The 288,358-nt window shown below is 38.8% G+C and overlaps 7 protein-coding genes and 3 long non-coding RNA genes across 14 annotated transcripts; 6 read left to right on the top strand and 4 right to left on the bottom strand.

Moving 5' to 3' along the window:
• Nucleotides 1–24,507: 24,507 nt before the first annotated feature.
• Nucleotides 24,508–28,943, bottom strand: LOC121910947. The gene is made up of 4 exons (XR_006099765.1): nucleotides 28,860–28,943; nucleotides 25,260–25,388; nucleotides 24,774–24,871; nucleotides 24,508–24,645 (listed from the first exon to the last, which is right to left on the bottom strand). It is a non-coding gene; the product is annotated as an uncharacterized LOC121910947 (long non-coding RNA).
• Nucleotides 28,944–65,806: 36,863 nt separating this feature from the next.
• Nucleotides 65,807–72,871, bottom strand: drd1b (dopamine receptor D1b). 2 transcript variants are annotated; one of them, XM_042430228.1, is made up of 3 exons: nucleotides 68,282–72,871; nucleotides 66,509–66,596; nucleotides 65,807–66,401 (listed from the first exon to the last, which is right to left on the bottom strand). In XM_042430228.1, the coding sequence occupies exon 1, from the start codon at nucleotides 71,346–71,348 to the stop codon at nucleotides 69,957–69,959; it is 1,392 nt and encodes a 463-aa protein (XP_042286162.1). In that variant the 5' UTR covers nucleotides 71,349–72,871; the 3' UTR covers nucleotides 65,807–66,401; nucleotides 66,509–66,596; nucleotides 68,282–69,956. The 2 variants fall into 2 exon arrangements, with proteins under 2 accessions (XP_042286162.1, XP_042286161.1); XM_042430227.1 differs by having other exon boundaries at nucleotides 65,807–66,596.
• Nucleotides 72,872–91,105: 18,234 nt separating this feature from the next.
• On the top strand, nucleotides 91,106–122,734 carry rad50 (RAD50 homolog, double strand break repair protein). Its single transcript, XM_042431121.1, has 28 exons — nucleotides 91,106–91,211; nucleotides 95,138–95,275; nucleotides 95,540–95,623; nucleotides 95,943–96,094; nucleotides 96,208–96,396; nucleotides 96,483–96,687; nucleotides 96,849–96,977; nucleotides 98,027–98,192; nucleotides 98,380–98,438; nucleotides 98,767–98,901; nucleotides 99,547–99,753; nucleotides 100,139–100,321; nucleotides 100,620–100,777; nucleotides 100,874–101,049; nucleotides 101,673–101,910; nucleotides 103,953–104,142; nucleotides 104,556–104,682; nucleotides 106,444–106,637; nucleotides 106,961–107,071; nucleotides 107,588–107,680; nucleotides 107,910–108,023; nucleotides 108,840–108,967; nucleotides 109,230–109,331; nucleotides 109,558–109,680; nucleotides 119,326–119,411; nucleotides 119,515–119,657; nucleotides 119,926–120,059; nucleotides 121,541–122,734. Exons 2-28 carry the CDS (start codon nucleotides 95,147–95,149, stop codon nucleotides 121,725–121,727), a joined length of 3,942 nt encoding a protein of 1,313 aa, XP_042287055.1. The 5' UTR covers nucleotides 91,106–91,211; nucleotides 95,138–95,146; the 3' UTR covers nucleotides 121,728–122,734.
• A 6,279-nt stretch (nucleotides 122,735–129,013) lies between these two features.
• On the top strand, nucleotides 129,014–137,904 carry LOC121910823. Its single transcript, XR_006099739.1, has 4 exons — nucleotides 129,014–129,944; nucleotides 131,283–131,323; nucleotides 136,432–136,582; nucleotides 136,938–137,904. It is a non-coding gene; the product is annotated as an uncharacterized LOC121910823 (long non-coding RNA).
• A 784-nt stretch (nucleotides 137,905–138,688) lies between these two features.
• On the top strand, nucleotides 138,689–160,720 carry LOC121910921. Of its 3 annotated transcripts, XR_006099760.1 has the most exons (6): nucleotides 138,689–139,056; nucleotides 144,378–144,520; nucleotides 146,679–146,846; nucleotides 157,573–157,635; nucleotides 158,684–158,785; nucleotides 160,634–160,720. It is a non-coding gene; the product is annotated as an uncharacterized LOC121910921 (long non-coding RNA). The 3 variants fall into 3 exon arrangements; XR_006099759.1 differs by lacking the exon at nucleotides 138,689–139,056 and having other exon boundaries at nucleotides 143,394–144,520; XR_006099761.1 differs by lacking the exon at nucleotides 138,689–139,056 and having other exon boundaries at nucleotides 143,394–145,721.
• pou4f3 (POU class 4 homeobox 3) lies at nucleotides 140,515–143,651 on the bottom strand. Its single transcript, XM_042432309.1, has 2 exons — nucleotides 143,520–143,651; nucleotides 140,515–143,141 (listed from the first exon to the last, which is right to left on the bottom strand). The coding sequence occupies exons 1-2, from the start codon at nucleotides 143,637–143,639 to the stop codon at nucleotides 142,203–142,205; spliced, it is 1,059 nt and encodes a 352-aa protein (XP_042288243.1). The 5' UTR covers nucleotides 143,640–143,651; the 3' UTR covers nucleotides 140,515–142,202.
• rbm27 (RNA binding motif protein 27) lies at nucleotides 148,255–172,931 on the bottom strand. 2 transcript variants are annotated; one of them, XM_042432307.1, is made up of 21 exons: nucleotides 172,755–172,931; nucleotides 171,224–171,342; nucleotides 169,871–169,998; nucleotides 169,454–169,533; nucleotides 168,014–168,225; nucleotides 167,209–167,562; nucleotides 166,201–166,428; nucleotides 163,625–163,801; nucleotides 162,554–162,700; nucleotides 162,137–162,290; nucleotides 161,354–161,507; nucleotides 160,599–160,832; nucleotides 160,062–160,193; nucleotides 159,138–159,263; nucleotides 158,861–158,935; nucleotides 158,547–158,723; nucleotides 158,022–158,126; nucleotides 154,176–154,403; nucleotides 153,839–153,922; nucleotides 153,548–153,667; nucleotides 148,255–151,123 (listed from the first exon to the last, which is right to left on the bottom strand). In XM_042432307.1, the coding sequence occupies exons 1-21, from the start codon at nucleotides 172,811–172,813 to the stop codon at nucleotides 151,022–151,024; spliced, it is 3,195 nt and encodes a 1,064-aa protein (XP_042288241.1). In that variant the 5' UTR covers nucleotides 172,814–172,931; the 3' UTR covers nucleotides 148,255–151,021. The 2 variants fall into 2 exon arrangements, with proteins under 2 accessions (XP_042288241.1, XP_042288242.1); XM_042432308.1 differs by lacking the exon at nucleotides 163,625–163,801.
• A 282-nt stretch (nucleotides 172,932–173,213) lies between these two features.
• On the top strand, nucleotides 173,214–197,418 carry lars1b (leucyl-tRNA synthetase 1b). The gene is made up of 32 exons (XM_042432306.1): nucleotides 173,214–173,323; nucleotides 173,708–173,829; nucleotides 174,276–174,363; nucleotides 174,511–174,591; nucleotides 175,318–175,455; nucleotides 175,950–176,111; nucleotides 176,317–176,429; nucleotides 176,657–176,720; nucleotides 177,986–178,074; nucleotides 178,231–178,456; nucleotides 178,813–178,900; nucleotides 179,915–179,991; nucleotides 180,188–180,241; nucleotides 180,381–180,521; nucleotides 181,072–181,149; nucleotides 181,337–181,422; nucleotides 181,686–181,751; nucleotides 182,014–182,096; nucleotides 183,048–183,186; nucleotides 183,732–183,944; nucleotides 184,767–184,824; nucleotides 185,216–185,279; nucleotides 186,718–186,901; nucleotides 187,965–188,055; nucleotides 188,339–188,479; nucleotides 189,312–189,452; nucleotides 191,653–191,763; nucleotides 192,006–192,116; nucleotides 193,432–193,536; nucleotides 194,541–194,636; nucleotides 195,259–195,391; nucleotides 196,230–197,418. Exons 1-32 carry the CDS (start codon nucleotides 173,318–173,320, stop codon nucleotides 196,433–196,435), a joined length of 3,555 nt encoding a protein of 1,184 aa, XP_042288240.1. The 5' UTR covers nucleotides 173,214–173,317; the 3' UTR covers nucleotides 196,436–197,418.
• A 1,769-nt stretch (nucleotides 197,419–199,187) lies between these two features.
• Nucleotides 199,188–202,591, top strand: plac8l1 (PLAC8 like 1). Its single transcript, XM_042431907.1, has 4 exons — nucleotides 199,188–199,251; nucleotides 199,865–200,091; nucleotides 200,334–200,470; nucleotides 200,819–202,591. The coding sequence occupies exons 1-4, from the start codon at nucleotides 199,226–199,228 to the stop codon at nucleotides 200,948–200,950; spliced, it is 522 nt and encodes a 173-aa protein (XP_042287841.1). The 5' UTR covers nucleotides 199,188–199,225; the 3' UTR covers nucleotides 200,951–202,591.
• Nucleotides 202,592–238,494: 35,903 nt separating this feature from the next.
• Nucleotides 238,495–246,506, top strand: LOC121910727 (glutaredoxin domain-containing cysteine-rich protein 2). Its single transcript, XM_042432025.1, has 5 exons — nucleotides 238,495–238,551; nucleotides 239,040–239,223; nucleotides 240,163–240,272; nucleotides 243,330–243,557; nucleotides 245,384–246,506. The coding sequence occupies exons 1-5, from the start codon at nucleotides 238,495–238,497 to the stop codon at nucleotides 245,555–245,557; spliced, it is 753 nt and encodes a 250-aa protein (XP_042287959.1). The 3' UTR covers nucleotides 245,558–246,506.
• The last annotated feature ends 41,852 nt before the right edge of the window (nucleotides 246,507–288,358 follow it).

Raw genomic sequence — 288,358 nt, 5'->3', positions numbered from 1 at the left:
TGTTTTGGCAGCTGTCATGTCACCTCGTTTCACAAAAGAAGTGACTCTTCATAATTACCAGGTGGAGTAAGTCATAAATCTTAAATGTGTTGACATCACTGTTGATGAGGAATGACGTTTCTTTGTAGCATTAGTCTGCAAATTGGTTAACCAGCCATCCAAAGAAGCAGTTGATTTGTCAATCAATAAACCTGAAGGTTGTACAGGTTTAGAGACAAATGATGGAAAATGGCATTAATTCTGTATTCCTATCAGACTACAGGAATGAGATTCTGGTCGTCATTCAGTAAATTAGCCAGTAAGCCAGTAATTCCACTCTCAAATCACACAGGGGATATGTGACACAACACAGTATGCCAACCATTTGCATATGAGCCAAGCAGCCAGCCATTAAGCCCAAAAGTGGCACAGCAATTTTTCTTAATTAATCAGTCAATATAACCTGCTATCGTAGTGCCTCTTTTCCTCCATGCTGTTAGGTCGACACAATAAAAGCAATATATGTTCAGTTTAGTAGTATGTAGCTTTGTGCATAAAAAATGATAATATAAATATATATATAATCATTAATATATAATATAAATAATAATATTTTGAAAATCCCCTGCTCTATCATATAAATCTATAACTGTATTCATTACGAGGTAGTAATGTCTTAATTTTCAGATCTGTGTCAGCAAAGGATTATGCATAAAGCATCTCTAAATGTTAAGTCCTGCGGTAACATCCTGTTTCCACCAGAAATGTGTTGCATTATGAAAGCAAGACACCATTAAAATGCTTTTTCCATAACAAGCCAGCCGGTCCACCGGTCACACAGGAAATTTGTTACTCAGATAGTCAGCCATCCAGCATTAGCCAGTCAGCCAGCAGGCCGGGCAAATATCATGCCGTCATGCAGTCATCATCCCAGTTGCCTGCCCATTAAATTGGGTCAGTATTAACAAGACCCATGTTGCTGCTGTGGGAGCTTCAGCCCCTGAAGCTGACTCCCTCTGACAGAACCTACGTTACATAAGGAAGAAGAGGAGACTCTGGAGCCAGCGAGGCATCTATGATGGATTTGTTTGTTTTATATCTGTGGTTTAAAATGCAGTTTAGACTGTTGACCAGCATCTATAAGAGGGCACACGCAGAGACAGCACGCATGGAGACAAACTCTATACTGGACAAACTCTCACTCTTTCCCTGTGTCAGTGTGAACACTATACATGCCTTTTTGAGAGTAGTGTGGTGCTTTTTTTTTTTGCTTTTTTTTTTACCAACATGAAAAATACATTTTAAAAGTGAAGAATGCAATGTGCTTTCTGTCTGTCTCTCACTCATTCTCATTCTTACTGTCTTGTCAGTCTTTCATTCCTTCACGCTTCCTTTCTCCCTTTCTGTCTTTTACTTTCATTTCTTATCCCTCCCCTTTTTTATCATTGAGAGCAATGCCTAGATTGCATTTTTACTTTTTGGATAATGCACCTTTAATTATGGATACAATCTCAGCAGATATTGGTGTACATAATCTCTAGTCTGTATTGCACTTGTTGTGGAAATTTTCTCTCGAGAAAGAAGGCACATGGAGACATAAAGAAAGCATTAAACATTGTTACTTGTTGAAGCAGTTGTAAACACTGTACAATCCATCACATCATCAGTAACAATTATACAAATGTCCAAATACAAACAAAAATACAATCATCTTGTATTTTTGGAGAGAAAGCATGTTGTTCAGCTGGCCCTTTCCCTAAAGCCAGCCCTTTCTCTAAAGATTGTGAACTCAAACTAGACAGCTTTATACCTCTCCAGAAGCAAAGCTAAAAACAGTCTGGTCCCTAAATGGACACTTCCACAAACCATTACACCTTCTTACAAACAAGTATGGTCTCTAAAACAGTAGGCTTAAGACAAAGATATCTCTAGCTAACCCCAGAGGTCAGCAAGCAACCCTCAGATAGAAACAGGTTCAAGAGTTCAACTAGCCTAGGAGTAGGATTTCTTCACCGACATGTGTCCCCAAAATGACGATGACATTACATCACATTCAGTTGATGACAAACATTGACTCCTTAGTTTGAAAACATTTGTAACATATACAAAAGATTTATAAAATGATAACCTACTATTCAATTTTCTTTCACATTCCCTCCTTTTATCATTTGATAATCCTTTGTGCACATCAGAACTCAAGAGATCCCAAACTCAATACATTTTCCTTGAAACCTAAACACCTAAACACTTAATCATCATTACATTGCAACAAAAACACTACATCTGATGTAAAATTAAACCTCTTTCAACACATTCCAAAAAGGTAAACATGAGATCCCCTTTTGACAACCCACAAATCCTTGACTCTTCTTACATTAAGACATTCTCAAACATGAAACTGCATGTATTATACAACACTCAGTGTACAATAACTAGATGAAAAGTGTCCCATGATGATGAACAATGTCCCTTGCTCTGATGTTTCTCCTTGTCCCAGAGTCATATACCTGGGTTCGATAGTGACGATCTTACCAAACCTCTCAACACTGTCCCAGAAACTTGATTTTGCTCGTCCCAGCCTTGTGAGAACAACTCTTGCAGTCAGAGTTCAAGCAGGCTCTTCTCAGAACCAGTCTTGCTCAGACCCTTGCAGCCACTAGCTTATAGCAGGTGTTGAATCGAGTCCTTTTGTCCTTGTATTACACCAGGCTTATCCACACGACCCTCCTGGTCCTTCCTGTGGCTTTCTCACAGCCCTGGTGCCCCGAAGCAGCTTCAGTTTTGCTGTCCAAACTCAGTTCAGTGTCGTTCATGACCACATGCCTTCATGTGAAGGAGTTGGGGGAACTGCTGCACAGGGTTATTTTAGACCCTGCCTGTGTGTAGGCCTCTCTGCTTACTCTGTCCCACAAAACCTTTCAAAGTGACTTGACACTCGATGACATCTTCAACAGTCCCATTTCATCCAACCAAACTGTCCAAAAACTCAAACACAGTCAATTAATAACAACATCACAGTTGAAACACGACTTAAAGACAGTTGAAACAGGTGTGGGCCGAAGCTACAGCATGTCATGTGTACCCTTTTAACACACATCATGTTTAACCATGCAATGCAACAACAAAACAGTCATACACAAATTCTATATCAGAGTTGTAGGTCTCTTCAGTTCCTCACTGATTCCCTCCTGTGTTCCATAATCTAAGCACATCTCCATCATCAGAAAGAGCCTAATCATGTGATGCATCAATAAAACAAACCCTTGTACAACCACTTAAACACAAACAATATTCAATAACTTTGGTTTCTTACTTAAGACCTATTTTTTTATCTCAGATTCCTAAGAGAAGCATGTTGTAGACTCCCATATTGAGGAAATCCTGAATTCTTATGCCACTTTGGCAACAGAGCCATCATAACTCACTTTTCTTTTCTTTTTTTCTTTTTTTTTTAAATGTTTTTTCCACTTTTCCTTTACTCTCCCGAGTTTAACAGCTTATTGCTAACATTTGCTTTGGAAAGTTAAATCTTTTCTGAACTCTCCTCTCATTAACTTCTTTGCAGGTAGGAGCTGCAGATGTGGTAGTTAAGAATTTGAAAATAATTAGATTTTTCAGAAACATGATTTTATTTCTTTTCAGAGTTATGCAATTATATGTCTTATATATTCTATTTCCTTAATACATAATTTTATTGTTATTTGGTTATTTTGCTAAGGTTATTACTGTGGAGAATATCCAGCCAGAATGTAAACCGTACAAATAGGTAATGTGTATTCTTTTTCTGGGTTGATTGTGCGTCGATCTATTGGTAATGCCTCATGACTCCAGTAGGGGGAATCGCGCTCTCTGCCTCCACTCAATACAAACGAGTGAAAACGAGAGAAGTGTGCAGGTTTCTTCATCCCTCTTCCCTCACTATTTTCCCTGTTTTAAGGTAATTACCGTACTTAAAGCACTATAAACTTAGCGATACACATTGTTGATACTTATTTCGTCATTGTTGTTCATTGCGAGCGAAAGAGGTGAATTTTGTACTTTTATATTGTTAAAGAGTTTCGGGCTAACTCATTTACCGTGTAAGCTAGCTACTGCTATTGTCCCAATGTAGCATCCGACTGTTGTTCCGCCATTTTCTGCATTTAAGTTTGTCTGTAAGGTTTAAAAACATTTTATTATGGTAAAAGGTCAGTTCATGTGTTAGGTACAATATGAAAGTTAAGAAGGTAAATGTATTTCAATTAAGAAAACTGTGGTCCTGAGACTGAGTGTATTCCAACTGAGAAAATATGTGAATTTGGTTGTACTGTACATAATTAAGACTCAATACAAACGAGTGAAAACGAGAGAAGTGTGCGGGTTTCTTCATCCCTCTTCCCTCACTATTTTCCCTGTTTTAAGGGCACAACATTTGGAGGCACCGCTGGGATGTTTGGCTGGAGGACCATCCCTAACCTGTAAGAGAAATCCTCTTGTCGATCATCCCCCCAAACTACCCAGGCATCAGAAAGGAGCTCAGCAAAGCAGCAGAGGTGGTTTTCAGTCCAATATTGGTGGTTTGTGTCCTGAAGTGAGCAACGTGACCACTAGGGAGCAGCGAAAACCAATTAAGCTTGATAAACCCTCATTTGACTGTTTATGCCAACTCCTCTGATAAAATGGAATCTGAATTAGAGAAACTGCAGCTGGAGATTAAAGGAGCACTGTATAAACTGACTGTAAAGCAGCTGATTAAAGTATGTGATGCACTTCAAATCTCAGGACCAGGGAAAGAGCATGTGACTGGGAAGACACGCAGTCAGTTAGTCTCACATGTCATAAGGTACCTTGAACAGGAAGAGTTGGCCAACCTAGAGGATGAAGGTATGTCTGAACTCCTGAACGCTCAGGACATCATAGACAAAATAAAAATGGACAAAGAACATAGTGCAAGTGAACTTCTAAATCAAACTGAGGAACAGGAGAGCCTCCAGAAGGAGGTAGAGGTATTAAGGCTGTCATTACGTGAAAAAGAGAGTGCAATGCATGATCTGATGAAAAATAGCATGAACCTACCTTTGAGTTCTAGCATCCCAGTGAAGAACATGGCTTCAGCACTGCCAAATGGCTCTATGTGGCACAAAGAATTTAAGATATCAGGCCAAATAGGGGAGCCCGGACAAAAAGATAGGCTCACCTTTTCCAGTCTGGCTAGGCAAATTGAAAATGGGCTCAGCAAAGGCTACCCAGACTCAGAGATCACTGATGCCGTAATCCGTGCCATCACACCAGGCCTGCAGTTAAGGAGTTACCTTGAAGGAAAAGAAAACCTCACGTTGCCTGCTCTTAGGAGAATCCTCAGGTCCCATTACCAGGAAAGAAGTGCCACAGAGTTATATAAACAACTCACCTCTGAGGTCCAGAGTAGTAAAGAAACACCCCAAAATTTCCTGATAAGGGCAATGGACCTGAGACAGAAAATTCTGTTTGCTTCTCAGGAAGTTGAATCAAGTCTCAAATATGACCCGGCACTAGTCCAGAGTCTTTTCATGCATACTGTCCTGACTGGTCTGCAGAATGATAATATTAAAAGTGACCTGCAGCCTTACCTCCTGCAAACAAATACATCAGATGAGCTACTGCTGGAGAAGGTGAACATTGCATGTGCCAATGAAAAGGAGAGACAGGACAAAAAGAAACATTCAGCCCCATCACGAGTGACTCATGTAAACACTGTCCAGCCCAGTGAATCCCCAGTGGAAAAGAAAAGTACTACCCAGCAAAGTACAGCCACTCTACCCCCGGACCTCCTCTCAGAAATGAAAGAAATGCGTTCTGACATGGCGCTGCTGAAAGATCTGAGAGCTGAAGTAGCCCAGATAAGAGAAACCATCCAAAAGTCAGCACCTGCAACCCCACAGCCCTCCTCCTTTAAGGCTGAACAAAACTGTATGCAGTTTTACCACCAGCAGCCACCAGCAACGGTGCAGGAGTACCGACCAGCGCTTGGACCTGGACATGTGAGGGAAACAGCACAGTTCCAGCAAAGATTTGCACCACAGCGATATTACCCAGCACCACGCCCCCGCCCTAGGTGTTTTGCTTGTATCCAGGCAGGTGAGGACTACTGTCAACACTGCTTTAGGTGCGGAAGTAGTGAGCATTTTCGTGCAGGATGTAAAGCACAGAGACTGACAAAACCAGCTAGAGAGATCCCTTTAAACTAAGAGGGGTTGCTCCCACGGGACATGGGGCAACCTGCAGTACAGATAAGTCCCCCTGTTGTGCTAGCTGTGAAGAAGAGAAAGAAAGGAAGGAACTAAAATGTTGTTCTGTTTGTAAAACAACACTGTACTGTTCAAAAGAATGCCAAGAGACCCACTGGCAGGCTCACAAAAGACACTGTAAGCCATACATATGTTCAGGCATTAAGAAACAGGAAGCACAGTCATGTGAGAAGTCCAAGTGTAGAAAAATTAACGAACCGGTGAAAACACCCACTGTAAGGGAGTTGGTAGGAAAGAAATGTGTCATCAGGTGTTTTCTGCACAAACAGAGAATTCAGGCACTTTGGGACACAGGTTCACAAATTTGTGCTATAGATGAGGTCTGGAAAGAGAGCCACTTACCTGATGCAAAACTAAGGGATGTAGCAGAGCTAATTGATCCACTTGACCCTTTGCACATTGAAGCAGCCAATGGAACAGAAATGCCATACATTGGGTGGCTTGAGGTAAGCTTTAAACTTACTGCTAATGATGAAGAGTTACTGATACCCATGCTAGTGCTAAAAGGTAATCAACAACCATGTCCCATTATTGGCTTTAATGTCATTGAGTACCTGGTGGTGAATAGTGTGCTGGACCGGACAAAGCACAGAGACAGAGAAAAGCTTTTGAAAACAGTAAGGATAGCTTTCCCTCACCTCAGAAAGAATAGAGCCAAAGCCTTTATTAATGCAGTGAGTGCAGGGCAGCCATGTGAGCACAATGTGAGAACAGCAAATGAGAGAGTCAGTGTGCCTAAACGCAGCTCCATCCAGATTGAATGCCGGGTACAGGCCCCACCCTTCAAGGAGGATAAGACTCTGATTTTTGAGCCTCATGAGAACCCGCAGTGGCCTGAAGGACTCGAGTTTTGTGACACTCTGGTGTCAGTGAAAGCAGGCATGACCCCAAAAATTGTTGTCAGTGTGCAAAATCCTACCAGCCATGACCTCACATTGTCAGGAAGGACTGCTATTGGAACAGTGCAGTCTGTTAGATCAGTATATCCTGCCAACATATTCAAATCAGACTGCCTACCTACTGCCTCAGTCCACAAAGTCCAGGCTAAGAGTTCTAGTGAGGACACACCCACTGATGAGCAATGGGACCCCCCTGTTGACCTGACACACCTGAATGAACAGCAAAGACAAGTTATAAGTCAGATGTTAAGAGAAGAATCACAGTCATTCTCTAGGTCTGATGATGACATAGGCTGTGTGGAAAATCTGCAAATGAACATTTCACTAAAAGATAATGAACCAGTGTTGAGGACGTATCTGTCTGTCCCAAAGCCCTTGTACCAGGAGATGAAAGACTACTTACAGGATCTGATAGCGCAGGGGTGGGTGGAAAAATCCACTTCGTCCTATTCCTCCCCAGTAGTCTGTGTGAGAAAAAAAGACGGTACTCTGCGCTTGTGCATCGACTACAGGGAGCTCAACAGGAAAACTCACCCAGATCGCCACCCCATCCCCAGAGTGCAGGACATTATGGACAATCTGGGTGGAAACACCCTCTTTTCACTGCTGGACCAGGGTAAGGCATACCACCAGGGGTTCATGGGTAAGGACAGTAAACATCTAACAGCCTTCGTGACCCCCTGGGGCCTATATGAATGGGTACGAATCCCATTTGGACTCATGAACGCGCCTGCAGCATTTCAGCGCTGCATGGAAGAGTGCTTGGAGGGATTAAGGGACAAAATATGTGTGCCTTATCTTGACGATGTCCTAGTGTTTAGCAGAACATTTGAGGATCATGTTAATGACGTCAGGACGGTCCTGCGACGGCTGAGGGAGCATGGAATAAAACTAAAACCCAGGAAGTGTGACCTCTTTAAAGCGGAAGTACGGTACCTCGGCAGGATTGTGTCTGCAGAGGGAAACAGGATAGATCCAGCCGATACTGCTGCAGTGATGGCTCTGAAAAACAAACAGCCAGGTACTGTTGGTGAGTTAAGAGCAGTGTTGGGACTGTTGAGTTATTACAGACAGTACATCAAGGATTTCTCACGGATCGCCAGCCCTCTGTATGACCTGCTTAAAGGACCTGCAGAAACTGAAACCCTGCAAAACAAAAGGAGAAAGTGGCAAACAAAACGAAACGGCAGAGGAGTTCCATCGAGTACACCTATTCAGTGGACCGACATGCATCAGTCAGTATTAGAGGAGTTGATAGACTGTCTAGCTCAGCCTCCTGTTCTAGGCTTCCCAGAATTCTCGCAGCCGTTTATTCTGCATACTGATGCATCAAACCAGGGACTAGGTGCAGTATTGTATCAAAAGCAGAATGGAAAGCTCCGTGTAATCGCTTATGGCTCTCGTACTTTAACTGCAGCCGAGAAGAATTACCATCTGCATTCAGGCAAGTTAGAGTTTCTAGCCCTCAAGTGGGCGATCACAGAAAAATTTCGTGATTACCTCTACTATGCGCCATTCTTCACAGTCTACAGCGACAATAATCCACTCACCTATGTACTGTCTACTGCCAAATTGAATGCAACAGGGTGCCGATGGGTAGCGGAATTGGCAGATTTCCATTTCACGATCAAATATCGCCCTGGTAAGGAAAACATTGATGCAGATAGTCTGTCTAGGATGCCTATAGATATGGAGAAGTTCATGAAAGAGTGCTCAGAGGAAATGTCATATGATGTGCTTGGAGCAACTTCACAGGCAGTGGAAAATCAGGATGAATCTAGTGTGTCATGGTCCATGGGTGTCTCGGCCAAGTGTGCAACCATAACTACAGACACATCCGTCATCCCGCTGACAACAGGACAGATCAAACAGGACCAGAGGAGTGATCCGACTATTGGACCTGTGATTCAGTGTAAACTATCAGAGCAAAAGCCATCAGGTCCAGAACTGAAACAACTCAGCTCACAGATCACTTGTCTTCTGAGAGAATGGGACAAATTAGAGATGAGTGAGAATGGAGTCTTATACAGAAAAACAGCTCGCAGAAAACAGCTGGTCCTACCAGGAAAGCACAAAAGTACAGTGTTGAGGGAACTCCACGATGAAATGGGCCATCAAGGTGTAGATAGGACAACGTCACTGATACGGGACCGGTTCTACTGGCCCTATATGCAACGAGAGATAGAGGATTATGTCATGAGAAGATGTGTGTGTCTTAAACACAAGAAGCCGTGCCGTGACACAAGAGCACCACTGACTAACATTGTCACAACTCACCCGTTTGAGCTTGTCTCTGTTGATTTTCTCCACCTTGACAAGTGCAAGGGTGGTTATGAATATATTCTTGTCATCATCGACCATTTTACACGCTTCGCCCAGGCGTACGCCACGACTTCCAAATCAGGCAAGACAGCTGCAGACAAAATCTTTAATGACTATGCTCTAAGGTTTGGCTTCCCGACAAGAATACACCATGATCAGGGTGGCGAATTTGAAAATCAGCTGTTTGCACAACTGAAAAACTATTGTGGAGTTGCAGGGTCGAGAACTACTCCCTATCACCCCCAAGGGAATGGACAGGTGGAGCGGTTTAATCGAACACTACTCCAAATGTTAAAGACACTCACAGAAAGACAAAAGACCAACTGGAAAGACTCACTGAACAAACTTATCTATGCGTACAATTGTACTCAAAGTGAGGTGACTGGTTTCTCTCCTTTTTACTTGTTATATGGACGCTCTCCACGCTTGCCAGTTGACATGTTGTTTAACTTGACCCCAGAACAAGGAGACAGTAATCATCATCAGTACATGGAAAAGTGGAAACAGGGCATGGAAGAGGCATACCAGATCACAAGAGAGAATGCTCATAAAGCGGCCACAAGGAGCAAAAGACTTTATGACAGTAAAGTGAAAAGCTCAGTATTACAGCCTGGTGATCGCGTTTTAATCAGGAACATGACACCTCGTGGTGGTCCAGGCAAGTTGAGAAACCACTGGGAGGATGTGGTCCATACAGTTGTCCGTCGAGTCAGTGAAGACATCCCCGTCTATGAACTCAGACCTGAGAAGGGAAAAGGGAGATCAAGGATATTACACCGCAATCTTCTCCTACCGTGTGACCATCTGCCACTCGAAATGTCTGTCCAGCCGCGAGCAAAGAAAAGGACTGTAGAGACAACTGAGGAAGTGGAGCAGTCAGAGGAAGAGGAGGACGATGATGAATATTATCCAGTGCAACCTCAGAAGCCATTTCAGCCATGTCAACCTCAGACGTCAAATCCTGAGAGGACGGATAAACCTGCTGAACAAATACAGTTGGAGGAAAATGCGTCATCTGAATCAGAGAGAGAACATGAAGTGATAAACCAACTGGAGCACTTACCGGACCAAGAGGACAGTTATGTTGAGGACCTACCTGTGGAAGAGGCTATTCCTTCACCTGTCCCAAGTGAGCACAACAGGACCAGTGAGTCGGGGCCTCAGCGGCCTAGACAGCACAGGCGACCTAAGGTCTTCACCTATGATCGACTTGGCTCACCAGCTTGCTACAATCTGAGAACACTATCACATCATACAAACCTTGAGGTGCCATGGACACACACTGTGCAGCCGTACTACTACCAGCAACCCTATGGACATGGGTGGTAGAAACATCGTGATCACACACAGCACAGGTCACTGAACTGAGTAAATGCACATACATTATACTCTAGACAAAGCAAATGGACTTTTCAACACAGAATTGACATTCAAAGGGACTGTTGAACAATTGGTACACATTTAGACTGTGATTACAGCTCACCTTACACATCTAAAGAACATCACATGATTGCAGTTAATCATTTCACTCTCATGGACCTTTACCAAAGGAGAGTATAGTTGCTTTGGACATGCTGCAATAGCAGAACTATGTTACAAGCCAGCAATGGACTGTGTTAACTTGGACACTTTAGGCCCCACAGACCAACAGAGAACACTGATGGACTCTGGGTATTAACCCATATGAAGGAATGTATGAAAAAAGTTCCAGCCTGTAAAAGAACACTTGTAGAGCATAAGGCAAGGTATAGCAAAAGTGATAGTATGTAATGTCGCATTGAATGTTTATTGATGGTATGTAGTTTAACCTCTTAATTGCACTAAAGGTCAAATGTCTGGATGTTGAGGACAACATCTATTTTGAGGGGGAGTATGTGGTAGTTAAGAATTTGAAAATAATTAGATTTTTCAGAAACATGATTTTATTTCTTTTCAGAGTTATGCAATTATATGTCTTATATATTCTATTTCCTTAATACATAATTTTATTGTTATTTGGTTATTTTGCTAAGGTTATTACTGTGGAGAATATCCAGCCAGAATGTAAACCGTACAAATAGGTAATGTGTATTCTTTTTCTGGGTTGATTGTGCGTCGATCTATTGGTAATGCCTCATGACTCCAGTAGGGGGAATCGCGCTCTCTGCCTCCACTCAATACAAACGAGTGAAAACGAGAGAAGTGTGCAGGTTTCTTCATCCCTCTTCCCTCACTATTTTCCCTGTTTTAAGGTAATTACCGTACTTAAAGCACTATAAACTTAGCGATACACATTGTTGATACTTATTTCGTCATTGTTGTTCATTGCGAGCGAAAGAGGTGAATTTTGTACTTTTATATTGTTAAAGAGTTTCGGGCTAACTCATTTACCGTGTAAGCTAGCTACTGCTATTGTCCCAATGTAGCATCCGACTGTTGTTCCGCCATTTTCTGCATTTAAGTTTGTCTGTAAGGTTTAAAAACATTTTATTATGGTAAAAGGTCAGTTCATGTGTTAGGTACAATATGAAAGTTAAGAAGGTAAATGTATTTCAATTAAGAAAACTGTGGTCCTGAGACTGAGTGTATTCCAACTGAGAAAATATGTGAATTTGGTTGTACTGTACATAATTAAGACTCAATACAAACGAGTGAAAACGAGAGAAGTGTGCGGGTTTCTTCATCCCTCTTCCCTCACTATTTTCCCTGTTTTAAGGGCACAACACAGACACATACCCGCACAGCAAAATGCAGTAACTCAAACAAAGAAAAACAGTACTGTACAGCACGGACTCGAACCGTACTAAGCGCTTCTTAACAATTTACGCAGGCTCACATATTGATAGAACTCTGATCTCACCTCGTATTTTAGGCCTTTTTGGGGACTCTAACCCCTTTTATTTATATGGCTTTTAGTTACGCAGGCTCACATATTGATGGAACTCTGATCTCACCTCGTATTGTACACAGGCTCACGTTTGTTGTTCCCGATCTTACCTCGCACTTTTAGCCCAGGGGACTCTAACCCCTATTAGCTTTTATCAAGGACTTTAACCTTGAAAGGGACCCTGGCAGCGGACTCTAACCCTGCCTCTTTTCTGTGCACTTTTTAGGCAAGAGAACACTTTTCTCTCACTTTAGGCAAATTCCCTAGGAATTCCCTCTCTAAGCTTAGAGTATCTATGACGCCATTAAAACTTCAACAACCACCAATGCATGCCTTCGAACTAAACTCCCTTCCTTTCCCTAAGAATTTTGGAGGCAAATAACAAATGCAATTTCCACAGAATTAATCACAATTACCAACAAACCAAAGATTGCTCACCACTGTCCCCATTTCCTGGAAGGTGACCCCAGCCTTCTCGCAAAAAGACCCTAACTTACATAGGTCCCCGAGGTTTCTGCAATCTCCTAGGATCGGTCCTGGCCACTGGACAGGTCAACTCTTCCAGGAAAAAGGCCAGTGGGTTAGCATCCCGGACGAGCCCCCAAATGTTGTGGAAATTTTCTCTCGAGAAAGAAGGCACATGGAGACATAAAGAAAGCATTAAACATTGTTACTTGTTGAAGCAGTTGTAAACACTGTACAATCCATCACATCATCAGTAACAATTATACAAATGTCCAAATACAAACAAAAATACAATCATCTTGTATTTTTGGAGAGAAAGCATGTTGTTCAGCTGGCCCTTTCCCTAAAGCCAGCCCTTTCTCTAAAGATTGTGAACTCAAACTAGACAGCTTTATACCTCTCCAGAAGCAAAGCTAAAAACAGTCTGGTCCCTAAATGGACACTTCCACAAACCATTACACCTTCTTACAAACAAGTATGGTCTCTAAAACAGTAGGCTTAAGACAAAGATATCTCTAGCTAACCCCAGAGGTCAGCAAGCAACCCTCAGATAGAAACAGGTTCAAGAGTTCAACTAGCCTAGGAGTAGGATTTCTTCACCGACATGTGTCCCCAAAATGACGATGACATTACATCACATTCAGTTGATGACAAACATTGACTCCTTAGTTTGAAAACATTTGTAACATATACAAAAGATTTATAAAATGATAACCTACTATTCAATTTTCTTTCACACACTGCAGTATATTGAAAGGTATTTCCAGCACTGTCTACTCCTATTTACATACTGAATATGTATATGCAACAAAATATTAGAAAAAACCATCCAGTATAATAGAATACAATATATCACTGATTGCACTGGATTATACAGGTGTAATGATGTGGTTACTCAGAGTGTGTTGATATTGACAATTGAAAATTAGAATACTTATTCAAAAGTTATTCAAATAAATAAAATGTAATTGTGGTGTTCTTTTCTGAGCAATTATGTATTATAGAGAATCCATTAGTTGTTTATCTTCTTTTTTTATGGAGACAAATAATATATACAACATATAACATATATGGTACATACATACATGCACACTCATATATCTGGAGGTCACGTAATATGGCCAAACCTCCCCCTGGCGTCCAGTCTAGACACACCATGGGATTTACATGTCATGACCAAAAGAACCAATCTAATTCCCCTAAACAAATGTGATAACACACATATACTGTACAATATATGCACACATCCACACACATCCATGCAGATAACGTAATTCATAACAATAGACACACTCATACTTACATACACACATACATACACAGATGTAGTCGCGATAAATCAGAATACATACAGAGGTAGGTGAATGGGCCAAAACAAGTAAACAAAGGAAAAAAATAAATAGATAAATAATAATATTAATAGTTATAATGATTGTAATAATAATAAAAATTCATAATTAGATAAATAAGATGTCATCAGTGTAATGAGGTTCTAACTGAGTCAAGATGGGTCTTTATCAGAAACTCACAGGGACTGCACTTCCACATCTGCACGCAGTTGTAGACTAAAGCTGCCATACATGGTTAATGATTAACACACATTCACATACTGTATGTTGCTCCTCTACTGACAGTGATCAGCTCATCTTGCAGTCAGTTCAAACCTCCTTCAAACATCTTTGACTGACTGGCTCATTAAATTCTTAAATAAAACACATCGGATTATAGCAAAATGCCAAATAACAAAGTAATAGCAAATGCACTAGACACTATTAAAGTGCACAGTGCGACTTGACACTTTGTTTTGTTCTACCGTAGCTGACGCATTTTGAACAAAAGTAACTATCATACCGGCAAAAAACAGTAAAACAGGGTTCACAGTGAAAATAACTGTAATTATCCTTTACGCTTACGCAGGAATGGCTTCACAAGATGATCCCAAAATAGACCCTTTTAGAGACCAAGTGACACCCGCACATCTACTGTATGTGTGCAGAGGCAAAGGCTGGCAAGAGGCCAAATTGCCATCTCAGTATTTACCACCACTAGACATTGAGGAATTGACATATGAAATTCATGACAGGCTGACATTTAATGTGAGTTTTTTTTAAATCTCTTGAGTGTAAGATACTCGGCATCTCTGTTAAAAATTAAATTCTATAAGAAGTCCTTCAGAGAATAACCGTATATAGGAGAAATCATTAATGATGCATGGTCTCAAAGTCTTTTTTTTTTTTTTTACTTTTCGCAGTATGCACTATTGAGCGGTTTTCAGTCTCTCCATATAGAAAGCATCTTTAAAAAGAAAGCATAGGTCTTTGAGGTATTTTGAATTGATCTACTCAGTCAGTCTAAAAATAAAGTTCTTTCACCTCAGTCATTACTGTCATCTAAAGTAATAGACAAGGTTCTGAATTTGCGACTAATTCCAGCACCTGAACAATATCTCCATCACTATTACCTGTCACCAACACCTGTAATAGCTTCTGTCAGCTATTACAAAAGCACACTGCAGAGGTAAGACCACCTAAGATCATCTCATCATAGCATCCCCCCAAAATAATGTCAGTATCCTGTATATCTTGACAAAATCAGAAAGGAGAATATAAAGAACTTGTATAGTTTAGTTAATTGAAGTTGTCACAGCAAGTGTTCTGTTGTTGCTGTTATTGTTTGGACAGCAAAGACAGATTTCAGTACAACGGGATGTGAGGAAAATATGGTGTGACAGTTTGGATGGAGAGTAAGAAAAGCAGAAAACATGGAAGACAAAACTATGAAAATGGGGAAAATGTTTTAACAAGAAGGTGTCTTCTTTTGGTCTAGGATTTAAAACGAGACTGTAACATGGCTGCAAAAAGGCTGAGACCTGTGAGGGAAAATCAAACTCATCCTAAATATAGCTCCTCTGAACTGTGATGATGATGCCTGTGCTGCTGTGGCAGAGCCTAAGGGCTCTCCGCCTCCATGAACTCTCTCACTGGTCCTGAGACCTCTGCTACATAAACTGCCCCTAAACACACACATCTGGACACACAGAGACATGATTTTGCTACAAAAAAACAAAAAAAAAACAAAACAAAAAAGGTTTTAAGTAACCAAACACTTCTGTATTCAAACAAATACACATGCTGAGGTGCACAATGACTTTCCGGTAACTTTGCTTCTGGTTATTTCACTGATTGTTGTTGAAGAAGCTGAGAGTGGAGCATGATAACAAATGCATAAGGCAGTACATTAAAGTACACACTCACACACACACACACACACACACACACAGTGGTATAATACAGTGCAGAGCAAATTCATAAAAATTAATAATATATAAAAATATTTTTTTTTAAATAAACATGATAAAAAACATGCAAGGACAGGAAAAGGTGAGGCCTGATCACATGTTCAATCTATCTATCTATCTATCTTCAGTATGTTTGACATATATAACATATTCTTTGCTGTACATTTTTGATCATCACAACTGTTATTTATTGTGTAAATGTATAATAATGTGTTCAGTACTTGTAACTAAAAAGATCCTGAGCCACATGAGAGCTAAGATGTAAACAGGGAATTGAAGTGACATGCGGGTGCATTCACGCTTTCCTTCATTTGTCCAACTGTACATCAATGTTTGGATGATATGAGCGGCAGGAAGTGGAGTAGAGGGCCATCTTTGGGTTCTGCATCAGAAGGAACGCCTCATGGTAATACATTCATATAGTTAAATCAATAAATTATGCAGCGCACTCCCCAACAAGACAAACATTCCCAGTATGGAGCAGGAATAGTAAACCAGACATTTCACCACATAATTTCACAGATTAAATGCTCTGTTCAGGCTAAAGTTGTAAATCGATATGACCACATGCTGTAGATTTTAGTCATATCAAAAACCTCTCATCCCTACATTGCACATGCCTATGGCTGCAACAATAATACAATTAGCGGTCTTGGTGGTGCAGCATCTACACCAATTATACTGACATACAGTACCTTCATTACTAATTCTCTGTCTTGTCTGTCTGTTTGTGTCTCTAAATAATGGCCAACTTACACTTATTTCTCTCTTCTATCTGTGTATTGTATTGATTGTGGCATCTTACATGCAGCAGTGAAGTTCGCGGGTAGGATTTACTATGCGTAGCATATTGATTTTCTCATAACAAACCATCTTGCATGTACGGACTCTGATATTGATGCACATTTCCACATACATACACACACACACACACACATCATCACAACACACAGACAGACACTTTGACACGTGGAAAATGTTTTTGTTGTTATCCACAACTAAGGCCTCTACTTTAAGGGGGTTAGGGTTAGGTTAGATTATAATCCTGTTCTGTTTTTCTTGTCTGCCGAAAAAGAGAAACACTGTAAAATCCTGTAGGATCATCCTGTAGTTGTATATATAGAAAAAATGAAATTCAAAATATTAATTTCAAATATATCGGTCTATTGCCAGAACACTTGTTCTGGTTAAAACACCTATAAACACTGGAATTCATGAAGTGTGTTACCAGCTCAAAAACTCAAAATTTTACTCTTGGCAACAGTGAAGAGTTGATTTGAAGAAGGCTCACTAGCAGCTATGTAAGCCTCTCTGCTCAGTGTAGAGCAGATGAGGAAGTTTGTTCTGCAGGGCATTAAACAATTTTGCCATATGACTCTCAATGTTGACTATAACCGTATGTATTAGAAGAGAACTTCCTGGGGACATCCACTGACTTGGAACACATGTGGAGGCTACAGTATGGGTTATTTTAATCTAATAATTGACACTTCTATATGAATTAAATCATTCTTCTTCAAAATGTATGATTTCTCTCTTCCTCCTGTCATAAAATCCAGCAGTGGTGGAATGTTGATATGCAGAAACTTGACAGTGACAGCTGTAGACATTTCACCTCAAATAGTTGTAAAAACACTATCAATTTTGACAAATTTTTATAACTCTGTACGACCATGTTTGTGAGGTTCTGTCACTAATAATATGAGTACCCTTCACACAGTAACACCAATTCAATATAAACAGGACTTCACTGACATAATTTTTGGTTACGAGGGACTGTGATACAATTCAAATTTAAATTCTGAGCTGTCATCTCTAATCCACCCAATAATAATTATTTCTTGCTGCTCTGATGCTGCTAACTGGTGTATTATTGTATTATCGGCATAATGTAGTACAACACTAATTATAAATCAAATGTGAGGTTGATAGCTGTTTCATAGAGAGATCTGACTTCACCAGTTGTCATAGAGAGAAGACATTTCTCAGCAGAGAAAGTGCAGCAAAATATTATTAAAGTTTGTGGCCATTCTAATGCCAAGTAAATCATCCATCATCCAGACTGTGACAAAGTGGGTGAGACCACATCATTTGTCATTAGTTTGCCCTCACACACTATCCCTGGTTTGTGTTTAGCATTATTGTTACATTTATTTTCATCTTTATTTCTGGTTTAATCAAAACAGACTAGTATTTTTTAAGTTCACTTATTGTTTATTGATTCAAGTCCTGAGTTTCTTGAGTTATAGATTAGCTTGTATTTCTTACCATACCTACCATGCTTTCCAAGAGACAAAGGGTTTATGATGAGGATTATGTTGTGGATGATGTGTTTTGTGTAAACAATGTTAACTGATGCAAGTGACATTGTCATATGCCAGTTGGCACAAAGGAAAGGAAACCCCTGCAAGAAATATGGCTCTGCTGAGATGGATTGGAGGGCCTATTTAAAGGGAGAGATGTTGGTTTAGGAAAGAGCAGAAATAAGAGGATGTTGATGTAGCTGTGTGCATGTGATCATGCCTAAGTTTGAGTTATCCTGAGTTAGCCAGATAAGTTTGATTTGCTTGTATTCATTTGTTTTTTGAGACACTTGTTTTTTTCTTTTACAAGTCAGAATAAATTACCTTTTTTAGTCATTCAACAAGTCTCTGAGTCTGCCTCTGATCACCTTCCTAGGCACTCTGGTCAGGCTTTCTCACACAGATCCTCCACATAAACATATTATTTTTTTTATTTTATTTTTAATCATATTTTGGCCAGTACATATAGGGTTAAACATCAATTACATAAGAATGCAAAGTGAGAAAGCAAATGTATTTGATGTTGCCTTGGCCTGCTAGAGTCTTTCCGCATTTTCAATTCTGGAAAAAGATATTAATTATATATAAATAATTAAGATATTATTAAAGATATTAAAAAAGGATAAAATTTGTCCGGCTGCTAATAGGCAAAGGTGTTACAATCGAACATCTTGAAGGGGACTTATTATGCACATTCCCAGGTCTGCATTCATATTCTGAGATTCTGTTGATATATATTTGCAAGAATTTCAAAATTATTCTTAAAATCTTATTTATCTTATAATGGCTGAAGTCCTGTTTACTCCCGATGAGCCCACTCTGTTCTCATAGGCAGATTTCCAGCTCTTCTGAAGGCTATGTAAATAGGATTTCACTTCTTTTTCTCATTCCTTACTCGAAATGTAAACTTCTCAAATGCATCTGTACATAATCGCACCTGAATCCAATCCAAAATATGCAAGTGGACAACGTGAACAACTCATGGCACACCCTTAGCAACAACCTTAGCAGCAAAGGCTACCAAATAGAAAAACCATTTGTGGGCATATGCGAACAATCTGACGTCAACATGAGAAGTAAGTAGATGTAAAATTGCAAACGAAGTGGAAAGCTTTTGACTTGCAGGAGATCATTTTATGTCTCATGTTTACGTCAAGTTTTGGACCTTTGACCATGTTTAACATAGACAACCAACATCATAACAGTGTAAAAATAACAGAAAATCGCAAAAAGCATGATATATACCTTTTAAATTTTTTGGATGCGTACTCACTATGAATTCCACAGCTAAATAAAAATGAACAATCTTTATGGAAGACTAAAAGAGTCTATTTTGTGTAGAGGAATATCTCAAAGAGGTGAAAAAGAAAAATCTCTCAGTTGGACTACCCTGTTATAAACCCGGTGGACTGATTCCCTTGAATGGTTTTGATGTGTTCCAGTGGATGACTGCCAGGGCAAAAGATAACCGCTGTCCAACCAAACAAGTTCCTGCTTGTGTGTGACAGGAGAGGCCGAGTGGAAACAAACAACGCATCAAGTGCAAACCTCTGACTCAAAAGTAACTCACTTAGACTTATTATTTCTATTCCTTCCACTTTAAAGGCAAAGCTAGCCAGTTAAGAAGGAAAATAAGTCACATCGATACAATACAATAAGGAGGGAAATTGGAGAAAAAGACACAGAAATACCATGGGATTGATTTTATCCTCAGGTGCTGCTACATCTGCAAACACATTTATGGTAGCAGGTAGCTGTCACATAAACTGATGTGTATTTCTCACCACAATCGCCACCACACCTCACTTGGCGCGTACGCCTGGAGTGTGTACTGTGTTCCCTGTGACTCCCTCCCTTCCACCAAATAAATGTCAACATACATCTCTGTCAGAGTAGAAAAATCTAGGTACAACGCATCTCTGCTCTGTGCTGTTATGGATAGTGAAGAGACTATGATGGCCCATCACTTCAGCAGGGCAAACAGCCAATCAGATTACAACCTGAGTGATCCTGTTATGGTGTGTGCATCTGCTTGTGTGCATGAGCAGCTGTGGTGTAACCCCGTGTGCACTGCACACTGACCTTGGAGTCTCCCTATGCCGGCACTCAGGATGTGCCTCCACAAATAACTAGTGCCAAACATTGATTACCGCTAGCACACCACGCCGCACAATGCAGAGTAGAAAAAGGACAGGGACAGAGATATTGGCTGCACAGTTAACTGTTATTTCCCTGTCTCTCTCTGACTGTCTTTCTCTCTTTGGCCACGCGCTTTGTTGCACTTTCCATTACTCCCAGGCATTGCAAATACAGTATCGGTTGATCAGTCAGTCGTGCATTACCCGGCTGTTTCAACAGCTCTGTCAAAAACCACGCTTGGACCTGTGAATTTGAACAAAAGAAGTTAGTGAAGTCTAATGAGCTTTTTTTTCTCATTTCAGTTAACTGCCCTTCTCCAATAGCAGTGCTTTAATTAGAAAAAATGGACAGCAACAGCATCAAGTGCATGCAGATACGGGTATGAGCCCTTTGCAGTTAGTGTCAGGGATCTGAACCCAATGACTCTTTGTGGCCATGTGAGGTCAGATAGATAAGTTGTAAGCAGCCAACTAAAGATTTATTGTCTCCTCTCAACTTGATTCATCATTTCCTCTTCCAACTACCACCCTGCAATCCTTAGATTTATATTTAAATTCCTGCTGGCAGTAATTCCAAGGTCCCCTACAATGTTTACAGAGGCGTCCCCTCTAATTTTAGGAAGACAGGGATAGCGGTAATGGAAAGTGACACTATCTAGCCAGCACTCTTCTTCGCTGGAGGGCATTTCAAAGCTGTGGCTGTAGCGGCAGCCACCCAGATGAAAGTCCCGTGACCAAAATGTCTGATTATTTCCACATGTAAGCAAGAAGCAACATGATCTCCAGCATACTTGAGTCTTCTTTCCATTTTCATGGAACAGAAGCACAACAACAGAAGAGGATATGGTGGCTGTAGGCACTGTTAGCACTCAAGGGAGGAAGCTTAATGCCATGTTAGCACTACCACAGCAGTGTCACTACAGGGTCAGGAAGGACTCTGAGGTCACAGCTCTCTTTTCACTGAGGTCTGTGGGGATTTCCACACATCAATTAGCAAGTGGAAAGACAAGGTAATGAGTTATATATAGTAGGATAGTATATAAACAGTGAAAATCTGGTGCCCTCTTACAATGCAACCACCCTCTTATGTGCTATAGTTTTGGCATTGTTGATTTAACTAAGACTTAATGTTCACGTATGTTTATGGGGGGAGTCATTCTCTGTTTGAAATTACTTTTACAGTATAACTATTCGCAATAAATGGTCAATTCTTTGACGTAAGGGTCTAACTAAATTGCTTAATGTGCAATCAGTCATGATAGAGACAGGGTGGGAGTGTCAAAAGAGTTAAATGTTACTTTGCTTTTCAATATGATCTGTGCACCCACAAAACAGTAATGTCGCTGACACCAGTTGTCACTAACACATATTTAGAAATACCAGGGTGACATATTGATGTCCATTGCATTACATAAGAAATGCTTGAAATTGTTAGCAAATATAACTATATGCTGTGAAATATTTGGATCTACACTTTGTTCTTATAGTTTTTATAGACTAGATTTAACTACATAATATCTATCTATATATATATATATATATATATATATATATATATATATATATATATATATATATATATATATAATATGTTATATATATATATATATATATAAATAAATAATATGTTATATGCCTCCTTAAATCTCCATTAATCAGCTGAATTGAAAACTTAAAATATTTTTGACAGGTTTAAGCAGTGTTCAGACCAACAACAGCGCTGCGTGAAAAACTGAAGCCTCATCATTCATTTCAATGAGACTACTGTGTTGGCACAGTAGGGATCATGATGCAGAGGCTCCAGCAAAGGAGAAGAAAAAAAGTTACCTGCCAGTCCAGCTCAGAGTCAAGACATAGACAAAGACATATACACCAATGGGAAACCAAGTATTTCCATTCACCTCAGCTGAATATTTCAAGTAGTTCTCCAAATTAAAAGACAAAATGTATTGTTTTTAGTTGCCCCTCGTCAAAAATTTGTTTAGGTTTATGGAAAGATCCTGGTTTGGGTTAAAAGAAGTATTATGTTAAGCTTAGGGAAATATTGCAGTTTGGTTTAAATTTCTTCTTTTGTTTGTCATCTATTTGTTGTCATAGTTACATTAATAGCCACATGGTTAAGGTTCGGAAATGATCATGATAATGTTTTTTTAGAAAGACTGTGTTGACTGAAAACAGCAGTCTCCCATGTTATGGTCTAACATTTTGTTGAAACATCCATCCACCCAGACCTGACTACATGTTTGGACCTTTGCTTCTGTTTTAATTATTAAACCTGCTAAGCATTATGTTGTCTTGGGGCACTTGCTGAAATGACTGATTCTGTTGTTTTTCTTGAGCAGATAGTCTCTGTAAACCAGTGGGCAAGAAGAACTGACGCTTCTACCTGAAGAATATATACAAAATTGATGATGTGATCATACAGCTGGAAAGGTTAATTCCCCTGAATCTTTGATGGGAGAGGGCCAATAGCCCAATTCACACAGTTTAATTACATCTATATACATTCTATTTAGTCTAAGTTAATTAAACACATACTTTCTCAAGAGCTATTTTCTCACAGGAAATATATCATCCCACAAGACTATAAACATAAACCAGCAACTGTTCACATGGAGAATCTAAGAAGCAATCAAGGAAAGGTCAGAGAGAAAACCAATTCGATAAGAGAAAGTGGTGGAAAAGGAACACAAGAGAATTCAAAAGATGTGTTGAGGAAATTGACAAGGAAAAGACACCAACTATGGCAGAGGCAGATAGATAGACTAAATCTTTGTTTTGTTACATTTTGTTTGATACATTTTCAGCATGAGATATGCTGGGATATTAGGATGTGATTCTCAGCAGAGGCAGAATGGAGAGACAGATTGTCTGCCCCTGCATGCTAGAAGGCCCTGGAGAAAGGACAGAAACATGCACAAAAAAAAAAGGTTTTAAGTTGTGTAACATTTTACCCCCCTAGCGATCTAGCCTTGTCCTTATGCTCAACTTAACTGCCACCCTGGGGTAAACTCCACCAAATGACCAACCCTTTTTAAAAGGATGTACTCCTAAAATTATATTGTTAACTAAAATTTTCCAGTTGATTGATCCAACATTCTGCTGACTGTTTCATATTTTTTCTGACTGTAGTAGCACAAAAAATGTCTCATTTACAGTACTGTTATGGTAATGGCCAGAAAATGAAAATTGTGCTGGAAGGGAGACTATGACCCACAAAAGGATACAGATGAAGGCATCGACAAACTATATTTCGGTAGCCTTGTTAGCTTGTCTTCTGCCACTGTGAAGTGGAGTGAAGTGAAGAAGCACATACAGTAACACAACCTGAAAAAATCTGTAAAACTCCCTATGAGACTGTCCCAAGAAAAACAACAGAATCAGTCAAAACCACATATTTTTACATTCAAGTGACAAGCCCTATAGTAACCATAGTAATTATGATCAGAGCAAAGGAGGTAATCAGGTGACAAATTATTATAAAGTGACAAAGTCTGCATGGGGAAGAGACTGTGGTGGATGGATTGTTTCAACAAAACTTACTTACTTTCATGCAGGAGAGTGCTATTCATTTCCATTTTCCAACAATGGGTCATCAGTGTCTTTTTTTTTTTTTTTAAACCACAACCATGAATGAATGATGTAGTAATTTTAACCCAAACCACCCAATGTTTCCCTAAACCTAAACAAATTGTTCTTGTGTCTAAACCTAACCAGACCTGGTTATGTTTGGTTAGGTTTAGGCACAAATTTACATTTGTATTGAGTGAGCACATTTTTGATTGGGTAAGCACTTCATTATTATGATATTATGAATGGGCGATTCTTGCCAATTATGTTGAGGTGAGTGTTAACCATGTTGCAGCTGCTCTGATACTGATAAGTTTTGACTTATAAAGTAATACTACTTTAGAGTTGTGCTAAGTGATGATGTGTTCAAATTTTTCCATGCTATTATTTCTTTATTTCTGTTTTCTACCACAATCATGTTATATGTCCTAGGTTTTTGTGGGTCATTCTTGAGCAGCAATACATGGAGGAGGCTTCACGTTTGAGAAAAACAAACACGTTTCAGGAGGGTCCCTGGTTCAACTTCACTGCTGACAGTCCTGAGGGGAGGAAACAGAGGCAATGAGGCAATGAGGCACAACTGGTGTCTAGAGGATTGCTAATATAACAAGGATTGCAATAACACCACTTCTGATGGTGTGCTCTAAAACAAATGAAAGAGACACACCTGTAACCCTCCGGTAGACTGTGATGCAGAGATAATTGAGATGTCACACCACAGCCACTCTATGCCCTTGGGTAAGGTATGTATAATGCCAGAAACTCCTGATACACAACAAATAGACAAAAGAAGCAACCAATTCCTTGTCCAATAGCAAAAACAAAGTTATAATTCACTGTATTGTTTCTTACAGTACATTGACCAGAGACACAACATTCCCTTTAACAATATCACTTCATGAATATGTAAATTTAATAGAATGTCACAGCAAAATAACCACATCATAGCAAATTTTTGTTTTAAATTAAAAGCATTCAAGTTAGTAAGTAATGATATAAACAACATAATTCATAATATGGAATACCTCCTTTATTTCTGCTGGCCTACTTTAAAACAAGTTCCACTTGGGGACAAGAGGAGTGACAAAAAGGAGAAATGCACCACAGAAACTACAATAGATGATGAAAAACCCAGTCTGACTAGGGAAATCACCTTGCAGGCTTGTATGATGTATGAAAGAGGACACTACAGGTCACTTGACACCAGCAAGCGCCATCCCTCTGATTTGCAAAGCATATTTATCCACTCCAAGATCCTGGAGGAGATGTAGAACAGGCGAACCTGTGGAGGAGGGGATGAGGAGAGTGAGTAGTGTGCGAGGGATAATTATAACTAGAAAAGGTCAAAATGAATTACAGTAAAATTAGAAAACAAGGATGAACAATGAAAGTAAATGAGAGGGAGGTAAGAGAGTAAGCTCCCCAATGCTTTCAAGGATGAAGGGGAGTGTGAAATCCACCATATGGAGCCAGGAATACTGAATATTGTCTCCTTTGAGGGTGCACCATATTGCATGGGTTTTTATTTCAAGACTGTAAAAAAAATATTGTTAACACCACAGGACAAAGATACTTGTTAAATTTTGATATGAACTTCTATCGACATAAACTCTGGCAATGAAAAAAGGTGTGTAGATATTATGAGGTTTGACAGGGCAGGTTGCCATTTTCATCAGGTGCACTACAAAGTAACTTAATTGTGTTCATTAACACAAGCGCATAGAGAGGTTTTCATGGCTGTAATTACCAGAAGCACATACAACCATCTGACCCCTCTCATTTGAGTTTCATGTATTCTGTGTATACATATATGCATGCATATACACGTTATATGATCATTATCATTCTGCACCAGCAACATGACTACTCCTTTCCAGCACCACATGTATCTCTCCAGGTCTCACACCTTATCATCACCCTCTTCTTCTTCCCTACAGTACAGTACATTTCACCTCTATGTCCCTTATTGGTCTTTGTATGTTCAGGTAGACAGGGCAGTTGAAGCCCACATGACTGTAAGCCACAGTTTCTCAACTTTTGAAGATTTCTGGAAGTAATATGTATAATATTTGTTTCATGCATTTTATTCAAACAGTTTAGGTTAACAGTCCTCAAAATGGCATGACAACTTGCATTAATGCCATCTGTCACTTCTTCACTCCACGCTCTTGAATTGCATTGTATACAAGTAGCAACTATCATGTCTTGAGGCTGATGCCAATGTGGAGGTGCCTTAAAGCGCAATGCCACCAATGGCCACTAGATGCTGGCCCCAAAAAATCCCTGGTTTCAATAGACTCCCATTCTAAAAGCGTCAACCTCTCCCCAGGAATACTAAATCAACGACTCATTATTATCTCAATCACTAAATTCAGGCCCTCAAGAAGTGTGCTGGTGGTCATTTTGGAAATTATTGGTCCGTTAATAAAATTTGACGACTTATAGTAGCTTTGATGTTTGCCGTGTGCCATGATGTCTCCCTGTCTCCAGGACTCGCACTGGGTCAGTTTAATGCTACTTGATTACGATACCTTACCTGTTAGCACAATTTAGCTAAAGTAGGTAACATTAGTACAAGTGTGCACCACTCTGTGGTTCCAGTAAACTAACATCCGCTTCGGCCCGAGGTAGTGGGGTGTGTTTCCAAAGCATGAAAGGCAACACCCCGTACTCCTTATTTGGAAAGTCCTGGCTCCAAACAGTAAAGATTGCGCCGACCATAAGCAGCAACTCTGGGCTTCAAACCAGCTCCAATGCAAACCAGTGGGTGACATCACACCTCGTTACATCCATCTTTATATACGGTCTATGATTACATACCATTATTGCACTTGTTCCCCAAACCAAAGAATTTCCTGCAGTACAGTTTCTGGCCCCACATGCAATAAAAAGCACCTATTAATAGGCATTAATAGGCAACAGGAAAAACACGTTGGCAAAAGCTGTGAAAGACAATGGTTACATTTTTTAATATTGTAAAAGAACAAATTTTGCATGTATTGGAAAGTAATGAAAGTTGAGCTGAGGGAAGAAAATTCAGAGATGCAGCAACAGGCATCATAACTAGTTTCAGATGAGGTTGCCATGGAAATAAGCATTCATAAGATGTGTTGCCATGGCGTCCTAATTCAAAAGAAGTTCCAGCAGAAACTATGTTTAATCATATAACTTCCCTCAAGAAGATTGTACACTATATCTATCCTTGAAAGCCAAGCAAATCTTTAGAGACTAATTCACATATTAACTCAGTTTGAATCCTGTCACTGCCTACAACAACGATTTTACCCACAAAGCCAACTTGCACACTCTGTTTGGTATCTTCAAAGTCACCTTCATTTTATGATTCACAGCGTTATTTGAAATAAACTGCATTCATGCTAACACTATCTTCTGAGAAGGATTCACTAATGCACTATGAGGTCTCTGCTACTTTCAGGTCTTGTGCTTGTCCAGGCAACCCTGCATCATTTGATCAGCCCTGGCTTTTAACCACAGACTGTGGCTGGTCTGTAGGATTGTAGAGATCGTCCTGGAAACTCTATGTAGTGCTTTTCACTTACTTCATACATTACACTAATTGGCCATGTGTTTATGTACCACCTGGGGTATCTGCTTAAACAAAAAAGAAAGCTAGCAGACTCATTATCTAGATAGAGTGTTAGTCAGTTGCACCCTAATGAACCTATGCAAATTTATTTGAGTTTTGTTTGTATTTTATAACTTCAGATGTTTTGTGCTTTGTTATCAGTGTAGTACCATCAATGCACAGACCAATTTAAAGCTACACTGTAATGAAAAATGACTTCCTCACAAGTTGTTTTTGCATGTGACATTATAATGTTCACCTATGTAACAAAAAACCCACAACATCTTATAAATTTGATTAGTAAGATGTTCAATCCCAGTATTGTCATCTCCTGAAAATCTGAGTATCTTCAATGATTTCCCCATGGTGTACCAGTAGACATACAAAACAGCATCGAACAATACTTTTCCTTTCTTAATCTAGCCCATGTTGGGAAAATCTAAACTTAGTCTGCATAGTGGTGGATTCTACTTTCCTGTCACCTGTTCTATGATGAGTTTAAAGGGTAGCCTATCTACACAATAAATCATGTCTTTTATGCAGTATACATAATCACATAGGTCTGTGTTGGTATATGACGTTAATGCAAGTGATTTTTCCAACAATACACATATTATGAGTAAAAATAGCTTTTCCCTGCTCAAAATTTGCTTATTTGTGTCCGCATGGATATGAAAATTCAATTCAGTCAAATTCTCTGGTCCTTCCGTAATCATGATGTATTAGGCAAGACTCCTAGATATATTCCATATATCAGCTGCCACACTAAGTATAAATATCAGAACACTGGTTAACTATAGCCTAAGGTTGTACCTTTCACATATAGCTGCTGGTAGCAAGCCTGATAAGAGACATGAGACAGAGAGGAGACATGCTACTCGTGGTTATGCAAAGATTTATGCCTTGTCTGTGGCAGTAAACACAACAAATGTGCTGTCCAATAACTGTTCTATATTCAGAGCTTTACAAGATATTCAGGGCTGATGATGATAACATTAGACATGATAAACAGCACAGCTATGGCTATGTGTTGACACTTCTCCACAGACACACAAACACCGGAGAGCCTCCCGTAGTAGAGCTGCTAGCTCAACTACAACACAAGCACCAGCACAGAAACTTTTACAAAGGCCATGAATGTGCTTCTAGTGACTGTCAAAACTCCACCTGATTCTCTGTCTTTCCATTGCGGACACGAACAGTCTGACAGCAGCTGTTCATGGCTGGTTAGGTCTGACTACCAGCTCTGCATCACTATTCATGCTACACTGAGCAATAGTCAGTCGGTGACCCCTGACCTCTCGCATCACACACTACGTAACCATGAGGCCACACCCCCTACAGTTCTTGCCCTGTGCAGTCCTCTGTTGATTTTTTTTTTAAATATACTGGAAGGGAGGGAGTTAGCAGAGTTTAAGTGTGTAGTTACCCTTTAAAGGGCTACTTCCATGTGACCATACACATTAATTTCTCTACACTTTCAAACTTTGCCTCTTTAAGTCTACAGAGCATGACAAAGGGCAAAGTCTGTGTGAAATAGGGTTATGTATTGTAACCCTACTTTTACAATTACAGGAAGCAACATCTCATCTATTAAGACCTATAGAATCATAAGTCACTCACTTGGTGGATGCTAAGTGAGTCCCTTGTCATTCCTGCAGGATGAAGCTCATCTGATTTGGTAAGCATCATGCATAGTTCAGGGATGCTGTGCAAAGGGGGAAGTTAAGCCCATAGAGTCTGTGAACACTGAACAATATTGTTTTACTTTGCATTACATTAATAGCATTAGCACAATAATTAAACAGTGTGAACTATAACACTGCCAAGAAATATCCATTTTTGTTCAGGCAGTTCAATATAGTATAATAAACGTAAATGGAGCAGTAATTTTGAATAGTGGCTATTGCAGCAACTGTGGAAAAATGTATTAAAATTTGCCCTTTATGGACCTAATACATTATGCTTTACCCTTATCCTCTTTATAATGTGCATTTTTTCCATAGAGACTTTAGGTCAAAATGGGCCACTGTCCACAGTTTTGAGCTGACAGCTGATCCCACAGTGGCTGCACGAAACATATGACAGTATGTCTCACTGCACGCACACAAACACATGCGCGCGCACACACACACACACACACATACACACACACACACACACACACACAGACACATGCGCACACACACTTAAGAGAAAAAAAACACATAATACATCAGACTGACAGCCTATAATTCTTTTTACACCGTGCCTGGTGGCCTGAAGTCAGCCCACAGACATAAAATCACATGATTATGTGAACCAGAGAGGCTACAGCAGATTCAGTATGAACACCCACATACAGTACAACATGCTTCACTGGATTTACATGCCTGCAAACACACACACACACACACACACACATTTGTTAGCATTCTTTCTAGAACATTTTAATTTGTATTAATTATTATGCTTACCTTAGCTTTAACTTGTGGTAAGAGTAGATATATGTTATGGATGGATATAACCATTCCCGCTGAAAGCATCTACAGTAAAACATAAATAGTTAAAGTAAGACATTTACAGTGGCTGAGAGAGCTCATTGCACTGCAGCTGAAGAAAACACAAGCAAATAGACAAAACACAAGCAAATGAAGAAAACATCTTCACCGCCTCGGCATACACATCTGTCACATTTAGGAAAAACATGGAAAATAAATAAAAAGACCAAATAATTATGTAACACTTTCATCAATATGACACATAAGCAACATCCGATTTGCACCTTTCCTACCCTCTGCATAAAAAAAATCTATCACACAAGAAGAGATTAGTATCAAAAACAAATGTCTTCATGTCTACCTGGCAAGTTTAATTGTATTTCTAGCTCCTGCATGTATTTCAGAGAGGCTCTCTTTATCTCCTTGACTGCTGTTGGCCTGAGTATGTATGTGTAAGCATCTATGTGTGTGTGTGTGTGTGTGTGTGTGTGTGTGTGTGTGTGTGTGTGTGTGTGTGTGTGTGTGTGTGCGTGTGCGCGTGTGTGTGCATTGTGAATACGTGTGTGCCTGTCTATGTGGGGCAGAGGAAATACAGATCGTTCATCATCCCTACCTATTCAGCTAATGAATCTAACTCTAGCTACACCTCAGGGACAAGAGATGAGGTCAGAGGTTGCACCTCCAAGATACACAGAACTCTCAGAAGCCACGCATGTAGCAGTCCGCAGTCTTAAGTCTCACAGCATATTACTTCTAACTGGCTTAACATATCCTACAGCAAACTCTCTAGCTGTGCTCCCTCACATTGCATTTTCACCACATTTTTTAGGGTTTTAGGTAAGTCTGTGAGAGAAAATGTTAATTAGATTGATGCAGGTTTCTCTATTTTTGATTAACTCAAAACACACTTAAAAATATCGAATACATTTTTATTCTGTTTCTAGGTTTAAGTAGAGCAGAGTAGTATGTAGACATCAACTGAATGCTTGCACAAATACTTCATCTGTAGCAGTAAAAGTAATTAAAGTATTTATCATAAAGGAGTCCATAGACAAATTTTAATTGTAATTTAATTTATCTTTTATGACTTTTAAGACCATATGTCCTAATTTGAACAGGAAGTTAATACTGTGGTCCAGAGATAAGACTGTGCCTTTACTTATGTTGAACTACTTGTCTTGGCCCATCCTCTCGCTTCTTCTCATCCAATTTGTCCCCCTTCTCCACTCTCTCTCATCCTCCCCTTACAGGCACAAAATCACTACACTGAGACCTACATACCAAAATCACTTAAAGTCATGCTTATCCACCCCCTACTGCTGGCCTCTATCAATTTTTCAGTGTAGCAAAGTCAGCTGGATAAACACTCATGCATTTCACATGGATAGAATTTTTGGGGACATCATGCTCAAAAATACCATGAATCAAGTCCATGGTCTATCTATTTCCCCTTTGAGAATCCTTCACCAACCTCAGCTATTGCCCCTCTTCAGCCACTTTATTTTGTGATGCAAATTATATACTATGGCAGATCCTTCATTTCCTACATCTCCTAAGACTTAGGTGTTGAGCATCTATAGGACCTTGGAAGCCTTCTACAATCTGACATTGTAGAGGGCTATTTTGGTGGATGACCTTGCTATAGAGCCATGTAGGTGACTTATAATAGGGCTCTTTGTTCTCAACACACAGGGGATTGATGTAACACTTCATAGTCCATCCATAACCATCCATATTAGCTTATCCTGTGCTGGGTTGCAGGAAGCTGGAGCCTGTACCAGCTGACATTGAATGAAAGGCAGAGTACACCTTGGGCATGTCACCACTCTATCACAAGGCTGACATAGATATCGCAGACGACCATTCACACCCTACAGACAATTTAGAGTCACCAATTCACCTAACTTGCATATTTTTGGACTGCAGTGGAAAACCATTTTTAATTTCCTAAAAACACACTGACCCGAAAAAGGCTTGAGAGAGAAATGTGCTTGTGTGTCAGAACAGAGCTCTCAGTCTCTCTCTCCTGTGTGTTTGTAAGTGGCCATGCTTTACACATGTTGCGAGACAAATAACCTGTCTCAGAACAGGTGCTGCAGCTGGCACAGCAGAGCGAACCAGGTCCCCTATCCCCCTCCAACAGGCGGGCCAAGCACCACCATTGCCCACACACAGTGTTGCTCAACATATAGAACTGTATCTTATTTTTCATCCAGCATTCTGACAGTGAAGTGTTCTGTGTTTCCCTCTTGGTTGCTTCCGAGGGTTCGAACACCTGGTTTAGCCCAGATGTCAATCATGTACTTGTTTTGGTGGCTACACCAGGTTTTGCTGGCATATAATGTTTTTTGTGACAACAAAGTACAGTAACATCATCCAAGGCCACAAAGCATAATTAGCCATAGGTAAAGCCTCAAAGTGGGAGATGTTGAATGCTAACAAAATTATTATTGTTTTATTTATTGTTTGATTAACTTAAGAGGTGATTAAATGTGACTGTCCACCACAGAATATTGACCTAAAACTGGCTTTTCAGAGGAAACAATTAAACAAATTTCACTCTGAAGAAATCAGGCCAAGGCTTGTGGAACAGCTTGAAAATGTTGCGGCAATTCAGTTCTATATAACTTTCTTTGCCTGTAGCCATCTCTCCCAATTGGATAGTAAGTAATAAGGCTAATATATAGAGAAATATGCTTCATATTGCAAATGTAGGTTGACTATAATGTAGGGTAGGTCAATAGAAATGTGCAAATCCACCCAACAATGTCGTCCCCATCCTTCCCTTGACCTACTTCTTGCTTCTGAGCACATCTCCCAACAAGGACCTCACCAGTATAATGAGAGAGGTTATACACCACGTGGTCGAAGGTGACACATGACAAATTGATTGCATGTACTTCTGCTTAAAATAGGGTTGAATGGAGTAGTAAAAAGCAGGTGGGATTCATTCCACTAGGACTCACTGGACCTCTCATGCTTTTCCCATCTGTTGTCTATGGTACATGCCAGTAACACGCTGCAGTACTTGCCAAATGGACATCCAGTTTTCTGCATATTAATTGAGGCTGGGTGACCATGCAACAGCATAAGATTGGTGTGGAAATATCCAGGATGATTACTGGAAATTGGTTCCCCAAACTTGTCCTTGGACAGCATAGGAGCAGATGAAGTGGAGAATGTCACCGATGTGGCTTTGATAAGAAATATGGAGAGTTGTACGGTATACAGCACATTATAAGCCAGTGGTTTTGTGAAAAAGTATGTCTTGCATGAGGGAATTTTATGGTGAGGTTTTTTTTGCTAATTAGCTGCAAAGATAATTTTTTTGCCAACAGAAACAGTATCATCATCAGTGTATAGCACAGATATACAGTAAAATAGCTTCACAGTGGAGAGGAGGATATTTACCACAGAGCGACAGTGTTTGGGCACCATTTCATTTCCCTCTTTCTTCTTCTTCTTCTTCTTTTTTTGTATCATTACGTTATTATGAACCCCCAGAGAGAACCCCACTTCCTCAGTCTCTGCAAGCTGTTACATAACAGAAGGTGTATTGACTGCATAAACTAAGGAACAAAGCTCATTTTCACATTGGACATCCAAGAAAATCAGTTTCATGAAAATGTTATTTGGCGTTTGCATTACCTTGAAGTAACGTTCATTCAACATTTTTTAGTTAGGTCAGTGGTGTGGACATATACTTTCGGGACCCAGCCAAAATAAATCTAATGATAATCATAACTGGTGCAAAGAAGCCTGTGACCTATAATCGATGTGGCATTGGATGTTCAGGGTAGGGCCCACAGTAGACAGTGGGGAGGGCACAAACAGCATAAATCTTTTAGAATGCGATCTGCCTTTTTGGCTAAATAAGGATCATTTAGCATAATTTCCTCAGTCAGGTGACATGCAGGAAACGCATGGAAAAACATTTTGATTTGCCATTTAAAAAGGGCATCCAAGAGAGAAAGAGTAGGAACAGCTGCCCACTATTCCACCCCCCTGTGCACACCACTGGCTCACATAAGGAATGAGCTGGGTTCCCATTCCTTGAGAAGTATGGTGCTATCAATTCTGACACATAGCCTTCACTCTGATGCATTCAATACCTAAGGGTTAAAATTCTAACTGATAGTAAGTTCATTAGACAGGGATATGGAGGGCAGAAAAGAGGGGAGCATAGAAGGGAGTACAGAAATAAAGAGTGATGAAGGGACTGAAGGGACTTAATGAACCTAAAAGACAGACAGTGTACACTTCAAATGAAGGCCAAAGAATGAGGAGAAGGTCATGTTTCCTAATGGGAAGACCTTTAACTCTATGCAAATGGTTGATGTCGGGGCAAAAAATTGGAGGAAAATCTTTCTGGCCTCTTACAGGCATTGTCTTCCCATTGAATGTTACTGTAGCTGCACTGCCTTCAGAAGGTATTCAATACCCTTATCGAATTATACCAGGGCTCAAATTTGCAATAAAGCACATTTGGCTCCTAAATGCAGTTTCCTTGGATATGCCTCACATCTTGGCACATTTTGAATTTGCCGTTCTCCTTTGTATATTACCTGAGGCTCAGTCAAACTGGATGAGTATTATCTGAGAATGGCTACTATTCTGAGGTCATTCTAACTATTTTCAATGAAAAAGAGTGAAAAGGGGAGTCTGTACTCCAGCTCAGACACTCAAGCACTTTAACACTGTTTTTCTTTCAACAAATTTCCTGGTTTTATTGAGCTCTATGCCTGGGGTCACTGTTCTGACATAGCATAAATGTTAGAATCATTCCCTCTATCCTAATACAATAAGCCAACATCTCCAGCTCTTATGATGCTGCATCACAGAGGTGATTGCATTAGATGGGTGATGAACTGTGTTCAGTTCCTGCATTGGTGTGCTGTTATCTGCAGACCTTATACAGGCATATGGGCCTTTTTCACTTAAGACATTTTGTCATGAGGGTTAAGGAATGAAAACAGTTCTGTAAAACGTCATCTCTTTCACAAGAGGACATGTACTGGTGTACCTCTGCTCAAGGAAAAGACGTAAAGCGAGAGAGAAAGTCAGCAAGATTGACCACTGTGAGAGAAAGACTACATGAAGACAGAGATAGAGTCAGTCTAAGAACATCCAAGTAGGGGTTTAATTTCCCGTGAGGGGGAGCTGCTGGGATCTTGTGGTCCCCAGTGCATCGGTCTGGGCTGAAGAGAATTCAGTTTGACCAAATGAAACCAAATGAAAACCCCATGGTGACAGACAGGCTAATTAATAACTGATACCCAAGGTCTCAGATGACCTCTGAGAGGTAAGATAGATACCCAAGATACAACTAAGATCAACTAGGATACATACAATCAGCAACCAGACTGTATTTTCCAGTATGTGACGGTGATTTGGATTGTAACGTAAGTCTGTCAGTATAAGACTAGCTGTTAGAAACTACATTTTAGCACACAGCTGCTGTGGGTTCAGATGTTGATGATCACGGAAATAACGTAAGCCAGAAGCACAGTGAGGGATGTCACAACAATAACCCCATGTGTAGAGCACAAGCGTAGCGTGAGCAGCAGCAATGAGCGCCCCTCAGCCATCCCACTGCCTGAAAGACGTTTGAAGGCAGCTGTCACAGCTGTCAATCATGACGTCACATCCTCTTTATATATTGTTGAATAACTATTTAAAAACAAACTTAGCAGAAAAATTAGCACTTGAACAAATATCAGCGTGATAAGAACTACCTAAAATGACAGAAATTTATTTGACATGCACTTTGATTTCTTAGTTTGGCTCATGTCCCATCAGCTCACTCACTCACTGTTGCTGCTGCTCTGCTAAACGTGCTGCTCACGCTATGCTTATGGTCTAGACACTGCACAAGTGTTGAAGTCTGTTCCTTTTCAAATAGTGTTCCCTCACATTACAATAGTGTGGTACCCTCACTGTTCAGATATCAACAGAATTGAATGCACCAGCGTCCTGTAATTACCGCTTGTGGCAGCAGAAGCCACTGTTGCTGCTGCTCAGCAGAAGTTACATAATCTTGCTTTAATTACCATAATGCTCTGAATAAAATCTAAGAGTCAGTCAACATGGTGAGACTCTCAAAGTTTCTTCAGCGCCTCAATAAACTGGATAGATTGCTTGAGAGACAGATTGCTTGAGAGTAACACAGAACATATGAATTATCCCAACATATGACTACTGCTTACTGTGATCTGTCTTAATGTTTTATGCCTGGTTGGTAGGATTAATCAAAAGTTTTAGCAGATGCTACATTTGTCTTCGTTTAAAAAGAAAAAACATCAGGATGAATTGATGAGTTACAAAACTCATCAAGTTTTATAAAAGCAGCAATCACCATAATATGCATGTCGGAGCACCATTTCTTTTCCTCAGAGGAGTGCAGTTTCATTTTTGTTTTTTTAGAAAGCGTCACAGTGAGGAGCAAAGTACATCTGTTCAATACGTGAGTGTCTGAAAACTTGGCAAACTTGTATAGCTTTCAACAGAATTAAAGGATTAGGTTCTCTTGGAGGTTGCAAAATTAAACTTCTTACAACACTCCTTAGCAGTGCTAATGCCATCTTGATTGCTTGTGTCTGAGTCTGAGTGTTTCACCTTGAAAAAAAGTTCAAGGCAAGAACTCAAGAGGATTCTTGTCATTTCAGTCTTGTCTCAACAAACATCTCAGTAATATGCCTGGACACTGGATTTAAACACCTTGTTTATTTCCCTGTTTCAATTTATGTATAACACCAAGCATAATGGATACATAGAGGATTACCTTTAACGTCTTTAAAAGCCTTTAAGGAGCCACTCAAATATTTCAATACACATATCACCTTGACAAACTATTTTCAGTCAAGCCGGTTTCAGAAATGTTTCTCAATATTACAATCCTGCATCAAACCCAACTGATTTTCTTCATGTTACTACAGACTAGTCAGCAACTATAATCAACAGGTCAAATTAGACAGTAATTCTACCTGTTGTGTTTACTTCTATTCAAGTCGCCTGAATCCTACAGTATACAACATGTTTTTTCAATATCAAGAGAGACATTAGACACCATTTACACCTACAGTAACATCCTCAATAGATACTGGCCCTTTGAATTACAGGATCCCTCTTTGCAGTCAAGAAGCTGCTCTGCAGTGATGCGATTGCAGATAAGGTGATGATGGTTATGCTTAGTCTCCAAGGCTGAATGACTGTATGACCTTGAAAGATCAGCATCCAGCAGATGATTGGTTTATTGAACTTGGGAATAACGCTGATTTATTCTGTCTTTATTTTAGATTAGCAGTTTGAATTGTTAAACAGTGCAGCATTATGAACAGCAACGGCAGAGAAATACACAAACACGATCTGCTATCAGTACATACAATCATAGTCTCATGTTGCTTGCAACATTAAGACATTATGAGGGAGACATCATTAGCAGACCCACAGGGAAACCCATGAGTCACAACTTGTTTATGATCAAGACATCCTCAACCACATTCCTGAGATTATATCATCATTACTAAACACATCAAATCATGTTTAATATCTGTATTTGGCCATATGACATATGGCTTAAGGATTCCTCAGAGACAATGCTCACTGAACAGCTAATGTGAAAACAGTGTTGTTTAATGTATCACCAAAACAACTGTTGATGATTGATATTAATAATTTGTATAACATGTTGCTGAAAGTAATCAGTTAATGTGTGAGCAGTCTTATTTATTAACCCAATCCATTATACCACCAGACTCTGTATAGGATTTCAAAATCTTCTCCATAACATTTTTTAATCACATTCCTACAGGACTAAGGCGTCTAGACCCCAACTCTCACGCTCGCACTACAGTTTTGTTCTTTTCTAAACTTAATCAAACTCCAGAAACAGAGAGACGACCCCATGAGTTTATAAGATTCACTGGGGCAGCTGAAAATGACCTGCTCTCTGATGAGTATTTTACTGTACCGAGTATGAGGCTTTATTTATAGCAAAAAAGAATTGCTGTAACCAACACATCTATGTAGACTCTATTTAAATTTGCCCACTATCTAAACCAGACATGGTTGACAGATACACATTTTATCTGCTTTTCCTGCTTAAAGCTTACAGTACATTTATGTATCTTTAGCAGTTTTCATTATAAATATATATTTAATATCAATCATCAACAAAGCCAAACTTACATTGTTCAGTTCAGTGAAATATATTTCAAATGTGGTACAAGGGCCACCGATTGCAACATGTATAAACCTGGAATACCATTTTTCTGTGAAAAAATAGGTCACAGGAGCCTGCTGACAGTTGTGCTTTCCTCTTGGGTCGAGCTCAGGAGGAAAATAACTGATATTTCAGCTGATACATGTGGACTGATGTTAAAAATGGTTAGTCTAGGACCGGTCACAAGAGAGAAAAACATGTTTAGTCTAATTTATTTTTAGGTGATTAAGTGTGTTTCTTCTGACAAGAAGCATTATTGTTGCTAGGCTCTAGGGTCTGCACTGCAAATGTGTTCAGCTCATATTTTTATATTCAACATTTTCAATATAGATACTGAGCAGGTTGTGACTGTACCACGCACGAATCAACAAGCTGCCTTACAGAAAAAACCTGACTAGTAAGATCTGGTTCATCTAATCCAATTTGTCCCCATATGGGATTACAAAATAGGTTGTTTTAGTAAATGGCTACTTATCATTCTCACAACACAAACACAATTGCATTTGTGTCATTGAGTGTTGACAATCTGTGATGAGTGCCTGATAATATTCATGAGCATTCACAACATATTAAGTTAACATTATGTCCAAGTAAGTTAAGCTTGCTATGCACTCAACACATATTGTCACATGAAAAATATATGCATTGAAATCCATTTGCATTAACCTTGTTGGGAAGCCAATAAAATGTAATTTATTATGCATGTAAGTTATTTCTATCAGTCTGTTATGTGTGTGTGTGTGTGTGTGTGTGTGTGTGTGTGTGCCTGTCTGTGTTATTTTCAAGTGCCTATCTGGGATAAGAAAGACTACTATCATTATACATTAATGTTTCGCAACAGCGGCCCATACCATTACACCTAGAGTAATAAAAAACACAGGGGGTGGTGAACGGTTGTAATAATTTCTGTGCATGTCTATGTGTGTGTGTGGGTGGGTAGAGAGCAAATAAGAGAGAAAATGAAGGACAGCATGAAAGATGGAGAGGGGGAAGTTAAAAGCCTGAGGAGTCATACAGAGTGCACAGATGCTAGTTGACATTAGAGATAAACCTCTGATCTGCCCCGTCTTCCTTGTAGAACAGGACTGATTTGCAAGCCTGTTCACAAGAGGGAATGACTAAAAACTTGTATATATCATAATGACCCAAATAAAGGAAACAATGTTGAAAAAACACAGGATTTCTAAATATTCCCAGCAGACTGGTTCTTTGATCATTGATCCAGTTCTTGTGGATAATTTAGAGTATACTGTAGCCTTAATTTTGGTAGGCTAGTTAGTTTTTACCTTTCTAGATTTAGTAAACTCCAAAAAAATACCCCGGATGAACATACAGGAGTTATCTGCTGGCTCATGTTTTGCTGCCAAAGTAAATAACTCAACTAAAGAATGTGATTAGATCGTTTGTAGGAGAAAACAGTTGCCGTTCTCTAAAATTCAGCTCAGTGCTCTGCCTCAAAAAACAGCAGTTTCCCAAAAACAAACTCAGCCTATTCATCATAAATAAATTGACCAAAAAGATTAACACGAGGCGATTTGTCTGCTGTTTTTGACCTCTGCAGTGCTTCCCTTTTTCCTGACTTTGTGATTACTTTATTATATTGTTTTTGTTATGGTACCTGAAGATTCCCTGGTGTTTCCCTGTTTTTCCCCTTCCCTGTGTTTCCAGTGCTCCCCTGTCTGTCTTTCTCTGGATGCATCCCAAGTCTCTTAAATTGCATCCACGTTTCCCTCACTTGTGTCTTTTCCTTGCGTCTTAGTCCCTCCCACCGTGGATGCAAGGAGAGACGCCGGAAACCAAGCGAGGAGAGAGGAAACAAGGAAAGTTGTTTTAAGAGACATGAGACGTCCTCTCCTCTGAAGCGTCATGTGAAGCGACGTCCGTTTCCGATGACGGCGACAGCTGATCACAGCTGGATCAGCTGTCAGTCGGCTTTAACAGAAACTTGTGTCTGTACACATGTGCACTGTGCTAATACTAATAAAGGTTCACAGTTATCACCGCTAGAGCAGCTGTTTCCTCTCTGCAGCCTGTTACCTGTTTAACAAACACCTAAATTAAAACCTGCATTCTGCATTTATACTGTGTCCTGCTCAGAGGCACAGGAACCATTTCTACTCGCGAATGCATTTATACTATTTATCGATTATTTGCATCTGTATTTTTTGATAACCCTGATAGTGAATTCATCATTCAATAACCCAGAATATGATCAGGGTGTCTTCTGAACACTGGAAAATATGTATTTGGCTAAATGTTTCAGGGCAAATGGAAATGATTTAACTCATATCAAACCTGACACTCAGGAATTTTCAGCCTCATTTGTGACTGAATGGAAATGACGATAAATGATGTAAAATATAGATGTGTTTAACTGTTATTATGGATAAAAATTAAAGTCAGGAAGAGTCTGTCTGTCAGCAAGAAACAGTTTAATGGAGGAAATAACATCATTTCACATTTCACATTTCCTACACACCCAGCCAATGCTAGGGTGCTCTAGTTCTTATATAGTGTTAGGGAAGTGGTCATGCTAGTCATTCTTCTACATCATGGAGCCACCATTTCAGGCCTGCCCAAAAAATCCTGAACACAGAAATGGTGAAAAGCAGTTTAACAGTCTAACTCCACAATTCAGTGCTACATAGTTCATAGTCTTCTCATATGTTTTCAGTAATTATTTTTTAACATGTATAATGTGTTTCAAAAGAAATCTATGATTTTCCTTTACACAGACTTTAATGTCAAACCAACATTTTAGTGTTTATGAGGGTTACCAATAACAAGCTTGATATGGTAATTATGTGAAGTTCTGTGCGAGACTGATCTGTAGATTGCAGTGACTAACAGAGAATAAGCTTCACAGTCTCGCTCAGTCTTCTTTGATGACAGCTTTTACAGCTCTTACTCTTGCAAGTCACACTGTAAATGTGACAGTTAACATAGACTGGGATAATGATGGATTTGGAAGTGATATTTTTTTTTAAAAGTGCTGTGCAAATGCCAAGATAATCAGTTAGTAGTACTGAGGAGAATCCTACGTTAAAGGTTAGCAGCAACATTTAGCAGTAACTCTCAGAGCTTTACAAACATAAAAATGTATTCTTTTATTTAATGGCTATAAAATCTGTTTAATGTATAGAGGTGTTGATTCTCCCAACTGCCCATCTTACTACATTTCTCTCTGGGCTCACTCGACCTAAAATTAAGTAAAAACCCAACTTTGTGATACCCAACCTCTCCCCTATTAGGTGTCACCACTGCCACTGCTGATAAAACTATTTGAGCTCTTTTAATAAGGCAGCAGCAGAAGAAAATGTAATTCAGATGAGTTTTTACTGGTGGATAATCTCCTCTCACAGCTCATGCGCTTCGGGAATTGAATCAAGCACAGCAAGAGCACTGCTAGCCAAGCTCAGCCTCCCTTCTGCCTCCCCCAGACTCCTCACAGTCTCATCAATCAAGCTTAATCACTTCCACTTAAACAAGGCTCTCCTTTATCCCTGTGCTTGGTAGCTATATAAGCCAGGGAGTAAAAGAAATTACATTGAACTGGAAATCCATGAACTGATTGTAGGTGGATTAGTGGTCTGGTAAGATATAAAACTGAGACAAAAGTACTCAGTCTGATTTTATATTTTAGTCACTCCTGTTTCAGTTAAGAGGACATATGTTAGTTTATTTGGAAACACAAAAAGGCTTCCTGATAAACAACATATAATCCATAAAATAATGACTCAATAAACTCAATAACCCAATAAAAATAACAGTTATAAGGACAATACTGACTAAGGCATGGCAACCCAACAGCACAACACGTCCAGGTTACATGTTTAGTGGCAATATTAGCCCAATGAACATGCATGGTAACTTTTTTTGACAGTTTAAGCATTAATCCAGGATTATGTGAAGGCATGCTCATGGATCAAAAAAGGTCATAATGTTCCCACAATGTTCCTTCTAATCACTGAGGATTTTAAGAAGTTCCCCTCAGCAAGTTTTTGCTTTACTTCTTTCATTACTGACCATTAACTCACCAGGCAAAAGCAATCTCAGTAAGTAAGGATAAGGGTAAAGAAAAGCAGGGCTCTTTGAGATGACCCCAGCTCAAAGCTGTATGCAAAAAAAAACACCTAGAACTGGGTTCAAAACCTGATACTTTATCCAGCATGGATTCAGCAGACCCAGCAGGTGGTGGACCTCTGAGTTGTATAACTCAAAGGGTGGAAGGAAATAAATGGTAGCAAACCTGGTACAAGTAGTTAAACAACAGACTTACAGTTAGCAGTGGATGAAGCTAGAGTCTGACAAACAATTAAGGTAAGGCAAGACGGCAAGAGTCAGAGAAGGCAGCCTGTCTGTCCACAGTAGCAGATAACAAGATGACTAAAGGTGGCTTTAGATTGTGCAACAACAACAATCGTGTAAGTTTATTGCATGTCACATCGAGACACCAATAATAAATTTTGGTCACAATCTGTGTTAGACTGCACAATATTGATTTGAGGGATGACAGTTGTACGCTGAATGTGGGGTGAATCATAGCACTACAACGTAAATAGAAAAAAGTATATGAAAGTGGAGAAATAGTGTATTTTCCCTCTGAACTTTATTAAAAAAATGTGTCATTTCATGTCAAATTCTGATTGGTTTGTTTGTAGGTGTGGGTCGTAGCAGAAGTCATGTTATGAGAATTTGAATTGTAATTGTCAGAATTTTGCCACAGGCTGTCTTTGCTCGCCAAAGCTCCAAATTGTGTGGTTGATGGACACTGTTTTGGATTGTCAACCAAACATTTTACCATGTTTCCCTCATGAATGTTTACTTTCATCTCAGACAGCCCGAAATTGCACAGTGTAAAGGGGCCTTTAGAGGAATGGGCAGACATGCAGAAACGGCTGGAACTGGGGCAGTGGTGCTGAATGACAGCCAAGAGATAGATGTGGCTCAATGAGAGAATGAGGGATAGATACACAGGGAGGAACAGGAACAGGTTATAGACAGAAGCAGGAAACTCAAGAGGGAGCGGTGGATAGATGAGGAATGGCAGGACCGGGAAAGTTCTACAGTGAATACATGGCCCATAGGGGACGGAAGAGAGTATGAAGCTGCAGAGGACGGCAACAAGACAAATCACCATGTCACTCTCCTTATTGAAACTTGGTAAATACTGATATTGGAAAAGCTACCAAACACCCAAAGACAAGTCATTATAATGTATATTTTATGTAAACTCGTGTATTTGCTTTACTTATGAACGGAGAGTCAAGACACTTTAAGACTTTTGTTTAAATCATCAAGAGCAATCAGTGACTAAACTAACTTGTATATGAGGGGAGAATTACAACGGATTGCTGAATGCACAGTGCAAACAAATTGTAAGGTAATAACTGACTAGATTATGACTGTATAGCAAATGTGTTTATTGTGAGAAACCCCTGAACTTTCCATTAGCGTAATATGATGGATAGATGGCAACAAACATTCCAGTCTTTTTGGTACAACAAAGGTGGAAGCAGTACTTTGTGATTAAGCCATACCGCACAGTATCATGTATGATTCATTTAAGCGACTAAATCTTATCAAGAAAGCCACAGCCCAGTCAAGATGAGTTAGAAATTGACATTTCGCCAGAGGAGATGGATATTATGGAGAAAGCACTGCAGGACTACCCTTGAGAAGTCCTGGCATGATGTCAATATAGCTCAGGTTGCAGTAACAGGTTGCTATTTTTGTCATTCACTTGGCCCATTCCATCCATTTCTTCAACCTGTCATTCCCCTGTAACTCATGTCACATATATCACCCTGATATGCTAACATTAATCTATCGGCACTCTCTTTCTCTTATCCATTATGTCTTTTACTCTTTGGCCGTCACTTTCTCAGATAATATTAATCTCTGTAATGAAAAAAAACACATTGTTTGCAAATACTGACGTCATTCTTGGAGATAATGTTCTACAGTTTGTATGTCTCACAGGCTTTGCTCTCTAGCCTACATGATGGACTTGTCTAGGCTGAAAAAAATTGTCCAAAAGGCCATCTGCTATGAGCATTATCCAGGACAAATGGACAAGACAAACAAAAGAAGGATGACCACTAAATTCCAAGCTCATGTACAAACTCTCTTGCCCCCAACATGACACCTTGGCAGGGCAGAAAGCCATCACTAATAGAGTTCCAGGAAATCATGTAACTGTAGCTGTAAGACTGAATAATGCCTCTATTGTCTGGCTATATATCTGGAACTGAACATGTATAATTAATTTATGATGATATTGTTGTGAAGCTTTTAAAGGAGTAAATCTGCCTCGTAACAGATTTTATGAGGCAGTTTTATAGTCTTGAGAGGATAGGAGTGAAATCACATTTGGAGTGAAGTAAAGTTGCTGTATGCTGAGAATAAAACAGGAACATTTATACAAGGAGGAGATTTATGTTGGCTCTGACCTGACTGGCCAAAGTAGTATGTGCATATTTCAGTGCAATGCTGTGCAGAGGTTAATGGGCAAGTCTTTAAAGCCCATTAAAGAGCTTTGCCCACCCCATAGTAGAGTCACAAAGTATAACTTTTGATTTCTTTCCAGGACTTGCCTGGCATTTCGCTGTGTGGAGACATAGTATTCCCAGCTAAGGGAGAAGCTGTATTTATTATCAAACCTATCTCTCCATTCCTCTATCCATCTCTTTGACCTTGCTGTCATCCTAACTGGCGCTGCATCTCTCCATCTTTCTTTTTTCTTTGTTTTTGTCTGTTTGGTCTTAGTTTCTCTCTTTTTTCCACTCACACACACACACACACACTTCTATGTTTATCTTGTGCTTTTCATAGATTAATGTAGAGATCGATTAAAATCAAAGGAAATCAAATTAATTTAATGAATTCAGCTTGATTGAGTAAAGATAAAACAAGGAGACTTGTTTGAACAGCATATAACACAACACAGTACCAGAGTCTCCATCAAAGTCTCTGTCCAAAATGTGATTATTGTTGACACAGTCACAGGTTGTCCTTTGCCATTTTTGAAGTCTCAAGAAGGCAGGTATTATCTAATATGAGCCTGTCAGGGAGCAGTAGAAGAAAAAGAAATTGTGGCATACTGCTGATAACTCTCTTTGTTGAGACCATGATGGACAGTTTATGACAACCCCCACCGCTGAAGTATGTTGGTTTAGGCTGAATCCAAATGTCTGATCTCCAGACTTGCAAACTGAGCTCTCGCGGACTTCAGTTGTACGTACCTTGACATGTTCACCATCATCATGTCAAGTCTGCAAGGGCGCTAGGCTGTGAGAGGTTAAACATGCACTCTGAGATGGGACTTAAGACTTCCAGTGTTTCCATGATGGAGATAAAATCCTCAACTGAGGACTTTCACATTGTAGATGGACAAAAAACAACCTTTGCCTGTCTAACATATTATAATAAACAAATCAAAGCTATTGAGCTCTTGAGAGGACATGCTCTGATTTGGACAGCCCTCAGCAATCACAGACTTCCAGGAAACATACCCGCAAAGTCTAAGTCTAAGTGCGGTGAAGTCCTGACATTTGGATTCAGCTTTAGTTTCTGTCTACTTGTTAACCTAAATGAACTGAAACCAATGTAGAGCTCAGTGCACAGTTGGTGGCATGAGAGGAGATTGTCGGGCCCAGCTCCAACCACTGGTTGAATGAGGGAGTTCAGGTAAGGCCTGCATTCTTTCTTGTTGTTAGCAACCAAAGGCATTCAGCATATGTTGTAGCCTGTTAGCTGGTGTAGCCGTAATGCTTACTAAACATCATTTTACCAATACTACCTGTGCCATGACTCTATACCCAATGCCATGCCACAATACATTTTTATGGAGAGTCCATTGAAATAACCAATTTGAGGACATCATCATATATCATACACCTTTGTATTGCTTGTGTGTGTGATTACTGAACCTCGAAATAGCTTGGCACATTGGACACCATCACTGTGGGGCCCAATGTAATGTTTGTTTGTCATTCAGTCAGTCTTTTCACTGCAAAACAAAAGAAATTATATGATGTGCCTTCACAGTCTCTGCACAGTTAGTTACAATCATCTCTGTACAACCAATAAATGCTTCTAAAACTTCTGAAGCAATGTGCCATGACCTCAAGAGACTTTTTGAATTTTTGACTCAAATACCACGGTGTGCTGCGTAAAGCAAAAAGTAGGAGGGCTCTCAACATGAATGAGCAATGGTGAGTGTCTGCATGCATGTGATAGAGGGGGAGGCAGTATGCCACAGTCAAAAAGTCAGAATCATGCAGGGTTTTAAACACCATGCAAAATAAATATATCAGAAAGCAAAAAGGAAATGAATTGCCTTTAATTCTTCTTTTGTTATCTCTTCTGTTAATAATTTATGATTCCTTTCATGCCATTGTACATCCTTTAATCCCCACTTCTCTTCTTTTAATCAGCACCTTTCTCAGACTATCTAAGTCTTTGGTTTCATTGTTCCTTCCAGCCCTTATATTCTTCTTCCTTTAATTGCTTCCCTATCTTCTTCCTCCAGCACAACCCCTCCTTTATTCCTTTTTGTCTCTCTGCAGTGATCAGTGGCTGAGTGATTCATGTCTCCCAATGACTGTGGCCACTCCTTGACCTTGTTTGCATGTTAAATCAGTATTTCAAGCTCCCATACATGCACACACACATAAATACACACACAAATCAAGACATAAAGGAGACGAAACAGAAAGGGGAGAGACAGATGACAGACAGACATGGTGTTAGTCATTCGCATATGTCCTTGTAGGCTTTCGTGCCCTTTTTAGTTGTGTCTTGTTCTGATTAACATTCCAAAATCGTTTTGTTTTGTTTTGTTTTGTTTTTGCCTTTGTGGAAACAGGCAATCTGCACTCTTCAAGTTTTTTTTTTTCTTTATTGAAAAAGAGAGAGAGTGTCCTTGCTGGATTCTTGGACAGCACATCTTTGTCATCTGTCACACTTTCTATGGCCAGTTTCCCATTTCTAATTAATGCTGCATTCACATGGATTCAGGCAGATGGTAGATGGCAAACCGGATATCATTTTAGTGGACGAGAGCAGGAAGGTAAAATTGAATGAGGCCGGCAGAGAATACCGGCAACCTTGCAGTAGACAGCAGTGCTGTCAAAAGTAAAATAATTTAATTTTTTGTCATCCTCTGCAACAGAATTTACAACCAGATGTTACATAGCTCCCTCACACAAGGAGAAAACATGGGCGATCTGTACAATGAGAAGCTAATAATTTTGGTGCAACAAAGCCTGGAATTATACGATCAGAGTTTGAAATCCTACTGAGATACTACAAGAAAAGCTGACATATGGCAGGCAGTCAGCACAGAGCTAAGTGGAATACCAGGTAGGTAATATCCCAGCAAACATTGAGACATTGAATGACCATTGTGTAAACATCCAATCAAGACGACCCATTATGGTTCAAAAATAGCTCCAAAATGAAAGTTCTGCTGACATCCAGGACATTACCTGGCCATCAGCTGGATGTCAAAATATGTTGTTACCATCAAGGAGCCTATTCCACTATTCTGCTGAGGTTTATGAACACAGCGTGCATTCTGCAGCTTTATACATCCTATATGTCCAGATTAACAACTTCATATGCTAGGCTACAGGTTCTGAAATGGTCCGACCAATATCCTATCTGTTATACATCTTAACAACATGTCACTGTCAAGATAATCCTAAGAAATGATAATATAACCAAACATAGAGCAAACACATTAAGTAACTTAGTTAATACAAGACATATGCATCATTTTACAGAAACATACTGAGTCAATATTGATGTGCAACATTATTTTATTTGGATAAACAATACAGAAAATTATGATCATCAAAAGTACAGCTTTTTGCAGATAAATAACTGTTTGATTTCTTAATGCTTCATTTCATTTGATGCACTTTTCTCCAGTTTCCACTGAGGCTCTGGAGGCTAATGCTAATGCTAATGCTAACTCCAGGATGTAAACAGCCGCTGACAGTCCTCGTCAGAATTCTGTGAGGAAAAATGATTGAACTCTGACATGAGTGTTATAGAACATATAAGCCAATATGAAAGCAAACTTACCCAACAGCGTTATTTCTGCAGTTTCTGTCCACAACCATTTTTAAACCAAAATTGGACCAGACCAAATATTCATCAGGAGAAATTGACACTTACACATATCTATATTCCAAATATGTACACATCTACTAAAAAACAATTTGACTTGAGTTTCATCATTTGCGTTTCATGTGCACGTTGCTGTTTTTGGCATTCGACCGGAACCATTTTTTGCCGCGGACACGACGTCACTGTCAAAACAATGTTTGCTGGGATGGTAATATGAATAAAATAATTTTGAAAATGAAATAATTTTATTTAATACATTTTTTTCTATTCTCTGTAAATAATATGACATCACCATAGCAACATATCGTCATGCATGTTTCATTTGCCTTTTGTACACTACTAATCCCTATTATCTATTGTAAAGACATTGCTTTGTCTCTCACCACAGATAATAACACTGCTAATCACATTTTGACATCTCCAACAGGTATTGTCCACAAAGTCAGCATCCTAGACAACACGGAGGAGTCCTCTGATGCCTTATAATGACTGCCATTATTTGGCTGTATTGCTTTCCATTGAGCCATCTTTCTAAACTGTCGATATCAGTACTACAGCTGGCACTTGAGCCAGAGAGGAAATCCCATGATAGGGCTGATCTATCGGCACACATGATTGACTAAAGCTACAAATCAACAAAGGCTTTGGCAGCCCTGGTCTATCTTGGGATTCAAAGGTTTACTGTACAGGTAAAGCCACTGTAAGTATACCATTAGCTAGGAGGAAAAAACACATGTGAGAAAAAAAAAACAAAAACAAAAGAACAGCTTTACCGTATAAGAACTTACCCCTCATGTGATCACAGACCTACAGTTAACATTTGCCTTTTCATCAACCCTAACCACAATCTTTCCTTCACCTTAACTAAGTGTTTTAGTGTCTGAATCTAAGCATACCTTAACCATACCATACTTGCATAGTGTTTCTATTTTTCTCAAGTTGTGATATAATGCTTTCTATTCACTGTTAGTTTATAATGATATTAAGGAAGAAAGAAATGATACACAGCTCATGCTACCTGATTTTCAGAGTTATTAGGTGCAGAGATCACATACATTTTGAGCAAAATAACTAATTAGGAGAAAGAGTAAAAGAGACACAGCTCTACTTGGACATCCTCATTCACCTGATGCACACTGGGTGCCACTCTTATGAACTTCACCATAGTCTGTCTGCAGCTATTGCTCTTTGCTACACCTGGCTTCACAAAACTAACCAGAAAATGGCAGTTGGAGTTAACTGGTCTCACAAAGATGAAGATATAAGCCTGCTCAATTCAGTCAAGCTAATATATTTTATGTATTTTATATAGCTTATATATATTATATTTTTTATTTTATATTGCTTATATTTAAATTTTAAATTTTATATAGCTTATATATATTCTTATACTGCTATATACTACATGGCTAATAAAATCGAGTCTGATTTTGATCTGTAAGTGGGTCTATCATTACTACCACATTAAATCACATGCTGATTTTTCTCAATTTTAATAACTTTAACTATAGCCACTCAAAAATGGTATGAGGTAATAATTACCTGCTATGCAAATGGAGGGCAAATGTCTCACACAATGGAAGCAGAGCTTTGGGAAGCCACATTAGCAATATAAGAGTCAGGAGGACTGCAAAGGTAGGCCATTCCCTCTGCAGAGAGTATATGTCTCTGAGATAATAAATCATCATCAAAAAAGGGGGCTCTGAGGGGCTCTTGTCTGTGTGCCAAACTACAAAACAAAGTCTGCTGTTAAGTTGTTTTTATGTGGCCACAGCCACAACTCCTTCCAAAAACTGATGGGCAGATTTATGTGTCAGTTTTACATAGGAAATTCTCTGCCCCTGGAGACCAGACGTAAAATAATGCAAATGACATTTATATGAGCTGTAGTGAAAAAAGAAACATGATTTAGGCCTATACACAACTAAAATTAGATTCTTAGATAGGAAAATGGAGCATAATATCTGATTACTATAACAGCAAACAAACAGGGGTTATAGTTCGTGCTCACTGAGCTTAGATTTTAATTTGATGTTCAGCAAACTGTGAAATGACTACAAGTTAGCATCTGCATTCTTATTTTAGCTGGACATGTACATGTGCATTTTGCTGCATTTACCTCAACACCATCTCCACCCTCCACATGCTTCACTCTGCTCTTTCTACCTAAATATGTCAAATGTGGTAAAATTAACTTATTTTTATGATAACAAGTCACATGAAAACTGCTAAGGTTGTTTGTCATACTTCAGAGCAGCAGCGTAAAGGTCAAGTGTGGGTTATAAAGAGCAAAGGCTCTTCAAGCATCTTCAATTATTTATATGAGAGTCATGTTCATCACCGTGTGAAACAGTGTGCAGTAAGTGCACACATACACACATCCATGCATGTATGCAAAGGGACCAAGGACCACTCTCCGTTATGCTTTTTTCTGTTGCACTGGAGATTTGCACAAGGTGAGCACGTCTGACTGCCAAATTTGTGATATAATAGCCAGTATGTCATTCCTCTTAGATTTTATGTTTTAGTGGCTGTGACATTACACAAGATCACAATGTTTCCATATGTTTTATTTCATCTATATTGACTGATCATGTAGTATTTAACAATAAATCGACAGTCATTTTTAGCATTTGACCAAAGATCCAAAATATTTACAAGAACAAAGAGGGTTGATGGGAATTGGGGTCTCCAGTTTGTATAAAATACAAAGGTATAAAACTTTAATCACAACTGTTTCCTCTTCAAAACAAAACTTTAATAAAATAGCTCTCATAATCTGCAGATATTGTACACTAGGAATAACCCTCTGGTGGCTACAACATTTCAAACCAATAGACAAACCAACCCAGGACTCTTCCATAAGACTTGTTTATTTCAAAATATTTACACAGAAAAATTAGATCAGGAAAAACTAAAAAGTATCATTTGATGTGATAGAAGCACACAGAAAGAACCTCTATTTCAAAGAGGAAAAACTTCAGCAGCAGTGGAATGATTGAACATGACTTGTTTTATTTTCTCTCTGCTGGGTACTGCACACTGTGCTTGTGGGTTTTGATAAAGGAAGCTGTCATAATAGATGCTCAGCAAGATTTACTCACAATAAGAAAGCTGTCCTGTCACAGCAATTAAGCCTGTTCTTTGCCGTGTCTCTGCCTAGAGTTTTAAATTATGTAAGCCTTTGTCACAACAACACCTCAGAAATAACGCTGTGAAGACGGTAAACCCAGCCAGGAACCGACAGTTCATGGAAGTAGCCAGTGAAACCTGAGAATGCTTTCTATCTGCTTTCAGCACAGTGATGTTATTAGACATTATACTAAGCTGTATCAACATGTTTTTTAAAGAAGCTTATGTAGATTAAAAGTGATGTTTTCCTTTAGTTACAGTTTCAAACAATTACTGTACAGCTAGTGTTGCAGTGTATCGTATTGGCTTTGACCAAATCACTGTCTGTTTCAGCCCACACAGTTGGTTTATGTAGCCATATGCATGGCGCCTCTGAAGATAACAAAAACTGATTTTTTTTCTCAAGATTGTATTATTTAATTCCTAATCTTAATTAAATATACATGTTTTTTTTTTAAAAAAAACAATGGGATTACCTTTCTTGTTGTGATTTATTTAATTTTATGGATTACATTCCTTAACTGATCAATTAGCCAGTAAATCAGTCATGACTGGTGGTATATTAGAATACAGTTACCCCATTAGCTGACCTTGTGGGCCAGCAGTTGGTCAACCTCAATAAGATAAGATTATGAAGAAGCCCCAGTTAACTGATCTTGATTAAGATTACTTATCCTGATTATATCGTGCAGTTGGCTTCTTTCAGGTGTGTGACACAAGGTTACAGTCATAAGTTCATCTTTTCCCACTCATCAAGGTTACTTTTTATACATTTCTGTCTTCTCTACTTGTAACTGTGTTGGCCTAACATTATGCTGCCTTTACTAGAGGTACTCGCTGTAAATGCCATAATTAATAATGAGAAAATATCTATGCACTCTGAAATGGATTTCATCCTATACAGGAAGCACGTGCTGCAAGCTAAGTAAGCAATACTGATAAGTTTAAGTAAGAAAGTGTGATCTGAATTCCTTATTTGGAGAAAAGGCAATTTCTTTGGATTTACTGATGAATATATGATAAGAAAATGTTGAAAAATTCAAGGAAGATGGATGACCAGAGGATGTGCTTGGTGACCTTGCCCAAAGGCATCAACAACAACAAGCTGAGTATATGAAAAAACTCCATCAGTCTTTCTTGTGTGTTGTTCATGTTAGTCAAGGAGTTAATCATGTTGTAATTTATAGTTTCCATTGTTTCCCATTTCCAGCTTCACATTGTCAGTCCTTGGCCAGCTGTCTACGGGAGAACAACACCACTAAACTATAAATTAGTATTAACTCCACATACAATGCCAGCTCTAGCCTAGAGAGATCTGACCACCTCAAGCAAGGGAACAAAAACATGTCTTGAAATGATATTATTATTATTCCTCATATCCTCTTTACCCCTTTAAAAGCAGACATATTAATACAGTTTAATGGCTTAATAGTCCAGGCCCTTTGTGGAAAAAACTTGCCAGGGAGGCAAAAATATACTGAATGTCACATATTATTATACAGCATCCCAAATTTATTACACAGTATACCACATATGGTTTCAAGAGAAGATGAAATTCAAATTACATGTACAATGCATCAACAAAAACTGGAGATGCAATGGACGTATTCCTGTATATGATGGCTACAGATATTTTTTCTGAAAAATAACTTGTAATGAATCTTTCATTTTGATTTTGATGTTCATCTCACATACATAAATGTAATAGGTCATCCTGACCTTCATGTAGCCCTTCAGCCCACAGATTCATATCCAGTCTGTTTACATACAGTATGTCTGTTAAGAGTGTGCTAAGTGGAGATGCAGATGAAGGAGTGGGCTGTGTTTTTTCACACAGGGCTGTTTTTCTTAATGCAGATTAATGGTCTGGATGGTTCATTGCGAACTGAGTGAAAAATCTCAGTGGGGTATTTTTGACTAATTGAATAATGTATTCTCTGAGAAAAACAATGTACGCTGTATGTAATATCATTGTCAAGGGGATTTGAATTAAAGAGGGTTTGAGTGTTAGGGGTTGAGTCCAAAGAAGGACACACTGGCTATGCCTCAAGAGGTTTGGGCATAAATCATAACTAAAGAATGAAAGAGGCAAAGAGGAGACGGGTGCTCAGTGTAGTGTGGAACAAACAGCACTGGTCAGGAGCAGATAAATGGCAGCAAACTGCACATAGTTACACAAAGATATGCACTGATAACAGTAGAGTGATACATCCAACATACAGACATGCATATGTGAACACACGGTTATCCCACCATAATGCATTCTCACAAACTTGACCCACAGAGATAAGGTGATGATGGAAAGTGGTGTAGGTGTGTTTGGCTGGACTGGGGATGTGACCTTACCAGATCGAGGTTGTTAACAGACACTTAAGACAAAACAATGGAAAGAGCACAACATACTCAATGAGTCCCACAAGTCCAAACCATCTCAAGTCTAGACAATAAATTAAATGCATGTTAAGAAGTCAGTCACTTTTCCCCATTGATAAAGCCTCATTCACACAGAAATGCATGCAGTCCTGTTTCTTGCATATTTCAGCCTTCTGCAGTGCATCATACACTTTATAGTCATGCTCCACCTCTAAAACAAGTACCTCTCTCACAGTCTAGCACTGATCCAAATCTGATAGAATTTTTACTTTCTTTGTCTTATATGTCGTTCCAAAGCCACATACTTTATATGAATATGATAGTGACTTTTTTCTCTTAAAGAAAACATTGAATCTCTAAATGCTTATGAACTGAAACATATACGCATGTTCATGACAACATATACCTCTGCCAGAAGAGTTTTGGAATCTAGATATGTAGAGCCACATCAGTTTTCATCAGAGTGCAACTGGCCTCACTCTTTATTCAGCTACAAGAGACTTTTCCACATATGAATGTGAAATCCTTGCAAAAGCCACTTTATGAAGAGCAAGAGACACAACACAAGGTCCATCACGTTTAGTGATTAGATGAATGAGATGAAGTGGGAGGTAGGAGGAGAGAGAGGAGAGACTTAAAATAAGAAGTTCATGTTCTATGTTTGCTAACCGGCAAAGTTTGACATATTATCACCTTTTTAAGCTGAAGGCAGGCTTATTAGCAAGTAGTTGCCTATTTAAACATCCAGCAGACACAGAGCAACGTTAGCTTTAATTTGGAGTTGTGTTTGTGTCAACCTGATAAATGTAAGTTCAATATTTACTCTCTTTTTAGCTCTCCAACAACTCCTGAGGGAAATATCTGGCTCATTAGTTGATATATGCTCCACTAAACTCTCAGTCCATGTCTAATAAATCTTTCATTCTCAATGATCTAATTACATCTCATAGCCTTGATTTCATACTCCTTACTGAGACCTGACTTAAACTTGGGGAGTGTTGCCCTTTAGTGGAGCTCTGCCCACACAGTTATCATGTTCTGAATGCACCTAGATTAACAGGCCGTGGTGGGGGCATTGCAGTTGTCTTTAAGCATCATCTCACTTGAACTTCATTCAGTTTTGGTACTTTTAACAGTTTTAAAATTGTATGTGATAACCCAGTTTGCTGTGTAATCATTTATTGACCCCCCAAATTCAAATACGGGTTTTCTCACTTAATTCTCTGAGCTACTGTCCTCTCTGGTCCTTACATTTGATCGGGCCATTATAGTTGGTGACTTTACTACTCATGTTGACAATCCTTTTAACTAATTTGCCACAAATTCTTCAAACATTTCTAAATCTTTTAAGCTTATGCAGCATGCCTCTGGCCCCATACATAACCGCAGGCACACTCACATTTAGTTTTTACTCTGATCATGTCTCTTAATTCCATGAGTTAGTTTGATCTTGTCTCTGACCACAGATGTCTTTGTCTTTGATGCAGCCTTACAATAACTCAGAAACGTGTAATCCACTCTTATGTCTTTAATTAGCAGTCCACAGCCATGTTCTCCAGCTGCTTTTCTAGTCTGGCAAATTGCCTCTCATTTCACCAATATTAATGACATAGTTAGCTGGTTCAGTGAATTGTGTATATCAGCCCTTGACTGATCCATACACTTCCAGGGCTGTCCCAATTATTAACACAACCACTTGGATCAATGACAACATCAGACAGCAAAGAAGACAATACAGGAAAGCTGAACGTAGTTGGAAAAAATCTAAAGTTGAAGTTCACCACCTCCATATGAAAGACTTATTGATTAAACTAAACCAAACCATTAAAGATGCATGAGCTGCCTACTTTTCTGGCCTGATCAATAGTAATAAACACAACCCAAGGTTTCTGTTTAGTACTATCAACCAGCTTATAAATCCCTTTCTTCCTGCCTTTCCCAACTCATCTTTTAATGACTGTGAAAACTTTTTTTTTGTTGACAAAATCGATGGTCTGAGGTCAAATTTTCCCCTGACTGTTTTACCCCCCACCCGCTTCTTCTGCCTTATTTTAACTGTCCTCCCTCCATGATTGCTAAGCTGCAACCATAGATTGGTTGTCTTTAAATTTCATCCACCCAAACCCTGACAAAACAGAAGTTCTTTCAGTTGGACCTGGTAACTTTGCTACTGCAGTTGATCAGTTTATTGGTCCATTTCATTCAAATATCAATTCTATAGTATATGACTTTTGACCATCATGTTACTAAGCTTGTCCAATCCTATTTTCTTCAGCTAAGAAATATTGCAAAAATCAGATGTATCTTGTCTTCTTTGGATCTCAAACTATTAATTCACACCTTCATTTTCTCCCATCTAGATTATTATAATCCCCTCTACTCGTGCTTCAGTCAAGCTGCTATAAATAGTTTACAGTTGGTTCAAAATGCAGCTGCCAGGATAATAACCAGAATTAGCTGTAGGTCCCATATTACCCCTGTTCTTGCATCCTCTCACTGGCTCCCCAATACAGAATAAACAAGATCCTGTTGATAACATATAAGACCCTGCATGACCTTGCCCCCATTACATCTCTGATCTCCTCATTCCTCATTCCTCATTCCACTTCTCAACTACTTCGTTCCTCAAATCTTGGCCTTTTATCCATCCCCTACTCCAACTGCAAGACAAAAGGTGACCACACCTTTGCAGTTTTAGCCCCAGCCCTCTGGAATCATCATCCCCAATATGTCAGTTTTGCTGAGTCTTTGGAGTCTTATAAGTGACTTCTAAAAACCCATCTTTATAGGCGATACTTTTTCAAGATCTTCATCCCTGTTGTGTGTTTTTGTTTGTTTTAGTTTGGACTGTTTTTCATTGTGCCGTGTTTCATATTGTAATTCATTTTGCTTTATTTATTTATTTGTTTATATTTTCTGTGTGTGTGTGCGTGTGTGTGTGTGAAGCACTTTGTAACTGTGTTTCAAATTTGCTATATCAATAAAGTTTTACTTACTTACTTACTATATTCACTTGCTTGTTTCTTGTTAGTGGCTCTGTCTGCTGTTTGGTGTTGGAGATGTAGTGTACAGTGTGTTTTTAGAGCTTTTTTTACTGAGAGAGTAAAGCAAAACAGTGAGGTTCTGGGAACAACAGAGTCAGCTTATAATTCTTTGTGTGGTCATCTCTATGTAATACATTATGTTAACATTTATTGTTCAATGCAATTTTTATATAACCATCACACAAGTGAAGAATATGGTCAAAGAAAGCCTGAATATGTCAACACTCTAACTTATAGTGACATATACTTCTGGATCTACTTTGCTCTTTATACAAAGTCTTCCATTCTTCCATTTCTGCTTATTTGCATTCATTGCTGAGGTCTCACATGTTAACCCACTGTCTCTCTCTGTTCTTAAAGTGCACAGAGGCAGCCACCAGTCCATGCTGACCATAGCAAAATTGATAGCAGAGAGAAATTCAGTTGAAATTGATATCAGTGGAATGACTGTGCAGAGTCAGAGCCAATGAATAAAACAGAAAATTCAGGCATATGAATTAGCAATTTTTTGCAAAGTATGCGCTCTAAGTAAGTTTAAACATCGTTTATGTTTGACAGAATATATAAATATCTGTGGCTTTATTAATTTCTAGCTCTTGTTTAAATTTGTTTCATTTATTTGTTTGTGAAATGACTTTCATGCCCATCTGCAATGACTTCATGGCCCACTAGCAGGCTGCAGCCTTGATTTGGTGAGTCACTGGATTTATCAATGCTGTAAAAACCTGTTTGCAAGTGAAATGTTACACCAAAAACTTTAAATGCAAGTTGTGTATGAGCAGCTTTTTATAATTAGGCAAAGTTATATAGTTATGCAGGTTCAATATGCATACCAGGCTCAGAGTGAGGATATGGCCTAGATAAAGAAAGGCGGTAGAGTGTGTTTATGAATAAAACAGTATTGTAACAAGAATGTAAAACTTTGCTCCTTAAAACCTGAGCTCACAGAGATAGAGTGCTTCCCTCTGCCCTCAGTTTGCCAGGACCTGGAAGGTTGAACATCTTTGTTTTGTCCTTTTCTTTTTTTCTTGTCAATGGTTTTAATCTGCATTTATTCTTCCTTGGGGAACTTGAGACTTATTTACATGCCCTCACCTCTTTATGTTCTTCAGTGTACCTTAATTACATAACTTAATGTTTTACAAGAGTGAGGTAGTCTTACTGAGGTAATAAAAATGCCTGGCTTCATCCATTTCTTGATGAGATAAAACACCTCACACCAGAGGGAATGTGAGTCACTCCACTGCTTGAGGAGAGGAGAGGGGGGGAGAAGGAAGAACAGAAGAAGAGGGGTTTGAGAAGAATGATGAAGACAATGGGGGAAAAAATCAGGGATATGTTTGAAATTAGCGTAGAGGACAGCAGAGGAGAGAAGGTTGGGTTAATGTTTTGGCTCTAAAACATCAGCAGGAAGCCATAAAATGTAATTTAGCCCATTAAAGTGATGGCACTAACACATTTTGTTTGTGCTTGAAAAAGTTGGAAGAAGAATAAAATAAAGACATTTTCTTCAACTTCAAAGAGTTGAGTGAGTGTAAGAGTATTAGAGTTAGTGAGCTATTTATATGCCTATGTACTTGTTTGGTTACCTAGGTAGTTTGGGCTGTGTAATTGTAAGTATATTGTTTATGCTGTCAACACTAATAAGGTTAATGAGCTAAATGCAATTTTCGTCATGCTAATATGCTCACATAGCAGGTACAGTGTTTACTGTGTTCACCATCTTGGTTTGCTGTGTTATAATTTGTGATAGTTTTTTACTTCTTTTTCCTTCTTCTTCTTACTTACTTCTAATTACTTCTTAAAACTTTGGATGACAACAGCAATAAGGAGATGAACATGGAGCAGTAAAAACATCATTAAGAAGAGTTTGAATACCTGCAAGTAACCCAGAAAAAAACTGTGATAAGACAGGTGTTTGTGTGTAAAATGTGTGCAATGTGTGTTTTATGTATAAAAAACTATAGAAACAGTATGTATGGAATAGATGGAGGTCTTCCTGCAAGACACCCTTGAACTAACGGCTTCAAAATGGCTCATCACAGCCAAACTAATGGAAACTACTACTACTGGAAGCTTGACACAAAGGAGATACTCCTTTGTTTCCAGCTTCGAAACAGAATCAGCCCTTTCACCTGAATCAATAATAATGAAAACAAGGGTTATGATGGTTCCTTTAAAATAAGGTCAGAGTAACTCTTAGATCCTCAAGACTTGACATGATATTTCAACATTATATTTTTTGCAACATTATAATGTTGTCATCTAACTATAGTGGGGCTATATTTTCTTTGTTTTTCTTCAAGGGAGCAGAGTCAAGCAGATACTATAAAAGATGCCCCTTATCCAAATTTGCCATACATAATACTGGACTTAATCATTACCTTTATGGCAATCGCCCTAGTCATCTTTTGGATAATAAATTAAAAATGAATGACCAATTTATAAATATAGCAAATGTTACATCAGAAACTGGGACCACATTGTTGATTAATCAAAGATTTTGTAATGTCTATAGACAGCTGTATACTTCACATAACAATTCCTCAGCATAGGATAGACAGGGACAATTATTTTGAGAAACTAATCTGACATCACTGTCAACAGCGGAAGCTTGTATATTAGGGGTCCCTTTATCTCTTGATAAACTTAAACAATCTTTAGGAAAAATGAATAAGGGTAAGCCACCTGGAAGTGATGGCATTCATCCGCAGGTCCATTTAAAAATTTTAACCCTTTTACGACCACCACCGTTGTAGATGTTTAATATTGCTATTCAGAAAGGATCTTTTGGAAGAGATGCAAATACAGCACTAATAACACTTCTTTTAAAAAAGGATGAAGATCCAACCAATTGTGTTTACTACTGCCCCTTATCTTTATTAAATGCAGATATTAAATTATTTTCAAAGACACTTTCAAGCCATCTGGAGAAGCACTTGCCTAAATTGATTAATCCAGACCAAAGTGGATTTGTCAAAAAGCGCTTATCAGCTGACAATTTACGTCATCCACTACATATTCTGGATGCTTCTGATAATCTGGCATCATCAGCTATATTGTCAGTTGATGCAGAAAAGGCCTTTGACCATCTTGAGTGGCCTTTTTTATGGTCTACATTGAACCATATGGGCTTGAGGTCAAATTTTATCAACATGGTAAAATAAAAACCTCTCAGTGTATTCACTGGTAACATATGCTCTCCTCCCTTTGAAATAAGCAGAAGCAGTCGTCAAGGAGATCCAATCTCATCAGTGTTATTTATTGGAGCCATTGGCACAGTCCATTAGGTTATCTCCTAAGTATCACACCAATAAAAAAAATCTACCCAGCACCATATATCCTCATTTGTTGATGACATCTTGTTTTTTTCTGAAATAAAGCAATCTCTTCAGTACATCCTCAATATCTTCGAACAGTTTAGCTATGTGTCTAGTTACAAAATAAACTGGACTAAGTCCTCTCTATTACCTTTGAATTCAGGGCTACATTTCTGTAGTTATATGTTGCCGCTAGCACCCCCTCTGAGATATTGGGACAAAGTAGTAGTAGTATTATTACTAGGTTTTTATGGGGGGGCAGACGCCGAAAAATAAAACTGGCAAGCCTACAAAGAAAGGAGTTAGGGGGGGCTATCAGTACCCAATTTTAAATTGTATTTCCGGAGTCTTACCTTTCGTCCCTTAAAAAATTGGTTTAATGGCAATACTTCAACTCAGTGACTCAATATTGAGAGGAATTTGGTGGCCCCAGTTCCATTGATTGGCATTTTGATTACAGGTCTTTCTGTTAGAAAATGTAGACTTAAGTATGGTCTAATAAGAGTTTATACAATTCAAAATTTGCAGAAAATAGAAAAGATATATAATTGGAAATCTAAATGGCATGCTAACACACCAATATTTTATAATAGCTTATTAAAGTCTACAGGACAATATTTAATCTCACTTCAATGACATAAAATATACATAGCTTAGGAGACATTACGAATGATACTGGTTTAAGAAGCTTTCATGATTTGAGGGGAACATACAAATTTTCATCCAGCTCCTTTTATCTATATTTACAATTATGTTCTGGTATATGGGCTGCAAGTATTTTGACTGACAGGCAACGTATCACTCATCCAATAATGGATTTAATAAAGAAACTATCAGGATTAGGATGTCTCTTCAATTTATAACACTTTGTTTGAACATACACAGACCCCATTAGTGATAATAACAATATGGAATAAAGACTGCTCTGAATCATCTATAGACTGGGCCAAAGTTTGGAGGAATGCCTCTCGTCTCAACAAAATCCAAATCATAAACTAACAAACCTAAACTTTACATATCAAATTTATTTGACACCAGCGTTTTATGATGAATATAACTGCCTCTCCAAACTGTACCCTATTTGAATCAAATGGGGACATTTTTACATATCATGTGGGAATGTCATCAGTTAGAAGAATGATGATTCAAGAGAGCAGAATTTTAACCATACTGAAAGACAGCTGTTGCTATCAGCATGAACTGTTGCTAAAAAGATGTTGGCGGTTAGATGGCAACCACCGCATACTCTTTCTATTCATCAGTGGAATCTCTTTAATAGAGATTTTATCTTAGAGCTCTCTGTTGCTAGGATGAACAGGGCAGACCAGGTTATGCTCAAGGCTAGGAAGGAGGTACTCAACACAGCTAGAACCATTACATAATTTTTTATTCTTATTTTGTTTCTTTATTTACTTTGCAATGCACTGTTAGGAAATAACCTGCATGTATAGTGGAATTTAGAGAAAGACTCATGAGAATGGGGTAGGAGCGATCAAAGGTGCAGACGTATGCTTTCTGTCTTAGTCATAATGTCATGGCTGTATTGCGACCAAAATGTTAAGTTATGAATTTATTAACAGAAGGAGGAACAAAGGTATATATTTAATTTGTTTTATGATTTCCTGTTTTATTTATTTACCTGTCTATCAATTCCTTGATATACCTATATCTTATGTTATTGACAGAAGTTGCTTGTTGATATACACCTGCAAACCTTGTGGAAAATAAAATAAATAAAAAATTTGTCACAGAAAAAAAATTTAAAAAATGCCACAGCCCCTCAGTGTTGAGCAGAGGCACTTGAGTAATGTTTGAAGTAGCTGTCAAAAAGGCCTCTGAGAATTTGCTGGCAGAGATAGAGGTAAAGACACAGCTCAAGGATATGTTCCTTTAAATGGATTGCATCAAATGAAAAGATGCAATAAGATGAATAAAATCAGACCCAAGTCCCATGGGCAATGGGTGATAGACAAGGCTATTACAAAGAACACAAATCTTAAGCATAATCAAGACCAGCAGTTCAGTGATCTGGGTCTTGGGTATCTCTGATGGATCACAGAGGAAATGTATACCAGCATCAGAAAACTCTGTGGAACAAATGTAAATACAAAGTTAAAGGACATGGAGTTTTTGAGATCAATTGTCTAGATTACCACTACTCCACTACCACAGCCACATGGCCTGAATAGTTTTTGTCATTATTCAAGCAAAATATATTTCTATATCTAAGTATCTAAATCTGAAAGCAAACTGTTTTAAAGCAAAGTGGCCCATATAGTGACCATGACCCGATACCCCCTCACTGTTTAATTTGCAATGCATGCAGCAGTACGTGTGCATCTAGCAGAGAGCTAGGAGGAATGAAGAAGTACTGAATTAACATTCAAAGTAGCATCAAAACTGCATGAGACAGAGAGTATTGGAGGGGAATTGACAAATGGAATGACTGAATTTAGCTACTAGCCTGTTGATAATGCTCTGGGTGCTTCTTTCTAACTAACCAAACTAACAACAATCTGTACCTTCGATTACCACTGAGTGTAAGAATTATTCATTTGAATTGTTAGATATTATTCACTTGTGCACACCAGTTATAATATTTCAGCCCTGATACACTGTACCCCCTGAGCTCTTAGAGACCAATGCCTATTAAGAAAATTGCAATCAATTCTAAAAAAAAATCTGTTAGACTGATTGCCTCAAAATAGACATTTCAGCCGTTTGGTCCATCTCTATCAAATTTGTCAGCACATGTGGAGGGCTCTGAGTTTCAGAAAGGGTGCTGCCTGCTGTTTCTGTTAAGTTGAGACTGAGCAAAGGAGCTGAATGAGTGTTAGTGTAGTTACATAAGCACATTACAGCAGTGCGCACACACACACACACACACACACACACATACAAGAACAACACTATGTTGTGTTTTTTCTGCCTGCAGTCTATCATTAACCTTGACTGTATTTCCACTGTGACCCCACTCCTGCCTCTCTCTCTCTCTCTCTCTCTCTCTCTCTCTCTCACTCACTCTCTGGATCAGGATAGGTTAAATATCAATAAACAGGGATGATACAGGATGTGCCAGTATTTCAAGAGTGCTGGGATTTCATGGGATTTAACTCAATGGTTATTTTTTGTTTTTCGACTCAGACCATATTAATATATAGTTTCACATAATTTGTGCATATAGCATAACCTAACTGATAGCTTTAGTTCTCACAAACATACAGTACCACTCTGCCACAGCTTCTCAGTGGACTTAATCACAGTCCAACAGGGAACCGATTAGGCCTTCAAACAAAAGGACACTCACTCAAATAGGACACTCACGGGATAGTCAGGCGTGTCTCAGTATGTTCTGTCAATTTAAATGATCGCAAAGCTACTTTCAGGTTTCAGGTTCTTCTGATTTCATGTCTCTTGTCTCTTCACCAGAAGTTGTATTAAATAAATCAAATTAATCCTGATGGAAAACATACCTTGCAATCCTCTTTACAGAATATAGAATTGTTAGAATTTAACTGCAGAACTCCTTGTTTACTCTCAGTGACAACTACCCCATGGGTTTGTGTTTGAGCCTATCAAGAGAAACTTCGGCAACATAAAGAACTTTTTAAATATCAAATGAAGGGGCAATTCACTATAAAATTACACTCCCATAGATAAGAGTTAGGTTGAGTCCCTGTACTGTTTGGGAAACTTTCTTTTTCCTTTTTTCAACCACTGTTTCAGCAACAAGTAATTTAAATGTTGCTTAACCGATTTGGCTCAGTGACTAAGAGTGTGCATAACAGATGTGCGTACCTAACAAGTTTAAATATTGGCAGTGTACTCAAAATAGACACAGAATTGAATTTCTTACATTCAAACAAGAAGTAAATAAGAAAATTGTCAGGGCACTCCAGTCTTAGAATCTGTGTGCACTGAGGTAATCAAATCACTATGCAGATCTTCTTATTGGCTGCCATTTTGTTTGCACAAACATACTAAATATCATCAGTCTGAAGTGTTCTGTTTCCGTTCTGTCGTTGCTCTTGTAACTACCGTGCAATTAAGAGCACATGATAAACTGATGTAGTGAGTGTAATCAATATGTCACTTAGGGAAGGGAAGGGAAACAATCTGATCAATGCATGTGTAAACATTTACATTACACACATACTGTATGTGCAGTATGCAGAAGGACACTTTTTTAATTATATGAGAATACAAGCAATAGAAGTTTAAATGTTTCTTCTCTTTAACAAACTAAGAGCCACTGCAATCCTGAGTTGTACAAGCTCTACTGTCTTGATCCAATTTGATTTTGAAATGACTCCAGAAGTAGGCTATGTGTGTGTGTGTGTGTGTGAGAGAGAGAAAGACTAAATCAAACAGATGTTAGTTGAAGCAGCACTGGCAGCTATGGAGCAATCAGCCAAGGGTCCGCTGCAGTTCTGTTTCTGTGTTTTTTCTTCTGATTTCATTGACTACACACAGTAGACTGCCAAAACTTTAAAAAAAAAAATGTTGGTCAGACCAATCTTTAGGTACATTTCCCGATTTCAATTGACCCTTCTTTAATGTATATCGAGCAAACGCATGGATGTGTGAAATGAGATTAAGCAATAGACTGATCTGCTCACCATCCATTCCTGCCTTACTTTGTTCACCAGGGACCTGTAAAGCAGTACTTTGAAGTATAACTCAACGGTCAGACAGTTTAACCCTGAGGTCATGGGTTTTGTCAAGTCTGTCTAAGGAGTCATACTGATTTTGATTTTATTTTTTGCCTTTAGGTCAAAAGCTGAATAAACAAGCTCCAACCAAGCGAGGTGAAAAGAGATTAATGATCATGACTCCAGTCTTTATGAGATAAAATAAAAAGGTGGATAAATCATAGCTGTGGGCTGAATCCAAATCAGACATTTATACATCGCACATTACAAGGACAAATCTAAGGTTGCAGTGCTTGTTTTGATTGGGAATCATTCTTTTCAGTGATGTGCAATTAACAACCAAGAGGTAACATAATAAAAATTAGCTTATTTTCCTTTAATTTAGTGGGTTTTTGTTGTTGAAAAAACTGTGTGTGGGTTGGTGCCCGCATTTAAGTTAACAAATGAGGCGATGGAGAGAGTAGAGGAAGAGGACATGTCAACTGTCAAGTGGCTGTCGGGTTATGTAAATGCGGGGCGAAGGCAGGAACACAGCGAGGACACCGCGCTCAGGGAGCTGGAAAAAAATATGCGTCACTGTTCATAATCAATCTCCATCGATCCACTGCAGCGACATGATCTTCCAATACCAACTCAGTGTCAAAGGTACAACACCACTCAGATCCAGACATCCCTCTCAAATGAACACAACTCATTGAGCACAGATGAAAAAAAAAATACATACATGTTTATTTTACAAGAAGGGCACATTTTTTTTGTACAAACTGTAAACTAAATACTGTAATAATTCTGAGGATTATAATCTTTGACATCACTTTCATGAATGAACACCAGAAACATGTAAAGAAATAAATATATAAATAGTCAGTGACTGTCGCATCTTACTGTAAAGTAAAATCCCACGATGGAGAAAACATACAGCATGTAAGTTTGCTAAACACATTAAGGATTTTTTTTTTAAGATAAAAAGCACTTGTGTTCATCACAACTACATTTTGAACATCATTGTACAATACTCTATCCCTGCACTCCCCAACCCTAAATACTGCCATTTATTTTATTTTTTTTTTTTTTACATGAAGCTTTGTCACTGAATTGATGTCGAGGTAGGGACTCCATCATTATCCTATAAAGTTTAAGTAAGCTGAAACAACATAGCTAAAAAAGCTTCCACATTCCCAGGGCCAGGGATTGTTCTTTGGCCCCTACGTCTGCTGTGTCTCTTGGCCCCACCGTTGTCGTCAGAGGAGGGATTCGTCATATTTGCTTGAGTTGTCATAAGTCATGTAACAACACTGATTGAGAGACCCAGTACTGTCACCAGCTCCCCAGAGCAACTTGCCGGGCAGTCTAGAAGAAAATGCTCTGGATCAAACAAAACATTTCGCTTGTGGGACTGTTTCCTGACATCGCTCTTCTCCAAAATCAAAGCAGTGGCAGCTGCAAAGATGACTCACCAAGTTGACAAGGTGAGGGCTCAGGGGGTGTTTACATGGAGCCAAAATACAGCAGAGATCATTCCAACTCTCAGCTGGAGGTATGTTTCTGTAAATGTATACATACAGCATATACGAAAGACATCTGGTAAACCTGTAAATGCCAATGACGTCACAACAAATGGCAGATTAATCTCTATATCATTAAGAATACCCCATTCCAACCCCCTCCTCCCTCCCTGAATTTCAGCTTATAAAACACTGGATAAATCACAGCATAAGTTACAGTATAGCCACATTCAGCCAAAAATAAGAATTTTGGCAACAATAATAATAAAAACAGTAACAGTAATAATAATAATACAGCCGGGTGGGGCTTTGATTCGGCTCTTTGACTCAAACTACAGAGCAGAAACTGTAGGCCCTGTCTGATTAATAATAAATTCAATCTGTGTTAACATCGGGAACACTCATCAAGTCGACAGAGGCAGCCAAGAGAGAAGAGAAAGAGATAGAGAGAAAAGGAGGGTAGAGGATGAGAGCGGAGGGGGACCAAATCTTCCCCAAGGCAGTTCTCTTCCATGTCCATTCCCGAAAGATTATATGCAGTTCACATTTCATCGTATGTTTGAGCCGGCTTGTGTTTGGAAATAATAGGGGAGTAAATTAAGATGAACTGGTGAAGAGTGAAAAGGGAGGGTCACCGAGCTGATATGGCTGAGAATTTCTAAAAGGCATAGGTCAGAGGGTGGAGAGAAAAGGGGGGACAGTAAATTGTGGCACTTCAAATAGGATTCTTTGAAAAATGTAATTAATATATAATAAAATATAGCTAATCCAAATTCCAGTTCATAAAACTCTGTTTTAAACTCATGGAACAGCAGGAGCCAAGGACGGGGAGGCAGAGAGGACAATGAGTTGCTGCTTTTGTGTAACAAGCCAAGCCACATATTGAGTTAAAAGCACCCACCCCCCCTTTTGTTGCCATCTAGATAGCATTGGATTTTCCAGAGCAGGAAAATCAAATGCTTCGTTCAAGACCAATTGCTTTCTATTGGATCAGCTCTCCCTTTCTCTGATGTACGACAGTTTCATGCCTTCATGGACACACACAGCACATGGTGGACGTTCAGCACACAATGTCAGAAAGCATGTTGTTGAGCATTTTTTCCCCAGCAACACAGAGGGCTAGCTGTGTAGACTTCGACTTGAGTGCTAATTATGTGTGGCCTTGATTATTATGTGTGCCACATGTAGGGTTTTTGTTCACTTAAATTCCTCAAACTCAAAGAAAATTAATTAAACCTGTAAAAAAGAACAGTGAACTATTTAACATTATGATTATTGATTTATACAATAATGGTATAATATGCCATTTTGGGCAATTTCCCTGCATTTTTTTTTTTTGTGTGTGTCCTTTGATTTCAACTTGTGCTAATAAATAAAACTTAAACTCAAACTTGAATGCAAAATTATCTTTTGTAAACTTACTATTGTAAAATGTGAATGTTATCATCAGTGCAAGGACTGGTGCTAAGCAAAAACCTGACAATCTGACAGTGCCTATTTGAACACTTAAAAAATAATGAAAATGTGTCAGGTAGCAGTATTTATACAGTAAAACTGTAAGAAGAAGAGTGACAACTTGTGAGGAGTATTGCATAGGGGCTAACTTACTCAAAAATGCTGATTTCATGCTGTGTTGTTTGTTTGTTTTTCCATCATTACAATGGCAGATTACCAGGAGAGAAGAGGCAATAAAAATATGTCCAATATCTTGAAGGTAATACTCACATGGTGGTTTATCTTGGACTCCACCCCCGCAAACAGAGCAACTGTCACACTGCATGCTCCACATTGCCGCTACAGCACAGCATGGCTCCCAGCATGAACAATTTACAAAATCAGATATCTGCAAGTTTGCAAAAGGTCAGTAAGTGTCACTTGCATTCCAGCTGAGTGATTTCTGCTGCTGCTGCTCTGCCCCCTCTGTCCAAGTGCAGGAGTTTTAGTTTACAGATTTACATTTTTGTTTTTTTTCAATTGTGGACTGACAGCGTTTGCCAAAAACAGAATAATTAGTGCCACTTTAAGTGGATAGAGTTAAGACTTAAAATGGAGGGCTGCCAAAGGAGATAGTGAGAGGGAAGCAGACAGAAAAAGAAAAAACACAATGAGAAGGCATGATGCAGGTGTAAAGGACCGTGCCTATTTAGAGAACGGTAGAAAGGAGAGAGGAGGGAAGAGGGAAGAGGTTGACAGCGCTGAAGAAATAAGGGCAGCACGAGAGAGGAAGGGACTTTGCTGGCTGAAGAAAGGAGAGCAGGAAAATGGCAACGAGAGGAGACTAAAGGTTTGTTGAAGAGAGGCAGAAACGGGAGACAAAGCTAATGAAAGTAGGGAGAGAGGAGAGGAAATAGAGGAAACTTCAGGTGATCCATTCTGATCTGTCCCAGGGGAGCAAGACTGAAGATGGATCAGAAAGGGATACTCAGGAAAGAGACCATAGGATATTGTTAAAGAGTGATTTTCTCTATCGCCCTCTCTTTCTCTGTCTGACACACACATCAGTTGGACCTCTGATCACGTCACGTTTTTTTAAGGATCTGGAGATACTACAAAAGAATATGGTCAGGGTGGCGTGAAACATTTATAGATATATGACAACTTGGCCTATGGTGTCAAAATTCAAACTCAAATTACTTTTCTATTCCTTATCATTTGGCTTATTTGTGGAAAAAGTTGAAGATTCATTTTATGTGCACCATTATATGCCCCCTGGCCTGTTTTAATTTGAATCAGAACAATGTTACTTTGGTGTTTGAAGTACTTTGAACTAAAACACATTACCACTGCAATACAGGTATTTTAATTTTGCAATAAAATTACCATTAGAAATTGACTGAAGAGAAATAACTGCATTAAACAACTAATTATACGGTACCAAAACCAATTTATCCACATTGTTCGCTCTTCCATGAAACACATACAAAGCACCTACCTACAAGACATTTTGCTAATAGTTACTATATCTCCCTCCACTGTATATACTGTGTTTAAGTCCTTCCAGGATAGTGTCGGTACTGTACAGTATACACATGCAGATGTATACATCTTTGTAAATCTAAAAAAATGTATACATGTGCACATAGCTAGTGTTCTGCTTTAATATTCACAATGTCAACATTTATCATCAAATGTGTCAATTTCATCAATAAATGCTGAAAGTATTTTGCAGATAGTTATATCCAGGATAAAGTGCCTTTACTTTAAAACATTCTGTAGGTTTTTCCATGTAGATTTTTGTTGACAGTCTTAAGGTCCTGTATATCCCACTCATTGTGTCGCTGTCAGGCATGTTCTTAGAGATGTCTGTCTCTTTTGTTTTGTTTGCTGTCCTCCTGTGTATGTTTTCCTTCCCTTTGTGCGTACATACATGCCTCAGAGTATTCTGATCCATCCACCTTTCTCAACATGACAGTGCTTTATGCTGTCCGTTCTGTGTTATGGGATTGATCTTTTCCAGCGTGACCTCAGTATCGCTGTCTAAATTCCCAGAGATGGCTGGGGAGAGTTTTTCCATGGCGTTGTTTACCATCCCCACCTCGATCTCCCCCACACATCCGTCCTTCTTCTGTAACTCCTCCTCCTGACACAGGATGCTGTGGGGAATCACACAGCTGGCTGAGTGGTTGCCCTCTTTTGGGATGTGACTCTTGGGCTGATACTGACAGTTGGGGTTCGAGGTAGGGGCGCCCATGTTGTTGTTAATACTGACGATCTCGATGGCGTTGCTCCCCGGGCAGAGCCGGTGGCAGCCCAACAGGATGGAGAAGGCCTTGCGGAAGTCAGCGTTGAAGGCATAGATGATGGGGTTGAGCGAGGAGTTTGCCCAGCCGAACCACACAAACACATCGAAGGTGGTGGAGCTGATACAGGGGAAGTCAGTGGTACCGTCCGGCAAGTTCGGCTCACAGAATGGCACCATGCAGTTAAGGATAAAGAAGGGCAGCCAGCAGCACACAAACACTCCCATGATGACTGAGAGCGTCTTTAAGACTTTGGTTTCTCGTTTGAACGACATTTTGAATGAGCTCTCACTGTCTATGTTCGAACTATTCCCCATGCTGCTGTGACGGTTTTTGGCACTCTCAGCTGCCCGCTCCAGAGCAGATATTCTCCGTATCTGTTTCTGGGCGATGCGGTAGATCCGGGTGTAGGTGACGATCATAATAGCCACAGGGATGTAGAAGCTGATAAGGGAGGAGGAGATAGCGTAGGTCCTGTTAAGGCTGGAGTCGCAGTTGTCAGGGGGCAGATCGCCAGGGTATGTTCCATTCAGCTCTGCGTAGCTGGTTGTCTGAGCTTTGTGCCAGTTGAGCTGAACAGGAATGAAGGAGATGAGAACAGACAGGGTCCACGCCACACTGATCATCAGACACGCCACTTTAGGGGTCATCTTGCGTTCATAGCGGAATGGGCTCGAGATGGCCCAGTATCGGTCCACACTAATCACACACAGGTTCAAGATAGAGGCAGTGGAGCACATGATGTCAAACGCCACCCAGACATTGCAGAAGGCGCCAAATGGCCAAAACCCCACAATCTCTGTCGCCGCCTTCCACGGCATTACCAAGATAGCTACCAGAAGGTCAGAGATGGCCAGGGAGATGACAAAGAAGTTAGTGACCTTCGACCGCAAGTGTCTGAACTTGGTGACAGCAACACACACAAGCGTGTTGCCTAGCAGCGTGGTGAAGATGAGGAGGGAGAGGAAGCATCCTGTCAGCACACGTTTGGACGAGTCTCTCTCTGGTAGCAGCTGCTTGCCATCTCGAACCGTTGAGAAATTCTGATCCATTGTTTATATTACACTGCTAATAAAGTGAGAGAGGGGGTGGGTGATGGGGGTGTCAACAGTCACCCCATCACATCCCCAGCCTGCTGCAGCTGTGCCTCTCTGGGGAAGGGTTTTAGACGGACGGCGTAGCTGGCGGAGAGGTCAACTGTCTCGGCACCAGCTCTCCCACAGACTGGGTCATCCATAGGCTCCTTGTCACAACCACCATCCTTGCACAAGAGCTGCTACAAATATTTCAAAAACATCTCTTCAGAAATTTGCCCCCCAAAAATTCTTGTTCATAAATTCCTGGAGCAGCAGTACAGGCAGCAGACATTCTAGTTTGAAGGAAAGGAAGAATATTCCAGCCGTGGTTTGCAATTATTTTTCCAATCAGCTCTGTAGTCATAAAATAGCAGCAGTAAAAATGATATTAAAAGAAAAGTCCTCGTTCCTTTTTTTCTCCTCTTACTGTATGCCTCAACTGTCAAGCCCTCAGCGAAAGTTTCACATCATATTGTTGCAGAGCTGTTGAGCAAACAGAGGCTTGCCCAATCATTAGCCTTATATACCACCTCATCAATAACTTCTATTGATGGATTTCGCCCTGCGTTTATCTGATTTGTTTAATGATCCTCGAGGCGTGTCCGTGTGGTTATATTGGTGCCTGTATTGACGCTGATCCACCCCGACTGCTAGATGTTGTATTTTATTTTTTATGTCTTTGAATGCAGCTCCCTCTTAGTAAATGCCACAGTCTCCAGCCAACATTTCCACCTGAGTGGCGAGCAAAAAAAATATAGATTGAAAACATCATTCAAAAGTCTCAACTGTCCATTTTGATATCATAGACATATATAATAAATGTCTAATTCGCAACATGTAGGAAAGCACATCGATGCCACAGCTCTTTTTACACGGACATGCCGCTGTAATCCAGATGCGAAGTCAGTTTTTTTTTCTTTTGGTTTAGTTTGCGTGCCGATACGAAGCCAAACGACAAATCAGTTTGGAAAACATTCAAGAGGTATTTTGGCAACCCACCTAAATTATCTCTGGCAGTGCAATCCCTGGATTGAGATCCACGTCTTTGAAACAGAGGCGCATTTTTTTTTTTTCTTCTAAATTTTATACAGCGTGCGCTCCGCTCTGTGGATGTGGACAGCTCAGGACCCGCGGCAACGTCTTGGGTTGGCTTGAAAATATCAAATGAGCTCCGCTAATTGAACAGACTAATAAAAATATTCAGTCCCCCAAAATCCACATCACTTCGGCATACATCCAACTTGTATCTTGGTACCAAGTGAAGGAGAAGGAGCTCACCCTCTCTGCGCTCTCCTCCATGGGAAGTCACTCACGCTCCCCCCCCTGTTGCGTCGGTCCTCAGGTGTTTTATTGGTCCTTATGCTTTTCTTTTTGGGGTCATCCTTTGTTGTGCAACATTCAGTTACCCTGTGATGTGTCTGCGGTCTGACTAGCCGGCGGAGAGTGATGGGAATGAAACTCTGGTCTCTCCAAGACCGTTTTCATGCGCGCTCCTCTCTCTCCGCTCAGCTGCTTCCTGCTGCTGTGCGCCACGGTCCCTGCCACAACTGCTCCATCCATCCAGGGATGCTGTGAAGGGTGAAGCCTCCCAAATTCACGCTATAACCCATACCTTTGGTTTGCTTAAGAGTTTAGCCACACAGTCTATGATGAAAAAACTTACGTTACAGCAGTGTCAAACTGGGAGAATCTACAGGAGGGAAAATCATGATATTTTTCGGTTTTTAAATTGATTTATATCTGAAATCTGACACCAACTAAATGTCAGATTTTTGTGACTTTCCTATTTACCAACATTATAGGCTGCAACATTAACTCACTTTTACAGATTACAGTACTAATATTGATGGTATTCCTGTCATCTGCTTTCACTTTTTTCTTTGACTTGACCTAAGCCGACAAAAAATTGAATATCACCGATGTAAAGACACAAAAAGAAAAGAGAGACTAAAAATGAAGGTGCCATGATGTCCTGAGATGAACTTGTAGCCAGCAGGCATGCACACAGAGGCACAATGAGGCCATCTACTGGATGCCAGATTGCAGGAGATTGTATGAGAGTTGGAGTTGAAGAGACTGAGTTGCAGCTTTGTAACGTCACATCATTAACATGACTAAACAACTCTGAATTAGACTAGAGTCCTATGAGCCACGCTGCAGCAGGAAGAACCATGAATTAAGAGAGACACTGAGTGTTGAGATGTGTGTGTGTGTGTGTGTGTGTGTGTGTGTGTGAGAGAGAGAGAGAGAGAGAGAGAGAGAGAGAGAGAGAGAGAGAGAGAGAGGTAGATTAATGCTGTCATGGTGTTAGCTGCCTGGTTGGCCTGGCCAGTTTGAATATTAACTATTTAGCGAAATCAAATCCTCAATGGAATCTGTCCCCCTGTGTGTGTGTGTGTGTGTGTGTGTGTGTGAGAGAGAGAGAGAGAGAGAGAGAGAGAGAGAGAGAGAGAGAGAGGTAGATTAATGCTGTCATGGTGTTAGCTGCCTGGTTGGCCTGGCCAGTTTGAATATTAACTATTTAGCGAAATCAAATCCTCAATGGAATCTGTCCCCCTGTGTGTGTGTGTGTGTGTGTGCGCGCGTGTGTGTGTGTCTTTTTGTGTGTCTGTATTTGTATGCTTACATCTATGACTATGCATGTCTGTGTGTGACCGTGTGGCATATGTGTGTTTACTGTGTGTTTTTTCTACACATGTAATATGTGTATGTGTGTGTGTGTGTGTGTGTGTGTGTGTGTGTGTGTGTGAGTAATGCATGTAGACAAGCCAAGTGTAAGAGGCCTGGCAGACACAACGCCCACATTTCCCTGTAGCACAGAGCCAGGGTGTGCGTGCAGCCGACAAAGTTCAAAACAAGACCACGTCACACACAAACACACACACACACACACACACAGACTCGCTCGCTCACTCACTCACTCACACACACACACACACACACACACACATGCACACACAACCAGCCATGCAGGGTAATTTATGTCTGCTCCAAAAAGCAAACAAAATAGAATAGAATAGGGCTCCAGAAATGTCTTTTTGGAATGACTTTGTGATTTTTCACCACATATGTAGATGGGTCACTTTATTTGTCCTTGAATTTTTCTGAACATGACTTCATATGTTTGTCACTACTCCATTTGTGTTTCTCTTTATATGTCCTTTTTTAGAAGCATTTGAAGTGAGCATCTTTTGACAAGTCTGTTGGTTTAATTGAAATTAATGCAGTAAGTTTCCTAATCAATGTCACAAAACTTTGGTTAACTTTTCATGATGCCCAGAGAGTGTGACACCTCACCTCCTGACAGGAAGTTAATCGAGTGACTATATTTGCCATTCTGCTGACCCTATTCCTGCAGGCAATGAATTGAAAGAGATAACCTACAAACTCTCTGCAAAGCTTTCTCACCGTGCCTGTATGGTACATGCTGATCTCTGTGGGGGGAAAGTGCCATCTTTTAATTTTCAAGGATTCAGCCTAAACCCAGTTCAATTTTGAAATATTACCACAAGCGGAGATTCAACCATTCAAATCAATATGGAAATGCCAAAGATTTATGGCTGTCGGGGGACCAGAATCTGCAGGGGCCAGCTCAAAGATTAAATTTTGGCACTCACCACAAGTTTCATAATAGACTTGCATATTGAATAACATTCAGCCAGCAATAATCTACACACACACACACACATTCGTATTAATGCTATCATAATGAATGCTGCCAGAAGGGATGTGTGAAGCCAAGTTGCATCATTCAGCGCAGCACAGATCAATGTACTGTATATAAAAAGTGGTATTTAAGCTCTAAAGCAAGTTCCTTAAATTATAGCAGATCTGGTATTGCATAAAGACATTAAAGGCACATTCCTAATATACCAAATGTTAGGCAGTTGCCTTCATTTGAAATTCAAATCTGGTATTGTACATTTACAGCACTTCACATTTACCAGAGGCAGACATTTGCCATTTCTCAGTAGCAAGTGCCTTGTTATTTTTTTCTACAATAAGTAGGGCAATTACTTCAAAACAACAGATAAAGAGCATCCTGTGATAGAGATCTGGTTTGAAATTCTGTATACAGTAATATCTGCATATGTATGTGAAAATGATGTGGCCCTCCATCTAATCTATTCAGTATTTCATGCAAAGTTAGTTACATAATCTAGTGTTTGAAAAATCAGGGGGAAACGGCATCAACAGGATGGCTGGCTGATATCTATAACCAAAGTCAAGTGAGCAAAACAACCACAAACACAGTCAGAAGCATTTTGGCAGAGACAATTTATCAACAAAGTGTATACGAAAATAAAAAAAAAGAACAGCAAGAATGTTAACATCTCATCTCAGACTTGACGTTTGTGTCAAAGCTGTATTTGTTCTTCGGTTTAGTACAAGAAATCTCATTTAAACGACGAAAATACTTCTATCAAGATGAATCGCTGCAAGATGACACCGTTTTTCAAGCCTGTCAACAGCATTATATTATTCACTGTGAAATGGCCAACTGAAAATAGCATTAAAAACACAAACAGTCAGACATTACTGAGTCATGCTTTTCAGATATCTTACTGACATGTTTGTGGGGCATTGAGCAGCTCCCATGTGTGTGTTGGTGTATGAGTTTATGTGTGAAAGGTGAGACAGAAAAAGAGTCAGGGATGAATAGGAGACTAATCTGCAACAGATGATGTCCCGCTCTGAAAAAAAAAAAAAAAAAAAAAACCCAGTTCAGGGCAAAAAATTAGCACCAGCCACCAGCAAAATGCTGTTAAAATATGTAAGTGGCTGTTAGATTTGCTTCGCTCGCCAGCCAAAGATTTAAACATTCAGTAGCCATTTGGCCGGTGGACAAAAAAGTTAATTTTGCACTCTGCCCCAGTTTACAGACTGACCCTCTGTCTTTCTCACTCTCTCATAACACAAACACAAACACACACACATGCTCTCTCTCTTCCAAATCCTCTGACATCCATCGGGTCTCAGGCACTCATGGTTTTATGTCCCTTTTCTTCTTCTCATTGTCTCTGTCTTTGTATCTGAGGATAAAAGACTCAGTGCAGTTGATGAAATCTGGACCATCTGTCACCAGTTTCATTTAATGAAGTAGGTTTATAAAGATATGGGGCACCAGTCACGCAAAAAGGTAATCTCTTAAGTTACTATGCACACGCACACGCACACACACACACACACCTCTCCATCTATCTATCTTTTTATCTGCTGTATCAATCCTTCTAGCCAACTTTAAGCAGGCAGCCTGCCAAGAATGAGACTGTATATCACATTCTTAAAGAATTACAGTCGCAAATTTGCTCTTATTTATTGAATTATGTGACCAGTATTCAGTTTCAATTACATATATGTCATTACAGTGCAATAGTAATGGTATATTCTAACGAGCATGTATGACAGACTGTACGATTTGTTGTATCCGTCAAAATCAGTAACCGATGGAGTTACTGTAATCCTGTCATGCAGATTGCAATATGTTTTGTTAGATTATTCTGCAACACTGCAGTGAGATTATCCAGTGCAGTGTGATTTAGAGAGATTATTTTTTGACAGTCAGGTTTCTTGTTTTTTAGAAAGTAAATGGCACACAGCCTTGTTAGTATACAGTAAATGATGTATTGCAAAAGTTTTCACTGCTTTTGTTATGCTGTTATTTCATTTCATGTCATAATGCATCATTTTGACGCACTCTAGAAAATCTACGTGAACGCTTTAAAATAAAATTACACTGTAGTTTGCTAACTCTTCTTCAACGCTCTTAATAGTTCCTTCTAAAGTGCCAAAGAAAAGCAGAAATGGAAAATTTCTCATCTTTAATGTCACATTTGGTTGTGTTTACACTAATAATTCTGGTAAAAAGGTTTTATTTTCCAAACTTCACAATTTTTATTTTTCTGCCAGCAAATCTAAGACCATCCTCCCTTGATGGCACTACTTCAGATATTTAGATGGTGGTGTCACAAATCCAAAGAGATTGAATATGCAAACCTGACTTCTGTTCATATGTTCTGTTTCATATGATCTACAAATTTGTTTTCACTATGAATTACATGATTTGACTGCCTGTATCAGAGTTTAACTGACATGTTTTGTATGTTCTTCAATCAGTTTTTCTCCCTAAGGCATACCATATCAATTTCACCAAAGCATCAGACAACTAAGGGATGGCTTTTTCTTTTTTCTTTTTTTTGTCTTGATCTTGTTATGGCAGCCTGGCAGGAGACCAGCACCTGTTTTGAGACTGATTGAAATTATATGGCCTTCTTTTAAATTTTAAATGCTAAAGGGAATTGATTAATTTCTGTTTTATCTGTCTACCTTTGTGTCTTTTGCTCATTGTCTCACATTCATGCATGTACCAGGATTGCTTCCAGCCAGACACTTCACAAAGTATTGCATCCTTTTTATCAAAAAAGCTTTGCAGCTCATCTTAGAAGCACACAGCTTTAAATCCAAGCTAGTCCAGCTTACATTCTACTGTAGAACTGAAAACAAAATGTTTAACCTCACTTAAATCCAAGTTAGGGATTTTCTGGTTAGGTACTGTATGTGTATGTGTGATTTGTTATAGCTGCATTAATGAAGGAGACAAGTATGCAGTGCTAAAGCCATTAGACAGTAAACAATGATTAATGAAGCATCTTAACATCTTGTGCTGTTGAAACCTTCTTGACAAATTCAATATGTCTCTTTCTAATAAGGATTTTGCAATGTGGCCTCTGGCTGTACAAACTAAGATGTATGAAATCTGTGCCTCTTAGCTGTGATAGCTGAGGAGAAGCAGCCAAGGGGTATGATCAGCAATGAGCAATTAAAGGAGAAAAGGCGACACTGGGCAGCCATTTCATGGAAAATGCAGAATTGGAAATGGCACCGAGTGCGAACAAGTTTTCCTAAGATGATTGTCACAGATGGTAGTTTATTACGACAACAGAATGGAAGTGACTTGTGCCGTTAGGAGCTGGAAGTATATCAGAGAGAGAGAATAATTGCTCCATCTGAGAGTCTGAGCTGGTAGCTGGATGAGCAAATCAGCTTTAGAAACAAGCTGTGATCTGTGATCAAGCTGTTGCAGGATCACAGTACATACCTGCATGCTGTCACCGAACTTCTAAATACTTTGTGCAGCTTTCCACTAAACTAAAGTAAATGACATGAGAGAAGCTTTGATTCAGATTCAGGTTATTGCCAATATTTTATCAATTGATATTTGATGTAATATATACAGCACATGGACTTCTAACAACTACTGAACCCAAATTGAACTTTATAAAGTGTATGGTAAGAAAGGTAATACTTTGATCCCACTCAGGGAAAGTAAAATATGGAGCAAGAGGTATAAATTTGTACAAAATCCATTCAACAACCACTTCATCAGTTTTATTTGTATTAGCTGCTGTTGAGACCTGAAAATATTTAAACAAGCTTGTCATTCCTTTGCATTCATCCATCACAGTCTCAATGATAGTATTGTTTCTGATCTGGTCTGAACTGACTCGAGGGAAGGGAATGAACCTAGCTGGACTCTGGAGATCAAAACATCACTCAGAAAGACATCAATACAACTGTTTTCATCTACTGCTGTGAAAGCCAGACTTTCATCAATGCTGTTGTCACTCTCCTGCAGAAAATCTGATACCGGCCATCACAGTATGCCCTGGAGTATTGTCTTTAATAAAGCTTCAGAGGAACTGTCAACACCTGTATGCTTAGTAAGATTGATATCTACAGCTAACAAATATGTTAGTAAAATCACCAAAAAGATGTCAGTAACTTGACATGTATGTGGGATGGTGGATCCACAGAGTGACATCATACCACAGTGAATGATGTTAAATGTTCGCAAGCTGACTGCCTGGTTTCACAAACTCCAATAATCGTTGTAATCACTCGGAACTTAAAATGCAAATAGAGAAAGGCATTTCCCCACCATCAAATAATTAATACATGCAGGAGAAATCATGTGCAACAGACAGTAATTTAATGCTACAGTGGAAAATTAGAAGTGCAAGGAAGCATGACAAATGAGCTTGTGCATTATCTTCAATAACTCATAGTGAGATTCTCCTCACAACTAAGGTGCAAAATGTCTTCTACCATTAGTGAGGTTAGTTTAGTATACTTTTGTGTTCAGAAAACATTTTTAATTATATATTTCCAGGCACATCTTTTAGTTGCTTAACCTTAGAATTAAGATTTAGATGCATAAACATAGAGAACAAAAAAGCAGATTTTTAAGTTACAAGTTTGAAGGTTACTCATTACATACATGTGAAATATAAATATTTGCTATTTGCGTGGTCAATGTCAAGTGTACAAACTCAAGTAATGTGCACAGTTAAAGTTTTTTTTGTTTTTTTTTCTTCTAATTGATAGTATCGTGCTTGTAATCTTGGCAGTGTAAAGAGCTGGGTGTAGTACTGCTGGTTTATGAGGCATACCTGCTCCTTTACACTTGGATGACAAATACCAAAGTGATAGTCCCTTGTGAGAATGGATTCCACTGGTTCTCTAGGTTCTCCTGGATAGAGACAATTTCTCAAGAAGAACACAACCAGACAAGACACCAGTCTCACAGTTTGAGAAGCTCTGATCCCTTTGGAATGAATAATCACTTAAAGATTCCCTCACATGTATTCAATCAATCAATCAATCAATCAATTTTTATTTATATTGCGCCAAATCACAACAAAAGTCATCTCAAGGCACTTTTCACATAGAGCGGGTCGAGACCGCACTCTTTAATTTACAGAGACCCAACAATTCCCTCATGAGCAAGCACTTGGCGACAGCGGTAAGGAAAAACTCCCCTTTAACGGGTAGAAACCTCAAGCAGAACCCAGCTCTTGGTGGGCGGCCATCTGCTTTGACCGGTTGGGTTGAGAGAGAGAAAGAAAGAGGGAAAGGGGGGGGGGACAGAATAACAACAATCATAACGTCATCACCAACAGCAACAGCCAGGGAAGGATGCCAACAGGACTGTGAAGGACCGTGAAGGCTCAGCCCAGAACCCAGGGTTTCCTGCGAGATGAGAAAGCACAAAAAAAAAAAAAAAAACTCCGGGAAAGAAGCAAAGTTAGTGACATGCATTGATGTTACATGAATGCATACAGATGGAGAGGAGGAGGAGGAGAGAGGAGCTCAGTGCATCATGGGAAGTCCCCCAGCAGTCTAGGCCTATAGCAGCATAACTAACGGCTGATCCAAGGTGAGCCTGGTCGGCCCTAACGATAAGCTTTATCAATTATATTAAGACAGATAAAAACACTCTGCTTGGAGCAAGTGTGTCTGTGTGTGTTTTTCCCACAAAAAGTATAATTCCCACTCCTTAAAATGGCATCTACTCATTCTCCCTCATTAAAAAATCCAGAATCTATGAATATGAAAATATTTTTCATTGCAAAAGTTTAGCTGGACACAAGATGTCGCCTACTTAACTTAAAAGTCCATTCTCAGTGTATGTGTACTGGAGGCTCCAAGTTTCCATATCACATTTGTATGGGTTGATATTGGACCACGATTGGCTTCCTAAGGGGTTGTGATGTCACAAGTCTTGCTCGTAGGCCCACCCTTTCCACTTTCAGCAGATAAATGTGAAAACAGCCTTCTAGTGTCAAACTCTGCACATACATCATTCTGCACAGTGAAGCTCAAACATTCAACTGTAGGAACAAGAAGAAAAACATATTACATAGAGTGGAGGGAGACTTTGAGATTTCTCTTGAGTTAATCACTTACTCACTCTTCCAGTAATAATAATAATGATACTATTTATTTAGAAAGTACATCAGAAAAGTCGTTCACAATGAGGTTAATCACATGTTAGATATTAGACACTATACTTAATGACTGTAAAATCATATGTATGCGCTGTGTGGGCAGTTGCTTCTAGCAGGATTGTCAGGTTTACCTGTGACTGTATTCTGCACAAATGCACTGACATACAAACACAAAAACACAACATTATCAGTGTTTTCCCTGTTGTTTCTCTTGTACTGATAAAGAATTAACGACAAACAACAAACAAACATGTCATTTCATATGATACAATGAACAAAAAAACAGAGAATCAATGAATGCCTCAGATCAGCAACAGTAAGAGCCAGACAGCAAGACACTGTAGCAAAGTCACCTCTGTTGTTCGTAATAATTGCTCCCTCTTTAGATGGCTGTCTTGGGTGAGCTCACTTGGCAACTTAACCTCGGCTGATTTTACGCACCACTTCATTCTCCATCACACGACTTCCATCAAAGTGGTGCATTGAGCTCGCAGCTGAGATAAGGTAAAAAAAAACTAAAAAAAAACCAAAAACGATACAGCAAGAGATTCCAACAACAATGGGGCCTGAGGCATCTGCTTAATACAGCCATACAGTGTTTCTGTTCACCAAACCATGTTTGCAGCCTTTTTGTTGACAGACTTGAAATCCAGACTTGAAAACGGCCTAGCTGCCATTCTGTTGCAAAAGAAAAGTACTTTTCTGTCACATCCACAAATAACAGTGAGTTGAGAAATGTGTCATTTGTAGTCATTTACCTCTTGTTTGTGAAAGTATATTAGCCAACTGTATGGTTTAATAGCAGAACAATGTATTCAGTAGTTCATCTGAGCAAAATGCATCCTTGGAACAAGGTACAGTATATCCACAAGTTCTGATCAGGACTTCAGAAAGGTTAAAGCCAGCTCTGAATCACCACACAGCTGAGAATTGATTGTGACAATAATGGAATTCACAGTCACAGATTACTTTACTCAAGCACATTTCAAATCTGTGGATGGTCATTTTCACAATGTACTGAAATAAATGTAAACAAACCACTGCTTGAAAAGTAGGAAGATCTTTAAAAAATCTTAAATCATGAGATATGTTTTAGAAAATGGTTGGCACTAAATGTAAAATAGACACGATTAGTATTCAAGGGGATAAAAAAAAAAAACTGGCCATGTCATGCATTGTAAACAGTCTATTGATGTTTTCAGTCAGAGGAGTCTTTCTCCCTCCCCATCTTTCACCCCCTTTTCCCTCCTCCTCTCTCCCTCCTTTTCTTTGTTGCGGTGGTCCGGTTGCTTACTGTTGTGCCATTGATGCCGTGTATCTCCTGACACCACCACCCCTCAGTGATGGGAGGCTAATTTATCTCCCATTACCAGGTCCAGCACATGTTCCCCCCTTTTCATCGTCTTTGTTTGCCTGCGTCTGCTTCACCTGCTCTATCTCTGTCTGCAGTGGTCTCTCTGTGCATGAGTAGCTGGTGTCATAAAGGCTTAGAGAGAATATGTGTAATATGTGTGTCCATTTCTTTCTAAGCCTCTGTTTTTCTCATTCAACAAGTAATTCGTATATTATCATAATTATACTGACCATTATGTATTGGGCTGTTTGCCACACATAAATTTTCTAGTAAATGATACATTTGTCAGAGCAATAATTCAGTCAGGTGCTCTGGGATTCCAAGTCCCTGCAACAGGCCTTTTTCTTAGAGGACATGTTGACTCAGGTGTAACTAATAACATTAATATTGTCTGCATTCCATTTAGCCATGCCATTTCCAGTCTTGGTATATAGGCTTTTTTCACAGAAGACATATTGACATGTCACAGAAGGAAAAGCTGTGGTGTGAATAATAAGATTAATGATGGCTGAATTCCATTTACGTGCTTTGGTTTCAGGGTCGTGGAATTTGTATGCTGGCTCACTGTCACTCTGTCATGGCTTACTTGGACACAGAAGATGCCTTTTTTCATGTATTTTGCAACAGCACACCTGTGCTTTTCCTATTTGACGAGTGAAACTGTCTGCTGTGAAAAAGGCATATTCTGCATGCTGGACACGTTAATGAAACAGAGCCATGGTTAATGTCATTAGTTACGGTTATGCTTTCCCTGCTAAAAAATTGTCATGAAAAGGGTTGATTCTGAACTTCTTTGTTTAGTGATAGTGTGCTGAGGCTGTCATTCATTATTTTCTTACTCTCTACCCAGCAGTCACCTCCACCTTTTCTGTTGTTATTAGAAGAGAAGCAGAGGAAGGTATCTGCTCTGTGGTGGTTTTGCTCTCTCTGTCGTAACTGATGTCTTTTCTTCACAAGGCTTTTGTATATATTTTTTAAGATATTGAAGTCATTTCTTAGAATAACATTTGTTTGGGAATATGCAGACTACAACAAGTCTGACAAGTATACACATAATTGACAAATTGATCATGTACACTCAAGTCAAAATGAAACTGTCCAACAAGCTGTATAATGCCACTCATCCAGGACGCTTCATCAGCTTCACCAACGGTGACAGTTGTTTAGCTTACTTTAATATCAAGTTGCCAAAATCTAGACAGATTTGTAGAAGGAAGGTTTAGGCTGATAGGTGATTGGCTGTTGGTGAAAAGCATTTCTTGTGTTTAGTGTTATTTTTATAAGGAATTGGTCTGTATGTATTTCTGTATCATTAACTGTAAATTTGCAAATTGAAAATGCAATGTGCGCTGTCTGTCAAGATTTTTAATATGTTGGGACGTGTCTCTCAACAGACCTCTTGACAATGACAGCTAGCAATATTATAAATGGCTGCATATGTCAGTTCTAGGACCATGGTGCACTGGCAGGCTTACTGACACAACTAATTGTCAATGGAGTCATCATTAATGTCATAAATTACACCTGTGCATCGTGCTATGGCAAGTCAAAACCTCCACCATGATACTGCATATCTCTTCACAGTCTAACTTCTATCTAAATGAAATATACTGTATATATAAAAAACAACAACATTTCCATAATTCCATTTACAAAAACATGCATGTTTTAACAAGTACCCCACCAACTCCCAGTATGTGGTGATAAACCAGATGTCAAATCTAGATCTAACATTGCGTGTAGCTATAGTAGTGGCTCAAAAATCCTTTGGGTGATTATTATTATTTTTCTAGTGGTTGTCATAATTTAGAGATGTTCCTGCAACATGAAGCCATGCACCTTCAGAAGCCATGTGCCTGATTAAGTGTCATAAAAAGGGGCAGCTCTGTCAAATCATTGTGTTTTAAAGTTTGACTAAAGTAAATGTCACAGATCTGTCATTAAAGGAATAGTCTGGTATTTTGGGATATATACGATTGTTCACTTTTTTTTTTGCCAAGAGTCAAATGACAACATAGTAGTCCCATGTTTGTATACTACATAAGTTGTACAGCCAGCATAAAGAATGGAAGCAGGGGGAAATAGCTAGCTGGGTTCAAAGGTTAAAAATAAATCTGCTTACCGGCACCTCTAAAAATTCAAATTTTCTGTAAAATGTGATGCATTGCATTGCAAGACTGCTGGCAGAAACATGTCATGGAAACTATGGAATTATTGATGGCACTATATAGTGCATAATTCGAAATTCAGAATTCAGACACTCAAATAAAATGGCAGAAGATATATAGAAGAAGAAGCTAACATAGCCAGCTGTTCTCCCCCTGCTTCCAGTCTTTATGCTAGGCTAATTGTCTCCTGGCTCAATAGATTTATATTTATGAGCTTGGTATCCATCTTCTCATCTAGCTCTCAGGGGGGCAGCAAACAAGCCTATTTCCCAACTATTTCAACTATTGCTTCAAAATAAAAAGTAATTGGCTCATGGCTTGACAAGTTTCGAAGAATCACATTAGTGTTACAGTTCTTTGCCCAGGTCCACACAATAGAAATGAGACTGATGCATTATGTATTGTACAGATTGCTGATGTTATGACTTTGGAATAACATTTTAGAAGTGATGCATGCAAAGTGAACAAGAGCGATAGTAATGCAGCCAATAGCTTTGGCACCAGGGTCATATTCAAGCACACTACTATAATGAATGGCTTATAGGCAGACCCTTGTCACAGAGACATAAGAACATCTGCAGCTAATAAGATAAATAATACATTTATCTAATTCAGGTGTGCCAATATGCAAGCACTGTCAAGTATCAATTATACTGTCAAGCACCTAAATCAAACATAGCCATTGTTAATTTTATTGGTTGCAGCTGCCCATTATACAATTTGTGTGGATTTGATATGACATTGTTATTAATGTTGTGTGTCACACAGTAATTTATACTCGCCCCTGGCAAGTGCACATACAGAGACAAAAACAAAGAGGAAACTTCAGTGACTTCATTACTGCCATTCACAACGAAAATCTATGTATTCATTATCCCCCTCCATCTCTTTACCCATAGCACTTGTTTTATATCCACCAAACCACTTGTCTTTCTGATTAGAAAGTCACCAAGAGTGGGAACACACTCAAGGGCATAGAAGCAAGAATACCAGCTTTTCTCTCTGATAAGCAGTTGCTAAGTGAGCAAAACAACTCCAGTAAGAGATATTTGTTGGTGAATTACTGAATAGATTTGACTTTATTTGGATGCAAAGGAAATCTTTGTACACAGATTAAATAAGAATACTTGGATATGTTAAGTGGGTAGAAATTGGCATGTGTGACATCATCTGATACTCGGTCCACAGCAGTGTACATGTCCACACTGTCAATAATCATTAACAAGCACTGTGATTGGTCTGTATATGCACCTGTGTCTTTTTTCCTGCCACTTATTCAGTGCTGAACACCTTTCTCTTTTTTCAACATATTCACTGATCTCATAGACCATCTCCTCTTCCAATATAATTTCCTTCTTGATAATACCACACAATTCACTTTTCCTCATTTCCAATGAATTTTTAATGTTCACATAATTTCTTTTGGTATCGAAACACTGTCTGCAATTTTGTAAAGGAAGGGGTATGCACAAAATAAATTGGCTCATACAATGTGTCATCTGAACACTTCCATCTCAAAAACTGCCTCCTTCCTCGAAGGCACTGATAGTGTTGCACTTGTTTGTACACATGAAAAGTGTCAGAAATAGTGTATTACTTTCACACATCCACACACCTGGCCAATCACAGTGTGGCATTGGTATGAATATCAGAAAATTGGTTCAGGAAAGATATCGAAACAGCCCCCCTATCTGAGGTCGGACAGGTGTGAGGGGAAGAGATTTCAGACATTGTCAGATGATTTGACATGAACTTCAGCTGAAGTATAATGATGCAATAACTCTGAAACTGACCGTCCGACAAGCATGCACACTTCACGCAGTGATTATCCAGGTGTGCTGAAGTGAGAAAGTAGGCTGGTTTGAACTTTTATCTCAAGTTTATTTTTTCATTCTTTACACAACTATTTCTTTCACTTTTTGTGTGTACAAATGTCTAAAACACCAGGAATATGTTCCAGGAGAGACTGTCTGCGGTTGTCCCCATTTGTATAAGTCATTGTGTCTCGCCCTTCTCTACCACTGCAGGCTTTTCAGCATAACTTCAAATGTGGCCATTTGGAACAGTTATTAACACTGGAGACGTGCTCCGACGACAATTTGTAGAAAAAATTTGTAGTTTGAAGTGTACTGAACCTTTTAAAGTGACCTCTGAACTCCCTGCATAACCAATACATATGAAGAGAAACAATTGAATCTCCATGAACACATGAACATATAAAATTATTATTATTATTATCCAGCAAAATCTAGTGTCTTTGTTGACTTAAGGCATATTTAGCTGGATCAGGTCTAGATGTGCCTATCATTCATAATATTTAATCCTTGGCTGCCATTTTGACCCAACTTGAGTGATTAAATGTCTATCCAGGGAATATTTCTCTTCATATAACGGGAGTAAAGTGAAGTCAAAAAAGTGTTCAAAGGAATGAGAACAACAGAAACTTTTAGAGTGAACTGTCTTGCATTAAACATCTTAATGAAAATATTATTATTATTGTTTCTCATAAGATGACAACATTTCTTCCCTTTAATATCATAAAACATTCATAAAACATGTGAAAGAGGTCATTTGATTATTAGTAATTTTAATCTGTACATTTGCCACAGAAAACATGAAGCTGTTCTATTTTTATTTCTTATCCCTGTGAAGTGAAACCTATCGAGTTCTTTTTGGAGGAGACAGCCTACTCCACTGAAACTCAAACTCATTTTGACAATTCCTGACTGTGTGGGAGGCGCTGTGCCAGATATACACAAGCAGCAGGACTCTGAAATCAAAAAGAAGGAAAAAAATGTTTTAAGACATTCCAGCGCTTATCCTTTAAGGCCCTGAGCACATCATAAATGTGAAGTCAAACAGCTAAAAATGTCACTCTGACAAAGCCACACCAAGAAGTAACTCCTCATGAAAGAATGTACTGTGCTTGCTGAGAGATTCACACACAGATCAATATGTACTTATTTTGACAGGCATTGCTCCAGAGAGGTACAACTGACATGTTGTGATTCTTTTTTTTTTCTTTTCTTTTGAGTTAAAAGGTTTTCAGCCTTATTATCCAACATTATAAATCAGGAAATTGATGTAAAAAAGAAACAGCAGGGATGAGTGTGTCAAGAAGGGGGTGAAATTCTGCTTTTCAGAACTCAATCTGTCTCTATTTTCGGCTCAAAACCATCTTAAGGCCACTAGCTGAAATGGGCCCGCCCCAGAGCACTCAGTGGGGTAGAAACTAAATCCAGCAATTCACTGGAAAAGAAAAACAGTTGCTTCACACAAAAAAATAAAAAACAATTATTAATCGCTTAGAAGGATTATTGTTGGTTACTGCGCTTTGAAATGTATAATTTTCCGTGAAATGTATCATTTCAGTCAATCACACAGCAGTCCACCCAGAGTGTACTCTGACTCATCATCAAATCAATGAGCTTTTCTTGTCTTTTGGCCTCAAGTCTTTTCAGATCAACTTTCTCTTTCAAGAATCTCACAGAAGCTTTCCAGTGAACGGACGTACTGAAGTTGACTTGCCATCCAGACACCTTCTCGGGATTTAATAAAATATTGGATATTGGCTGCAGTTTTTGTGAAAGGAGTGTATAAAATGTCAAAAACCAGACAGTTCAGTGAAAGGTAACTCTGTCAGTCCGACTGGTGACTGCTGTTGACTGTTGGTCAAGAACATCTCATTTATATTTTTGGAAGAAAAAACTGCTTTCTAATTCTAATTAATTATTTATGTTAATTTGTGTTACTACATCAACATTGTTTCGCCTCTGACTACTTCCTCTTGCTCCCTAGTGCTTCCTGTCTTTTCCACATCTTTCCCCTACTCTGTCCTTGCCTGCTCTCCCACCATATTTTGATGATAAGCAGGAGAGAACCAGCTGGTTCCCGGTTTGTCCGTGTGATTATCAAAAATGCCAAGTAAACCAATTCCATTAGCCATTTAGACAAGCAGGGTGACCGTGGGCATGTGGGATTAGGCTTTCACACTCAAACACATACACATATTAACACACAAATATACCACTAGTGGTCCAACGCAAGACACAAGGTCATGACATTTTCATGTCAGGACAGGATGAAAATAGAAAGAGGGCCATGAGCTGGACAGACTGAGGCACAATGAGTCAGTGGGCTGATAACACAGACAGACTGAATCAGTGGGCTGAAAGCAGAAGGCAGTTTGTGGGAGTGTGTGTGTGTGTGTGTGTGTGTGTGTGTGTGTGTGTTTGTGTGTGTGTGTGTGCTACATTCTTTAAAGGGGGGAGAGACAGGAGAGGAAGTCAGAGAGATGATGTTCTCAGGTTTTTAGGGGGTTAGCTGCAGGTGGTGGACACCAGTCCTGCAGGTCCCTGTGGATGTCTGCAAACTGTTCTTCAACCTCAAACACATGGTAAAAATAACTCCTGTGTCTTTATCCTTATTACTGTACATTTATTTCCTCCTTCCCTTTCTCAAACACACACATACACACACTGTTTCTCTGCTGTCTTACAAGTATATCCTTACTCATATCATCTGTTTTTTTATTCAGTTTATTTTTAATATTAAGTATGTGGAGGAAGACTTGAGGAAAACTATTTGTTTAAAAGCTCAACATTTCTTTCCTTTGTCAATGTAAATGTTTACAGACCAAATTATACCAGTATGTATCGTACTGTTTTTACATTTGTGCTTGCAATTTATTGTAATTTGTTATGTAAATTCTTGAAATGTGTATTAATTAAACATATTCTCTTTACTGCTCTGACAAGGCATCTCATCTGCATCTAACTGGCTTATAATAAATGAAATACTGAAATGGCCAACAGCCTCACAGGAACTGTCACAGCAATACTCCAACAACAGACAAGCAATATGAGGAGAGGAGAAGAACACTATGGTGTGATTCATGAGGTTTGGCAGTGAGGTTTGGCAGCAATGACTTCTCCACAGGGAAACACTGTCCTCTTGTGGCAAATGTTTTGAATTGAGATTGTCAAGAGCATATAATAATGATAAGATTTTACAAGAATGAAAACTGAATGTGTCAAATTCAAAACAGACAAACCTACCTAGATATAGTTCAAGCACAAGCACTAATTTGTTTTGTGGCATTCAAAACTAAGATGGTGCCTTACTTAAACTTTTAAGCAACTATGCACTAAAAGATCAAGCATACCAAGACTAGAAAAGTTACAATTGCTTTGTAATCCTTAAATGATAAGGCTGATGGCATTCTATATTTTTTCCTATTGTCAACAAAGCCCATGAAAATAACAAAACCAACACTAAGTATAGTATTGCTCATGTAGCCAAAGCCTGACATGGCTCATTCATCTGTGCCATAGAGCTCCATTGTAGTCCAAAAACTATTAAACTCAAATTAATGAGCTACACTGTCGCACTAAGTGACATGTTTCTTAGTAGTAATGGGCATGGACACTGTAGTTTGAATATATCCCATATGCTGCACACCATCCTGCTGCCATAAATAATCCCTGGAGCACTGAATGTGTATTGAAAATACACTGCTGAAAATAGTCCCCAACAAAATGCACTATAGTCTTTACTCATGTTTTAGTAACATTTTCTGAAACTACAGTTCCCAGCTGTTTTAGGATTTATTTTGGGGATGAAGAAGCAGAAATTTTTCAAAAAAGGATCCAAATGCAGATAATATTTAGATATAGTTATATTAGTATATTTAAAGAGCATAGTCTAAATGGAAATAAAACAGCCTTAAAGGACGGGTTCACAATTTTAAAGTCTGTCTTGAAACAACAGTCAAGTGCCCAAATGAACATTGAAATAGGTTTTTCTTGCTGTAATCATTCTTCCTGTCCATACTGATCATTAGAAGATCCCTTCATAATGCGCCTACAATGTAAGTGATGGGGATCAAATTCCAAACGCCTCCCTCTGTGCAAAAATGCATTTAAAAGTTTGTCTGAAGTGAATATTAAGCTTCATCCAAATTAGTCAAATCAAGTAGATATCTTTCAATGTCACATATAAAATTCAGATAAACTTTTTAAAATACATTTTTGCACAAAATGATTGTGTGAACAGACTGGATTTTGGCCCACATCAGTTACATTGAAAGCACATTTGAAGGGGATATTAACAGCCAGTATGAACAGGAGGAATGATTACAGCGAGCAAAACCTCTTTCAGTGCTCATTTGGGCACCTGACTGTTGTTTTAAGACACATTTAAAGAACTGTAAACCTATCCTTTCATAAAATAGATGAAAAGAACTGAAAAAAAGGAAAGGTTACCTCTGGTTGGAGTTTACCAGGCATCACAGAGAAAGATTGAGCTCGGCTGACCTTTTGTCATAGAAAAGGAATTAATAGCAGAGTTGATTAGTTGCTGTAAATGTGATTTGGTGGGGATGACCGTTCTATACGTTCACGTTCTATGTCCACGCTCCTAATCCCGGAAGTCAGGAGTCGTCGTTTGTACGTCACATATTGTCACATCCCCTACAGCGCGAAAACTGTACTTTCACATCTGAGCTGCACAACTGTAACAACACTCTGCTGTGAGTTGAATTCTTAGCATAAATACGACTGTAGAATACTGCTATTAACGAAAGTCATTCTTGTTTTACTCCATAGAGGTGCACTCTCTTGAACAGTGTGTTTGTTAGCTGGTACGTAGCAGGATAGCCAAACTTACGTTGTTAGCTAGCATGCTGACTTTAATGTGAGTAACTTTAGCTTCTCTCACATTCAACTCATTAACATTGGAAAATTAACGACTGTTAACTTGCATGAACAGCTACCTCTGAATACCGTATCCACGTGGTAATACAGACTATTTCGGTGTTTATGTTTTAATTTACAATGAAGTTTTGGAAACTGGGGGTGTTACAGTGTATTTGGTGACCCATCAGATTGTGTGACCTGCAGTATAAGAAGTACTCAGATCCTTTACTCAAGTAAAACTATCAATACTACAATGTAAAAAATACTCCATTACAAGTAGTAATACTGCATTTAAAATCATGCTCAAGTAAAAGTATAGTATTAGTATTATTAAGTAAGTATTACCAGCTAAATTTACTTAAAAGTACTAAAGTAAATACTAATTTTGCAGAAATTCAGACACATTTTCTGCAAAATTAGTATTTACTTTAGTATTTTAAGTAGGATTTTAAGTGCAGGACTTTTACTTGTAATGGAATATTTTTACATTGTGGTATTTATAGTTTTACTTAAGTAAAGGATCTAAGTACTTCTTCCAACACTGCAGGTTACAGAGTGTGATGAGTCACCAAATATGGTGTAACACTGGTTAGAATTGTGTCTGACTTGGGTCTTGTGTCTAACTTACATCCCAAGTCCCTTAAATTGCATTCATGTTTCCCTCACTTGCGTCCTTTCCTTGGATCTTAGTCCCTCCCACCCAGGATGCATGGAGAGACAGAAGGGGTGCTTTTAGGAGTTAGGAACCCCAGGTGTATCCTACGCGGAAGTTTTTTACACCCCTTTGATCAAATGTGTTTATTGATTGGTCAGCTAACTGTTGTTGTAATACAGTAGATTAGCAGAAAACTACCTGTGGAACAGGAATGATGGCACCAACAGCAGCTGATCATATTTATTCATAAAATAAAAATTACCAAATCATGAATCAATCACAAAAACACTCTTCTAACTTTATTATTGTTCTTCATAAGCCAAAGGGTTCTCCTTTCTTCTTTTTGGTTTCAGTAGGCCTATATCTCAGCTCCTTCAGAAAAATATGATGCCAGACAGCTGCATGTCTCCTATAAAATCATCCTGAGCCTGAAAGGGACGACAGACTTTCACAAACTAAATAATCAACATTTTATTAAGACATATTCTGCAGGCTACAGCTGTTTTTGTTGCTCCTTTATGTCGATTGTGTTCTTTCAGTAAATAACAGATTTAAGTTGTCTATTTGTGTTTATTTATTCTGTGACAGACAGATGCTGCTATAGATCTATAATCAAATGGTAAAAAGTTTTTCTTCCAGCTATCACTATGTAGAAATTATTAAGTAAGTGTTAATTATTGTACATGAATTTTAAGTTTAAAATGTGACATGAAGATTCTCATCTGTACATATGTGCAGCTCTGACAGTCTGAATACTTAACCGATTGGCTAAAAGATATGTCTATTTCTGTTTTTCCTCCCCTCCTGCATTTTGAGTGGGTTTGATTTGTGTTTTATTTTATTTATTTGTTTGTGCATTACAAAATACTTTTTATACAGTATGCACACAAAGACATATAGGCACGAAACAAACTTTTACCTGCATATACTCAGCTATTCATTCATTTAAAATAAATAAAGATTTGTGCAGGAGAGGTAGGAAGCTAAAAGGTTATACAAAGACCTCTCGCAAAAACTCAAGACAAGATAAATTACATAGAAAAAATAGTCATTTTGTTTTATTTGAATTTCTTTATTTCAGGAATGAGATGTGAATGAGTTTGATTCATCTGACGGCAGCTGGTGGTCGACATGTTGACTTCCAAGTAGTGATCCACTCGCTGCAGTGGTTAAATTTCTAATATTGGAGATTACAGAATAAATGCTGTTTTGATTATTACAAGGTACTAGGTAATTTTAATGGGCTGTACTCTAATCATACAGAACATAATTAAGAAGATGTTTAGTGAGTAAAGTTACTACAAGCTTGATTAGATTGATTTGATAACATTTTATTAAATCAGATGTAAATATTTCTGTGACTTCCTGTATATTCTTTGAAGGCTGCTGGAAACTGTCCAACTTGACTGCAGCTCTTTGTCATTGCCCCCCTGCTGCTGCCGCCTGATCCCGTTCACTTTCAAGTCGAGGCCCAGTTCATCTCAAACAAGCCTATTGATCTTTGTTAACTGATTGAAACTGCGCAGGGGACACTTATTTTGATTGTTCCTGTACTTGAATCTAGAGCCGCAACAATTAGTGGATTAATCAATTAGTTGCCAACTCTTAAATTAATCGACAACTATTTTGATAATCAGTTAATCGTTTTGTGCCATTTTTTAAGAAAAAATATCCAAATTCTCTAATTCCAGCTTCTCAAATGTAAACATTTTCTGGTTTCTTTAGTATTCAGTGGCATTAAACTGAATATATTTGGGTTTTGGTTGGACGGGACAAAACAAGACATTTGAGGATGTCAACTTGGGCTCAGTGTAACTGTAATCAACATTTTTCACCATTTTCTGACATGTTATAGACCAAACAGTTAATTGATTTATAGAGAAAATAACTGACAGATTAATTGATAATGAAAATAATTATTAGTTGCAGTCCTACTTTAATCCTGTTTATAACAAAACCATAGGTCATATGTGGATTAGAGGTGATATAGTCTTAACTGATGATAAACAAAACACAAAGTAATTTAATAGTAACATTTTTCACCCAGTTATTCCTAAACCGTTTCATGTCAAGACCCTGTTCACAGACACTGGGCCTGTTTCAGCTACATTCAGTGTCTTTTACTACAGGACTTGACAAATGTTTGGACTGTGTTTTAAGAGATAGGAGCAGAGAAAGTGAAACCTCTTACCAATAAGAATTAAATTAATATTGTAATAGTAAAAAGAAATAGTAATTTTGCTTGGTATCCCTTGGACACACTCAGTGGGAGTACTTAGGTCCCATTTTGGGAACCACAGGTATCCTATAAGTAATATCAAAGCAAACTCAACTGCCTGCTGTGCTGAGTTGTCAGACATAATAATGGCTTTTTAGCAGATGCATCACTGTACAAATAATGTACTGAAGTCAATGGATTATACCAAGTGAATGTTAGACTGCCATTCATTCAAAATGTACAGGATAAACAACATGTGTTGCCCAACTGCCCTGGCTGTGTCCAATGCTTTTGATTAAAGATGAAACTCATACAGATCACATACAGAACTAACAAAGATGTACAGAGTAAATTGGGATGAGTTTAACTGTTGACTGAGATTGTTCATACTGTGGAGTTCTTACATACAAATGAGTTGTACTATCAATTGCTTGGTGAAAAACGTGTCAGAATTGTCTGCAGATCAATTGGTGTCCCCTACTGTTCTTTGATTGAAATACAGCCGCTCAAAAAAAAAGAGGAAAATTGCGTTCACTTTTTCAGTCAAGTACCTTTTAACAATATAAAGATTCTTTTGTAAAGGCATTTTTTGCTAAAAGAGTTGTCAGTGTAAATTAGGAGATATAATGTGCAAACAAACAACAACTTCAAAACCCATAATCTGCAGTCAGCAGATTAACTGATATTTCTGGTAACCGCGACAAACCTGTTTGTCTATGTGGCTGCAGCAGAATTTTAAGGTGGTATTGCTCATTAGAAGTCAGCAATGCTCCACTGCTATATGTTCTTCAGCTAATCTCAGCGAAATACTTGGCATGGTCCATCTTGTTTTCATTGCTGCTGCTGATTAAAGTTCAGTGTCTTCCTTTTTTCTGTTTTTCTTTCAGAAAGCAAAAATGTCAAAAATAGACAAGATGAGCATCTTAGGGGTGAGGAGCTTTGGGGTCGAGGACAAAGACAAACAAGTCATCTCTTTTTTTACTCCTCTGACTGTGCTGGTTGGACCCAATGGAGCGGGGAAAACGGTATGAGAACTTTTGAATGAGAGTAAAGGTTGACAGTAAAGCGTGACCTCTCGAGAAGGAACAAGACAGCTGACAGTATGCCTTTGAGATCATTCAGAGATCAGTTCATTGGAATTAGGCTAGCTGGTCTGATGATCTGTCCTCTTTTTTTCATATTTTGCAAGTGGCCACTGCAAAAGTTTGGTAGAATATTACTGAATGATGAATGCAACTCTCATGTTTTGATTCTTGTGCATTGTGACTCCTTTTTATTTTTGTTTTCAGACTATAATTGAGTGCCTTAAGTATGCAACATCAGGAGAGCTTCCCCCTGGATCTAAAGGAGGTGCATTTGTTCATGATCCAAAGGTGAGCTCACTCTGTTGTATCAGGGTTGGCACTGAATGAGTTTCAGTAGCTGAATTTATACATTTTTAGAGCAATTTTCCATAGGATGTCATTCTTCTTGACTACTTTACAATTTAAATTCTTCTATAATAAGCAGGATAGGTTATTTTACTCAGTCAGTGGTGCATTGGGCATTAAAAGTTAGTTGACTCCTAACTCCTCTATACCTGTGCTAGACATCTTTATCTGCCAAATTCATCTTCTACAATCCTGTCTGATCTTATGTGAGATGTATCCAGGCGATCTATGTTAACTTAAAAGTCATGCTGTGTGATTCCAGGATGCCCATGAGACGGACGTGCGAGCACAGATTCGACTCTTATTCACCGACGTCAAAGGAGAGAAAGTGACCATCCAGCGCTCCATGTCCTGCACTCAGAAAGCAAAGAACTACTCCTTCAAAAGTTTAGAGCAGGTCATCACCAGATTAAAGTAAGCCCAAAGTCTGAAGTTTCTTGACCTAAAAAAAAATTGATTTTTCTTAATTGATATTAATGTTACATAGCCCCTTTCTTTATGTGTGACCTCCATTGTCATTCATCCAGAGACGGTGAGAAGGAAAGAAGCTTGTCGTCCAAGTGTGGTGAACTGGACCGGGAGATGATTTCTGCACTGGGTGTGTCAAAGCCTGTGCTGAATAATGTCATCTTCTGTCACCAAGAAGAGTCTAACTGGCCGCTTTGCGAGGGTAAAGCACTCAAAGAGAAGTTTGACTCCATCTTCGCTGCAACCAAGTAAAGCCAACTCATTCTTACATGTTTGTGTTTTTTTTCGTATATCTCCATTAGAAGGATTCTGTATCACGATCTCTTTCTCTCAGGTATATCAAAGCTTTGGACACGATGCGACAGCTGCGTCTCAAACAGGGCCAGACAGTCAAAGAGTGTCAGGTGGAGCTGCGCTACTTGAAGCAGAACAAGGAGAAAGCCCAGCAGATTAGAGACACCGTGGCCACAAAGGAGGCTCAGCTGATGGCCTCTAAAGACAACGTCCAGCAGATAGAGAACCAGATTGATCCACTTGAGGTGGGTTAATGATTGTGTGTTTGTGTTTTCTTTTCATCTTACAGCTGTAATCATCAAACATAGTGTATTTGACCAAACAAACATTTTAGATATTTGATATTTATGAAAGTTAATTGAAAGGTCTGTAGTACAACTGTCATGTTAATCAATTTCTTTTTCAGAACCGACTGACAGATATTGACTTTAAACTGGGGAAGGTGATGAAGCTGGACAACGACATCAAAGCTTTAGACAGCAGGAAGAAACAGATGGAGGAGGACAACAAGGAGCTGGAGGAAACCATGGAACAGGTAACAAGGAACAATATGTACATATGCTAACAAATATCAGTTTTTAATTTTTATGATGGAAAAATTGAAAAGAAATCATTTAATGGAGAGCTTTGATGGAGACTTTGAATGGAAAAACAGATGCATGTAGGAGGGAACACTGGTTTCAGCATCAAAATCACTGCTCACCCTCCACTGATTGTGGAGGCTAAAATGTTTTGGGAAATATGACAAGAGGTTTGAGATAATTAAGGATGGATAAAAAGAATGAGAGGGAAAATGAAATGCATGAATGAAGATTAGGTTTAAAAGAGGTAATTGCAGCAAGTTTGTTTTTCTAACACCTGCTTAATAGTACTCCAGAGTCCACTCTGTAAGAAGTGTCATTATCCTAAATGGGGAACTAATAAAAAGACTGAAGATGGTGAATGAGGCTGTTGTAATTCTGTAATGACAAGCCAGTTCATTACTGGCCTGTAATGATATGAATGTCTTTGACAACAGTTTGATGTGTCTGCTCTCTGCCAAGAACGTCTTCCTTCCTTTTGTTTGGTACTTCTCATCCATATTCACGTGTGTTTTGAAGAGTGTTTGTTGTTGTGGGGAAGTGAAAGTGTCACTGAATGGAAGAATAAACATTTTGTGTTTGTCAAAATTAAGACCACAGTTGCCACAAACAACATGGCTTTCTGTTTCAAAAGTAGTTGTAAAACATGAAACAATTCAAATAAGAATGGAAGATCACCACAAGGTGTTTGTTTTGTGCTGTAAAGCAATTAAACACATTTCCTGTGAAATAAAATTTATAGAAGCTGTCAGTTTTGTGGCCAGTGATCTTGTTTGTTTATTTAAGGTGCACAAATTCTTCAAACTTAATGTAGTAATCATGTAACACTTGCACATGTACACCTGAAGTAAGTGTATGATATGTTTTTAACCAGATCCATAAGTGCATATATTTTTATCACGGATGGCCCCTGTGGAGTCAAACCTCTGACCCTGACAGTTTGTAAATATGTACTCAGTGAGCTTCAGAGCCACACTAAGCCAGTGAACTGTATCTGCGGCAGGTGTTCCAGGGCTCAGACGAGCAGCTGCAGGAGACGTACCAGAACCACCAGAAGACGGTGAGGGAGAAGGAGCGGAGGCTGACAGACTGCCAGAGGGAGCAAGAGAGAGCTGGCCGGGAATGTCAGAGACTCAACAGAGTCAAGGCTGATCTCCTGGTAGAGCAAGGTACACTCACACCATTTAATTAATCAGGTTTTTAGTCTTACTTTTTTCTTTTAATAGCACACATTATTGACAGAAAAAACCATAGAGATTGAGAGATGGACATGTGGACAGACACGTACATAAAGAGAGATATTTCCTGAAGACTAAATAAGACTACTTAGCTGCTTAAATCTCACTCTTTTCACAGGTCGTCTACAGCTGGAAGCTGACCGCCACACTCAAAACATCAAAAACCGCGACACTCAGGTGAGAGAAAGAGGAAAAAAAACAACTGGGCATTTTACTGCATCACTAAACACACTCATACTTGTTTTATAGGGATGCACTTAAATCTTTGATGACATCTAGTTTCTGCTAAATGAATCTAATTAACTTCTGTAAACTCATAACACAGACATGTACCGTAACTACTAAAGACTAAATATTGTTTCTTATACAGAGAAAAAAACACTTTTGAGAGGTTGACAATATGTTGAAAATTAAAACTGTAACCACATATTAAGAATATTTTTGAAAAAATACACATTAGAAGTGCTCAGATATCTCTTTCACTCACTTCTCCTCTCTCTTGCAGGTTCGCGCTTTGTCATCCTACCTGGAAATGGAGGGTTATGACCGACCGCCCTTCACAACTCTTCAGCTTGAGAGCTTCAATCGTCATGTCACACAGAGACTGGAGCAGGAAAAAGAGACAGTCAGTCAGGTTATGGTAAGAAAACCTCTGTTTTATTTGTAAAACAACAAAGTCACACCATTTCTCCTCCTCATACTGGACGAGATGTTCAAAATCAATTAAGTACCACAAAAGAAAGCATCTGTTTTGACCACACATATTTTATTTGATTGTCAGAGATTTAAGATATACATTTAAAATGTGCAAGGGTTTTGGAAACTGGGTAGTTGCAGCATAGAGATGTGGCTTCATTATGTGAATAGTATTTGTATATTTTTTGCAATGTGCTGGAACTCAAGATCAAGATCCAGTAACAAGGTTCCTAATTGTTTTTTCAAGTCGTCATTTTTTTCCAATCATTAAAGGAAAGGCCTACAGATGACACACTGAGGCCAGACTGTTCATACATCTCTCTTCTGCACCCACCAACATACCAAAATTATTTTATTGCAGTTTTATACCTAAACATTTTGCACTGCCTGTGATGCAATATTTCTCACATTATTCTTATCATCTTAATCATGCTGTTGTCTTAATCTAAAGTGTATGTGTCAGTTTACATGTCTTTTAAATTTTAATTCTACCTGCAGGAGGATTGTCAGGAACAGTCAATTAGACCAGACCATGAATAAATGTGCTATTCATGTTCTTATACCTCCTCATATTATTCTTTTTACTCAGGCGGACCTGCAGGAAAAGGAGCAGCAGAAGCAGCAGTCCATTGATGAAATGAGAGATAAGAAGACTGGCCTGGAGAGAACAGTGGAGCTGAAGAGAGACCTGCAGGGAAAGAAACAGCAAGAACTGAGGAACGTCAGGACAGAGCTGCAGAGGCTGGAGGGTTCGTCTAGCCGACTGCAGGAGCTGGAAAATGAATTGGCAAAAGCAGTGAGTATACAAACTGTGGATATGACAAGGCTCTCTTAGGTAGTGTGAATTTGTGTTAGTTGTGTATAAAATAGTGTGTCTGCTTGTCTGTTGTTTTCTTTAAGTCACTCTCCCTTTCTCTTTCTGCTAGATAAGTTTTATAAAATACTGTACTAAGGACACCTTGTTTGTATTCGTACAAAAGTATGTGCATATCTTCCCAGGAGCATTAAAGAAGGATTATTTCTATTAATTTTCTTTTTCCTTTAATCATTTTTATTTATCTTGTTACTTTAAGAATCTCTGTCACAATGTACTGTTAAAGCAACAGATTCAACATACAGCTCCCTTTTATTCTTAAGGGTTGTGTATACTGATGGCACTACTTTTTTTTTTTTTTTTGCAGGAGCGTGAGCTGCAGAGCGCAGTGCAGAGCTCCAATGTGGAGGAGCTAAAAGTCGAGGTTGGGGAACTCCAGAGAGAAAAGGCTGAACTTGACCGCACACAGAGACAGCTCGACCAAGAGATGGCGATGCTTAACACACACACATCTGCACGCACACAGATGGACATGTTGAAAAAGGACAAGGTGATTCATAACCTATTTTGACTAGAAGGCAACTAGTGTTGAACATTACTTATGTTTCTGGCCTCAGACTTGTGCTTCTCGCACTTTTAAACTGTTGCAAAACATCAGAAATACAAACTACTGTACTCTACTATTACTTAATTCCTCTACCTCTCTGTCTCTGTAGAGGGTAGTAACACTAAGCGAGTGACTTTGGTTGTTGGTAATTTAATGCTTTTCTTCTTCCCTTCTTCCTGCTCCTGTCGTCTTTTCTGTCTCTGTTTACTCTCCTCTCACCTTTACTCTTTTCTTCCTCCAGATGGAGAAGGAGGAGCAGGTACGTAAGATCAAGTCTCGCCACAGCGAGGATCTAGTGTCATTGCTGGGCCACTTTCCCAACAAAAGAGAGCTGGAGGACTGGATCTATACCAAGTCGAAGGAGGTCAACAGTACCAGGGACAGACTCACCAAACTCAAGTTTGTATGATTTATTTATATTTATTTACATCTCTCTTATAAAATCTCTTTTTGTGGCACTGACCAGTATGATGTTGTGGTTTTCATTATTCTCAGTAAGGACCTGGCATCAAGTGAGCAGAATAAAAGCCACATTGCTTCTGAGCTGCGTAAGAAGGAGCAGCAGTTAACCAGTGACGAAGAAAAGTTCTTCAATGTGTGTGGCAGTCAGGATCTGGAGCAGGACCTGGGCAAACTGCAGGAAGATCTGGAGAAGATATCAAAACAAAGAGGTGAAAGCTCTTAATAAAAGAAAATAAAAGATAACAAACACTAATATGAGTGAAGACTTGGGGAAGAGCTTTATGGAGAGTTGAGATGACATTTTGAGTGGAAAAAAAAAATCGACAAATCAGACAAGTAAGGCCAAGCACTCAGTGGATGACGAGACGTGTTCCAAAGAAATCCAGAATCTGCATGTTGCTGCTGCCCTGATTTGAAGGGGTCCATGTGCCTCTGTTTAAATTGTGCTCTTTATGCTCTTTACTTCATTACTTTGACTTTAAAGTTGGTGACTCTGTCAGAAATCACTCCCTATTTGCTACGTAGTGTACTATATTCACCCTCTGCTATTTTATTTGATTGCTCTAAGGGTGAGATTTATGCACTATACAGTGCCCTCAAATATTCCCGCAGTGAAAAAGAAAAATGTTGTGTCCATAGTATGTACGTTACTTTTTATTCAGCATCCCACAATACAATGCTTGCTATTTGGTAGATCTGTGAATCTAACAACACCAACATTATGTCAAGTGGGGGTGCTCTAATCCTAGTAGTAGTTCTCCTCGAGATATAAGTAGTATAAATGAAGATATAATAAATTAGTTCTCTCCTTCTCCACCTGTTCTTTTTATAGCCATGCTAGCTGGAGCCACAGCAGTGTATACCCAGTTCATCAGCCAGCTGACAGAGGAGAGGGAGCCCTGCTGCCCTGTGTGCCAGCGGATGTTCCCGTCAGAGTCTGACCTGCAGGAAGTTATCAGCGACATGCAGTCCAAACTACGCCTGGTGCCAGACAAACTGAAAAACACTGAGCAGGACCTAAAGAGGAAGGAGAGGAGGAGGGATGAGATGATGACTCTTAGACCTGTCAGGTATAGTGTAATATGTGTACCGGACTTTGGTATACAGAATTATCAAAAAAAAAAATTGAATGCACTTTCAAATAGGGCTGCAGCTACAAACATCAGTATCAGTTCAGCATCAAACTCTCTGAACCTGACAATCCAACAAGCACACCCTCTTGATTATACCCCTATCTATGATGACAGACTTTTTGCCCCACCTGTCGTCGTTTTTATAATGATTTCATTATCAATTCATTTTGTTTCATAAAGTGATAAAATGATTGCTGGACTTTTTAAACAGACTTGATTTTAATTGATGAACAAGAAAAAAAACAACAAAATGATGAACAGGTGTCAAGCTCTACACTACCACAAGGAATTTCTAGCATAACACACAGTGGATGAACAGCACACTGACATGTCAGGTGTGTTCAGGAATGGTTATCTTCTGTTTTGTCCACAAATACATTTTACATCAGCTTGAGCATTATCTTTATTGGTGTATGTACCCATTAGAACATCTTGCACTAGGTTACATTAATTACCAATGATCAAGACAATTAAAAATGGTAAAGCAGTTAAAAAATCCCTCATGTATTCATTCAGTCACCCAGTCGTACCACACTAAAAATAGATACTCAGCTGTGTTTATTCAAGCAACATGACATGTAGAGAGAGGAGGATGAGTTCTCACCAGCTCGCTGGGGCTGTGTACCACATAATTGTTATACTGAATTTGATTTATAAAAATAAATAAATAACCATGAAAAATATGTGAAGGATAAAAATGGAATTCATCTTTTAAAAACGAAAACTGTCAACAAAGTCTTCTACTGCCGATTGGACAGACAGACTTTATTTTCATAGTTTTCCATAACCTGTTTAATTCACCTTCTTTCTGGAAAATGAGTATCAATCTGTGTTTTTGGTAATTGGTCTCTTTACACCATTTACACCATTCACATGTATGTGGAGTCTAAATTATTGTTTCATTAAGTTATGAAACAACAATGTTATGTTCCTTGTGATTCGATGTCATTCATTTACAACATGAAGAACAAAAAGTATTCACTTGATTTTTATATTCGTTTTTATATTCAATTTAATATGAAATATTCAAAGGCACTTTCAGATCTGATTAATTTGACTGAATATAAGACTGACTTCCTCTTGTTCTTCCCCTCCTTCCGTTTCTCTGTTAAAGAAAATAGAGAGCAGCTTTTATGACGTGTACTCCACTAGATGGAGCTAGATTCTCATTTGAATGAGATTTTATCTTTTCATTCTCTTCTCTGTCCATTCATGACCCGAGGAGAACCCTACAGTCAAGAGTGTAGTGAACCAACAGCTACTCTCTTTTTATATCTAACCTTTCAGCAAGATGAGTGATATTCAAACATCCATTTTATGAATCGAGTGTGAGTAAAGTTCATTCAAAAGAAATGAACATACAAATCGGAAGCATGAAAACACCATTACATAACAGTGGCTTGTAAAACAAAAGAAACTAAATACACACTGATTTAATTGACAATCCAATTACCTTTGTATTACAAGGGAATGGTGAGCTGAAGTAAACTATTTATTTTCTCTTTGACATAATGCAATGTTCAAAGCCTGATAAACAAACCAGAAAAACTATGAGAAATTCAGTGCTCTGGATCTGGATCCTGGATTTTACATGTGCCAATTTAGTGGGGACTTATCCAACTGCTATTGTCATGGTAGAAAAAGTCCCTCAACTTAGACTGAAGCATCTTAAGTTAACGTGATACATTGTCAGAAATGAGTTTGCTTAATTTATAGCCTTTATTTTGCTTGATGCTAGATGCATATGAAAGTGAAAGTTAGTCAAGTGTTTTAAGTGAACCTTTAGAGCAAAAATTGTAGATAATTTAAAAGGTTGTGTTGAAACTTGTGGGGTAACTCTAAAATTCTGAGAGTAAGTGGGGATTCATTCATCCATCCATCCATAGGTGAGCTTCAGAGATATCAGTTACCTGAATAACTGCAGGGAGTCAAAGACCTTTTACTCAAAGTATATTCCTTTTCTCTTTCCTGTCTCACAGGCAGTCCATTGTACAGTATCAGGAAAAAGAGTTGCCTGAGTTGAGAAACCGCCTGCAGAGTGTGAACAGAGAAATTGAGAGGCTTAAGAGCGATGTGGAAGAGCAGGAGGCTCGGCTGGGTACCCTGATGTCAGAGGAGGAAACAGCCAAGGCTTGCCTGCAGGACATAACTCTCATGGACAAACACCTGGTACCATTCTCCTCTCTATTTCAATCTCTCTAACCACCTCTGTCTCTTCACATGCTGTGCACTCCGATATTCAATAAAGACACAGCCAGTACCTGCCTATGTTCTTTTAATTTTTCTTCCACTCTTTCTCTCTTTGAATCTTTCCAACCTCTCTGTCTCCATGCCCTCTTCCCTCAGATATAATCTCTCCTCTTTTCTTTTCCTTGTCTGCACCGCTTCTCATTTTCTCTGTTTTTCTTGATATCTAAGTTGCAAATAACAGCAGCATCAGAGAGGAAAAATGATTAAATTAGCACCTGAGTCGTAACACTCACGAGTTTTGGGTCATTAAGAAACATCACAAGAGACTGCATTCTGGAAATTGCTGTACACCACTTTCTTCACTTTAATGTAAACATTTTTTTTCTTTCCAGATGGACCTTAAAGAGGTGGAGAGGAAAATAGCTCAGCAAGCAGCTAAACTCCAGGGAGTAGACCTGACCAGAACCATCCAGCAAGTCAGTCAGGAGAAACAGGAGACTCAACACAAGCTAGACACCAGTAAGATGATATCACACAGGCATACCTACGTTTTTATACAATTTGCATCATATGTTGTAGTTTTTCCATCCCTGCTGCTTTACTACTCAGATTTACTGTAATTGCTGAGATATAGGGCTCATCTCTTTGTTTTGCTTTTACAAAGAGAGATGTTGGTTGTAATTTTGACACTGACTTTCATTTTCTCTTCTAAAGTCAAAGAGAATTTAGATAGTCAAGTCAAAATGGACTTGTTTCAAAGCTTTGCATTGGCTTATGTTATATATAAGACTTGTTTTATTTGTAAGTTGTAAAAAAAAAAAAATCTTCTAGACACACAAACATATACACACATACAGAAAGACAAACATATACACATGTATAGACAAATATAAGGAGATGTAAAGCCAACTATTGTAAATTAATAGTGTTTGAGATATACTCCTACTTGTCCAGTAGGTTTACAGGGGACATTTGTAAAGATGAACATTACATAAAAAGAAGAGATGATCTTGGTCAATAATAAAAAGGATGGAAAATGTATAATCTCAGTATGACTTTCTCCCAAAAAACTGATGATTCCAGTTACCTGTAAGACCCTTGTTGAATTGTTGGTTTCTATTGAAAGCAGTGAACATTTTCTTTTACTCCACTTGCATCATTGTCCACAAAACACATTATAAAAGCTTATAAGAAAATGGTCTAAGCTCAAAGGTCCACTCACTAGCTGTCTCTTACTAGACAGATGTTAACATTCTTCATTTCAGGGTTTTGATGGTCTTCGTTCATCAGATGGAGTTGTTTCAGGTATCATTACGTAACTGAAGTGTGGACTTTTGTTTACGTGATAACTCATGTATGGACAGAGCAGTGCAGAGCAGAGACATCCTTGCTTTTAGCATTATCTATATAGTTTTTATATATTAGTCTTGCTTCAAAAATAGGTGATATGTCTCAACAATGTGGATGTACTTTAGCCATTTAGTAGACTAAAGGTTCAGAAATTGAGGAATGTGTTTTTCCTACCTTTGGCCACAACATGCTTTTGTCAGTAATAAACTCGGACAGTTGACAAATGCTTAAAATAGGTAATAATCAATTAAGTGATTGATTTGATTTATTGATTGGGACAGTGTGCAGTCTTGAATGTTAAAGATGCACTGCACTGGAGTTAGCTTGAAGCTAATTTGCATCCGTGGTCACCCACAATCAAAACATACAACAGTACAACAGCAAACAGTACAAAGCAAAAAAAACCCCCCAAAAAACCCCAAACAAAAACAAAACAAAAAAAACCACACAGAACACACCATACAAAACACAAAATACAAAGCTACACACAACAGCACATCACATAGACCCACAATGTCAATCAGAAACTAACAATGCAAACTAGACTCAGTGGTCACACAGCTGATTGGTCTTTAGTAATGTTTTTAGTTTGGCCTTGAAGGGACCAGCGTGTTTTCTTTTATCTCTACATTATTTTTCATCAATTTTTCATCAATTACTGTATTTTCAATACTCATTCATTACATTTTTGTGTGACAACACATTTGAGAGCAGGGACCATTTTATAAATCTCTTTATAAAGCCATCATTAATCTATATACATAAAAAACTATGGTATACTTTGGAAAATCTCTACACTGATAAGCACTTGTTGGTCCCTAGCAGTTATTGCACAGTTGTACATTGTTGACTTCTCATCAGGACTGAGATGGAAGTTGAAAGATTGTATTTTTTTTCTTTGCCTATTTGTAACCATTTGTATCCTTACAGCTTCCAGCAAGATGGAGCTGAAACGTAAACTGATTCAGGACCAGCAGGATCAGATTCAGATACTGAAAAGTGCTGTGAATGAGACGAGAGCAGAGAAACTCCAGCTGAGCAGTGATATGCAGAAACAGCAGCAGCTGGAGGAGCAGTGTGTTGAATTCACCACTGAGATACAGACCTTAACCAGGGACATCAGGGTACATTTTGTTGTTTTTGTTTATGCCAGCTTCTTCTTTCAAGTTGATATAAACCTATAAAGACCCTCAATTTCAGTAGCTCACACAAAAATATACAGGGCACAGAAATTTTTTTGAGTGTGGGGGACACAGTGGAATTTATTGGCCCCCTTCTCCAGTAGGTGTTGCAGAGATTCAGGTCTTGATACTGTGTATAGACATGCTATTTGTTGTAAATTTTCTTTTTGATGATACATTTTCATTTTATTTACATACAATTTATGTCCTTCAAAACAGTTCAGTGTTTTCTCTCCATCCCTATTTCTTACTTTGTGTCCATCCAGGATGCGAAGGAACAGCTGTCCCCTTTGTCTGCCGCTCTGGAGAAGCTGCAGCAGGAGAAGCAGGAGCTGGTGGAGCGCAAAAGGCAGAAGCAGGAAGAAGGGCAAGAAAAGGTGGACACATTCTCCCTTTTGTCTCTTTTCTGTGTTCTGAAAAATCAAATTTAGCAGCAAACTGTCGTTACACTCTCATGAAGCTGGACTAGGTAGTTTTTGTCCTCCTTTCTCTCTTATCTCTTTACTCGTTACTCCGTTTACTTTTGATTGAACTGGAACAGGTGACGATGGCTCTTTCCTGTTCTTTTCTGTTGCTTTTCCTTAACACGTAACCACTGGATATAATAGTGTAATTTTCAACAGTGAGATAACATTATTTTAAAAAGTTAAATCTACTGTTGTGGCTCTATAGTTAAAAAACTAACAACCAAATTAATGTAATGTCAAATTATCAGGAAATGTGACTGTAGTTAAGGTTAGGGTTAAGAGTGTATTCTGACAGTGATGGCAATACAAAAAATGGTAAGGATGGACTAAAAGCTGTTTGACAAACCTAAATGCCTTCTGCTACATTCTTTGGATACCTTTGGGTATCTTAATCTAGTCACTATTCTAACACTTTGTTACTTACAGATCGGATCCATTAAAGAGAGAGTAAAGGCAATCGCCACCTTGGAAAGAGACATCACCAAATACGTGGATGAGGGCAAAGATGAATACAAAGAGGTAATATGTGTGCCACTATCATACTTGATACATCAGTTTTTCCAACTCTTCAATTGGTCATTTTGTAATGGACATTATTAAGCTAAAGCTTCGGAATAAAAAGGTAAATAAAATATGTCTTTATCCACTTTGAAACAGCAGAGAAGCTCAGCTCTAGTTGTGTTAGATGAATCATTTTTGAAAGTATTCAAAAACAACAACAACAATGACACTATTTATTGTTTTGCAGCAAAAAGAGTCTGAGCTTCAAGAAACCAACACCCAGCTCCATGAGGCTGAGAAACATAAAGAGAAGATCAACAAGGAGATGGGAAACATCCGTCAGGACATAGACACTCAAAAAGTAAAAATCATTATTATCTTCATTCTTATCTTTCAGTCTTGTTTTCTGCCACTTTTTAAAAGTAAATTCTAAGTTTAACAATCTCAACAATGGCTTATTATTGTGAAAGTGCCTTAACTACTCCACCAATCCAGTTACACTGTACTAGTTAGTGCAAAGTATGTCGATATTATATTGATATTGTGATATGAGACTAAGTTTTGTCTTAGAGTTTGGATGTCGTAATATCATGATGTGATATAAATGTTGCCTTTTCCTGGTTTTAAAGGCTGCATTACAGTAAAGTGATGTAATTTCTGAACTTACCAGACTGTTCTAGCTGTTCTTTTATTTCACTTAGTCATTATATCCACATTATTGATGATTATTTATCAAAAATCTCATTGCGTAAATATTTTGTGAAAGCACCAATAGTCATCCCTACAATATTATGTCAATATCGATATTGAGGTATTTGGTCAAAAATATTGTTTGGTCCATATCGCCCAGTCCTACTTGAACATTCCATACTCCATCCAGTTTTACAGTAAAACACCCAGGAGAGTCTTAATTTCTGGCACAACTTCACCTGTTTGCAAGGTACATGATAAAGGAAAGCAATATGTAAGGGTAAAATCTCCAGCAAGAATTGTAGCAGCTTTAAAAGCAACTTTGTCAGACTGACGCATTTCATCTTGTGGCCTTTATATACAACACCTACCCAGCTCCTCTTCTATCATTACTTTGTAACCTACATTTCCCTTTGCCATTTAGTCACATCACGGTATTCAGGTAAGTTGTGCTTCGCGGGAACTAAACTTTTTTTTAATTTTTTAGGTCCAGGAGCGCTGGTTGCAGGACAACCTGACCTTGAGGAAGCGTGTTGAGGAGTTAAAGGAGGTGGTGGTGAAACACGAGGCTCTTATGAAAGACATGGGCAATATGCAAGTCTTGCAGCTACGCCAGTAAGAGCACTACATCGTTATTAATTGTCTGCCAGGTCAATCAATATAAAATAGTGATAAAAGCGCACCAAGCTGCACAAAGGTTAACTGGTCAAGATAGTCCCAATATCTTTTTACCTCAGCAGTGTCACACTTTGATTAAGAAAGGTTACTGTTGGATTTACATCTTGGTAGACACTCCAGTGAAATCAGGGTCACACCAGTGGTAATATGAGAAGTTAGTCACAGTGTTTTTACTTTGTTTCTTTCTGTGGTTGTGCAGAGAGCGACGTGAGGCAGAACGCAAACTGGAAGACTTGAAGAAGAACCGCAGCATTGCATTGGGTCGTCAGAAAGGCTTTGAGGAGGAGATAATGCATTACAGGTGAGATATGCAGATCTATTGTTAACTTTATATAGTACATAGTTGAACTTCTCTGTAGTTTTTGGGCAAGAAACACACAAGTAATTGTTTCACTGCTTTCACATATCCAGCCCTCTGACTGCCATTACTGATGAATTCTGCTTCATATTAATATTAATAATATAATATATTAATATGATTGTTTTTTTCATGAATTGAACTTGCTCTTTGAATTGATTGCTTGCAGGAAAGAGCTGCGAGAAGACCAGTATGAAAAAGCTGATGAGCGATACAAAAACAAGATGATCACAATGAGGACAACAGAGCTGGTCATTAAAGACCTGGATCTCTACTATAAGGCCCTTGATCAGTAAGTGTTACCCTAATATATACACACACACTTATCGCAGGCATTAACCACAAAATATTTCTCAATTCAATTAAAGTTAAACTAATTATGGATTCCAATGGAGCATAGGTATAAATGTAAGGGTGAGTGTTGTTTTTCTTTGTTTTTGAATGTTTTGAATTATAATCAACAGTTTTGTTGTCTGAACTAACAAACACAAAGCAATTACTAAGACAGTTTTCTCCCATAATTTTTATACTTAAGAACTCCAGCTGAAATCAGTTCCAGTGTAAGGTGATAAACCTTGAATCAATATTACAATAATACCTTGAGATTATTGTATATTGTTTCATTGTATTGTATATGTACGTGTAGTGTCTCCCCTATAATTGTACTGGAGTACAAGTATAACCCCCGCCAGGCCAAAAAAATATTTTTTTTAATCCCAAAAATAACGCCGAATATCCATTCATTTGGAAATCAATAGGGTTTGGGAGTCTCTGTGCAATGCATGGTGCAGTGCTGCTCCAAAATGTGAATCAACCTCTGTGTCATTACTTGGTAAACACTTGGTAGTGTAGCTCCTTTAAGGAGTGGGGCAGTGTGTAGCAAACGTGCGGTTGAGAGAGAGAGAGCATGTGTGTGATGCTGAGGCTGCAGCTAGGGGAGTAACCCACCTACCGTCAGAGAGCAGGCAGGGAGCGGGAGAGTTTCTGTTGAAAACAAGCACCGAGACCCGGGGAGACATGAGAGTAGCTGCTCGCTAACAGCTATGTGTGTTTCCACAGAGCGCAGGAGGGAAGACAGACGTCTCACTCTGCTACTCTGTGCTGCGACTCTGCTGCTTCTGCAGACGGTCACAGAGCAGACATTTTAATTTACAATTGTAGTGTCTGTCATCCAGCTAAGTATTGATAATACACTTAGTATTTTACAAATTAGACCCAGCTAGCCTGCTGCTGCCGCCACCCCAAAGCAGTCAACGTAGGGGAAATGCTAATGTGAATAGTGACACGAACTGAAACAGATCTGAATGATTTCATGATAAAACCACAGAGGCTATATGTGTATGCTACAGATAAGCAGAGAAAATATTTTATTATCAGAACCATTACATAAACCAACTGCACATGTTTTATTGTACTACAGTGGTATTTGACTAATGTAGGTCTTATTTGAATAGTGTCCATGAGTTTCACAATAAATTGCGAGACTTCTCCAGTACTTGTCAAAAGTTGTTGGACTGAACATTTGTTGTGAGAGAGATCAAAAAAATTGTGATTCACCAGATGAAAGTGGAACTTGTTGTGTTTTTAGAAACTTGGGCGTCATGTTTCAGTTACAATTGAAAAAAATTAACTGTGTACCAAAAACAAAAAGGAAACGAAAATATTTAAATAAATCAAAGATAAGCTAGTGGTCTCGCATACGCATACGAGCAAAATGAGGTCAGTGGATTGCTGACTAGTAGTTCACTATATTATTATTATTGCAACTTTTTCTTCATCCTTTAAACTCACACGCTGTGGAGTTGCAACATAGTATCACAATACCAGATATGAACACATAAATGGCATCTCCACACACCACACTATGTGCCCCTACCATAGTGGGAATGTGGTGCAGAAGAAGCAAGAACAATACTGTAAATATGCAGAAGGAATAAAGACAAAGAAAAGCATGTCGTATATTAATTTACTTTGAATCAACAGCTCTAAAATTCATTCTTCCCATTGTATTGCAAGTATGCATACAAATGAGAACACTGCAGAATAATTGTATTGTTTGAAAAACAAAATAGAACAATAATACAGATTAGTAATTCACTTTTTTAAACAAAGCCAGTTACCTACATATACTGTGTATACAGTACTGTATGCTGCAATTTCGAATCTTAAGTATTTAAGGATCACTCTCAGATACCAAATATGGAAATGTCATTAACTGCAATTTAGAATGATATTACAACACTTTATCATCTCTGCGAGACACTTACACTCTGCATAGGATTTGTTCATTAACAGGGTTAAGCGCTTACAAGCACTAAGCTTTGGTAAGACTTGGTTTCTCTTTAGCACAGCATTTGCCTAGTAGTTTTCATGTTATGAGACATCAGTCCGTTGCACTCCTTATCCGGTCCTTTGAAGTTAGATCACCAAATCAACCACAAAGCTTTTTTGCTTGTTAATCAGAAAGTCAGCTACCTCATAGTGGGGAAACTGAGTTAAAATGATGATGTAAATGCTCTTGTTCCGGGCAGTTTATTTGGGGCATTTGGAATTAATCAGGTCAAATGATATTAATTTTGAGATATTAGCTTTATCTAATAATAACTAAGATGTTACCTAGTACAGCACAGTGGCTTTTGGCTATTGAGTAATAGCCTCAACAAGAGATACGATTTTAATAATTTCCATTATGAGTGTCTTAACTTGCTGTAGCAAGTTTAGAAGTTTAAGCTGATGACTGTTGATATCATTGTCTTTCTGACAATTGTTACCTGCAGATTTACTCATCTGTTACTGACCAGTGTTAATTTGTTGCATTGGCAAAATTTGCTTGTTAATATGCTCACTGTATACTAGTGTCTGTACTATTTATGCTTGCCCAAAATGGTTTTATGGAAGAGGAAATGCCACTCTATATCATTTTTAATGTTTGAAAAAATAAGTGTGTGGTCTGTGCCTTCTTTGCATTTCATAAAAGAGTAACAGAGTGGCAAGTCTGTTTCTACATAAACAATCTAGGTAATTACCTCAGGTCAGCTTGGTAATTGAGGCATGTAAATGACAGATAACTAGTGAACATAGTTGTTGGAAAGTCCCAGTTAAACTTCTCTTAAACACATTATATCATTGCTTTAAGATAATTACCTTAAAATTCTGAATGTCGACATTCCATGTTTTTGGGCTGTGAAGCAGCTCACTCTGTCAGTCTGTAAAGCTAATGTTAGTGCAGTTCGCTGCAACTATGAAACTATTATAAATATATGCAATGCCACTTTTGAGTGTCATGATTACATTAGCATGTTATTGAATGTCCAGTATACCACTAATATAACAGTTTAATAATTGTATGTTAAAATAGTTTTATTTTTAAAATCATGTGTTGACCACAAATACAGGCCTGAAGCTTAATTTATAGAACATAATTGGCCCTGCTACATGTCATGATAAAAAAATGAAAATTTAGCCAATTTGGTGCAGCGGAGTTTGATTGTCTACATTTGACTACATGCTCCTCTGAATCAAAATTGGAATCAGGCTTTATTTACCAAGTACATGTATATGTACAGTATCAGTCAAAAGTTTGGACACACTTTCTCATTCAAGTGAATGAACCTTGTTCATAGTGAATGAATCCAAAGCACCTTCATTCACTGCAAGTACAGCAAAGCAGTGAAAAAAAAAAATGGGGTAAAGGCATTACATGTTTCCGCAGAAGTTCAGTTTCCTTTTGTGTAGGTGGACGACACAGGGAGTAAGTCACGTCAGTAGTCATCACTTTCAACTTTCTCCTACCTTCTTTCGTCATACCATACTAGAAAGTGTGATGATAAATACATGAAGGGCTTGAAAAAACCTTCCTTTTCGTTATGTTTCATCGTAAATGCAATGTGAGAAAATCTAAATCATATCAAAACTCATATGGCAAACCATTCTTATTGTTCCTGGATGTATGGATAAGGTTGAACGAGACACTAGCTGAGGATAAATAATAATAATAATAATAATAGTTTTATTTATATAGCACCTTTCAAGAGCAGACGTCACAAAGTGCTTCACAATACAAACAAAAAAAGGAGGGGGTGGGGGAAGAGGAATATGTTTGCTTGTATGTCATTTATCTTAACAACAAAGAAGGCAAGAAAGTTGTTGCATTCATCAACTGAGGAAACTGGAACAGCAGGTGACGTAGGAGAGATAATGTTACTGATGGTGTCAAACAGGATTTTGCGATTACGTCAACTGTTTGATGTAAGGTTAGAAAAGTATGTAGCTCTGGCATCCTTAACCATGTCATCAAAATCTGTTAAAAGTTATTTTAAATACTGATAGTGAACTTGTAGATGGGTGGATTTCCATAAACACTCTGTTCTATGACAGGTTCGTTTAAAAGAGAGAATTATGTCGTTCATCCAAGGGAAGGAATTAATCAGTGTTCTAAAAGGCAGCAGAAACTTTGCCGCTAGAGATAGTGTAGGATACGAAAGTTAATTTCACGACAAGGTAAAATGTCCAACTTAAATGACAAGTCAAATAAAACACAATTATAATCTGAAATGAAGAGATCCTCTGGAAAAAAAACAGGATCAACATTTAAACCAAGAGTGAAAACAAGGTCCAGAGTATGCCCTCTGATGTGTGTAGGGCCTGTTACATGTGAATGAGATTAAAAGACTCAGTGATATGAATTGAATTGATATGAATGAAATTTATCAGAAGTGTCGTCAATATGAATGCGGTATCTTTGGTGCACCACCTCTGGACAATAGAGATACCAACAACAAGCACTGACGTTGGATGCCACGCCTGGGTGTGCATGCCTGACCACCTGGGAGAATGACAGTGGTGAGGTGGAGCCCAACACTGAGACCTCCGTTGCTGGACATCTGCTGCTCCTGGAAGTGCAGATTATTGAGAGGGACCAGGCCGAGGATCCTGGAGCTTGGTCCGCTGAGAACCGGGGATGGTGGAAGATAGCAGCGTCCCTCTAGTGGAGGAAACTCCTGCAGAATCAAAATGTTAAACATGTTGGCTAGTAGGATGTCCAGAGGTGGAGGACGGGGAGACAGGCGCTTTGCAACAAGTTTACCCTTGCAGGCTATAAATCAGTTTAGGTGGAGTTGAGCTCACCGGGGCCTTCACTCTACCCCCACTACTGAGAGACTGTGCCTCCACTGGGGCATGACAGAGAGTAGAGGTGGCCATTGTTTTGGGCTTTGCTCCCAGGAGCAACCACAGATCCTCAGGTTGGGCTGAAACAGCCCCGGGCTCTGGAACTATTGCGGTGATGGAGCCGGACCACAGAAGAGTGGGATTGTTGTCTCTGGTCACATTTAGGTTACTGCAGCCAGGGGAGCCCAGGAGTGCGAGGTGTTTTGCCTGGGCCGTGGCGACAGTGGAAAAGAACAAAACATGTTACTGTGTGTAAAGGTGTTACCGGTGATACACGGTGTTCGCGCACATTACTTGCCCACCGCCCCCACCATCATTTAGCTTTTTTTTGTAGAATTAAAACCCATTTCGTTCATGTTCACGTATCAGCGCCCATGTTCATCAAATAAAAAAACTCTAATTTGTAAAATACTAAGGCTGTATCAATACTTAGTCAGGCGACAGACGCTACAATTATAAACTGAAAGTGTCAGCTCCATCTGCAGCAGCAGCAGAGTTGCAGCACAGAATAGTAGAGTGAGACGTCTGTCTTCCCTCCTGCTCTCTGCTGTTAACACACGTAGCTGTTAGTGAGCAGCTGCTCTCATGTCTCCTTGGGTCTCTATGCTTTTTATTGGCAGAAAATCTCCCGCTCTCTGCCTGCTCAACCTGCTTTCAGTGTGTCTTTTTCCAGATGGCAGGCGGTTCTGGTTCTAAGTGGTGGTTGTCCTCTGGCTTGTCCTCACGTCTGTGTGACGATGCAGCCTCACCGTCACACACGCACTCTCTCTCAACCGCACACTCATTACACATTGAGCTATTAAAGGAGCTACGCTACTTGTATAACACATTTTAGTTTAGAAAACATCTTGAAATAATTTTTTTTTTTTAAATCCTTGATGCTTAGGCCTGGCAGGGGTCAACTCAGGCTGCGGAAACCCTGCATAGGCGGCATGGAAGGAATGAGTGAGCCTCTGTAAGGAAGTGTGAGCTCACCGTCTCAGATACCATCTCCCTGTGAGAGCAGCAGCATAATTTACCCATATGTGTGGGTTAGTTAAGGCATCTGTGTATGCAACCTTATCAAGATTGCAAGCAGGCCTTAGCAGTCCTCCAGCAGTCTATATATCCAGGTCACAGTTTCTGTTTGAATACACAGAAAATGGTTTCATGGTGAGATGCTTTGATTTGGGAGTGGAAAATAACAATATGAAACTCACTCTCCCTCACTTTGCAACAAATTGTCGTGTGTGCATAATAGGTCAAAACCTTGAAGGCAAAGCAGTGACTGTCAAGTACTGTAGAATGACTGAGTCAAAACTGATCATCTGAGTGCGTCTGTTTTTTAATTGTTTGCTTATCAAAGTGAACCTATAAAACTGTGATCTGCAGACAAACAAAAAGCTTAAATCGCATTTTATAACATGTAGACGTAAACATTGTAGTTGTCCTGTTAACTCCCCAGAAACAGCAAAATTTGCCGCTAAACCTCTTAACTTTTGTACTGAAGTTCTTCTTAACAATGTAGTACAAAGTCGAGAGGTTGTGATATGTAGCACAACAAGCTAGATGGTGACTAAAAATGTGATCACTGTTATTAGGTTTTGGAGCTGTTTCTAAACAAACTAACAGGACTGTAATCTCCGGGCCAAGGAACATATCACCTAGTTCAACTGTGTAGCTCATTGATGAGCTACACAAATCAAGCTGTGGATACAGACACAATACTTGTAAATAGGATCAATTAATCATTGGATTGGCTCTGCACATGAGATTTGTTAAAAAATAAGAAAAATATAGAAAATCGCCAGCCATATCCTTTATAAGTCCACAAAAAAGAATAAATAGTATCTTCCAGCTCTCTGTTCATTTCATTTAAAACCAAAAGACATATTTCACTCTCAGACATTTCAGTTTTGTTTGATATACCTAGTGTACAGTTTTCCACATATTCCACATAATACTGAAACAGAATGCATGTTCAAAGCAAGTTACCAGCAGGTTGAGCAGTCACTGTAAGTGTGTGACATGGATGAATTATAAGAGCTGGATACCGGACTAAAAATGGCACCCATTCAGTCCCATAGGAATTGCTCAGCTCGCTCATACGCCCAAAAAAGTTTCTAGCTTCCGAGTTTGCTTCTCCGTTATGCGGCCCACTGAATATGGGCAGTGTTGTTTCCCCCGCTGGCCCTGCCCACAAGTTCCCGCTTGGCCCATAGACTTTACATTGTGATGACATCACAGATTTTTAAATCGCTTTTCTCGGCTCAAGGAAAGTTTTACAAATATAAAACCTTAATGGATCAAAAATTCATAATGGAAAGAGTCATAATTGACGTTGTTTGCAGTTCAAGGTGTCCTGTCAACAGTTTTACAGACATCTCTTTTAACATGGTGGTCTATGGGGAAAATGCTTTTTGGGCCGCAGGGGGATTTTTCGCTGCAATACCGCGAGTGGCCTCTGCGAAAAATTGGTTGCAAGGCTGAGTGGCGGCACCATATCCAGCTCTTCTTAAAACATCCATGGTGTGTGAACCAAATACTTTCTCTGGTGTTGATGTGACAAACAAAATTTCTGCACCATTGAAATATTGGTGCAAAAAAAAAACACTTCAATAATTCAATATCAAGTTTTCAAAACATTCAAGTAGTTAAAATAGAAGGATTGAAGTGTCATCTATTTTTTGCAGTAAACAGCAGAAAACCTGAAAACATGGTTGCAGTATCAGATAGCTCACTGCATATTAATCTCCCTGACTCAATCCCAGTCCCCATAAACTTAATACTGATGCCTGATGTGGAACTATTTTGTGTCTATGCCCAATGGACACGCTCAAAAGTAAAACATTTAGCTAGGGGTCTCAGGACCATTGTATTAGAATTGCTTGACAGTTGTTCATTTTCTCAATTTTGTTAAGACTGTATATTACACTTACAGTTAAAATATAGATTCTGGTATATTTGCAATCTCATATGTCTTCACCTACTTGTTTTCATCAAATATTTTGGACATAAAATGATTTGATAATCTTTCGTCATCTGGGAAGTTTCACTGACAGCAGCACTCTCTTTTTCAGAAACTCCCCTCCAACAAAGCAGTGGGTGTGTTGTTTCAGACAGACAGATGAGTTTAAAGATGCCCAAACATTTCACAGCATTTCATAATCATGAGACAGAATTTTACAGATATGGAAAATTATCTCCGTCATAATGATTTTATCTTCTGGCACAACACTGATTCTGAAAAAATCTTTAGGTTAACAGTTGAAACGTGCCACTTGCATGTATTTGATTGGCTGCACCTTACAGGATGACGCTGCATTGCAATGTGTAGCTTGGTCTAGCTTTTTTGCTGGACGACAAATAGTGGCTTTATTTAAATGAATGAGAGAACTGTTTTCTTTAGGCAGGGCTAATGTCGGTCTGAACGCAATTTTAGAGGCTTGCTCAATGGCAACTCAGTGGTGGCAATGAGGGAAGTGAAGTTCTCCCTACCCAGATTCATGCTGCAACCTCCCAATCATAAACATATATATAGCTCCTAATCACAGTGAATGTAATTAGGTTTTTTCTAACACTGGTCTAAAGAAAAGTGCAGTGATTGTGTGCATGTTGTCTCCCACTCAGACATAGGACCTTGAAGCTCCTTATTACTTTGTAGTAGGCCTTCTAGTAGCCTCCCTCACTAGTTTTCTTATAGTAGGGACTCTCAGTTTATGAGGATTCACTACTCTAGGTAGACTACAGTGAGTTGTGCTATTCAGTTTCTCAGAAATTTATATGAACTTCCTTTGATTGGCACTTTGATTTGTTCAAAATATTCTGTTGTGAACAAGATGTAGTTTTTGCCAGGAGATTGGCAAACAAAATCTGTGTATTCAACCTCTGACCAATTCACATCATATTATTGTCTCTTTGAAGTCTAATTCCAATAGGAAGTTTTGATCCTTGACTTCCGTCTGTTTCATAAGCAGTTCTGTAAGAAAGATACAATAGGTCAGATGTATGAATAAGGAGTCCTTTATTTGTGTATTCAAGCCATATATGGGCTGCAAATGAAGAGCCATTGGTCATATGTTATCACTCTGGTGTTTTCAAACCACATTAGAGTTTCTCGTCATTTTGCTAGATGATAGACAAAATGCTTCTCGGTATGCAGGAAAGCAACTTCCAGTTGGCGGGTGTTGTATCTTTGACATCAACATATATCTTTGTCATGTATCAGCAAACTTCTAAAACTTCATGATGCTTATACATTTGTGTCAGTTTGAATTGTGCAGTTTATGCGTGCATAATTGTGAGACACACACTGTGTGTTGCATGTGGGTTCACTTTTTAATGATCTGTGGTATTCTGTAAATGTCTTCCTCTGGGATACCTAGTATTAGGTAGGCTACATTTGGTTACAGTCGCACAGTTATTTTCTGTTTCACTGCACATTTTCCACTACCCCACCAGGGCACATTAAGTGACACAAAACTGTGTCATGTGGTGTGACATATCATTTTATTTTTAGGTGTACATCTCAAAATGAAAGGCTTTATCCACAGGCTATATAATTTGGTTGACTTAGAAAAGTCAATATAAATTTTATATTTGATGTATAATGTGATATTTATAAAGACAAACTTGTCACTATATTCATCATCAAAATGGAAATGACAATCAGATAAAGTTAGACGTCCAACAAAACAATGTCTGGAAGATTCCTGACTTTTGGGAGGGTAAACATAGTATCTATTCCACTGTTGGGTTTATATCTGTGTTTACTTTCTGTTTTCCTTAGAACCATCATGAAATTCCACAGCATGAAGATGGATGAGATCAACAAGATTATCAGAGACCTGTGGCGCAGCACCTACAGGGGTCAAGGTGGGTCTCATTTTCTAGAAAAATCTATAATTTGTATGTCGTACATAGTTTCTAATCCCTCCCTCTCATGATGCTTCCCCACTTCTTCTTACATCCTCTCTAGACATCGAATACGTGGAGATCAGGTCTGACGTAGATGAGAACTCGTCCGCTGGAGTGAGGCGAAGGGTGTACAACTACAGAGTAGTTATGGTGAAAGGAGACACAGCTTTGGATATGAGAGGACGCTGCAGTGCCGGTCAGAAGGTATGAGAAAATAATTACCGGTATTTCTCAAGTATTAGCACATATATCACATAAATAAATTTTCAAGTGAATCATGATGTAAGCAAGTTCAAAAACACGGGGTGCCATACATCAATTTGAAATAGCACATAAATAAATAATGTCTGTAATACTTTTAATACAATAGTTTCTTGAGTTCAGGTCATTTTATTGGAACACTAGATATCTAGAGTTCATATGTTTGTTTGTTTCGTTCATTCCATCTTTCAAAATGTGACTGTGTGTCTAGGTGCTGGCATCCCTGATCATCCGCCTGGCTCTGGCAGAGACCTTCTGTCTGAACTGTGGGATCCTGGCCCTGGATGAGCCTACTACCAACCTGGACCGAGAGAACATTGAGTCATTGGCACATGCCCTTGTAGAGTCAGTACACAAGCACATACAATGTACTCATATACTTGTGGTGTCCCTGACTGACATAATGACCCTGACTTCACCGTCATTATGTTACTCTCAAGATATCAAAGTTAGGTCTAATTAAGGACCTCACAATAACACACACAGTGAACGTGCAACACACTAGCTTTTAATATATAAGCATCTTCACCCGTGTCTTCAGTTGTTTTGACTTTAAGGCTGTTATCAGACTGATAAAAGCTCTGCAACAACAAATTGTAAAGGTCTGTTGCTATAGATACCATTGAAGATGAAATACTCCAGGAAGTCCATGACACTGCAATTATACTCCTTTGAGAATTTTGGAAAGTCTGGAAAAATCTGCCTGTGTCAGTGCTTAAGTAGCATTAGAGTGTTTCAGTTTAACATTCGACTGTGATGAGGCAAAAGTTGAGTTACAAACAAATTTTTTGCCATACAGCTCTGTATTATTGCCTTCTTCAGCTGTAGCCAGTGTCTTGTTGAAATTAATGAGGAGCCTGAGCTTTTTCAGAATGCCATTGTCAGTCTGAACTTTACTGCCTTAAGCCAATTACAAAAGCAGGGGATGTTATGAGGTGCTATCTAACAGAATCATATCAGTTGAAAAGCACAAATCTATAGTAAAACCATAAGAGATAAGAAATAATAATTTGTTCCTTAGTTAGGTTAGTTTAAAGTTACAACAAGGAACTTTTAACTGGTTATGAAACTCATTTTAAAAAAGAGAGCGAGCTGAGAGCACAAGGGAGACAGAGAGAACAGCGGTAGTCAAGGGAGCTAGAGAGTGAATGAAGAGAGCAAGTGGCAGTGCAGCAAGAACAAAGGAGTGACCTGAGACATAAAATGTTATTTTCTGATTGTTTCACAGTGGTTACATTCTAAATCACAAATAAATACACCCACACCTCTGTGCAACCCTATAGGAACGTGCCACATTGCCAGACCTGGTGTGAATGCAGCCTTACATGCAACCGAGGTGTATGAATGTAACTGAAACAAAGTTTACTTATCTTCACTATCGCCATATTACAGTGATTCATCTCACATAGCCATGAATATATACATTACCTCACTGCTATGCATCCAGCAAACAGCTGCGTTTAAAAAAAAGAAAAAAGAAAAATAGTAGTAAAAAAAGTTGCTCACTCTTTCACTCACTTCCAAAACAAAAGCATACGCTAGATAACACATGGTGGTGTTGCTCATGCAAAATGATGTCTTCATTCTGGGAAAACACAACCACTTTTGTCCACAGGGGCCCTAAAATAAACACAAAGTTCCTTATAGTAAATCTAACTGACATGCCAAAAATTTTACATATAGACTGGGATGTACTGTATGTTTTACCAGTTGCATTACCCAGTAAAAACTGTCTAATGTGACTTATAGTGTGACTTGTATGAAATTTATATTGTCTTGCGTAACATGTACTTCCTCATCCCTATTTCATCTTGCTTGCTCTGCAGAATTATTAAGAGCCGCTCACGCCAGCGTAATTTCCAGCTGCTGATCATCACCCATGACGAGGACTTTGTGGAGCTCCTGGGGCGGTCCAGCTACATTGAACACTTCTACCGCATCCGTAAGAACCAGGACCAGAACTCTGAGATCACAAAGTGCAGCATCACCTCCCTCTCTTCCTACCTCCACTGAGCAAACCACTGACCTTTTAACAAACTGTTTTGGAGCTACAGAGAAAGCATATAGATCAGATTGCTTTCATTGGGTTCATCAAAGTTCATGTTCAGATCATTTTGTTTAGAAACAGGAATCTGCATGCATCTGCACCGCTGATAATAAATGATAATACAATATTTCTGGGTTTTTGAAGCATGAAGAAAATCTACTTTCAAGTCAGTCCCATCTATTGATGCAATGGAAAATTACCTACAATTCTAACCTTACCCAAACCTGGATAATATTCCTGAGATTTAATTTATCACCTCAACACAAAGTGCAGCCTCTGTCCTGTCTTTATCTCTGTCCAACTTGAAACTTGAAATTTCTCGAACATCTTTGAAATCATCCTGTGTTGATAATGTTTCTTGTTAAAGTCACTGTTCAGTCACTAAAACTTAATTTGTGCTCTACACTGTATTGCTTCTGCCTACAAGAATTCCATAAATCCAATACTTCCCAAATACATCTTCTGATCTCTCCTATTTAAAGGTTATTTGGGTGTTCACAACTGGGTTTAGTGGTTAGTTTTAGGATGGCCCTGCTGTTTGATTAGACATGAAAACACAAAAATATTCATATACAAACTGACACCAAAGGGTTAGGTTCCTTATCTATAGCACGAACAGCATCCAGACCTCAGTGTGACGCAGAAATGAAACCCTGAGTGAAACAGTTACCTAATTAACTCAAGCATGTGTAGTTCTGTTCATAGATATTCAGTTGTAAAAACCTTGCTTCAATTGTTAAAGTGTTAAAGAGACCTTCAATGGATTTTTACATCATCATTTTGAGAATTGCACTGGTATCTGCAGTCTTTACAAAGCTTTCATGTGATGGCAGGCAGTGGCAACAGTAAGGTGTGTTATGCTTAAAGATGAAGTAATAATAATGCACTTTGTTGATACAGTTATATTTTCATGTTCAAAATTACGACTTTGTGAGCTCATAACTTTCTGTTATTAAAATACTTGTGAAGTGAATAGGCTATTATTTATGTCTGTCTGACTTTCCTTTCTTTACTATTATGACAAGAAGCAGTATCCGGTTCAGAGAAATATAGCTCAGTTTTGACGAAGTAGCTTGTCAACCACAGTGTAATCAAACATCTTATCTCAAACACACTGCAGACTCACTGCATTTGCTTTTTTGTAATGAGGGGAAAAACGCGGCCAAGGCGTGGGCAAAGCAAGTATAAATGTTGTGCTGTCAACTAAGACATCAGAACAAGCTGCAAGCTGACAATTGAGTGATCAATTCAAGAGCTTCTTGAAATTCTTGATATAGCCTCTTCCAGAGATTAACCACCACCGAGCTAGTATCATGAAGATGATGTTTCTGCTGGTATCTGCTGTGGCTCTGCTGGTCAATCCAGCTGTTGCCAAACCTCATCACAATGAATATAACCTAAATCGTATAATCGACCTGGCTCAAAAATACAATGACACTAAGGTAAGACCTCTTCTATTACTCACAACTGTTTTGTTGCTTGTTCATTTATTTTTGCAACAATGCATTTATCTTGTTCAAGCATTTTTGTCAGAAAGAAAGCTGCCTGAAGTAATTATTTTTTCTGATATTTTATGCAGGGACTCTTTGTGGAGGATGTGTCTCATCTGGCTGAAGGCAATGACAGATGTGAGGTGAGGAGAGTGTTATGTCTTTGACAGTAGCACCAGTATTTATTGACGTATAGTCTTGTATCCACATAGGCACCAGAAAACACTGTAACTGAAGAGGACATTGTATTGAAAATAGCAATGGCCATTTTGAATAATTTCATATGTAGCTACGTTTATGGCTTGTTTTTAAAGGCTAATACATTCTTGCTTATGTTCCATACAGGAGAGGTTCTTCTGCAAAGTGCATGACATACTGTATAAACACAAAAAGGAGGAAAACGTGAAGGAGATTGTGAGGAACTTGAAGATGTTTATCGATAACCAAAATGTAAGAATCCCCTCTGACATCACATTTTAGGTTTAGATCTTATACTAAAGCAAATGCAGCAGCAATGTTGAGGAACATCATTAAAAGTGCACTTAACCAATCTGATCACTTGTCTTTCAGTTTGAATGCAAAGAGGTAAAGGGGGTGAACTCTACAGGAACCACCATTCAAATTCCTAGTCTTCTGAAACATCTCACCACCTGCATCCAGCACAGAAACCTTGTAGGGGAAAAAACAAGCCGCCCATGAATACCTCCCAGACCTGCAACCCAACTGGCAGACAGTGAATAACTTGAGTCCACTTGAGGTCTTTTTTAATTATTTCTCCAAGAAGTCTTAAAAAAAGAGCTATTTATTGAGGAATATGATATTTGTCAGATATTGAATGATTTTATGTTGAAGTTTATTTATGCTTTAAAAAACAAACATACGGGTAAAATAAGTTGTTACTGAAATTGGGTTTTTTAAAATTGTGTTTTATTTATTTTATTCTTATATATATTCTGTTCTGCGTCGATTGCATGTCTGTCTGTCCTGGGATTTTTTCTTTTTTAGGAAGCTTGTCTTTATTAAAATCGAGGGTCTAAGGACAGAGGATGTTGTATAGCTGTACAGACTGTAAAGCCACAGGCAAATTTGTGATTTCTGATATTGGGCTACACAAAATTGAGTTGACTTGACTAGGAGCATCTATACACAGGACAATTACAAAGATTGATGTCCTTTGAGTTATCTTCAAGCTCATTTATATCTGCAGTCCCTTGGCATGATACATAGCTAGCACAGTTCAAGAAAATACAACAGTTAACTCCAGCAAAATGTAATAGTCATTTAAAAATATTTAATCTTACCTGTCAGGTTAGCTGTTTTTAATCAGCATAGCAGTCACTATAGCGACTTGATGAAGTGTCTGTCTTCAGGTCTGAACTCAGAACAACTTTTCAAGTAGAAAAATGAAACAAGGAAGTTGTGACCCAGATCTAAGTGCTATCATATACATCTATATATTTATTATTTTTCATTGTATTTAACATAAGTTAATAAGGGTATTTTATATATTTGAATGACATATTTATTGTAATCCTATCATACAGCATTGAAATAGTTAGTCATCATTTGAAGGGTAGTTTTTATCATGTTTATTTTTATTTTTTGTGTTTTTGATGATGTGATTCAACAGATTCATTCCATCATGGTTGAACAACATTTAAAGTGAAGATTGCAGTTCTTTCATCTCTTGTGCTGAGAAATTACCTATTTTATATCTCTCTTCACTTCTTACACAATTTACACTTCTCATCTTTAAATGCATTATAATTGTAGCAGTGACCTCATTGTGTGCTAAGTGGCAATTCAGTGTTTTATAACCCAAATTTAACTCGATGTTTATTGAACTGAAGATGGATGTTTGTAATTGGTATGTACTGTGAAAAGCCTTGCAGAATGGAGAAATAAAAACGTGAAAAAAAATGCTAAATGACTCTTAGAATTTGTAGAGCACCCACTCCAGCTGATTGTTTAATTAAAGCCGCAAGCAGCGTTGAACGGGCCTTTGCGCATGTCAGGCCACGGCACAGTCGAAGGGGTTCTGTCACGGGCATGTAGATGTCTTCAGACCAGGGCTGTTTTCAGACAGTGCAAGAAGGAAATAAACATCACTTCCTTTGTCCACTATCTTGCCAGCTGCTGGGGCTGCTTTGCTGCAATTTCGCAGCAGGTGCTATTCAGCCAGTTTTATTGCACTTCTATGTGGCGTACGTTTAACTGTACATTGTTACGAGTACTTGCTGGACAACTTTAGTTTTTCACTGTTATCTAACATTGCATGAAGGAGTTAAATATCATTTCCTGAGTCCACTATATGGTGCTAGAAAACCACTGACTCAATATTGAACAAAAATAAGCGTGATTATGATTTTTGCCATAATCGAGAACCCCCTAAAAACAACAGAAATTTTGATTTACACACACACACACACACACACACACACACACACACACACACACACACACACACACTGAGTTTAAATATGTATGTGATAAATTGTAAATATATATGTAATGAATTGTTTTCTTTAAGAAACTGTTACTTGAACATTTTTCAGTGTGTTCCTAAAGTTATATGTGTGCCCCTAAGTTATTTTCATTTAGGAGCACATGTACTCCTTGAAAAAAAAGTAAGGATTGAACACTGCTGTCAGATGTGTAGAAACACTAAGTAACTGGGGTGTGGCGCAATCCAAGGGCTTCTGTCACGGGCATGTAGATGTTTTCAGACCTGGGCTGACAGGTCTGACTTTACCCATACTCCACTTTCTTCCCTCCTTCTCTCTCTCAGCTGGAGAGGAGGATTGTAATAGTCTTCTTGTGAAATATCCTCATAAATCCCAGGACTTTGGCCAAATCTTACATTAAAAATCAAAGTTTTATGTAGGAATTTTCGTCACTAATCCATTGATACAGGTTTCAAAGTGGTCAGACTCATAGTTTAGACATCAGAACCATTTGTTTGACACAAAGTCCATGCCTAGAGATTGCCTCCCCATTGGTTTACATTGTAAGGTGTGATGTGGCACTACAACTTTCAGGGCTTATCATATCTAAACCGTTAGAGTTATTACAAAGTTTCTTATAACTTTTTTTCAGCACAGTGTGATAAGTCATGTATCAAAGTTTGAAGCCGATACCATTGACGCCCTAGGAGGAGATAGCGTTTATTCAAGGTCCAAAATTGGCACAAAGTCATACTTTCATGGGTGAATCATGGACTTCCTGTTGGATTTAGGTCAGGGGTGTCAGTGTATGATTTGTAGGTCTTGATGACACAAATAATTGAATTTTGGTTCGATCTCTCTACGACATTCCTACGGGCCGTGGCAGCCAATTTAGTGACATAGGTGGCGCTATAGAGCATATTTTGGCACTCTGGGGGTTCATTTTTACATTTTATCATATTTTTCACCAGACCTGATGTGCGTTCCAAATTTTTTGAGTTTTTGAGCATGTTTAGGGGTCAGATTTAGGGATGAAGTGGCGGATTAATAAAGAAAGAATGATAAGAAAGAAACAAACACATGAAATACAATAGGGTCTTCGCCCCTTTGGGGCTCAGGCCCTAATAAGAAAGAAACAAACACAACAGATACAATAGGGTCTGCGCCCCTTTGGGGCTCAGGCCTTAATAAGCCCCAAAGGGGTGAAGACCCTCTTGTATCTGTTCTGTTTCTTTCTTTCTTTCTTTCTTTCTTTCTTTCTTTCTTTCTTTCTTTCTTTCTTTCTTTATTAATCCGCCACTTCAACCCTAAATTTGACCCCCTAAACATGCTCAAAAACTCACCAAATTTAATTTGATAAAATGTAAAAATTATCCCCCAGAGTGCCAAAATGTGCTCTATAGCGCCACCTATGTCACTAAATTGGCTGCCACGGCCCGTAGGAATGTCGTAGAGAGATCGAACCAAAACTCAATTATTTGTCTCATCAAGACCTACAAATCATACGCTGACACCCCTGACCTAAATCCAACAGGAAGTCCACGATTCACCCATGAAAGTATGACTTTGTGCCAATTTTGGACCTTGAATAAACGCTATCTCCTCCTAGGGCGTTAATGGTATCGGCTTCAAACTTTGATACATGACTTATCACACTGTGCTGAACAAAAGTTATTAAAAACTTTGTAATAACTCGAATGGTTTAGATTTTGTAAGCCCCGAAAGTAGGAGTGCCACATCGCACCTTGTAATGTAAACCAATGGGGAGGCAATCTCTGGGCATGGACAAACTTGGGCGTCTGACGTCTAAACTATAAGTCACACCACTTTGAAACCTGTATCAATGGATTTGCGACGAAAATTCCTACTTAAATATGATTTTTAATGTAAGATTTGGCCATAGTCATGGGATTTCTGAGGATATTTCACAAGAAGAGTACTCTGAAATCCTTCTCTCCAGCTGAGAGGGAGAAGGAGGGAAGAAAGTGGGGGGATGGGTGTCACGGTTAAATGCAGATCATTTTTGAAGGATACAGCAGAAAGGTCTATATACATACAGTACATTTATACAAACTTTGTATGAAGTTTGGGGTCAATATAATTTATTTTACAATAATTGTAGGTCTTATATGTATAATCGGTAGTGGGGATGACCTATGAGGGGAAGGGAAAAATGGAGTGAGGGTGACTGTTAAGTGATAAAGTGCGGTAGAAAAATAAAATCATAACTAAATTTTGTAGCTCTGTACTGCAGGTTTTCCTCTATTAAGGCCTGAGCACCTAGCGGTTCGCTCACACTCTCCCTTCAAATATATGAGTATTTTTCTGTGTCCAGCTGCAGTTATTTATTGTTTCTACACATCTGAAAGCAGTGTTCAATGCTTAATTTTTTCTGAAGGAGTACATGTGCTCACAAATGAAAAATTTTGGAGCACACATAGAAATTCAGGAGCACAATGAAAAGTGTTCAAGTAACAGTTTATTAAAGAAAACAATTCATTACATATTTAAACTGTTTGTGTGTGTGTGTGTGTGTGTGTGTATATATATATATATAAATCAAAATTTATGTTGTCTTCAGGGATGCATGATTGTGGCAAAAATCATAATCACGATTATTTTTCCTCAATATTGAGATCAGGTTTATTTAACATGATTAATTTTTGACTCTCATTTTTGCTGATTGGTTATGGTGATATAGCACATATTTTTCCCACTTGGCTGAGGACACTATTACACCTGCAATCATATATTGCACTAATGGTCAAGAAAGACAATATATGAGGGAAGAACTCAGGAAGACTAGAGTTTTTGGGCTCAGCATTATAACTTTAATGAACATGCCAAGTGAGTGGAGCAGCAGTGTTTTCGTCTTTTTGAGTTTACTATACGGACAAGATTAATGTGTAGGATTTAATTTTTGGTCCACAGTACGAAGCGTGGGGTGACTATAATGTACCTAATATGCTGGTTGCCAACCGCTATTATAAACCAAAAAGATGAGAAGAAAAGGTATTTTCAAACAGAGTGATACATCCTGTCAGGCGACGGATTTACTATCTGTGCAGCCAAACACAGCAACCCCTCCATGGACTGTTTCACCATGATGGTCCCGGTGTTTCTTCCGCAGGCTTCATTTCACTTAACTGACCGACAGACCCCCTGGTTCTTCCCACTTTAACCTGAATAACAAACCAGGGCTCGGTGGTCCGGTTGGATCCAAACAGAGAGCCGGGGCTGTTTTTTCAAACAGAGTGGTACATCCTGTCAGCCGACGGATTTCCTATCTGTGCAGCTGAACACAGCAACTCCTCCATGGACTGTTTCACCATGATGGTCCCGGTGTTTCTTCCGCAGGCTTCATTTCACTTAACTGACCGACAGACCTCCTGGTTCTTCCCACTTTAACCTGAATGACAAACCGGGGCTCGGTGGTCCGGTAGGATCCAAACAGAGAGCCGGAGCTAGCTGAGAGCCGAGCGGAGGCTAACTGGTTATGCTTCCTTCCGGTCATGCTGCAGCTAACGCTCCGTTAGCCTTATTAGCGTCGCCACTTTCTGTATCCGTCGTTTCAACTTAAAATCCCTCTAGCATTTCATATAGTCTTATGGTTGTAATTTGCAGACGCACAGTGTGCGACTAAATTATTTTTCCACTTCGCACATATCTATTTTTAGGTACAAATGCCAGTGAAATACTCGCACTGTATAGCCCTGTGACAGTACACATTTCAATCAAACTTTGACCAGGTCATGTGGGTTAAAAGTGCACAATTTTGATGACACAGCTGTGGGCAAGTCAGCCTTATGTAACAAACATCATCCGATTCACATGAAATTTTCAAGGTGTGCTCTACAGTTGATATACAGCGACATGCTGTTTATTTAATGCGTGTTTTCTAGCACCACATAGTGGACACAGGAAATGATATTTAACTCCTTCATGCAATGTTAGATAACAGACAACTAAAGTTACACGTCTTTGTCCAGCAAGTACTCGTGGCACCGTACATTTAAGCATACGATAGACATGAAGTGTAATCAAGCAGATGTCCAGAGCCATGGAGACAAACTTTGTGATTCGTCAGCTTCCAGAAAGTCACAGAAAACGCCATTTTATGGACGTGATTGGTGCTACTGGTGGCTCCATTACTGGGCGTCGTGATGGCCTGATGACGTGTCATCATGCAAGCTTACAAAAACAGCCTGCTTAAGCTTGGCTCTGCCTACTTGGTCACACCGACATCGAGGTAAGACGTGTTTTCATCTCTGTTACCGTTGAGACTTGATGTTTCACCATGACAGAGGAAGTTGCTATAACTTTATTGTACATGCACCAGTCTGTACTTAACTTTACATGTTTGATAAGAGTCCCGGCCTGAACACGTCTACATGACAATATTTTATCAGTGATGCACCTGGCTGAATAGTGCCCCCTACGAAATTGCAGCAAAGCAGCCCCAGTAGCAGGCAAAATAGTGGACAAAGGAAGTGATGTTTATCTCCTTCTTGCACCGTCTGAAAACAGCCCGAGTCTGAAGACATCTACATGCCCGTGACAGAAGCCCTTCGACTGCACCGCGGCCTGACGCGCGCAAAGGCGCGAGGGCCCGTTCAACGCTGCTTGCAGCTTTAATTTCTTTTTCTATACGACTAGTGTTGAAACACAATGAAATAGTTCGTTATTTATGTGAAATTGTTTGTAGAACCACTTAATGAGAGAAAACTATGTTTGCCCCTTGCCTTGGTTTGCATTACAAAATGAATAGATAGTAGATTTGAAGGTGTTTCCCCCTTCATCCAAGAGGCTTCACTATTGCCGATTAGCGGTCAGTCCCAAGTATTTTAAACCTATGCCTCATGTTTAAAATGACTCCTCTTCATTTTTAGCTAGCTTTGCTACAACAATAAAATAATTTGTCAAATTGGCAATAAATGTCGGCTTGCTGCTGCTTAGTGCTGTATTGGAACATAATCACTGCAGCCATATGTGAATCATGATCCACATCAGAAGCCCTTCGATTGCGCCATGCCTCAAACAGTAAAGGATAGAAAACACATGTAAATTCAAGATTTGTAAGTCAAAGTCTCGTGACTCATTTAAAGTTCAAATGAAGTTTGTACCTAAAACTATGTGGAAACAGTAAATGTCCGAAAAAGTGTGGGTTCGCTCACACTCTCCATTCAAATATATGAGTATTTTTCTGTGTCCAGCTGCAGTTACTTATTGTCTCTACAAACCTGACAGTACACATTTCACTCAAACTTTGACCAGGTCATGTGGGTTAAAAGTCTTTACTTTTCTAAAAATAGACTTGATGAAAATTAGGAAGTTAATTTCTTTTACACACAAACTCATCAAAGGTTTTCCATTTATTTATTGAAATTAAAGTGAATGGGCCCAAAACTTGCATAATTTTGATGACACAGGGTTGAGCAAGACAAACATGTCTTACCCTGCAGAAAATTCTCATCCTCACACCGTTGAGATTTGATGTTTCACCATGACAGAGGAAGTATTCATGATAATGAGAAAGAGGAAGGAAATCAAGTCTTTTAACATCCTCATATCTGACTTCTGCTCACAGATCGAGGACGAGCATCTTAACAGACAACGTCCTTCTCTGTTGTAAGTAGAATATTTAGGGCCTGAGCCCCAAAGGGGCGAAGACCCTATTGTATTTCGTGTGTTTCTTTCTTTCTTATTCTTTCTTTATTAATACGCCACTTCAACCCTAAATTTGACCCTCTAAACATGCTCAAAAACTCACCAAATTCGGCACGCACATCAGATCTGGTGAAAAATTTGTTAAAATGTAAAAATTAACCCCAAAAGTGCCAAAATGTGCTCTATAGCGCCACCTATGTCACTAATATGGCCGCCATGGCCCATAGGAATGTTGTAGAGAGATCGAACCAAAACTCAATTATTCGTCTCATCAAGACCTACAAATCATACGTTGACACCCCTGACCTAAATCCAACAGGAAGTCCGCAATAAGCCTATCAAAGTACAACTTTACGCCAATTTTGGACCCTGAACAAACGCTATCTCCTCCCAGGGCGTTAATGGTATCGGCTTCAAACTTTGATACATGACTTATGAAACTGTGCTGAACAAAAGTTGTTCTTGCTTAATCTCCATCCCACTTAAAGCCAGAAACAGTTTAGTGTATACAAAATACAAATGTGTGTTATGCCAAAAGATAGGAAATTATACAGTAGTTTGTCATTTCAGTTATAACCATATGTTGGTCAAAATTGCCATTCTCTTGGTAAGCTCATAATGTTGCGTCATTTATTTACTTGTAAAACACCCATCGCACACCAACTCAAGTGACTGTTAGAATGTTTTAGTTCCTTATATGGCAACCAAACATATAGCTCCAGTTCAGAATGTAATGATATATAGATAGATATAAAACATTTACATCAGAAAAAGGCTGCCAGAAGTACCAAATTAACTCAGTGTTCTGTGTTGCAGAATTATTTGTAGATATATTGCTTCTGACTGAAAATGTGAGGTGATGAAATTTTGTAGTTCATGTGCTAAGCTGGTTGACTAAGGTAATGTAAGCGTTGCAGTTGTAAAGTAGCACCAGTATATTGTATTTTGGACACATACTACATAGCCAGGATTTTAGAAATACTGAGGTCTTGAGCCCAGATTTCACAAGCAGAACCCCACCCACATGAGACTAGAGAAAGAGTATTAAAAAATAAATCAAAAAAATTATTTTCAGTTATATTTTCTGTAAATTGTATTGCCCTTATGTGGTGGCCTCCTCTACACAAAATACAAAATCCTTAATATTTTAATTTATTTACTTTTGGCCTAAAAAGTATCAAATTTTAAGGTCTAAAATAATTCCCAGAAATATTACTGAGGACATGACCTCAGTGGTAGCTACGATCCTGTTTGTTTGGGACTATAAATGATCTGATAGTAACTGAAGGGTGATACGTTATAATAACGTCAATTGCAAAGTCCACAGAAGCTATAAAAATTATGCTCTCTGTAGATAATTACTTTTTTGATGTATTTGTTTTATGTAATCAATTATTTATTGTTTTATAATTTGAAATTAAATGGGACATGGGTCAGTTAAATACTTCTTAGTATTACGTAACAATGATCTATCCTCCTTTATTCATAGTTGTGCACATATGCTCAAACCTTGTGCAAGGAAAAAGTAAGAACATAAAGCAAAACTATGGACTTAACTGTAATTAATAGACATATATGTTGGGAGATTTTAGCAGCATGTATTTTTGCTGCACAGCCTTTGCCTGGTTTATGTTTAAAAGCTAATACATTATTGCTTATGCTCCATACAGACATAAGTCCTTCTGCAAAGTACATGAGATCCTTAAACAGAAACACTTTGGTCAATCGAAGGACACGGAGGAGCTTGTGAGAACTCTGCAGATGTATAATAAAGGCAGTAATGTAATAATTGGAGGCACTGTGTGTGCAGAAATCTCTGTTGATTAGTACATGAACAGTTGTTCAGCTGAGCAGCACTGAGATGATGCTCATATAGTGTGCTGACACTGATAGATGCGTCCTGATTGGCCAGCTACGTACATGCAAATTTCAGTGGGCGATTGTGTGCGTATGATTGGAAGACAGTTTTACCCATAGAGTCCAGTAGAGGACGGAGCTTGTGTGAGATAGAACTGGAAGTTGATGTGGTCCAGACCTGAACGTGATCAAATAACCTGCTTATTTATTAATGTTCATTGTATTCAACAATGAAAGTTTTATATACTCGAACAGCATATTTATTGTTGTTGTATCATTCAGCTATCAAATGCAATTCTTCTGTGTACACAAAAATAAATCTCATTGTTCATGAGCATGTATGCAAATACTTTTTGCTGTATGGCATTTTAGATAACTAAAAATTAAATATTCATGCCCATCATAGTAACTCACTCACTTAAAGTAACTGACTTCTTGAGAAAGTCTTACAGTGTTCTCAGTCATCTGAAGATCTTGAATGCAACTAAAATTTAAATGTATTCTTAACTGCAAAATAAATGAAACTGTTTCAAATTTAATTGAATTCAAATAGGTGAAAATATTTGTAGAGAGTAATTGTAGAATACAAAAATAAATATATGAAAATATATCAAATGAGCCTTAGAATTTTGAACTTGCTGCTTTAAACAAGGTGATCGGTCGATTATTTACTTCATGGCCGTGGGGAACCACACAGTTAAGTATTTTGTTATTTATGTGTGTGCACAAGCACTGATGGCCTTTGAAAAAGCAATGCGGAAACGTTTAAAAGTTCAAATGATTGTTCAAATATTAATGATTCTGTAAATCATTCAGCTCACAAAGAACTTCTGAAGAACCCTGTTTTCGTGGAGTGCACTCAACCAATCGGGGCACCTCAGAAATACATTTCTGTAGATGCTCTCTGCCTGGCTGTGGTGAGCTGGTTCCCCGACTGACTGAGGAGCTCTCTGAGAGAAACATGTTTCACCACTCTTTTCCCCCTTGCCTTGGACAATGTAGCCGTCACTCTGTGACTTGATGCAATGTGAGAGCTATGGGGAGGATTGCTGTTGGTGGTGGTTGGGTCTCTGTGTGTCGTTCAGCTGTGTGTATGTGCGTTACTGAACCGTGGCTCCCTCATTACTAAATAAAGAGAATCACTCTCCTTTTCAACACTGCTTTTTATAGAACAGTTGGAATATTCCCAATACTTTGTATAACCTTCCCTCCCATGCTTTTCTTGAAGGACTTTCAAGGACAATAGACTCTCAGATCAATGTATTATTGTGCAATGAGAAGATAAACTTCTGCATGCTCAGTGGGTCACTGCAACGCATAGTGATTTTTTTTTATAGACTGTTACCGATGGTGGACAATGTACAAGTAACACAAACACAATGTAAAAATACTCTCACAAGTAAAACTCCTGCATTCCAAATCTTATTCGAGTACAAGCAAAATTAACTTTTAGGTATGAAAAGTTACTGACACATAGGTGTGTAAGCAGCCCTTCTATGTAGCTAGTAAAGGGAAATCTCATTTAAACTGCTATACATATACTATTGATGACTTCCTAAATGAAAATGATCATACATTTTGGTTAAAAAGCACAAGTACGTCAAAATTGTTGAAAGATCACCTCCAGACATGTTTTATAATATATAAAAATACTCTGCGTGGGATCTCCTCCTTCTCCCTCATTGAAAAATTCAGAATCTATAAATGTGCAAATATTTTTTAACTACAAGACACAAAATGTTTGATGTCACAAATCCTGCTTTTAGTTAAACGCCTTAAACTCAGATTTAAGGTGAGCACAGAGAAACGTTCCTCCTTCAGCAGACGAATGTGAAAACAACTTTCTAGTGTCAAACTCATCACACATGCATCATTCTGCACAGTGAAGCTCGAAAATCCAAGTGAAGTAAAATAAGCAAAATAAATTTTTAAGTGGGAGGAGAATTTAAGTAAAGTCCTTGAGTAAATTAACTTAATTGCATTCTACCACTGCAGAGAGCCAAACATATCGTTTAGAGATTGTGGATATACTATCATTATTGGATGGCTGAAGGAATGGTTTGTGCTTCTAACCCGTGCCATGATGATATGATCTGTAAAGTTGTTGTCACAGTTTAAATAACTAGCTTAAGGTAAACCCAGTAGAGTTAAGAGTAATGTTTTTCTGCAAAATCTCAATAAGTTACCTTCTTCTGATTCAGAAAACCTCACTGCAGAGATGCACAAGGAACTTTGACACAAAAATATGAAGATCAGTAGCAACCTCAAAAATTCACAGTTACGCTTTGTAATAAAGTAATTTAAAGCTGTCACTGATATCATTTGGCATCAATAAAGGATAGAATAAAATTATATATAGGTTTATTTGACTTTAGTTTTGGTTATAGAGAACATTATCAGTTACTAAATCCCAAGCGGTAATGCTTGCAAGTATGCAAATGAGCTAGAATCACCCCCAAGGCAATATAACCTGACCTGTTATTCAACCATATCACACCAGCTTTGTTCTTCTTCCTGATCTGATGGGATACAGCAGGTATTATGCTGTCAACCAAAGAATACTGACTGCGTCAAACATCTCTCAACAAGAGTTCCAAATCTTTACTCAGTATCCAGCATTATGTAAACACACATCTCATCAGGTGTGTAAAAGGCCAAGCTGATCCTAGATGATTACACGTATTTAGAGTGGCTTGATAAATATCGTTTTGTTATGCTCTCTTCCTCCTTGATCTGTACACACACAGACATACGCACTCAGCGCTGGCTGCCTCTGCTGCTTCTTTTATTGTGTTCCTGGTCGATTAGCCTCGGGGCTGTCTTCGGGGCCTGGGACCGGTGGGAGCAGACGGTGGGGGAGGGCGGGTGGCTGCATCTGCTAGGGGACCTCCTTCAGGGGCCCCATTGTGGCCTGGCTCGGTTTTCATGTCTGTCTTCAAAGGCGCAGCCCCGTGGAGGGAGAGAAGGGAAGACAGTTCATTGACACTGGTGTTGCCATTGTTATTTTCTTGTGTGCCCTCACTCCGTACGCGTTACCTGGGGTGACGGAGCATGTCAACACCGAACTGCTTTTCACTACCTTGTTTACATGTTTTTCACCCTCAAGGCTATCACAAATGCAGAATGTACACAGTAATCTGGACAGATATGTTTTATGATATTCCTTTCTTCTCTCATTTTACTTGTTTTTTTTTTTTTTTTTTTTTTTTTAGCAAACTCTGACCTTTGTTAGCAGTATGATTGGAAAAAAATGTTGATGATTCATCTCGGTTTAACAAGAAAGAAGAAAACACACTCATATGTTTCCATGGCCTACTGTACTATTTATATTCTGAAGAGGACCCAACGAGGTTATGTAATCAAGTAAGTGCTTGTAAACCTTCTGTAACTCTATTTCAATCACAAATTATAGCTTCCTCCCACCTGATATTGCATTTACAGTATGTAAGTTATACAAAATAATATTGTTTCTTCTGCCCACACATACAGTCTTTGTCCTTGTGGTGGAGCAGACACAAGTAACAATGGGCGGCAGCAACATTTTTGTAAACAAACCAAAAGAAGCAGCACTCTTTCGTGCATGATTTGTGTTAAAGCCATACCACAATATCTGATATTTCAGTTTTTCTTGTGCACAAATTCAACATGAGACACATGTGGATTGAAGAGATAATTAAGAGGACTTGACTTTGGATTGGATGATGTCCCCCTTGTGCAGGATGGTGAAGCCTTCCCGTATCTCCTGTCCTCTGGCTGTGGGTCCTCCGGGCGCTCCTGCTGTCACAGCGGTTTAGTGTCACAGTGTCCGGGCCGGCAGGGACGCACTCACCTTGACAGGATCAACTCGGAAATAAAATGGCAGACATGTCGGCCGTCGGGGATTCTTTCTTTCTTTGGTCTTTTCTTTTCCTTCCTTCTCTATACATGTCATTTCTCTCTAGCTCTCCTTTCTTTTTACCCATTTCACTCCTTCCCCCTTGTTCCTTCCATCCATCTTTCTTTCTTCCAACTTCCTTTGTGTCCCTTTCATTTCTTCCCTCAATTTTTCCTCTTGTTCCTTATTTTGTTGTGCTATCATGTGTCCCTTTTTTTTTTCCTTAATCTTGTTCTTTCATCTTCTCTTTCTTGCTGTGACCACTCTCTCTCCTTCTTCTGTTCTTTTAACTAATTCCTCCTCACAATTCAGTACTTTTTTCTTTTGCTTTCTCCCTCTTTCCTCCATCTTGCTATACTGCAGCTACATTTTCTTGGAGAGGATTATTATGCTCAGCAGACTGTATGTTGATTATATCTTCATATACTGTAATCTGGGTTTCTGTGCAGACCTGCACCTGACCAGCTAAGTGCTTTGTAGAAAAAAAAAAAATCACGCCACAGTGAGTTATTTCTGGCTGGGTTAATCTTATTTCTCTGGGCACTTTGATAATGGAGAGGACTTGAATTATGAATGGAGTGTATAATACTGTTCTTCAGGCCTGCTGAATGAATTAAGCAAGAGCTTATAAGTGAGTTTCTTTGAGTGTCTCTGATATAATGCCCCCACGCCCCTCCTTTGTCCTTTCCAATCCCACACTCTTGTTTTGTATTTTTGGAATCAGAGCAAAGATAAACACTTCAGAAGAGCTCAGTCTGCGGTGGGAAAATACTGACAATAAAATGATATGTAAAATATATGCTGAAATGTAGACCACTCTCCTGTCATACCTTATAGCCAGAGGAGGGATCTTTCTCACTCTCCCATCTCTTCATGTGTGTGCATACATCTCAATAGTCTCTGCATATTGCATGGTGTGTTACTTAGCAGACAGTTTGACCTCACACACAGACTATGAGATGTTAAATGTTTCTCCATGGCAGAAGTTCATCGGCCTCCCTGCAGAGCTGATGCTTAGTGTGATAACGGGTTAATAATTATCTCATGTGAAGAGATGTTATTTCAGAATGTAGTACTGTAGTGTTTTAACTCATAAATAACTGAATCAATTTATTTGATAATATCTAAGTAACAGCTACATGGGCCAACATTTGGCTTTAAGTGAGCTTTAAGTTCAGAATGCTGTGAAGAAAATGATTATAATTATTGAAAATACTCAACAACTGTTGGCACATTTAGTTGTAACACTATATTTTCATTATTTAAGATTCATTCCAGTATTTGTTTCAGTATAGTATATTTTTGATTAAATTATTAATCTTTTAGCCTATAAAACCTGGGAAAATAGTGAAAAAATACCCATCACAGGTTACCTACAGGCCAAAGAAATGTCAGGCCAAAACCAAAAAAATATTCAATTTACACACAGAGAAAAACAGGAAACACTCTCATTAAAGAGGCTTGAACCAGTGAATTAAAAAATGGCGGACATATTACCTGAGTGAAAGTAGCAATACTAATTACAAATAAAAGTATACAAAATTATATTATAGTACACTGCAAAGTGTACTGTACCAATCAAAAGTTTGGACACATCTCAAGGCATGTCCAAACTTTTGACTGGTACTGTAATTAAAATGCTAAAATAATGCACAAGTACCTTGAATTGTGCTTAAAACAGTACTTTGGTAAAGGTACGTAGTTATTTTCCCACTACTGATCTCTATTAGCTGAGGGAATAGAGAAAGAACAGGAGCTACAGATAGACAGCATCTCCCACTACACCTTTAAAAGACATCCATCATGCAGGCCTCAAGTTTCCAGAGAGTAACATAATCTCATTGTGTGTGTGTGTGTGTGTGTGTCCACAGGTAGCCTATGTGTGTAGAAGTCAGCAGCAGGTTCATCCTGAGCTGGTTTGGCTTCTGATGATAATAGAAGATGACTAATAGAGAGCGCAGAGGTAGCTGTCTTCTTTTGCTCTGGTCACACTCATTTGTTGCTACTGGCATTGGATGAATTATTGAGTTTGGAGCGTCTTGGCTCCCACCCTCCCCTCACATTCCCTCACTCCGCTCCCAGGAATGACAGCCACAGTGTGTGTGTGTGTGTGTGTGTGTGTGTTACAGTTAGAGTAAGAGAAAGTGTGTGTATGTATGTGTGTGTGTGTCTGCATGCATTCTGCAGCAAATAAACACAGCTTTCATCCTCATTCTGTCAAAAAAGGTCTTCTTTGCATGGAAACATCTCAAGCAAACACACACACACACTACTGTCTATTTCTATCACACCCCTCTTCACTTTTCTCTGTAGCTATCTTTCTCTTTCTATTTTTTTGGGATGTGTGTAGAAGGTTTTTTGTTTGTTCGTTTTTTGTTTTGTTTTGTTTTTGAGGACGAGTTGATTGTTTATTTCTCTCTTTAATTTCCACTCTTTCTCAGTTTTTAAGTTCAGTTTATTCATCATCAGTAGTTTGAACTATATATCAATTCATATTTGTTTGATTCAAAACGAGGTTCACATTAAAGGTAATACACAAATTTGCCCCGTAGACCAACTCACCTCCATTATTGCATGAGAAAATGTAATATACCTTTGAGCTGCTGCTGAATAATTGACGCGCCCTCAGTCGCCACATGCTGTTAACGCTCACAAGCCTTCAGCTCAACTTACCACATATCCAGTGCGTTATGATATCAATACGGGTATGACAAAGATCAATTATTCACACGGCGAGGCTCCTTTTTTTAACCTCACGTTTACGTCAGAAAAAAACTTCATCGAACACGAAGACGCGGGACTTTTTGATGACCTAATCGGTGTCATTCTTAGAGGGAATAACGTAAAAATATTTCCAAATAAACACGTCATTAAAATGTGACACAGTTTAGAAAAAGGGCACATTAGTGGTAACAATAAACATTTGCATTTTAGCTCGTCTCCCCCTTCATAAATTACAGACTGCAATTAATCACCTCTCAACATCAAAGAGAATATTAATGAACGCGATGTAATTGCGGAGTATCGATCTCTCTCAGGGAAAATCACACATCCGCAGGTCATGTTGACTGAGAGGTTTCCGGCGGAAGCTTTTTATTTTCAGAAATGTTTGGTTAATATTAAGAGAGAGACATAGTTCATCAGTGTGAGCCGATACCAGGCAGAGACTAAACAGGAATTATGAGCAAAATGACAGCTTATAGGGTCAAATACGCGGAGAAATAAGGGAAATGCAATAAAGAGGCATGCTTAATTTAAACGAAAATAACAAGACTTGCACAGGTTAATAATAATAATAATGATAGGCCCAATAATAATGATGTAAAATGACAGGCTTTGCCTATGTTAAATGAACGATAACATTTTTGAAAATTGCACAATAATAAAGCAGGAATAATAATAATAATAATAATAATAATAATAATAACAACAATAATTAAGGATAAGTACTTACTTTGTCAAACGAGAAAAACAAACAAACAAGGAAACTAATACCATAATTTTCCTTTTTCCTCGGTCAACCTGTTGTGTATCCTGTTTTTCTCTCCCTGGAGTCACCAGAGTTCCCAGTCACACTTCTACTCCCAACTCCTCCACATTACTTCGTTTTATACCAATATATAATTAATATTGCATCGTCATGACTTAATAATTTCAAAACCCATGCACGACATAACCCGGTGACACGAGGGCATCCATAATTAAAAACGGCACTAATTAGAGAGGAAAGGGGCCATTAGTGGCGTGTAGGAGACGCGAATTCAGCGGTGTGAAAATTACTGTGCAAATGTATTGTCCGCGGTGCTTATATCATATACGACAATACATATTTCATCCCAGTAGAGCTTTGGGAATTCATAAATAAAACAGTCGGGTGAGTTCCCGTAAAACAAACAGTTTACAAAGGTTTTATCGCCCATTGATGCGTTGATAAGAATTCATAATTTTCAGAGGAAAACGCTCTGTGTGCTTTTTCTCTTTCTTTTTTTAATGCCTTTTTAGGCCTTGTTCAGGCCGTCGCCTCAGGATTAAAATAATACAATTTAATAAAGCACAAAAATAACAAAGTCGCTGCTTCAGAGGAATTTTAGAAAATAACCAATAATTTATTACGTTTAAACTTCACACATTTTTTTTTCCAAGTGAAATCAAGAGTGAGGATAAATAAATAAATAAATAAATACTTAAATTAGGTGATGTAGGCCTTTATACTGTGTATATATCTGGGCTATATAAATATATAGCTCACCTGTAATGCTCCAAAAACATGTTCACATCAAAATACTCAAATATAGCAGCAGCCAAAGCCACACGGATGTGCTTCATATATGACAGTGTCATTTCCATTTCTAAATAAAGATAAACAGACTCAGTGTGTCATATACCATGTGAAAGTATTATTGTAGGTATTCTTTTTTTTTTTCTTTTTTTTGTGCGTAAATTACTATTACACAGTTCACGGAAAGAGCAGATTCGTTTGCAAAAATCGTGGTGTTGGTTTAAAAAGGTGGGTGGATTTTTGAATCCTTCATCATTCCACTAATGTCTGAACTTATGGATAAAAAAAACTCCCCAAGATAAAACAGGTGAGAACACGGTTGTGAGCCAGTGATGTGGAGGATAAACTCTGATCTCAACCAATAATAGAAACAAATTGAACTATCTTTTCACACAATTGTCTTTTTTTCAAGAGACCCACTCTTCATTTAGCATTAGTGTAACACCACTGATAATTAAAACAGCCCATAAACTCCATTTTATGATTTTTTTTAAAAAAAAAAAGTGAGTTAATATCCCTGAATGTGACAAACAGTCAGGGTGGATTTATGCTGGAAATTCATGTGTGCAAGATACATAATCAACAACATAATAATCACCCCTTTCACAGATCTATAACACAGTCTTTTATAAGTCCCATTTCAATAACAAAATCGAAAAAAGTGCAACAACGAAGAGTGAGTGACACGAAATGAAAAACTGAAGTCTTTTTTTTTTTAGATAATCCCAGTGAGGAGCTGTTGATAAATCCCTGTTAGTTAGGCTACTTAGGCTATTATTAATCACTCGATCAAAAATGTAGTAGGCTATGTTATTCATGATGTGTGAAACTCAGTGCACCGCAGAGTATTTCATTCGTTTCTGTTTTTGCCGCTGGTTGCAAAACCACACTCGAACCACATTCTTTTTCAGGTCCAGTTTTTCGGCGATGGCCGCAATTTTTTCCGAGGAGGGCCGCGGCTGGATGGCAAAGTAAGCCTCCAGAGAGCGTTTCTCCGGCGCGGCGATGGAAGTGCGCTTTCTTTTCCTCTCGTTCCCGTTGAAAAGGTCCGGCTTGTTGCTTTTCTCCCGATACGCAGCCTCGGCTTCCTCCAGCCAGGCCTGGAGAACTGGCTTGAGCGCTATCATGTTGTTGTGGGACAAGGTGAGGGACTCGAACCTGCAGATGGTGCTCTGGCTCAATGACCCCACTCCGGGGATCTTGAGGTTGGCCAGCGCCGACCCGACGTCCGCTTGGGTCACACCGAGTTTGATCCTCCTCTGCTTGAACCGCTCGGCGAAGGCTTCCAGCTCCCTGGGATCCGACTCTACGTCGTTGACGCACGCCATGCCGCCGTGCACGGACAGGGAGTGAGGGTGGGCCATGTTTGCCATCGCCTGGTGCAGCTGCCCCATGGTCTGCAGGTGGTGGTGAGGGTGCTGGTGGTGGTGCGCCGGCGTCATCCCGGGAGGCTCCGGAGCACCCATCCCTGTCACGGCCAGGCTGGTGGAGAGGTGGTCCAGTAGGTCCCCGGCCTCCAGGGTCTGTCCGAGGTGGTGGTGATGGTGGTGGTGGTGGGAGGCGATGGTGGAGGGTACATGGGAGATGGGCACGGTGGTGGAGGAAGAAGAGGAGGCTGAGGTGCAGGGGACACTGCTCATGGTATGGTAAGTCACGTCTGGTTTGAACGGGTGACTCTTTCCGTGAGAGACAATGCTGTCAGCAGCCGCCAGAGCCTCTGCCCGTGCCAGCAGGCTCTCATCAAAGCCTCCGAATATATTGCCCTGCAGCTGCAAGCAAGAGTGCGCATACTGGAGTCAGTGGGGAATTCTGTCAGGCAGCTCTCAGGATCTAAAAAACATTTTCCAAAGGCAAGCAGCGCCGAGGAGAGGAGAGAACCCTCCTCAAAGCGCAGGTCATAAAAATTAATATGAAAGCAAGAGCATTGCTTGAATAGACATGTGGATGAGAGAGGGGGGTGAGAAGAGGGGGTGGGGGTGGGGGTGGGAGGGGAAGAGGGGGAACACAGACAGAGGAGAGAGAGAGATATATATCGGATAGAACAAAGTCCTGTCAAAACAACTTTACAGACATTTCCAGTGTGATATTGTTTCCCCTCCTCTCACCCCAGTATACTCCACAGCCATTTCCCCCCGACCTGTACGTACCTGCGGGGCGGGCAGACAGACTCTGCGCATGCCCTCCGAGCCTGAGTGCAGGCCGGGATACTTGGGCTCGTGCAGGGCCGGGTGCATGGAGAAATGCTGCTTGCCGTTCATGGTCATCATCCTCCTCCCTGCAAGCACCTCGCAAGCAGTGTGGCCCCTGACATGAAAGCCGGGGAGCGGACAGCTACAGAGCTCCTCTGCTCTCCTTCAACAGACTGAGCTGTTAACATCGGCAGCGCCTCCCGGCATCCCTCTCTCCCTCTTCCTCCCCTCCTCCTCCTCCTCCTTCCCTCCCACCTGCTCCTCTGCTCAACTTACAAGTTGAAAAATGTTGTCCTCTGTGCGCAAGCGTCGAATAATAAACTCAACCAATATCACTATAATATTCTATATTCTAGTGACGTAGTGCCTGTTTTATATAGAGTACTTAATAGAGTAGAGTACTGTTAATAATCATAACAGTCTTCGTTGCCTGTATTATCACTGCTCCTAAAAAGAATGGAGTTTGATTTGAACTCATTCACAAGTTTACGCACATATCGTTTCACCATTGTTACCTCAGCATATATTAAATATGTCATTAGAGGGCTACTAGGCGTTGTATAAGTGTTAAAAAGCATAAAACATGACAGTACTCACTATAAAACCATGGATTCCTCCACAAGTGTTCCCAGTCATGTCAGCACCATGGACAGCGCAGCACCACAGCGCTTTAAATGCAGGTTGCTCATGCGCTGTCCATGGTGCTGAAACCTATAAGAGCGGATTGATAGATTCAATAAAAGATAAAACACACTGCAGGCTAATTGAACAATGGTTTTGGTGTTACGTGCTTCATATTGTGTCTAATGTCTGCAGGATGCTGACCAGTTGACCTAAAGGCCTTGTCCTGGTCTCCTCCCATGTGAACGCCCATCCTGAGGCTGCTTTTACAGACTTCTCATGTGGCTGCCTGGTTAAAACTCATGAAGCTGAGGTGGACGGGCCGAAAGAGGAGCCAGGTGGGCAGAGGCGGAGTGATGACACAGTGGGTCCATCCGATCCTGCCGGCCACCTCTCTGGTTCCCCAGACTCTGAATAATTTAGCAGCATGGTGGCAGGCATCCATTACCCCCGTTGGCATGTTCTTATTCATTACACAGATTAAAACAGCCAAGGTCTTTTTCTCACCATGTTAACCTGTTGCAGACTGGGGAGCCAAACTTTAAGACATGCATGTAGGCCAGCTTCTTTAATGGGGACAGGGAAGAGAAAACACATCTAAACTGAATTTGATTTGTGCATTCTGCATTCTTTATAATTTCAGTGAAAATGATGAGGGTATCTTTAAAATTGTAGGCTAAGTTTGGTTGAGATCTTTAATCAAAGACAGAATGTTTTGATTTAATTGAGGAGTGTAAATGTCAAATGTTACTATAACAGTATCCTATAGAAAAAGGCCATAGACAAGAAGCTGTCAAGCAGCATGTTAGTCTGAATAAAGCATGAAATCCCTTTTCTCACCCTCTAACACCCCTCTACCCCTCGTTTTTCCTTAATAGCATAGCCGGGACCATTCATAATTTAGTGGCCATTGTTTACATCTCTGTCATCTGTTTGCTTTTCATACCCTGAAAATCACATCTGACATGTTTTTTGAAGAGCGCTGTCATCTTTGTGGCCAGATGTGACCGCCAGCTCTTCTCTTTTCACCCCCATCTGGCCTCCATACAGCTGCAACTCAACTTCAACAGATGACCTAAGTACTATCACGGCATTGTGATTCAGTAAAAGCTTAAGCAGCCTACTTTTGATTATATACTGGAAATTCCATTCACATATGAGTTTGATTTGCTCAAAAATAATATTTGTCAGTTTCTCAACTAATCTTAAATTAAAATATAGGCCTGCTTACTCATGTGTTTAGAAATCTTTAACAGCATAAAAAAAACAATGTCTTACATTTCACGTTTTTCTGTTTTCTGTCTATGCATAGATGTGAGTAGACTACAAAACCTGGCTTTTAATTGTTTGGTTATTTCTGGTAAATACTGAAAATAACTCAGTGTATGTCCCTATCACCCTAACCCAAAACTGTTTTTATCCTACTAAAGAAGCAATATTCTAACTGCTAAAAATGCTCACACAGCAGCAGGTGAAATGACTGACTTATCGCAGTGTTTAATGATATGTGAGGACTTCAGGCGCCAATACAATACAAAGGTAAAGTGGCATAAAAGAACCTTGTAGTAGTGTAGTGTACACTCACCAGCCACTTTATTAGTTTATTAGGAACACATCTGCAATCTAATGCAATCCAATACAACAGCTCTGCCATAAATTCTACATTTACGAATCTTATACACTTTCAGTTTCTGTTGACGTTGTCAGAAAGGTGATAATTCTAATTTGTTTATTATTGAGGTGGTAGTGGGTGGGTGGTGGTGTACTGGAGTGCATTATATTGAAAAATGTTCCTAATATTTTGCCCCCCTCATGTATGTCAATGGAGTGGACAAAATATTAGGAACACTATTCAATATGAATAAAAAATGTGATGCTGTCTTTTGAATATTATTTTCAACACATCCTCATACCAAAACGACAGAATAGGTCTCCTTCTAATGACTCCAAAGACAACATATGAGTGTTTTCAGCGCCCTCTAGAGGATGGATGGGGACCAGAAGAACGACCCATATGACCGTTTTATAATTATAATTATAATTGTAATTTTTTTTTTTATGGTGATTAAGGTCTGGTTAGGTTTAGGCACAAAAACCACTTGTTAAGGGTTAGAGAAAGATAATTGGACACACAGCGACTTGTGGTGAAAAGCACTGGTGAAATATACTCCTTGTGGGGAAAAACATAGCCAAGCCACGATTAGAAACGGGAGGCGAACAGTGCCCCCCTGCAGCAAAGGCCACTTTTTGCCAACTATTTTGCCAATTATCTAGCCAACCCCCCTACCAGCCTCCTCCTGATAAGAAAGTCACCTTACATTCATGTCATCTGAACAGCGTCACTTCCCTGGGTCATAATTACAACGGCTACTAGATGCGTAAACGTATTATAATGTAACGTATTAGAACGGGCTGATATATTTTTATTTCTATTCTTATCTCTAAGTTGTCAAATTCTTTCCATTACTTTTGATTCATCTCTATATCTCTTTTCAGTTGTAATGGCAGGATTGGGCTTCCATATAGGCCTAGCCCAGTCTCCAGGAAGGAACAAGCACTTGGTCACTATAGGTCGCCGTCGAGGCCTCGGCTCGAAATCCTTCCCCTGAGGACAACTGAAAGTTCTTGCTGAGACTCTTGAGTGTTTTCACTTGACTTCCTAAAGTAAGAAATGCTACTGTATTATTCAGTGATATTTTAATGTCATAGTCGCTGGTGTGGATTTATTTTTGGGGGCGTGGGAGTCAAAGTGAGTGTGCTTGACTCATAATATGACTTCTCCATAGTTGAGGAACACGACAGAAAGTAGACCATCCCATTAGATTTAATATGCTTATAAGTGTGTTCAAACCCCCAGAATAGCTTAATTAAACTTTCATAATGTAAAGCTTAATCAATAGTTACAGCATATGTGTGCCTTATTACCATTTGACCTAACTACTAATCCAGAGCTCTGGATTGATCGCTGGGATTGATTACACTATGGACATGTTTCTGATTGGCTGGCAGATGTCTCTTGAAATCACACAACAGAAACACCTCAAACATTGATCAGGTCAGGTCGCCATCCTTTAAATCAGTGCTACTGGGCTAGTAAACTTACTTGTTTGATGACTCTTACTGGTAAACTCGACCTAACCATGCAACCAACACCGAACAAACTTTAAAAAATGGATGATTTGAGCACAGCTTCTATTTTTATTTATGGTATATTGCTATGGTATAGGTACAATAACGCACTCTGAAGTGTTCTAATATATGAGAATAACAGATGAGGTGACTTCTTGTTATGTTTTAATGTTATTAGCTAATGAGGAAATCGATTGCATTCAAAACAGATGCATTTAATGCAAGTTACTTGTTAAACAGTGATTGCACACAAGTGATCGCTACTTAACGTTATGCTTTACCACTGTTGTCAAACACACAAAACATTATCAAAATGTGCAACTTCTGAAATGATTTGACTCGGCATGTGATTTAGTTTTCACTTTGACATTAGATTATTTTCTGATCATTATAATCACTGTGATTAGATAAAACAAGAAGATGAAGAAAGGTCCAAAGGGGCAAACATATTTGAAGCTTTGCGCCCCATGTCACTTTTAGTGAGGCCACAATTAGATGACTTCTCATTTAAGTCATTTTTGAGAGGAAAATAAGGGATGGAAAATTAAGAACTACAAGTACCGGTTTTGGGCAACTTTTCATTCTACAACCAGTTAATTATGTTTTTAGTATGTTTTAATGCCTTAATTGTGCTCAAATACTTTAAGAAAGAGTAGCTTTCAGTTATAAGTTTACTTTGAGCCTTTATTCCTCTCTAAAATAATCTTTTGGGATTAAAGTTACTACTTTGTTGAGCAGCAAAGAATCAGAGAAGTTGGTTAGTAAGGCACACAGTAAGTGTGACATTTAAACAGTTACACTTCAAATGCTGTTCTCATGTGACCTTATGTAATTAAATGAAATGTAAATATGACACTGTAGTACTCTATTCATGCAACATAATCAATTTGCTGTAACATGCCTCTATGAAATAACACGCAAAATGAAGGAGACCACACAAGAGTTAAAGGTAATATTTTCTGGAATGCTTTTGCTTGCATTTTTCCCCCTTGCCAATGTTGACTTCTTTTTGGGTCAATTTTCTTTCTTTAACTCAAAATGTTTTTTGTTTTGTTATTTTTTTTTCTCTCCAATTAAAATAGTTTTTTTTTTTTTACTTGTATTTTTTTCTTTTTTCTCTCATCTTCTTACAAGCACCCCATTCCTCCATCTTTATTGGCAAAAGCAAACATGCTAGTAAATTAGAAATCCATTTTTTACAAACATAATACATGAAGAAAATACATCCACATCCTGCAAATATAAACAGTAACAAATCCAAAACTATTATCAATAAACATTTTACATTTTTTTTTACACTATTGTGATAGTAGCATACAGAAGATAGTACAAAAAGTGGGAGAGAGACCTTCTCTGAATCCTCACTTAAACAAGCAAGAACCCTGCCAGTATAGGTTTGTCCTTTAAAACTGCCAATGACCTCATTAAAAAAAAAAAAAGAATCACACGAGTAAATCATTAAAGTACAAGGTGCCAAAAGAAAAAGCTTCAGCTTTCCATCGCACACCTGAACGTCACTGTGACTGGCACAGTGATGGTGGAGACAAAAACATGAATGCAAAGGTTTGAATGAGACAATGAGGTCACTGGCAGGAGGCTTCTCAGTTATCAGTCAACAGTGAGATATGCAATCCAAACAAGAGCGCAACTAACATTGTAGGTGGGAGGAAATAGTTCGGCACCCTTTCACATGAGCACATTAAGGAACAAATGAGACGAATTCTGTTGCACCTCTATGAGCATTTTTCTCATTTCATTGCTACTCACAGTATTTACATGTATGCAGATGTAAATACAGTGAGTAGATGTATATTTACATGCAGATTTGTATAAAGTAGTGAGACTGCTACAGTTAACTAATAAGTTAACGTCTCTCCTTGGTTTTGGTGTTATTCAGACTAGTTATGTTACTGGATGTGATCAGTTTAGTTGAATAATGATGAGCATACATCTAACAACATTTCATTAGGTGCATGTAAACAGTTATTTGTTTAAGGACAGCAACAAATATACAAATTTTAACTGTCAAAAATGTATCATTTTGCATCTAGTACATTTCCATATGACTTTTAATGAATTTCATTCCTCCCACCTTGAGGATTCTAAAATACAGTATACAGTATGTAAAGAAGGCAAAACACAAAAAAATATCGTCGTGAAAGGTGCACATTGTGGAAGCAGATGCTTGCATTTGTAGAGTGGATTTAGAGCACTGTCTGACAATATTTAGGTGCAGGCAAAGCTGCACTAATGCGCAAATAATATCTTGAGGTGCATGACTCCCAGTGCCTTTGTTTTGCGCAGCTCTGACTGTTTCCTTAAACGAAATGAGCTACTTAAATGACAAATTTAGTGAAATAACAATGTGGACTGGTTTTAACAAAAATGCACAGTTCTTGCGAATAAGCAGAGACGCTAAGCACTCTTGCTTGACCTTTTCTACCTGACACAATCTTGTCATTCATTTAAAATGACAAAAAAACAAAACTCAAAAAAACAACAAAAAAAGTACAACAGTAATTTCTCTTTCAAGCATTTACAAAATTTACAAAAGTAAATCACAAATCTTGTAAAAATTCAGCCATTCGCTGATTGTGTAAGGCAAATTATATATATATATATATTAAAATCAACTGTTCAGTATTACATTCAAACACCTGTCTATGGATCTCACATTTTTGAAAATGGGTGATCTGATCCTTGTCCTGTCAGGCCCTTTGGATGACCAGGAGACAGAATAAAACAAGTGAAAAATGTCACACACTCTTAGAAAATGTAGAACACCCGTCTGAGTGTTTATATTTACAGAGTGGCACTGGTCACTGAGCGAGCAACAAAATGTAAGCGGGGAAAATTTGAATATTTACTACAAGACTGTATGTGACGTGCATGGACACGGCAATTTGTAAACATTTATTTGGGTTTTTCTATTGCACTGGTATCCTTCTGTACCTGCACTGGCTCTAATATGGTAATGGTACAGTATCAGCACCTTTGGGTGCTGGGCAGGCTTGGCTGTGTTCATTTATGGGTGCAACATGCACGAACTAGCATGTGTTCATGCCAGCACACAGAGCCACTGCCAAAAACATTTGGATCTTTTACCACTTTGGGCTTACCCATGCCAAAACAAACTGAGCGAGTGAATGGAAAACAATACCATACTGTGCCAATATCGGTACGACACAGTGTATTTATGCAGTGGAAAAATAAATAAATATCTCTCTGGTAGCAACAGAGAACGTACTATTAGTGATGGAATGGTTGTCCCTGCACTGAGGACAAGATTTTTCAAAAACTGGTGAGAAAAGAGCTTAAATACAGTATGTATAAAAATACCTATTCACAGTAGACACAAATGTTGTGCATTACTGATATTAATCATCTGGTAAGCACACTGAAACTTACATAGGTTTTTCTATCTATAAGAACAACTTAACATTTATCTTTCTCAGCAAAAGTGAGATGTTTTAAATAATTTTGTTTAGTTGAGGGATACAAAAACTGCAGATCCTCTAAAACTCTTTTGATGTACAACTAAAGTAAAGACATTTTTACTTCGATTAGAGTTTAAAATTACTTAGTTTGAAAATACTGAAAAGGAAAAAAAAAAAAAAAGTGAGTTCTGCTGTATTGATTTTATCCGCACGTCGGGAAAAAAATAACCACTGATTTTGCTGGAGAGCAGGTGATGACGAATCACGATGCCTTCATCGTCTCCAAGATCGGCTCTCATACTCGTCGTCTTCATCGTCATCCTCCTCCTCTTCTTCTTCCTCCTCCTCGCCAGGCATATAAGAGCTAGCTTCCTTCTGTTTGAATGAAAAAAAAAACACAAATCTAGTCTTTAGCTTGATGCATTTATGACATCGGATTCCTGAACATTTACACTGATGAGATAAAGTGTTAAGGTCACATATTTGCTTTTTTCAGTCAGATAGGAGCAGAACTCTGTTGTGTCAGCGCTATATCACATGTGAGGAGGTTTTCAAACCTGGACCACTACCCTTCTCTTGGCACAACCTTCATGCGTGAGAAAAGTTAATTAATTAGCTGGTTAGACTTCAGAAAATAGCATTTTGCCAACTTAGCTGTAGTTTTGAATCTTTCCATGACAAAGATTTTGTTCCACCCAGCCAGGATTGAAGCACGTCTGTAGGCAGTAGCTGGATTTATTAAGTGAAAAATTCAAATCTTTTTGAAATATTTAAAAACTTCACATAAGCAACAGTTGAGTGTTTCCACATTGACCAAAGTGCTTGCTGGTTTTGCTAAACTATCCGAGTAACCCTACTATCCCTTTCTCTCTGAGGATGATCATGTTGAATCCTTGTGGTGCTTGTAACACAAAAAGTGGTGGCTATTGCTAGTTAAACTGACTAATGAGTCACCCGTTGAGCTTAAAAAAAAAAAAAAAAAAAAGGGTGGAAAACTTGCTCTACAGTCTTACAGTCTGGATTCTCTTCAGACTAAGTTAAAGCTCTTTGAAGCCCATGTTCTGACAAACTTGAGCTCTGTGAGAAAAAATGCATTCAAGTGAATGTGGACAGTCTATTGATGCAGCAGATGTGCCAACAAGGAACCTGCCTCAACTTTTTTCTGGTAATCAAATACATGCAAGTTCACATTCCTGTTAGATTTGTAACATATGTTGTATTTCTGTTGTTAACCTTGCGACTGTGGCATAAAAGATAAAATGATTGTGGTCTGACAGGTTGTAAAATACTGTCTTAGAATATTATAAACCACTGTGCAGTGTTTTGCCATCTGTTAAGCCTTCAAACTTATGGATCTGTCACTCCAACTGGACTTCCTGGATTGTATTTTATTGTCTCATTGCTGCCTGAAGCAACATGCCACCAGCAGTGCAGCCCTTTGCATTTTTTTTTTTTTTAAATGCAGAACTGTTTTTCAGTCTGAATACCCACTAACTCAGGCTTACAGTATATGGCTGTGCATGCTGTTTCTGCTATTGTGTGACATGGCCAACTGGCACCACTTAGAAACCACTTCCTCGCTTAGAAACCACAACCATGTGTGTTTGTTGCAATGTGACATCTTGAAGATGTTTGGATTATTTACACACTGTTCTTAAATTCATTTGCATGTAAAACAAAGCTTCCTAACATCCGTTTCTAATATTCTGTCACCCTCATATAAACAGGAGTGAACATAACATTACAAACATGTTTCAATATAATGAACTACAACACCTCTGACACAGCAACAACAAAAACTAGTCATCATAATCTTCACAAAGGAGGAATTAAATGCTGGGTTATTTTTAGGCCTACAACTCACCAATATTTTCATTATCGATTAATCCATCAATTATTATCTAGATTAACTGATTTGTTGTTTTCTATAAAATGTCAGAAATGTCTGACTAACAGTTCACAACCCACAGATGTTCAGTTTACTGTCAGAGATGACTAAAAAAACCAGAAACCACAATTTTTTTCTTGAAAAATGACTCAAACTAGTCATCACTTATCAGTTGGTGAGTAAATTTCGGGGTATCCCTCCCCCAGAAAAAGACTAATCATTGCAGCTCTAGTTGTTTTACTGAACTACATTAGGTTGTCAAGGTGTATTTAATAAACAGGAAACTCAGCGTCATGGGCTACTGGTGCTCTCTAAAACACTTTTAGTTAGTGACGCCTCTCACGCAACAGGCCTATTATATAAAAATATTAAATTGAAGTCAGAAGGGCTTCTAGTGGCTCCGAGTGGATCAGCAGTCAATGGGAATCAAACCAAATCACTTAAAATGTCCAATCTTGCATAAACTCATATTTTCAGAATGATTATCATACACTTCTAAAAAAAAATTATATAACGCGTATTAATGTGATGGGATCTGCCCTTAGGTCACAAGCAAGACTGCATTCTCAAAAACACAACCCTAACCATGGTTGGAAAATACAGTATGAGGATTTCACCTGACAGTAATGCAGTTTTACTCAAAGGGCTAACATGCTCTTAGTACTGAGAGGCTTGCCCTGATTTTCCATTGGGAGCTGCAGTGAAAAATTTAGAAGCACTGGAAAGAAATGTACAAGTAAAATCTGTGAATATAACTAAAACTTCCAAAAGTTTTCCCACTTAGATTTTTAAGTTGCACTGTACATGGACTTCGGTTTCTGGTTTCTAGGTGGCTGAATGTTATTAAATGAAAACACATGAAGCCATGTTGTAAATTAAGCGTTCGGCTTCGTGTGTGTGACGTGTCGTACCGTATTGTCCTCGTCTTTAGCCTCTTCCTCCTCTGGCTCTGTTGTGACAGAAGGCGTCTTGGGCTTGTACCAGGAAATCTGCAGCACTCGACCTTTGAACTTAGCTCCCTGGTTGGCTGCCTGGAAACAAACGAAGAGGACAAAAGCAAGTTATATATAAAGCTTTCTATGACTTTACACCAAAACCGGAAAAAAAACTTTTTAAATGTTACTATTTCAATGATTTCATGTGATTAGAGAGGGGAAAGCAGGGAGAGAGAGGAAGATCAGATTTGGACTTTTGTGACTTACATTCTCTGCTTCGCTTCGTGTCTTAAAGGTCATGACGACACTGTTGGCGTCCTGGTCACGAAGATCCTCAATCTCACCAAATTTCTAAGAATAAAAGAGATCAGTGTGAATTTCAGTAGAATTTCTCAGTAATCAATTTGATTCTCATCATGTGCGGTTAAACAGCATGACTCCTGAATCTTAAACTAAATAAGAAAAAACAAAAGTTACACATCCTATCATCAGTGTGCATCCTCAATCAAAACGTCTAAAAGAAAGTTAAAACACATTTTTAAACGGTAATATTTTACTGTGAATTATTGTATTATTGCGGGGAGACCACCTGCCCCGTTCTCACCACAAAGTGCGGCATTAACTCTTCCTTCTCCTCCTGAGTGACACCTAGGATAGCCAAGGCTCTGGGTCTGTGGTCTACAACCATGCGGTTCACGGCCCCGCCGCGAGCCATCATCTCCCGGCTTCGGCCCCTGCCGCGTCCGACATGCATCGCGCCGGGCTCCAGCGCCATCTTCCCTCGGCCCCGGCCTCGACCCGCTGGGGGCCGAATGAGACCTAGTCGTGTCGCCTAAGGGGAGACAGATAGGGAGGTTTAGTGTTATAAAGCAACTGACTGGCTGCTGCTTCTTTCAAAGCACACACACACACACATAAATACATGGGCACCACATGGCAGTGTTAAAAAAATCATTAGAAACAGATGTGGAAAACTTAGCCAGACTGTGTGGCTTGCTGCTGTGCTGTTGCACTTTTCAATGTGAAAACAAACATGCCAGGAAACTAGGAGTGTTTCTTATTTATCACGTGTGTAAAACAACAAAAATTCAGGCTTAGTGAAATAAATAAATAAGAATTTGCACAGTAAGTTGATGGAAAATCATAAAAATATATTACAAAATATTACAGATTTCCTTTTCTTCTAAGCTTAAACATTCCCTTCACACTTGTCTCTGGTCTCCTACTCTGTCACTTTCTGGCCTTTACCATTAGCTGTCACTCCTCCATATTTAAAGTGACATCTCCTTGCTTCTTAACCACTCCAAAACCTCACAACCACTCTCTCTTCCATTTGTCCCTCCCTCACTTCTCCCTCTAATTGTCATCCCACGATTTTCTTACAAGGACCAACGGCTCAAACTTTAATGAGACGGGGCTCTATCAGTGTAAGACCTGTGTCTGATTTGGCTTCGTTAGCGGCTGTTCCTCTGGGCTTGCTTTAAGTGGCTGCAGTTTAATGTGCAGAAGGAGGGTAAGGTTGGGATGGATTGGGGGGGGGGGGGGGGGGGGATATGCATTTTTAACTACCAGCTAATTTAGGACCCACAGGGATAGAGGAAAAAAAAAAAAACATGCTAGGCAGGGTGTTGCTAACAAAAACTATGTTCTTGTTAGGCTGATCTTGTGACACAGCTGACCTCGTCTGTGTTTGTGCTCTGCTAGTTTAGATGGCAGAGGAGATTTGGGGCAAGTCTGAGCTGACTAAGTGTTGTCTTAGATGCAGCCTAAAGCTTTTTATGGGAAAAAAAAGAAGACTTGAACAAACCAACTGAATATATTTTTTGGTGCTTTGCTTTTTTTCTGTTGTGTTGTAAGAAATAATCATCAACTCAAACAACAACATATTTACAACTCAACTCAAGATTCAAACAAATTTTTTTTTTGAATACTTAATTCTTCGACATCTGAGGATTTTCCCCACATGAATCAAAGAAAAACGTGCATGATTGCATTTTGTACATATTGTTCTCCAGTGCCTTCATGTGCTCATCTGTAACTCAAAAACAGTTGATGCCATATATGCCAATCATATATCAATACATGCGTAATTTCGTTGTTGTCTGTTTTCATAAAATATGCAGATTTAATGATATCTCTGGAAAGACACTTTATTTGTATCTCCTCCTATAGTTTTAATGTTATCTCAATGATTTATAAGTAAAGTTGTGCATAATTATTTGTATGTCCTATAACTTTCGTTGATTGATAATTGTTATATTTCTTTACTTAAACTCGCAACAAATGGGTAAATATTGGAACATGTACAGTATATATCTGCTAAAATGACTACTAAGGACATTTAAAAAAAAAAAAATTAAAATACATGTATAAAAAGTAGAATAATGGCCTGAATAAAAGTCACAAAACCAAAGGATATTCAAAAGGATCTAACTTTTATGAGAGATTGCAATGGACAGGGAATTTAAACCAACAACAACAACAACAACAACACTTTCACACACTGGACAAGTAAAGGCTTGACCCAATATAATCAGATAGTGACAAAAAAATAGATACTTTTGAGATTTTATCAAAACTATAACCTACCAAAAGTTCACTTTTTTCATTTTTTTAAATTATTTCATAACTTAATTTTCTTGATCAAGTATATTGCTACTACTGTTGTTGCCACTACTTGTTTATTCTGTCTTTTTTATATTATTTTATTTAAGTATTTTTCATTTTCCTCCTCTTAGTTCCTTTTTCTCTTTCTTATTATGAGATGTTGGGATTGTGGGTTGGGTTGGGGGGGGGGGGGGGGTCTTTTTTTTCACTTTTGTGGACTATTTAAGTGACTAAGGAAGGAATCTAAATTAACCAAAAAGAAAGTATTAAAAACACTTGCATTAAGAGATTTTTGGCCACACAACACTGACATAAGTTTAAGTTGATATTGAAAAACTTGTTAGCAACAGTTGCTTATTTATACATCCAGCAGATACATACATACATATCTTCAAGCTCTGATTCTGATCTCCACTAACTCTTGAGAAAAATGTCTGGTTCTTTATCTGCTAAATGCAACAGCAAGAGGCTAACTGTCTGTCTGTCGTTTGGTGCTGGGCTGGTAGCATGCAGTGCATTTATCAGATCTTTTTTGCTGAAAACAATGCTGATGATTAAAGTTAAGGTTGGAGGCCATAAAACCAAAACAATGAGTTAAAAGATGCCAACAAGATCTGTACAGCTGACAGGAAGTGCAGAGGTGGGTGTAATTTTCTGTGGATTTGTCACTACAAGTGACCCCTTTCACATCATACTTACTCATGTGATCCATTGTTAATATGAAAATATTGATTATAGGCACATTAATTATGTTTTATAAACAATCCCATAGATATTGTATTGTATACAATACTAATACCATTCATTTTTAAAAATGTCAGTATTAAACACCGACTAACTGAACATAATTCACTTCGTAGTGCATTATTTCCTCTTTTCTACTTGTATACAATCAGACAGTACTGAGTGATATGAGTGATCTTGTCTAACATTTATCTGTTGTTGGTTCTTCTGGTGTGTGTGTGTGTGTGTGTGTGTGTGTGTGTGTGTGTGTGTGAGTGAGTGTGTGTGAGTGTGTGAATGTTTGTTGCGATGAATGCTTGATTTATTTTGGATCAGACTGCCGTCTTATCTGCCAACTTCGGAGGCATTTCCAGTTATCACTCCTCTACCCGAGCTCTCAAGAAAAATGCTAATAAGATACTGTCACTGTGCGTGTCTTTGTGAACCTGTTTGTGTCTCTAAGTTAGCTATCTTTTCAGATCGTTGTTCTGCGGTCACGTAATCTACTGTGTGCTTGATGTAACGTGGCTTGTTCTACATGGGATCCAGTAAATGACTATATCGCAAACATGGAGTACAAATAGTCACATATATTTTTAAGCCGCCAGCATGAGAACCGTTTTGGCGTTTCGTTTCTCTCACTTTCTTTTATGGTTCTCTCCCTCTAATAGGCACAAAAAAACTCACTGGCCCGTCCATCCAGACCACTCTCCTGGGCAAGTGTGCGCGGTGAGGTGTGTGTTTTTGTATCTGACAGGTAATGGTTTAACTTTCTGCTAACTGTTAACAGCTAACTGTTGTTGTTGTCAACCTTCTGTTGACCAGAGGCTTCAAGTTCACAGCAACTACACTTCCTGCATGAGATGAGCCAGGTGCTTCAGAATAAAAGCAACAGCGGTTCCGCCTTCTTTCATTTCATTATAACAGCATTTTATTTAACTTTATTTTGACGGTACTTTATTTAACTCTATTATAACAGTAGTTTATTTAGTAGTTTAGTATTTTAGAGGAGATTTCAAAATATTGAGATATATATTGTGTATCGCGATATAGCCTTAAAAATAACGCAATGTTATTTATAGGCCATATCGCCCAGCCCTAGTGTGTGCAGATGTATTACCTCCACCTGTAGCTGTCCTAGTTTTCTCTTCAGGTCTGTTGTGTCCTCTCCAGAGCTCATCTTCTTGTGAAAGTCCAGCTCAGCATCCAGTAGTTCCTTCTGGGCCTGATCAAATAACATGAAAAATGAGAAATTGTTCTGTTCGCTTAATAAAGAGAAGCAATAAAAAAAAAAAATCAGACAGATTCAGAACAGACTTAGCAGCACAGTTTGCAAACATGACCCAGCGTGTGAGCTCGGTTTACAAATAAAGCTGAAAATAGACATAGTCAGATTAACTTGCAGCCTTGGGGAGTTTAAATTTTTGTGCATTTTCTATTTAACAAAGCCAATCAGTGAAAAAATATCAAGTGAGCTGGTAGGGTGTATTTTGAGTGTTAATATCTACCAACCCAATTCACCCACAGTTTATACAGTTACAGTATCTCTGGAGCAAGTAAAGGGGAACACTGTGTTTGATTGTCTTTGTTTAAAAAGGTGACAATACAGGCCATCATTTTCCCTGCTTCAAGGGCCTAAACTTACATCAGTCTTGGTCTTGGTCTGGTTGTGGTTGGGTTTGGCACTGGAGACCTGGGAGGCAGGGTTCATTTCATTCTGCAGCTGGGCGATCTTTTCCGTCAGCTCTTTCAGCGTCTTCATGATGTTGTCTCTTTCCGCAGGTTTCATCCCTCGGTTCTTCTCAAGACGGTTTATCAACGCCTGGAAGAAGACGGACAAGCAGTGAGAGAGAGGGAGGAGCGCAACGCATGGACAGAGCACAGGTAAAAAGAAAGGGTGAGGAGGAGGAGAAGAAATGGCAACAGTTCAAGAGACAAATTAACAGGAACGGGTTTTACCTTCTGACACTCAATCTGTGTCTTTAACATCTCTTGCTTCTTCTTTCTCATGTCCTGCTGGAGTTTTAATGCCTCCTAAATAAAAAATAAAGACAATAAATAAAAAATACATTCACTGAGATTGAAAATACACTTGCTGTTTGTGGACATTTCATTTCCTAGACCCTCACAGTAAATGATAGCCTTCTTCACAACGATGGCCCGAGAGAAACAAATAGCTGATCCTAGCTCTGCTCTTCTCGTACCAGTCATGTATAAAAAAAATTGTGCAACATGCCTGTTTCTTCTTTAGGACTTCCTGTGCTTCAAGTGCTTTTCCCGTTTTCCCAAGGCTCTTTGAGGACGACTTGAGCGCTGTGGAAGTGTAGGGGCCCTTCTGGGTGTTTGTCAGTGCAGGCGCCCCCTAAGTGCAACAAAGAGCGAGAGATAGAGAGAGAGAAAGAGACACATTTAGGTCATCAGAATAAGCTTGTAGAACGTGCAGACAGACACAAACATGAAATTACTGCAAAACGCCAACATGTCACATCTCAGCATGCATGAAAACAAATTATTATTAATTCTCTTTTGCTGTCCTGATATGAGTGTCTTCTTAATACTCCACCTCCACTGTTCAGCTTTGACTAGTGCAGCAGCACTGATGACAGAGAACTGGCAGACAACAATCTCCCTGTTATCTGGAGAGATAGTCACTATAATATTATACTGAGAAAATCAACATGACGTTACCATTGAGTTGCTACAACAGAACATATGTTTACTATGTAATGATAAATTAAAACTAATACCGAGTTGGATAAAATCCCAAACACACTTCTACTTCTTCTATTACCACTGTTTATTTTGAAAGATTTTCACAGCGAGAATTATTAATATTTGTTCCAAGCAACCGTCATTTACTCAAAACAGAGCTGAGCTGTTTCTTCAACCACATTTTGACAAAATGACGACTGAAACAAAGCTACATTTTTGGTTGAGTATCACTTCAGGTTTCCATATAGTGAGAAATTCTACCAAAAAAGTAATTTGGCCAACTTCTCATAGATTAACATTATCTGTATTTCGCTGAAGAAATCGATAAGTGTGGAATTCAGAGCGTGTTAAAATAAATAATTTACTTGAAACAGCTATTTCACCCACATCTGGCATCACCTGACACACACACACACACACACACACATGCATAGAGACAGAGACGTACAGTGACAGCGTCTGTGTTCGGGTTCAGGCTGTCTGGCTTGGTTGTAGCTGTGGTCCCAGCTGCTGCTGGCATGCGATGCTTGGGCACAGTCTTGTTCAACACGTAGGCAGCTGGATTGTGCTGCTTGATACCCTGCAAATAAAAGTAAAGGGAGAAAAAAAGTAAATCTTATGTAGGGTTTCAGAAATGCGGTAAGACTAAAGGTGTCTACACAGGAGGCATTTCAGGTGTGTTTTTCAGTTGTATGTTTTGCACGCATCGGGCGGAAGAGATGCACATCTATTTTGATATATTTTTACGCTCTGACTCAATTTTTTTCATTTTTATGTGTGCTACTACAGTGATTGTGTTTTGGGCTCATAGTACGGCCAAAATGCACGACACTCCATACTGTGACTGAACGCATCCTGTGAAGACACAGACTGAATACTGAGAGTGACTGCCCACAAACCGCATCCTATGTAGACACGTTGTAAAAGATTAGCATGAAAAGTTGAAATGACTTGTATAATGAATGTTCCAACTCTTCATACTTACCTTGTGCACGTTGCTGTGCTGCGGCCCCTGGTTAGGCGCTGAACCTGTCACCTGGCTCCCCGAGCTCTGCTCCTGCTGCTGAAGCCCTGCGGTGTTCGTGCCGGGCTCGCGGTGCCAGTACACACGGATGAAGCGGTTGTTGAGGACCGCCTCTGTGCTGGATATGGCCCGTCTGGCTTCTTCGTTCTTTGTGTACTGGATCAATGCTGCCTCTGGGTCTCCGCCAAACACCACCTGGATGGAGAGTAGAGTGTGTATGTGATGGAATAAATCATTTTGCAGAGCTGAACTTCATGAGCCTGGTGCTGGACATTGAGCTACTTATTTATGTGCAACACATTCAATAAAAAAAGAAATTGCTACAACCACAATACCCCAACCAGTGGATCATTTAACACACAGCATTTACATTTCGTTATGTTTAAAGGGGTTGTTGGTCTTCACTGTGTATAACAGTGCTAGTCATTTTCAAAGTTGTGTTGAGTGTAAAATGCTATGTAAACCAGATATGATACAGTAAATGTGACTTCCTGTTACACTTTGTCCTGCACCTGATATAAATCCTGCACTGTACGTCTGTAATGAATCTTAATAAATGCTAAATTCAAATTATCATCGATAGACAAATCTAAGTTCTCCTATTCTCAAACTTCCAATACTTCTACCACTACCGATCTTGCCTTAACTTAGTTTTCTTAGCTATGTCAAAATGACCCCTTCCCTCCCTTTGAAGGTTTACAAATGATGTATTTTACCTGGATATTGACGATGGTTCCAAACTTGCTGAAGTGCTCATTGAGCTTGGTGATGTTGTTGAGCTCACGTGGGATCTTGCGCACCTCAAGCTTAGTGTTCACATAGTGATTCCTCTTGGGAAAACTGCTCTTATGTTGGTTGTTGAAGTTTGGCCTAAAACAGAGAGCGAAAGAGTGTGTATGTTTTTCTCACAAGAGGAAATACTGGAAAAAGCAGCTGAGCGTCTCCTTCATACTCAAATTCCTACAAGCTATATAACAGTTGAAAAGGAGGACCACATGTCAACCTGCTGGGCACTCAGGAAGGATTATGGGTAGAGCCTTTGCAATGGAACAGCATCCTAGTCATGTAGATCTTTGCGTGCGCCCGCTTCCCACAACAGACACAAAAGACAGGCTCCTGACCTATGAGTCAACTTGCCTAGAAACGAGGCTGACTTAGCAGTAACGGGAAATGCGACAAGGCACCAATTTGTTTGATCAAATTTCAACCGGCCAGCTAGTTTCTTCACATTTCTTTATAAAACAAGAACCTGTTCAGTGAAGGTATTAAGTATCTTCGAACACCTTGAGGTCTCCAGGTACGGCTAACATATCCAGAGACAATAATGCATTTCAAAGCTACATGCTCAATTTTAAATAAAACAATCATTAACTACTCCTGTATGTAAACAGAAATGTTATTCAGCCTTGTGTGAAAGTGTTTATTTCTGTGGAAAGTCAAATTTTATTTATTTATTTTTTTTGGAGTGGAACTTTTTTAAACGTGTGTAAAATTCTTACTTTTCCATCCAGGGTTTTTTAGCTGCTGGTCCTTCGGCTGTAGTGGATCCCATGGTTCTCTTCCTATTGTCCTGCTCCGTGTTGAAACGGGACACATTACTTCCAGGAGTGCTGGCTGTAGTGGCAGGCTCTGTCTGGATCACTATGTTGGCAGCTTGAAGGTGTAAACATAGACACAAACCAGAAAAGTAATCATTATTAGGAGCTTTTTCATTTCACTATATCCACCACAAATCTGTCCATCATCATATGGGACATTTACGTTTGGATCCTGCTCCCAGTTCATTAGAAATAAGTGTTAACATTAATAACTTCAGTCATGCTCTTCTAATCAAATAACATCAGTCTGACAGCACCTACTGCCCAGGATTACTTTTGGGGGTGAGTATGAGTACTAAGAAGGCCAATACTTGCTACCTCTGGAGCCTTGTCCTTCATTGGAGGTGAGGCCGATGAGGTTGGAGCGCTGGGTCTGCACGCGGGGAATGAACTGACGGTACTGGTTACGACCTGCTGCCGTCAGGCCTGGGGATTCTGGATTATAGCCCTCTGGATCATAGTTATCTGATGTGTAAAAATGAACACGCACATAAAAACACACACACAAGCTGTTAATACGAAGCGATTTTCTAACAGTCATAAAAACATGAAAAAAAACTAACAAACACAAAAAATGTACACGGAAGATAAAATTACACAATGAAACCAAGCAGTCCTACATAGATAAATAAATACTGCTTGGTAATCAATGACTTATCTAGTTCACAACAATCTGGTATGAGTTTAAATTTATCCAATGTGGTGACAGCAACCTGTGACATTCTATATTAAATACAACTCTTGGTAGTAATTCAAATATTTAACGTTGACAAAAATATATACAAATGCACAAATAGATAAATTAAGGATAGACAAATATAGATAAATTAAAATTACACCACACCTGACTGTGACACAAAAGCAAAATTTAACAAATGAGACCTTTCATGACAGTTGTGATTTTGGCTACACAAGTTGAATTAGGGTCAAAAACCTGAGTTTGTAATTAACTCAAAATAGACCCACTTTGTTTTAACTAAGCCCTAGCTTTTCTGTATAAATGGAATTATTCATGAGCAGAATTATGGGAAAAGCACTCAACACAATAAGACTTAAAAGAGCTGATGTTAATTGCTCGGAACTACTTTGTCTCTCAGGTTAATAAACAGTGCTGCCCTCTGGTCAACAGCTGTTACTGCAGCCTGAAGAGAGACATACATCACACCCATCATACACAACGATGTTACACAGAAACCAACTTAAAAAGAACGGAAAACAAAAACACCACAAAAAGAAACTTTCATTGACTTAATCACTAAGTAACTAAACTAATAAAGCAGAAAGAAAAGGGCATTGTTATAAATAAATGGAAAAATCAAATGATAAGCCACAGCATGTCGCCTCCAAACACACAGTCCCAATCGGAATAGGAGAAGCATCGCTGCTTACATTCAGACTGGACATATTGGGGACGAAGTGACACAGATGAAGACGAGCAGGGAGGAGGTGGAGGAGGAGGAAGAGTAGGCGGCATCCCTACGCCAGGCGGTCCAATAGGAGGAGAAGAAGCGATTGCCGATTGGTGGCTGGGGGTATCAATTCCACTGGTTGCTATCAGTGGAGGTCCTGAGGGAGACACAAGCCCAAGCTAATGTCTCAGGTACATCGCAGGCATGACAAGTGAGTCTTTAACTCTAGAGCAAGTACTGAAACTGTTAAACTTTATTTCATGCCACACAGGTTGCTTAAATACGACAGTGAAGGTGGCAGAAAGTGGAAATATCTGTCCAATGCTTCAACACATGCTTCTCAATAAACAAAAATATTTTGCAAAACGAGTAGAAAAAAAAACAAACTTCAAGGGAAGAATGCCACTTCAAGAACCAATATGTTCAAAGCAACGGGCAGAATAAGCCACATTTAGACTGCAGTGTTTTTAATCACCATCAGCTTTGTTTAAAAAAAAAAAAAAAGCAAATGAAATATTGGTTTGCTCATTAACTCGTATTCATGCGGCAACAACAAAACAAAGGTATCTGAAAAGCTCCTGCAATGAGGAGTATTACTAGTATGTAGGGAAGAGAAATAAGATAAATAATTATAATAGTAATATTAATAATATTAATAATAATAATATAGTTTTCCTTTCATTTATTTTCTTCTTTGATGCAACTTAAACACATTCTAGCATTTCCACCATATAATTACAAAAAGAGCATTTGTGTTCTATATTAGGAATATAGGTAAGTGATAAGCAACATGATAAGCATATAATGCCAGTTGGCAGTGCATTAGTTACAGTACTATGCTCACTTTGGGAGACAGGAACACTATATTCCTCTGTAAAATCTTCATATGAATACAGAAACCCTTCATAGTTAAATAGCTGCTTTACAAGCAAAATGTTGTCAAACCAATTTTCAAAAAATAATGATTTCTTTCTATGTGATATTGCCATTTTTCCATTAAAAAAACATTGGTGTGGACAACAGTTGTGCTTATATAGAAGGGACCAACACATAAGAGCTTGGCTTTGAAAGTTGGACAGTTTGGGGCAAATAAATAAAAAATTAAGACCATCGACTTTTTTTAAAATGGTAAGTTTGGGATAATATTCTACATGCTACCTGGATCTTTTAGAAATCTTTTGATCCAGTTAATTTGCATAATATTGTTGAATGACAAAAAGTCCAAAACATTAAGACCTCCCTCTGTTAGAGACATAGACAGGACCTCCTTTTTTACCTTGTGTGGCTTATTTTTCAAAATTACGTTAAAAAGCCTGTCTAAACAATAGGTTTTATGTTTGGTGACATCAAGGGAGGAAAAGACATAAGAGACTTGTTTTTGTATAATGGGCTGCTCAAGTGGCCCACATAGCGACCAGCCCACCGGGATTTCTCCCATGCTCCCGATGGCCAGTCTGACTCTGCCCCGGACTCTCAAGACGGATGTTGACCAGCCGGTCATCTCATGAGTCAGGCTGCTGGCTACTAGCAGCTGAGATGACAGGCTGGCAACTGACCAGCGGCTCCTCACATCTCTGAAAACGTCGGCGCAAATTTCCAAATCTGCATTATTTGGATAAACTGACCACATATTGGGAATCTAAATGGTTACTTTCTTGCCTAAAAAAGTATTAAAACTTAATAAAGTGACATATTAACGGTCCTACAGTAAAACCACAGCTTTTGGCCTGGCTCACAATCACCGCCATTTGATGCGAAATGCATCATGGGATACTTGGCAGTCCCTCAGTCTCGCTTCATCAGTCAGTGACTCAGTGATGGACAGACATTCAGGTTTGTAGGGCTGGCACCGCTGTTGCACAGCTGAATGTGTAATCCATGTAAAGAGAGAGCTTTTCAGAGTTTTAGACATAACGCAGTCTCTGCAAGTTATGCTGATGAATGCTGTGTGCAGCAACACTTGATTTCCACAATAAAAACTTCTATATACAAGACAAATTAAAAAAGGTCACAGAAAAGAACCAAGGTAATGAAATTATACCATTTAAATTCACCATTTACTTCCACCGCTGTATATTTAAAATACGTTTTTTGTCAGACCGCTCTTAGTCAGCTATAGACACGGCTTTGGATAGAGTTTCATATTAAATTAAGGACTACTACGATTTCTGATCTGTCAAATTTGATCTGTGCACCACCACACAGTTAATATATTCAATTCATTAATTCATTCATTAATTAATTTTAACATATAATTACAATATTAGACTTAATTGGTGGTGGAAGCCAGAAAACGGGTAAAGAAATGTACCTTTCAAAACATAAACAGCTATGAGCATATTGATAAATTGACAAGGGAGCAAATTACAAGAGACGAGGAGGCAAATTGTGTCTCATGGGGTAACCGAGTGCTTAGGAGCAGAATAACCAAAGTTGTTTTTTCCCACCCCCCTGCTGGGAAACATTTTGTCCCAGCTGTAGATATCAAAAGTCACCAGTCATTTTGTACAATTGTACAAACCACTGAAAGAATTACTGCTATCAAATTGTACTTACCAGTCATGGGGAAGACACCCGGTGGTGGTGGCTGGCCGTACGGGGGCATCGGAGGTATCCTGAGGGAAGGGGGTGGCTCAGTGATCGGGGGCATGGGCAGGCCGGCGGGAGTCATTACAGGTGGGGGCGGGAACGGAATCATGCTTGGTAGATTGACATCATCGACGATGAGAGGGTCATTGCCGTGGTCAAATGGGCAAAGGTCACCACGGACACAAAATCCTTTTTCTGTGTGAGAAGAAGAAATAAATATCATAAAATTGCCCTTTCAAATACTGTATTTATGTACTCATTTTAGAAGTCTAGGACACCATAAACAAACCAGACAAACAAACAAAACAAATCTATTTCTCCAAGTACTCTTGAGTATGTGTTTGTAACCTAATTCTTCTAAGGGATTTGGGCCCCTGGTGGTCAAGTACAGATTCAGAGAAAAATATGGTAAACATGAAGATAAGACCAAATGAAATAAACAAGACGAATGACTGTCCAGGTTCAAAACAGCTAAGACATACAGTGCATGTATTTACCCCACAGTCTCATTAAGGAACTGGGTCCCTAGTGGCTGTGTTTGAGCACTGTGACAAATAGTATGCTGCAGGGACAGACTGTAAGTTTAAACCCTCATGTGTCTCTGTGGAGAGGTGGGTGACAGCCTGCTTGCTTTCCTGGCTCTCACTGGGGACAAGAGCGGGAGCGCTTAACAGTGGTCATTAGTGATGACACTAAACAAGGCAATCAATAACCCTCGTGGGAAGATAATGATGGAGTTTACGCAATAGCCAGAACATACTTTATAATGACTACATCATATACTACATAAATAGACTCAACATTAGTTTTGACTTTCACTCTGGTCTCAGTTTTGCACATATAATATCTTCCTTATCTAAGTGCTGTACGGTGATAAAAAGCCTCTGAGATGAAGGAAAGAATGTTTGAGCAAAGAATTGATAGAAAATATGTATAAAAAAAGAAAAAGGAAAAGAGGATTCGCTCTGTTCCTACCATCGTAATCCCTGCAACGCTGTTTGAGTGACGCTGTCTTGTTGCTGAATGGCTTGCCAACATTATCTTGCCTCTGTGCGCCATAGTAGCCAGACCAGCTGTCTGTAGTGCTATCAGGCATGTGAGCCGGTGTTGCTACAGGAATGCCTCCTGAGACTCCAGCAGAGGACGAAGAGGAGAAGGGGTGCGGAGGTGTGGGCAGGGGCAGGAGAGGCGACGGGTGCTGCTGCTGCTGCTGCTGCTGCTGCTGCTGCTGCTGCTGCTGCTGCTGCTGCTGCTGCTGGGAGCCGGTTGTGGTGGAAGAGTTGTAGCCGTCGGTATCCTTCCTTTCTACCTCAAACTTTGACTTGAAGTCTGTTGACGAAAACCATAAACAGACAAATATTTAAACAAAACAAGAATAAGTATTACAATAGAGTAGTGGAGCACAGCCAAAAAAAACAAAACTTGTTGTCAAACACTTCAGTGCAGATTAACCTTGAGAGTGATAAGGCCAATTCCAGCCCGTGTTGTTAAATCCCCACTGATGTACGTGCAAAGCTGTCCACATTGTTCCTTATCGATAACAACTTCCAGTAACACTGACAAACAATCCAACAAAAAAAAATAATACAATCGGCTACATCCAGTACTCCGTTCAGTCTCTCCTCAACAAGCTCAAGCACCTCTGTGTGCTTCACATGCAGCTTGTCTCCAGCAGCACTTTAAGGCACGGTTAGAGAGGAGCTTCAGGTACTTCTACACTCCTGGGTCCGCTCCCCTGTGCTGTTGTTGTTGCTGTCGTGTCTGTGTGTAACTTTCTCACCTCTGCCTCCTCTGTGCTCCCTGTCCCTGCTCTTTCCTCGGCTGCCACTCCTGCTCCGGCTGCGGCTCCGGCTGCGGCTGTAGCTCCTCCCACGGGGGCTGCCCCTGCGCCGCTCGTGGCGCTCCCGCTCGCGGTGGGAGTCGCTACCGCTTTTCCCATGCCGATCGAAGTCACGGCGCTTGCGCTCATCTCGCCTCCTGTCGTCGCGGCTCCTGTGTGGTTAAGAAGTTAGAGGGAACACATTTGACTTACTATCTTTATGCCTGTTTTAAATGTAACAGTCAGACAGACATATTTTATATGTCATAATTGTAATGACTATACAAAGTACGTAGACATGGAACATTTATATCTATATACATTAATATATACCTTGAAGTCAGCTGTCATATAGTGGCCTTTATCTAACTGAACTGAAGAGGGAACCAGGCTTTTAGTTGAGAAATGTTGTTTTTATGCAATTTCCCTTGTTTCAATCATATTTTACTAAAAAGTTTCCCCACTTTGAGATCTGTTCCAAAGCACTATGTTAAATTGCTGTTACTGCTGCTTTCTGAAAGCTTAACACTTTTCTCTATTTTAGATTAAAACTATTACAGTATTTCAGGGGGCAAAATCCCTTTCCTCCCCTGGGAGGCTTTTAGTGTTAAACATCTACAGGAACAGTGCACTACAGCGGAGGACTGATGACGAGGGTTTTGGAAGGGATGATTGAAGGGAAATGAGGAGTGGGAAGTCAATGCATAACGTGGCTTGATGACATAATAGAGGGAGAAGAGAAAGAAGATTTGAACAACTCGAGAGACAGGCTGAGTTGAGAAACAGTTGGAGGACCATGAAAGTCAACCTTCGGATCGAAGACGGGCCAAATGATTGATTGATTGATCGATCTACAGGAAGTGTTACATTTCATTAACAGCAGTATTTACGCAGCGAAAAGACACCGAAAAGTAAAACTTATCAGGATTAATAACAATGGTGACAAATCACATTATTTCTATTACAAAGAAAAACTCATGTGCAAGTGGTTAGTGTGACATGACAATGTTGTTTAACTGGCTTGATTCTGCGAAATATAAATAACAGAGCATTTAACACCTCAACAGATGTTGTATTGTCTCATCTGTTAGGGACTGGGTGTATTATAGACAACAGAAAAGCTACTGGACACTGGGGACATTATCAAGCTAAAAGCGAGACTCGTGAGATTTGAAACCTACCATGCAAATACCCACATGTTAAAATCTCTATGCAACTAGACCATGCAAAATGATGGGTTTTTAATCAGCAATAAGAAATGGAGGCTCTGTGTTTTGGAAATTTCAACATGAGACAGGGGGTTAGATGTTCTACATCTCACATGCGAGAATACTATATGTATATGCTTAATGCTTGGTCATTAAGCTGAGGTAAAACATGTCACTGGGGGCACAGCCAAACCTGGACTCGTTGAAGTCAGAGCGGTTTCTCAGAGGACTTCTCCTTCGCCTGTTTTCTCTCTCCTCCTCTGGAGTTTCAGCCTTGAGGGAAAAAACCATTATAACTTAAAACTCTTTCATGTTTCAAAAACAGAAGGAGATTTAGAAATACAAAGATTCCTCTCAGTCTGAAGAGAATATTGGTTTTAAGTCAAGATACTTAAAAAAAACACTGTATCTTACAATATACAATATGATGTTTATCAAATAATTTGATCCAAAGCCCCATATAGACACAGAATAACATTTTTTTGTGTTATGCTCTACCCACTTATCTATAAAACCACTACAAAGTTGTTTTAATATGTGGCAAGACTGGCAAACTATTCATTTTCAGAGATCAAATGTAGCCAATAAATTTCTCATTAACTCTTCTTACCTCCACAACATCAGATTTGACTGCAGGTGGTTTTATCTCCTCTTTAGGAGCTTCCTTGGCAGCAGGATTTCCCAGGTAGTTCTTGGTTGTCAAACATTCAAAAAGTTTATCGACAAATCCTATTGTCTCTGCAATGACAAAATGAATCATTTGTATAGGTTTAATCTTTCACTGGAATTATGTGTAGTTTTACTGATTTTCCCTCAATAGCAAAGTAGGCCTACGGCGTGGTGTACACTTTCATTCTTCCTGGATCACGCAACACTAAATATTTCTCTGCTCCTGGCAGCACTAAATATATCCAAAGTCTAATAAACACTAAATGAATAAACACAGCAACAGCACAGAGATGAAAGAGTGAAACGTTGCTTGATAAAAATTTAACATATTAGAAGGACAGAACTTCAATCAGCAGCTTTTTTATTAAAAAAAAAAGAAAACACAGACTTGATTTGTAGTTTTAAAACCCAGAATTCTCAACAGTGGTCTCAACACCACCATCAAAACACTAAACACACTATGGTCCTTTTGTGATAATGGTACTGTAAAATAAAAAGGAAAGTAAAACCATTCTATCATTTCAACTGTGCAAGGAGAGACAACAGTTTACTACTCCTTGTTATACAATCTAGAAACATTATGGGGGAAATTGAGTGCTTCCTAATAATGTAACACACCCTCTGGTGGCCATACAGTGGACTCACAAGTGGTAGATGGTGATAATGTACCGCTGATTGCATTTCTAAGTATAGCAAACAAATCTATTGCTGCTTTAAAATGATGTCTGCTTGCTGACTGCAAACTACATACAGTGTCTGATCATCAAAGTGTGAATACTAAGCCTTAACCCTTAGTAACACATCTGACTTCTAAGGGATTACTGGTGCTAAAAGAGTATTATTTGGCTATCTGAGGATATCTGAACTTACTTTTATCAATCAAGTCAAGTCTGACACTGTTGGTTCAGTTTATTGTATCAGTTACCTAACTGATGAAAGCCAATACGCCTTTCAAAAATGAAATCCTGCTTTGTTTACGATCAACAAGTTTAATTTACAGCTCCTTTTTTCTGACCCAATCCTCCTAAATTTAGCCACAATTTGCAAATATTCAGTTCACTGACGGACCTCCATAATGCTATCGGCTGCAGTCCCAAAAGGATTTATGACATAACTGTAAAGCCTCTATTGACTATGGGATGTATGAAGAGAGTAAATTGTATGCTTTTCCTCACTTTGCCAAATGATGAAAATCTCTGCTGGAGGAATGCCTTCTGCACAACTTTCTTGACCGACAAGGCCTAGGATCAACATCATATGTGTTGCATTCACAAGCTTTCTGTGGAGTTCATACCTTTTTGTAGGAAGACATCAAGCTGATCAGCACAGAGTGCTTTTAGCTCCTTCTCCGGTTTGTCCTTCTTCACAAGCGCCACAACATAGTTGGCTAATGCAGAGGGGTCAGCATCACATCTGTAAATTAAAATACATGTATTCTCTTACCTTAACAGTGTCTTACATAAACAATACAATGCAAAAGGAAAAAAAGCAATGAAGCTTTTGCCAAAACATAAACGGACTGGGTGTGGCATCCAGCGGCTATGTCCAACTGATCATGTGTCAAGTGAGATCCCTAACAATGCCTACAGGGCAGAACACTACTTAAATAAACTTCAGAAACAAGCTTCCAAACTTTGAAACCAAACTGAAGAAAGACTTCCTACCCTATTTTCTACTTTACAAAACCATTACATGCCAAGACATCATGCCAAATATCCTCTTAGCCAGCATGTACTGGGACTATTACACTAACATTACAAACACACAAAGCACCATGACAGATGTGAGCTAATGGAAACTGACTACATAACAAATAAGCTCATATATTGTGCAAGACTATAAATGCTAAAAAAAAAAACAAAAACAAAGAAGAACGTGCTTTGCAAATAGGGCTGCCCTGAAGGATTTCTTATCAATGTGACATGAATGTACCTAATCTAATTAGAATTTGAAAAGTATAAAAAAAAAAACGTCAATGAGAAAAAAATTCAAGCTAACAAAGCCACCTCATTAATATTCAGCAAGGGTCCATATGGAGCACATAATTCCCCCCTTTTCTTAAGAGAAGGCAGAAAGTGCAGCACCCTATCACCACGTAACGTAAAAGCATGCTATTATATGAGAGACAGTGGGTGACTGTTACTGCCTCACCTAAACAGTGCCTGTGTGTAACACCACCTATTGCATTCAACATTGTATAACTTCAATAACTCCTCTTTGATTATTTTGTTATATATTTATATCAATACATGCATTCATGTGCGTTCTTTGGCAGCATCTGTGTCATCTGGTAATTTACTGGGTAATTTGAAAATTTAACATAAAACAGAGATGGAGAAAGAAATGGAGTGTGTAACTATGGTAACTCATACAGCAAGCAATTCTTACATTTGCTGCCAAAAGGTTTGTAAAGCTCATCTATAACTCAGAGTAAAGATATATTCCAACAGAGTTAATAGTTATTTTAATTTCAAGCAGCAGCATACAAGTTAGGCTATCTGTTGCAGGCTATCTATGGCTACAGAGCTGCGATAAAGTTACATTATCGTGAGCCAACTGGGCTCCGTGCTTAACCACCCTAAAATAACAGTGAGACAAACATAGGCTACACTGTGCACAAGTTTCAGTTCTCCATTTAATGAAAGGTCCACTGTCTGTTTTTGCAATGAAAGGCCAGCTAGCGGCCACGGCGGTTTGCTAACTCGTGCAAAAACCTACCATCAGATTCTAGCGAGCCCACATTGATACCCGGCTAACCCACTGGCTAGCTCGCTAACGTAGCTACGTAGCATGCAAGCTAAATGTCATTTCAATTCAACACTTACATTGGCTCCAGGAGTTTTGCCAGCCACGACTTCAAGGCTTCCACATTCTCTATAATCATCGTGAGAAAGACTATAATACTGTCTATAAAATGAAAGTGCGTTTTGATAAACCTGCTTTCATCGTCTATAAATTTATAAGCTTTAAGGCCTCCTGTCTCTCTTCACTACTGCAGGTCGGACAAAGTGTTTTACGGCATGGCAACACAAGTCGAATTGTCGTAACGCAGGCCAGACGACGGACGTTAATCATAACGTGTCCTTATTCAACCGCGATTAATTAAATTCCTATACGCAGCTCTACAGTTGTTTATTAAAATATGTAGTATTAAACAAAGTATTCCTGCAAGAATCCAGGACCTACTTCACTAAAAGACAAACGATTTTATGTCTTAAAAGTTCAACGGACTACATATCCCAGAAAGCAATGTGAGAAGCGGATTGTGGGTGTCATCAGCCGGGCACCGGTGGCGTGGGTCTCCCTTGCCTTGACAGACTGCAAAGTATTTCTCCTGTCTTTTCTGTCTACACAACAGAATAATAGATAACTGGTAATTTGGGTCAAAATGGCGGTAGGTCCAATTCTCTAATTATTTGTAGTTTAGAATGATTGATTTTGGTTAAGAGGCAATGGATACGTGGTATTTCACTACATTAACTTACTGTAGCCACTAGCTACGTTAGCTAACATGAGCTAGTTGTCGAGCCTACTGCAGAAATAGACTTGAACTAAGTCTGACTCAGCTGGACGAGATTACAGCTGTTTTCTTGTACAACACGTTAACAGTTTTTCTAACCTATTCTGTTCTATCCTATACAATTCAGCTCGTTTTTTTCAGGAAACTAATTAATTGTTTTCTTGACGTGTATTGAGTTGTAGAATAATCTGTCAGTTCACTTTGCAGCTATTTGCTCTGGTCTAATGAACTATCCTCTTACTCCTCATTGTCTTCCAGGAGAGGAAGGGAACAGCAAAGTTGGACTTTTTGAGAAAGATTGAACTAGAGATCCAGGATAAATGGGAGAAGGAGAGAGCATTTGAGAGTGATGCACCGACAACAGTTGGGGAAAGCACAAAGTGAGTAGCTGCCTGATCTTTGTATCATAAAGACGGACCATATGTTCTATTTCTGAAGAGTTTTATTCTCTTTCGCACACATGATCTTGGAATTACAAACATCTGAACAGGAAACAATTCACATACTGTAGATTGTTGTACTCAGGAATGTCAGAGCAGATTCGGGAGATGTACCTCCTTCATTCCTGATGCAACAATGAGCACACAGTCTATTTGACATGTATTGTAGTAGGTATATATTGCAGTTTTTATTTTAAAACAAGTCATGGAGATGTAGGTGAAGCAAAAAGCTTAAGCTGCATGATGTCACATACCCAGGGTGAGCTTTTGCCACTAAAGGACGCATATATTTCCCAGTTCATGACCTCTACTTAGAAACATATATGAGATTGCATACCCTTTTGCTCTCTAATATGTATTTTAATAAGCTGTTTCCTTCTTTCCAGCAAAAACAAGTACTTTGTCACCTTCCCCTACCCGTACATGAATGGCCGCTTGCACCTTGGCCACACATTCAGCTTGTCAAAGTGTGAGGTAAGATTGTATACAAAAGCAGAAAGAAATGAAGACTGAGACACTAACTTCCTCTGTTAGCACCTGTGACAGTTATGTGAGGAGCAAATATTCATTTTAAGACTACTGGTGTCTGAGTTGCTGCTTCTCATTTTTTTTTCTTTGCAGTTTGGTGTTGGTTACCAGTCTATGAAAGGGAAGAAATGCCTCTTTCCATTCGGGCTTCACTGCACAGGAATGCCAATCAAAGTGAGTGTTTGTTTTGTTTCTTCAGTCCATCACATAACTGCAGTGTGTGTAGTTGCAAAGAATGGAGTAGGGCTGAACAATTAATTGAAATTTTATTGAAATCACAATATGGCCTTCTACAATTTTCAAATCACATGAAGCACAATATTTGTTGAAGGCAAAATGTGTGTTATAATACCATTTTTAATTAAATATTGTGGTGCTGCAGAGATGTCCTGGCCTACACATCATATTCTACAGAAAATATCTTTGTTTGGTACAGATCCCCACAAAAGTCATACCATAATCATTCAATATATTTTTCAATGAAAGTGAGAATAACAATGTAAAAATGATCATTACCTCTAATATCGCAAATCATATTGTAATATCAGTCAAAATAATCGCAATTAGTTATTTTTTCAAAATTGTTTAGCCCTAGAATGGAAGTAGTGTAAGAATTTTAGTTATGATAATTGTTGGCATTGCCCCAAAAATCTATGTTTGTGTGGACGTATGAACTGACATAATCATCTCACACTACATACTTTTCATAATTTTCCTGCCCAATTTAAAGAAACAAAACAATAAGTGGTATTCATCATACCAATGCTACATTTTTACTGGCATACCATATCAACATTTAGGAGGCTATTTCTGCTACTAATTCCCTGTCTTCAACCCTCTTACACACACACTGCCGTGTCCTGTTGTCCTGTGTTCATAAATCCACATTTTATCCACCAGGCCTGTGCAGACAAGCTGAAGAGAGAGATGGAGCTGTATGGAAACCCTCCACAATTTCCAGACGAGGAAGAAGAGGAGAAAGAGAAGCCCCAGACATCTGATGAAATCATCATCAAGGATAAAGCAAAGGGCAAGAAGGTTAGAATCTGAGGGACCATATTGATGGCATTTTCCACATAGGGATGAAGAAAAAAAAACTGAATTTAGTGTATGTACTTGTCATTAACAGACAGAGCTCATTATGTCAAGTTTTTCTTTTTAAATAAACTACATTTAAATAAATGATTTTTCTTAAAAGTTTAGTTTGTCTCTTTGAGGAAGCATTCTTATACTTATGCAAGAGAACATAATTTACTGTAAACTATGATGAGCAGTGTCTTCTTGCAGCTGACAAATCCACTGCAAAATCATCATATTAGTCATATTAACAACTTGATTTTATTCTATGAAAGGTATGAGTTTAGGTGTCCCAAATAATACTCTTCATCAAACATACTGGACAAAAATGGTGCTTTATACTGTTGTAAGCATTTCTGTTTTTGTTTGCATTCTTATCTACATAATATTTAGTTCACCATTCACAAGGGATACTTCCACTTACAATATTCAATTTTCTCTTATTCCTCCTTTAGAGTAAAGCAGCAGCCAAATCCGGAACCGCCACTTTCCAGTGGGACATTATGAAGTCTTTGGGCCTGAATGACCAGGAGATTGCCAAGTTTGCCAATGCTGAACACTGGTTGGAGTATTTCCCTCCTCTTGCCGTCAAAGATCTCAAACTGATGGGAGTTAAGGTAACTAAGTATAAGAATCTAGCAAAGACTATCTTTGTCTGTTGTTTGTATCTGTCTTTCACTCTGTATTTGTTTCTGACCCTTTATACAGTAAAATATGACAACTAAATGTATGCTTTGATTCACATTACTAGGATGTATTGACCCTGAGTATAATTAGTCTAAGGTATACATTTTAATTGATTGTGTCTAAATCACCTCACAGGTGGACTGGAGGCGTTCATTCATCACCACAGATGTGAACCCTTTCTACGACTCCTTCGTCAGGTGGCAGTTTGTCACACTTAAGGAAAGAAAAAAGATCAAATTTGGCAAAAGGTGAGGTCATAGAGGTTTGTCATTTGTTCTGTTGCATGGTTCTTTCAGCAATATAGGGAAAAGTCAGGGTAGTAAGAATTTTGCTAAAATGCACCACATTATATAATAATCAGGACAATATTTATGACATTGCAATTTTTCTTTTAGTTTCAGGGAGTATAATTTGATATTTGACCATTGTGTGTTCTTTTAGTTGCATAATATGAATGTCCCTGACTCCTGTGCAGGTATACCATCTACTCCGCCCGGGATGGACAACCATGCATGGACCATGACAGGCAGACAGGAGAGGTACATTCACCTGCATCATCAGACCAATTTATTAACTGTGAAAAACTAAATTGTGATGTGATTATACAGTATATAACAAAACTGAGTGCATCCCTGGCCGATATCCCTAAATTGTTAAGTAATTACAAATAATTTCCATTTAATACAATTTTGTTTTTAGATAATACCCAAGAAGAATAAAGCCAATCCATTTGAAAAACAGAATGTTTGACTAATTGAACTCTAATGAAAGGTCCATATTTAAGAACAAACTGCAACAAAAGTCAGTAACACCATTCATTCATGAGACTCCACTCCTTTATTTTTTAATAGTTTGTATGCCCACCTTTGTCTTTGATGAAAGATTTGATCTTCCTGGGCATGAATGGTACCTGTCTTTCCCAGATCTGTTTTGTCATTCTTCACAGATAATTATTTTCAGCTGCTCTTTGCTAGAGGAGTTTTGTTGCTCTACCTTCCTGTTTAAAATTCTCTAAAGGTGTTCTGTTGGATTCAGATTCAGGGGACATACTTGGCCAGGTCACAGTTTTCACTTTTTTCTTCTTTAAAAACTTGTATGTGATTTTTTGCAGTGTGTTGGGGATCATGTTGGAAATTTCCTCTCCTGCCAACCTTCTTGAGAATGATAGTCATCTTTTGATTCAGTATTTGGTAATACAAACTAGCATTCATAGTTCCATCTGTAAATATCATCTCCCCTAAACCGTTAACACTCATGCAGACCCATATCAGCACACTCCCACCTCCATGTTTCACGGTCAGCACTACGCAATCAGTGTGGTTGTTTGTAATTACAAATAAGATCGACTACCCTACACTTCACCCTAAAAATAATGCAATTACTGTCAGGTGATAAAAATTTTGAATCATTTAACATTTTAGTGATATCGCACAGGGGTGTACTCAGTTTTGTTATATACTGTATATAATCAATTGTGCATCTTAAAGAAAAGATGTATAAGGGACAACACACCTCACATTTAAAACACTTGACCATGGGATCACTAGTCATTTTATTTGAATTACTATGTTTGTTTATTCCATCCTGCAGTTTTGTGTAGTTGAGGAAAAGTCCACGCACTGAATTGACTTTTGTGAATGCTTGGTTTACTGAACTTGGCACAAAATCTTGTAATATCAGAAAAAAACAACTAAATCCCTTAAAACTGTCTCTTACATTTAAATGAGGTTATCCGATTTTTTTTTTAACTGGGAGATGTATTTAGTTAATTTGCCTCTAACTAATGTGTTTACATCACCTGCAGGGAGTTGGGCCTCAGGAGTACACTCTCATCAAGATGAAGATTGTTGAACCGTACACAGCAAAATTCAAGTCCAAAGTCTTTTATAGCAGGTAACAAATCACACGTAACACTTCACTGCCAGTTATTCTTATTAGGAAGGATACCTTTCCACAGACAAGTTTTGCATGAATAATTCTCATCTTGATAACCACAGTACCATTAACTCTAGATTTGAGAGTAAAATGTTGAAACCTTCCTTCCCGCAGCGCGATGAAAGGCAAAAACATGTACCTGGTGGCTGCCACTCTGAGACCAGAAACCATGTTCGGCCAAACCAACTGCTGGGTGAGACCTGACATGAAGTATGTCGCCTTTGAGACAACCAACGGAGACATCTTCATCTGTACTGGGAGGTCTGCAAGGAACATGTCTTTCCAGGGCTTCACAAAGGAGAATGGAGTGGTGCCAGTGGTCATGGAGATACTGGGACAGGTACTGCCTTTTTGCACTTATTGCTTCCAGCCAAGGCAAATAAATTCTAATGATTTTTTTTTTTGGCTTTTATTAATTCAAGCTAATGGTGTAAGGCATTAGCCTGATGTATGATTTAAATGAAATAAAGCAGTTTGCGTTTGCAAAAGTTGCAGACTTTGAATTTAAGAGGTAATTTTGAAATGTAAAGACAATAAGAAGCACAAGATTTCATGTCTATAGCACAAAAACTTACAAAACTGGTTTACTGATTACTGCAGTCACATTTTCCAAGCAGGATGGGGTGCGGTGCCTCCTGTATGTATTTAGAGTAAGTAATCACATGTGGCTCTCCATTCTTTTTTGCCCCTTTCTAGGATATCCTTGGCTGTGCCCTGAGTGCTCCTCTGACCTCCTATAAGATCATCTATGCTCTGCCCATGCTCACCATCAAGGAGGACAAAGGTACGAGTGAAGAAGTTGGGTAAAAAGGCAAAGACATAGATACATCTAGAGAGGTTGTGTTGTTCGATTTTTTTTTTTTTTTTTTTAGATTTTTCTGGACAGAAATCTGTCTGTTGAATTTGCTTAAAGCGTCGTAGCTTTTGAAAGGCTTCTTTGACAGCATTGCTCACAGCAGTCAGAATGCCCTTGAGTGGAGGTACCATACTCATCTTTTCTTTTCACATGCCAACTTGAATGCTTGTGAAATGTGGCTGGCTGTTGCTTAATAGTTCAACCAAACCTACTTGAAGTGTGTCAGGATGTTAATATCAAGATAATTTATCCTAGTGTTTATTACTTTAGATATTACTTTCTGCAGAGAAGCCACACAGAGCTTTATCCCTTATTCCTCCTTGTCTTAAATATTCTTGGCAGAGCTTATGGAAAACTACTGGGGAGTCTCAAAATAGCAGGCCAAGGTCACTATTGAATTTATGAAGTCTTCCACTGTGATGTCAAAGGATGGAAGTAATGGCTGCTTTTTTTGCTCCTGAGGGAGAACATTTGTAAACATATGACATTGATCTAATTGCACTCAGATTGCCTCTGCTCTGTTAGAAGTCAGTACTATGTATTCCTCTGCTCTTTGGTGCTTGAGGGGTGTAGTTTGTTTGTATTCATGTGTCCTGTTGATGAATTTTTGGGTTTGAAATGCCAGAATTCAAATAAGAATGGGTTTTTCATGGTTATGGAGAGCAATGCGCGAGGGTGAATCCGGGTCATCCTATGAAATGTATCGGTTTCCAGACCATGTTTATTTGTTTTTCCCCTCTTCAACAACTGTAATGGTGGCCTTAACCCACTATTAGTTGGTTGTTCCAGTGCCGCTGTTCAACAGTGGAAGAATGGGGTGGCGATGGGCACTTCTTTGCTTTGAATGCGTGTAATGTAAATGACAGTGTCAGTGAGAAACATACTATCTGTTTTGCATCAATACCTCTCATGTGTCGGCCTTTTTGTCTATGTTTTCCTCAGGTACTGGGGTAGTCACCAGTGTACCTTCTGACGCTCCTGATGACATCGCTGCTCTCAGGGACATCAAGAAAAAACAAGTGAGGACACCCAAAAATAAATGAAACACTGACAACAAAGCCTATATGAAACTTGTGGAGATATTAAAATTTTAAAATGTTTTAATAGCTTATGCTCTTTAATTAGGCTGCCATTTAAAGAGACATCCACTGACGAAGCATGCACTACATTTTGCAGTGTTAATAATGTCTCTGTTAATGCTTGCATTCCCGAAAGGCCCTGAGAGAGAAGTATGGAATCGAGGACAAGATGGTGCTGCCTTTTGAGCCAGTAAGCCCATTTCCTGAAATCTGTTTGATTATTAATAGTCATGTTGGATTTAACCAACCAATTCTAGTAAAAAAGACACAAATATGAAAACAAATTCAGTCCGAGTTGTTAAATTTGTGTATGTGTGTGCACATGTCAGGTCCCTATCATAGAGATCCCAGGCTACGGGAACCTGTCTGCTCCTCTTGTGTGTGATGAGCTGAAGATTCAGAGCCAAAATGACAAGGAGAAACTGGTTGAGGCCAAGGAGAAAGTCTACCTGAAAGGATTTTATGAAGGGGTGAGTCAATTCATTGGTTACTGAGGAATAAAACAGCTACATAGGTCAGCAAAATGCAGCCCCTCTGCAAAAACCCCCTGTGGATTTAACTTTAGGTTTGAAGCTTGTATGATTTATCTCCCAGGCACAAACCAAGCAATTCACATTTTACGGCTAAACTAAATTATTCATTAACTGGCTGTTGGGTATGTGTTGCCCTCAGACAGTTTGGTTCTGTCTACTACTCAAAAACTGTGCATAAGTGTGGGCTGGTTTCTGTATAATATGATGCACATACAGAGACAGGGTTTGAAAATTGTATGTATTTATTTTTCTGCTAATCCTTAAATTCACAAATTCAGTTGCCTCCACTGTCAGTAGATTGTACATATCAAAGAAATAAGAAATTAAATGCAGGTGCAATCTGCAAGGGACCATGCAACAGCACATTTGCTCACATTTCATTCGTATACACAGATATACTGAGTATGTGTCTTATAATTGACAGAACTGCCAGAAATGTGATTGAAATGCATCAGTGTATGTTACTGTGAATGAATTCCTGTCTCAGATCATGCTGGTTGATGGCTACAAGGGGCAGAAGGTCCAGGATGTCAAGAAGCCCATCCAGAAGATGATGGTAGAGAAGGTAAAACACTTATTTGTTTCTTGTGCAAAAACATCTTCTAAATAAAGCATTTGACTTTATCTGACTTTATCATAGATATTGTTCGGTGTCTTACGTCTGCCCACTGTTACAGAGTATCTTAGTTGCCATGTATGATTCGATTTATATCAATATTTAATGATGTAGGCTGTGTATTGATCTATCACAGGGCGAGGCCGTGATCTACATGGAGCCAGAAAAACAGGTCATGTCACGTTCAGGTGATGAGTGTGTGGTGGCTCTCTGTGACCAGTGGTGAGTGCTGAGTGAATTCTGATCACAAGAATCTTTACACATTAAATATTAACGTTTGTTTCTTTTGTAAAAGGAAGAAATGTTATGACCTCAGTGAATCTGAGGCCACATGGCTTTGTGATTTTAAAACTACTAGATCAGAAGTGGATTTGGCGTTTGTAGCGTCAGCCCGATGATTTTGAGATATGTCTTTTTCAAAAACACAATGTCCGATGTCATTGGACTATGTTTGGATATGCTAATATTGAATGTGTGTCTTTCAGGTATTTGGACTATGGGGATGCTGAGTGGAAGCAGCAGGCCAATGAGGTCCTCAAGTCTTTGGAGACGTAAGACACTGACCTCTGATGAACTGAATTCCTTTCCCATTTTTTTACTTTGTGCAGTGTTTGTGTGTGCAGGTCTAGAAAATCTTGTAGGAAGTGTGGAAAATGTATTTTAATCACCCTTTGGTTTTTGAAAAATGTGAAAATATAATATAGCTTGTAATTATTAAACTGAAAACAAAGCTTATCTTGCCAAAGTCTAAAAAAACAAATAACCATCTGCTTCTGTGTTTGTATATGCTCTGTTTTGTAAAACACTACACAGATTTTGTGAGGAGACCAGGAGAAACTTTGAGGCAACTCTGGCCTGGCTACAGGAGCATGCCTGCTCTCGTACTTACGGGCTAGGTGAGTGTTTACCTCTATGGTGTATGTGTGCAGGATGGTGTCTTTTACTTTCGTTTTATTCGCTGCCTCTTCCAAAAATAGCATCGTTTCTTGTATTAAGATTAAATCTACCACCCTGCAAAAGATGAACTAGTGGTTACTGATGGTTTTGGTCTATAGATGGAGACAGAGTACTGATGATAAAGCACCTAGCAACAGCCTGTCTTTCTGGTCATACAGGAATAGATGCAGACTGAAGGCCAGCTGGCATTCAGAACTAACCAGTCCAGTGCAATCTAAGCCTGTTGTAGACTCCTACTGTAGAAATCTCTCCACACATTTTCAGAATATGAATTTCACCAATCAGTATATCAGACTAACAGTTGAAACCTACGTAGATATTTTTGTAAGGCGCAGGTTGTGCAGATTCCTTTCACTGCCTCAGTTATTGAAGCAAGGAATACTTTTTTGATTTTCAAGTAAGTTTTCAAGTAAGAAGAAAGTTTTTTTTTTTCTTAAGTGAAATGTAAATGAATCAAAAAGTAGGTTTTGCAAAAGTAGGTACATTTTCATAACAATGTATGCTCACTGGAAACCTGAACTCACAAGCTTAGTGCACTTGAGACTGAATGAGTAATATGTCCTCGTTTTTCATCCTCTGTCTTTCCCCTAAAAGTTACCAGAAAGTAAAATTTGAGGAAAAGGAACAAAAAAATGCCACTTCTGGTTTGGTTGAGTTTAGTTAGCAGACAATAAAGATTTACATCTCAGTTTGTTTGCCAAGGATTACACAGTAAACCCAGGATTTGTTCTATCATTTTGGTGTTTTTCTTGTTACCAGCATGTAACCAGCTTAACAAGACAGCGAAGGCAACAAAATATTGTGTCAGTACAGAGGACACAACGGCTGTTTTTCCTCATTTTTTTTTCTCTTGTGTGTGTGTCTATGTGCGTGCCTCCTGGTTACCATAGGAACGCGGCTGCCTTGGGACGAGCAATGGCTGATTGAGTCGCTATCAGATTCAACCATCTACATGGCTTACTACACTGTAGCCCACCTCCTCCAGGGAGGCGTGCTCAGTGGACAGGAAGCCTCACCATTGGGCATCAAGTATGGACACACACACACACACACATGTCTTCACATTAGAATGAACAAGGATTAACCACTAACTGATGCACTCTCTCCCGCTTTTTGGTGCCTCTCTTTCTCTTGTCCTTCTCTCTCTGCCTTCAAACAATAATGGATGTGATTCATCTGAGGGAGAAAGACTCCAATTTAATAGATAAATGTAATGATTTCAAAAAGACAGGCATTGCTTTTCAGTTTTTTGTTGTTTTTTTTCAAAAAGTCGTATTTTGCTGAGTATTCATCCATGGAATAAGAATAACAAAATGGATAAAAACCAGCCCTCAATGATAAATGCTGCATTTCAGAATCAGTTCATAGCCTAATGTTCATTCAAGGATCCTCAAATCTGTTCCTCTGCACTGAGATAAAATGGCAAATAGAAGTGAAACACTGCCTAACACTGCATTACACAAAAATACACACTCACACACTAGCAATTAATAACTTTTTTTCACCTTGCTTCAACCCAATGCATCTTTCTGACCTTGACCATTTTTGTCTCTCTCTTTTTCTCTCTCTCACAGACCAGAGCAGATGACCAGAGAGGTGTGGGACTTCATCTTCTTTAAGACGTCTCCTTTCCCCAAGACAGACATCCCTAAAGAGCATCTTCAGCGACTGAGAAGGGAGTTTGAGTACTGGTACCCTGTGGACGTTCGTGTGTCTGGCAAAGACCTGGTGCCTAACCATCTGTCTTACTACCTGTACAACCATGTGGCTATGTGGCCCAAAGACACGTAAGTTTGACCACTCAACCGACAGAATGTGCAGAGAGTTGAATGAGGGGCTAGATTCATAGCATGTATTATAATTCATTAGCATCCAGGTGATTTGAGATGTAAGGAGTGGGTCTGTTTATTGATGAAAGAAGAATAAATAAAAGTTTTTCTGGCATGACTGTGATTTTGTGGTGGTGTTTACAAGAACAGTGTCAGTTTTAGTGTTTTAGATAAACAGTGGTGTGATATAAGCGTTGATACTGTCTCAATCGAAGAAAAGTGACAAGACTAACCAATCAGGGAAAGTTACTCATGTGTGTTAAGAGTTGTAATTGCCAGTGATGTAGGTGGCAGAAAGCACGACATGGTTACCTGGATTTGGAGGAACATTATCAGACTGAAAACAGAGCTACAGTACATTATCCAGTTTCAATTTACTGCCACTACAGTGGTTAGGAATAGACTACACCAAAGTATTGAATGGGTTCTGGTTAAGTCCTAGTTTTAGCTTATTTTGACTCACTCTTGACTTGCCTGTACTCAGTCTCAGACTGTGTTGCATTGCAAACACATGTTTGGTCTATGGAGATGTATATTAATATTGGAGAAATGTTAACATCGTGATATTGATTGTAGTGATATCACCCAACCTTGTGTATTGTGTGCATTCATTCTGCTGTGGAAAGGGGATTTTATTTTCTTTGTTGAGCTCTTAAAAAGTATTTAAATTGATTTCAAAAAGTGTGCAGCAACCTTAGATCAAGGTTGATGTGATTATGATGATGATGATGATGGTGGTGAAGATGAAATCAATGATTAATTCATCTCTCTTGTCCACAGTGGGAAGTGGCCACAGGCGGTGCGAGCCAACGGACATCTGCTCCTCAACTCTGAAAAGGTATGTCAAAATTTAATAATGTGAAATGTTAATCTGTATGTATTTATATTAATCTCTCAATTTGTTATTAAGGTTATATGTTCAGAAGAAAAGATCTGGTCCTTACTGACAAATTGGAAACATTAATATAATAATATTAACATTATTATATTTTGCAGCAAGCTTATGTGTTTAATAAGAATCTCTTATGTGCCAGTGATTAGCTAGTGTTTGATTTTTTTTAATTACTTTATGTGCTGTTGATTTGTACTTCTTATCCTTTTTTTTATAGTTTTAAACACAGACAGTCTGTGAACCAATGCTTTTATTCCACAATGCTTTGTAATGAAATTGTGTGGGCGGGCATGCTCCAAAGATTTTAGCCGCTAACATCTGTTTTTCCGTTCACCAGATGTCCAAATCAACTGGAAACTTCCTCACTCTCAGCCAAGCCATTGAAAAGTTCTCAGCAGATGGTACCCTGTGTTTCTTCTTAATTTATCTCCCTTCTTTCTTATCTTCTTATCTTTTACTCCTCTCATCTATCACAATTTTCCTCCAGTATCTCTGTCATGTTTCATTAAAGCATAAGAAAAAAAGACATCAGGTATACATTTAGAACAAATCACAGTGTGCTAGCGTAAGCACGGACCATTAGACTTTATTGTATGATAAACATCTTTTATCCCCTGGCAAAGATAATTAGAAAACGCCCCATTCTCATAAGCTATTTGAGGTGTTGATATTGGGTTCTATGAATGTGTATTATAGATGTCAGATCTCTTATACTGCGCTGTATGTAATGACTATATAATAATGCTTTAATCACAATGTAATCAACAACATGTAATCAAGGCAGCGTACATTTAATATGATCTTTCCACCAGAAGCAACTAATAATTGTCCAACAGCTGTATAATATTACTGCAAAAGAAATATTCCTATTAATCATAAATCATCATGTATTTGCATGATCATCATTCCAGAAAGGCTATATCCCCTGTTGGTGTCTCCACAGGACAATAAGATACACAGGAGAGAAGAAAAGTATAAACTCGAAAAATCTTTTTTTTTTTTTTTTGTAGGAACTTGACAAGGAAGAGAAGATTTTGTACTGAGGAGTTATAAAATTATTTTTCTGAAAATGTCATTTAAAACAAAGGTCTTATCTTTTCCGGGTTCTGTTCGGACCAATTAATAATTACAATCCATTTTAAATTTTGTTTTTCATCTTCATTTGCTTATTTGGTTTTATTTATCTTGTGTTTTCCAGCCATGACTATTTAGTCTTTTTCATTTATACCTGGAAGGGGACACTGATTAACCCTACACCTCAGGTTTAGTCAATCCAGCCTTTTTCTTTTTTTGGTTGTTATTTCTACCTTCTTCTTTGTTTTTATATTCTGAACGAGCTGAGAAATAGATTGGTGTGTCTGTTTTGTCTCGAGAAGCTGCCCTGCTGTGGGAGTAAAAAACTTCATGGTTTGACAGCAGATAGATGCATTAAGTTGATTTCCTGTTCCTGACTTCTTATAGCGTGGAGTGATGTCTGCTGGGTATTTGAAGGTTTCTCAGACTGTGGAATTTTCCACAAAGCCTGTTCACTTGATTGTTTAAAAGTATTTTGCAGAAGAGAAAAGAAATACTTTGTTGGAATGTTTGCATTTGTATAATATGATCATGAGGACCCATATAGTTAGATATTTAATTACAGCAAATCTCAAAGACATGGGTGAGAATGAGGAGCACTGAAACATTAGCTAAAAATCTGTGAGTTTTTGCTAAGGTATGATAGAAAACTCAGTCAAAGTACAATCTGTCTTATCCTTTCAACATGTTATCTGTTGTTTTGTAACTGTTGCTCATGATTAATTTCCTGCTGTTTCAACACATTCTCTTCATTTCCTCTCTCAGGTATGCGTCTGGCTCTAGCTGATGCCGGTGATACAGTGGAGGATGCCAACTTTGTAGAGACAATGGCTGACGCTGGCATCTTGCGCCTCTACACCTGGGTGGAGTGGGTGAAGGAGATGATAGCCAACCAGAACAACCTGAGGACCGGACCTGCCGATACCTTCAATGATCGGGTCTTTGCCAGGTAGATGATGCAATTCATTCAGAGCGGGTGGATTGTGGATTGACAAGCTAGCAAGATGTAGAGATCACATAAATTATTATTGAATTATTAACTTTCACAATAAGCAAGGCTATATACATGCATCTCCAGCATTCAGCTCAACATCATTTAATTACATGGTGCCATGTCGATGGATGCAGGAATGGACACAAGAAGCATCGAATGGTAGTTAAGTAATAAACAGAAATTTGGGCTGCAAATAATTATTTATTTATTATTTTTCTTTATTAATGAATCAATTGTTCAATCTATAAAATGTTGGGAAATAAGGACTAATACCCATCGTAAGACCCAGAGCCCAAAGCGTCTTCTTCTTTATATACTGATGATATGAGAAAGAGAAATGCTGCAGATGTTCACACTGGTCAAACTGGAACCCACAAATGTGTGGCATTTTATTTTGATAAAATACCTCTATCAATTAATTAAAGAACTAGTTTGAGATTTGCTTTCTCGTTGACAGTTAGAAAAAGATTGAATAAGAAGATTGATATCATGCTCACATTTATTCATTCATTGTCCAGGCTACATCTAGCAGTCTGTTAGCTTAATATAAAGACTGTAAACAGGAGGAAACTGCTAGTCTGACTGACCAAAAGTAACAAAATTCGCCTACCAGCACCCCTGAAGCTCACTTATTATCACTTTATATCTCAGTCTATACTGTGCAGAAAAAGATAATACCATGCTTAGCACTGGTTGGCTACATCAGTTTACATACAAGGTCGTAAAGTGGAGGGATTTGAAATTATTTAAGTGAGTCAATTTCTTTTTACATTGCAATGCAGTGCGATTTCCTGAGGTTATGTGAACTGATTATTTAAAAAGTAAAAATAAGATGACCAGTTGGCATTCAAGGGAAAGAAATGAAATTGGGCAACTAGAAGTGGTTCAGTCCTTCAGAATTTAGATGATGCCCTCAGAAAATCATGACTTTCTTTTTGATTCTTCACTTTTCAATGCTGAAAAGTGAATGGTAATCTTACTTTGCAGACTGATTGAAAGGATTTTTTGTCCTGTCTAGTGAGATGAATGCAGGGATCTTGAAGACAGAGCAGCACTATGACAGGATGATGTACAAAGAGGCTCTGAAGAGTGGCTTCTTTGAGTTCCAGGTAAATTAAATCTCCTTTTTGTAAAAACAACTCTAATACTCTCTTATCTTCATATCTTATAGATGAGTATGTTTTCCATCCTCCATTAGCATTTTATGTGATCATATTTTGAATACTGCAAAGACAGATAAAACAGTAGACAGAGCATGACATGACTTAGGATTCAAATGTCAAATGAGTGTGCAGTGAATTTACTGGATTTAATAATGTATGGAATAGTTCAGGAATCGCCCAATAACCCATGATGATGATGACCTTTTAAACCATTGATGCGTGTATGCAGGCAGCAAAAGATAAGTATCGAGAGCTGGCCATTGAAGGCATGCACAGAGACCTCGTCTTCCAGTTCATAGAGAGACAAACTCTGCTGCTGGCCCCCATCTGCCCCCACATCTGTGAATACACCTGGGGTCTCCTCGGCAAGGTAAGAAACATATGGATTTGGCATCATACCGTGGGTTTAATGTTCTGAGTTGCCCTTGCAGGTTCAAATCTGACTTCGATCCTCTCCTCCCTTCTGTATTTCATGTTTATCTCCCCTGTATACATTAAAGTAAGACAGAAAACAGTCCAAAAGAAACATTTAAACATCCAGTGTTCATTTACATCCTTGAGTACACCTGGGATCAACAAGGCAAGAAACATACCAGCTCCATGTAGGCCTGCAGTAGCGCTGATCCCACAGCTCATGTACCTGTGTGAAATGGCTACTAACACACATATATTCCCTCCGTTGGTGTACATGTCCACCAGGAGCCTGTCTTTACACTACGGGCTTCTTTTTTTTTCATCACTATGAAAGGAATACACACTCTGTTGCACGCTCCCCACAGCACAGAGAGCCAAGAATATTTTTAACACTCGAATTTATGAATATGAAAGAACACTGCTGTGCTAGAGACAGGTTTTTTTAGTTGTCGCTTAGCAACAACAAAAGTCCCACAACCAGTGTTTTTCTCCAGTCATGTGTTCAGCACCACTAGCTAAAGAGCTAAGAGGCACTCGGTGAACTCAGAGGTACACACATAAATGTGGGATTCTTACACATACCCAGTTAAGGTTTTTTTTTTAATGAAAGTGGTGTAACCTCTGGCTGTGAAGTTAATAGGATTCTCAAACTCCAGTGGACCTCAAACATTTCTAGTTATCCACACAAAACACATTTTTATACCAAAATGCATTAACAGTCTTTCTCCATCACCCATCCCACCATCCCTCCTTTCCTCTCTCTCTCTCTCTCTGTCCCTCCTTGATAGTCCGGTTCTCTGATGAAGGCATCGTGGCCTGTGGTGGGTCCAGTTGACGAGATTCTGATCCGTTCCTCTCAGTACCTGATGGAGACTGCACACGACCTCCGACTGCGACTCAAAGCATACATGCTTCCTCCCAAAAACAAGGTAAAGATATGTCATGCTTCACTGCCACTTTACTCCACTCTTGTAATGGCTTTTTAAGTAATTGTGAAAATTAAAATAGATTTTTTTTTTTAATTGATTGCTTTGTTTTTTAATAGTTTTTGTTTTTGTTTTTTTTTAAGTCCAACACTTGTCTGGAAGTGTTCATTAAGTTTAGTAATTAAATTGGAGTCTTTTCTCCCTCAGGTGTTGTTTATCACTTCCATGGTTGTTTGATGAGGAGCACAATGATGCAGAAAATAATTAAAACTGCACAATAAGTAGCTTGAAAATATCAGAAAACAGCAGCCCAAAATTTGAGTTCAGTAGCACTCGATCAAATCTGAATCCAGTATCCAATTTGCTTATCCAATCTGAATCCTTTCAAATCACTTACTGAATCTTTTTTAGGTTTATAAATAACTATGAACTAAAATCAAAGAACTAAAACTCTTTGCAGGATAACATATTTGTTATTTCGATAGTTTTGTGCATTCCTGATTTTTTTTTTTTTTTTTTTAAAGAAAGAAAGTAGGACAAGATTCAAAGAGATTTGTTTGATTGAGAGCTGAACAAATCCACATATTCTACCAGCGTGGAACTATTTGGAAGTAGAAAGGAGATACCTTGCGACTGACTGACATGATGTTTTTCTTCATGGTTCACAAAAATTATATTTTGAGCCAAAACATTACCCACCTTAAATCCTGCTCTCAGTGTATTCAGTCTGTTTTTCCAGTTCCAGACCGCTTTCATTGTGTTAAAGGTGCAATGAGGAGTTTTCAAGGAGGAGTTTGTATCCTGAATGCATTTCCTTCCTCATGAAATATTTGCTAATCTGATTTTTAATTTTTCAGATAGCAGCTTTGTTTAGATTCATGTTTACTTGCTAGCAGCCTTCTTCCCTGTCCTTGCTGGTGCATTTCTGCATTTTTTTTGGTGCATTACTGACACTTTTAGATCATTGGAATAGTGTGAATGCTTTGCCAGAAAGGTGTATCACACCACTGCATGTGCGTCCTGTGCGTACAAATAAAATGGCAACCCGCTTGTAAAGACATGGCTTCATAACCCTTCTTGTGCCAAAAACTCCTAAGGGCACCTTTGAGCATGCTTACAAAATATGTAGGAATCACCTTACCTGATGGTCAGTACCTCTTAGTCTGACCACAGACCATGTGTAGTTTAGTGATGTTGTCTCCCTCTGTCTCTGCCATGGTAATCTGTTTCCTGTTAGATACACTTGAATACCTAGGTCTTGTTGTGTTCACAGCAGGAAAGTTAGTCTATTGTTTGTTAACAGTTAGGCACTTCGATAACTGGCAGTAGGCAGCTGGGAGAAAAGCAAAACAAGTATTGACAAGATTTGAGACAGCCAATATCTCTGGCTTCCAGGCCGCTGTTATTGATTTGCTGCAAACGTTTTGTTGCCGTGGAGGCAAAATGGAGGGATGATGGAAAAAGAGGAGAAGAGGAAAGACATGAGAGGCAGTATTTTTATAATAATAATAATGATAATAATGTTTTCAATATGTATGACATGTGAACATAATTACACAAGATACATCTTTTGATTTTATGAATGTGTCTATATTTTAAAAAGTTAATTAATTACCAAATAAATGTGTGATTAATGGTTGATTTTTCAGAAAATGCTGTCAAGGGCTTTATGCAACCTGTGGACTTGAGCCTTTTTTCACCAACAAAATGGAGATATTCACCATCAGTTCAAGCACAGTAACACAAATAACATCAAAATCTGAGTCAACAGCATGGGATATGATGAAGTCCTTGGCCACTATAAAAGCAAAATGTTCTCTTTTTTGTGCAGTATGCCTATTAAGTAGTTTTTTTCTCATTTTCATAATGTTTAATGTATAGTGGAAATGGGCTGTCACATCAAGACTCATTGTGGAAACATGCATACAGGCACACATACAGTACAGGATTAGAGTAGACATGACAGCTGTCACGTAAAATAATTCATAGATGCCCATCTTCATAGCAGATGATCACATGCACGTACACGAGGAAAAAAAACAAACTACTGGTTTCTTGGAACACTCCTATTCAGGCTACTTACCCTGAAATATATACAGTCACTGTACTAAATGAAAGCAAAACCATCAAAGTCTTATGTACCTGGACTATATAGATATATTATTCTTTTCTTAATGTTTTTATGTTGTTTTCCTCCCAACAGAAAGGTGACTCAAAGCCCCCAGCCAAGCCTTCCCACTGCACCATCTATGTAGCCAAGAGCTACCCTCCATGGCAGCATAGTGCCTTATCCCTGCTCGGCAAGCACTACAAGGTGAGGAACATGCATACACAGCGGTAATGTGTGACATATGTTACAAAAGCATAGTGATGGACTGAAATCCTCACTCCTGTCCGTTCATATTCTCACATTGTATCTTAAATGATCTTATGAGTTATGCAGTGTTTTCTTTCAATTACCATTTACCCAATATATCTCTTCTCTGTTCCTCTTTGGCTCAGTGTCTCACCTGTCTGTTTTTTCTTTTTTTTTTTTTTTTCTTGGCGTCTATCCAGAGCAACAACAAGGTCCTTCCAGACAACAAAGTGATTGCAAGTGAGCTGGGAGCTCTGCCTGAACTGAAGAAATACATGAAGAGAGTCATGCCTTTTGTGGCCATGATCAAGGTAAATCTAGGGGAAGAAGGTCGACAGTGTTGTGGCATTTGTGTGTCTGTTTAAGACACATCCTTTTCCTTCTCCACACTTCTCTACTACTAATATTGGCAAGATATCAATGCATATTTTGTTGTTTTTTTTTTTTTTTTTTAATTTCTTAACACCTTTATTATAAATAACTGATTCAATGCCAGCAGTTTACACGCATTTGCCCTTTGCTCTTTTTCGTGGGTTTTTTTTTTTTGCATTTTTTTTTTGTTTGTTTATTGAGTTTGTTATTAGGAAGCTGTTTACTGAACTTGTCTGTGAGGTGGCTTATCATGTGTGTTTGCACACAGCTGTACTTCTGATTGGTCTACAGTCTTCCCTGGTGATTCTATTGAAACTTTGCAGTCTGAATCTTCAAAAGCTTTTTTTTTTTTTTATTCTTCTTTGTGTCAAACAATGACAAAACTGTAGTCAATACAACAATACCAAATACATTCAAGGAATACATGGTCTGCAAGCTTCAGCGTGTTATTGATTTAAAAGAGTACAAAGCGAACTTTTGCTCGATTGTACCAGTTTGTTTTCTACATTCATAAAAATTTGAATGTTTTTTTTTTTTTTTTCATGAGCAACTTCAGATGATGATGAATTCCTATCACATTGCAAACTGCTTTATTTCTAATTTAGGTGTTTTTTTTAATCTAGTAGCAGCATTCACCAAACACATCCTGTCATAACTGGACGGTAAAAATGACAAGTGTCACTGCAGTAACTGTTTTTTTGTTGTTGTTGTTTTTTATATTAAGTTAAACTGTACATATATACATTACACTTATGGTCAAATTGCTAATAAATGAACAGAAGCACAATACTTTTTAAAATTTCAGTCATCATGTCTCCCAGGTGCTTAGGGGTTTGTTCAGGTGCTGCTGTTTCACTGCAATGATCAAACAGAATGAAACTAATAAATAGTCATGATGAGTTTTGTGTTTGTCCATGGTTTGCCTCTCAAGCTGGTCTTTCAGCTTTCAAGTTGTTTTCTCTCCCAGCTCTTTGTTTGATGGTTTGTTTTGGCATCTTTTGCTTAATAATCTCATGATGACAGCATCAGCATAACAATGAACGTTGTGTGTAATGCTGAATTATAAACTATAATTTTATTTCTTCAGTAGGTGGATAGAATATAGCGTTTCCTCCTATTCTTCTAATTGATGGGTTGAAAACCGAATACTAACTTCCTGCACTTTCCTCAGGAGAATTCAGATTATTTATTAATTCATGTCCATCATTCACACTTGTGTTTCTGACTATTTGGGTTCTGCTTTGTGTTCTGTAGGAGAACCTTGAGAAGAATGGGCCCAGGGTTTTGGATCTGGAGCTGGAGTTTGATGAGCGGGCAGTTCTGATGGAGAACCTGGTCTACTTAACCAATTCTCTGGAGGTATGTTCCAACACTCCTCAAATCAGACATGACATGACACAGACAAAACATGAGCATTTAACATAAGTTCACTTGATTCTGTTTGTCTTTACATGCAGTGTCAATCTGTAACATGCAGGTGCAGCATTTAGGTTACCTCAGAAATACCTCGGCTTTAGAGCTGAGTTTCACTACCTCTGCAAAAGTCAGTTGAGACAAACCTGAGCTCAGCTGTCAGTCAGCATATCCCTTAATACTTTTGTCTGCACAGAAGCTTTGCCTAGTCAGAAACAAAAAGCAAGGTTCCTAAGACACTTTTGTGAAACAGGCACAGCTTTAACCACAGAAAAGGAAAATTGTTCATAATGCACATCAAAGTAATACCCTGAATCCAGTTCTTGTGTTTCTGAAAGATCATAGCTAAAGAAAAGCCTCCACACTAGAGAACAAAATGGCACTGACATATGCTGTATCATTTAGGACTGAAAAGGGGAGATGTATTACTTACCTCACAAACCAACACTATCATCACTTCAACTAGAGTGAGCTTAAATCTGTCTTTTGAGAATCAAACACGGTAGACTTGAAAGGTCCATGGACGGTCAGTGGAGAAGTGGTTTATGTACCAGATGTGCTTTCAGAAGTTTCTGTGGGCATTTTGTTATCTTTCTCCAGCTATGAAAACTGTTCTCTGTTGAATTCAAGCCAAAGTTAGCCGCCATGCTCTGTGAAGGACAAAACTGCACGCTTTAATGTCTTTTCAATAGTATATGCCAGTTTTTTAGAAAGGGTTTTCTTGTTCTCAACTAGTTTATAATCCTGGCACTCTATGTACTCTCACACTGAAATACCATCCCTGATTTGAAATATGTGACAGATTAGTGTAACGCCAGATGTTAAGTCTCAGATCACTGCAGGAGCCTGGTTAAGACCACTGACGTTTGCCAGTGTGCATACCAAACACACCTGTACACACACTGTCTGTTGGACTGGACTGATCCGCTGATTATCGTTCTTGTTCACAGTTGGAGCAGATAGACGTCTTGTTTGCATCCGAGGCTGACGACAAAGTGAAGGAAGACTGTTGCCCAGGGAAACCATTCAGCGTGTTCAGATCAGAGGTAAATGCTTTTGGCTTTGTTTTGGCCGCTCAGTGCAAGGTGTGTGTGTGTGTAACGGTTCGTGTATTGGTCCCGAACCGTTCAGTACTGGATGTTCGGTTTGGTATGTGACTTTACTTGGTTCGATATGCTCCCTTACCCAAACAGTTACTGTTTAGTAATCCACTTACTCCAACATGTGGAACAATTATCATAGCGCTTGAGTTCCACCCAGAACGTTTTGGCAGTGCACCACTTACCCTGGTTACCTTGGTTACCTATCCTCATGTAGTGTCGCTGTTGTCATTATCATTAAAATATGTGCCGTTATCCTATATTTAAATGATATTGCGTCTCCTCCCCTCTCTGTGACAGTCGACTTTTCTCTCTGCCTTTGAGTGAAGCCGTTCAGAACAACGATAAACACATTTGACTTCCAACATGGTCAAACAGCACGTTGTAAGAACGAGTTCTGAATGACCATAAATCAGCAGTCAGCAGGTGTTCTGACTCCTTGCAGGAAACAGAAGGGTTGTTTTCCTTTTCCACTGCAGCACAACTAAAGTATTTCAGTAATAGTGGTTGTTTTATACTGAAATTGACAGTTAAATTGTGTGTCTGTGTTGCGCCTCTCTCTCCCCAGCCCGGAGTGTGTGTGTCCCTGGTCAACCCTCAGCCATCCAACGGCTTGTTTTCTGCAAAGGTTGACATCCGCCAGGGGGACAGCAGAGACAGCGTCATCCGGAGGCTAGCCAAGGTCAACAGACTCATCAAAGGTTAGTATGATGAATGGGTATACAGCAGAAATTTATAAATTACCGCAAGGAACCCAAAATAACCTTATACAAAAGACTGTGATCAAAAAAGGATGAAAACATTCGCTCAGTTGAGATGAGAATGTTACTGAACTGTTGAGTCATTGTTTACAAGGGAGAGTATGTGGAAAACCTTTTTATCAAACATCCAGGTGGCCTAGCTAACTAATTATGTAACTGCTGTCCAACAACCAAATCTGGCCTGGAATTATTGTTCAATGTCATCTCTCCAATTTCTCTCCAATTTCTTTCCAACACAACACCATCGTGCATGAGGACTGGAGAAGGGAGCGGCGCCATAAACGACACTATGTGTTTAATGTGATGACAGGCGAATATCTCGACCAGTGGTGCTTTTCAGCTGCTCCTTATTGTCTTTCATGTTACATGTAATTGTGCAGATGTTTTCTAAAGAAACAGTAGAATAAATTTGAAGTGCATTACCTTATATAAGAGTTCCGTGTGAACCAGTTTGCCCTGTAGCCTGCTCTCCTTTTCACTCCTCTCCTTTCTGCCTTTAACTTCTTTATCTCTTCCTCCCCATTCTCCTTTCTTCATCCTCATCTTCCCATCCTGCCTCTTTCCCTTTATCTCCTCCCTGACTTTCCCTCTTTACCGACATCCTTTTCTCTTCTCCCCCACCATCATTTCATCCCTCCACTGTATCTCTCCTCCACCACATTCCCTCCTTTTCTGTATTTCCTCCAAATCTCTCTCTTCCTCCCTCTTTTGTCTCTGTCTGTCTTTTCATTCTCTGTCATCTCACCTCTGACCCCTGTGACTTCCTCCCTTCCACCAGATCTGTCCAGAGTGAAGTTGATGAGGTACGAGGACCCCGTGCTGGGGCCTCGCCGGGTGCCCGTCCTGGGACAGGAAGAACAGGGCAAACTGCCCATCTCCAACAAATCTGTGTTCAATGTCAATCTGGAAGAGCGGAAGGTCACTCTGGCTGACAATGGCCTCTCCGTAGATATCGGGGATACTCTGGTTTATCTGATTCATTAGAGTAATATTCTCTCTCACACACACAGACACACGGGGGCACATTCAGCAGTGAACTATTTGATAAAGGTTCAACTGCATCATGAAATGTTACCATAAAACAGGTCATTATGACTCAAAGCCATAGAACACTGACTCAGAAATTTCTGTAAGTTTTATAATTTATGTTTCTATATTCGCACCGTTTGCTACCGCACATGGTGTTAGATCTGACAGATATGCTATATACTTTTCACTGTCGAGCATCTTTTCACTGCTGAATGTGACCTCAGGGAATATCTGGAATTAATGGGACCTGAAAAGTTTGCATTTATCTTCCTTTTAAAAAACATACAAATAAAAAAAAAAAAAAAAACACATGCAGTTTCAGTATGTTTAGATCTGGGTTTGGTTGGCACAAAACAGAGATCGTATAGATACTATTCCAAGACTATTTGGTCTTCAGAACTCAAGTTAGGCGTACTTAAATGTTAATGGTGTGAAAAAACCTACAGGTGAAAATTGAAAAACATCCCAAACCTTTTAATTCTCTGTTATGGGAGGATAACACCAGACTTTCTATTTTATAGCCATCTTTTCATTATCTGTTAGATCAAAGCTTATTTCATTTTTTTTTCTTGTTGTTCCACTCTTTTTGCTGCCTGATATGATGCATAATAAATAAGCAACTATCTGTACAATGAAGCTTTTAAATAAAGTTTTTTGAAAGGGAGTGATCAAACATCTACTACCATGTCCTATTTTGTCACTGGCCAACCACTTTTTTTTATGTTATTACACTTTGAGACTGCTATTGCAACCTTCTGAATGCCTGTTGTTTTCATATAGACGGTAATGTGTCTGCTGTGTTCTTTTATATATTAAAGGTGAGACATATTGTTCCCTCATGTTTTGTCAGTCTGTCAGACAACTTTCTTATTTTCTAGCCATGGATGGTGCATGTCTGACTGGTGCTTTTCCAGAGAAATAATAAGACCTATGAAATATTCAGCCTCTTTCTGTTGTTTTTCTCTCGCCTGCCTGTGCTGATTTATTCTAAGGACATAAATAAGATGAGTGTTCCCCACAAGAAAAAGATTCATCTCAAGAGTGTGTCATGGTTTTGGCAAAGTCACTGGACCTTTGCCCCGATAGTGTAGATAGTGACTCATCTGATAAGGATGATGCATACAAAGTGTAGCTGTGGGGGCATACAGGTTCTCAGAATTCAGAAACCCACAGGCAATATTTAATGACCTGAAGTGGGGATATGCAAAGGTGGAACAGTCAATAAACTTAAAATAAAATATTAACAAAACTAAATTATTCCTCATTATTATTCAGGTCTGGACACTCTTAACCTGAAGGTAACTGGGCAAAATATTTAAAAACTGACACTGTACACAAAATAGAGATAAAGCAATTAATTCTTCATGTGTTAGTGTAGTGTTTGGTTTCAAATATACTGGCTCACAAAGGCAAATATACTGTATATATATATGTGTGTACCAAATTTGTATCTAAAAATATTTTAGTTGTAGAAAATAGACATCGCCATCGTATCTCTCAGTTCCAGTAGTGTTGCAAGGTGTTGGCTCTGCAGGTTATTAATAATACCATTTCTCTGTGGTTCCCTGCTTCAGAGGCTTTGGAGAGAACTAAACTATTACTTTCCATCAGGGATCACTATTATTCAAACAACTGCCAAATCACCCACATTTTTAGAAAAGCATTTATGTTTATTTTTTCTTTAAAAGACCCTGTAGAACAGTAATCCTTTTTGAATGCACATTCTGTGATGCAAGCTACAAATTAATGTCAGTATAATTCTTGCAATACAACACTTTGTGTTACATTTTATGAATGAATCGTGCTATTGGAAATCTATATAGAAATACAGAAAATATAAATCATCTTGAAAAGGAACTCAACTGAGCTCTAGTGGGAGAAAAAGGCACCATGCATTAAAAATTTCTCCCAGCTTTGGGTTGTGACACTATGTGCATATGTGTGAACTGTCTGAGACTCCAAAGCCATGATAGTTTCACCACCATGTAAAACTCCCCTCCCCTCCCCTCCCTCTCTGTCACTCACACAGATAGGCCTACATATATTAGTCCACATTTAAAGGTCAGTGTCACAACACAGGAAATACATAAATGAATCCCCTCTATACATGAGCCACAGGTGTTTCTTTGGTTGAATGTATCTTTCACTTCCCCGCTCTGTGTTTCTGCCTTAAGGGTGAGTGTAACATTTATTGTACTATTCGTCTTTTTAAAACATTTACTAGGAACAATGCACATAAGTAAGCTGTGTTTAAATGCCATGGGTCAAAACAAAAAAACTTTGAATTCTTGTGTGTGAGCTTATGTTTGTCATCCACACGTCTGCAAATGAAAGTCATTTATTTCTGATATCTGTCTACATACTTTTTACAAGATGTCAGTCCATTCGGGTATGCTTGTGCATTTGTGTTAAGTGTATGCATTCATTCACATCTATTTTATGCTCGACATTCATGTTCATGCACCCTGATGTGTATCTGCCCTGTCTGCATTTGCTGTATTAGCGGGGGGGGGGGGGCAGAGTAAAGTCTCAGACAGAAGACAGCTACAAGACTTATCTCTGTCACACAGCTTCTGGCCGAGCCATCCGACTGCTGGTTTATCTGCTCCGACACACACACTCTCGCTGGGGAAGTGTCACCCCCCACACCCTCCTACCCCCAGCCCCACCCCCACCCCCCTGACTCCCTGCTCACCCTCTCCTTCTCTTGCCTCACCCCTCTCTGGATGCCAGGAGCTTCTAGTTATGGAGCAGACAACAGTCACACACCAGTAAGTGTTTCTTTGTCCCATCTGGTACACAGTGTTGTCACCAGTGAGCACGATGGAATTACAGCAAATGGCTCACTTATCTTATTCTACTTTTTCATGTTGCTGTGTTTCCTCTTAATCTTTTTCTTCTTCTATGTCTCTATGATTAATAATAACACAAATGAAACAGGAGCATTTAATCTATTGTTGCTGCAGAGCTCGCTATGGTGCTCCTTGCTACTTTTTTTTATACTTATTTTGATTTTACCTTCACTGCATTTTGTGGTGATTAAAATGTTGCTAAAGGCCCAAATCAGATGAATGCAAAAGTAAATGCTGTAACACATGCAGTATTTTACCAGTGGTAGGATAGTAGGATGAATTAGTGTAATTGTGGTGGTGTGCTGCCGACCAGCTGCGTATAAAACATGCTGCTCTAGGAAAAGGAAATTAGCTTAGAGAATGAAATGAATTAAATCCCTGACTAAATCCGTAGACTAATTGAATCTGAGACTATTTATTTTAATATTAAGCCTGCAGTTGAGTATCAGTGGCATGCTAGAGGCTTGATAAGCCCTGGTGAATTTATCAACCGTGTATCTAAAAGATAGATTCATTACAAATCTAATTTCAGACCCAGACTATCCAACACTTCAGCATCAAAGATTCAAGAAGAGGAAGTGGGGGGCTTCACCACAGGAAGTGAGGAGAACTGGAGGTTAAACAATGCCCCTGCCGCAAGAGACCCAATACTCACACAGCCTGGCCTCGGCATCACCACGACAACCATCACCACCATCACACAGACGGGAGGAGACTGGAGCACTGGCCTGTTTGACATCTGTGGAGACAAGACCACATGTAACATGAACACACAGCTAGAAATTCTTAAAAGTACAGGGCTGTCAAACATATATCAGAATTTAAGGCTGTCTTAGTCTTCAAATTTTAACTTTATTTTTCTACAAAATTGATTTTGTGTAAATAATCGAGAAAAAAATGGAATTGGATTTGACTGAGATGAAATTGTTTATTTTCAAGGGGAATGATTGCTTCTGTCACAAACTCTCACACGTTGTGCTGACCTGTGCCTGTGATTGCAGGTATTCTCGGGGCTCTGCTGCCATGCTGTTTAGAACTGAGTTTAGCTCACCAGTATGGCGAGTGTATGTGTATGCCCTTCCTGCCGGGATCCACCTTTGCCATGCGAGTGGGAATCAGGGAAAGGTACAAGATACAAGTGAGTGTGTGTATTCACATATAAAATTTACCAATTTATCAGTGGGAGATGAAGATTTCTGTTGCTGTTAAAGCTTCCTTGAACACAAAAACATGTAGACTTTTCAAACTGGTTCCTGCTCACATTAGCATCATCACACATATATAACGTAACTTGAAAAACTTACTCTACAACCAATGCAAAACCAATGGCTACCAAGAAAGTAGAACAATAACAGAAACTTTAACTTGCCTGAGTTAATGTGCCGTATCTCTGTTCCTGTTTTTATGTGTTTTCATTGATGTGTTCCTGCTGCATTCTTGTCTTGTCTGCATATGTGCTTCTGCTTGTGTGCATATTTATCCACAGGGCAGTGTGTGTGAGGATTGGACCACGGTGTACTGCTGTTACCCACTGGCTGTATGTCAGATGATGAGAGAGATGAAGCGGAGGATGAAGACTCAGACGTATCATGTGTCCACTGCCCTTGAGTGCTCCTGAAGAAACTGAAGACAGTAAATGAGGCCTGTCCTTCTATGATTCAGTGCAGACCAGAGGATCAGCTGAGATCACTGGCATGAATAGTATGAAGAATCAATACCATATAATGCTTGAACTTACCTTTCATGCCCCTGGGGACACACTGGATAATAAATCAAGCCTATCCTACAACATTCAAAGAAGACTGCAAGGACGAAGTTTGATTAATAGCGTAAACAGCAAAAAGAAGCAGAGCTGCAAAGTCTGAACCAACTTAACACTGCCTTGGAGGACTTCTGCTTAGAAACGATATTATGAATACACTTGTAGAGGCAAAAAACTCATCAGATACATTTTGTATTGGATGAAAAGCAGGTGGCTAGAGGCACGCTTATTTGGTTTCAGTAGCTATCACTATCAGCAACATCACTAGACATCTGGTATAAGAGTCTGTCAGACACCAGAAACTTTTACAGCCAACTTTCTAAATATGTTTACATGCATTCCAGTCTTAACCCAATAAAGGCAATTCTTCACTACTGTAACTGTAACATAAGCAGTTTTACCTTAATCGGAATCCATCATAATCAAAGTCATTAAAGCCGCTTTAATACATATAGAATTTAGTTGAACATTTTGAGTCCTTGGAGAATGTTAACATCTTTATTTGATATATTTAAAAGGTCAGTTCACACAAATTCCAAAACAATATATTTTCCCACTACCGCAATCTCGGCATGTTCTATTTTGCTCTTTCATTTGTCTAGTTTTTGAGATATTAACCTCAGAAACTTTGGCAGCCACCTCACTATAATGGAGGTGAATTGAATTTTGTTTGTGCTTCTCAAAACAATGAAAACTTATTGAAATACTCAGCAGCAAAAAAACAATGTCCCTTCTTCGATAGAAAGTGGCACCTTTGAAGTAAGTGAGAAATCTTTGTGTGATATGGGAGAGCTGACTCTTTGATTTTGTCTTGCATGCCAAAGGTCACCAGACACATTAGCGTACTCTGTCTCTCTCAGACATGAGGGGAAGATGAAGTGAAGAAACATAAAGCGTTCTAGACCTTGGGGCACAAATTGTGCAATGGGGGCATAACTCAATATTAGGGACAATATCTATAAAATCAGACTAATAAATCTCATTTCCAAGGCACATTTAATACTACTTATGTAAAGCCAGAGAAGCACATAAAAACAGCATGCTAGGTCAGGTCAGCAATGCTTTTGAGAGTTGTTTTATTTATTTCAGAGTGTGGGTTGAAACAAGTCCACGAGTTCATTCGGTATGGAGAACCACCTGTCTGAAAAACCCAACATACAGGCCACTGTGTAGCTCTGATTACAGTCAACAGTTCAAGTACAGTCTGAAGATAATAAAGCCTATTTCCATATTTCTGTCACTGTTTGATCCTTCTATACCTTGGCTCAACCTCAGGCATTCAATCATATTATTAATCCAATTCCTGATTGCTGTGGTTCCCAGAACTTGAAATGCCAACCAGCAAGAACATTGTGGATATGAAAATGTTATTTATACAGAAAGCAGATGGGTCCTCAAAGGGCAAATATGTAATTTGTTACTCTTACGGATGTGGTCACCCCCCCACACACACCTGGCAGCTGCAGAGAAAATGGGTTTGGTGTCAAAAAAGAGAGAGCTGTGAATTATAAAATCAAATCATGTTACACATACAGTACATTTCATGGAACTAATCTGATGTACATGGGATGAAAATAAATATTTTTAAAACCCTGCAATTCTTCAGAAGTGTACACTTATCTGATTATTTGCTCATGTTGTTGTTGACTAATGAGTATCAGAATGATGGAATAATGCCAGCTTGTTCAAAGATGATCCACATTTGTCAGTAAAGATAAATTATTTCAGATTATCGTCCTTGCAACATACAATTAAGCACAATAGTGTGCATGATATTTCTGTCTATAAATGCTTATAAAATAACTTTGTTTTGCATTATGGGTGGGTTCATCCACCAATTTATGTCCCAAAATGTCCCAATTTATTTTTTATTTTTTGCAAATTCACTAATTCCAATCCCAGCTGAAAAACATAAAAAAAGAAAAATATGTTCACATTTGTGTAGACTAAATTATAGTATATTGGCATAGAATCAAATCATACTTATTAAACTACCCAGTATATATAAGGTACAATAGCTACCAGTCCTCACCTATGTGTTGAAGTAACAATCCTTAAACACTTCTCTAAGTTTCACATTGGCTGTGACTTGAACTCAAAATGGTCCCTGTGATAATAGTGTCAGCGATATCTTACTTATGTCTGCATTAGGCTCCAGTGTCTCCTAAGCAGCCTTGGGTGGATAAATCCTTCTTCAGCTCCACTACTCTCTGTCTACTGGGGGATGTTAGTGAGCAAGATCTGCCTCGAGCAGAGCTGCCTTCAGGCACTGTAGTAACATCTTTCCCCCCCTGTGCAATGGCCAGATGTAAATGCTTCAGCATATCTGGACTGAGTCGGTCAATTGGAAATATATTTGCTTTGCAAATCAAATACACCCTTAAACTGCACTCCGTACTCTTTTAAACTTTATATCTACATTTACACAGACTTTCTTTAATTTTGGACCTATTAGTTGCAGTTCTTAACTGCTATTTGCCATTACAAAGCATTTCACCACAGCTTTCCTCTGGCTAACCTGAATTATGTGATAAACAAGCAATATGTAATACGTGCTAAGTCAAAGTAATTTCTAGTTTTAAAGAGTCAGTTCACCTAAATTACAAAAAACATGTTCTACCTCCTACCTGAAGTGGTAACTATTTGTGCAGGGTTTGATATTTCTGCCTCCAACCCAATCCAATGAAGATGAACTTTATTTTTGGTGCTCAGAGCATTAAAAGATTACCCAAAAATTCAACATTTCTTTAAAGAATGAGTGCCTTTTTTACACTGGATACTACATTGCTAAACAGTTTCATTTGAACTACATTTTATTTTAAAAAAAATAGTCCCTATGAGTCCCTATCAGTGAGATCTGTGGATGATCCAGAGTAACAAGGAAACTGTTTCTGTAGGGAGATATTGATGATGATTTTTTTAAATGTCAAAATTCCTGTCACCTGCATTGCATTACCATGAACATTGTATCCACACTCACACACACACACACACACACACACACACACACACACACACACAGCCTTGCCTTACGTCATCGCTACCGGTTACACCTCCATGTCTGAACCGTTGGGGGGCAGTCTTGTCGCAGATCTGAGTCTCTGCTGTCTGTTTTCTATTCCTGAAGCTGCTCAGTGGGGTGGAATCAGTCTCAAGTGCTGATCCAGGGTCAGATTTGGGATTTCCACAGCCGTTGTAGAGGTCAAGATTTGGAACAGTGAAGCCCATCTTAAGTCAGCAGTCGGACAGGGACCATAAAACGTCTCTGCTGAATGTTCTTTCCTGCTGTTTCAGCATGAAGACGACTATCTCCACAGATGCATCAGGTGTAGAGAACAGGCTGTTATCAACAACAGCCCCTCGGTGAGGCGTGTGTTTGTGTGTGTGAGTGGGTGTGAAAATGTGTGTGTATGTATGTGAGTGATGTATGCAGATGTATTTAGAAAGGCTCATCCCGTGATTGTGCTCATTGCACGCTGTTACTCGTAAAGAGAAATCACCACTAAGCAGATAAAATACAAAACACAGCACTGGGAAAAATAGATCATACCCTCCCAAGTTGCACACATACCACAACTGAATAACAACAAGCTGTGTTTTCCCAAACTATGCACTGACATTTCTGGAATATATTTGTATGTATTTCACCTCTCTCCCTTCCCTCCATGACCCCTTTCCTTCAATCACCTCATCTCTTCTCCTTCCTTCACTTAACCTTTTATTCGTGGCCCCCTTTTATTCATTTCTCTTCTTCTTCCTCTCTTTCTGACCTCTGCTGGTGTGTGTTTGTGACAAAGAAGAGCGTAGGAAATAGAGGAAAAAGAGAAGTGTAGAGAGACCTGCTAAGCTGGAGCAGTCGTCCCCCTGGTGATACTTCTATCCAGGACAACAAGCACCACCTGGGGTTTACATAACACACACACACACACACATACACACATATATATATAGATGGAAGCTTGGAATTTGTTGGCACCGCTCTGCTCCTCAGACTAAGCAGGCAGTTTTTCTGAAGACTTTTTTCTGAAGACAGACAGGAGGGGGATTTCATTGTAGGAATGATTTGACTTCAAAAACCACTGTCATACATAGGGATTATAATACTAGAGATTTGCCTGCTTTTGTAGTTTTTGTTCCTCAGCAGGACTTTTCTTCTATGCTAAAGAATTTATCCTTAAATTCCTTGCGAGACAAGAAAAGGGAGGATCATTTTTTTCTTGATAAAAGCTGTGTGTCCTTTGAGGTCACTAAACAGTGGTAGCTGCCAGAACTAGAAAACATGGCAGATGTCTTTTTTTCCCTCTTGTGTTAATTCAAATAAACAAATATGGGCTGTGTGTACAATTTGGTCATTGAACATACTGAAGTATATGGTTATTATTTTAGAAAACAATATCAAACCGGTAGCAGTAGAATTCAGTACCAGCAATACATTACTTACATATTAATATAAATAAGTATTGGTCGCTTATATTAAATTTGGACACTTGATCTGAAGATGAAGAATTAATTAGTACATCATAACTGAATACAGTTTATATGTAACTAAGCAGAAACACCAAATAGAGAAAGGATTTAACTTCAAAGTAACTTAATCACAATTACAAAGGCATAGGCATGTGGAATTAAGTGAAATTCCAATTAGAGGTACGTGTCAACTTCAAACAAGTCTGATGTGACCACATTTATATGTGAGCTGAAGCAACATGAGGCAAGTAACAGAGGTCACAAAAGGTCAAATAGTTTAGGTTTCTTGCAGAAAAAATATATTTATGAGAAAGGTCAGGACTAATGCGTCACAAAAAAGCTCATTTTCAGATTAGTTTCTTAACACCTGATCTTTTCTTCTTGCAAAAAGATGCACAATTTGATGAAATGGTATGTCCTTAGGCACGGATGCCTAAAGGGCCTCCTTCCACTGTGACTCTGTGGTCACATTTTTGATTTCTCCCTGCAGACTCGGTGGACCCATATTGCATGATGTCAGTGCAGAGCACTAAACGTCCAGCAGAAAACCTGCGGGGATAAACACTCCCTTTGATGGTGTCATGTTGGTTTCTTGTGACAACTTCAAAGTGAATGTTTAGGTCATCCCTTTAGCTTGCCAGAAGGACTTTTTGCCCTTTCACTATGCAATGAAAAAACCTTAATAACAGTCACTTTGCACAGAGGCTCTTGCTTCTTTAATCCCTAGGGGGAGCTTGGTGGGCCCATTCAGGAATCCATTTAGGTAGATGTTCCCATTCTCCAGGGCTGATAATACCCACACACACACTAATGAACAATTCAAGCATGGTTTTAAAAACCACACTGGTGACCGGATGACCCTGATGAAACAAGCTGATTGCATTGGTCAAACAATAAAGTTGTTCTATATACTACAAGTGTTGCTGGAGGTTTGACCTCTTTGACTTCTTTCCCTTCTCCGTGCACCATGGAAGTGGGTGAAGTTGTGCCAGAAACCCCTATTCTGGTTTTAAAACCACACAGTGGTGTCAGGTGTTCTTCATAACTTCTCCAGTCATCAGATGTAAAGAATAATTTATATTTAAAAGGTTTTTTAAATAGATTTCTTCTTCTTTCATTCCTTAAAGCCCTAGATTTTGGGGCCTATGAGAATGGTCCCATATCCCACTAGACACAGATCAAAATTGGTGTGATATCAAACCAAGTGGACTGAAGCTGTCTGCAAGGCTCCTTTATACATCATATATTTCAGTGTAGTCTTCTTTAAACGAATAGTTTGCGTCTCCCAAAATGCTGAACTGTTTCTGATAGAAACCACACATTTGTCTTTTTAATACTTGTTGATCACCCTAATTCCATAAAACTTTATAATAAAGTATTTCTGGATATAACATGTAATGTATATACATTATAAACTTAAGCAATTAGTAATTCCTTATCATGTTTTAGAATTTGTTTGCCACTGTTTTGCAACTGTTGAATTGATTTGACAGAAAATACCACCCACACAATATTTCAAAAGGTTGCTAAAGCTTTTGTTGCCACGATATAATATAAAAGTAGGCTATGTGTTTGAAAACTTGCAGCATTTTTGTTTATTTATTGTCACAAATCTTTTCATTTTTGCTGTATCTATTCATCATATTTGCATAGGAAACAGGACCCCCCAGAAAAATGGAAAAATGGTGCAAAAAAAAAACCTTTATTGTTGCACCACATAATACAGCACAGTGTAGCAGACATTGTCAGTGTAGACAAGACCTAACGTTGTCCCAGGGGATGTACTGCTCATTATCCACTCTATTTCCTGCTGGCTGATGTGACATAGGAGGGGAGATGGCATGCAGTCCTGACAGAATGACGCTTCACTTTAAGCTCATGGGGCTTGTATCCTGTAATATCTCAGTGCAGCCAGTGGGCAACAGTAGAAGACTGCTTGCTGGAAAAGGTCAAGTTCACTGTGACTTGGAAAAAATAAAGGTTTAAAAACAACTCCGCCAGTCAAAAATGTAAGCCAGGACCAGAAAGTGACATCTTGCTTATTTTGGCTAGCAAGTCAGCATAGTGTCCATGGGAATGTCAGTCTAAATATTCTAGAGGGTATTATTAGATTTTACAGGAATTCTGGCTCCATTGTTTATTCAAAAATAACAACACATTTTCATAACTAATCCATATCAATCCATACACTGTAATAAATTACTTCAAAAATACAGCCAAATTCTAACAGTAATGTAGCCTACAGTCTGATGCTTTTTTGGAGCCAAGAATGACAGCAGGCTACCATAAAATTTGGTAGAAATGGTACAATGCAGTATTTTTATTTTTGCAGTAGTAATGGGGTGAGCCACATGCAACAATCCATGTTCAATCATCATTCATCTTCCTTTCCTTGAATCCAACAAAAAGGTCAATAAAATAATACTGATTCATTAAAATTACATCTGTGATTCTGGTTATTCAATTTGTGAGCTAGCTTTAACTTATGCTAACTTGGTATAATCCTGGCAAGCTACCAGCTGCAGGTCTAGTTTTGTTTGTGTCTAGTTTTGACTGCATTTTGAGTAGTCGGTTAACATCGCCTAATATCAACATTAACAGCCTAATTTTTTTTTTTTTTTGCATAGTTGGCTAATTAAAGTAGTGGTGTTGTATTTTGTTTCAGCCTTTCATATAAATTAAGGATTAAATCTGAGAGGGGAAGGAAGGCCAGCCATGGAAAGATGGACAAGCAAGATGGTCCAAAGACCTGGTGTATTTTGAGTGGCACTTCATAAAGGTTGGATAAGTGTCCCTTCATGTTTGAAATGTTTCTCTGCCCTCAAATATTTTAATTTCTCATTCTCCCTCTCTCTCTGCTTGATTTTCACTCTTGTCTATATCTCATGCAGCGAGCAGTCAGCCTGGACATCCATATCCAACCCTCAAACAGAAGCCATTTTAAGGCATTGCAAGCCATGTTATTCTGTATTCTATTTAATTTGAATTTTTTTAAAAATAGATTACAGTTTGTCATACATTGCTGCCTTTTAATAAATGTTTCATTACATAAAAATGTCTCTTGCCTTATCTTCTTCTGTGTTAGGTATTTTAGTGGTTATGCATTTTTAAATGTAAAACTGAGGTGATTATTTGTAGACCTCAATTTTGGAATACAAAGATTAAAGAGACATTGTTATTTACAGTACATATCTGCAATTCACAGTAGTTTATATACATTTTCAAATGAAGTGAACTTTTAAGTAGTTTACTGTAAATTACAGTTAGAAACAATTAATGTAGATTACAGTAGCAACACTAGAAATACATTATATTACTGGAAAGTCTAGTTATAGTATTACACGGTAAACCTCATATTCTACTGTTATAAATTTTACAGTAATTAACTGTTTAAATAAATTACAGTAGTAACCCTGTAAAATTACAGTAAAATACTGGCAGCTGTGGTCGCCAGTATTTTACTGCAATTTTACAGGAAATTTTCTTACATTTATTTTTTTTGTCTATCCGGCTTTGTGCTTGTCAATCTCACACTTTGCATATTTATGCTATGCATGCTACGCATTTATGTACCTTTGATTTTTAGTGCATCATTTGCACACAAAATGAGCATGTAAATATTTAATCCACATTATCCATTAGTTACATCATAATGGAGTCTTAGTCAATATTTTGTACTTTTCTGATGCCTTGCAAAGACAAGCTTCCGTCATGCTGTCGCCCATCATCATTCTTTGGCTCGAGAAAAATTCCTACAGGCTATTTTCAATCTGTTAGTCCTGTCACATTGGTTTTCCTGTACTGTATCTCCTTTATGTCTTTCCATACAAATGAACCTAATATCATGTGACCTGTACTGTATGTGTGTGTATGGTGCCCCACAGCTGAAATTACATGAAGGGTTGTTACAGGCTGGCATGTGTTGCATAGTGCTTTTATCTCTACGACACACGCGCTTCCGCAGTCCTGCCATTGATGTAGGTGTTCTTTCATCTGCTGGCACCTCAAAAGTGTGTGTGTGTCTGTGTGTTATTACTACATGTCAACAGGCTCCAGTGCCTTGGTAAGTGTGGAAAAATGTGTAGGTGTGTGCTGCGAAAGCAGTCGCAATGATGCAGAGAGGAGAAGAGAGTGAGTGTGAGAACCAATGATACAAAGTCTTTGGAATTCATCTTCTCCTTCCCTCATCACACTCCCTCCCTCCTACCGTCCTTCCTTCGCTTCTTCATTCCTCCCCTGTCAGACTCGTGTAGCAGTGTCAGATGTGGTCTAGAAACATTTCTTTTCTTAACTACAAAAATATCAGCTCCAGAATCCTGATGATTAAACTACAAATGCCTCTGACTCTGGCATGTCTGCAACTGCTGGCATGATAATTATGTCACAGTATTAAAGAATCTACACTATAATAGCCTGTAGCATACATCTTAATTCAACTGGAAATGCAAATGAAGATGTTGGGAATATGAGTGACATGTTTTGGTGATGTGTACTGTAGTGTTCTCTCTGTAAATAATTGCTCCATATGACATAAACAATTAATTGTCATTCTGTCATTCACATTGTAATGCACTTACACACACACACACACACACACACGCACACGCACACACTAAAACACCAGCAAAATAACTGATGTGTGTGTGTGTGTAAATGTAACTATCGGACAAAACTTATTCACAGTCAAATTAGGTCGTATTCTAACATTACTTAATTGGTGTGTCAAATGCAAAATATGGCACTTTCAGTCATTTCAAATAGGTCCTTTAGTGTTTACCCTGTCAATGTGAACAGCCAATAGGAATAAGTGGCCTCCACCCGCACTTAAAGAAATAGTTAGATATTTTAGGGAATGTGTTCATTCATGCTTTTTTGTTGAGTTAGATGAGAACCTAGCTTAGCATAGGTTCTACAGACTGGAAGCCAAGGGAAACTCTGTCAAAAGTTTAAAAATAAGCCATATAAGCATCTCTAAATCTCTGTAATTGCCCCATATCTATTTTGTTTAATTTGTTCACAGACAAAAATGTAAATCGACAATTTGTGATTTTAGGGGGAGTCACATACTATTATTTCTTGGCAGCTTATCTGTCTGCCCAGCAGCTCTGTGCAGCGTCTCTGCTGGTTGCCTGGCAAACTCACAATGACAACAAGGGTCTAGGATGTCACTGCTCCCGGTTAAGGAATAGTTAAAACCTCCAGTCTTTCTGTGGAACTGAACACTCAGAAACAGTGAACTGGTTGTAGATAGTGTCACATGCTCTATCTGTCTTAATAATCATCCTTATCCTTGTTTCCATAGATGAGAGCAGCACATCAGGGTACTTTGCCCTTGCGTCATGCCCCAGCCCCTTTTTGGGTGAAAACAATCCCTCTAATTTGCTTTGTGGTAAATGCAAATTATGAGGTCTTTGCCAATTTAATAGCATAAAATAAGCTATTAGGAGCCGAATCCTATGGCCAGCCAAGCGAACAATTATTTAATGTCATTTCCGGTGTCATTATAAAGAAAAAATGAAAGAAATAGAGGTTGATGAGTGTCATCGCTTACTGCTAAGCTAAAGTGACTAGCAGATCTGAATAGCATGTAACCAACTGTGGGATTAGCAAGAAAGTCACTAAAAGAGAGTGCTTGAGCAGAACTAGTGTAAATTTAAATGTACAGCAGGTAATTTGCCGCTGTAATCAAGAATATACAGTAGCTAAGTTAACTTGGTTGAGAGCAGCAAAAATGCTGTCAGTAACATAGAAACACCGGCGACAGGAAGTGAGACAGTACACTTACTGCAGCACATTGGGTCATAATTTCATCTGAGCAGAGGTTAATTTAGACAACTGACAATTTGAATTTGGATTATTATGACGATAATCATGACATAGAATCACTTCAGGGAACAGGCAAGTGAAGCCGTTTTACTTGGTACTTATGTTTCAACAAACCAGGGGGAAAGCCAGCTTGCTGCAGCCAGTTTGTTGCAGCCAGTGCTAGCGAACTAGCTGTTACAGGCTAACATGAAACTGAATGCAGCATTAACTTTCACTACTTTGACTTTGAACATTATAACTGTTGACTTTAACATCATTAACTAACCTGTGATGTGAAGTGTTTGCCACAGACGTATCCCACAGTTTACTATTTTCATAATCTCTGTGGATGGCCTGAAGCCACAGATCTCTTCTTTTACTGTCCTTTGCTCTTTGGGGAAGTAAAGCAAATTGTAGACTGGGTTTTTTTTATTGTTGACATGCAAAATACAACACAGCAGCTTTTAGACATGTTGCCACAAGGCACTTTTACAGCGCTTGTTTTCACCCAAAAGGTCATTGGTTATTCTGACGACAGGGAAGTGACCTGCCTGCCTGCTTTCCTGTATGCTCATCTGCAACACAAAGTGCAATCTTTTATTCATAAAGTATACATTAAACCCCAATCTGTATATGATAGTTTATGGATGTGGGTATGCCCATGATTCCAAGAACTGCATGCCAGATTACCTGCAGACCACAAAAGACACATGTGGGACCTATTATGCTTTTCCTTATTTTTAGTCATATAAATAATGTTACAATGTCAGATGTTCATATTAAACGTGGCCAAAGTGTCAAATAATGAGGTAAATGTATGTAGAACTAATCCCTGTGTGCAAAAAGCACCGGCCTCTGAAAGCTCTGAATAATTGGTTTCCAACGTTTTTTTCTACTTTTAGCCTGAGCCAACGTTGGCATGTGAGGGATTTCTTTATATAGTCATCTGTTCTGCACACAGTGTGTGAGTTCACTGCTCTGCTCCGCTAACATCATGGCATTTTTCCATTTTTTTGAGGGCAGTCACACCGAACCATGACTCAAATTGAGCTGGCACACTGTGAATGTTTTTCCATTACACAGCATGGCAAAGTAAAATAAGTTGTTTATATGTTGGAAGTGTGCTGGTCATCTCCAGCTCTTCATCGAACATCATCATCACTGTGGCTGTTTCTGCTTGTACTATTCCTCCTTGCATTCTAACTGATCTGCTGAACAAATATCTCTAACTTTTTACTGGTTTTTCGCACTGCTAAGGAAGCTCTGCTAATTCAGTGAGGAACACATTTAATTTTCTGTAAATTCTTCACAATAAAAGTCTCCCATTATTTAGTAATTTAAAAGCTTTTAATTTGAAGCAGTAAAGCAGAAAATGTTGGGTTTGCATCAGCAGTAACTTAACAGAACTCTGATATGACTGCCCCTTGGCAGGCTACCAGAAAGCTGGCTATTCAGAACAGAGTGAGCTCATCAGGAGGAGGGCCTCAAATAGACAGGAGCTAAAACTGCCTGTTGAGAGACAGAGGCTGAACTGAGGGGCTGCATAAATGGCCGATATATGATAAATAAGGAGTTTTTTGAACTGTGAATCATGCAAAGCTACTCTAGTAGAGTCCAAAAATAAAAAAACATAGAGCTGGGAATGAGCATAATAGGTCCCCTTTAATAGATTCATGTCTGATTAAAACCAAAAGTACCCTTTAATTTTAACTAATTGAAGTACTACATGCTGAATATGGTGTCTTCCGTTTGGTTTATCTTTAGTTGACAATGTTCAGCCAACCCATTCAATCATTCCTTGATGTGCCTTGTATTTGCTGATGTGGATTTTTCCAATCAAATATTCATACAGAGTGATGAAACCAGATTCACTGCTTCTTCAAGGATTTTCTAAGAATTACCAAGAGATCAAGCAGCCGTCTGCCGATTCTTGTTTTTTCCAAATAAGGTCCTTGTTTGTTGATTTGAATTTCCTCTGGGACTAGAGCTGGAACATTAGTCAATCGGCTTCCATGTCCAACACACAAAAAAACAAAAACATTAATTAGCAACAAATAAAGTGCCTATGCATGCTTACACACACGCACACACACAAAAAGAAGAAATGTGCATGGTGCCAAATGTACTAGATTCCAATAGAATAAACAATAGAATAAAACATCAAAACAACAAGTAGCTCTGTGGAACTCATTAAGACATACACACACACACACACACACACACACACACACACATACACACACACACACACACACACACACACACACACACACACACACACACACACACACACACAAGCACAATGGCAGATGGACCAGGGCTTAATGCAAAGACTTTCAATAATAAAATGTCAGAGGTTCCTCTAAGTGTGTGTATACTGCATAGTGGAAGCTGATTCTGTATGTTACTGAATCTATCCAAATCTGAATCTCAATATATTCCACACAAATGATTTTTTTCTTTCAATTCAAAATGATTCTTTACTTAAACACCTGAAGTAGTCTTCCTGTATGCACAGGCATTAATGTGCTCTGTTATAAAGAGTGTTTCAATAATGTTCAACCTTTGCATAACATTTGAAACGAGTGAGGATTCTAATGTAATTCAACAGAATCTTGCACAGAATTAAACTAGAACAGGAATTTCTCAAACACAGGAACTGTTTGACAATCTGTTATTGAATTACATTATACTCTACCTGCTTATCTGTCTGGGGTTAAATTTTCTTGCCACCTACATACAGTATACTCGTAAGCAGATTAATCCTTGAAAATGATAGTGCATGTGTCTGTGCATGCATGCGTGTGTGTGTGTGTGTGTGTGTGTGTGTGTGTGTGTGTGTGTGTGTGTGTGTGTGTGTGTGTGAGAGAGTTACAAGGAGAAATGAGAATGAGAGAGTTGAAAGATGAAAGCTGGTTTCCATCATTCAGCATGATAGCAGGATATTAGCCACCCCCTGTAAATGGATTACCTTATCACAGACCTCTAGATGACTGTGTATGTGCGTGTGTGTGTGTGCTTGCTAGTTGTCATTTAGATATATAACCAGAGAATTTTCCTTACAACTTGACGGGTTAGCATATGCCTTTCTTTTTCACCTGTCTCCCTTACTCAACCCGCCTGTCTCACAATATTCATAAATTATATACTGTGTTCTTCAAGAGGAAATTACAGTTTTTTAGTGCTGTGAGCACCACAAATGACATCCCATTCATATTTTCTTGCATTTCTTGTAGAAGAGGCAGAAATTTGGAGACGGATATCTGACGGCCAAAAAAATGCAAAACTGTCAACATGGATAGATACTACTAGGGTGTAAGTGAGAAAATATGTTTTTTTGTTTGTTTGTTTTTTGTAATTTGTGTGAACCAACTCTTTAAAGGCTCAACACACCCATGGTCCAAGCCATGCAGATACTTTTACTTATTTGCCTAATTAGTCTTCTTCTATGACCTTGTGGGCGTGTAAAGATGTGCTTGATCAACATCTCTCTGACTGTATTAGTATTGTTGCACCTGTTTGGGTGGGAAGTTAACACTATTTTAGCCAGAATCAGCACTGGTGATTTGTTTGTGAAAGGATGGCTGAAATAAATGTAAATCAGAGCCACTGCTTCTTACTGGTCTATAAAATTTGGTGATCATAAAGTTTAGTGATCATCATGATCATCTAACAGTGTTTATTTCATACTTACATTTCTCTTAACTAATGGTCAAGAGCCATGCTAGCAGCTCTGTGAGGTGGACTGACCAACAGACTGACACTGCCATCCTCAGAAAATGCTACTAGCATGGCTAAAAACCTAATAGAGAGAAAACAGAAACACTAACATAGCATTCATTTCCTTATTTGTGTCAACATGCCAGACCTTTAATTAAGCTCAGTAGTATGATTCACCATATTGTAACTGACCTGGATTAATCTCCCTTGGCAATTATGTTTTAATATGAAGTAAATAATGATGATGGCATCTTTATAAACAAGGTGTCCAATCCAGCCCATCTCTGTGTTAATTTAAAGTGGCCTACTTGCAAATTGGCAGCTATCAGGCATCCTGTATCCCAATATTCATGAAACATGTGTTAAAGAGACAGAAACTAATTCAGAACCATCCTATGAGTCAAACTATAATCATAGTTATTTTTAAATCCAATTAGATCAAAAGTATATTTTGATTATTTCTGTTATTGAAGGATTGCTTACATCAGCAGGCTAATATGAACATTGAACACAGCAGTGAAATGGTCAGATAGTTTTAGTTATGATCAGTTGAGAAACACACAAATCTGCAGATTTCACATCTGTCTAGCTATTCACTTATTGATGTGGTACAGTTTTGAGCTCAAACAACTTAAACCCCAGTCAGTCACTTTTGTTATTGTGTTATATTCCAAACATCGATATACAATAATGACAATATAATGACCATATTGTTTTTTGAGATAGAGACTTGGGTCCATCCATCCAGGATTTTGCTATAGTTGCAAAACAGTGGATTTTATTGTGAATGTTCTAGCCGAGTGCAACGTGGTGTGCTGCAGTTGTGTTTGACAAACATTAACATGAATTCCAGAAAGTTTCTTTCTGTAATGGAAAGCTTTCCAGAAATGATCTGACCTGTGTCTGATTTGACACACCTCAACAATCAGACACTTTTAAAACAAATGTTGAAGATAATGTGCAACTAGAGGCCTTGATCTCCCTGTGTGAGACAGCTAATCAAAATATAGTCTCCAGAGTGTGCACAAGTATGGGAGCCTATAAATAAACCAGAACCAAACTGCCTGTCTCTCTTCAAAGGCAGCCCAGGCTGGGATCGTGCAAGCGTGTCCAATCTACAGTGCCTAGGCAATGCAAACATCTTTTGAGGATGACATGTCAGTCAAACGAACAGGAAAACAATGAAGAGCGATGAGGCATAGAGGAGACTGACTGGTTGAGGTGTCATTCAAAACACTGAGGATACACACACATATACAATGACACAAATGTGCACATATGCAAACGTGTAAATCTAGACCCACAAATGCCCTGAGCATGCACAGGCAAAGAAATGGTCTCACAAATCTATATGATTTTACCCATTAGAGAAACCCAACTCACATACAGTATGCAATCATGCATAATAAATGAACATGTGGAGAACAGCACTCAGCAAAAACATGTGTGCCTTGCCATTCACACATGCACACAGTGAGGAAAATGGTGATTCACTACAGGGATGCTCACATGAGTAGCGTCTGTAAGAGGACATTTTCTGAAGGAAACGAAGAGGAGAGAGTGGTAAAAGTGCAAGGTAAAGAGACATATAAAGAAAGAATAGTTAGACAGACAAGCAAAGGCAGCAACGAAGCAACCACACTTCAAGACGGAGATTGACTGGGATAGATTGTAGCCACAGTGAGAAAGAGGAAGTGAGGTACACAGTGGCAACAGGGATTCAATTACAAAGTGCTGTTCTGACTCCCACTCCCTGGGACACCTGCAAACATCCGTCTGTCAGTGGCAACAACAGGATGGGAGAAGAGGGAGTGTGTGTGTAGCTAGGTTGTGCATATGTATGGCTGCAGTACATTGTACCATATATGTGTGCGCCATCTCAGCATGGACTAACAACTGTCATGGTAACTTTTTCTGTGGTCGAGGTGAGTCTGGCTCCAGGCAAGCCCTGCAGAAAACAGGGAAATAGATGGCAGGCTCCATCTAATCGACAAAGCCTATATCAGTCATCCTTTCATTAGTACAGCTGAGAACGGTAGGAGGAACGAGAGAGACAAAGTAAAGGACAGAAAAACAATGGGGAGACCAAAATAATAGATATACCCTATAAAGGATAGCAAGACAGAAACAGACAGAGACAAAGACAGATAGAGAAATATTTATGTAAGAGAGAGACAAGAGGGGAAAAGAGAATGAATAGCCACCAATAAGCTCAACATCCTCTTCTTAGAGTTTCACTGACAATCTGAAAAGGGGGAGAGAAAAAAGCTTGATAATTCAAAGTTGACATCTGGTGGAACAATGTGTAAAAAAGGTATGAGCAAGCAAGGATGAGAAAGAAAGATGACAAGCAGAGAGGCAGAGGCATAGAAAAAGAAACTCGGAGTGAATCAAACGCAGGAAAACCAAATGACAGCCAAAGTGTACGGAGCCTCTCAGATCTTACACATGACAGACAGGAAGGTGAGAACTCTAGGATGTTAATATATTTAAAGAATTGATACAGTATGTCCTCATTGTAGAGCTCAATGCCTCTACCTCCCAGTGATGATAATAGTACCTATATCTGAGTGCCGCTTTGTACGATACATCTTAATTGTTCCTATAGTGTCTTTATTGAAAAATTAGTAATGCTGTACACTGGTAATTTTATGAACATTTGCATTTGTCACACTATGACTTGTGGGATTTGTGGTTAGAGGGGTAGGGTGTGACAGTGCTGTGTGCATCAGTGTCTATTTTGATACTTCCTACTTGGGGGTGTAGTCTTGACCTTTAAGCATCCACCTTTTTAATTCCACAACTGTCAGCTGTTCAGGCTGGCACGCATTCAGTGCAGCCCTGTTCATTGAGTGTTGCTCCGACACATCAATGCTGTCATTCTTTCATTCCATGAACCTCTGTTATTAGCAACATGCTGTTTGCATGAGATGCTGCTGACAACACTGTAATTTAAAAGCACACAGAATTATAGATAGATAGACTGTGATATGTTGTGTCATTTTATGACAAGAATGTGTTTTGAGACAGCTAGTTGAAACTGTGGTTGTAGATGAATTCGCATGAATGTTGAGGTCCATTTAATACATTTCCACCACATCGAAGGTCCAGTAAGGGTGCATTACATGATGACATTTCAGTACAAAATCTCCAGAACTCTCTACATGAACAGAATTTCTGTATTAACAGGAGATGTGACATCTTTGTTGATTTGATTTTACAATTATTCTGCTGGAGTCTTAATATCATGACTTCAACTGGTTCAGATTTGTGGTTCTTACCTCAGTGTTTTTGGGATAGTTTTGATCAAAACAGACATTCTTGGTGTCGTAGTGGCGTTTTGCATTCCCACCCTTCATTGCAAATCAAACACAATGGTCTTGTTTTCCCCTTGGGCAAAATTAAAGCATATTTCTCAGTGCAGTCATCCTTAAATGCTTGTTTTTCACTGTCAACCTTTATCAACCAGAGCTCCTACATTCCACAACAACTTCGCTAACTGTGGTGACTAGTGGGTGGCTGAATGATGACAGCTGAGGTGACGTGATAGCAATGCGTCACTCAGAAGAGGTCCGGGTCAGGTTGTGGTTAAATTTCATTCCCGGTCCAGATTAAATTGTTCTTCAGTTCAAATCTGGACTAGAGGTTGCCTATTGAGTATGTATAGTATATACATTTTAAATTTGCCTTTTGTTGTTGATATGTCTGGTCCTGCAAGACTACACTACTGTCTGCTCTGTCCATGAGAAATGTATCTGAATGAGAGGAATGTGGCACTAAAGGGTTTGATGTCTATTTTCCAATGGAGACAACCATGCCAGAAATATGAATTTTGCCCTGGTACTGCCAGGCACAGACTAATGCTACCATAAAATGCCCTTTGCTGTTATTTATTACAAAGGAACCACCTTTTCCCCTCACTATGCCAATGCCATAGTGATAGCAAGCTGAGAGAGATAACGACAGAAGGTGGGTGAAGAATAAAAAATGGAGGCGAAGAAAGGTCAAGGAATTAGATAAAGTGGGAAGGGAGGGATGATAATAAGAAGGCAGAAAGGGAAAAAAATGAAGTGGAAGGATAAAACAAAATCTTTTCTTGCCATTCTTGCCACTCTTGTTAGATGACTGACATGTCATCTTTATGTAGGCCATTTGAATGTTTGTGATGCCAGTGAATCTTTTTAATGGCAGCAGATACAAATTCAGTATGTTGACAGAGGAAAAGTGGTGATAACATTATGGACAGGCTGATAGGCTAACTGTTTAACCAGTAATTATTTTTTTAATGTGTAAAATATGTGTTAATCTGTGAGTTGGTGATGGCTACGCTCTGCTTGGGTGTTGAATTTATCATCACACTAAGGTCATTCAAATGAGTACTAACATCTGTGAAGGAAAAAAAAAATCAATATCTTCAAATAGTGCCTTTCAAAACAACTGTCCTTGAGCATCGTTATCGGCTCTCTTCCTCACTGAACATGATCACATCCCTGCAGCAGTTTAACCCTGATTAGCCTTTTAAAATGGAATCTAAGTAGTTATAGCTGTTCAGGATAAAATTAGGTTGCTGTGTAAAAGGGCAAGTTAGACAATTATGTCTTAGTCTATGTTTCCTGTGGTGTGTAATGAACACAGTGTAACGCATATGGAAGCACTTCTTTGGGGCAGTTTGCTTTTCTTACAGTTTCAACTGTTCAAAAACTTCTAAACTACAAAACAAACAAAAAACAAATAACATACAGGATATATATATAGCTTTTCTAATAGAAATCAATTCAAGACACAAAGTCATGTAAGAGTTGGAGAGTGATTTTTCTGCATGCCAGTTATCTTTTATTCAGTAAAAAGTCCATTATCTTGATCCCATTGGGCTTCATTACACCACTTTGTACTGTACTCAACATTACATACTGATTTATTTGACTGAATTTCAAATCTTATACTTCAGGAATGATCATTTCCTATGTATGTAAGAGAACTGCATTAACAGCAGTAGAAAAATTGAGCAGGAGATATGCTGGAGGAAAAAAAAAGTTCTGGTGACATGGCAAGGTGGAGGTACTATTTATTTCAGCCAAGGTCAGGAATATGACAAATTTTGGCAGAGAAACCTGTTTCTGGATAATGGCATAATCCATCACCTTTGCTCTCTCTCTCTCTGATATATACAGAACCATATCTCGGGAATAGTTTGGATGAAATAAGCATTCAGACATGATCAGAATGTAATGCGTTTTTACAACACACTGAGCCACTCTTTTCTCACGGTGCTGACAAACCGTCTGATAGAAAATATATTTAGGCTACATAATGAATAATTTCAATATGATAAAAATAAGATTCCATCTGAAATACTTGCTTTTGTCACTTTGCAAAATCATTTTCATAGCTTAAGATAGTAGAGAAAAGTTAATTATGATACTTTTTTTGATTACAGTCAAGTCAACATTGCATTGTGCATTATCACACAAGAGTGTCTCAACACACTTTACAAAAAACAATGGAAACAACAGCAGAACTAACAAACAATACAACTGATAGAAGAAGCAAATTAAAATAGGTAGAGATAAAACATTGAGAACAATGGCAATAAAACCAACAGACTGCAAATAGAAAATTAAAAAAACCAAACAAACAAAAACCAAACAACCAACCATATGATTACTGGTAATTAATGGTTATACATTATACTGTAGGACGGAGAAAACAGGTGTCGGAATAAGAAGAAAAAGGGAGGTGCGTTGTGTATATGGTAAAATGGGATCTGAAATGTAACCAGCTGCTAGCCCTTGTAGTGCTTAATAGGTCTGGGTGGGTGCTTTTAAAATCAGCTCTGGTGCGTATGTGCAGCCAGCGGAGAGAGATCAGAATTGAGGTGATGTGATCAAACTTTCTGGTTCTGGTTAGGATTCTTGCAGCAGTGTTCTGGACAAGTTGCAGGCTATTGATAGATGACTGGAGCCAGAGAAAAGAGGATTACAATAATCAAGCCTGGAGAAGACGAATGGATGGATCAAAATATCTGTATCACCTAATGAGAGAAATGGGCGAATCCGGGCTATATTATGGAGATGAAAGACCTGATGTTGCATTCAAATGACAAGGACGGGTCAAATATGACACCAAGACTTTTAAATGCTAAAGCTGAACCCTTGATGCCTGACTATATTTCTTTTATTGGCTGTCACTGAAAAACTTGTGTTCATAATGACATACATGATACTTAAAAATTCATGTTAAATATTGTGGAAAAAAAAATTGGAAGAACTTGATATTTATGAATAATCAACTTAAAAACTTGCGTTGACTCACTCAAGCTCTTCTCTAATACCTTTCAAGAAAGCAATATAACCTATGTGTTACTAAACATTTGCCTATTATCACATGAAGACAGGAAGTGAGATTGAGTTGAAGTCATGTTTCTGCCAACCTATGGTGGATTTTAACTAAATATATTTACTCAAGTACTGTACTCAAGTAAAGTTTTGAGGTACTTGTTGACGTCAGTATTTCTATTTTATGCTACCTCGTGCTTCTACTCTTCTACATTTCAGAAGGAAATATTGTACTTTTAACTCCACTACATATATTTAGTAACTTTAGTTAGTTATATTTAATTTTTTTATTATTAAGACTTTCCATTATCTTAAAAACTGTAATGCATTGTAATATACACTCAGTGAGCACTTTATGAGGTGTGCAATCTAATGCAATTCAATACAACAGCTCTGCCATAAATGCAACTTTTACAAAGCTTATACATTTTCAGTTTTTGTGAGGTGATAATTCTAGTTTATATTTTATATCATGATGTACTGGAGTGCATTATATTGAAAAGCGTGCCAAATATTTTGGCCACCACATTAACTTAATACAAACTGAAAACGTATAAGCTTCATAAAGGTAGAATTTGTGGCAAAGCTGTTGTATTGGATTGTATTAAATTGTACAGGTGTCCCTCATAAAGTGATTGGTGAGTGTAGATAGATTTTACAATTTACAAAAGCAACTTCTCCTGGAAACACTGCCTGAATATCAACCATTCAAGCATCACATTGAAAAATGTTTTGTGAGGAATGTAATTATGTTATCTTTCTCATGTCTCTCAGGTCCCTCTTTCATTGTGAGATATGTGATTGTTACAAACTAATTACATATATTCTCATGTAATGATGTATCTATGTTACGCTGCTGTTTTGGCTAGGTCTCCCTTGTAAAAGAGATACTGTATCTTAAGAGCTTCAGCCCAGTTTGTATAACAGTCCACTGGGAAACCTCCCGGTACATCTGATGGCCACTCTGCCCTTAGTTGCAATAATCAGAATATTGTCTCAGCCTGATTATAAAGTTAATGTGGTTTCAGAGACAGGAATATCATCAACTGGAAGTATAACTGTTGAGAAATTGTGTCAAACTCTGCAGATAATGTATTATGTTATTTTGTAATAATGAAAGCAGCTGATTTTCCTTTTAATAATTATTTAAACTTTTTAAGGGCCCAAGGATACCCAATATTTCTTCTTCAGTCCATCCTCAAACTCTTTCTGCCTCATTATCCAACCATCCCTCTCTTCATTTCTCCCCCACTCTGCTGCTTCTTTCCCCACTTCCTACGTGTTCTGTCACTATGGCTTTGTGTCATAGTCTATCTGTGCTCGGTAATCATGCAGACAACCATGTGTAATGTAAGCTACTTTTGTAGAAGGGTTGGTGCAATACTCAGCCTGGGCCCAGGAAGACCCAGCTTTGTAAGAGAAGATTCAGAGCATCAAATAATGTCTAAGTCAGAGGAAGGCAGCACAGTTGTGTGTTTCTGAGGGTGAAAAAGAGAGAGAACAGAGAGTAAAGAGGGAAGGAGAAAGAGTAGACCTGGGGGATGTGACAGTGTGACAAGCAAATCAAGTTTAGAGGGAAGAGAAGAGAGAAAGATCAGGGACTGAAGGGAGGAGAACAGCAGAAATGGGGGTCAGGGTGGAGGAGGAGGTGAGGACAGGAAAAGAGTTAAGACACATCATTCGCCATGGTGTTACATTAGTCAGTTCAGCTCAGTGCTGTCAAAATTTATCAGTGGACTGGAAAGATGATAAGCGGTAGCTACAGTGTGTACCATGTATTTAAGGAGAGTGTATACAGGAGGTATAAAGGAGCAGTGAGAGTTCCAACTTACATCTGCAGCAGCACAGGCTCCAAAAATCTGGTAAATTCAGTTAAATCATATTTAGACCTTAAAATAATAGGCTGCTTACTCACCTTTTAATGACAAATATTGTCCCTATTAACTCCAGATTATATTTACTATTATGCTTAAGTAAATATATATATGCATTTCTTGTTTTTGTGATCGTTTATTTTATGAATTTTGTATGTGATAGCCAAACACAACATGTACAGCAGTAACACTACAAAACAACAGCTTCAGAAAAATGAAGGAGAATCAAGGAAAGAAGAGACAACAAAATGGTTAGCCTCAACATCCATCTAAGACAATACAGCTACTGGAGCGTAAAATGTTACCACAGAGATTAAAAAAAAATCATTACCACATATTTATCCATAACAGAAGGTTCCTAATAGCAGTGGCCAGATCAGTCCATGCTTGTACAGTCTTCAGATAGGCCTTGTTTAACCTCACAGTGAAACATTCGGTAAGAAGCCAGTAATCAGGGTTAAACCAAAACTGCATATTAGATTTGTTAGCAGTAATAGACCCAGAAAATTGCCTCCTCCACTGACTGTGTGAAAATTTTGTTTTAGCATCACCTACTGTTTTTTCATTGACGAAAGTAACTTGGCTATAACTATAATTCTTTTAGAGCATTAACTAACCAAACAAGTGAAAGCAAAATATATTTGCATATGATGAAAATAGCATCATGACAGCAGTACCTCTTACTGCCTTTCCAACTCAGTCTCACATCCAAATGTGTAATAGCTACATTGGTCCACAGTGCAAAATGCATTAGTTTCACAATAACGGATCTAAAATTGTGAGATGCCCACACTTTTTTGGCCTATTCATGACTGTCAAGTTTCTGTTTGCGAATGCAATACTTTCAGATAGTTTCAGCATTAAAATGCATTTTGATAACATTTCTAGTGAGAAATGTGCATTTTATTTTCATGGTCTTTGTTCAGTGAATGTATATAATGTTTAGATTGTCAGTTATTACAAAGATTTTTTTAAGGCTTTCTTTCTTTGTTATGGTGGTTGCTATGCATGCTACTATTGCTGAAAACATGTAGTTGCATGTTGTTTGAATCATTGTCTTTGCGTTGTGTAGTTATCTGGGCTGTTATATTATTTGTGTTATTTCATGTATCTGTTTAATAATGTTCTTTCAATAAAAAACTTTTTGATTTTAGAGTGCCCCAGGGATGAGTTGAATTTGAAATTCAGAATTTGAAGCTTTGTGAATGGCTGACTGGAGGACCCGCCCAGTATTTTCCTCATTGCCACCATGTTAAGGTTTTCTTTTAATGTTATCTTTAACATTTCTCAACACAAAAACACAAAAGTGTCCTTGATAACTCAACAACATGATACGTTAATGTTAAGGCTCTCAAATTTCTCCTTCGATTCTGAGAAATAAAGTTCTATTTGTCAGCTACAGAAGAGCATTGTGTTATGGGCAGACTTGACACGTTCAACAACTGTTTTGGGTCTGCCGTGGGTGAGCTTCATTCCGTTTCAAATTGCTGCCAGTTGGCCGAAACCCAAATTCGAATGCCACTATCTCTGTTAAGAAAAGGCATTTTGTAGCCTGTGATTGTGAAATGTGAAGTTGCACAAGTTTATTTTTTTGTCGCTATGTGTGATCTGCAACTAATCCTGTTTTGAGAGGGTCAAGTCCCAAAAGATAAGAAGACAGGGGCAGAAAGGAGGGGTGTGCCATAGACTGAAAAAATTACACTTCTCTCAGATCTCTCTACCCACTATAATGCTGGCTAATGTGCAATCACCTCGAAACAAACTGGATGAACTACAAGCCATGGTGCATTTCCAGCATGACTACAGAGATTCCAGAGTATTATTTCTTTGTCGGCTGGCTGACAGAGACACTGACAGTGACTTAAACATTGATGGCTTTGGTACACCCATAAGCCTGGACCATGACTCCGGGATGACGGGTAAAACGCAGAGCAGGGGAGTTTGCCTCTACATCAACGAACTCTGGTGCCATCGGTTACTGTAAGGGAGAGACTATACACTAAAGACATTGAACTGTTATACATCCCCAGTACCCACCTCAAGGGTTTCCCCAACTCTTCACTATGGTGGTGAACACCATCATTTATGTTTTGATTTATGTTTTGGGTCAGCTGATCACAACTTGGTGGTGCTCCTTGTTTCAGTTTATAAAACCATTCTGAGAAGGGAGAAAACACAGACGAGGAAGGTTAAAGCTTGGACTGATGATTCCATCCAATGCTTGCAGGGGTGTTATGACTGCACAGACAGGAAAGTATTTATTGACTCTTGTGCTGATATAGATGAACTAACTGATGTTATCAGTAGCTATGTCACTTTTTATCAAGACATGGTAATTCCAGTGAAATCTGTTAATGTGTATCCAAATAATAAACCCTGGGTTACAAAGCCACTAAAGGCCCTCATGAATGAGAGCAACAAGGCATTTCACGTGGGGAATTTAATTGAGAAGCACAGACTGCAGCGTGAAATCAAATGTGAAATAAGGAGGGCAAAACAAGACTATAAGAAAATGCTAGAGAGAGACTTGAGTACAAATAATTCGGGGTCTGCGTGGGATGGAATGCACACAATCATTGGAGCTACAGCAAAAAGCAATAGGAGGGTGGATATTGATGGGTCTAAATCTGATAAGCAACTGGCAAAGGAATTCTCTCTCAGGTTTGATGTTCTGGATTTTGCAAATGAAATTGAAGCTCTGAGGTTGGAAAGTGGGGTGACTTGTCCCCACCTGACCCCCTTTTTTTTGATGAACAAAGCGTGATTAGGACCTTCCAGTGTAGCAAAGTCAGGAAGGGTCTAGACCAAGATAGGATAGGTGGTCATCTGCCCAAGTCATGTGTTAAGCAGCTTGGACCTGTCTTCTGTAACATATTTCAAATGTCACTTAAATAACGGACAGTGCCTTAACTATGCAAGCAGGCCACAGTTGTTCCTATAGCAAAAGTCAAACACCCCAAGGTCCTTAATGATTTCAGGCCAGTTGCCCTTACATCCCAGGTAATGAAATGCTTTGAGAAACTAGTGAAAGAGCAGTTGGTGTCAAAACCCCAATCTCTCCCGGAGCCATTGCAGTTTGCTTACAGGCATTTGGAGGGCTCTCTTCTAAAATATTTGTACAAAATAAATATTTGTAAAAACACGCCACTTGTGCTTTTCCAAATACCTTATTGGGATTCGGCTCCACCCCTATCTGAAACTAATACGTTTTGCGCTGTGGACCAACGTAGCTATTACACATTTTGATGTGAGACTGTGTTGGTATTTCTCATGAAGCATAGCATTACTTCAGTCAGAACACTGAATTCATGCTTGCATTGGCTAATTGGAATCAGCAGTTCCAAATTGACTTAACAACCATTGGTTCGTTGATAACTGTGTGGCCAGTAATTATACATTATAACCTGACACTATCACTGTTTATATTGCTGGTAAAAGCTCATACAAACACTGTTAGCTTCTGCAGCCCCCTCCACCACCCCAACCTCATCCATATATACAGTATATTGTTGATTTAACTAAGGTTGTGTTCATATGTATTTATTAAGGGAGGATTTATCCTCATTGCTGCTTGGATTCCCTGAGAGATCCCTCCAAGAGCAAAGCCTTTTTCGCCAGATCTAACCCTTTGCTATAAATGGTCAATCCCTTGATGTAAGTGTATCTGACTGAATTTTATTTTTCGATTTCCTGCTTTGATGGAAAACCTTTTACATCTCTGCACTGCTAAAAAAGTTCCATCATTCCCCTCCCCAATGTTTATAGTTCATTTTTTGATTTTTGATTTTCTTTTAAGCACATTTCACTTAATATTTTGGCTGTCGCCTTCACATCTATCTCGATATGTTTGTTTGTAAAATTTACTATAGTTAATATAGTAATATACCTTCCTACATGTATGTTAGCAATAGCAGTACTTGTAGCACTATTGTAGTGGTGTCTTATTTTTTATGGAATGTTTCATTATTTTATTTTTCTATTGCCAACATATTCTCACTTGGCATGCAGCCTTTAGCTTTTTAATTGCTCATGTACCACTTTCCTTTTGGCACACCAAAACTTGCTTCACTTCAGCTCTGGCTGCATTGTTGAAAGTCTCTGAATTTTTTTATTCAGATGTTCTTTTGTGTATGTGTGTGTATTTGTGCGTGTGTGGTGATATTTCTTGTTTTTGGCTTATCGTACAGGATTCAGGAGGAGATGGACAGGCTAAGTAGACAGAATGTGCAAGCAGACAACAGAGCCAACCAAGAGATGGTAAGCTGCTTTTTGTTTTTCAGAAAAATCATTAGCCATGAGAAGAAGAAAAAAGTGCACAAACACACAGAGGACTTACTTAGAAAAAGGGTTATAAAAAATAGCAAACTGCTTGCCTCACTGCTTTGCTGCTCTTATAACCAGTCAAGCATTGTAGTTCAGAGGCTTACCAGCTCCAGAAGTGTTTCTCTCTGTTGCTTCTTCTCTGATGTGTCAAAGATTGAGAAATGTGTCTCATATAGACTGTTGTTATTATTGACATACAGCACACATTTACAGGAATCACAACAATTAATATAATATGTATATAACAATTATTATATTTGTTATCTGAACTCCATAGTGTTGCATTCTTCTCTTTTATTATTGTGTTTACGTCTGTATTTTTGTATTGTCCTATATTTTGTATTATATTATATATTTTTTTGTGTTTTGTGAGGAGGTTGGAATGGAAAAAACCCTCCAGTGATAAGATTCAGCAGCCTCTGCTACAATAAATATGAGGTGATGCTTGTTATTTTGTCATTTCCCTGGCATAATCCCATTGTGCATGCTCATGTTATTATAAATGTACAACAATATCCCACTAAAGCAGTGGTTCTCAAAGTGGGGTCCTTGAGGGGGTTCCAGGGGGTCCCCAGCAAAAAGGGGAATAATTTTATTTTCACTATAATTCCATCCATAAATAACACAATGACAGAATGTATGACTATTTTGGCCATGGGTTTCATACACTTTCTGTAATAAATAAACATCTAAAAGCAAAAATATTATCAGTGGGGGCTCCATGGTCTAATTTGTGTCAGTTTAGGGGTCCTTGACTTGAAAAAATTTGAGAACCGCTAGGATTCTTACTGCTTTTTGTTTAAATGATTGCCACGGTAAATCTGTCTCTCTGTGTCTCCACATTAACAGTTCATGTATATTATGTTATACCTATTATCATCCCTAAATACATTATGCAATATGAGCTCCATCACTCAGGTACAGGATATGCTCGCTGCTAGCTATAGATCTTCATCTAATCCATTTTCAATGTTTGGATGGTATGGATTGAAATGGAGAAATAATAGTTTTGGTTTCACTGTGCTGATGATAATGCATTTGGACCCGAGTGCACAAGACAAGCCTCATTGAGCCCCAAATTTAAACCCAAATGGAGGTCTATTCCCCAGATGTTATAATGCAACGTGTACATGCTAACTATTCAGGATGTGTAAATTAAAATTGAAACTATCTAATGCCGTATCCATGAACCAAGAGGGTGCACGATGAGTGCAGGCTGCATTTCTTTAAATCTTTTTTAATCTGCACACAGTTAAATAACATTCTCACTGTTATTTATGCCTCAAACCCACCTTAGCTACTGTCTCACATCCTACCTTACCCTGGCATCAATGGATGTTCATTATAGTAGTCATTTTGTGTTCATAGCAACATGTTTGGAAAGTTTGATTATTTACCCTTGAGGGTTCAAGAGTATCACACTTGGCAAGTCTCACCATGAGAGCCTGGGGCCAGTACATACCCTTGCCACCCATTTCTGTAGTGTACTCTCCCTCTTTCTTTCTCCCCATCTCTCTGAACTTTTACTCTGTGTGAGTAAAGCACACAAAGTCAAAAAAAAGGAGGGAAGGTGAAACTCTCACTTTTAAAAGACACCTACTTATTATTTTGGCTGTACTATTTTTGACGCACTCCCAAGGGGAAAGGTATTGACTGACTCTCATATCAGCAGCACCTATATTCAGGCAACAACGGAATAGAGATCAGTCAGAAACACTGGCTTCAATTCCTCCATAATGGTCATTATCCTGAAGGCACATTGAGGCCAAATTTTTTGGAGACTTACAATTAATCTGCTGACAGTGGGAGAGGTGGAATTACTCATAGTGTCACATGAGGAGTTCACAACGGTGAACTGTCCCCTCAAGACTCAGCAGACAAGGAGGTAATGATCGCTTGGTGTTTACAACAACAACAACAACAAAAAAGACCTTTGGCATTTCAAATGGAAACCACCACTATTTTACATTCTCTCTCTCCTTCTGCACCAAACTCAAATTGCACTGTTTGACTCTCTTGCTCTGCCCTCAGGCAGCTGACAGGCAGGAGGGAGGAGGAGTACAAGAGGAACAGAATAAAAAGACAAAGATGGAAGGAGAGAGGAAGTGAGAAGCTGCAATTGGAAATGGATGGGACTATAATGGGGAACCAAGGAGAGTTAAGGAAGGAGCAATGAACTACAGATGAACGTGAAAGATCATATTTGCCTAAATTACATCTGAAGACACTAATGTCTCATCCTTTCTGAAGGTTACAGAAAAAAATAAAAAAAAGAAGATATGCACCCCAGATAATAGATTAGGGCTGTGGTTCATCTAATTTACAAAGGTCTTTTACACTGGTTTCATTCATTTGTGTTTACTGACAGTCACACATTATGTTAAAAATGGGAGGAAGCAAGACAATTCACACACAACTTGATAACTACAAGGTCCAACTACCCACTACATAAACATTGTATGACACTAAACAATATGCTAAAATACTTATACCTTTTTTCTTAAGATAAAATACTACCATCACCTCTGACTTTTCTTACAGCAAAATGATGACTAGGAGTAGAAGTAATTCTAAAGCGGTTTGACTTGTCATCTCAACACAAAAAAAGCATACATCATAATAGCAATTAACATATAAATTACATAACATATGGAACTCTCATAGTGCATAAGTTGTCCAAGTTTACAAAGTGACTTAAATGATGACAAAGCAAAAACCTTCAACACTGAATTAGATTAGACTGTCATTTAAAAAAATCTGTTCCACAGCCGCAATGTTTTAAATAGAACTACTAATGCATTTAAACTTCATTATCTTAATTACAGTGTCTATCAAATGATAGATGTTGCAAGTCACAGTCAAGTTAATATTTAATATTTCACTGGGACTGAATTTCTATCTCATCTTTTAATTAGCTGTGTGGTGGTGGTGTTTAGCTCCCATCAAACCTTAAGCTCATGCAGAAACTTGCAGCTGGGATGCTACAGAGGCCCCCTGTGACCTCTCCACTTCGCTCTAATTTCATCCTCAGAAAAAAGTTCTCCTCAAAAAATGATGCATGACTGTCTCCACCAACTGCAATCCCAGCTAAAATGAGATTCAGGACAGCAGTGGGGGAATGGAGGCAGGGAACTGGCAGAAATCAACAGATACTCCCACTATGCTTTATAAAAGAGAAGGATTTTGTTGCAAGGCCCATTTGAAAATCTTCATGTGAAGTGACTGTAGTTGTCTAGTTATCTGAAAAATGAATCCAAGTTGCTATTATACAGAACTCTGCCACTCAACTTTATCAAAAGGTTTTACATTTAAGAACATTGTTAAGATGAAGATTTTAAATGCTCATTGATTTTTTACAAACAAACTAAAGAAACAAACATTGGGTCATTGTAGCCAATTTGTACGTACAACATTTTGAAAAGATTTCCCTGTCGACAGCTCCTACCCCATCTGGTGCTGGTGTGTGGATGACACTTTCACTGAACTACTGCACTGCTCCAGTATTGACAGCTTCATCCAACAATAACATCAACCCACAAATCAAGTTGCAAGTCAACAGGAAAAAAGAAGACACAGGGTTCATGTCAAGCCTGACATGAGCACAAATATCACAGTGTACAGGACACATAAAATATACACAGAGACATGAAATATCTGAGGTGAGGATTCTCCTACTCAGAACAGAAGATCATCTTAGTGAAGAGGAGGGCAGAGAGAAAAAGGTGTAGTAAGGGCCAACGAAGATTGAATGATGATGAGAATCCTACCCCGACTTAAGACCAAGACGGACCCTGCCAGCTCAAATCACCAGAAGCAAGCCAGTGGGACTCAATTACATGGCTGGGCTGTCAGAACATCTTGCCAGACACCTTAAGATCTCTGCTGGTACACCTTAAAGACAGGTCCCTCCTGAGGGCAAAAACTGAAGTTGTGCATGACGTTATATGCAACACGTGTGGTTAATGCTACGTTGGTGGAACCAAGCCCCTCATAAACAGTGCTGAGCTGTGAGGTGATTTTGGCAGTAGAGGCCACCATTGGAACGGCATGATCACATGACATCCAGTGTCCCCATAATACTCTTTCCCATCATTACAAAAAGAATGTCTATAAAACTATGAAAATTTTTTCCCATAATGACTTTTACGCATATGTATTATGAGAATTTGTTCCATTAGGTGAAAAGTCTCCAAGGGCTGTATCAGTAAATTAGGCCATTCCATTCATGCAGTATCCAGTTCTCTTATTACATCCATGGGTGAAATGGCAAGGACCCTGCAAAAGACACTGAATGAATTTGAATGACAACAAATGACAACTGAACTCCACCCGCATTTTGTCAAATCTCCTCCATTTTTGCTCAATTTCCAAACAGAAAGAAGGGAGTTGTATAACCCAAATGATAGATATCTAATCTTTCAGTATTGACAGAGATTAGTTTTATCTTTCTATTCCAAACTCCTTTGTAGCTGTCATGTCAGAATGTGTCAGGGAAAAAAGTTGAGATAGGCAAGCCTTTCTTATTAGCATAATAAAGGATGTCAAAGACAAATGCATAATTCATTATTCTTGAACCTGAGTATTAAAATGTCACACAATTTCTGTATGCCAATGACAGGGTTGTGAGAGACTGGACATTTTTTGGAACAGTGTAAATGGGCAGTGAAGTATCTCTGAAATTACGTATCCCTTGCACTACTTAGATAATTCAAATTTCATCAGGTAGTAAATTTAGGCAGTCAAAATTTTATTTAAATGTCTAAAATACTGTTTGATTAAAAGATCAGTGCAGATGCATTCCTTGCAAGTTACCCTGTGTAATTCAGTCTTTCGATCTATTCATTCATTATTAAAGTTAAGTCAGTGGAAATTGCGAATTTTGAAATCTGTTGAAACATCAGTTCGAACTTCTGATGCTCTTTAGGATATACCCCAAATGTATTCAGCAGCACAATAAAATCAACAGGAGTATACAGAATTGACTCCACAGACTTACATGATAAAATAGAAACCAATCTACTGCAGGCAAGAATGATGAATGTGGGAATGACTGGAGGAGAGAGACTAGCTCGTAAAGACCACCCTGTTTATTTGTTTGAGAGTGACTTGCGATTGGTAATCATAGGGGTAGCTGATTGGTCAACTGATGGCGTGCACAACTTCAGTACTCTTCCTAGACTAGGACAATACTCCAGCAGTTAGAACTGCAATCTTTGGTATCAGTTGTAGAGATGAAAAAATACCACAAACACATGTGCTTTATTGCTACCATGAAGCCATAAAACGTAAACATCAAGGGAATTAACAGCATGGCCTGAATGTATCTCTGGAGAATCAGAATGAAAATCTATATCAAATGAATGAAAAAAGATTAGCTGTGTAAAGGGAAGAATCCAATAGGGGATCAGGAAAAATCCCGGTGGACTCATAACTATGGGCCAACTGAAAATATTGATCCTTACTGCAGCCTGAGCCTGTACAGAAGATGTTTGGTTAGGTGATAAGATGGAGGCAAGAAGATGGATACAATATCCAGATACATTTTTCCCCTCAGAAACTAGAATGTTTGATTTTCATGTGGATGTCTGTGTGTTCCTGATGGCTTTGAACAGTTCCAAATACCAGAGTTGTGTTTGTTTGGTTGTTTGTTTCCAAAAATAACAATAGGAACAAAGAAAATTGAGGCAGCTGCCTCAATCTCCAACTAATGGTTGTCTTTGCTTTGGAGAAAGTCGTTATTTCGAGAGGGTCTGGCTGCATTGCAAAGACAGAAATGGCTGTGGCAGATGTCACTTGAGGAGAGGGAGTTTATTCTGGATTAAAATCAAGTAAACAGACAATCCTTAATCCAATAAAAACACAATGGCAGCCCAGGAAAAGCTGAAGATTAGAATGTATGTCCAGCACCACCAAATATTATATAGATTGAAAAACAAGGGCATCTGCATTTGTACATATTTTGATATGTCATCATTAAATACTTGTGTATTATATATTTATATATTGAAGAAACATTTTTTATTTTGTCATTCATGAATGACATTTTACATTAGTACTGTATGTCTGCTCTCTCATAGAGGAGGTACTTATGTCGTGTTTCCATCAGCTGGTGGGAAGCTCACAGCCATGTGTTGAACTGTTGTGATGTATACTGAACAAAGGCTTGTAAAGTGCCCTCATCTTTCCGCTCTCACTAAATCACTCCAGAAGCATTTTTAGCTTGTTTAAAAAACTATAGAGTGCATCATTTGAACTTTCACAAGAGTCATTCTGGGAGGGTGTTACACATCAGCATTAACTAGTAAAAAAATGGTTGCTAGGCAACATCTGTTGTGGTGTCCAATCAAAAATAATCTCCTATGTAAACAAGAAGTCAACGTAGCATCAAAAGCTGTAACATTACATTGGACATTAGGGGTCCAAACAAATCTAACTGCTAATCCTTACTGTATATTGCCTCGTTATTATGTTTTATTTATATTTCATATGTGTGTTTCAGAATTTGTATTATTCGTGCAGTTTGAGAGTGGAAAACAGTATGAAATATCACTAACAATCTTATTTTGTCAATCTGTCTTAGTTATGTTATTGGCATACTGTTTTGTAATTTGAAGTGTGTTTTCATTGGGTCATGTGTTAATCACGTTATGTTTTTGTGAAATGTAATTAAAAACCTTTCCAATATATATAATTGCAGTTGTAGTTAGATATACTGACCACATTATTACTTTTTCAGTCAGTGACTCAACACTTATACCTGGCAGTTAGTAAGTGTAAATATTTAGTAAAAACTAATTTCTATTTAAGAATTAGTGTGTGTGTTGAACCTATTTTAATGTAGTGATGCATAAATCTGCAACTGGCTTCTGATGAAGAGAATAATGTAAGCAGAAGTGTTACACAATGAAGAGGAAATCAAATGTCATGATTTTATTAACTTTGATAATGAATTCTTTGCAGATCCTGTCCTCTATTGCCAATACCTTCCATAATAAGTCTGCAAAGTTCTAGAAATGTACTTTATGATTATGCAATTTTTGCAAATGAGTTCCCTGAGGTGTCACGTTTGTTGTTCATCCTCACTGTCTTTCCCAATCTCTCTTCCCCCTTTCCCATCAAGCATTATAATTGGTCTAATAATTGTGTAGATGACAGCCTGTGGCTGGGGCTCTCTGCACAGTGTATTACTAACCCAAGTGCTTCAACCTGTCACTAATTTCCATTATTCATCATAGGGAGAACTCATAGTGCTCTCTTCCCAGCTCCCCTGTTCAGAGATCACTTTTATCTTTGTTTGTTTGCTGCTACAAGACCCCTGCACACATTTCAGTTTCAACCTTTTCAGGAAAATGTACAAAAGAGAGCGTGTGCTCGGGGATTTAATATTTGTCTTTCATAAAAAATACCAGATTGGGAAATTGTGCATCTGCAAGTAAAATTGACTATTTTTGTGTGTTACATTTAAGCAACTTCTCTGTAAGACATGAAGCTGTAGCAGAGCAATTATGGTAAGAAAATACAGTCTGAGTACTCCTCCTCTTCCTCTCAGCTGTGTTTACATCCCATCCACTAATGACCTTTAGAGCAGTGGTTCACAAACTTTTTCACGTCAAGGACTCCTAAACTGACACAAATTAGACCACGGACCCCATTTGATAAGATTTTGTCAAAGGGCCCCAAATCTGATAAGATTTTTATTTTATGTATGAAACCCATGACCAAAATAGTCATACATTCTGTCATTGTGTTATTTTTTGCTGGGGACCCCCTGGAACCCCCCACAGACCCCTGGGGTCCCGGACCACACTTTAAGAACCACTGCATTAAACAATGCACCCAAAACAATTTCTCGCTTGACTGACCATACTTGCTTGTTCTGATATCTGATTAAGCTGACTTTCGGTCAGGGAAAAGACAAGCGAGGGTCTCTGTCTATTTGCATTGCTCTCCCTCTCACTCTCTCTATTTCTCTCTCTTTTTGAACCCTCCATTCTCTCTCAGCTCTCCAGTCATCTGTAAGGATAATTATAAGATTGATCTCGACATGCATGGGGGTTAATGACTCCCATTTGTTAGATTAATGTTTGTTCTGCAAAATGGCCACTCGAAGATGCAGAAAAAGTTGCTAATTCGCAGTCTCAAAATATAGATAATAAAACTTTCCAAATATAATGGAATAATTCAAACATGTATGCATTTATGCGTTGGATGTTACAGGCGCTCACAAATGAAAAAACATGTAAACACACATACACATTGGACTAAAATCTTAAATTAGTCTCTGAAATAGTGATAAAATTGTGCTTAAAAGGATGCTGATGTGTGTGAGCATGAATCATTGCCTATTAGAGTCACACAGGCCAATTCTGGAAATGGCAAAGAATAAAATTTAAAAACCTGGGTGGTTCTTTCTTTCATGAGAAAGAAAAACAATTTCTTATGAAAGGCCTAACCCACTTTTTGGATATTTTTTATTTTATTGAGAATGCAAGGTTTATCAGCATTGCCCTGCTTCCCAGACAGTACATTGCACTACCAAATTAGAGAGCTGTCCATTGAAACATGATTTCAAGTTCATAAACTGAGACGGTGAGTTCCTTTTTCGTTCCATAAAGTGTTTTACATATAAGCATTTCAATTTCAAAAGGAAAGATTCCTGACAAAAGTTATTTGACTGTAAAAGTACAAATGTTTGGTCAAAATTGATCTCATTCAGCTTATTGAGTATAATAATGTCACAGTATAAAAAGCACAGGTGTAAATTATAAAAGTAATTATGGCTGAATTCCATTTAGCTGCTTCAGTTTCAGGGTCCTGGTATTATGCATGCTGGCTCATTGTTCCAGTGTGACAATGATCCATGGCTTACTGGGACACTTGAATAGAACAGAGCCATAGTTAATGCTATTAGTAGCACCTGTGTTTTTCCTACAGTATCAAAATGTCTGCTGTTAAAAAGGCCTGTTGTATGTCTAACAGGAAAAGGCTACTCTGCTCTCTCAATTACTGGTGGCCATGGTTGAACAGTAAGTCAGTTTTCATATTTGTTATCTTTACTTTCATCATAAAAGACTGAAAGATGATTTCACCTGTATGAAATGCATGCTTTGGCTTCATTAAATTGCTCACTGGCATGCTAGTGTATGAGATAAAGTCTCATTTCACAATTTCATGTCATGAGTTATAAAGTATGAATCTAATGATTGTTTATTAAAACTTGAATTGGCTAATGCTTCTGCATATAATTACTAAAGGTAAGTTAATATGACTTTACCACACTATGAGTCTTTACACTCTGTCTAATGCATGGTAACACTTCCTATTTGTCACACTAGTAGGTTATTGAAAGTTAAATACAAGATAAGGATAGTAATTGACCAAATAATTAAAGCCATTACGCTAGATTAGAGAAACACTTAGCAAATGGTAATTTAGTTAAAACACGAATTGTATGACTCATCACTTCACATAATTACACTGTAGAATTAGGATGGAGAACAGTTTAATTGTGTGCTTTCCAGGATTTCTTTATAAAATTAAATGCTTTTCTGTAAGTTAATTCACTTAACTGTACAGTTTTACTTAGTTCAGTAAAAATATAATATTCTTTCTATCCGTGTTACCCATCTAAGCTGAAATATTTTTCATTTTACTTTATATATAGTCATTTACATTTAGTACATTGGGTGCCTATAAGAGGAAATGTTGCAAATACTGGATCACTCTTGCTGAATTTTACATAAAATGTTTCTTGAAAGCATCATCCCCAGAAATGATGACAGCATTTAAGGGTAGATCCACAAGATATTGCAAGTTACAGATAAGTTTTTTTGTCCGTACTGAAGTTTATTTCTCTTGTTTTGTCAGTGTTACATAAAGGACTTTCATTTGTGCTGTAAGTCTATTTGATCTATCTTTCAGTCTTCTTTGATTCTAGACAAGGTCCCTGTGCACTGTCTTCTTGAGAAAAGACAGTTAGGTATATGAAATAATCTTTTTTTGTTTTAAACACCTGAGATTCCCTATAGTAGACTCTTTAGACTAGACTTTTAAAGAGACTGACTCAGACTCCACTGAGTAATGAAGTAACACTCTGACGTTTTAGCACTCAACTAAGAACTATATTATTCACCTTGCACAGACACATCCGTTACACACAGAAACACACATTCAACCACACGCACATATGAACGATACAGAGAAACACACACTAGGAATGCAAAAATTCACTCTGATCCAACTCTAAGCTTAGTATATATTTTGATTAGAGTTTTGATAAAGGTTTTCAGTGTGACAACGGCAGACATAAATTCTCATGTTTACTTTTCAACACTGATGCACTCGGCTCCAGTCCAAAGACTGGCAGTCCCACAACTATCTAACAACTCCCACACACACACATACACACACACACAGCCTCACTCTCTCTTTCTCTCCTTACACACACAAACACAGAGCTGCACACAGGCTTCTACTGCCTTCTATTCTGGTGATCATAATTATTTGATGGCGGAGCTTCTGGTTTCTCAACCACGCTTTTGTACACACGATCTAGCTGTGAATAATTTAACATGGGGAGCTAGAAAGGTGGGTCCCTTAAAACAGCAGGTACAGTCAAACTCAAGAAGCAGGAAACACGGAAAGAGCTTTATCTCATCTAGTCTTCCACCCACTCCTTACACACAGCTTTTCAGTCGGGCTCTCATATCCCGTGCTTCCATCGAGTTGCATATCAATCCATTCTTTCATCCATCCATCCGTGCATCCTTTCATCACACCAGGCACCACGGTGTCCAACTGATGTCAATTTGCCCCAAGTAAGGAGCTTTTTGGATGGACTGACACTTCCTCTGCGTCCCCTCCTCAATCAGTCACCATGGAGGAACTCCAGAGAAAACTGAATCAACGCTATGAAGGCACCAAGCCCAGAAAGGTGAGTCATTTATGGGACCACATTTGTTCAACTTGATGGGTTTTGAAGTACTTTTATAAATGCGCCTTGTTGAGGAAAATACAACATAAGTAAATTTAGGTACCAAGATTTCTGTTTAAATGGTTGTTATATGCAATAGTTTTACTATCAGTGGCATATTGACTTTACATTTTAGCACATAACTAGATGAAGCTGTTGAGGTTGAAGATAGTTTTCTGTGTCTAAGTTCATGTGATGTTGTTAAACTGCAAACTGAAGGTGAGAATGAGACTGGATGTTAGCTTGTATGTTGACATGCTACAAATGTTTGTATGCACTTCTCTTGTCAGATCAAACAGCATTTTTTTCAACTCACAAATCCTCTTTTCTATGCTAGCAAGCAATACAAATTTGTCTCCATATAGTACTTAACATGTCAATGCTTCCTCTCAGCAAAAACCTTTAGAGGAGTGGAGTAAAAACATGTCTCATTTAACTCAAAACCACAGGTCAGGTTCAAGCTGGCATCGTCCTACAGTGGTCGGGTCCTGAAGCACGTGTATGAGGACGGTCAGGAGCTGGACAGTCCAGAGGAGAAATACCCTCACAGCTTCGTCCACCGCAAGATCCCACCCAGTCACCTTGAGATGGAGCAGCTCTGTGGATTTGAGGATGCTCATGGGGACCAACAGGGTCGGTTGTTATCATTGTGTAACATCCTGTACTGACTGTCTTACTTAATATGCATGACTGCATTGAGGTTTGTTTGTTAGGGCTTGCGTGTAAGCAGGTAACCATGGAGACCAACAAAATCTGTACATTACATTTATATATGGTACTCCAGCCTATGCGGTGCAGTGGTTTGCATGAGATTGTTTTGGGCACGGTCGCCTGAGCATGTTTTTGCTTTACACTAATGAAAATGGCTATGCATTAGTGTGTTTACATTTACTGTGTGTGCATACAAAAACTGCCAGTGTGATTTCAAACATCTCAAGTAGCAAGTGTCACAGTAATCTTTGTGATGTTGAAGGTGAACATCTCAAGATTACATTATACTGACATCAACATCAGCATGCTCTATATACAGTAAATACAGTATTTTTTCCAGCCATTGTTTGTTTATTGATGGAGAAGTAGCCCATGCTGAGCTGAAACTGTTGGTTCTCTCATCCAGTTGTATAAGAAACACATTGTTTCTGCAGTGTTGATGCAGTCAGAATGGCAGCTAAAATAAAATATAGCTCACTACTTTGGCAGTTAGCAAGCAAGGAATCATAGAGGCACATGCAAGACATCTATCAAACTGTGGAAATGCTCAAATATTGAGCAATGTTAGATTTTTAAAATATAATTAGCATATAGTACAGTAAGACACAAAATTTATTAGCTGGGATGCTATGCTGGCTAACACAGCTAGTCTGGGTTGTGACAGTTAGGTAGGTAGAAACTGGTAACTGATAAATTATGAATGGGGTTGACTGATCACTGCAGTCCTCAGAGGACTAGCGTGACTGCCAAAAATAGTAAAAAGTATGTGCTGTTTGCGGATTAAACCAGAAGTTGAGTCTGAAATCTCTGGTACAGGTTCACACTCTACCTTGACATGAACATATTTTATTCTGTATCCAGGTGTCTATCCTCCAACAGGGCTCATTGCCCAGAGGATAAACGTGTACAGAGGAATGGGAAGCTACAAGCCTGCTGCAGGCAAGACTGACGAAGCAGATGGAGATGCCAAAGTAAGCAATGCAGCTCAATGGTTTTGATTCTTGCTGAAGTTTAATATTAATCAAAATGAGAGAGAGAAAATGATTCCCCAATAGAACTGTCAGTTTTCACTGTCTGAATGTGAAGTGGTAAGATGTGTCTTAATTGCCTTAATTAATTTGTTAGTGCAGTTCAAATGAACTGGAAAAATAATCTCTCAATTGTCGTGTTGTGTGTTAATTAAAATGCCCATCATGGCAACATATGGTTTATTTTATGTGATACTAAACTGAAACAGAACAGTATCATTAACATCCTGATGATAATTTATGTGTGTGCGAATTGCCCTTTTCAAATAGCAAACAAATGATCTTTTTCCTCACAATAGAGGTCTATTATCTGGTCAAAGAAGCAATATCCTAATTTTGACACCTGTGATAGATTTATGCTGATTGTGCCCTCTTTCCCTCTGTGCCCCATCTACCAGGGGTCCAGCCCTGACCTTGCACACCTGCACACCCCCAATGCCCAGTCTAACACAGGGCATGGGCCCCTCTGCACTGTTTGAGTTATAATGAGAGATTTTTTTTTTTTTTGAAATTTTGAAATTTCAACATCTCTAAAAAAGATGAGGTTCATAAAAACTGTAACTGAGTTCATGTACTGCATCTATTTTTATTTAAAGGGTAACAAGATGTTTTTTTGATTTCCTCTCCACGAACTCTAATAGCTTAAAATCATATAATCAAATGAGCACAAAAATTGATGGGAAAATCAAATGGTGTCAGAGCCTTTTCTGTAGCTTCCCAGAATTCAGCATTTCCCCTCTTTATTCTGTTGTGTCTTCTTAGTCTGTTGAAAGTTTAAACAAAGTAAAACACATTTCAACATCATTGAATTTGAACTGTGCCTGGCCACTTGATGTGATCCAGTGTGTGTCTGTGTTTATGTGCATGGTGGCATGTGAAGTTTATTGGATTCATGTATTTTATCTTTCCTGTAAGGCTCTTTGGATTATTTGTACTTTGTATTAATTTCAAGTGCAATTTAGCACTAAAGAAACATTGTCAGTTCAACGTGTACTTATTTATACATGCTATGCTAGAATCATTGTTTGCTATCTCAACAACACCTACAGAAGAAGTCTTTTAACACCTTAAATTATAATTAGGAGTTTGTGGCACTCTTTCAATGGTAAATTACTAATTTTGGAGCATAATCAGTATGCAGTGTCTCTTTGGACATACTTACATAAAAGGAATGATAATAAGAAAGTATCACAGCTTCTCGGAGAAAGAGTTGGCTTTTATTTTTTAAACCCCACAGAGCATTGCACGTCTACATATGCTGAAAACCAAACAGAAACACCAAAATAAACATGTACACAATTATCAGCAAACACAAAGTAATTTGATAATTAATTCATGCAACTTTAGAACAGAATAAGTGATCAAGATTTAAAATAGAAAATGAGACAGATCCTTGGGTAATTAAAGCATCAACTGCTGCTCAGAGAAAATGGTACAACAATTAAAGAGGAACAACAACACCAACAAAATTGTTCATCTGACAGGAGAAATACACTTTTACTGAGCTGCTGTGACAGTGGCTTCATTAGTGCAGCGTGCTGAGAGGGAGGTCAGCTACATTGCCTGCTGGCTCAGTGTCAGCTTCATTCTTTTATCCTCTAAACAAAGTCATGCTTGTCCTGGTGACCAAGGCCAGTATTTATCACATTTATCAGTGGATGACAGCAATCTGGAATTAGTGGGCATCATTGAAAGAATGGCACAGTGGTGCTAGAGGAGAACCCCTATTGTGCAAGGTCTATTGACTTCCTTGCTATACGCCTTTAGTGCTTTCCTCTGTCTGTTTTATAATAAGAGAGATTCACTGAAGCAAAAATGTTCTTCATCTGTGTTTCATTTCTTGATGTTTTAACAGAAAGTAAATTTGGAAAAGTCAGAAATGCTGTTAGTGATTAGCAAAGATACCACTGAGTCCTTGGTGACAAAATGCTGCCCTTTATAGTACATATATTCAGAATCCAAATCAGTTTAATTAGCCAAGTATGCAAGTATACAAAGAATTTGTCTTGGTGTTTTCTCCCACAAATGCAACATAGAAGAATAAAGAATGAAAATATAGCAAAAGCAAAATCTATTTACAGAATAGAATTATAATAGTTGTGAAATGGGATATAAAACTTGAAATGAAATATTGACTGTGCAAAAGAAACATGGACTGTGCTATAGAGGAAGAAATGAGGGGTATGAAATATATGAAAGTGACAAGTGCAAAAATTAAATGTGACATGTGCAATAAATTATTAAATTATATAACAGCGGAGGTGGAATGCCATGTACGAAGTAAAGTCCAGTTTGATAATTTGAGTGACAAGTGCAAAGATTAAATGAGGGATGTAAAATGTAAAGTTCAGTTTGATAACAGTACAGTCCAGCTATTTAGTACAGAGCAACAGCTTCTGGAAAGAAGTTACTGTTTCTGCTGGTGGAGGTTTCTTATTGTACATTCCCATAACAAAAAAATAGTTATCAGTAATGTGCATTTCATCTCTGGACCAATGTGGTTGTTTTGTTCCCATGGATAACCAACTGTAGTGAAATGCAATAAGAAAATAAGTGCAATGAATGGATGAGGACATAAATAAATAAACATCAATAGATCCTATTTTTGCCAGTATCAAAGGGCTTCTCGGCATCTCTCCAGGCTCCAGATAATTGTGTTTGACAATCATGCAGATGAAAAATCTGTGTTAAAAGAGGAGTTAGAATCCTTTTTCTCCTCCACCAGATGCCTCAACAGACCAGAACACAGCATATGAAGCATGTTAGTTTTGCACAAGGAGTGTGACTCTTCAGCATGCGTTCAACTGGAAAACCTCTTCTCACCCACACATACTGTAAAGGCAACAGCTAGAAGTGGGCACACTCTCTCACAGTGTTGCTGGAATGAAATCTGGGAAATATAGGACATATCTAACACAAGCAGAGCATAATTAAAATACTTAATCTTGCATCTGGATGCACCAGATGTTGTCAATATTTTCTATTTTCTGTTTCCTTCAGTCCTCAGTGTTGGACTTCGGCAAGATAATCATCTACACCAGCAATCTGCGCATCATCAGAGCACCACCGAGGAAGCCTGAAGCTTTGCGGCACCATGTAGTGCCCCCTGTGGACTTGGAGGGATACCCAAAGGCCAGGGAGAGGGGGAGCAGGAGGAGGGCTAAAGCGCTTTGTACACAGGAGGGAGAGGAGAAGGAGGAGAAACAGATCAGCAACACAGACACCAAGGTAATGGTGCTTGGCCAAATTATTCTCAGTGGTGCAGTAGAGTTTTATTACCCCATCTCTGTTGCTTGGTACTCTCGATCTCACCATGTGTCCCCCCCCCCCCCCCCCCCCCCCCCCCTTCTCTCTCTCTCTGCATATGTTTTCAGCCATCCTTTCCTGACTGTTTCTTTGCTTTTAAGAGACTGCAGGATTGTATGTGTAGCCATACTGTTGTTATTTGAAACTGTGAACAGAGGGGTGTTTGCTCTCATCTCACAATCTCCTCCATGTTCCCTTGTATTGTCCACTTTATTTCTACCCCTTCTCTTTTCTGTTCCTCGTTCCCCCTCCCGCTGCAACAACCACCATCCCGTTGTCCTAGTGTTATCTGTCAACTGTGAACAGATACTGATGAGTCCACAGTTTTACTCTGCCCTTGCAGCATTTGCCTGCCACTTATCAGCCTGCAAGGATACCCGGCTCACTATTATTCCCTCCCTCTCACCTCCTTTGCTGATTACTGTTCTCTTCCTCGCACTCCCTCTATCCTTTTCTCACCTCTCTCGTTATTTTCTCATTTTCCTCTGCCTCTTGAAAAAAAAGTTCATTCTCAGCTTTTTTTTTTTCCCCCATTATTTAGCAATCTCACTGCTCTTTGTTACGTTCTTTCCTTTATCATGTTTTGCCTTTGTTTCTCAAACTTCAAAGTAGTTCATCTTTCGTTGTCTTTATTTCTAGCACACGGTTTTGATTTCTACTTTGTATGTATGCGCACAAATTCTGCATCTGTTTACCCCCCTTTTCTACAGTCGCTACAACAGCTTATCATCACAATATAGTGGATCAATCACTTTATCGCAGCCATGTGGCTATCCAGTCGTGGACTATAATGACACACAACTATGTGTGTTTTTAACATGCTATTTGTAGAGCATTTAAGTGGTCTGCTTGAATTGTGTAAGAGTCTTGAGTGGATTATTATTCCAACACTGTTACTGACTTTGAATGGCATCTAGTTTGTAGCACCTGAAGTATCAAAAAATTACACTTTTAACTTAAGCATCATATTTTTCCAGAATTATTGTCCTGTTTATTTAGGAAAATCTACAGATCTCATTGTGCAGAGCTTTCACTGTGAATCACGACATCCAGTCATTTGAAAGATTTAGATGCACGGTATTCTTATTGCACATCTCTTGTGATTATCCTCATGGTGTCAATAATCTACAAGCAGCTTCTTGTTATTGTAAATTTTGCATTAATAACCTGCTGGCTATAAAAACGACTGGCTGGTTCAACATAATCCTGCTACACAGCTACAACACTGGATTGAAAATAATATCTGAAAAAATCCTCTGTGTTGTTAATGTTGTTTATTGTTTGCCAGCAGGCAGGCCCGTTAAACTAAATAGCTGTGTTAATGCTGGCTGTTTATGAACATGGCTTAAGGTGTTGCAAGTTAATCAGTTTTGAAACAGTTGGTGTGTAAAAATGAGTAATATGTTAAAATGTTTAAAAACAGTTTCTCACGCAAAGCAGATGTATTGTATCTTATTCAAAAGTAACAAATCCCAAACTAACCTCTAATGACCAATCAGATATTAGTATTCAATATAGCTGTGTGATACATTTGATGTGATATCTAATATACATGGCTGACAAAACTTCCCCTCTCTGTGAACTTGCCCAACTTAACTCAAGCTCGATTCCTATGTTCGTTGCCCTTCTCACCCATTCCCATCTCTTCCTCCCCTTTTTACCCTTTGCTTCACCTCACAGTTCCTCTCTTTCACCTCCTCTTTCTCCTCCTCCTCTTCTCTCCTCTAATGTGTTTCTTCTGTCTCCAGGAGGCCGACAGCTGCCAGCATTGTGGCGGTTCAGGCTGCGCTCCATGCTCTCTGTGTCACGGTAGCAAGCTGTCCATGCTGGCCAACCGCTTCAATGAGTCCATCAGTGATCTGCGTTGCCAGGCCTGCTACCCCCATGGTCTGGAGAAATGCCAGTCCTGCTCCAGCAAATAGCAGCATTTGGCTGACATCCATGCTTGGCATACAGAGAGTGAATGAGAGAATGAGAGTGTGTAGCTATGAGTAAGAGTGTGTCCGATGCGCTATCGGTTTGTCAGAATTGTCTCAGCGGCAATATTGCTCTAATCCAAAATGTTCTTGGTGGGGTGTTTCGAAGCACTACTAGGAAACATAAGCCATCATTGGAAAGGGGAATTGTGACTGTGCAGCAGGCACAAAATCATAAAATACAATTACTGTGTGCAGTGAACATGGCTTGTGATAACACAAACACATAATCACTTTTTTGTTGTCACATTATTTTGCATCTGTGCCCCTCTCCTTGATAAAAACCTTGGTTCTACAACGGAGTTATCATTTAAATTAAAGTGATGCAAACATTTTGCATTCATTTTATCTACTGGTAAGCTGCCTTATTCCTATCTCCCTTCTCTGTTCACCGGAGAGAATGAAGCCTTTTATATCTCAGCATGATGTACTGTATGAGGATAATTGATGCTTTCATTTTTTTTTGTTTCAAAACAGAAGGAAAAGAGTCTGAGATGGAAAAAGAGAAAATGAAATACAGACCAAGTGAGAGATCAGAGTGAGCAAGACAAAAAGAGACTGTTTAATAAATGGTAACAGCATAAATGATGAGATTATAATTAAAGTGCACCCCACCATGACATGGATAAATGCACTACTGCTTTGAGAAAGGTGGTAGCGTGATGCAGAAGCAGTGTTTAGCCATGTGAATTCAAACTGACCGTAGCAACAACATTTTTACACCACATTTCAAGCCTACAGAGTATAAATATATCAATTTTGGGTGGACTATCACTTTAATAACTTTTCACTTGTGAAAGAGGTAAAGATGAGATAGAGATAAGAAGACAAAGGAGAACCATTAAATAGATGACAGCAGTACTGTAGGCCAGTTTAGGTGGTTAAATGATGTGATTATGAAGATGTTTTTTTAATTGATAGTTTCATTCTCAGGTTATTGCCATTCGAACTTTATTCAAAGCTTTATCCAGACAGTTTTGGTATATGAATGAAATAAAACGCCTACTTAATTTTCAATGCCTCTTCTTTTGTTGTGCCTGACAACTGCTGGTTTAAAGTGTAGCTTGTGCTTTATTTATTTTGTTGTTATAAACACTGGATTATCATATGGCTCAGACTAAAGCAGGATGCATTGTATATTTCTTCATTTATTTCTGCACATCAACAGCCCCAACTGCCCATGAAGACTGAAATGGCAAGACTGAATGTAGCAAGTCTAGTTGACACAAAATAGTAAAGCTCATACACAGTCAGCTTATGTTCACCAGCAGTGTGCTTGAGTCATGGATTCAAGTCTTACTTCTTTACTGAGCTTTATATCAGTCAGAAGTGTCACTATCATATCAAACATGTTTGATTTTTATGACTGCAATCTGGACTAATCTGAACATGCTGTTGTCAGAGCTGCATCATAAATATAAAGGCAGCGTCTCTAACTGTAATGTGTGAAAGTCACTTCTTAAACATTCAATGTCATTTTACAATGGGCTGGGAATGTTTGTTTGAGTGTTTTACCAGCTTCAAACAAAATGAAACATAACCATAAAGACAAATGCAACAATTCCTAGTCATTACATCTTAGTCATTACACCTCAGTTCAACTGCAATTAGCCACAATATTTTGTATTATGCCATTTCAGGATGATTTAGCAGAAAGGAAAAACAAAATTAAACATTATCACCTCAATAGCAAAATGGCTTTATTAGTTTTCAAATTGCCAGCTCTGAGTGATCAGAGTCATGCAATTATGCCTTTCTTCTGTGGCAACATCAGCATCTTCCAGGTTTACATTAATCCACCATAAATTCTCCTCACAAGGTTTAAGCAGCAGATAGCAATGTTAACCACACAGAATGTGTTATTTTTTTGTTATGCTTTTGTTTCACTTTTATGTGCAGATGTGTGCTGATGGAGCCCCTGGTTTTCCTTTTCCAAAACAATAAAGTAACACAGCCTCCTCTCATATGCCTACCTGCTCTCTAAACAAATATGAACTGTACTGAGCCATAGGATATATTGCAGTTGCTGCTGAAATGGCATTTTTCACAACTATCCTTATGCTCCGAGGCAAAGATGATCAATCAAAATCAGTGTTCGCAGTGGAAAGCACTAACCAACATCCTCTAATGTGCAGTGGCCCAAAGTTACGCCAGAATAAGCACCCCAGACCATTACAGCCCTCTATCCCTGCCTCTATACCCATCTTTGTGCAGCCATTTCCATTATTTTGTCTTATTATGTTAGATAGCCTCACATTCAGTTAAAGAGCAGACTATATGGCTTATCAGCCGCCTGGCCAAAAGTCCCATCAGCAATCAAATTCCTGCTATTTCTGGAATGAGAGGAGGAACCTGAATCTCCAGTCTCCCTCGTCTTCATTCTACTTTCTCACTCTTGCTCTTGCTGGCTGACTGGTCTGCCTAAAAATCTGCCACCCATACTGAAGTCAAAACTGAGCCGTTTAACTTTTTCATTTGAGCCTCCATTCTCACTTAGTATTCCACAAGGGAACCAAAGTGATGGAAAATTGGGTCACAGAACTGTTCTTGGCCTCCTCTGTCCCACAGGGCCTAAAGTGATAAGGGAGCAGGTAAACAAAGAAGTGTTACACTAAATACTTTTCGTTTGAAGTGGTCAGGAAAGGGCCATAGAGACAAATATAGAGAAATAATCGTTGGAGCATGAAGATCACTCACTGTGTAGTTGTACTACATCCAATACTATATTTAGACCAGGAGCAGGATAGTGGATTCAGTAAAGAAAAAGAGCAGAGAGTAACTGCCTGCTGCATTATGGCACCCAAACTTTATCAGTATGATATCACTTAAATAACTAATGATTAATCAAGCAAATGCAAATGCTGTTAACATTGTTAACTTCCATTCTCAAAGTAATCACAAAAAATGATGAAGATAGAGAAATACAGTATAATATGACAACATTGTAGAAGATTGAACAATTGTGCATGATCAGCTAAATCACAACTTCAATATTTCATCAAATAAAAATATTTAAAATCCCCCCAAATAACAAATCATTTATAAGCTGTAGCAGCAAGGATTTTAAGGAGGAGAGGTATACAAGAGCAGCTTAACATCAAAATCCTTATTGAGGCCATTGGGAGACAGGTTCCTGAGGAAATTAATTTACAGTAGGTTTCACATAGAAGGAGCCGTTTTTCATAATCCCCACCTCTTTCTGGGCTCTTCACCTCCTCTCAGTGCACTTACATAATGAAAAAACGGCTTTTGATGAAACATGCATTTTCAGTCTAATAAAATTCAGGAGCTCCTTTCTTTGTCTACTTATCTGTACCTGTATTAGTTTTCTTAGAAACACCTGGAAAATATGCTTAGTAAAAACAAACTCACTAAATTTGACTTGACAAATGAGGGCAAACACTCTCACACATGTGTGAAGCCATTATATCTCTCTGCTTGTGATAAATTGTGGAACATTCCATAAAATGATAATTTACTTGAGATTTCCATTACCAAATAATGCTCTGTTTAATCACGGCAGCAGGCAAACAATGGCTTATGGATACAGAGGAAAACACTTTCTCCAGAGGCAGCATCATCATTTATGATGCATTATATATATAGGATCGCTTATAACCCATTCATAATATACAACATAGGAAGCAGACTGGGAGCAGACTGTGTACATTAATCAGAAACTCTCAGACAACAATATTACACAGTGTAGAAAAGTGAGCCACATTTAATCTGCAAGTACTCTAATTTTCTATATTTGGTTATTGATCATTCTGTCCTCCTGTCTGTGTCTTTTTAACTCACTCCCTTTCTATCACTTTCCTTTTATTTCTCAGCACATAATGATGAGATGAATATTTCTTACCCAGCTAAATTAGCTTATAAATTGCCATAAGTGCACAGCTTGGTGTAAATTATGGTCCGCACACTGCCCAGGGATAATTTCTGGGGGGAAAAGATGTCTCGCACGATTTCATATGTATAAGTATAGCTAAATATAATAATGTTAAGTATTAGTGTTTTATCTGGTTGCTCTCAGTGCTGAGAGACATTACCCCGTGCCTTCTCCCTTCTCCACTACATCACCCTCCCAGCAGGATGTTGTAGTGATTAGAGAGACTGTCCCTCAGTGGGAAGATCAAGCTCTAAGCCTCCATCACAGCGAACACTGACCCTGCTGTAGCATTTTTTTTGGGCAAACACTGAACATCCCTCTCATAGAAGCTGACAATAACCTAATGTTTTTTTTTCTTCAAATGAACAGTGTAAACTCTTACCCTCCAGATTTAATTAATAATCTATGCAAGAGAGGAGTCAAAGATTATAATAGAAATACATATTTATATTATTCATGAACATATATCATTCATGAGGTCAGTAACATCAGTTGCTAGTGATATATAATCTTGTAATGTAATTTTTATTGTAGGCATGAATATTTTGTCCCACATTCTTACTATATTAGGGTATGAGTAAGCATATAAATATCTTTTTATCCTGAGCTCAAGGATCAATTTACACCACATATACATGTTTCTCATGTATATGTGTCTGTTTATTCAAATGTAATAATGGAGTTACTGTGGTCTCAATACAACTTTCATTTTTAGCCTCTAATTATTTCCAGTTAACAGGTGGCTCATATAAAGTTAAAGTCTTTGTAAATCTTGCAAATAATCACGTGAATTTTTCACATCAGAAACACAATTACACTATGTAATTTTCAGATATTTTACATGTGAAAACACAAGTTTCAAATATGATCCGTTTTATGAGACAATGTTGATAATCTCCCAATGTCATGAGCACATAGAAAACAATTTCACAATGTAAGAGGACATATGAGTTCTGTCTTGATGCTCTCTTCTTACAGGGTGTTGGATTTTCTACCTACCTTGTGCTATAATTGTACTTGATGCATAATGGATGCTAGGGTCACACCTTGTATTAGCAAATGAGGTTATAGCCTACTATCAAATATCACTGTGTTTGTATTACACTGATACTTTGACATCATGTGTCCTGATGCCAAATAACCTATCTGCTGTGGGCCACTGCAGTCATGTCTGTATGAAAACACCCAGAATACTAAGAGCATTCTTAGTCTGTAGTGTCAAAGAAGAGAAGCAACTAAAACTGGGATGAATCTTTCAAATTATACATCCCTGGATTTTGTTGAAACTTCAAATGAATTTATCAATTCCCAGCTAAATATAGCTGCACACCTGCTCCTGCTGCGTGTGTGAAAGATTCAGGAAGTTAACTCCTTTTACTGCCTTGAATTCCCATTCTGGAGGCTTAACTGCAAAATTCTGTGTTCATTTGCATAACGAAAGAAAAAAAATCCTATGCTACTACAAGACACAGAGAATGTAAAAAAATGATGCAATTTGTGCAGATGATTTGTAAACTATTGGTTTACCTCTGTGATGTCTGAAATTGCAAATGATTGGCTTCATGTAACTTAGCGAAAGTCAAATTGTGCTTACTCTATTTATTTACATTTTCTCTCTCTAAGTATATCTCCTTTCCTTTTCCTGCTTTCAGCTTAATCAGCTGACCAAAGAGGTATTGATACTTTCAGTTCAACCAATCAGATTTTGCCACAACCGCTGAGTCTTGTTGCTGTCAAACTTTAAAACTGTTCCTTTTTCTGCTGCTGTCACCTGCCATTTCAGTGTCAGATCAATGTGACTCATTTCCGCCCCGTTCACCTCCAGTTTCATCAGAACCAGATGTCCACTGGTCCTTCCACTGAGCTCATCAGAAGTCCTGCTCCACATCATATCCATCCAGATCTTCAGCTCATCACTCCCTCATCACAACCACCAATGTCTACACTCCATCATGGGGATATTCCTGTACAGCTCATGACTACCCCTGTAAAATGATGACATCAGAATGGTGTCTAATCGCTAAAGAAGCCTGGCATATCTCTTCAATCTTTACTGTTGGACAAATTGTGAAATAAATCCATTTAGTTACTTTCAAAGACTCTCTTCTAATATAGTCCTTCCTGATTGAAATATTAGCATGTGTGGTGCAGCACTGTACTGTAAGGCGACTGTATGGAGTAGTGTGCTTTTGTGTGACAGGAGAACAGATAGAGAGATAGGGAGGGTATATTTAAAGTTCATTTCTAAAGCGTAATAGGTTTATTCATGGGAAATTTTAATTATATATAGTTAAAGTTAAAGTGATCTGTCATCCAAGAAGTTAATTTACCTAATATCTTTTTATAAGCACATACTCTACTGCAATAGTTTTGATATTGATTTTGTGTTAATTTCCAGTAACAATATTGTCTGTCAGGAGTCAAGCAAAGTTGAAGTACCGTGATGTTGTTGTAGTGTCACACAACCGCTTATGGAGGAGGTTGGGGTGGATGATTGGGAATTGAAAGCATGTCATTTTGGCTGTTGTTCACATCTCATGTCCTTCCAACAGTCAACGTTGTTGTTTTTTTTATACCTGCAAATGTTTTCCTAAACTTAACCATATGGGTTGCTTCAGAAGGCAGTGATAAGCAATTTATTTTGATGTTTAGTTTGGAGGACTTGTCTGACATTTGTCTGACACTTGTCTGACATAGTTTGTTGTAGTATGGCAGTGGTAGATGCCACCCCCATAGATCTCTGAAAAGCTGAGTGAAATGGCCTAAAAGACAAATAAAGACCACAGCAATTTTCACCAGGAAAATTTTATAAGTCGAGTCTCTTTGGAAATACATAATAAATGAAGTGTTACCTAAAAAACTATAGCAAAGGTAATTTCGGTAATCTTTTTTTTTTTTTTTCTCTTCTAAATCCTTCTCAAGTGATTTTTATTACTCCCAGATAATTGGAAAATAAACTGCATCAACTGAATGCAAGAAGCAGATCCTTGAGGCTGCTGCCTGGAACATCAACACATTCCTACATTGCATATGTTACCAAGTAATTTCACAGACATTATTTAACTGGAAAATTCTAGACAGTGCATGTTTTATGGTGCAGGCACAAAGAGAAGAAAAACAACTAAAACATGCAGTGTCCTGAAACCAAAAGGCAGGTTTAATCATTTATGTTTAAAAGACCAGACATCAAAATGTCCCCCCTAAGCAAACACAGACCTAAATAATCACAAACTCAGGCCCGACTGCTGCAACATGAACCACAGATTTCATCACATACTTGAATATATATCAGTCAAAATGGTTGTCTAAGCAAAATCGAAAAATAGAATAACTGAATTAAAATGCATGGAGCTACATTTTGTTTCTCTCTATTGCCTTTTGTTCATGAACTTAACTACCTGGTGTAAAAACCAATGGCTCAAATTTTTCAAAAAGAGTTTTGACTCTTGCATAATTGAAAAACATATCAAATCTACCAATTATAATTCAGAAGTCTCCAGGGACAAGAACTCATCTGGACACTTGTGCAGAAAATTACTTGTAGATTGAAATCTTGTGAAACTTCCTTGTTGTCAGCCTTCAAGAAAAAATATGGCAGTCTCTTGCATATTTGTTATTCTGTCCGAGACATATCAGACGGAAGAGAACCATTTATCTCATAAATGGTTATCTATTTGGCGAAAAAGCCTCTGCTCCTGGAGAGTCAATCTAAGCTGCATGCAGGATTCTGTGGGGAGTGCAACACCGCAAGGGCTACGTTGAACAGAACCCAAAAGACACATAACACTGAGATATGGGATACACAAAATGCACAAGGCAAGAGATACCATCACTTAGTGTGTTAATAGGAACTGGAGGAGGTGCGGCAGTGGAGAGAGAAATCAGTCAACGCAGACAGTGTGCAGCAGGTAGCAGCAAAGCATTACCAGCAGGGCAGTATTATGAGAGTGCGGGAGTGCCAGTCAGATCATAAAGACGGGCTCATGTCTTCAATGTGATTGGTGATTTGTCTGACTGTGATCAGATGTGCATGCAATGTGCATTGCAACCACAGTGCTCTTTCAAAATTATTGTGATGCGTCATTTGTAATTATCTCAGTTACTCCTTCACTGAGCAGACTTTATGTTTGTTTTAACCCTCTGCTGAATATATGGGGTCTTACCACCATTGGTCTTGCAGAATGTTAATATGAAAGCTATTGTTCCTTCTCTGTCTGACTGATGACTAATGAAACATTTTTGTCTTCTCCATTATTCACCTCCATGATACAGCATTTCTGTCTGATTCTGTCTGTTTGTCTGCTTTCAGTTGTCTATTACCACTTTGTGTCTATTACACAATTCTATCTCTTCCTATGTTGACTGCAACTGGTCTTCTTTTTATAGTACACATCTTGCAATAATGAATGAACCACAATTTAATTAATCTGTTTCCTTAAATATACCTGAATGTCAAAAGCAAAGAAAAACGAACAAAAAAACAAACAAACCAGAAAATACATAAAATTACGTAATGAATGTTTCACATGAATCTGAAGCTATGCTGCTGTTTCTTGCTCAGCATGCATGTGTTACATTTTGTGTTATTTGCAATGTATTGTAATATGTGTTGTATATAATATATAATATATATGTGTGTTGGCATATAATAATACATTTTGTGGTTAGAAATGTGTAACAAACCTGAGGTGGAATCTGTTGGCTTACTATTACCGTGATGAAAGATACAATTCATGGCTCATTCCTGGGCAGAAGAGCTGCTACTCAATAGGTTTTTTAAGCATAACACAGAGGTTCCTGTAGTTCAGAATAGAACATTTCATGCTTGCAGATGTGGTTATGCATCCAGCATAAGCATGAATAGCCCTAAGAGCTTAAACTATTTTGAATCAAATCAGTAGCAAAGGATAAGGACACCGAATACTGGCTCAATAATAATGTACCATGTGTGCTAAAATGTAATATGCATGCATCTTTAATGCTGGTGAGCTGCTAAGTTGATTGCAAGATTGTCTGGGAAACAGAGGGCAACTAAAAAGGAAAAGTCAGTGCACATATAGCTTACTTGTATAATATTGCAAGGTAAATAGAAAGGATTCCTGCAGTTAAGACTAGCAGGCAGTGATGTAGCTCTTTGGACCCCTAAATGTGCTACATGGAAAGTATCTAACAAGCTAACAAGCAGACACAGTAGGCTGTTCCCCCCTCAGTTTATTAAGCTTCATGGAAACAGCAGGCCAAGAGGGCCGGTGTAAACAACGGCTCAGTGTCACAATCAATTAAATGTAGCAGATACTATAATAAAGACAGACAGTGGTGATGTGAAATGATAGGTCAGACAATGAAAATGGTGAGGTCATTTATTTTTATGTTCCTATACTATTCAAATCTGACATGAGCCTATCAATATATGTTTGTATAAAAATCTGACCCGTACACTGAAAAATCAAGACCACATCCAATATGACTGACAAACCAAGATTGCATTGACCAAACATAAAACTGTGTTCCTGAGGATATGGCATTGCTACTCCACCTTAAAATAGTGTATTTCTCCTTCAACTCTGAAACCATACAATCTCAGACAATATGAGAGCTGCCATCTGCTCCCCCATAGTATTTGTTTTTCTTTTCACAATTAGAACAGTGAAATGAGGAATTATGAGAAATAATTTGAGCTTCTAAATTACTTTTGTCCCTTTCTAGTGAAAAAAGGTAAAAATTTACCCATAAAACAATTCCCTAAACATAGCCACATGTCTAACCATGAGGCAGTGAGTCAACCAGGCTATCAGTTGCCACCGGCTGCCAGTGCTACAGAATAATCACCATAATCCCACCACACCAGCCTCGGCAGCCGAAGCCAAGCTTCTCGGAAGGTGCTCATCTTTGAAGAGCCAGAGTCCAATCAGCAAAGGAGATGGGGGTGAGGCATCAATTTATACCCTGTTGGGCTGCTCTCCAGCCTATGTTGGAGAGAGACAGTGAGAGACAGACTGATGGAAACTCAGAGACAGAGATGCTGTGATGGTAGAAGCAGCTGCAGCAATAGATTACATTATAAGAGACAGGCTGATTGATACAGAAGGATGGTTAGTTTGGATGACAATGGCTGTTGTAAGAATAGTTTTCGAGAGCTTAGGGGGCACAAGTGTGTGGTCTGAATGATTGTGTGAGTTTGTGTTATTCAGTATGTGATAGCTTTGGGGCAAATTAAAATGGTTTGCTGTGTGGTTTTTACCACCAATTGCTTCCTTAGTGTCCATGCAAAGTGGGTCTATAATCTTTTAACAGTATGTCACCAATGAGGGAACCTTAAGGAAGAAGGCAAAAACTTTAGGTTACTTGCATAACCCCGATCTTCTGGGTAGAACGCATCGGGAACGTGTTTATGGCATGACCTCATCAGAAACTCCTATTGCATTCTGCCAGCCAGAATTGGCTGGAACTAAGCGTGTCAGTTTCAGGGAGGGGGGAGACCCTTCCCCTATAAAAGGGCTTGACATTATGCTGCCAGTCATTCAAAAATGCTCACCTCTTCCTCGTTACGAATGAGCAAGGAGGGTGGTCTGGTGAGACACTCACTCGTGCCACTCAGAGAACCGGGGTCACGCAGGTAACCTAAAGTTCTCTTTCCTAGCATTTGTTTCATGTCACACATTGGGAAATACTCTGGATTGCTGGGCAGATGTTACCAGGGGACCAACTGTCCCAAAATGGACCTTACTGAGGCTTAGCCACACTAAGCACCAAATGGGGTAATGGGGGAACTGCGAAATCAAGCCTGTAGAACCTGGCGAAGGTGGGGAGGGATCTCCATTCAGAAGATCCCTCTGAAAAGGGCCCACAAGGTGGTGAAACCCCTGGTAGAACGTGCACACGGCCCCTCTGGTAGTTGCAAGCCCTTAGAACTATAGGCTAAAGCGATAGCCCCCAGAAGCCAGTGAGAGCTGCTGGGTTCTTTGCCCAAGACGCAAAAAGTTGGTCACTCCCCCCACCCCACCCCCACCCCTTGAATAAAAGCCACTCTGACTGTGTTTGGGAGGGATGATTCTTATTACTCTTTTCTCTAGCAGGGAAGAAATCTCCTCCTGTAGGAAGTGTGTGGTTTCGCCTAGAGCTTATGACTGAATTACTCCCCTGAATTATGGGTGCGTTAAGGCATATTGAAGCCTATATCCTCTACTTAATGTTCTCATAACCCCCTCTGAGCTTGTGCATTTTGACCAGATTGCTGTTCTCAGTGACAGGGGCCTGACAGGCCAGTTTGTCATACATGGAGTGAAAGCCCCCTTGCCCTCTCTCATGGCATAGGGGCGTAATGCCACTTGTTTCGTACTGTGCATGCATGAGACGTGACACTCTTGGCAGGGTTGTCTATGCCCAAGAGAGGGTTCACTCTCTCTAGGAAATGAGTGACCAAGCTGTTTTGCCACAATGGTTTTATTTTGTTTTTCATTATTTTTAACTGCAACTTTGTCACATTGCCTGAATACAACAGTTGGGACAATTTTAATTCTGTGTAGCAGTTAGAAGTGCTTGTGAGACATGCTTTGGGACCATTGAGGATTTCCACCTGCTGAACACTGTCTCTGCTGCTTTTCATGGGGTGCTGGGCTGGTTCAAACATCCCGTCGTCCATGTGCCAAACAGAACCGAGCTCTATGAATGTGCTTGTGAACAGAGCCGCTGGAGCAAAAAGCCAGAGAGGGGACAGAGCTGCCTCACTCACCACTATCAGGCCAGCCACTTCTTCCTTCTTACCACGTGAGTGGAGGTGGGAGGCAGTTGGTAAGATCAGGTCCCTTCCTGAGGGAAAGACTTTTTCTGCCACAGGCCTTTCTGCCTTTGGGCAGACTGGAGATTCTGAAAGTGAGAGGTGGCCGTCCCACAGCCTGAGCAAGGGATTGGCAATGGGGGTGACAGAGGGCGCACTTCTCAGCAGACACAGCTTCAGGGCTTCATCCTCCCTCTTTCTCTCCTCACATATCTTTTGCATTGACGTGACTGCCATAGAGGTTTAGTAACTACCAGTTAGTTTGTAACTAAATCTGCTACCGAAACTGGTTGCACCACGATTACTTGGGGCATAACCTAACTAGTTTGGATGTAAAGTCATAACTAAGGCAAATGGCCAATCAACAATCAAAGATAGAGTTCCATCATTATGGTTACCGTGTGCAATAGCTTTCTGGCTGGCATGAGCCACTTGGTATCGTAGCACATTGTAGTAAACTAGATCTAGGTCTCTACTGGATTACTGTATTGCAAAATGGCATGCAATTAATGAAAAAATTATGCTGTGCTGCTTTTTTACCATTAGTGAGCATAATTCTGTGACATTTTATGATTTACACCTACCCTAGGGGCATGTGTTAGTTGTTACTTAGAATTATGTTATAACTTATCCCATGGTGCAACCGCTTTTATTTTAGTAATGCATTAATCACAACTCAGTAATAATTTACATTATAACTAGGCTAAATTTGAACTTACACACAGCTGGTGCAACAGGCTGCAGACCTTTAATTTCTTGAAATACACTAAAACTTTGGATGAATGCCAAGCTTCTATCTCTGCAAATACTCTCTTTGTGTGTTTGGTGTGGCTATTCTTACTCTGTTGTTCTTTTTTTCTCTCTCTCTCCTGTCAATTGGCCCAATTGAATTGAAGTGAAGTGAATTGCAAGCTGTTCTAGCTTGCCAACTTTATAGCCTGCAGACTGCTTTAGAGGACATCCTTGATAGAATAAAGTGAATTCTAAAGCAGAAGTGACAGTGACTCGTTTACACTGAAGAACCACTAGTTATCCCTGAGACTGCTCACTTCATTATCTGTGTAACAACTCTTTTGGGAGGTAATGGAATAAGGTATGAATTGTGGTGTGTGTGTATGCCAGACAGTGCTTCTGTATCACAGCTCTCTTCATGGATAGGAAGATGGGGAAAAAATCCTCTAAAGACAAACTTTGAATACACCAACTTTTTTGGTTTGTGTGACTAGAAGATTGCCTCTGTCAGTCCACTATGTTTAGCTTGTGCCTAGTACTCAGATATACCTAATTTTACACCTAATGTTAAGCCAGTGGTTCCCAAACTTTTTCTGTCAGGCTCATTTTTAAGGCTCCCTTATCTCCAAAAATATATGGATATAAGCACACACACATACACATATCTTTTGATGTAAACCACTACTTAGAATCAATTTGAGATATTGTTAATAAAATATATATTTTTTAAATGAATAAAAATCTGAAACTTTAAAAGGGACTTTTATATGGCTATAAGAGTATTCACACAACATGCATTTTTCTGAAGCCCAGGTCATTGGTCATCATTGGAATCACTTTGTTCATAATTTACATCCACACTGAACATTAAAATCCACTGGACACAATTGTTACATTTTTATGAAACAAATTTTCAACTGTCAAGAAAGAACAAAGATCTTAAATCACACAACAAAGGCCACATATAATGAGGCAATTGTTTACTCTTTCATCTGGGAACAAAATTGATCATGATTAATACATCATAATTTGTACAATTCAGCTCTGCAGGTGACAAAGATTGAGCAAATTGTTGGTTCATTTTGCAATGATTAATCAGAGCAGCAGTGTGGAAAGGGGAAAAAAGTTCAACTCAGAATTTAGAAGTTAAAATTTGGGAAAAGTAAAATGAAATGACTCGTTCACAATCAGATGGGGATGAATGAGGAAAAACGCATCATAGACAGTGGGGTAAGCAGCGCTGCTGGCAAAACACCTGGCTGAAGTTAGTCTGATAATCAACAGCTGGACACATGTCTTTTAGAGATTATTTTATGGAACTTTCCATTTTTTCAGGTGGGTTTCAGAGGATCGTGGGTTTCAGGGATGACTCTCCGGTATTCAAGCTTATTTAAGCTGATTTGTTGATGTACCTGCATAGTTTCTTCAACAAAAAAGACATAGTCTTCTATAGGACATTACATTAGATATGAAGCTTACATGTTTTCTGCTTCATCATACAACTTTGGTTTAGGATTCATCTGGGGTTTTAAGTATGAAATTGTGTATTATAAATATTATGCACAAACTCAAGGCTCAGTGTAGGACACAACTGGGAAAATAAAGTTGCCAAGTTAGTAATCAGTTTTATATACTTCAAAGAACTGAGACAGGGATAGGGAGAAGAAAAACTCACAGACAGAGAAATCTGGCAGAGATGCATTGTATTCAGTATTTTGGAGGTTAGAAATGGTACTCTGGAGACGCTGTGGGTGCTGAGCTGACTCTGATTTCTCTTTTTTTTTGCTAAGTTAACTCCAGCTAGAAGCAAATCTGCAAGGTGAGCTGAAGTGACAGCAGGAGAGGCTTGAAAAAGTGGAGGAGTTACTGCTGAGAACAGGACTGGTTTTGGATCCAACCAGAGAGCCAGCTGGTGACAGACTATACTTTATTTATTTCAATTAATTCACATTCTCAGCCAACATTTACGAATGAGGTGATTGTTTCTGTTATGAAATGGATACAAATAAGGTGCTAAGTAAGAATGTTGGGTTCTTTGACATGCAGACAACATAAGACTTCTGTACGTCATGGAACTGATTTGTATTTGGGAAAACAACAGTGAAACAAAATGAATTCTTTTGAACTACAATTTACCAGATTTTGTAAGGGAGAAAAGGTGAAAGCACACTAGAGAATTGACTTAGATTGGCCATGTTTAGGGCTATCTTTTGTGCAGTGTAAAGCGTGTAAAACCAGGAGGGAAACAACCCAGGTATGCATTCACAAACATAGAAAGAACCCGGAAAAGAGATTCTGCATAGAAAACTAATTTTCTTCCTGGTCTGAGCTGGGGTTAATCTTCTTTTGCCAAATGCACTGAGGTTGGTCCCTTTAACCACTTGAAAGACTGAAGAAAAATTAATATATGCCTGAGGAAAAGCAGAGTAAGCAGAGTGTCTAGTCCAACTGGTTGGCTGCACATGTTTTTCAAAGTGACTTTTTGCTCTTAAGATGTCAGGTATAGCCAAGGGACCTGGAAAATGGTATGAATTCATTTGTAGCAAGGCTTGTAATCAGAGAATTGGGCTCAGGTGTGTCTCGCGCCTTGTGTCGGTTGGATAGTACATCATTCACACCAATTGGCCGTACTATGAGCTTGATGCAGTGCTATCTGAGTTTGCTTGGGGCAATTTCCACAGTTCAGACTGCTGTTGTTCCCTTTGGGGCACATACTACCATTTAACACTGGTGTGGTTTAAGACCTGTATCAGATGAAGACACTGTGCTTTGGTGTGCGCATGAATCTCTGTGGTCAACAGCAAATTCAAGCTGTGATTCTGTACCTCTCTCTCTGACATGTGCCTTTGGTGTACCTTTAAGATCTAAGCAGGGGGTCTTTGAAACTGGGCTTCCTAAAAACAGAACTTTTTGTCAGTGGTGATGAAAGGAAGATCATCCATTAGGAGCTAGAATACGGTGCTCCTACATCATGATTTGCATTTAACAACCACTCTCTGTTCCAGGGATATATATATATGTGTATATACTGCAGAAACTGCAGAAATAGATTGATGAATATATTTATCATGTGGCAGACACAGATTATATGTGTTGTATTTTAAAGGTCTGGTTTGGAGGTCATCAGCTAGTCCAGACAGAACTACTTAGAACAGAAATTGTATTACAGTGTGATTTCCAAAATCACTCAACAGAAGATGTATTACAGGATGTGTGAAGGGGTTTATTTTCTGTGTGAGTGTGAGCAAGCTCTGCATCTTGTTGTCTATATACATGTGCATGTTGACCGAGTTTTCCCATTCGAAGTCATGCAATCTATATTTCATCAGTGGTGAGGGCTCTTAGGTCCCTGGTTATTACACTGTTATGGGCCCCGAGTAACAGAATGACACCGATACATAATGTCACCTCTGTGCCCTGTTTCTCAGAGAGAGTGACTGGAATCTCAGAAGAAATGTCTGTTTTTACTTTATGGCTGAATGTGAAATGGATATCTCAACTGGTTGTAACCTTTCCGGTTTAATGACCTCATAAAAGTAGAGGATTCCTGTCGTAAGCTTTTATCCTGCATGGAACATGTTTGTCTTGACTTAGATTACTATTTCTTCTCATTTAAACAAGATGGACAAAGATTGATTTGCCTCTGTATGGTGAATAAATATTTGTACTGTTCTCTTCAGCAGAATCCATCATTGTGCCAGACCTTTTCTGTGGCGACACTGAATAGATGTGTATTACAAGGCACAAGTGACTTAAAGTAAGGACAGTGAAAGGAAGCAAGAAATTGCTAGATGCTAGAGAAACAGATACTAGCGATGTTCAATTCATTCTATTCTCAAGCCCTTTCCTTATCTGAAACCAAATCAAATTGTAAATGTAACTCAACAAATCAAACAGTCACTTTGATTTCAATATACCTGCTTCTCAGCATCCTCTGCTCTATATTCTTCTTTCATTTATTGCCTTATTTGCAGCAATGAACATGTTATTCAGTGTCTGCAGGGATGCAAGAGACTATAATTTTCAACTATGCCCTTGTTGAAAAGATTCCTATTTTTTGTCTCTTCTCTTTAATTTCGTTCTTGGCAAGAAGTGTATGACAGTGCAGAGGATCGGGAAATCACTGAAACCAGGAACACAGGTGATTAATGAGTGTTTGCAGAATCGTGCTGAGAATATAGTTAGCAAATACTTACACGTGTGTGTGAGTATTTGCTGTGAATATGCGTATACTTGGCAATATGAGTTTGTGTGTGTGTGCTTAAGTGCATGTCTAGTTTTCTATTACAGTCAACAGCTGTGTTTTCAGCTCAATCATAGAGGAGATTAAGTTGCAATAGCAACTACGTGCTCTTGAAAGGTACTCAATCAGTGTGCAGTATCTTAATTAAACCCTTAATGAAATTGTTGAGTGTATTAATTACAGTAGGTAGTAGGTAGGGTATACATGTATTTTCATAAGATAATGAACAATGGCACTTATAAATTAATGCTTTGCTATAAAAAAAGAAAAATCTCATCAAAGCTTTTGCAGTTCTTTATAGAAATGTCTCTTAAAGGGGGAGAATTCCTATGTACACATTTAATGATAAAACATGAGAGACAAAAATGAGTGAAGATCCCTTAGATATACAAACCCTCTAGGGTTGCAACTAACAATAATTCTTATTATCAATATTTATAAATGCTCTCTCTACATTTTAACACAAGATTATTTTTTAATTTAACCCACACTGAAGTTAACATTAACTCATCTTCCCCCAGGTAGTTAGTGTTACCAGTAGAACATCTCTCACTGGCTTCCCCCTCACCAATACTGCCAAGACTTAAATTATTTTCGAATGTCTCTCTTAAATAAATCAGACATATTAATATATTTGTTAGATAAAGCTTAATGATAAATGAAAGATGACAGGAAGGCAGTGGAAATCCACCCATGATCTGATTTCATGTTGCACATGGTGCATGTAGTTTTCACAACAGCAGAGCACGATTAAAAGACTCGAGCTAGAGGTGTGCAGCCTGTCATCTGTTGTTCTTCATCTAACACCTTACTGTGGCTGCTCTTTCTTGTTCAATGACTTTTTGTAATATATTAAACTGATCCGATGTCACAACATGTCAAAAATGACCATATCTTGTTTTATAGACAACAAGATAGATCCATCAAAAATGTCACTGATGGCAAATACATTATGTTTCCTGTGACTGCTTTTCAATAAAAATCATGCTGCTTTTCACTAGTTGAATACTTTAAATGTTAACAAGCAGCGATAGGAAATAATCCGTTAGCAGTGACTAATTACTGCTCTGATTTGGCTGTAGGAGAGTGAACAATAAACAGTCAGACTGATATCAATGAGAAAGAATAAATAATGAAAAACAGGAATGCTGGATTACATCCATGTATCATTTCCTGTGAATCCCTTATGCTTGTGAAGGCATTATGAATCCTGTGTGGGAATGGCAGACTACACCAGTAACTTCTATAACTATATAAAGAGGTAATGTAAAAACATTGAAAGGCTATTGCTGAAAAAATGGCAACCATATATAGCATAAAAAATTGTGTTTCTTGAAAATGAGAAATAATTAATTTGTAAAAGCAGTCAAAAACTGTTATGCAAAAAGTTCTCATATGCTTGACATTTTTATTACATTATAGAGATGTTATCACATGTATTGTTATCTATATGTATGATGTATAGATGTATTGTTATCTATATTAAAGACCCAGAGACAAGTGATATAGGATAATGCAGCAATGTTTGAACTGCCCAGAAAGGCAGTGGAGTATACACATTTTTTAAAACTATATTTGGAGTGTCAACAATAAAGAAGGAACTCGTTGCCCATATTCTCGAGAGCATACATCCTCTGAGAACTTTTACAGTTACACACCCACTGTCCATGGAGCCTTGCCATGGTGAAACTGCTAGAAAAGGAAAATGTCAAATAAAAATAAAAAATGGCTTCATGACTGTATAGTCCACTGCATGTTGCTTACGTTGGTAAAAAGAAGTACTCTTAAAGTTTGGGTAGAAAGTTCAGGGCACTTTGGTTTTTTAAATCAATTCTTCAGCTTTCTATTTGAAAGAATGTGTATTACACTCTATGGTAGTTCTGCACTCTGGAGTCTCATAGCTGTATCTGTGGTCAGAGGACTCCTCTCTCTTATTCTGTTAAGTTTCCTGGAGATAAAACCTCAATCGATCAACCACACATCCTGCCACTTTCTCCAACCCCTCCCAGGGTTTTAACCTATACTGCTCAAGCATGCTGGAGACTACACTCAGCTGCTGTCTGTCTTCGTCTCTCCTTTACCCCTGGTTCTCTCTCTCTCTCTCTCTCTTTTCTCCCCACAAACTCATTTAATGCATCATTTATTTGTTTATTAGCTACCTGACAGCAAAGCAGAGTTGTTGGGTATTGTGAGAACATGTCTTAGAGATCAACTCAGAGCAGAATCCGCCATATTCTCTAATGTTTGCAAATTCACATCAAGCACAGCAGATAACACGATTAGTTGTGAGATTTACTCCATAACAGAGAATTGACTGATTGCAGAGGTTGTTGGATGAATAACTTTACCTGCTTAAGTTTGTGCTGTGAGCTTGGTAGAATGCAAAGCAAAGCAGCCAAATAAAGTGACGGCTCAACATACTGTGACTGACGGCCGCCTGTAAGGGCCATTCTGACTGACTGATGCATGCTTTGACAGCTGAGCTCACATTTATCTTTGCTTTGCATTGACATATGTCTCTATGAACATGAATGTATGTAAATGTATACATCTGCATTCATGAGCCTGTCTTAATATCTTTTTGTTTATGTGGAAGAGTTCAAGGCTGCATCCATCTATTAGTGAGGGTCCTGATGTGAAGGGGAAAAAAAGGAAAGTAAAGATGATTTCTTGCCAGAGCTGTAGGCACTCTTCAGCTACAGACAATTATTTATTCAAGTAGGTACCACAACTGGCAGCATTTTTCTCTGATGGGAGTCTCTGGTCAATACAATGTATTCCTGAGGGTCTAGTGTTAGCACAAGAAACCTCACTCAGCATTATCTGAGGAGAAAACATTTGTTCTCAAGATGACGAAAATGGTATTTCATCTTAGGGCAAGCAACTAATTATAGACTGCCTGACAAAACAAAAGCAAAACATAACTTTGGTACAGTAAAGCACTGTTAATCAGTCTTAGTAGAATACTTATTTTGAACAGTTTTGTACAGTACTTTGTTTGTCACTAGTGATACTGGACTTAAGATTTTCTCCTCACTATTTTGTTAGGAAGAGATTTCAAAAAAGTGGATATGCATTTGAAGGAAACTTTGTGATGTCAGTGTTGTCATGGGGCAAGGAACGATTGGCTAATATCATTTGGGCATAATAAAAGACATGAATTCTGAATTAAATTCATGATGACAGATGAACTGATTTACTCTCTGGGAATGGTGGTCCTTCATGTTTATCTAAATTTTCACCTCTTCAGCTGAAAGAGTACATAATTACTTTTTTCCTAAGAGTTGACAGAGACCTGAACTCTCAACATTTTTAATTTCTTAACATTTCTCTGCAGTTGACAATCTTCCTATACAATAATAGTAATGCTCTAGTAATTTTCAGTTGTCTTACAGTATTTCAATGACTGTAGTAAAAAGCTGCTGCAAGTAGAATGCTGATATGCTAAATGATGATATTCACTGTAGCTGTTCTTAAAGAAGACTAAACATTTAATACTAATAATAACTTAAAGTAAGAGCAATCTTAAAAGTGCAATGGGTTGAAGATTTCAACATATTCTTTTTTGTCTTTTTTTTTCTTGCTCTCCCTTATAATTCTGAGCCAGCAATGCTTTATATTTCCTGTCAAATGTGCATGCCACTGAGTTTCACTGGGCTGGAGAGCTGGATAGATTCTCGATTTGGGCAAATCCCATATGTGTGGACACAGATTAGCACACACATACAGACAGACAAATGCACTTACCCACACAAACATCTACCATTTTAAAATGCACCCAAAGATTTGCAGATACACATATCCAGCAGAGAGATAGGGGTGTGTGTGCAAGCATTCTCCAATGCATAATATTCTCATTTACAGTATTCATATGGATTAATTTAGTTTCGCTCCTCTGAAACATGAACACAGTGTGCAATTACAGACCTAACACTTCTAACACTTCCTCTACACTGAAGTTGTTTATTAGTATTTGTGTGCACTTTGGCATTGTATCCTTGTCTGTGCTTCTCCAAAATGAATACCCCATCCATGCAACATTTTATTGTATGATTTTAATAGCTGTGTTCAGATTTTGGAAGTGATTTTAATAGCTGTGTTCAGACTTTGCCGCCAGAAAATAAAAAATTCAGTATAGGTCTCAGCTCAGCTCTTTGGCCCTCTAATAGGATGATCTTTCTTGTAATAAGCCCTGCCATTGTTTACCCAATTAGGGACAGCACACAGTGATCGAAAGTATCTCCCTGTAATATCAAAGGTTCCATTATGTTAAACGGGAATGGGTCTGCATTTAATCGATAAATGATTCATAATAAGACATCTGTTAAATTATTTAGCTTCCTCAACTTTGTGAGACAAGACTGCATGCTAGTACTACTTTTAATTGTGTCATATATCATTCAGACTTGGCTGGGTTGGAATGCTTTAGCCTGCACCCATCTTTGGAAACAAAAACACAAGTAAATCTGTTAGGAATTTTCTTGTAAAGATCTTGAAGTAGTATAATAAACGATAAAAAATATACAGTAAAGTGTCCAATGTGAAAAAAAGACAGTTGAGGTTAAATGTGGCCATCAGTTTTGGTCCTAAAATAGCCATTTTTCTGCACTTAACTGGAGCATATACTACCGGCTGAAGACTGTCATGTTAAGTGAGACAATGCTGCTCATTCAAGATTTCCATCTGTATTGCAATGGACCTCTAAAAGCCTTAATATATAATCTAATTCACAACCAAAATATTAATTTACAAGTTAAATTAAAAACTAAAAAATGATGCACAAACGTTGAATATTCAAGGTCAAAGATTTTGTGTGATGAGTGGCTTCATTGTAATGCTGCTTGGTATTCAAGAGGAAGCCTAAAATGTTCTCATCAACTTTCAGTGATGCATTATAAAACAAGTGAAAAAGAAGCTCAGAGCCGATCCGAAATTGGACCTTGGTGCAGCCTGATGAAATGGTAAATCTATTGGCTGAGAAGCGAGGAGCAGAGCTGCGCTCAAAGTCTAACTTTTATCTGACACATTAGTGCAGTTTGAGTGAGGGACAGGGGGGCGCACACCAGTATGGATTAGGGGAAGGAGTGAGGGTAAAGGAAAGAGAGATAAAAGATGCAGTGGATGGAGGTGGTGCAATGAGAGTGCGAAGGACACATTAGCACATGAGACACATGATGAACTGAATTTCATGCTCTTGTGCTCCAAATGCTACAATATTAGAGTTATGTATTTCCCTAAATGTTGAAAAAATACTAAGGTTGTCGGAAAAAAAGATTGTTATCTCTAACACAATGAGAATATTCTGGTTCTTTTGTGAGAAAAGGCCACAATCAGAAGTTTCAAATAACTGCTGGCTTTGCACCAGACAGGACAAATCCTGTTTATGATTTACACATTTAAATTTTTCATCTTATCAAATTTTTAATGTGAAGGTGTTGAATATTATTCTCAATATTATATCTTAAATTAAAAAAAATAACTTGGTGGTGGTGTGGTGTGGGCGTGCACACACTACTACTGATACAAGGAAAAAGGGGATTATAATATAAAAATGTAGAACAGAGACAGATTCCAACTGTACAGCCTCAGCAACATTTTAATCCTATAATACCAAAATATCTGAATTTGAGATGCAGAGAAAGATTTTGTGTGAGACACTTTGTCCAAAAAAGACAAGCTGAATTGGCTTATAGTTTAAAACATCTTCAGTTATGATAATTGCATAGATTGAACTTCCTCTGTTCGATCTAGCTGTCTATATTGTTGTTGATGTTGCTTTATCCTGTGCATGTGTCTTTAGTTTCAGTGGGGACTATGCTGGTATGTGCAAGTAAATTATTACCTTCAGTGTAGATGGCTCATTAAAGAACACCTAAAGTGAAAGTCTCAGTTGTCCATTCCTCAGCGAGGGGTAATTTGCAGAAGATGAGTCTACCACTCTCCATGTCAATAGGAAGCTAATTGTTGTTTGTTTGCTTTCTTTTTTTCAGGGATTTGAAGACTTCCCTCCAGCAGGGCACTGGCGGCGGTGGTGAGATGGGGGGAGGGAGGGACAAAGAAAGATACACAACCAGCAAGACAGAGAGAGACAGAGGGAGAGACAGAGAAAGGGCAAGCAAGATTGTGAGATAGTCATTATTGCCTACACTAATGAGAAATTAATTACACCACAGCTGGCTGTGCAGACTGTATTACTAGAGGCTGAATGTAGGGGGCAGCATGCAGCATCAGTAAGGCTTAGAGGTATCTGGGGATTTGTGGACCACATTCAGAAACTGTGGATGAGAATCAACAGCTGATGGCAAAATAGATTTTTTGTGATATTATAAAGCCTTTTAGAATAAAGTGTGAAATCACAGAAAAAAACCTCAGGAATATAAAGTAAACAAACCTGAATTGAGAGTACCACAATGTTGAAACAGGCTTTTTTATGCTGCTAAGCTCTTACAGACTCATAGTCGCCTCTTCGTCATTACAGCTGGGCTAAAGTGCAGTAATGCATATAGATGTGCATGTTTGACATTTAATATGGATGCATATTCTGGGATTGAAAATACATCTGCAAAGCTAATACGAACTGCCAGTATTTCTGCATACTGAGGCATCATTACCCAGGCAGATTCAGCTTTGAGCTTGTCATTTCAGGCTCTCCATATCTTCAATATCCATTCAAATCTGACATGAAATAAACGAACAGGCATTTTGTTTCTTTGTTGAGAGTTGATAAAGACAGTGTGGTTACACAAAATAACACCGATACAAGCATACACAGGTAAGGAGACACAGACTCATATGAAAGACCAACACAAACTCACACCACATATACACAAAGACACATAGGAAGGAGGTGCAGCACACACACATACACCACCTGGAACAGATACAATGTCCGATAAAGCTTTCTGATCATGACTTTGGCTGTGGACAATAACTTTTGGGTTAATTCCAAGTCAAAAACAAAATTAATTCTAAATTCTAAAAATGAAAAGATTTTTTTGCACAGGACAACCATAATATAGTGTATTTGGATGCTGAATTGCGTCTGTTGTAGACAATGTATAAGAACTGCACCACTCAAAAACTTGAAAAATGTAAAAATTTGATTTGAGGAATTCAGCGAGACTAAGAATTGGCTCATAGACAGTACGTTGTTTCTTGATAGGGCCAAATTAGAACATACTTAATGGGTCAAAACCCAGGTTTGACCAGTAGTGTCCTAGATAGTGAGATTTTTTTCCTGCCAGACACTCTGGTAGTTACTGTATGTAGGATGTTCATCAGACAGTAATCTGGGTGTAGAGAGCATGGTATTAAGGACTGTGGGGAAAGTGAACAACAGAACCAGATTTTTGACTAGAAAAGCTAATTTAATCAATTAATGAGGACTGTTGGACAATTCACTTGTCTTGAGTTATTTTACTCTGACTATCTGATCTGTTTATGGTTTTAAGGTCTCAGGAAACACTTAAAGTCAAACTACAGATCTTTCAGAACATGTTAGTCAGGTTGTGTTGGGCTTGAACCCAAGGGTGCATATTGGCAAAGAGCAGTTCAAGCAGCTCAGATAGTTACTCTTGAGTGACAGAGCTGTAAAACTACAACTCAGTGTGGTTCCCAATATTTATAACAACAGATCATTTGAGTATATCTCAAAGACTACTTTTGTAGAGTTGTAGAGGAATTTATGTCCAGCAGACTGTGGTTGCCGAGATTAAATACCAACAAGTTTATCTGTTCCTTTACATTTTGTGGTGCAAGGAATTGGAATAAGTTACCTTGGCAACCACCGCAGTTTTAAAAAGAAGATCACACAATGACTTAAAAGGAAAGGGAAAGTGTAAGTGTACCATCTTAGATTAAGGTTTTATTTTATTGTTGGGATGTCTGACTTGAAGTAATTCTATTGATGATGATTGTGCTAGTTGTGTTAGTTGTGTTAGTTTTGCTGTTGTATGATTTCATCCAGTCACCTAGACTCCTGCATGTTTGCTATCTTTACTTCAAGGACAGCAATTGAGATGAAAGATACATGCATCATCAGTGATGGAACCTGGGGTCATTGGGTGTTTCAGGTCTTTTAACATCAGACAGCCTCACCCAGGTGACCCAGCCGGGGTCTTGTATCCCAGCAGCATTCGCCAATGGATCTGCCCTCCCAATCCAAAGCCACCTAGTGGCTCTCTCTGCAGCTTCAGTAGCAGATCTGATGGCCTTCCTCTTTGCCTCTCCAGTGATTCCCAGTAGCATAAATGCTTTGCAGAGTGAATGCCTTGCAAAACCTTGGCAGCCCAACTCCACAGGCTCACAGTGAGTTCACCAGTCTTGCCCTCTGCACTCTTCCACAAGCTACGAGTACTTGGTGTGTGTCCTCTCATTGGCCTCATTCATACACTCTTCCCAGGGCACTGTGAGTTCCAGCATGATCACCATGATGGACTCTGAAATAATGATCATGTCTGGTCGAAGCCATTTTGATGTTATCTGGACTGGGAACTTCAGCTGTTTGCCCAGGTCAACTTTCAGTTGCCAGTCGGTTGCAGTAGTGAGGAGACCAGGCTTTGCTCTGGGTTGTAGGTGGGGCTTCTCTCTGGCTCTGAGGAACATGATGGTCTTTGGCTGGTGGTGGCACTTGCTGGTGTTGATGACCTTGAATACAATCAGTTACTGCCTTAAGCACTTGGTCATGGCGCCAGTGATAGCGCCCATCTCCAAGTGCTTTTGGGCAGCTGCTATGACGGTGTTCCAAGGATTCCAGAACAATGAGGGCAGGAAGCAGTCTCACTTTTGCTCCAGACGTGAAGGTTTGCTGGACTTGGTAGGGCATTGTACACAGCTTGGACTATGAACCCGATGTGATGAAAGTCTGCTTGATAGATGTTGGACCAGGTGATCTTTCATTGCAGGGCACTTTCCGATTTAGTCCTTTGTTGTCCCGTCCCCACCATCCTGCTGTCTCGGCAGATGCCACTTTTTGATCATTGGATTCTCTGTACTGGAGAGCTTCCATGAACTCTTCAGTGAAGCCACTGATCAAGCGCTGCAGGATGTTACTGGTGCCATATAGAGCAGCACTGCTCAGACCGTGTGTAGGCCTTGCCATCTTCGCAAGTAGCTGCTGATCTTCCTCTCCAGGGACCCAACTGTTGTCATGGGCACTGCATACAACAGCAGAGGCCACAGGGTCCAGGGTAGTATGGAGTGCTGTTAAATCCAGGTGTTGAACCTCCCCGGCAAGCCTGTTTGTCCACCTTAGTAGTCAGTCTTGGACTTTATTATGTTATCCTTCTGTGTAGTTGTGTGTAATTTGATGTCCTCCTTCTAATTATGTTAAATAAACTAAACTAAACTGAAAGACTCTTTCTGTCTCACCCACTGCTAAAGTGCTTATCTACATGCAGTGTGTACTGGCAGCATTGTAGCCTTGCAGCTAGAAACACCAGACCTAGCAGCAGCAACATGTATATGTGATGCCCTTGAGCAAGACACTGCACACAAGCTACCCTGTAAATAAGAGCATTAGACAACTGATAAAATGCATGTGTCTGTTTGCACAGATGCATCTGTGCAATTATTTCCATGCCGCTGGTCAGTGGGCAAGAAGGGCCCCGGTAGACTTGATATTCAATTACACGATGGAGTATTTGTGAGGCGAGACCGATGGCGCTGTAAAACCGCTGCATGCTCTGAAGGTATGCGCCATGGTTAATTTAGCTTTCATAATGAGATGGCCGAGAGGAGGAGGAGACTGTGGGGGCAATGCATTATAGATGGCGGAAGCTGTGTAATATTGCAGATGTAACTTAAACACATGAGCGACACAATAAGACAGAGGAAACACTTATATTTGCAGCAAATATACTAAATATCTTAAGTAAACTTGTTTGATTAAAAATGTCTGAGCAGGGGGAAAAAGAAATACAAAGAATTAGAAATAAAAATAAAAGTACACAAAGCAGAAGAGAGAAGAGGAAAAAAGTTATGGTAGATGAGGTCAGGTTAGCTAGATAAGAAAGGGCCGCAAGCACTGTGTTTGTGCTCTTCCGCCCTTCTATTATAGGAGGGAGGAACAGATCAGTACCTATGGAATTAAGCCATTTGTAAAATACACACACATGTGCACACAACAACCTCTAATGTAACAATATTGATCGCAATAAGCCACTCCTACTCACTCCATTGAACATATTGTAGGCTGTCCATGGTTCCTGAAGCAAAGAGCAAGAAGGAGGCACTCATGACACACCTACTGTATATAAATCTAAAGACAATGGTACAACAATTAGGCTTTGAAGGGAGAGAGAGAGACAGAAAGTTGCTGAATATGCTTTAAGTTATTTCCTCAAGATTTTGCTAATGTTCTTTTAACATAAATGGACAACGTCTTAATAATAAGAATGTTTTCTGAGTTAATGTCCTTGTAAAGTCCTTCATACCAACCTAAGTGTAAGCTGAATATTTTTTGGAAAACTGAAACATTTGCACTGTAATTTACATATATAAGCAAATGTCTGTACTTTACCTTGCAGCTATGGGTAGACTAAATACCCATAATACCTGAACTGGCCAGAAACAGAGAAGACAGGCCAGTAGACTTTCTGTAGGCATTGCAAAAATGTCTGAGAGGATTTGGAGAGCAGCCACACTATATATTCTATGACAAAATACTTTGGTGGTTGAATACCTCTATGAGAGACAGAGAACCAAAGTACTGTTGTTTCCAACAGCATTCATCAATCTGAATATAATAGTGACTTGTTTCATACAGGTAATTGTCCCCTGCTGTGACACTCTCTACACCACTGCAAGGGCTTTCAGGGCTGGAGCTATAGCTAGTTGTCTAGCTAACAAGAATGATCCAATTGCCTGAGTTTCTCTCCCTCTCTCTCTCTCTATATATATATATATATATTTATATATATCTCACACACACACAGTACAGTAATGCACACATGCATACTTTAATTGATTCATGTTTAAAATGGATGCACTGTAAAATCAAATGCATATACAGGAAGTGCACAGACATTTACTTACACACATATGCACACATTTCTAGGCATGCCTGCACATATTAGACTTTTGTAGCCTATATAGTTTTAACAAAAAAAACATCTTATTAATTTACTATATTTACAGCCTTTTTTTCAAGGTACTGCGATGACTAACTTGAAACATGGAACCCTGATGGGAAAGCAGGAGTGATGACTCAAGCCAAATACCGTTGACAAGTATATCCAAATATGGAGACTTGACCTTTTCTACGTTTTCTGGATATTAATGGGAGAGCCTAAGATTCAAACTAATATCTTCGTCTGGCCAGGAGTCCTGTTTCTATGCAAATAAGTCAAAGCTAATCTTATTTAGCTTGTATTATTATTATGATGCATGAACACCTGTAAAACTAAACAACTTTTTACATTATCTAGAGGTGTGCCTGTTGTCTTGCATGTGTGTTGTGGCAAAATATGATCTGAGTGCACGAGCTGTTAGCATCCATGACCAGAATAAATCAATGATCCTGAGACTATCATTGCAAGAAAAATGACAGTATTTGTTGTTTGTTCAGATGCTTAAAATGACAATGTTTACATTACCTCTAGTGGCTCTGTGAATTACCGAATGACTCATGACTAAGAGGGAAAACTAATATCTAACAGCTTTGCAAGACACTGACAAACAGTGGCATCCTACTGATAGGGATATCAGACCAAAAAACATTTGTATGTGTTGTGTTGGAGGGCAATGACAAGTGGCTTAATTATGGTTTAATTTTGAGGACTTGGTAGCCCTACCATGGCTAGTTTAAATCTTATGATGTGTCTGTTGGTTACTCGACATTAGTTAATGAATAATCTTTTTTTTTTTTCAATGGAGTTTCATGCTAATCCAAGATCTAAAAAATGGAAAATCAGGATGACAAATAGATAGATAGATAGATAGATAGATAGATAGATAGATAGATAGATAGATAGATAGATAGATAGATAGATAGATAGATAGGAGTGACACATCCCTTATTTTTTAGAAATTTCTCCTAACATAACCACTTAGGAGCTATTTTTATCTTTGGGATTGTTTGTGACTATGGAACCTGATATAACCACACACTTCATACTCTACAACACGTGTGGTGCATGAATTTAGAGCAGCCAGTCACCAAAATACAAAATGGTATGGGTGACCGCACCCAAAAAAATGTGAGGCTGAAAATTCCTGAGTGTCAGGTTTGATATGAGTTATATAATTTCCATTTTCCCCGAAACATTTAGCCTAATAAATAATTTCCAGTGTTCAAAAGACACCCAAACCATATTCTGGGTTATTAAATAATTAATTCACAGTTAGAATATCTATAAATACAGACAAATAATTAATAAATAATATAAACGCACTCTGCCAGTAGAAATGGTTCATGTGCCTCTGAGCAGGACACAGTACACCGAATGCAGGTTTTTATTCATGTGCAGGTGTTTGACAAACAGGTAACAGGCTACAGAGAGAAAACAGCTGTTCTTGCGGTGATAACTGTGCACCTTTATTAGTATTAGCACAGAGCACATGTGTGCAGACACAAACTCCATCAAAAGTTTCTACAGCTGTTAAAGCTGACTGACAACTGATCCAGCTGTGATCAGCTGCTGCCGTCATCAGAAACAGATGTCGCTTCACATGACGCTTCTGACGAAAAGATGTCTCATTTCTCTAAAAACATATTTCCTTGTTTCCTCTCTCCTCACATGGTCTCCACGCATCCTCAGTGGAGAGACGCAAGGAAAGGATGCAAGTGAGGGAAACATGGGCGCAATTAAGAGACTTGAGATGTACTCTCTCTCTCTTACAGACATTGCATCATATCCGAGGCTACAGTATGAATGAAAGCTTGTGGATTGACAGAATGTTGGCTGGCCCTTCAGACACAATTATCTCACAGTTGACTGAGCCAGGTGTGTGCAATCAATGAGTCTAATTAGGAGGTTGTTTACCAAACTGCTGATATGCACTGGCCTTTTCACATTGTTTTTCTGGGGCAGGGCGGACTCATATGGGGATACAGACTGCATAATTTCACCTCGAAATGAAGCACATAGCTACAGCCAGCATCACACATACAGGACACACACAGTGCACACACATTTGAATGTACACTTACAAACACAGGGTATCAGATATAGTGTAGACCTGGCTGCTAAGTTTTTGTTGATCTATTTGAAGTCAAATTGTGGCCATGAGAGACTCTCTGTAAAGAGAGACACAAACCTGCAATTCCTATGGTTCCATCTGGTTAGGTCTTTAGGGACTGAATAATATGTCCTGATGCGATGAATTTGGACACAAACTCACACAGCACATTTTCCAAAAATGTTTTTCATTTTGAAAAATGCACTCACCCTGAACATTTAAAACTCCACCTGGCACTCACTTAAGGCTTATTTATAGTAGGTCGCTCAATACTTTTGAGAAGTGTTGCTCGACAGAAATTAAAAAGTCACACAACGTTTTCAATTTATGCTTCAGCGAAAGGTTAAACTAATTAAAAAAGGACCTCACAAGTTATCTAAAGTTGCAGACCAAAATATCAATAAGGAAGTTCAGTAAAAACTACAATCTCCATGGCAACATTAGTAATACTACCCAATCACATTGTGCAACAAATATGACTGTGTCTGTGACGTAATGAAATTCTCCAGGTGCGCAACTTAAATGGAAAGTGTCGAGTGACACTTTTTTCTGTTGAAAATACATTATTTCTGTCAAGCGACCTACCATAAATTACCCTTTTAAATTACCCTTGGATGTACAAGAACTCATACATACTCAGCGGCTAAGGATGCTAAAGAAAGCAATAAACTGAATAGTCTTGACTTGTGGATTAAATGAATGAATTGCATTAAAACCTTGTCAACTGGACAATTTCTACACTATAGGGCTTTTCACACTGCATATTCTTAGCCCACAGCTAAGAGTTGACCGTGAGATAATTTAGCCCCTTTTCACACACACATTGTTAACCTAAGCCCAGGACTATACAATTCCCACTGCACTTCTACTAGGCCTGGATTGAATATCCACTGGAACACACAACTTATGTTTACATTGTAGAATGACATGTGACTACTCCATTGTTTACTTTAGCCCTGTTTCACACTGGCACCTTGTAGCCCCATGTTTAGTCAATTTGCAGGGGATAACCCTGCAAACTTGGACTAACCCTGTTCTGGAGCAGGGCCAGAAAGCCCTAGACAAAGTCAGGGTTAGCCCACTTTGGAATGTACCAGGATTGTGCCAGTGTGACAGCCACCTTAGCCTGGGGCTAAGAGGGCTCTAAGAATGATTTTAGCCCTGGGGTAAGTGCAGCGTGAAAATCACTTATACATCTCTAGCTATGATATGTTTATGTACATTCATTGTGTAAATAACACAAAGAACAACCATTTTGATCATATTTGTGCTCTCCCAGTGGTTAACATTGTCACCTCACATTAAAAGGGTCCCAAATTCAATCATGACCCAGCTTCCTGGGGTTCCTATGGGTTTGCTCCAGTTTGTTCATGCAATGTGCATCCAAAACCTCTGGGTCCAAGTTGAGCTTGGTATAACAATATGTTGGTGTCAGTGCATTCAGTTTTGTCTTAGTTTAAGGGTTGAAAATATGATTGTAATCGCAAGTTGTGTCTGGAAGGCTCAATTAAGGAGGCAGTGGTTGGAGGTGAGGAAGATGAAATAGGTGAGGGCAATACAGACCGCAAAAGAGAGAGAAATAAAAGAATCAGAAAGATCGTGACTGTATCCACTTACTGTGGATTTATTTAACAAGGGAAAGAGAGAAAAAAGAGAGGAAAGAGGGGTGAAGGAGAGGAATGCCTATTCCCCTGGGTCTGAACAAAAGCCTACACTCGTTTTCATCATGGTGAAAGATGGAGGTAACGCAGAGTAAGTCAAAGGAGCAGTGAAGTCTTTCTGTGCAAGTGTGTGTGTATGTGTATTTATGTGTGTCCAGAGAAGAATGTCATGGTTGACCAGGCAGACATTGTGTGGGCTGACACAGCGGGCAGTGAGGGCGCCAGAGCTGGAGAACACATTTAGTCTCAGAAGGCTGCCTCTGTCTCAACCTGCTGCTCAGCTACTCTGAAGATACTGGCCTTTGATTCTTTCTTTCGTTCTTTTCCCTTTTCTCTCTTTTCTTTTTACTCTTCCTATAGCACACTTTCTCTAGCTTTTTTTCTCCTTCTTCTATCTTTCTGTATATTTTTCTGTGTTTTTCTGTATTTATTTTTTCTGTATCTTTTCCCTCTTCCCCTCACTCTTTCAACTTTACTCTGTCTTACAAACTGTAAATCTATCTCTCTTTTACTCTCTTCCTTTTTCTGTTTGCTTTTCTGTCTTTTGGGTTTAACCTACATCCAGATTCATCGCAGCAACTGTGTGATATGTCACCAACAAAAACAGTGTCGCTAAGTGCTTGCAAGGGCATTGTTAGGCTGCTACATGGTTTCAAGAATGTTAGTAGATACTTTCTCATATGTTCAAGTTGCTAGTATTAGCTAAAGTGTTATGTGCATCGCTATTTGGTTGTGAGGATGTTCACTATGATTATTTGGGTGTTTCTAGGAGGCTTTTGGATTGTGCACAACTTACATTGGTTGACCACTTAGTGCAGCCTGAAACATTTTGTCAATGATGATAATCATTATGATGATCCTAAGTGCTTTGAATTTAGGTGATGCTCAAAGCATGGGTAAAATCTCCACCCAAAGCAGACTGTCTTCAAGCTGCATGTGACTTGAACAGTCTGCATGAGAAATGAACAACCCTCATCACTCCAGATTTTGAGTCTGCAAGTGTGGGGAGGTCCAGACATTTGAACTCCTGTGTTTGAATGCCTGAGAGAAACAGACAATTGTTTTCTTCTAGTTATTTCTTTATTCTTCATGTTCATAGAATTCAGTGATATGCAGTTTGGTTTTTGCATAGTTTTTGCATCCATACCAATAAAGGCTATTTAATTTGACAGAGAGATACACTGAAAGACATTTGAATGTTCAGTACAACAGCGAGAGACTTTGCTGCATTGTAATCTTTCAGCATCATGTTCGCTGCTGAGCAAACAGAATTAATATATACTCTAAGTAATTGAAGAATCACTTAATTGGTGTTAGTAGCAGTAGAAGTGGTCACAGAAGGGGGGGGAGAGAGAGCTGCCTGTATATTTGGGGCTCCAGCTGAGTGTCAGTCTGTGTGCCTATAATTAAAACTGCTGAGTCACATTTTGTAACTTCAGTTTTGTTCTAAATGCAAGAAATGCAGTCGTAGCTCAAAATATATAACTTGCATCACCTAGATTCATTTTTTAAACATTTGGACATTATGTTTGAACATTTCACAATTGCAACATTTACTGTCTATTGCAGTATTTTGTTATTATGTATTATGTGTCAGTTGCACTGGGAGAGAATGGCACACAGATAGTCACGTTGATTTTGACAAAAAAGTGGCATATTTATAATCACAATATGAAAAAGAAGAGGATAATAGTCATGCACTTTTCCACTATTGATGTTCTGAAATTGAAGTAGGTTCATTTCAATACACATAAAACTATTTCTCTTTTTGTTTTGTCTCTGTGAATATATTGCAGTTTTTCATTTTGGGAAAGTAAATGATGGAGTCTAATCTGACATTTCTCTGTAGGTTTTAGGGATGTGCAGAGGGCCTGGTATTTGTATTTGTATCTGTATTTGTTGAGGCAGAAAAATTATTTGTATCTGTATTTGAATTCGAATAAAAGTGGAAATAAGCTTAAAAGTCCTGTTTTTGTTTTTATTACACTTTTAATTTTAGAAAAAAGTGTTACAATGAGTGTTCATGAATAAACTACCTTACAAAAGAGGTCCCCACACCAGGTCTTGAACTGGAGTCTCCCAAATCATAGACAACTGTGCTGACTACTGAGCTAAAAGTTCACTTATCGCCTCATTGCAGACAGACCTCTTCCTATTTATACACCCATAACACAGAGACAGCACACCGTGTAACATGTAGGGAGGAACTTCAAAGGCAATTATTGCTTTGCACTTTTCAGTAATTGCCTATTTTTTACAACCTAACTTCATTGAAAGGAGAAGTGGAACAACAGGTTATGGAGAGTCCCTTGGAAGCACTTTGCATGTGTTAGTAGCTCAGCTTTATCTCTGGGGAAAACCCCCAACAAATAATTTTTTAAATATTTGTATGAAACAAATATTCGTTTGAAACCCACTATTTGTACTTTGCCGAATAATGTATTTGTATTCGGGCACACCCCTAGTAGGTTTACTGTAGTGTTTTACTGTATGTCATGCCACAGGGGAACTTAGACTGTGACTTACTGGTCCATTTTGATGCTCCTTGGCTGTGGGAAGAAAATGCTAATGAACAGCGCAACACTAGCAAGTGCTCTTCCTCTATTTGCAAAAATGATGTGATGTTATTTTCTGCCAGAGGAGTGGATAATGGAATTTGTCTTCCTCACTGATCTCTTTCTGTCTTTCAGTCATATGTCTTTTTTTTCTTCCTGCCTCCTCTTCCTCTCTCACTCCCCTCCTTCTCTCCTTTATTTGTGTTTGTGTGCATACTGTTTTGAGGAGGTTTATTAGCTATCAAGTGTAATTCATACATATTTCCTGCTTCCTAACAGACCCAGCGACAATTCATTTTAGAATATGAATATATGAGAATGGGGAGAGAATGGGGTCTGTCTGTCACAGAAAGATGTTGAATTCCTCTGGTTTCTGCATTGAGAGAAAATTGGTAATTTCCATCACGACTGATATCAGGTTACAGATTCATGGAACTGAATTATAGAACAGGAATGACAAAGCCACCTGGCATTTATATGCTATGGCGTGCTTTTGTTTGTTAAAGCAGAGTGTGTGTAAAAAAATGGATCCTTTTATTCTGTAAAATCTGTTCTTCCCCAACAAACTGATTGAGTTTCATATAAAATTTAGCCCAACAAACAAGTACTATATTTGAACTACAGAGCCATTGGACATGTGAAACTAGTTTGATTCCCCTTCTGAATGCACACTACAAGTATTAATATGTCATAGCTGTTGGGTTAAAAGCCTTTTAACTGTTCTATTTAATGACAGAGACACATAGTATGTATGATAAATGGTTAATAACACACTATAATGTTGTTGTTAGCAGACATAAGTATTAATTTATGTATTTGTCAACAATTATATTAACCATTTATTAAATGTTTATATATATTATATCTGCTTATACATGCTAAAAGGGAGACTTAAAGTAAATTAATACCATATATATATATATATATATATAAATCTCCCTCTCAACCCCCTCCCATGGGTGGTGGTGGTGTGTCCTCTACCAGAGGCCTGGGAGTTTGAGGGTTCTGTGCAGTATCTTAGCTTTTCCTAAGACTGCACTCTTCAGGACAGAGACCTCAGATGTTGTACCCGGAATCTGCTGGAGCCACTCTCCCAGTTTGTGGGTCCCCAGTGCTCCAATTACCACTGGCACCACTGTTGCCTTTACTCCCCACATCTTTTCTAGCTCCTCTTTCAGCCCTTGGTATTTTGCGATCTTCTCATGTTCCTTCTTCTTGATGTTGCTGTCACTTGGGGTCGCTACGTCTATCACCACTGCCTTCTTCTGTTGTTTGTCGATCAACACGATGTCCATTTGGTTAGCCATCACCAGCTTGTCAGTCTGGATCTGGAAGTCCCACAGGATCTTGGTGCTTCTCAACCACCTTAGGAGGTGTCTTCCATTGTGACCTTGGGACCTCCAACCCATACTCAGTGCAGATGTTCCTGTACACTATGCCAGCCACTTGGTTATGGCGTTCCATGTACGCTGTTCCTGCCTGCATCTTACACCCTGCTATTATGTGCTGAACTGTCTCAAGAGCATCTTTGCACAGCCTGTACCTGGGGTCCTGTCTGGTGTGGTAGATCCCCGCCTCTACTGATCTTGTACTGAGTGCCTGTCCTTGTGCTGCCATGATTAGTGCTTCTGTGCTGTCCTTAAGTCCAGCCTTTTCCAGCCACTGGTAGGATTTCTTGATATCACTCAATATATATATTGAGTTGGTATATACAACAGGATTAGTTATTGGCCAGTGACTGCAGACGCAGTCCCAGTATCTGCAATGACATATCGTACATGGATCCAGCATCTAATGTGAAGTGCAATCGATCATTCTGTCAATCAATTAAAGTAACGTTGCAGCAGCAGTATGTGAAGAATAAATTAAAGAACTTTGAAATATGCTCTGAAGGACCCCAGTGAGGGGGAAAAGTGGAAAAGCCATCATGTAATTAGTCCATTTGAAAAGAATGATAATGAATGGGATTGTCATGTAGGCTGCTCATTTGAGTCCAATAATGGATCATATAATTAGCAAAGGGGTAGAAACACTGTCTTTTTTCTCCACTGTAATTAATCTTTTGGTTGTACAGAGTATCCACAAAAGACCTTAAACCTCATGGACTGGAACTCAGATCTTACTTCTCAGGCACATATAATAAGGCTTGTGGAAACACATTTACAGTAATGGACTTAATGAATTACATAGGCTCATGAATTAAAAAGTAACCCACTAAGTCAGAGTAAATCATTCATTACTTATAGTTATTTTAGTATTTATAGATAACTTGTAATTCATGAGAAGAAAAAATCCAGAGTCCAAATTAAGTTTTGAAAGTTCAAGCTGCCTCATGCTTGTTTGAGTTAAGAGCTTTTCTTGCTGAACTAGAATCATTTGAGGACTGTATGTGATTCAGAAAATCACCCCCCACAGCTGTGTTTCACATCTATGTCTAGTCTATGTCACACTCACATGACCCAATCCCTAAGATTATATAATTGAGTCGTAATGATCTTATATTGAGCCTGCTGAAAGATAAAATGTGCTTGACTAAAATGCTGCCCTGCTGTCATTTATCTTCTGCATCTTCATTGCTGAGTAGACATATTAGATTAACTCTCTGCAGCTAAAGAACCATCAAAGCTCCCTCAGCTTCATAATACTCAAATTAAAGTGTGGATGGTTTATTTTAGGCCAAATGTATTTGGCAGGTTGCAGAGGAATCTTTACTTCACAGAGTACAGATGTGACAGATTTGCATGTGATTAAGAACACAATTATTACAAATCGCAGGTGGCAAGGTAATACCTGTCCAGAACAAATGGGCCTATATATGGGAAATTAGGTACCAGGCATGATTTGAGAGGACAAATGTTAACCCAACAGTTCTCATGAATACAACAGTTAAACGCAATCTTTAATTTAGGCATCTGACAGTTTTTTAAAATCTTTGTCATAACCTGCTCATATAGTCACCGACAAGATCTGACAAATGCTTTCAGAATCTGGACCCAAATTTGAACACAATAGTGAAGACACAGTTTTACTGAAAAGTCAGAAAAGTTGAGGGGCTGGTGCGTAACAGACAATCAGCAGCCTTTAGGGTAAGATGAACTGCAAACATAAGACAGCAGACAGACTGCTGCAGAAGGCTGTGGATGCTGACTGATGGCAAACAAGAGGTAGGGCACGGGAAAGGAATGGCAAGTAACTGCAGAGTGTTCTGTAGCACTGTGGAAGCTGGAGGACTAAGTTAGAATTCATTATAACAGGAGTCACTATAACTTGCTGGAAACTCTAACCTTGTTGCAAAAAAAATGTATGGTTAGGAAATCAGAGCGGCTTAACGAAGAGTGGCTGGAGATGATGCCTTAAATACTCTAGAGCTTTGAGAAACATCTGGAGAGTAATTGAGGAAATGTGGAGCAGGTGAGGCAATTCAGTGTAGATTGACAAATTATCATGCAATGCTACATGACTACCCATGACACAATGGATATTATATCATGCAAGGTAAGAGGGTTTCATCTATGCCAAAAAGCCCTTCACATTGACATTTCTTTGGTTTTCTTCCTAATTTAGCAACTTTTCAACTCAGGAAAATGTATTCCCTCCAACTCAACTGGTCCTCTCAACACATACTGTACATCTTCTTGATTAGCTGTCTATGATGCAACACTGTCTAGCCTGAGGCACAGTTAACTGGCATCAGTTCAAAACAGATGCTGAGCATCAGATGATGAACATACTGAATTCTGGTAATAAACAAAAAAAGCAGCGTTCAATTGTATTGAGTGGATCTCCTGTACTGCACGTTTAACTTTGCTTACTGCTTTCTGCTATAATCTTCCTGTTTTCCTTAAATTTCCAGAAAAAACAAGGATTTCAAAATGATTATGCATATATACATGCACACGCATGCACATATGGACCCCTACACATAGCTGTACTTCACTGACATAAAGGGTTCTGCAACCTTGATTTATAGTGGGGAAAGGATATGGAAAGGTGGCCTATCTAACATTTGATGCTTGAAAAATGACTCCAACGTGAGAGATTTGTGTTCACAATATATCACATCATTCCCCACAAAACCCTGATCCTCCACATACGCAACTGCCAGGCGCATTTCTTTCTTAACAAGGAGCACACACACACATACTGTTACATGCTCACACACACATACTTTTGCGCATGCATATACTGATGCACACACAACTCCCCATACACAATCATATGCTGTCACTGCAGCATCAGCTAGCACAAATGTAAATGATAAGGGGTGGGGAAGCACTTGCCTTTATGCTCCTATCATGACAGCACAAGCAGTTAAAACAAATGGTTGGACTGAGCTTTGCATACATATGGAGATCATTTACATATCTAACATGTGTATTTATACAGTGAATAGGCGAAGAGGGAGAGAGCTACTCCCAAACACAAAACATACTCTCTCTCTTTTTGATGTTTTTCATCCTGCTGCTCACAAAGCCATTTCCCATGTCACTTTTTATAGATGCATCTTTCTTGTTACAGAGCAGCAGTCCCATGATTTAAGAATTACGGCGGCAATACTGCAGAATAAGAAACCAAACCAAGATGTTGTCTGTAGAAGGACAGATGCATTCGTCACTCTGAGACCAGAGTAAAGGGCAGCAATGGGAGTAATTATCTGTAGTAAAAGGCAATGATGTGTGGCTCTGTAGAAGAACCACATAAGAAAAGACACTGTGAGCTCCATGACTTCTTCATCAACTGCATTAAGACTTATATAAGTAGTGGGAAATGTTAGGGAAACTTTTGTAAGAAGGCTTGAAAATAATAAATAAAACAAAATAATCAATCAGACCTGGGAGACCTAAATGAATTAGTGAGGGTGGACTGGGAACATCTGGCAGAAGCCCCTTTCCATGAGGTCTTCAACTCTCATCTCCGAAGGAATTTCTCCTGTATCCCCAGGGAGGTTGGGGACATGGAATCCAAGTGGGCCATGTTCAGGACTCTGTTGTGGAGGTGGCTGCTCAGAGTTGTGGCCGGAAGGTCATCGGTGCCTGTCATTGCAGCAACCCGAGAACAAGCTGAAGAAGGAGGCCTTTCAGGTCTGGCTGGCCCAGGGGTCTCCTGAAGCAGCAGATGGGCACTGAAGGGCCAAAAGGGTGGCAGCTCAGGTGGTTTCTGAAGCAAAAACGCGGGTGTTGGAGGAGTTCAAGGAGGCCATGGAGAAGGACTTTCAGAAGTTCTGGCACACGGTCAGGCGACTCAGGAAGGGGAAGAAGAGCTTAGCCCAGGCTGTTTTCAGCAGGGGTGGAGAACTGCTGACCTTGACTTGGGACATTGTTGGGTGGTGGAAGGAACACTTTGAGGATCTCCCAAACCTGACTGACATGCCCTCTGTGGAGGAGGCAGAGTTGGACAATTTGGGGGAAGCCTCACTCATATCCCTGGCAGAGGTCTCTGAGGTAGTCAGAAAGTTCAGGTGCCAGGTGTGGATGGGATTGGCCCTGAGATGCTGAAGATTCTGGACAGTGCTGGGCTGACATGGCTGACCATGGTGATGGTTCCCATTTTCAAAAAAGGGGACTGGAGGGTGTGCTCCAACTATCAGGGGATCACACTACACAGCCTCCTGGGGAAAGCTTATACCAGGGTGCTGGAGAGGAGGCTCAGGCCAATTGTCAAACCTCGGATTCAGGAGGAACAATTCAGATTCCGTCCTGGTCGTGGAACAGTGGACAGGCTCTTCACCCTCATGGGAGGGGTCATGGGAGTTTGTACATCGAGTCTACATGTGCTTTGTGGACTTGGAGAAGGCTACCATTGTGTCCCTCGGGGCATCCTGTGGGCAAAAACTGCTGGAGGGAACTATAAATGATATTTTTTTACTGAGGAATGAAGTCTGGTTTCACTGTATGAAGAATTGCGGGTAATGTCACATGTCTTTTGAATAATGTCAGTCATTTCTACATTTTTCACACCTTTTAACCAGAAAATGCATTCTGAACACAAACACAGACTAAATGACATAATTTAGTTTCTTTTAAAAGAAAAGAAAAGTTTTGGTTTAATGTAAACTTTAGATAAATTAAGCAGGATGTAGCATGGGGGCAGTAAGAAAGAAAAAATTCTTATGTTGTTGTTGGAGTTTATGGGGACTTGAATTATATTAAAATGAAAATTACTTTTTCATTTGTGTTGTTACAGGCTAATTCAGATCAACATTTGTGAAAGTGACTATTGTTTGATGTCCTGCACTGAAAAATGCAGCTCTTATTCACAAAGCACTGAGTCACTGTTGCAGACTAAATCTCTCTTCTTTTAATACTCCCTCGTTGTCCTCTTATCCTGCATCATTCGGAAATGTACTGAACTGAGAAAGTGAGATTTCATCAAAATGCTGCTCCATGCAACTTTCACTCAAAACTAAAATGAGGGGCTATATAGCAAAAGTTATTTGTATTACATGTGGCTGCAACATACCTCTAGTTTACTTTCTTACAATGAACCAATTAAACCGGCTTGGAATCAATAGGATGCATGCTTGTTATTCCTTGACATGCATCTGTGCTTTTTCGATCAGATCAATCAATGTTTCATTCTGTCTTGCACAAATGCATACTTACACACACAATGAATGCTTGTTGCAATGAGAGACAAGGCAGGAAAACATAATGTGAAAGTCACAGAGGGCAAAGGAGAGAAGAGAGAGACAGACAGATGAACGACGACAGGCAAGGAATGAAACAGCAACAGAGGGAAAAGGAAAGAGGAGGTGTGTGTGTGTGTGGGTGGCAGAAATATCCAGTGCAATTAGGTCATTCTGAATAATTGGCTGCCGGAAGCTCTCATTAAAACCATCTCAACTTTGAGGCCTTTGATCAGCCTACGGACTAAATGTAAATAGTTCGCTGACCATATAGAAGGCAGAGGGAAGTTAAGTTCACAAGAGACATCATTTCTACTTTGTGTTCCTGAGCCATATCATTATTGACTAAAGGAGATGAGTGCATCCTGGTCACTACTGTCATCAATTTCATCATGTTAATTGATGGATGCACTGATCCGATACTAATATTGGATATCAGGTCTGATAATGACTCAAATAGCTGGATTGGATATTGGTGACAATGGGGCCGATCTCGGCTGATTCATTATCTAGAAAGGAAGACACACTGGGGTGGCCTGTAGCGCCATTAGATGCTTTTCTCCTCTCGGAGCCGGGTTGCTGCTGTTGTTTCAGCATTGTAAAGCACAAGGCTTAATAGACTGTACAAAGTGTATGCTAACTTATACGCTATCTTTAGTAAATAGCAGCTGTCCCAAGGTGCCTGTGTAGCCTCAATAAGACCGGCTAATGTAACTAATCTTGCTGGGGGAAACCAGTCACGTGTGGTCTAAAATGTAACATCAAAACACCTCTGCTAATTAAATCCAATGTAACATAGAAGTTAACAAAATCTATTATCTACTTTATAACAGCATTAATTTGTTATTAATTACACACAGGTAACAGATCGGTACTCGGTATCCCCAGGTATTGTTATCTGGACTGAAAAAGTCAGATCGATGCATTCCTAATTACCACCTAAACATTTTTGGAGGAACATTTTTACATATAGTCCAATAAAAAAAACAAAAACTTTGGCAGTCCTGAAACTGTATATTCTTCCACTCCGGCCCACAGTACCAGCATGAATTGTGTGTCAAACCTTCCAACCAACTTGTGTGGGTGCGTATATGTGGCTGCTCTAGGTTTTTATTATGTCCACCTACTTAAAGCAAACACAATAGGCTTTAGGTTTACTGTTAACAGTTCCCAGTAATGGAATGATGTCTATTTGATGTTTGGATGAGAAAAAAAAAATCACTTACATACCTGTTGCATCAATCAAAAAATTAGTAGATGATGCATTGTTACACTGCCAGTCATTCAGTATATAAAATTATATTTGAAAACCACCTCCTCAGTTAAAGGACAAGGCTGGTAATTTTCAATATTTTTCATATCGTCAATAAATCTCATGTGTAGAGCCGAAGCAACAATAAATTGATCCTACTTACAAGTACTAAAGGGGCAGTGTGTAGAATTTAGTGGCATCTAGTGGAACAAACTTGGCAGAAATGGAATATAATATTCATAAGTATGTTTTACTTGGTGTATAATCACCTGAAAATAAGAATTGTTGTGTTTTTGTTACCTAAGAATGAGCCCTTTATATCTACAAAGGGAGCGGGTCCTCTTCCATGGAGCCCATCATGTTACACTGCTATGTTTCTACAGTAGCCCAGAACAAACAAATCAAACACTGGCTCTAGAGAGGGCCTGTTTTTGCAAGTTTTGTGGCCACCATAGGTTCTCCTACATGCTTGGAAGGGGAAGGGGAGGGGTATTCAGTTGGTTGCAATCTGCAACCTAGATGCCACTAAATCCTACACACTCCACCTTTATGAGAAGGAATTACCATCGGGAGACTGAAAATGTGATCGCTGTTATTAGTCTTTGGAGCCGTTTCTAAACAAACTACCCATATTCTTGGTGGTGGAGGAACATGTCACCCAGTGCAATGGTGTGGCTCATTGTTTTTAATAGTTTTTGGACAACAACAGAGGTCTATGGCACAGAGGAATGAAATATATCAGGCTTTGGATGCACACACAATACATCAACTCAATTGTTGGTTCTCCTCTGCACATGAAATTTGTTGACAAATACAAAATATAGAAAATCA

This window comes from Thunnus maccoyii, chromosome 13 (genome assembly GCF_910596095.1).
Source record: "Thunnus maccoyii chromosome 13, fThuMac1.1, whole genome shotgun sequence".
In the NCBI taxonomy this organism is placed as follows: domain Eukaryota; kingdom Metazoa; phylum Chordata; class Actinopteri; order Scombriformes; family Scombridae; genus Thunnus; species Thunnus maccoyii.
The sequence above is the reverse complement of the archived record's forward strand: the minus strand, read 5'-3'. Positions and strand labels throughout refer to the sequence as shown.

Excerpts from the sequence above, each read along its gene's own strand:
- drd1b (XM_042430227.1), bottom strand. The coding sequence starts at position 71,348 with ATGGATCAGAATTTCTCAACGGTTCGAGATGGCAAGCAGCTGCTACCA.
- rad50 (XM_042431121.1), top strand. The coding sequence starts at position 95,147 with ATGTCAAAAATAGACAAGATGAGCATCTTAGGGGTGAGGAGCTTTGGG. Across the intron at positions 95,624-95,942 it reads CATTTGTTCATGATCCAAAG|GATGCCCATGAGACGGACGT; the intron begins GTGAGCTCACTC and ends GTGTGATTCCAG. Across the intron at positions 120,060-121,540 it reads TTGGCACATGCCCTTGTAGA|AATTATTAAGAGCCGCTCAC; the intron begins GTCAGTACACAA and ends CTTGCTCTGCAG.
- pou4f3 (XM_042432309.1), bottom strand. The coding sequence starts at position 143,639 with ATGATGACCATGAACGGCAAGCAGCATTTCTCCATGCACCCGGCCCTG. Across the intron at positions 143,142-143,519 it reads TCTGTCTGCCCGCCCCGCAG|CTGCAGGGCAATATATTCGG; the intron begins GTACGTACAGGT and ends TCTTGCTTGCAG.
- rbm27 (XM_042432307.1), bottom strand. The coding sequence starts at position 172,813 with ATGATTATAGAGAATGTGGAAGCCTTGAAGTCGTGGCTGGCAAAACTC. Across the intron at positions 158,127-158,546 it reads AGACCAAGACCAAGACTGAT|GCCCAGAAGGAACTACTGGA; the intron begins GTAAGTTTAGGC and ends TTATTTGATCAG. Across the intron at positions 154,404-158,021 it reads TAGGACAGCTACAGGTGGAG|GCGACACGACTAGGTCTCAT; the intron begins GTAATACATCTG and ends GTCTCCCCTTAG.
- lars1b (XM_042432306.1), top strand. Across the intron at positions 183,187-183,731 it reads GCCTCACCATTGGGCATCAA|ACCAGAGCAGATGACCAGAG; the intron begins GTATGGACACAC and ends TCTCTCTCACAG. Across the intron at positions 191,764-192,005 it reads TGCTCGGCAAGCACTACAAG|AGCAACAACAAGGTCCTTCC; the intron begins GTGAGGAACATG and ends GCGTCTATCCAG.
- plac8l1 (XM_042431907.1), top strand. The coding sequence starts at position 199,226 with ATGGAGCAGACAACAGTCACACACCA. Across the intron at positions 199,252-199,864 it reads CAGACAACAGTCACACACCA|ACCCAGACTATCCAACACTT; the intron begins GTAAGTGTTTCT and ends ATCTAATTTCAG. Across the intron at positions 200,092-200,333 it reads CTGTGGAGACAAGACCACAT|GTATTCTCGGGGCTCTGCTG; the intron begins GTAACATGAACA and ends CTGTGATTGCAG.
- LOC121910727 (XM_042432025.1), top strand. The coding sequence starts at position 238,495 with ATGGAGGAACTCCAGAGAAAACTGAATCAACGCTATGAAGGCACCAAG. Across the intron at positions 239,224-240,162 it reads TGCTCATGGGGACCAACAGG|GTGTCTATCCTCCAACAGGG; the intron begins GTCGGTTGTTAT and ends TTCTGTATCCAG. Across the intron at positions 240,273-243,329 it reads AAGCAGATGGAGATGCCAAA|TCCTCAGTGTTGGACTTCGG; the intron begins GTAAGCAATGCA and ends TGTTTCCTTCAG.